Source organism: Perissodus microlepis, chromosome 11 (assembly GCF_051167445.1).
Source record: "Perissodus microlepis isolate ML-2025 ecotype Zambia chromosome 11, ASM5116744v1, whole genome shotgun sequence".
Classification (NCBI taxonomy): Eukaryota; Metazoa; Chordata; class Actinopteri; order Cichliformes; family Cichlidae; genus Perissodus; species Perissodus microlepis.
This window is the reverse complement of record NC_140471.1, coordinates 31,066,117-31,314,081: the sequence shown is the minus strand read 5'-3', so window position 1 is coordinate 31,314,081 and position 247,965 is coordinate 31,066,117. Positions and strand designations below refer to the sequence as shown.

At 40.6% G+C, this 247,965-nt stretch overlaps 8 protein-coding genes, 1 long non-coding RNA gene and 1 pseudogene across 22 annotated transcripts; 7 read left to right on the top strand and 3 right to left on the bottom strand.

Annotated features, from left to right (window-relative positions):
* The first annotated feature begins 26,836 nt into the window (after positions 1-26,836).
* LOC146378217 (uncharacterized) lies at positions 26,837-27,889 on the top strand. Its single transcript, XR_014801659.1, has 3 exons — positions 26,837-26,972; positions 27,196-27,351; positions 27,823-27,889. It is a non-coding gene; the product is annotated as an uncharacterized LOC146378217 (long non-coding RNA).
* Positions 27,890-34,386: 6,497 nt separating this feature from the next.
* LOC146378216 (uncharacterized) lies at positions 34,387-37,273 on the top strand. 2 transcript variants are annotated; one of them, XM_084944116.1, is made up of 5 exons: positions 34,387-34,450; positions 35,234-35,519; positions 36,373-36,527; positions 36,652-36,931; positions 37,122-37,273. In XM_084944116.1, exons 1-5 carry the CDS (start codon positions 34,387-34,389, stop codon positions 37,270-37,272), a joined length of 936 nt encoding a protein of 311 aa, XP_084800242.1. In that variant the 3' UTR covers position 37,273. The 2 variants fall into 2 exon arrangements, with proteins under 2 accessions (XP_084800242.1, XP_084800241.1); XM_084944115.1 differs by having other exon boundaries at positions 36,649-36,931.
* A 15,616-nt stretch (positions 37,274-52,889) lies between these two features.
* Positions 52,890-54,942, bottom strand: LOC146378215 (uncharacterized; annotated as a pseudogene).
* A 3,540-nt stretch (positions 54,943-58,482) lies between these two features.
* On the bottom strand, positions 58,483-64,382 carry LOC146378214 (uncharacterized). Of its 2 annotated transcripts, XM_084944109.1 has the most exons (6): positions 64,322-64,382; positions 63,952-64,032; positions 63,009-63,294; positions 62,273-62,427; positions 59,357-59,639; positions 58,483-58,936 (listed from the first exon to the last, which is right to left on the bottom strand). In XM_084944109.1, the coding sequence occupies exons 2-6, from the start codon at positions 64,013-64,015 to the stop codon at positions 58,753-58,755; spliced, it is 972 nt and encodes a 323-aa protein (XP_084800235.1). In that variant the 5' UTR covers positions 64,016-64,032; positions 64,322-64,382; the 3' UTR covers positions 58,483-58,752. The 2 variants fall into 2 exon arrangements, with proteins under 2 accessions (XP_084800235.1, XP_084800236.1); XM_084944110.1 differs by lacking the exon at positions 64,322-64,382 and having other exon boundaries at positions 63,952-64,163.
* A 1,787-nt stretch (positions 64,383-66,169) lies between these two features.
* smarcc1a (SWI/SNF related BAF chromatin remodeling complex subunit C1a) lies at positions 66,170-91,740 on the top strand. Of its 2 annotated transcripts, none has more exons than XM_084944107.1 (28): positions 66,170-66,412; positions 68,645-68,764; positions 68,862-68,947; positions 69,308-69,389; positions 69,849-69,941; positions 70,050-70,119; positions 70,413-70,482; positions 70,694-70,769; positions 71,150-71,275; positions 72,861-72,955; positions 73,492-73,622; positions 75,099-75,158; positions 75,296-75,333; positions 75,712-75,830; positions 76,179-76,250; positions 76,355-76,468; positions 76,836-76,989; positions 77,581-77,691; positions 77,812-77,871; positions 78,164-78,422; positions 79,305-79,466; positions 80,544-80,599; positions 81,518-81,671; positions 81,900-82,078; positions 82,306-82,440; positions 85,983-86,337; positions 87,070-87,195; positions 88,517-91,740. In XM_084944107.1, the coding sequence occupies exons 1-28, from the start codon at positions 66,227-66,229 to the stop codon at positions 88,606-88,608; spliced, it is 3,381 nt and encodes a 1,126-aa protein (XP_084800233.1). In that variant the 5' UTR covers positions 66,170-66,226; the 3' UTR covers positions 88,609-91,740. The 2 variants fall into 2 exon arrangements, with proteins under 2 accessions (XP_084800233.1, XP_084800232.1); XM_084944106.1 differs by having other exon boundaries at positions 72,837-72,955.
* A 6,207-nt stretch (positions 91,741-97,947) lies between these two features.
* LOC146378212 (uncharacterized) lies at positions 97,948-106,533 on the top strand. Its single transcript, XM_084944134.1, has 6 exons — positions 97,948-98,152; positions 99,461-99,557; positions 102,524-103,321; positions 103,878-104,075; positions 104,465-104,675; positions 105,020-106,533. The coding sequence occupies exons 3-6, from the start codon at positions 102,613-102,615 to the stop codon at positions 105,270-105,272; spliced, it is 1,371 nt and encodes a 456-aa protein (XP_084800260.1). The 5' UTR covers positions 97,948-98,152; positions 99,461-99,557; positions 102,524-102,612; the 3' UTR covers positions 105,273-106,533.
* Positions 106,534-118,355: 11,822 nt separating this feature from the next.
* Positions 118,356-179,018, top strand: cspg5a (chondroitin sulfate proteoglycan 5a). 8 transcript variants are annotated; one of them, XM_084944100.1, is made up of 7 exons: positions 118,356-118,919; positions 140,625-141,609; positions 156,565-156,753; positions 166,804-166,882; positions 170,359-170,415; positions 174,524-174,625; positions 177,979-178,057. In XM_084944100.1, exons 1-6 carry the CDS (start codon positions 118,823-118,825, stop codon positions 174,608-174,610), a joined length of 1,494 nt encoding a protein of 497 aa, XP_084800226.1. In that variant the 5' UTR covers positions 118,356-118,822; the 3' UTR covers positions 174,611-174,625; positions 177,979-178,057. The 8 variants fall into 8 exon arrangements, with proteins under 8 accessions (XP_084800226.1, XP_084800222.1, XP_084800228.1 ...); XM_084944096.1 differs by lacking the exon at positions 174,524-174,625 and having other exon boundaries at positions 118,358-118,919; positions 177,979-179,018; XM_084944102.1 differs by lacking the exon at positions 174,524-174,625 and having other exon boundaries at positions 118,358-118,919; positions 166,804-166,960; positions 177,979-179,018.
* A 13,442-nt stretch (positions 179,019-192,460) lies between these two features.
* On the top strand, positions 192,461-195,003 carry elp6 (elongator acetyltransferase complex subunit 6). The gene is made up of 7 exons (XM_084944088.1): positions 192,461-192,776; positions 192,903-192,981; positions 193,083-193,153; positions 193,392-193,516; positions 193,655-193,862; positions 193,956-194,117; positions 194,465-195,003. Exons 1-7 carry the CDS (start codon positions 192,723-192,725, stop codon positions 194,588-194,590), a joined length of 825 nt encoding a protein of 274 aa, XP_084800214.1. The 5' UTR covers positions 192,461-192,722; the 3' UTR covers positions 194,591-195,003.
* Positions 195,004-195,114: 111 nt separating this feature from the next.
* scap (SREBF chaperone) lies at positions 195,115-224,410 on the top strand. Of its 4 annotated transcripts, none has more exons than XM_084944087.1 (24): positions 195,115-196,354; positions 198,941-198,991; positions 201,299-201,499; positions 204,661-204,781; positions 205,149-205,306; positions 205,801-206,021; positions 207,793-207,898; positions 208,675-208,847; positions 210,697-210,823; positions 212,557-212,669; positions 212,758-212,852; positions 213,011-213,109; positions 213,635-213,847; positions 214,234-214,619; positions 215,107-215,256; positions 219,230-219,431; positions 220,004-220,119; positions 220,657-221,203; positions 221,299-221,384; positions 221,779-221,861; positions 222,085-222,251; positions 222,442-222,522; positions 222,692-222,898; positions 223,478-224,410. In XM_084944087.1, the coding sequence occupies exons 3-24, from the start codon at positions 201,378-201,380 to the stop codon at positions 223,721-223,723; spliced, it is 3,819 nt and encodes a 1,272-aa protein (XP_084800213.1). In that variant the 5' UTR covers positions 195,115-196,354; positions 198,941-198,991; positions 201,299-201,377; the 3' UTR covers positions 223,724-224,410. The 4 variants fall into 4 exon arrangements, with proteins under 4 accessions (XP_084800213.1, XP_084800212.1, XP_084800211.1 ...); XM_084944085.1 differs by lacking the exon at positions 195,115-196,354 and having other exon boundaries at positions 196,364-198,991; positions 220,657-220,801; positions 220,892-221,203; XM_084944086.1 differs by lacking the exon at positions 198,941-198,991.
* A 3,235-nt stretch (positions 224,411-227,645) lies between these two features.
* ptpn23a (protein tyrosine phosphatase, non-receptor type 23, a) lies at positions 227,646-247,538 on the bottom strand. The gene is made up of 24 exons (XM_084944083.1): positions 247,300-247,538; positions 245,252-245,326; positions 243,312-243,439; positions 242,837-242,913; positions 241,397-241,446; positions 241,176-241,307; positions 240,934-241,014; positions 240,716-240,847; positions 240,572-240,619; positions 239,204-239,260; positions 238,909-238,967; positions 238,742-238,821; positions 235,959-236,073; positions 235,777-235,842; positions 235,406-235,551; positions 234,553-234,870; positions 233,920-234,074; positions 233,505-233,836; positions 230,822-233,336; positions 230,439-230,623; positions 230,232-230,336; positions 229,842-229,980; positions 229,408-229,521; positions 227,646-228,958 (listed from the first exon to the last, which is right to left on the bottom strand). Exons 1-24 carry the CDS (start codon positions 247,381-247,383, stop codon positions 228,383-228,385), a joined length of 5,769 nt encoding a protein of 1,922 aa, XP_084800209.1. The 5' UTR covers positions 247,384-247,538; the 3' UTR covers positions 227,646-228,382.
* Positions 247,539-247,965: the final 427 nt, after the last annotated feature.

Genomic DNA, 247,965 nt, shown 5'->3' with positions numbered 1-247,965 from the left:
CCAAAAGCACAAGGTGTGCAATACTCAGAGACATGGCCAAGGTAAGAAAGGCTGAAAGACGACCACCACTGAACAAGACACACAAGCTGAAACGTCAAGACTGGGCCAAGAAATATCTCAAGACTGATTTTTCTAAGGTTTTATGGACTGATGAAATGAGAGTGAGTCTTGATGGGCCAGATGGATGGGCCCGTGGCTGGATTGGTAAAGGGCAGAGAGCTCCAGTCCGACTCAGACGCCAGCAAGGTGGAGGTGGAGTACTGGTTTGGGCTGGTATCATCAAAGATGAGCTTGTGGGGCCTTTTCGGGTTGAGGATGGAGTCAAGCTCAACTCCCAGTCCTACTGCCAGTTTCTGGAAGACACCTTATTCAAGCAGTGGTACAGGAAGAAGTCTGCATCCTTCAAGAAAAACATGATTTTCATGCAGGACAATGCTCCATCACACGCGTCCAAGTACTCCACAGCGTGGCTGGCAAGAAAGGGTATAAAAGAAGAAAAACTAATGACATGGCCACCTTGTTCACCTGATCTGAACCCCATTGAGAACCTGTGGTCCATCATCAAATGTGAGATTTACAAGGAGGGAAAACAGTACACCTCTCTGAACAGTGTCTGGGAGGCTGTGGTTGCTGCTGCACGCAATGTTGATGGTGAACAGATCAAAACACTGACAGAATCCATGGATGGCAGGCTTTTGAGTGTCCTTGCAAAGAAAGGTGGCTATATTGGTCGCTGATTTGTTTTTGTTTTGTTTTTGAATGTCAGAAATGTATATTTGTGAATGTGGAGATGTTATATTGGTTTCACTGGTGAAAATAAATAATTGAAATGGGTATATATTTGTTTTTTGTTAAGTTGCCTAATAATTATGCACAGTAATAGTCACCTGCACACACAGATATCCCCCTAAAATAGCTAAAGCTAAAAACAAACTACAAACTACTTCCAAAAACATTCAGCTTTGATATTAATGAGTTTTTTGGGTTCATTGAGAACATGGTTGTTGTTCAATAATAAAATTATTCCTCAAAAATACAACTTGCCTAATAATTCTGCACTCCCTGTATTCACTCAGTCTTTTTTTTTCCAGCGTGGGGTGAGTCTCTGCGTTCTTCCTCCTCTTCTTTCTTCAGTCTCAGGGGTAGACTACCCTGAGACCTTGCCACAGACCAGGGGATTTTTTTGCCCCCGTGGTTGAGGTCTGGGTGTTCTCTGAGTCGTCTGAGTCAGGGCTCGATTCCCCCTTTGGTGCTCAAGTTGCTCCTTGTTCCTTCACCGACCTTCCTGGCTCCTCAGCTACTCCACACTGGCTCCAGTGCTACCCGGCTTCGCCTTTGCCCTTCAGTCGAACAGCGTGCGATGTCCTGTCCACCTCAGCTCCGACCACTTTCTTTTGATCACTTTCAGACGTACCCACCAGGCTTCCGGCAGCGAGCTTCCTGCAGCAAGCTGTGCTGTCTCTCTAACCCATGTGCCTCTTCAATAGCTCTTGTTCTGATCTCTGGGGGTAAGACTGGTCGCCCTTGAAGCCTTCTCTCCAGGTCTCAGTCTGCATCTTATGAATGATCTCCTTCCGTCAGTTTGGTCACTGCACTTGTAATTAAAAATTAAAACTACCCCGGCAAACCCCTTTTGCCACATGGTCCTTGCCATGTGTCAATTCAAAACAATTAGAGATGCACAATAAAGTTGCCCATTCTCTCTTAAAAATTCCAGGGCTTCTCCCATGGAGTAGCTCTGCTCCAGGCCTGTAAACCTGTGTTTAAAAAATTGGCCAGTGGTGTTTCCTGTTGCAAATCATGTGATTAAATCATATGATTAACCCTCTGCTGTAGAAAAAGTAGATGTAGATGTTAGCCCAGTGCATCTTGTATGAACACTTTCTCACAGTGACCTTTGCATTGTAAACAATACAAGGTCATATTAACACACTGCTTGTAAATAGAAAAGAAAAAACTGGCAACCAAAAGATCTGCATGGCCTACAAGACATGCAAAACCAAGATGTTGCTTTCATCCTCCTGTTCCTGTAAAAAAAAAGAAATATCCACCCTTTTTGCTCTGTGGGTGGAGGTGCAATCTTGCATATTGGTGTCAAGTCAGTCAAGTTTTTGTCAGTCCAGTCAGTTCCCATGTTTATTGCTGATAGCCGAACCTCTCGTGTCACATTAAGTTTCTACTGCCAGCAATATGACGACATTTCAAAAAGAACAAAAAAAGAATTTTAGAATGGATTACCTCGCTGAATCCTTTTAGGCAGAGACTCACTATCTGGTTGCGTCCCAAATAAGTGACTTTCTCCAGAGCCCATTGTAATGTGGAGAAGCTCAGTTTGCGATCATTTTCCAGCAAAAATTTTGTATAGCGTTTTCAGATCCAATTGTGCAGGCCTGCTTGAAGGAGAGAAAATTGCCAAACAAAACTTTCAGTGCACTGTTCAAAAATAAAAAATACCAGAATAACCAAATATATAAAATTGTAGTCTTAGGACTTGTCACAGAATATTCCTTCTCTAAAAAATAAAACACACCAAATCTAATTGGCAGGTTCAACTTGGTAACAAAAGAAAAATGCATCAGCCAATTAAATCCCCCAAACTTTTCCTATTCATGCATTTTGTACTTATGTATGTCATTTTATTTACCTTCCCCCTTTTTTCTGAAACAAAACTTCTTTCGCTCCACCTTTTTGTTTCAGAAACACCTAAATAAAAATTAAAAAATCTCTATCATAGTCCGGCACAGCTAAATCTTAATGCTTGCGAGTTACCATAGGCAACCACACTGTGTTTTGTTAACCCCTTCCTGTATGATTTTGTGCTACCCCCAGTACATGTTGATGCATGTGTGGTGTTGCCTTTCCTTTTTGTCCAGCAGTCCACTTGCATACCTCAGTGCTTGTCTTCCTCCCCCTTTTGTGGTGGTCTGGACACTTTCTCAATTCTCCACTTCAACATAGTCGTTTGTCTCCCCAGATTCCTTAATCCAATTTGATTTCCCACACTAAAACAACAGCATTCCTCTGTGTCCTCACCTGCTCCTTCTTTCACTGTGGTCTCTTCTTCCCCAGCAGTCCAATGGCAGTTCTTCTTTTCAGCTTTGTCCTGTGTATGCTCCCACTGTCTCTTTCATTGCCATTTTGCTCCAAACATGGCAAATGTCAAACTCAGACAGTCTCCTCAAAAGTCCTTCACCCACAGTGAAGTTGGAGCTTGCTGGAACTGATCTCCATCCATCCAGTCGTGATGATGGATCTTCTCTTTCTCTCTCTGATGTCGTTTGCCCATAGCGCTGCTGGATCTCTCTGCTCAGGACTCTGCTGTTGTCTCTTGGACTGCTGTCCACTGTTAATGTTCATGTCTGTGCTTCTGGAACTGCACTCCATGTCTTCAAGAAGAGATTAGCTTCCTTGGAGCTTGATTTTTCAAGATGAGGAAGGGAAGCTGCAAAACAATTCAGCCAAAACGCGGGCTGGGTGTTTCTAATGATGTTAACCTACAATTTTCTTCCAACTATTGCTTGTGGAGAATTGATCCAGGTCCATCTCCCCACCTGCAAGTGACACACTGAGACAACTTGATCATTCACTGTCCTGGTCCGGAGTCTGTGGACTCCGTGTTTATGTTTACGTTTATTAACATTCTGTGGTTTTGTTTATTTTGGGTTGGTTGTGATTATCCCTAGTGTTTTGTGTCCTCTGTGCCCTCCTGTTCCACGTTTCAGGTTCCTATGTTCTGTCTCCCCAGTCTGTGTTAAATTTGCATCTGTGTTAGAGTTCAGTTGGTGTGTTTCCTGTTTTATTTTGAAGGTCCGTGTCTGTTTTCAGTGTTTCTAATTTCACTTCCCCTTGTGTCGTAGTAATGTCCAATTAATTCCAGCCGTGTCTCTCTCCTGTCTTAAAAACCCCGAAAGTAAGATTTTAGTTGTTCTTGACTGAGAAAAACAAAACCCTCTTCATATTATTATTACTTATTTTCATCAACCACACTCCTATTCTGTTTTTCTTTTGTGTCCACTACGGGCAGCTGGTGACCTGCAGTATCACCCGCTCCCCCCAGTTGGAGACAATTCCCCTCTCACAATTCCACACTCTGTTTTGTTTTCGTTATTTTTTTCTTCTTCATTTTTACACCCTTTTTTTTTTACCCCATTGTTTTACACCCGCACATCAACCTCTTAATTCACTTCTCCAACCTCTTTTCTTTTCTCTCCAACTGTTCTCATCTAGTTCTTGATCAGATTCTCTATCCATACTTGATCACCTTTAAATCTCAGTTTATTTTTGTTATTTATTTATCATTACCTTATCACTAATCCACTGTTTATTTTATTTATTTATTTATTTTAGTTCATCTTCTCTTATTTTATTACCATTATTGTTTCACCAATAATCCCCTGTAATCCGCTCTGTCTCCTTTTTTGCCTCTCAAAGGAACACACACACACGCACACCTCCATTTTGCTCCTCACCTCCATTTTCCCCCTCAGGGCACTTACACACACCTCCTCCATTTTGGTCCTCAGGTAGCTTACACACACACCTACACATCTCGCCTTTGTACTCAAAGGAGCATCCCCCCAAATACACACCTTTTGTTCTTCAAATTCAGCCACACGCTACTCTCTGCACAATCACACTTTGCAAACCTAAGTTTTCTTACAACACAAACTCACAACAAAGTAGAATTTAGGGAGGAATTTTTAACCAATCTGCTCCCTCGGCCTCAAACCGTTTTAGTAGTGAATTTATGGAGGAATATTTAGCCAATCTACTCCCTCAGCCTCAAACTGTTTTAGTAGAATTCGGGGGTCCTGAATTCCCAGGCCTCAAACCTAGCTCCAGAAACATCGTCTGGGCCTATGAATTCGTCAACTCATAGGAGGGGCAGCCACATCCAAGGACAATGGAATTTAGAAAGTCCTGCTTTCCGGGACTCCAACCCTCCGAGTAAACAAATGCCAATGTTGCACACACACACACACACACACACACACACAAACACACAAACACACACACACACACACACACGCAGCAAATCTGCATTTATTAGTCCCACAAGTGGAAAATCTGCATTGTCATTGCAGAAGAGTGGACAGTGCAAGACAAAAGCAGCAAAAATAAAAACTGTACAAAGAGTACAGTATAGAAAGTGCACTATACAAACAATCTGCAAACATAAATATGGACACGTGTATTGAAAAATATTGGTATGTGTATATATATCTATATCTATATATCTATATATATATATATATATATATATATATATATATATATATATATATATATATGCAGGGGAATTTACGCAAATTTGTGCAGGGTTAGTAAATGTAGTAGTAGGGACTTGCACCAGGAAAAAAAAGGCTCAGTAATTCTAGTGTTAAACTCCGAGGGGCTGTAACTTTGGTTTCTTTTGGTCAATTTGTATGATTGATACCTCTTTAATAGTTTTAGCCAATAGAATCACAGTAACGATGCCACGTTCACGTCACTTCAACTAATCAGACGTTGCAATGCCAAAATCCACGTGGGCCCAAATGTGGTGTCTGTCCAGTCACGTGTCTGTAGGTGGGTCCAAAATGGAGGTTGTTGATGGAAAACGGCTCTGATGCGGCTAGGTAGGCGTGGTAACTACTGATAATCACGTGGCTACCGGCTACCGGCGAAAATAACGGAGGAAATCAGGACGGTAAGCCAATTTCTGTCTTAGCGCATTTGCGCCGCTGTGTGTTTTTTGTGGTCTTATTTTGCGGCTCATTCAGTGAATTTTGGTCAGAGTGTGGTGAAACTTGTTGTGTGGAGTCAGTGATAGCTCTGGAAGACAACCAGCCTATCTTTAGCCAGTCACATGAAGTCTGGATAATTTCTGGTTCGGTTTTGTTTGTTTAGCGGTCTTCTGCGCATTTACTTAACTGCTCGTTTAATCAGGGCTTGTTGTCGATGTGTTTGGTGGTTGTAGAAATGGTTTATATGACATTTTAGCTGAGATTCAGAGGTTGCTGTGGATACCACACATGTCTGGACTTATATTTCTCACCCCGTGTTATAACCGATTAAACGTGAGCTCCTTTTTGCCCTCGGTACCGGGGGCGTGGGGCTTATGTTGTTCTGTTTAAAAACAAACAAACAAACAAAAACATTACAACCAATATTTTTTATTGATTCAGTTTATTTCAGAAAGAATGAGCCAATATTGATCTGCAATCATAGAAAAGTTCGCAATTAGAAATGTACATTTTCACTTAAGTCAAAAGAAACAACTCAGCAGCTGTAAAAAGCAAAGCAACAAATGACAAAAAACAACAACAAACAAGCAACAAAAAAGAAAAATACAGAGTGCAAAAAATAAAGTTAACGTTTATCATGTTTGATCATTATTTTGATTAGGTTTTTTTTTTTATTAAAAAAATTGCCTCATTACTCCATTATCAGCAGGCACAAACAAAATAACTCCATATAATTGTAACTGGTACAGCAGGTTGTGTAAGGCAACTTTTTACTACCACATTAGCTGTTATAACATTGATATTCAATGTAATCGTTAATGTCTTTCAACTTGTTTTGAAATCCTTCTGCCTCACATTGGTCAAATGGATGTTACTATTCTTTATAATAATGAAACTCTAATATGTGGAACCAAAATTTTTAATGCAACATGAATCTGTACAAATGCATCACCCTAAGCTAAACAGTTTCAGCATCCTGATAGCTAATCCAATTTGGAACCGTACACCTCCACCTCACATAGAATCAGATGCTCAATTCTTCCAGGGATGACAATGTTGACATAGCGACCTTCCATCCCGTCACACTGAAAGTTTTCGGTGAAACCTGCAGGGATGCTTGAGATCACAGTACACCTTTCAGAAGAGAAATGATTTTGTTATTGAATAATCAAGCAAACTAACACTTTAGGATACTACTTCCCCAAAATCGTCATTGATGAAAGTTAAGTTAATTTTTTAAACTGTAAACTACCTGGGATTATTGTTGCCGTTGTTGTCTAGAGAATTTCCGATTCGAATTTCAGCTCCATTGATTCGTTGGGGAACACCATCTCTTTGATTGGTTATATTAATAGAAAACACTTTATGGGCTTTGCCCAGGTCCAGTCGCCACCAGGGGGTGAAGTCGGCATTTGTATGACTACATGAAGCTTGGTTCCAGTTGTTGGCACGACTGCCATCTATGGCATTATAAGCAACGCCTATTGAATGTAGTGAAGACTGTGTGGCTTTTCCTTGGATTGCTAGGTTCTCTCCTGCACAATGACACAGTTGCAAAGATCAGTACTGACGCCTAATTAATGCTTTCTGCAGAATAAAGGACCTCTGCCCTGAGTATCTCTTGAACACGAAATTCACAACTATAAGCACATTGTTACTTTTTACAGTAATAATAAGAAGGTGTGCTAAAAGACTCAAATGTTCTATAAAGTTGTTTGAATGTCTGTTGTTTATGTGGATCATTACTACAAAGCTTAAAAAATGCTTTAGCAGTAGTAGTGTTATATTGTAATTCCTAACAAATATATAAATCATTGTTCTCTGTTTTCTTCATCATATTTCCTTTTCTAACATTTGGAACTTTAAGATGTTCATTATCAACTATAGTAACACTCACTGTACTGAAATGTTCTTTTTTCCAGGGTGGGATGATGGCACAGCATACATCTTTAATGACTTAAAAAAATTAAGAATTGGCTACACCTACCACGAACTAGAATCTGCTGAAACACCAGAATCATTGTCAACAGTGAAGTGAGTTTGATACCACATTGGACTGAGAGGGTGCTGACCAAGAAAGAAGCTCCTCCTCCAAAATCAACAACTCTAAAACCCAAACGCAAAACCAAAAGCCCTAAACTCAACAATATAAACATTTCTGACGGATACCAAAAGCATCTGGTTATGGTATAATTCACTATTGGATATTTGAGCCTGTATGTATACTTTTGTATTTTCTGTAATACCGTGTGGATTAGAGAAAATGCAAAATTAATTCAAACTTGTGTCAATTTTTGTTTGTTCTTCTTAAGTTAAGATGTATGCTGTACAATCATTCCACCAATACCCCCCCCCCCCCCAAAAACAAAAAAACAAAAAAAACAAAAACAAAAACAAAACAAAACAAAAAACTGAGAGAATGTGGCAGTATCATACTCACCAGTTGGGACACGATAACCATAGACTTCTACTTCACAGAGAGTAAGGTATTTATTGATACCAGGTAGGACCACAGTTACATAACGTCCCTCCACAAGTCTGGTAAAAGTAATTGTTAAAGACCTGCCTGCTGGGATGTGAGAAATTACTGCAACCCTAAAAGAGAGAAAAAGGAGTGAGCTCATATTTTTCTTTTGAATGGTAATACTTGTACAAACAAACTTACATCCATCCATTGATCCACTATCTAAACTACATATCCAGTTATATTCATGGATTTAGGTGAAGGCAGTCCAAGCTGGCTTTTGGAAGAGACAGCGTACATCTTGGGCAGATTACCAGTCTAACACTAAGGTAACAACCTACACAAACCACTCAGACCCACATTATTGCCCATCTCCCATTTAGAATCACATGTTAACGGGCACTCTTAAAAATCCCAAATCAATGAACAAGTTTAAATCCTTCCTGCTGTGAGGCAACAGCACTTACCGCTGCTTCAGCATGGTACCACAAACTAACATACAGTACATCATCCAATTTAAAGATTTCAATCAATTATAAAGCATGAAACTCTCTACATTCCACTCACGTTTATAAATGAAATATATATTTTTGTGAAGTTTGGTATTTCTGCTGTTTATTCCACCACATAAAGATGTTGTCAATGTAACTAAAATATAGCTAATAGCAAGAAATGATTTCACAGGTATGTCAAACTTTATATTTAGGACTTCTAATTTTAGATGGTGTATATATACAGGACTAAAGTTTCTACATTAAAGGACTGTAGCTTTGTTGCCAAAATTCAGAAATTAACAACATATTCTGAAAACATGGGAAAGCAATCTAAATAAGTATTTAAACATTTTTTTCTTTATCAGAACTTCCAGATGATCTTCGAACAGTGCAACAAACTCAACAGTATCAACCAAGGTGAAGGTATAAATGAGTTCAATGTTAAATTAAAATATGCTGATATATAAAAAGACAGACAGAAATCTCTTTTGTACCTATAAACGTATTATTATAGTCATGATATCTTCAAAGAAGTCACTAAAATATGTTTTTTTGTTTGTGTGTGTATGTGTATGTCTGGCATCATGTCAGTAGTTTTATGTTTGATTTTTTAAGTTTTGAATAATCCATTACATTTACTTACACCGGATTTCCAGCACCATTATCTTGTAAAGCAGCGGTCCCCAACCCCCGGGCCTCGGACCGGTACCGGTCCGTGAGTCGTTTGGTACCCGGGCATAAACCGGTCCGTGGCGCAAAAAAGGTTGGGGACCGCTGTTGTAAAGAGTTGCCGATGTGAATTTCTGCCCCATTGAGCCTTTCTGGACAGCAATCTCTTCTGTTAGTGATGGACACAGAGGTGACAATGTAGGAATCCAACAGGTCCACTCTCCACCAGGGGTTGGTCTGTTCTTCAGAGCAGGCACATGATCCAGCATTATAGTCAGATTCACAGTTTCCATCAATGGCATTGTTGGCATCTGCCAGCTGATGATTGAATTGTTTTGACTGGGTTGCTTTTCCCCGTAAGGCACATTTTCTGTAGATAAGACAGTTGAAATATAATTTAAGATGTTGAATATAAAATGTCTTTACATAATTAAACCTGCATTATAAACCCACTTTTTTTTACACTCACTACAGTACAACATCTCTTATAAAGATTTTCCAGAGAGACTCGAGTGACTGTTATAGATTCTGTTATAGTACATCTATATCTCTACCTGTAGCTGATGATAAACATGTTAAATCGAATAGTTATGTCTATAACTTCTGTTCCCTGAATGAGAGGAATGAGGTACAACACATAAGTATGGGATATCGCGCCCTCAGGTGTCCTGGCTGAAGAAACCTTTATTCACGCCTTTAAGGCAGATGACGTGTGATGACACGCGCACGGCCCCACCTGCACATATAGCCGCTGTCATCACAGTCATCCCTCAGTTCGATAGCCGCTCTTCACCGAGCCAAACTGCTCAGTGAGCAACCTTCTGTTGTACCTCGTTCCTCTCCTTCAGGGAACAGAAGTTATAGACATAAATATTCGTTCCCTTTCAGTCGATTCACTCGGTACAACACATAAGTATGGGACATATATACACACCCCGCAGAGCAGCCTCCGAACCGGAATCGGACCACCACATCCTTAGTGAGTGGTAGACCCAGCAGAAAGGACAGCATGAGCCACTGAAGGGGCTGTAACGTCCAACCGATAAAACCGCACAAAAGTGTGCGGTGATGCCCAACTAGCTGCTGCACAAATATCAGCTACAGGCACCCCTTTAAAAAGAGCCCATGAGGTTGCCATCCCCCTGGTGGAATGAGCTCTCACCCCGTGGGGCAAAGCAAGACCTCTGGTGCCGTAGGCCAGTGAGATAGCTTCTATAATCCAGTGGGACAGCCTCTGTTTGGACAGAGCTCTACCTCTATTTGGATTAGCGAAGCAGACAAACAGCTGGTCACATAAGCGCACATTCTGAGTGCACTCAATGTAGATGCGTAGCACACGCACTTAAGCACGGGCCTCAGCTGGCAAACTCCTTTCAGAAAATGTATGGCGAGGGGATGTGCACCTAGTGTCACCCCGTCAAAGCCAATATGACAAGCAGATATAGCTGCTAAATAAACCTTAATTGTCGAAAATGAAAGGCCCTTATCCAGCAGCTCCTGCAGGAATGTCAAAACATCCACAATAGAGCACTGAAATGGGAGAGTGTGGCGGTCCTGGCACCATTGCTCGAAGGCTCGCCATTTGTAAGCGTACAAGCCTCTAGTAGATGAGGCCCTAGCGCTCTGAATTGTCGCTATCACACTAGGTGGCAAACCCTTAGCAATCAAGTTTAACCTCTCAGCAGGTAAGCATGAAGGCGCCACAGATCTGGGCGCGGATGAAACACTTCTCCTCCCGCCTGAGAGAGGAGATCCCTGCGGAGAGGAAGCTGCCAAGGACTCACTGCTAGCAGGCTGATCTCTGCATACCGCGACCTTGTGGGCCACCAAGGGGCCACTAAAATCAGAGAGAGGGAATGCCGACGCACTCTCTCGAGAACTGGAGATATCATTTCCACTGGGGGAAATGCATACAAGAGCACATCTGGCCATTGGGTGCATCGTGGTCGATTATGGAGAAGAACAGGGGGCAGTGAGTATTTACCCGGGAAGCAAAAAGATCTATTTGCGCCTTGCCAAATAGATCCCAAATCTGAGCCACTATTAAAGGGTGTAACCTCCAAATTTCTCACCAGAGGACCCCCCCTGGAGAGAAGGTCCGGCCCAATGTTCAGGTGGCCCGGGACATGGGTGTCTCTTAGAGACAGAAAATGAACACTGCACCATAACAGCAGAGAGCGAGAAAGCTTCAACAGGGGAAGAGAGCGTGTTCCTCCCTGCCTGTTTATGTAAGAAACCACTGTTGAATTGTCTGTCCTGACTAAGACATGCTGGCCCCCCAGGACTGGACGGAAATGCTTTAGAGCTAAGAACACTGCTAACAGCTCTAAGTGGTTGATGTGCAGCTGGCGCTGGGCTGCGGACCAGGTCCCTCTCACTAATGCACCCTCGCACAGCGCTCCCCACCCTCTTAGGGAAGCATCTGTGGACACCACCTTGCGAAACAACACCCTCCCAATCCGAGAGCCCTGATGCAGCAGCCTGGGCTCCCTCCAAGGACGGAGAGCTAGCATGCAAGACGCGGTTACCGGCAGCCTCCTCCGGAGGTGACGCGATGCACACAAATGGTGAGAGAGACCAGCATTGAAACGCTCTCATTTTTAACAGTCCAAGTGGCACTACGGCGATCATAGATGCCATCATGCCCAACAAGCTTAATATCGTCTGGAAACGCAGTCTGCGTCCCAGCTGAAACTGAGCGAGGCAGCGATAAAACACGGCCACTCTGTGCTCCGACAAACGTGCGCGGCTGGAAAGCGAGCGTATTTCCAAACCGAGAAAAGTAATCTGCTGACTCGGGATTAGCGAGCTCTTTTGAAAGTTCACAGAGAACCCCAATGTCTGAATGTGTGACAGAACCAGCGACAGCTGTGTCTCCGCCTGCTCCCTGGAGCAAGCTACGAGAGCCCAGTCGTCTAGGTAGGCTAAGATGCGGATGCCCCTCTCTCTTTGAGGGGCGCTAGCGCTGCCTCGGCACATTTTGTAAAGGTGCGAGGAGCGAGCGACAGCCCGAACGGCAGCACTAGGTATTTGTAGGCTACGCCCTCGAATGCAAACCTCAGAAACTGCCTGTGATCTGTTAGATCGATTGTTGCAAACCAATCTCCCGGGCCGACTGCATTCAAGAGTTGTCTGAGTGTTAGCATCTTGAACCTGTACGTTCGTAGATACGTGTTCAAGACTCGCAGGTCGAGGATGGGACGAAGCCCTCCCCCTTTTTTCGGAACAACAAAATAATGGCTGTACCAACCTTTGTCTGTCTCCAAAGCGGGGACCATTCGTATTGCTCTTTTCTGCAATAGCGCCTTTATTTCCTCTCTGAGTATCATGGCCGCCTTGGTGTTGACAGTCGTGTTTACAACGCTTTGGAAACGAGGCGGCTTGACCCGGAACTGCAACCGGTAACCCATGGCAACGGTTCGCAGCACCCACGGAGAGGGGGCACAAGCGCGCCACTGAGGGAAGTGAGCAGCCAGCCGGCTGACCTGCAGCACCGTCGGCGGGGTGTTGACTGCATCACCTGCCTGACCTGGCTCATTCTGCCTGCAGGCAGAGCATTTGTTTTTGTTTTTTTTCCCTCTTTATTTATAAAGTTTTGCACATGTAATTTAACATATCAGGCCCAATACAGCAAGTACCAACCGATATAAAGACATATATCAAAACAAATTAGGCCATTAAAATTCGGATGATAACAATAAAACAGAAAAAAAAAAAAAAAAAGGAAGAAAAACAAGAAAACGACAACCCACGCACAGAAAACAACAACAAACAAACAAACAAACAAACAAAAAATAAATAAATAATTAAAAAAATCAACTCCCTCCCAAAACCATAACAAAAGGGAACCCTGTGGTACAAAAGTTTAGTCTATTGTAAGTGTTTTCAATGAGTTAAAGTAAATGATAAAAGGCTGCCACATCTGTGAGAACTTATTAACATTTCCTCTGAGTCTAAATTTTATTTTCTCCATTTTTAAAAAGAACATAACATCTTCCAGCCAACGTGATCGGGCTGGAGGGTGAGGAGCTTTCCAAGACAGCAAAATTCGACGCCGTGCCAGCAGTGATGTGAAAGCGATAATATCCAGTTGCTTACGACTAAGGTTCAGGGTGGCGTCCTCAGAAACACCAAAAATGGCAACTAGTGGACATGGTTTGAGAGTAACGCTCAAAACACGGGTAATTCCGGCACAGCAACAATCAAGATGGGCAACAAGATGGCTGCTAGGGTGCAGACACACAGCTTGGCAGGTCCTGTGCTTTTGCCAAAAAACCCACCTAAAAACCCCTGGATCTTGACATCAACTTGTCTTTTTGTTTTTATACATTTTTATATTCTGTGGAGTTCGACATGTCCAAGAAAGCTGGATAATTATACCACTTTCCCAGCCAAATGGAGTCAACATCTTTTGTTCACAAGATTCTTGGATTTTGGTCATGCTAGACCACCCCCAGGTGATATAGAACTAAATCCTGGACCTAATTTAAACATCAGTGATTTGGACTGGCTAGAACTAATTAGCCTAGTTAGCCTATGGGCACAGCTATCTCTGCATTGCTTTCCACCTCAACTAACTGTGCTACAACCACCGTCCCAGTTAGTAAGGCTACATCTTCAGCTAATAGTGTTTACGCCCCTGTTGTCCGGGCCTCCACTTCTGCTGTTTGGGTTACCACCTCAGTTGCCTGGGTTTCTGCCTCAGCTGCCTGGGCCTCCATTTCAGCTGCCTGGGCCTCCGCCTCAGTTGCCTGGGTTTCTGCCTCAGCTGCCTGGGCCTCCATTTCAGCTGCCTGGGCCTCCGCCTCAGTTGCCTGGGTTTCTGCCTCAGCTGCCTGGGCCTCCATTTCAGCTGCCTGGGCCTCCATTTCAGCTGCCTGGGCCTCCACCTCAGCTGCCTGGGCCTCCACCTCAGCTGCCTGGGCCTCCACCTCGGCTGCCTGGGTTTCAATCTTGGCTGCCTGGGCCTTCATTTCAGCTAGCTGGGCTTCCACCTCAACTGCTCAGTCCTCCACCTCGGCTGCCTGGGTTTCAATCTTGGCTACCTGGGCCTACACCTCAGCTGCCTGGGCTTCCACCCCAGCTGCTCGGACCTCCACCTCGGCTGCCTGGGCCTCCACCTTGGCGGCCTTGGCCACCAACGCGGCTGCCTGGGCCCCCATCTTGGCTGCCTGGGCCTCCACCTCGGCTGCCTGGGCCTCCACCTGCTGTACCCAAACTACAGTCTCCGGACAACAGATGGAAATTAGCCCTTGGCTATAATCTGGCCACCGTGGATCCAGCTGATCCGAGGTGATGGAGGTGATGAGATGGATCCAGGAGAGGGGATTTGTGCTGTCAGGGGGGGCCTGTCAGGGGGCCTGCATGGTGGCACTGTGGTCGCCAGTTACCCTTTTGATGACTCAGCCTCCCACGAGCAAGAAGGTCACGACAGCCCGTCGGCGGACGATGGTCTGCTTCGCCACCTGGCCCTGGTACATTCCCAGAACCACCCTGTAATGAAGACCGCTTTTTGTCTACATGAGGTGCAGGAACAGTCTGTGGAGCAAGAGACACCATACTTCTTACTCCTCTCAAAGGGAACAAGGTGGGATTTTACATCTTTTAGAAGTTTCTCAAATGTGATCATCAGCAGAGATCTCATTTCAACTGATTTAACTGATTTATTCATTCCATATTACTGGTTTATTTCCCAAAAAGGGATGCTGCCTGGGCTAAGGCCAGAAAAACTAAATCCGAAGCGGATTGGCTGATTTTTAGACAGCTCAGAAACCGTTCAACTTCCTTAATTAAAAAGGCCAAATCAGAATTCTATCTTTCAAATACTACTAAACATTTGAACGATCCTAAAAAATTCTGGAAAATAATAAAATCTTCTTATGGGGACATAACTACAAATGAGATGCCAACTTTTGTTGTAAAAGACTCCTGTACTTTAACAGAGAAATGTGACATTCTAAACTGCTTTAATAAGCATTTTGTTCCTTCAGGATCTCTATTTGAATCTTTATATCCGGATTTAAAACAGCTTAATCAACAAGAGGCTCTCTCTGCAACCGCTCAAACTGAATCTGTGGTCCAACCCTTCAGTTTTTCTCCGCTAAATGTTTTTGAGGTCCACAGGGCTTTAAATCTGTTGGATCTAAATAAATCTGCAGGACCAGATCAACTTGATCCCTATTTTCTTAAGTTGGCTGCAGATTTTATAGCAGAACCAATAACTTACATTTTTAATCTTAGCCTCTCGAACAGTGAGATCCCTGTAATATGGAAATCTGCCTATGTTCTCCCTTTGCTGAAAGGAGGTGATCCTTCAGATGTTAATAATTACAGGCCCATATCTGAATTGTGTGTTCTAGCAAAAGTTCTAGAAAAGTTCATTAGTGAACAACTGAAAGACTTTTTGGACAAAAATTCAGTTCTTTCCCAACATCAGTCAGGATTCAGAAAACAACACAGCACAATAACTGCTGCTATTAAAGTGGTTAATGACATTGTTGATTCGATGGACTGCAAAAAATACTGTGCTGCTCTTTTTCTTGACTTGTCAAAGGCTTTTGATACAGTTGACCATGCTATTTTATTAAATAGACTAAACAATATTGGTCTATCTGTAAATGTTGTAAGTTGGTTTTCAAATTACTTGTCAGCAAGAAAACAGTGTGTCCATGCTGCTGGGTCTTCTTCCTCTTTTCTCCCAGTATCCAAAGGAGTTCCGCAGGGCTCCATATTAGGGCCATTGCTATTTTCTCTTTACATAAACAACCTTTGTGATAATTTGTCAAATGCAGCATTTCATCTTTATGCAGATGATACAATTATTTATTGTTCATCCCCTTCAATAGCACAAACCCTGCAATTTCTGCAGTCTGCCTTTGATGTCGTTCAGTCCCATTTAACTCAACTTAAGTTGGTGTTAAATCCAGAGAAATCCAAGCTCATGTTATTCTCAAATGGCAAAGAGTTGTTAGCTACATCTCCTAAGATTAAAACAATTAAAGGATCTGAAATTGAAATGGACCTGCACCTGCCCACTGCCTAAAGAGGTTGGATACTGTGTACCATTGTGCTTTACGTTTTATTACTGGCTATGGAAATCATGTACATCATTGTTCTTTGTATGCTGCTGCTAAATGTCCATCTTTGCATATTCGCAGACTCTCCCATTGGTTGATCTTTATCTATAAATCTCTCCTTGGGCTGGTTCCATCTTATTTATGTGTTTATATGTGTAAAAACCACAACCAATACAACCTTCGTTCGAACAAAATCATACAATTGATTGTCCCAAAAATCAGAACAGAATTGGGGAAAAGGGCTTTTAAATACGCTGCCCCTGCTTCCTGGAATAATCTGCAGAAGGAACTGAAATTATCAGAATTGGTTACCTTGGGAGAGTTTAAGTCTGTCTTAAAGGAACGAGAGAACAGCTCTTTTACTCAGTGTGATTGTTTTTAATGTACTCTTAATTTGATCTGTTATTGTATATTTTACACGTTTGTATGGGATATTGTATTTGTTTTAAATGTTATATACCTATGTGGTATGTGACTTTTGTTGCCATGATGCCAGGTCTCTCTTGGAAATGAGATTTTTAATCTCAATGAGATTTTTTACCTGGATAAATAAAGGATTAATAATAAAACATGAGAGAGCACTTCAGAGTAAAAAGTCCAGTATAATTGAAGTACCGGGCAGGCAAAAAACATATGAGTTAAATCACAGGGGGAGGTGTTGCATCTGTTGCACAGGTCAGGAATGCTGGGGTATATTTTAGATAATCTAGATGTTGAGAAGTGTAATCTGTATACCGTCTTAAACTGAATAAGGGAGAGTCTTGCACATGAGGCTGAAGAATGAATTCTGTCAATTACTTTGTCCCAGTAACCTTCAACAAACTGAAGACCCAGTTCCTGTTCCCAACTCAAGGTAATTTTCTTGGTTGAGTAATTGCCCGATGCCATAATTAAAGTATAGATTTGTGATATTAGAGCCTTACTGTGAGGCTTCAACTGGAATAAGTCTTCCCACCAAGGCTTGAGAGGCTGACTTGGAAACTCTGGCAAGATAGAAGATGCACAGTGTCTTATTTGAAAGTAGCGGAACAAATGATACGAGGGCAAATCATACAAAGAACAAAGTTCACTAAAGCTGAGAAAAATGTTATCTTTGAAGAAGTCATAAAAACATTTGATACCTTTTCTTGCCCATATACTGAAAGAGGAGTCCACCAGGGATGGGGGGAAGAGGTGGTTGTTACAGATTGGGGTCAGAGCAGAAGCAGAGACAGAATCGAAGTGACGCCGGAATTGATACCATATTTTTAGAGAGCCAATTAGAACAGGGTTGTCTGTGAATCGTAACAGGGAAACAGGAAGGGATGAAAATAATAGTGCTGGGAGTGAGGAAGAGAAACATGATTGAGCCTCAAGGCAACACCAAGAAGTCTGAGGATCAGTCAGCCAATAGGTATACTTCTGAATGTTGGCTGCCCAATAATAAAACATCAAGTTGGGCAGAGCAAGACCCCCACTGAGCTTACCCTGTTGTAGTGAGGTCATACTAATCCTGGGGGTCTTATTTGCCCATATAAATGATGAAATCATTCGATTCACAGATTTGATAAAGGACTTAGGTAGAAACAATGGGATACACTGAAAAAGGTATAGGAATTTAGGTAGAATATTCATTTTTATAATATTAATCCTGCCAAGAAGTGATACAGGAAGATTTGCCCACCTTTGAAAAGCCAACCTTACATAGGTCAGCAAAGGGTTAAGATTTGCTGTTCGCAAAGCTTTAAATGAACTGGTAATATGTACACCTAGATATCTAAAACCTGAAGAAGCTAAATGGAAATTAAAATCTGTCTGTCTAAGCTCTTTTGCAGCTGGGTTTATAGGGAAACATTCACTTTTTTGTATATTAATCTTGTACCCAGAGAAAGAGCCAAAACTCAGAAGTATTTCCATTATAGAGGATAAATGAATTGTTGGATTTGTAACATATAGTAATAAGTCATCTGCATACAGAGCAACCCTATATTCCGTACCACCACGAATAACCCCTTGAAACAGAGGTGAGGTTCTGAGAGTCACAGAAAGAGGCTCTATTGCTAAAGTGAAAAGTAAAGGTGAGAGTGGGCAACCTTGACGTGTACCACGTGATAGAGTAAAATACTCAGAATTCACATTATTAGTACAAACAGAGGCCAGTGGCGTAGTATATAAAAGATGAATCCAAGATATAAAACTGTCACCAAAACCAAATTTCCTCAAGACTGCAAAAAGATACTCCCATTCCACTCGATCAAATGCTTTTTCAGCATCCAATGAGATCACCACCTCAGGGACGGTGCTATGATTTTTGGAGTATATTATATTAAGAAGGGACCGTATATTAAAAAAGGAATGTCTTCCTTTAATAAAGCCTGTCTGTTCGTCTGATATAATAGAAGGGAGAACTCTTTCTAAACGGGTTGCTAGCAGTTTGGATAAGATTTTAAAGTCTACATTAAGAAGACTTATTGGTCGATAGGAGCCACAACAGGTAGGATCCTTTCCTTCTTTATGCAGTAATGAGACAGAAGCCTGTCTTAGTGTCTGAGGGAGAGAGCCGCATTTCAGTGACTCCTCAAAAACCGACAGCAGCAAAGGGGCCAGTTTTAAGTGGAATTTTTTATAAAATTCGGCAGGGAACCCATCGGGACCAGGGGACTTTCCAGACTGTAAGGATGTGATTGATGATATAACCTCATCCAAAGTGAGCGGTGCATCAATTTCTGCTGCTGTTGAGGTTGTAATTGTAGGGGTATCCAATTTGTTAAGAAACTGGTTCATATCTATAGAATTAGAGGGGAACTCTGATGTATACAGAGAACTGTAAAATGACTTAAAAATTAAGTTGATTTCCGTTGGATCAGAAGTCAAAGTTCCCGATTCATTTCTAATTTGCAAAATTTGGCAAGATGCCGATTGGCGACGTAGCTGGTGGGCTAGCAGATGAGAGGCTTTATCACCATGTTCATAATAGTTGCCACGGGACCGTAATAACAATTGCTCTGCATCATGGGTCGACAGGAGACTGAACTCTGATTGCAGGTTAAGATGCTGCTTATATATTTCAGGTGAGGGAGTTTGAGCGTGTTGCCGGTCTAGAGCTTGAATTTTGGCAGAAAGTTCATTTTGCTTAGCTTTCTTTGATTTAGATAGGTGAGATAAATAGGAAATTATTTGGCCCCTGAGGTATGCTTTAAGAGTTTCCCATAGTAGAGAATTTGAGATGTCCTCAGACTTATTCGTAGTTAAGAAGTTATCAATTGCAGATAAGATATAGTCACAGAAAGCTGAATCAGACAAGAGAAGAGAGTTCAACCTCCATGGGTGCTGCGGTCTATAGCCAGGAGACAAAGCCATATCCAGGACTAATGGAGCATGATCAGATATAACAATCGGAAGATATTCAGAGTTGCAAACTTTAGAAGCCATGGAGCCATTTATAAAAAAGTAATCGATCCGAGAATATGTGTGATGAACATTTGAAAAAAAGGAATATTCTCTGGCTTGGGGATTAAAAAACCTCCAAGGATCAATGTATCCATTTTGGGTCATAAAGTGTGAGAAAGCCCTGGACATAGCAGATGATGCTTTAGAGCCAGTGGCAGATTTGTCTAAAGCTGGGTCAATAACGCAGTTTAAATCACCTCCGAATATTAGGAGGTGTGTATTTAAGTCAGGAATCATCCTCAAAAGATTATTAGCAAACAGAGTGTTGTCAAAGTTTGGGGCATAGACGTTCACTAAAACAACTGGGTTATTCATGAGGGTCCCTACAACAATTAGATATCGCCCATTTTTGTCAGCAATCAATTTAGTGAGAGAAAAATGTATTTTATTCCTAATTAAAATTGCCACTCCTCTGGCTCGAATATCAAAGTTTGAGTGAAACATATGACCTACCCATGGAGGTTTAAGTCTTTTATGATCTTTGACTCGCAAATGAGTCTCCTGGAGAAAAGCTACATCTGCACTGAGATGTTTTAGGTGGCTGAGAACCCGAGATCTCTTTACCGGACCGTTCAAGCCTTTCACATTCCAAGACAAGAATCTAATAGTACTATTGTTAGTGCTATAACTAGCCATATATATGTTTTACTGAAATCTGGTGACAATGACAAGATGACCGTACATGGGAGGGGACAAGAGAAAACAAAACAAAACAAAACAAAAAAAAAGAAAAAAAAAAAAAAGGGAAAACAAAAAAAAACAACCAAAGCAAACAAACACAGGAACAATAACTCGGGGCCATAGTTCCCCCCACCCCACCCCACCCACTAGGTCCCATTTCTGAACTAAGGTGACCGCAGTATATTCCCAACAACTTCAACCTCCTAGCCCAAACTCCTGCTACATAGAAACTCCATATAACCTTAACTTTGAAGTACTAAGTGTATATCCCAGTATAAGTCGAACCTTCTAGGAATCAGTGGACATTAATTCAAAATATTGCAAAAGAAACATAAGAACCAAGTGTCAAAACGGTGACAACTAGTATACCATAAAGTAACAGAAACATGTAGTCCTTGCCTGCCTTCTCTGCAATCGTCCGATTGCCTGTAAGTCAACAAGGATTCAAGTCACTTTACTCGCAGCTGTCAGTCACTGTGGCCTTTAAGCTTCAGCCTCGTTCCTCAGGCCCTGCACAAACTTATCGGCTTCTGAAGCAGACATAAACCACTTTTTCTCCCCTGCGGGCAGAACGATGCGCAGTTTAGCCGGGAAGAGGAGCGCAGGTTTAAATCCCCGCTTATAAAGTTCAGACATCGCGTCTTTATACTCAGCTCGGTTCTTCACCACCTCCGGGCTGTAATCTTCATATAGCCGGATCCTATGGCCGTTGTAGTTGAGCTCGCCTTTCTTACGAGCTTCACGGATTACAAGGTCTTTTATTTGGTACCGGTGAAATCGCAGAATAACCGGCCGTGGTTTCGTCGATTTCGGAACTGGACTCCGGTGCGCCCTGTCCAGCTCGGGCGGTGAGGGAAGCATCTGCGCTCCGAAAACATCGACGAGGAGCTGAGAAAAGAAAGCTGTCGGGCGTGGGCCTTCAATGTCCTCAGGTAGTCCTACAAGTCGTATATTCTGCCTCCTGCTGCGACCTTCCAAGTCTGCCACCTTGAATTTTAGCCAGTTGTTGTCTTTGCGAAGCATAGAGCATTCGGACTCTAATTGGTCCAGACGTTGGTCAAATTCAGTGTATGTCGATTCCAGAGAATCAATGCGTTGACCGTGGTCCTGCACTGCAGACTGCACAGTGTCTAACTTAGAGGACAAGTCCTGAAAGGATAACTTGAAGTCCGCTAGCAATGCAGCTCTATGCTCCTCGAGCATTAAGCTAATCTCGGCTGCAGTTACAGGCGCCGCAAGTGTCGAGGTTTCTTGGTCTTGTTTGCCCCTTGACTTAGACATTCTTTAAATCTTCGGTAGTCGACAAAGGCAAAAGACATCCAAAACTGGGAATCAAAATCTCAAAGAAGTAGGTTCGTTAGGTAAATGCTGAGCCGTGTAGCGGAGCGGACCTAAAACACGTCTACCCAGTAAACGCCATTACCGGAAGTGCAGGCAGAGCATTTGTGATTGTTTGAGATTAAACAACACTCTTTATTGATTGTAACATGGAAACATTTACATTCATACATTTTGTTGGAGGCACCTTTTCTGGGGCACAACAATGAAAAACAGTGGGAACACTCGATGTGGTCACCTGAACATTTAACACACATGAACAGGGAGTTACCTGAGGCATTTTGTGTGCAGGGAGACAGTGTTAGGAAAGTGCAGCGCCTTCTGGGGCTGACAGCGTCTCCCTGCTGCTGGACCCCTTCTCCACTCGAAACCACAGCTAGGAGGGCTGAGGCTTCTTCCTCCTGGGCGTCGGGTCCCGCCGGGGGCCCGAGGGTGGGCCTTTGCTCCAGGCCGACTGGCGTGGAGCTCGGGCCGGAGGATGTGCTCTCGCTGGCGGCACACCCACTTCAGCAGTGGGCGCCGGTCTCTTGCCAGTCGGCAGAGGAGCGGCGGGCCTGTGAGAGCTAGCTGCGGCCTTGGGCTGACGTCTGGGGATGATGTCGCGCAGAGCTTCCGTCTGCTTCTTCCTCAGATCGAATCTAGCCTGAATGGCTTCAAGTGAATGTCGGAATAACCCAGCCGCAGACACTGGTGCATCCAGATATACAGCTCTGTCCCTATCCGGGACGTCAGAGAGGGTCAGCCACAGGTGCCCCTGCGCCACTACTGTCGAAGCCATCCCTCTGCCCAGGGAGAGTGCTGCACAGCGAGACGCACGGAGGATGTGATCTGTGGCGACTGACCTCGTTAAGAAGAGGTGCCAGCGGGCTGTCATCAGGAACCAGCGATCCGAGCTCCGCCAGGAACATTGCCTGGTACGTCTGGAGCATGGTGACAGAGCTCATGGCGCGAGCAGTGCCGGCCTGAGCCCGATAAATCTTCTCCAGCTGCGAAGCAGAGAATCTGCAGTGCTTGGACGGCAGAGTTGCGGGGCTGCCGACACCATGGTTATGGGACGGGGCCAGATAAACAGCCAGAGATGGCTCCATAGGGGGTGGGTTAGCTAAGCCAGCCCCCTCGGCGCCGTCCAATTCCATGTACTGTCCATAGCCGGGCACAGTGACGCGGGTAGACAGAGGTTTGTCCCATGATGCTGTTAGCTTGCAGAGAAAGTCTGGGAACATGGGAAGGCAGTTTTTAGCCGTTGCGGGCTCCGGTGGGAGGAAAAAACCCGCGAACCGCGACGGCTTCTGAGCTGGCGGAGGAGAGGGCCAGTCCACCTGCAGCTTCTCAGCAGCACGGCGAAACAGGGAGAAAAGAGAGGTGTCATCGTGGCCGACTGGCGCAGCAGCGGCGGCACATTGGGCCGACAATGAGCTCTCCTGCTCATCCTCCGACAAACCATGGATGTCCAGGCCGATGTCCAGCACGTCATCGTCTTTCTGGGGAGCGCTGGCGGGCTTCAACCCAGGCTGAAGCCCATCAGCACTCCTGCGTGGTTCCAGCTCGTCATCGGCTAACCCGTCAATATATTCCATGTGGTCAGCCCAGCTAATTGCGGGGACATCGACTGGAAAATCCTTGTCTTCGGACTCGGACGAAGCCGGGGCTCCAGACTCGGAAAGGAGAGGGTCATGCCGTGCCCCAGCACTTTTTCCACAAACGTTACCTGTCTTTCCAGGGTCGAGCGCCGGAGCTGGCGGCAAAACACACAGGCTTCGGGCTCCGTCAACGCTCTCCTAGCGTGGACGATCCCCAGGCAGACAGGGCAGGTATCGTGCTGGTCGCTGTCGTGCAAAGAGAAACCGCATCCCTGAGGACAGGGGCGAACAGAAGATTTCTGCTTTGCTCGCTTCGGTTTGGAGTCCATTCCAAAACACAAAGCGAAACGCTGCACAGGAAAAACTTGAAATTAGCGCTCCGCGGGCAGCCTACACACCAACTGCGCGGTGGAGGCTAACACCAACAGGGGCAGTTAAGCTAAGTTCAAGTCGGTAGACAACGGAGCTAACTAGCAGAAGTTAGCTAGCCCAACTCAGCAGAGGTGTTCTCAGCGAGGTGAAGAGCGTAAGAACTGAGGGATGACTGTGATGACAGCGGCTATATGTGCAGGCGGGGCCGTGCGCGTGTCATCACACGTCATCTGCCTGGCTCCGTTCCTCTTCACCATCTACACTGCAGACTTCTCCCACAACTCCACCCAGTGCTTCCTGCAGAAGTTCTCTGATGACTCTGCAATAGTCGGCCTCATCACTGATGGGGACGACAAGGAGTACAGAGGACTGACTCAAGACTTTGTGGACTGGTGCCAGCTGAACTACCTCCAGATCAATGCCAGTAAAACCAAGGAGCTGGTTGTAGACTTCCGCAGGCACAAGCATCCTCCACTGCAACCACTGAACATCCAAGGTATGGACATCGAGGCTGTGGACAGCTACAGGTACCTTGGTGTTCATCTGAACAACAAACTGGACTGGACTCATAACTCAGACGCCCTCTACAGGAAAGGGCAGAGCAGGCTGTACCTGCTGCAGAGACTCAGGTCGTTTGGAGTGGAGGGCCCACTCCTGAAGACCTTCTATGACTCTGTGGTGGCCTCAGCCATCTTCTATGGTGTGGTCTGCTGGGGCGGCAGCATCTCTGCTGGGGACAGGAAGAGACTTAACAGGCTGATCCGAAGGGCCAGCTCTGTTCTGGGATGCCCTCTGGACCCAGTGGAGGTGGTGAGTGACAGGAGAATGGTGGCTAAGCTGTCATCCCTGTTGGACAACATCTCCCACCCCATGCATGAGACTCTGACAGCACTGAGCAGCTCCTTCAGTGGGAGACTGCGGCACCCACGGTGTGGGACTGAGAGATTTCGCAGGTCTTTCCTCCCCACTGCTGTCAGACTCCACAATAAAGACTTTTGCAGCTGATCAAACACACAAACACACACATGTGCAATAAGACTGCTATATGTGCAATTCTTGTGCAATTCTTCTTCTGACGAAGTTGTATTTTTGTATTTTCCTACTCAGTTGTATATAGTATTTGTATTTCTATTTTATTCTATTGTATATATTATTCTATTCTATTTTATTCTATTGTATATAGTATTTTATTTTATTCTATTGTATTTTATTGCATTCCAGTGTTTTCTAATTTCTGCTACATAACTTTGCACTTTTGCTGTAACAAAACAAATTTCCCACCTGTGGGACTAATAAATGTCATCTTATCTTATCTTATCTTATCTTATCTTATCTTATCTTATCTTATCTCAAAGGCGTGAATAAAGGTTTCTTCAGCCAGGACATGCGAGGGCGTGATATCCCATACTTATGTGTTGTACCGAGTGAATCGACTGAAAGGGAACCTATTTGATAAACCATGTTCTGTGTAACTATTTTTTTTAAGTTTTACAACAAAGTTTTATATACCCAGATCATACTTATGATAGGTGTGTGCTGAGCATGTCCCCAACAGAAGCAGCAAAAACAGACCTGAACTGTGTTTCATTGTTCACACTGAAAAGAGAATTAATAATGGAATACATTGGGGTAGTAATACATTCATCCCAAACTTAAAATACATTTTGTTCCATATGTCAGAAACCTAAAACAAATCTAAACAAAATAACAAAAACAAAGACTAGCACCCTTAACTCTGTATTATACAACATTCAATGAAAACCACATACCTTGCAAAGTTATCAGAATGAGATGAGGAGCCACTGTTAAGGAGTGTTACTTATATTCAAATCCTACCATGACACATGACTTTTATTACTCTACCTCTTACGCAGATAGAGTTAGGTACTGCACTCAAAAAAATGAATGAGGGGGATTGTTCAGTGTATATTAATTATTTATTTTCATTTTACTTAAAATATATGTTTTTGTTAAGTTAACATGTTTTTCTAATCAAGTCTACGTAATTGTGTCTATTATTCAACGTACATAATACTAATGTGTTACTTGATGGCATAACATTTAAGTTAAGTCAATTAGGATCGATATACTTTGTATATCCACAAGGTGGCAGTAATGCAAAAACAGTTGTAATAAAACCGTGAAGAACAACAAGGTTTCACGGCTTGTGCCTACTCATGCGCAAGACTTCAAATTTAACTTGAAAACGTTGTTTTGGCGCCAAGCTGCTGTTTCTTTGAGAGGTAAGACCACTTTTTTCTTTGACTATGTTGTGTAGTATCTACATGTCGAGCATGGTTATATTTTGCGTTTGTCTTACAAGACATGTTATATCGTTTGCTTGCGCTTGTTCTACATTAGTTTTACTGGGTCCTGGACATGCTTATTTTGTGGACTGTGTAAGAAACATTTTTTATTGTTTTTTGTTTTATTAAGGGATTAGCTACAGGGGTTCATGGGGTTATTTTTTCAAGGGGTTATTTTTTCATTTGCTTTCTTGGGATTCCTTTACTGTAATCCGAGAGTCATAAATATCGAATAGGATAGCAAGGATAGCATAAAGTGACATTTAAAATCCAAAAAGCCAAGGGCGAAAGCCACTGTGACACCATTGTTATGCTCTATCAGTAATCTGTATTATGTAAAAATGGTCTGTAAATACAGCATGTTTCCTAGCGGAGTTATACATATCAACATAGTTATAAATTACAGTTTGTTAAATCACACACTTAATTTTTTAAATAAAAGTATTCACGACATATGAGTGGACAGACAATGGAGGTTGACAGACCTGGTGATAATTGCTTCTATAGAAAGTTAGCACATGGCAGTGTCAATCTCTTGCTTTTCTTCTGAGTAGTATTTTATTTAGTTGTAATTCAACCAATAATTTGCTTCTTGAAATTAAGTAATGAATTTCTTGTTTTACTTTATAAATTTCAGATCCGGGCCTTTACCTGCTCTCTCCTATACTGATGTGGTGTATGTGGTACTGCTGAGCTTGTAGGTGGTATGTGAACTGTTATACTTTTAAAAACAAAACTGTTTTATAAGTTAAGTTTTCTTTAGTGACCCATCCCATGCCCCTGTTATTTCTTCTCCAGATCTGAACCATTGTAAAGGTTGCAGTTCAAGGGCCTGAGGTATGAAATTCTTTTCAGATCAGCTGTGATCAATATTTTTTGGAACTTGATAAATAACAATAAAAGCTGTAATGGCTCCATTAGCATTTTGTGTAAATGTTTGTGTTAAAATTATAGCTTTAATGAGGTCTTTCTACATTAGTTTTAGATAAAGTATGTATATGTGTACATATAGTATGTATATTTACAGTACAGTATGTTGTGTTTGTTGACATGTTTTCAGGTGGAAGCAGAATTTGTGAGGATTACTACTGCTCCACTTGTTCCAAGGCTTTTTACACAACTTGACCAATACACTGACCAGCTCATAAAAGTCTTCAAGAAAAAAGGAGGCGCTGCAGTGAAGAAAATTAGACAAATTTTGGCCCCAGCCACAAAGGTGCGTTATTCAGCAAATTCAGTTATACAGCAAAATATTATGGCTAATAAGATCACTTTCAAATTTAAACAGCTAGTGTATGGTAGCTGCACATTGTACTTACATTTATATTAAGCAAGACAGAGTTTGGTACTCAAAACTTTGGAAAATTAAAATTACCTAAACATATGTAAAATCTGATCCCTCAATTTCGGGTTAAACCATAAGTGAATGGTTTTTATGTTAAAGATCAGTTTTTGAATGCAAAAAAGACGATGTATTAGTTTGTCTTTACCTCCATTATGGACATATATAATGTGGTGGAAACCCTGCCCAACAGATTAACTATTCATGTCCATGTGATGATTAGTTGGTCTTGTGTACATGTCTATCTGTGCAGTGGATATGTCATTCATTTTGCGTATAATGTGAGTTTGTGTCATCCTAAAGTATTTCTGTTTTCTCTTCCTGTATCTCTGCCACTCTCTACAGAAGGAAACTATTGAAAAGGGGAGGGAGTGTGTCCTCAGGGCACTACCTTTTTACCTGAATGAAGACCCAACCATCCTCTTCAAAGAATAATTGGTTGGTAATTTTAGTTTCGTTTTTTATCTGTATTAAACCAAATTTTGAATAACTAATGTTGTTGTTGTTGTAATTTGCATGGAACCTGTTTAAATGTTTTGGGAAATCTTCTTGTATACCCAAACTATTTATATTTATTGTTGAATCTGTAGTCTAAAATAGTGGCTCACTGGGGTGCATGTTCCTAATATTGTGTTTACTTCATTACACTGGATGCCATTTTTCTATGTTTTTGTGTCTAAGCTACAGCTACAGCTGTTCAGAGGGAGCTGGAACAAATTACCCTTGCTATCTTCGCCATCGAAAGAGTTGATGCCAGCACTCCTCCAGCCGATGTGGGTATAACCATCTCGGGTGTTCTGCATGACCTGGAAGACCTGGCCTCTCTGCATGTGCACTCTTAATGGGTGGGATATATGCACTGAATCTCAGTTAACCTCAAGACTGAAAGCTTTCTTTGAAGTACTTCAGAAGCTCTTCCTTCATCTGTATGTCAGCAGACTCTTGACCAAGGTACAGATGCTCAAGAATAAACTGAATGAATAAGCCAACCATGTCCAACGATGGACAGAAGTTTTTCGGAGGCTGAATGGGAATAAAATGGTAATTTGTTGAAAATGACAGATAAAGGGAAATTACATTTAAGAGAAATTTTGAAAAGTTTGTAAACTACTACAATTTGAGAGATTTTACTCTTGGGGGGGGGGGGGGGGGGATTTAATTGAGATTCAAAGGATTTAATTGAGAGATGATACTGCACCAGAAATGTTGAAGGGTGGTGTGTATATTAGCGTTCAAGTCATATTGTTATGAGGTGGAAATATGTTCATATTCTGTTTGTGCTACATTGTGTGCATTGTAAAGGTAATTGCAATACATACTAAGAATAAGGGTAAGTTAGGAATACAGGATGAATGTATATTTTGCGGACTTTTAAAGACGAACAATTGTTTCCATGTTAAAATGTTTACAACTCAAGCTTTTTGCCCAAACACTGGTAAAATAAACGTTGACAGTAGCAAGTGTTAAATGGTTACTGCTGTGCTGTTGCAAAAAAACTGAACGCTGACAAGCTGTTTTATTGTTAGACCATAATGTTGGCATGTTTTATTAAAGTTTTATTTGGGATGGTGATATAATTTTCTTTGATTGCTAATATCAGTGGACTATTTATTATTATTATTATTACATTAATTTTTTTAATTGTGGCTGTTGAGACACTTCACTTTGCATTGTTAAAGGAAAGCATTTCATTGGCGTTGTGTTACTGGACTGACCCTAAGCAATTCAATTCAATTCAATTTTATTTATATAGCGCCAAATCACAACAAAAGTCGCCTCAAGGCGCTTCATAGATACAGAGAAAAACCCAACAATCATATGACCCCCTATGAGCAAGCACTTTGGCGACAGTGGGAAGGAAAAACTCCCTTTTAACAGGAAGAAACCTCCGGCAGAACCAGGCTCAGGGAGGGGCGGCCATCTGCTGCGACCGGTTGGGGTGAGAGAAGGAAGACAGGATAAAAGACATGCTGTGGAAGAGAGACAGAGGTTAATAACAGATATGATTCAATGCAGAGAGGTCTATTAATACATAGTGAGTGAGAAAGGTGACTGGAAAGGAAAAACTCAATGCATCATGGGAATCCCCCGGCAGCCTACGTCTATTGCAGCATAACTAAGGGAGGATTCAGGGTCACCTGGTCCAGCCCTAACTATATGCTTTAGCAAAAAGGAAAGTTTTAAGCCTAATCTTAAAAGTAGAGATAGTTTCTGTCTCCCGAATCCAAACTGGAAGCTGGTTCCACAGAAGAGGGGCCTGAAAACTGAAGGCTCTGCCTCCCATTCTACTTTTAAATACTCTAGGAACAACAAGTAGGCCTGCAGAGCGAGAGCGAAGTGCTCTAATAGGGTGATATGGTACTACAAGGTCATTAAGATAAGATGGGGCCTGATTATTTAAGACCTTGTATGTGAGGAGCAGGATTTTGAATTCAATTCTGGATTTAACAGGAAGCCAATGAAGGGAAGCCAAAACAGGAGAAATATGCTCTCTCTTTCTAGTCCCTGTCAGTACTCTTGCTGCAGCATTTTGGATTAGCTGAAGGCTTTTCAGTGAGTTTTTTGGACATCCTGATAATAATGAATTTCAGTAGTCCAGCCTGGAAGTAATAAATGCATGAACTAGTTTTTCAGCGTCACTCTGAGACAGGATATTTCTAATTTTAGAGATGTTGCGCAAATGGAAGAAAGCAATCATTGCAAATAGCAACTTTGCTATCCATTTTAGACACTAAAAGAAAAAACACTCCACAGACCTTACTAGCATCACATGTGCATAACTCAAGTGTCATCTTATCAACATGTTATGTGGTCTTCAATGTTTTTTTTCTTCTATTTCTGGCAGATACAGACATTTAATTTAAAGTCGTGATGTTGCATCTGTCTACATACTGTTAGTTACTAACCCTAATGAGCTGTCGTGTTTTGTTTCGGACCGGTTTTACACAAATGCTCACTGAATGTGTTGGCAATAAAAGAAATTTAAAAAAATAAGTTGGATGTACTTAATTCATTTGTGTGGAACTTATTGACAAAATAGATTTATGTAAAACTAATTAGTAAAGCACGAGGTGGCTGAAAATATAATATTTGAATTAATCTAACTTAAATTTAACATTTTACTGCCACAAATAAGAAATGTGTTGAAGTAACTAATCTAAACTATCTAACCTGTAAATATATAATCTATGTTCATACAACATAACTTGATTTAGGTAGTCTTAAATATCTCTTGTTAATCTTAAGTAGTTTTTTAAAATTAGATGAACTAAAGATTTTTGCTTTAAACTAACACAATGCAATTTCGTGAAACCTGTTGACAAAATAATTTTAATTAAAGTCAACGTTTCATTTTTTTGAGTGTAGTATAGCTTACTAAGGTATATTAGACTTAACTGTTACTATATACAGTAATGGACTTCTATATATTTTACATAAGATTAAAACTTTGGGTGTAAGATTCAGATAATTATTTATTAAAAGCTAGACATTTTAAATGAGAATAAGAAAGAAAAGTATGTATTTGTGCCCCCTTTTCCCTGTTAATGCCCTATCGGCCCCCCTGGCTAAACTTTGCTAGATCCGAAAAGGAAAAAAAAGAAAGGATCCTGGTCTAGAAAGTAATATTAAATAAATTCTAACAGCAGCTTATCAAGCTTAAACGTGCTGCTGTTGTTCAGCCGCTGGTTTCCTCTTTCTGGTGCAAAGTGGGCCAAAAACAAAGAAGAGAGACGGACTCGCAACAGAAAAGCCGATCAGCTGATAATTAAGCAGTTTCATGATTGAAATAGCAGCAGGAGAGGGAGGGGGAGAGAAGAGGCAGTCGCTCCATATATCGGTTGTTAAGCTTAACGTGGGAATGCTTTACAAACATTCAGAGATGAACTTACACACTTGCTTTACTTCTCTCTGGGATGAAATGCTGGTTTGGTAGGAGGCTACAAATACACACAGCCGCTCTATCACGTGATGCATACTGCTCCGACGTGCTACGGTTATGAGCCGAGTTACGCCGTGTCGCAAGTTTTGTGAGGTGGTTTTTTTTTTAAATTTAATGGATCGGATTACATTTTTTATTTCTCTCCGATATCCGATCCAGTAATTTACGTCAGTATCGGACCGATACCGATACGTAATATCGGATCGGTCCATCTCTAATATAGATATTGTGCATGTTGCTGAATTAGTTTGTTTTGATCCAATTTTTTGATCAATCAGTGAATGTCACAGTGAAATCCATTAGTGGCATGAGCTCTTTCAAATACTTTACTCAGTTCAGATATGTAGTCACTATCTATATACAATAGTTTATTCATTTTTACAACAATATACTGGACATAAGATTTTTATCCCCTCAGCAGCCTGTTAATTCAGACAGTGGTATTATTTCTCTAGTTTTTATTCAGGCTACATCAAACCACCTCTGTATTTAGACTACGCTCTGTACTCATGATGAGGACAAATACATTTAGTGTACTCCAATAATTTCCAAAACCTTTTGTCTACACAGCTCCAGGTCAATGGGGGCTGAAGAGAGGGTGTAGTTTTGGATTAACTAAGAGAGGTAGCAAGCAGATTTTTACATGGCCCAACACATCATATTAAAATAAAAAACAAGTGTATTTTGTTGTATTGCACTTTTTTTCTCAGTGCTGCATTATGTTTTTCTTTTCTTTTCTTTTGGTTGTACTCAGTTATCTTTATGGCTGCTTCTCTCACATTTTATAGCTGATGTGACCATAAAATATTGCAAGTACATTTCCCAGCAATCCTTGATCTCACCCATGCTTTATACATGAAATGAGTGTTATCTAAATACAAGGGAAAAGATAAAGACTTCTGAGGTATGTCAAAAAACAAACAGCACGTGTTGTGAAAGGATGCACACATAAACAGCGACTTCTCATCTCCTTCTTATTAGTTCACGAGATAGGAGTTTTTCATTGAATGGTGTGTAATAAGTTCCAAACACACAGTTTAGGGGTTATTTGTTATTTTTTGTATCCACAGTGGCAGCATGCATGCTATATAAAAATATATATTATATAAATGAGCAAAAAAAATTATTTTACAACTGAAGTCAACTATTTCAAAATAAAATATATACATACACATAGAATAGAGAAACATCTGTGCCGACTCCAAGTATGGCCTGGAAGTCCAGAGGTCAAAATGGGAGACGCCAGCAGCAGATATATACCGTATTTTTTGGACTATAAGGCGCAAAATGCTTTGATTTTCTCAAAAATCGACAGTGCGCTTTATGTATGAATTCTGGTTGTCCTTAGTGACCTCAAACTGATTTTATTTGGTACACAGCGCTCAAAAATCTGCCAAAAAATGTTTTAGTACGACTTTAGTAAGCTACAAAGCCGCGCTGCTTGATGGATTGTTGGAGCATTACGGCTACCGTAGTCAGGAGCCTTGCGGTAATCTGGGTCAAAACGCCGCTTCAAATCCCAAAGTCAAGCGAACACTGCGGCATCACTGAGAGTTAAAAACTTTCATAATTCTCTCATCTTTAATAAAATGATCAGTGTTGCTGCTTTATCAGGTGTAACAAAAATTTAACATCCAGGCATCCATGAAAACTAGTTTCCACCTAAACGCGATATAGCATGTTCTGACTGAGAGATTTCAGAAAAAATTAAAATGTACAGCTCTGTTGTCACTTCCAACATAAATGAAGACATAAAACTAAACAGTAGTGACTTTTGTAGGATTACTGAAGTTGGACTAGCTGGTATATAATGATTGTTTCGCTTAATGCGCCTTATAATCTGGTGCGCCTTATTGTCGCACAGGAGCTTAGCTCAGTCATTCTCCACCATAGGGGTGTCTCCCATTTTGAGCTCGGGACTTCCAGGTTTGGAGTCGGCACAGATATTTCTGTATACTATGCCGGCCACTTGGTTGTGGCATTCCATGTATGCCCTACCTGCTAGCATCTTGCACATAAAACCCTGGTTTTATGTGCTGGATTGTCTCAGGGGCATCTTTACATAGCCTGCACCTGGGGTCTTGCCTAGTTTGATAAACCCCAGCATCTATGGATCTTGTGTTCAGAGCTTGTGCTCCAACACATTGTTTTGTGTCATTTTAACACATCCTTTCCAAGAGTGTACTGGTAGCTTGTTAGGACTCCAAGATAAGATTTTACTCTGGCACATCCTGTCACCATTGTGGCACGTGTCCCAGTCAAAGGGTCTGACTGTGTAAATAACTTGTGAGCTGATAACAGCACTTTATGACAAGTGCTGGGAACACCAAATTGTAACACATAAAGTTTGATGATCTGGACAGAGTTCGTGTTTATTCAGTGGAATTCATCTAGAGTAAAAACCTTGCAAACTAGGGCATGTTATTACAGTTAATGAAAACCTTCATATTCCACAGAGAAATGGGGAGAATGGAGTTGAACAAGAAAAGTGAATAGGGAATGGAAAACTTAAGATAAACTCAATCTAAATATTTCAATGACGTGTTGTGTTTTTCCTTTTGCTTTTATGTTTGAACCCATAAATCTTAATGACGGCCATATTTAATAATTAAGTTTTACAAAAACCATCAGAGGCTGCCAGTGCCTCAACCTTATCTATCTGCGTAAGAGGCAGAGTAATAAAAGTCATGTGTCATGATAGGATTTGAATATAAGTAACGCTCCTTAACAGTGGCTCCTCATCTCGTTCTGATTACTTTGCAAGGTATGTGGTTTTCATTGAATGATGTATAATACAGAGTTAAAGATGTTAGGCTTTGTTTTTGTGTCAGCGCTTTATTAATGAGTTATTTTGCGTAGATTTGCTTTAGGTGTCTGGCTTATGGAACAAAATTTATTTTAAGTTTGGGATGGAAATTCAACATTTCCTCTATGTAATTATATTACTAATTCTCTCCTCAGTGTAAACAATGAAACACAGGTCAGGTCTGCTTTTGCTGCTTCTCCTTGGGACGTGCTCAGCACGCACCTATCGTAAGTATGATCTGGATACATAAAACTTTGATATTTTTGTTGTAAAACTTTTTAATAGAAAATGAGTTAAGCATAAAAGATGGCATATTGACGAGAGCCAACACATTTATCATCAGTTAAAGGTAAAGAAACTAAAGCAGTATAACAGTCACTGGAGTCTCTGCTGTTAATGATTTTGTACTGTACTGAGTGAAAACCTTTATTGACTACAACAAAAAAAAAAGTTAGCCTATTATACAACTTATTGGTTGAGATATTTAAGCTTAAATCACTTGGAAAAGCATTTGGAAAAAAGTCTCTTTCACTAATGCACTATTCAATACTTAAATTTACTTGCAGTATAATAATTTCTTTGTTTTCTGTAGAACTCTGATTTGTTATCCATTTATTCTAGGGCAGCTACCTTTAACTATTTTTAGGTAACTATAATTACATTGAAAATTCAAATTAAATGTATTGAAATTTCATTTAATTACAAATGGAATTACGCTCTCGTGGGCACTATTATAAAGTGTTACCAATATTTCAATAGCTAAAATAATTACATATTACAGTTATATTGCTCTGTAATTCCTGAATGAAAAGTATAAGCACCGCTTGATAACACTAATCTCAAAAGTGGCAAAATGTCATTGTATTCTAAAATTGTTCAAGCTGTTCAAGAAAAAAAATCTTTTATTTGGCATGTGAAATAAGAAATCTGGGTTTATAATGCAAATATAATTATATGAAAGCATTTTTCATTATGAATCTTAAATCATATTTCTACTGTCTTATCTGCAGCAAACGTGGCTTTACGTGGAAAAGCTACCCAGTCAAATGAACTGAATCTTGAGCTCGCAGATGCCAGCAATGCCATTGATGGAAACCGTGAGTCTGACTATTGGGCTGGATCATGCATCCACACTGATCAGCAGACCAACCCCTGGTGGAGAGTGGACCTGCTGGATTCCTACATTGTCACCTCTGTGATCATAACCAACAGAGGAGACCACCGTCCAGAAAGGCTCAATGGTGCAGAGATTCATATTGGCAACACTTTACAAGATAATGGTGCTGGAAATCCAATGTAAGTAAATGTATTGTAGTGGTCCCTCGCTATAACGCAGTTCACCTTTCACAGCCTCGCTGTTTCATGGATTTTTTTTGTGCAATTTTGCATGTTTTTTTTCTGATTGGCTGTAGACCATTGTTCATCAATCTCGTGCCGTGTCTCCTGTACAGTACAGAATGCGTCCAGCTTGTCAAATGTACATAAATCTTCGATCGCTAAGTTTTCTCCCCAACAAACACAACAATGTCGATGAAAGGTTTTGCACGTTCATTCAATAATTCTGGACTTGTTTTTCTACGAAGGTTTGAACTTTGAGCGTAAGTGTGTAGTGAGGGGTTTTACAGCCTTAAAACATCTAACATCTATGTAAAAAGTAAAAATAAAGCTGGGTACTTTGCGGATTTCACCTTTCATGAGTTATTTTCAGAACGTAACCTCACGAGGGACCAGTGTACTCAAAACCCTAAACTAAAATGTTGCCAGACACATAAACAATTCATTGACTTTATTTGAAGACATACACTAAACTAAAATTAGTGGTGAGCACTGTTGCTTCTAAGAAGAAGACTAAGAAGGCTTTCACTCTGTTAAACAGGGGCCTTTCACCATGCTTCTTAACTGGTGGTTCTAAATGTGACATAGACATGAATGGTTGTTGTGGTGCTGTTAGCTTGTTAATAAAGTGATAATCTGTCCAGGGTGCACACTGCTGCTTGCTCAAAGCCAGCTCAGAATGGCTTCACCTAATTGCATGACTATAACTAGATAAGTGCTTAGGAAAACTGATCAGTGAATGGATGTTAATTTGTTTCTAAGTACTAATATTTAAGATAAATGAATTCACTCCTTCCCCCCATCTTTGTTTTAGGGTTGCAGTAATTTCTCACATCCCAGCAGGCAGGTCTTTAACAATTACTTTTACCAGACTTGTGGAGGGACGTTATGTTACTGTGGTCTTACCTGGGGCAAACAGGGTCCTTCAACTCTGTGAAGTGGAAGTCTATGGTTATCGAGCCCCAACTGGTGAGTATCACTCGTGTGCAAAGAGTTAGGATTCAAAACATACTCAGACTGGAGTTCCTTTATTCTGCAAAAGCAATAATCACGCATCAGTACTGATCTTTGCAACTGTATCATTGTACAGGAGAGAACCTAGCAATCCAAGGAAAAGCCACACAGTCTTCACTATATTTACCAGGCATGGCCTATAATGCCATAGATGGCAATCGTGCCAACCTATGGAACCAAGCTTCGTGCACTTGTACAAATAAGGACTTAAATCCCTGGTGGCGACTGGACCTGGGCAAAACCCATAAAGTGTTTTCTGTTAACATAACCAATCGCGGAGATGGTTTCCCCGAACGACTCAATGGAGCTGAAATTCGAATCGGAGATTCTCTTGACAACAATGGCAACAACAATCCCAGGTAGTTCACAGTTAATAGATTAAATTCTTATGTTTCTGACTTAAGCATGTCTGCTTCAGTATTTGTTCGGTAAAGCACATTTATGCTAAGTTTTAAACTCTGCAAATATAAGTATTTGGTAATGTAGTATCTTCAATTATCAGTGTGGTTTTTTTTAATTATTCAATAACAAAACTTTTTTTGATCACAGGTGTGCTGTGATCTCAAGCATCCCTCTGGGCTTCACTGAAAACTTTCAGTGTAACGGGATGGACGGTCGCTATGTCAACATTATCATCCCAGGAAGAAGCGAGCATCTGTCCCTGTGTGAGGTGGAGGTGTATGGCTCCAGGCTGGATTAGATGTGAGGATGCTGAAACTGTTTAGCTGAGGATGACTTGTACAGATTCATGTTTAAAATTTTAAATTTATCAGAGATTCATAATTGTTAAGACTAGTAACATAGTTTGGGCAACTATAAGCAAATCAAAGTAATGACCAAATAAAACTGAAGCTCAGTTATTTTCTTGCTTTAAAACGATCAACAGAAGACAAACTGTATTAAAACTGCAATCAATTCTTAAACTTTTTATATACTTTGTATATTTTATTTAACCTATAATGGCTGTAATATTTTAAATACAAGGTTTTGTAAAACTTGTCTAAACTTTTTTTATTTTTAGTACTCTATTTTTTTCGTTGTTGTTGTTGCTTTTGATTGTTTGTTGCTTTGCTTTTTACAGCTGTTGCTGAGTTGTTGATTTTGACTAAACAGAAACTGTACATTACTAATCCTGAACTTTTTTTAACGTCTGTAGATCAATATTTGCTTTTGAAACTGAAACAAAAATAATCTCTTATACCATGGCTGTTTTTATTTTTATTGTATATTATTGAGTATTAAAGCTTTTAGAGATTGTGTTGTGGTACCACTCACTTCTTCAGCTTTCGGCTGCTCCCTCAGCCTCCTCTCTCTTTGTCTCTAAATGGCTCGACCTGGGCTGTCCCTCTGATATACATGTATTTAATTTTGAACATATAGGAACACATTTCTAATTTTGATAATAATGAATTACAGTAGTCCAGCCTAGAAGTAATAAATGCATGAACTAGTTTTTCAGTCTCACTCTGAGACAGGATATATAATTTTAGAGATATTGCTCAAATGGAAGAAAGCAGTCAAGGTAAGCTGTTTGGCAAGCAGTGGTTGGACCCTCTGTGAATTGGGCTCTGTGAATTTAACTTAAAGGCGGCAGCTTTTATTTGCTAGCAAAAATAAACTGAAAAATACAATACACGCTGCAATAGCACTAAAACGAAAACTAAAACTAGGTTGAATGACCTAAACTGGGAGTGCATGGCATGACCAAAACATGACAAGAGATAAACAAACAGCTAATGCAGAGGACATGGCAACAAACAGGGGAAGACACAGGGCTTAAATACACAAAGGGAAAACGAGGGAATGAGACACAGGAGGAGAGAACAGCTGTGAGTAATCAAACATGACAAGACCAAGGGGAAGCAAAGCTGAAAACATTAACACAGGACACAGACTGTCAAAGTAAAACAGGAAACATACACAGAAACGCCGACTCGAGAAGGGGAAACAGAACAAACCTGGAACGTAGAAAGAGAAACCAAGAGACTAACAACTATAAATAACACCAAAGGAAAGACTATTGATACTAAACAACACAAAACACTAGGTCACCGACTGTGGGAGAAGCTGTCCTACATATTTGTTTAATATGTGGAGTGTAGGGCATATCCTGGTCATATCTGCATAACAGTAAAAATGTATGCTATGCCTTTAAATGATACTGCCTAAAGAAAACATGTATAATGGAAACAGAATTGGTCCTAGCACCAAACCCTGTGGAACGCAATCATTTACATTGCAATTTGAAGAGGACTGTCCTCTTACATGACCAAATTGGAATCTATCAGAAAAGCCTCTTTTCCATTAGTACTTACACGGCTCGCCACGACTTGACTCAACTCACTAGTTGCTGGGTTACAAAAATGGTGGTTTTCTAAAGGAGACGCTGCCATAACTCATCGAGTGATGCCACTGGCAAGCCAATTGGTAGCATGTTGTCTCACAACTTCAAATTTTAGTACCTGCTTGGATCGTTTTGAACCCTAGCGGTGCAGGTACTATTTTATTACCTGGTGCCAGGTACTGTGCCCTAATGGAAAATCCTTGAAACCATGGTGAACCGGAGCAACCTTATTCTAAGCTATGCACTATTTGGTGAAAAGCATGTGATGGTTGCAGTGGTTATCTTCAGCTTTGCTTGTGATTGGCAGTTCTGTTTCATCTCAGCATGAACTACCTTAACACATAAAAAGCCAATCAGAGGTAACATAATATCTATTATTATAATATTTTATAGCAGAAAAAAATACAACCAGCCTATATGCATTAGAAAATGAAACCAAAAGATTTTATTGTAGGTTGACCTGTTTTTACCTCACGTGAGAGCACTCATCCTGTTGGCAGGGAAAGAGACCGGCACAGGGGTCTAGACTAACTTTTTGCCACGGTTTCACTGGTGCACCTAACTTTTTTTCTTAGGTGCACCAGCACAAAAGTTAGGTGCCCCCAAATTTTCAACTGCATCGCTTAACAACGCAGTTTTACATGTTCACGTTTTTTTTTTTTGTTTTTTTTTTTTATTGCTGTCCATACAGACAATATTGATTTGTAAATGATTAACTAACAATCTTGTCAACACAAAGTTCTTTATTTGGAGCACATTTCTACAAGAAAGATAAGTTACCATACTTTTTGGACCATATGCCGCTTCGGATTATAAGGTGCATTAAGCGAAACCAAACAGTCAGATAAGTCAAACTTTACTGAACTCATTCTTCTTGCTTCCTCCACTTCCGTACCATTGATTCATTAATGATGAATTCTTTCACAGCTGCTGTATTCTCATGTTTTACCGTGTGACTGATAGAGTTTGAAATCCACTTTGTAAGCATGTCTCTTAACAGCTGTCATTTTGGGTCCTTATACACACACAATACAGTAATATTATGCTGAAACACGGTACATATTACTCCACGAGGTTCCTGACTGTGGTAGCCGTAATGCTCCGACAATCCATCAAGCGGTGTGGCTTTGTAGCTTACCAAAGTCGTACTAAAACATTTTTTGACAGATGTTTGGATTGCCGTACCACATAAAATCAGTTCGTGGTCAGTAAGCACAACCAGAATACATACAGAAGGCACACTTTTGAGGAAATAAAAGTAAGTAAGTAAGTAAAATTTTATTTATATAGCACATTTCTAGATAAAAGATCACAAAGTGCTTCACAAAGTATAAAACAAAAACAGTCAAAAGTTAACAAAATGCAATTTTAAAAAGATGTGTTTTTAGCTGTTTTTTAAAAGTAATCACTGAGTCTGCAGATCTTAAGTTCTGAGGAAGAGAATTCCACAGTCTGGCGGCCACAGTAGCAAAAGCTCTATCACCCTTGGTTTTCAGTCTTGTATAGTGAATAACAAGTAGGCCCTGATCACAAGACCTCAGGGACCTACTAGGGGCATAGGGCTGTAAAAGTTCAATGATGTACGCTGGTGCTTGTTCTTGAAGAGCCTTAAATGTCAGAACCAGAATCTTAAAGTGGACTCTGAATTCAATGGGGAGCCAGTGCAGCTGTATAAGCAATGGTGTTACATGAGAGTATTTCGATGTTTTTGTCAGAAGCCTTGCTGCGGCATTTTGGACAATCTGCAGACGCTCCAAGGAGTTTTTGTTTAGACATGTAAACAGTGAATTACAGTAGTCCAATCGTGATGAAATGAATGCATGAATAACAATCTCCAGTTCAGTATGAGATACTATGGGGCTCAATTTAGAAATGTTTCTTAAATGATAGAAACAGGACCGAACCAGAGATTTGACGTGGACATCCAGGGTAAGAGCAGAATCAAAGGTTACCCCTAGGTTCCTGATAGACGATTTCACAAATGTTGAAAGAGGACCAAGAGCATTCATTATGTTAGGTACATGTCTGTCTGGAGCACATAGAAGGACTTCAGTCTTTTCTTCATTAAGTTGGAGGAAGTTGTCAGCCATCCAACCTTTGATGGTTTCTAAGCACACAATCAGAATCTGCAGCTTAGAAACATCTTCAGGTTTAAAAGATATATATAGCTGGATGTCGTCTGCGTAGCAGTGGGAGCAAATGTCCTCAAAGGGGCTCAAGATATGCTGGAGAGGAAGTAGATATATTAAAAACAATAAGGGCCCCAGCACAGAACCTTGTGGCACACCATAGGACAGGGACGAAAAGGATTTTAAGTGCGCCTTATAGTCCAAAAAATACCATACTGAAAAAGTTCTTGCATTTAAAGTATCTTAAAATATATCAAGATATATAAAATAAGAAGAAAGTCAAAATTAAAAGTACCTCAAAGGCTTCGAACTGAACATCTCAATATCTGAATATCTTACCTTGGACATGGGCATCTGAGAGGTTCCGCACTTGACAATCTCTGATTGGTTTAGACCACGACATGGGCATAATGTGTGTCTGTTGTTGACCACACTGAAACTTTCAGAGTTGTGGAGACTTTTTTTTTTTTTTTTTTTTTACACAAACGGCTGGTCACACTGGTGCAACCTAGGATTTCTTTTGCGGAACACTATTGGATTATTGTGGAAATTCCCTACGTCATTTCCCTTTTCTGCACATCTGTGCAGAGACACGTGGCTGACACACAAATCAATCGAACAGCAGAGGCACAGATATGGGCTCAAAATGTGGTCATAAATATTTTGTACTTGTAAAAAAGATTTGTATGTGTAAAAAGAATTTGTGTGTGCGTAAAAAAGATTTGTATGTGTAAAAAAGATTTGTGTGTGCGTAAAAAAGATTTGTATGTGTAAAAAAGATTTGTGTGTGCGTAAAAAAGATTTGTATGTGTAAAAAAGATTTGTGTGTGCGTAAAAAGATTTGTATGTGTAAAAAAGATTTGTGTGTGCGTAAAAAAGATTTGTATGTGTAAAAAAGATTTGTGTGTGCGTAAAAAGATTTGTATGTGTAAAAAAGATTTGTATGTGTAAAAAGAATTTGTGTGTGCGTAAAAAAGATTTGTATGTGTAAAAAAGATTTGTGTGTGCGTAAAAAAGATTTGTATGTGTAAAAAAGATTTGTGTGTGCGTAAAAAGATTTGTATGTGTAAAAAAGATTTGTATGTGTAAAAAAGATTTGTGTGTGCGTAAAAAAGATTTGTGTGTGGACTTAGCCCAAAAAACCCCCTGCAAGTTACAAGTACGAATTTTGACCCTATTTTTCTTGCATGTTTGCATGAACATGCTTTTCAGCATCTCTTTATTGACCACTTTTCACACACGGTTGCTGTACGCATACAGCTGGCTGTAGCTTTTCAGCTCACAGCCCGACACACACCAACAACAGCATAGATAGCACAGACGCTCAGGTGCGTCCGCCTCCCCTAAGCGGCACTGCAGACCACGCCCCGCCGCACACATTAAACAGGTAAAATACATATTTAGGCAGAATTTTGCAAATATCTATTTTTCATTTTTAGCAGCATAGTGCTTTTTTTCCAATTATTTTTTAAAAGTCAGGTCAAGGCTCCAAAAGCCCAAAGACGATATAAGGGTGGCGGCTCACAACAGTTTTTGTTTGCTACATGGATCATTTTAGTTCAGCTGGGTGTCTTTCCTTTTGTTATATTTCTTTAGGAGTTCAAAATGTGTTAATTACATAAATAACATGTAATTTTCTCTGTAGCACTTCATGGATTTCATAAGCAACACACCTTAGTTGTTCACACAAAGCATAAAAGTAAAAAACAATATATACAGTGCAAGGGTGTAGATTTGGTTTTGGCATTGGTGGGGACGGATGATTCAACCACCGAACCCTGCCCTGTTTCTTTTTTTCCCCTTTTTTGTCTTTGCTTCTTGATAAAAAAGGAGAAATATACTTGCCTACATATGCTATTCTACATGCTTTTAAACCATTTAAAATTACAATTCATAGTTTTACATGTGAATTATATAATGTTAAATTACTATTAAACAAATGACTAAGTATTTTAGAGTTTAGTTTACTTCAGCCATATTCCATATAAATCAGGTATCATACAAACATAAAAATAGCTTCAAATACAGTCATGACAATAAAAGAATAGGACTTTAAGGACTTAACATCATTACTTCAGTTATAGTACAACAACATCTCTTACACATTAGCACTAAGGGAACACTGAATGACCTGGTGGTTTTTGTCCATAAAACTACTCATCTAAGATTACCACAAAGTAAAAGATCTCTCAGCAAAATTATGCAACATTTTAGGCACACTATTGCCCCGATAAAGTCAGTGAGCTGGGATTTTTTATTCTAAACATGAACTACTGTTACAGCAACAGACATGGACTACTGGTGTCCCACACAACAACTCAATGTCCACTATGTGAAGCAGCCAAACACATGCCTTCTCCTCTCGTTAACTGAGATAAACTGCTGGCATATTGGTTTTACATCTATACTGTCCAGTCTCTCCTGGTGGACATGGCATACAGCAGCATTGTTTAATCTCATTTGAGTCATTGTTGACCTTACCCATCTTTTTAGTCTTCTGAGAGCACTGAAGCTTCTTTTAGCCTCAGTACATGCGTTTTATCCTCAGATTAAAATTATTATTATGTGCTTGATGTGCCTCACCTTTTGCCCTGGCTCTTCCCCTCTGACTGTACTAGGACATTGCCACCTGATAAAATAACACATTGATTCGTGCCATATAAAAAGTGAGACATGTCAATTCAGATTCTTTGTCAAATATACACTAATGAATCAATTTACATCAGCAGCCTAACAATTGTCATGATAATAAATACTAGTTAATCTATAGCACCAAATCATTAGTCAGTCACCTGTGATCTCGCCTCTTCACCTCTGTCCGAGCTACAACATGGCAGAGCTGCCTCTGTCACCTGATAAATAACAGTGAGACATTCCAAATACATGCAGTCACACATGTGCTTCAAATACAGTCATGAACCATCAAGTCATCATCCAGTTTCACCTGTGATCTTGTATCACCATTACTCTCTGAGCTTTGTGTTGGTTGGAATATTTGCAAAATCATGACTACCTCATGATATTTTGTCTCAAAAATTAACCCTATGAATATGTCAGTACCATTAGGATGAAATTATTGTGTCACCAACATTTAACGTTAGACATATAATTTTAACAGCCTCTGTAAACTAATCAGAATCAGAATCAGAATACTTTATTGATCCCTGGGGGAAATTTTTTTTTTTTGTTACAGTGCTCCATTATAAACCAACATAAACCAACATTAAGACAAGACAGACAATACGCTAACTAAGAATAGTACAATATATACATATACGTATATATATATATATATATATATATATATATATATATATATATATATATATATATATATATACATAAGTCACTCATTAATAAATAGCTGGAAAAGAAACGTGTAGTTGTAGCAGTAACCAGTGTATTAAGTGGATGCGTTGTACAGGGAGATGGCCACAGGCAGGAAAGATTTCCTGTGTCGTTCAGTGGTGCTTTTCGGTAATCTCAGTCTCTCACTGAACGAGCTCCTGTGACTGACCAGCATGTCATGGAGTGGGTGGGAGGTGTTATCCAACATTGTCTTTATCTTGGACAGCATCCGCCTCTCCGACACCACCTTGAGGGAGTCCAGCTCCATCCCCACAACATTACTGGCCTTACGGATTAGTTTATTAAGTCTGTTGGCATCTGCGACCCTCAGCCTGCTCCCCCAGCATGCAACAGCATAGAGGATCGCACTGGCCACAACAGAGTCATTGAAAATCCTGAGCATTTTCTGGCAGATGTTGAAGGACCTCAGTCGCCTCAAAAAATAGAGACGACTCTGGCCCTTCCTGTAAAGTGCTGTGGTGTTTTTAGCCCAGTCCAGTTTATTGTCAATGTGTACTCCAAGGTATTTATAGTCCTCCACAATGTCAACACTGACCCCCTGGATTGAAACAGGGGTCAAGTGTTTCCTGGTCTTCCTGAAGTCCACGATCAGTTCCTTGGTCTTTGCCACGTTGAGCTGCAGATGATTCTGCTCACACCACGTGACAAAGGAGTCGACCACAGCCCGGTACTCTGTCTCATCATCCCTGCTGATGCATCCAACCACCGCAGAGTCATCAGAAAACTTCTGAAGATGGCAGGTCTCTGTGCAGTGGCTGAAGTCTGTGGTGTAGAGGGTGAAGAGGAAGGGGGAGAGGACAGTCCCCTGTGGTGCCCCTGTGTTGCTGATTACCTTGTCAGACACACACTGTGGGAGACGTACATATCGTGGTCTTCCTGTCAGGTAATCAACAATCCAGGACACCAGAGAAGCATCCACCTGCATTGCTGCTAACTTATCACCCAGGAGGGTCGGCCTGATGGTATTGAAAGCACTAGAAAAGTCAAAAAACATGACCCTCACAGTGCTCGCCGGCTGGTCCAGATGGGTGTAGACACGATTGAGCAGGTAGATGATGGCGTCCTCAGTTCCGAGACGAGGCTGATAAGCGAACTGAAGGGGATCCAGATGTGGTCTTACTATGGGTCGCAGCTGGTCCAGGATGAGCCTTTCCAGGGTCTTCATGATGTGGGAGGTCAGTGCCACGGGCCTGTAATCCTGGGGGCCACTGGGACGTGGCGTCTTTGGTACAGGGACGAGGCATGATGTCTTCCACATCACTGGGACCCTCTGCAGACTCAGACTCAGCATAAACAGTTTATGAAAGACTCCACACAGCTGGGGGGCACAGGTCTTGAGGACGAGGGGACTCACTCCGTCTGGTCCAGCAGACTTGCCTGAGTGAAGTCTCCTCATTTGCATCTCAACCTGGTATTGAGTGAAGGTGATGGGTGGGGGAGGGGTGTCAGGAATCTCACAGGAGGCAACAGCGCCATGTGAAGAGAGAGGCTGGTACAGTGGTGTGGCTCTGGATACCAGGCTGACTACAGGTGAGGTTGTGGGGGTGGGAGCAGACACTGTGGTGTCGAATCTATTGAAAAACAGATTCAACTCGTTAGCTCTATTCTCACCTCCCTCAGCTCCCCTGCTGTTGGTTGGCCTGAATCCAGTGATGGTCTTCATGCCCCTCCACACCTCTCTCATGCTGTTCTGCTGGAGTTTCCACTCCAGCTTCCTCCTGTAATTGTCCTTAGCCTCTCTGATCTTGTCCTTTAGTAACACCTGGACCTTCCTCACCTCCTCTTTATTGCCCCCTCTGAAAGCCCTCTTCTTGTTGTTGAGGAGGGCTTTGATGTCCTTAGTCACCCACGGCTTGTTATTTGGGTAACAATGAACAGTCTGAGCTGGAACAATGGAGTCGGTGCAGAAAGTTATGTAGTCTGTGATACACTCAGTAAGCCCATTGATGTCCTCGGCGTGAGGCTCACAGAGTGTTTCCCAGTTGGTCACCTCGAAACAGCCCTGTAGTTCCGCTAAAGCCTCCTCTGACCACCTCCTAACCGTCCTCGTGGTCACAGGTTCCCTCCTCACAATTGGCACATAGCGGGGGGTGAGGTGAATCAGGTTATGATCTGACCTACCAAGTGGGGGGAGGGAGGAGGAGCTGTATGCATCCTTGACATTAGCATACAGTAGGTCTAGAATTTTTTCTCCCCTGGTGGGACAGTCCACATATTGTCTGAATGTTGTTAGTGTATTGTCCAGTGATACATGGTTGAAGTCACCCGAGATCACAATAAAGGCACTCGGGTGCTGAGTCTGTAACCGGGCTATGGCAATATCCTGGCTTGCTCGAGGCTGCCGTTTTCTCTGACAGTTTCAATCAAAATTAGAAATGCTACTCTGGGAGACTGAGATAACTAATAGTGCTGCCTGTTGTGCAGTTTCCAAAACATGTTATTCATGGTTACATACAATTTTAGACAGGTGTGGGCCAAAGCCTAGCATAGCCTGTAACGTTATTATGACGGACACATTTTATAAGTGAGCTTGACTTTAAGTGACTTACAGGTTTCTTTGAAAAATACTTTCTTATATCCGGTTCTTCCTTTTTCCTGCCGGTGTTCCAGATCTACTGGCGTTTAGATCAACTGGCGTTGGTCGAACAGATGTGTGGCAGACTTGCGTTTCAGGAGCTGCTACCGACAAACCAGCAAAAAAAACGCCAAATGTGTCATCTGTGACACTTGGGAGGTTATCTCAAACACACTCCGTCAGTCTTGATGCTGTTGAACAACAAAATCTTTAAAAATGTGGCGAGTTTACCTGGTGATATCCTATGGAAGCCCGTTTCCGCCACTAAATAAAAACAAAAAACTAGTATCCATAACTCGAAATTTCAAGTTATTTTCTCGAAATTTTGACTTATTAACTCGAAAGTTCGAGAAAAGTAACTCAAAATTTCGAGTTACTTTTCTCAAAAATTCGAGTTAGCTCTGCCAATCAAAAATCTACGCTTTCTTGTTACCTGGAAGCATATGGCGCAGAGGAACGCGCACTCAAAAATGGATCCCAACAAATTGGCGCTTTCGCGAGTACGTTTGCTGATAGTAACACCATGTGATTCAGCTAATAACACAGGGATTTCATCATTTGTGAAGCCACGCTGAGAACACTCAGCAATCTGTGCATTCATGACTGGATGTAATACCGGTAGCTTAGCTGTAGCATTTGTAGCTGAGGGCTTCAGCTTCCGGGTAACAAGGAAATGACATCATTCACGTAGATTACTGATTGGCAGCGCTAACTCGAAATTTCAAGTTATTTTCTCGAAATTTCGACTTATTAACTCAAAATTTTGAGAAAAGTAAGTCGAAATTTTGAGTTAATAAATCGAAATTTCGAGTTAGTATGTCAAAATTTCGAGAAAGTAACTCGAAATTTCGGGAAAATGACTCGGAATTTCAGGAAAATAACTCAGAATTTCGAGAAAATAACTCGAAATTTTGAGTTATGGATCCTTTTTTTTTTTTTTTGTGGCGGAAACGGGCTTCCATAATATCCTCATGCGCGACGCGATCGCGAAAACAGCAAACAATTAACACCACGCCAATGTTGATCACAGGACAGCAAGAGTAAACGATCGGGAGACTCTAGTCGTCTTTATCATTCCCCTCGCACGTTTTATTTCTCCGGTTTCAGCGTTTTTGCTTCTCAACTAAAGCGTGCAGTTTACTTTGTGTGCACTAACATGGACTCGAGTCAACCAGCGCCACCTCTGGCCAAGTGCCACAGCCTACAGCCAGATCAACTTGTGACACACATCTGCAGCACGTTTGAATTCGTTTCATGCACAATACATCTGTACCTTTCAATTGTGTCTGTTTGTGCGTCATGCAAATAAACCTTTGAAATGAATGAAATGACACTAATATTTCACTAGTGTTGTAACATCACATGTCGTTAGTGTAGTCTGCCTGTGTCTTTTCTCTGCGAACAAACATTTTAGAGTTGGTTGTTATATACAGTCTGTATAAGTATGGTTAATCTAATAAACATTTGTAAGGAGATGGCAGTTACTGTGAATGTACAGCAGGTGATTAGTAATAAACAGTCAGACAATGACCCTGACAATCTCATTCAATCTTGCAGATTGAATGCACCTTCTGCGGAAAGTGGTACCACACAGTGTGTGTGGACTTCCCCTGTGCAGAAGGCGACTACAAATGTTGTGGGTGCTAAATAAACAGGGTGGGTGCTTACTGATATTTTTTAGTGTTGACAATCCACATTGCTGCCATTGCATCTTTCAACATGTTTGTGGGTAGATTTGGATGTACCAGGGGTAAGTGCAGCCACTCAGCCTCTACTCAATGTGATCATAGCAGCAGGTGCAGATGTGTCACAAGTTAATCTAGTAGTAGGTAGGCTATGGTATTTGGCCACAGGTGGCAGCAGTGGACTGACCTCTATTGGAGACTGCTCCAGCTGCTATGTGATAGTGGATCTGCTACAAATTGAAGATCATATGCAAGTTTTGGAAATTAACCCTTGTATTATGTTGAAAAACAAAAAAATGACATTGATTTTGTTGCGGGTCATTTTGACCCGTACTGTGTAAATCCACTCAGAATTGTCAAGAAACTGCAATAAAACAATAGCAACTTTATTTCCCATGAGATAAACACGTAGAACACAGACATACAACAGTTAGACTTTCCATAACTATTTTAGGAACAATTTGGTAAAGGTTTTTCGTTCTTACAAACACATTTCTTTTGAACTTGCCCAACGTTCTCAGTTTTTCAATGTTCAACATTTTCAATTTTGTCCACATGATGGACAGAATGTAACTGTGTGCTTTCTGCAGATGTACTTCTTGCATTTCTCACAAAAAGTGCTTGTTTTAAAACAGGAGTCTTCCTAACTAAGATTTAAAACAAAAGATTTCTACGTCTCCTCCAGTCTCAAAAACAGATGACAAACCAATCGACACACCTGAGTCACTGACTTTCTTAAATTCACTCACTCTCACTGGCTCTGTTTATTACTAATCACTGTGTAACTGCTGTAAATTCACAGTAACTGCCATCTCCTTACAAATGTTCATTAGATTAACCACACTTGTACAGACTGTATATAACTACCAACTCTCCAGCCATGTTGATGGATTGCCTATATTGGCTGAAAATATTCATTTCCAGAGAAAAGCCACAGGCAGACTATGCTTACAGGATGTGATGTGACAACACTAATGAAATATTCATGTGTCATATTTGTCCAAGGCGTATTTCATTGTTATGGAAAAAGAAAATATTAAAATCATGATGACCAATTGGAGTGGTGATTTCTATGACTTTGTGTATATAATTTGGCATTTCTTACTGATGTAGGCCAAAAATAAATACGTGATATTTCATTCAGTTCAAAGGTTTATTTGCATGACGCACAAACAGACACAATTGAAAGTTACAAATGTATTGTGCATGTAACGAATTCAAACGTGGTGCAGATGTGTGTCAGAAGTTGATCTGGCTGTAGGCTATGGCACTTGGCCAGAGGTGGCGCTGGTTGATTCGAGTCAATTTTAGTGCACAAAAAGTAAACTGCACGCTTTAGTTGCGAAGCAAAAACGCTGAAATCGGAGAAATAAAACATACAAGGGGAACGATAACGACGACAAGATTCTCCCGATCGTTTACTCTTGCTGTCCTGTGAACAGCATCGGCACATCAAGACTGACGGAGTGTGTTTGAGAAAACCTCACAAGTGTCACAGATGACACATTTGGCGTTTTTTTCCTGGTTTGTCGGTAGCAGCTCCTGAAACGCAAGTCTGCCACACATCTGTTCGACCAAAGCCAGTTAATCTGCCATGCCAGTTAATCTGGAACACAGGTGTTCTGGGAATCCATCCTACCTGCCAAACCCTCCTACCCGTTGTTTCTGCGCATGCGCACAACACGAAATTAAGTGCCAAACCATCCTACCTTTGTTAATATGACCTACAAGCATACTTTAACAGCTAAAATTCAGTGGCAAATCATTCTAGCTTTGTTAATAAGAGCTAAAAACTAGGGGTGCAACAATACACAAAATTCACGGTTCGGTTCGATACTTTGGTGTCACGGTTCGATATGTTTTCGATACAAAAAAATGTTCATGCCTTTTTAATTTGTCATTTATTAAAATTATAAATTTATATTTTAATTCAAAAGTACAGTTTTTAAATTTAATGTTGCTGAAACAACAAAATAATTTTAAAAAGTTATTTCTCGATCTATCTGATCGAGAAATCACTCATCTTTGGAAAAGAGAGTTTATTACAGAGAAATGGCTCTTTCCAAAATAAAAGCTATACTATACGCTTCTTCTGGGCTATATTCTCAGCAGCATATTAAACATATCAGGTCCCCATAAGGAGAATCCTGTGCTAACGGCTGTCTAAATGACTCGGGTAAAGTTTGTAGCATGCGTGCTTGTTGTTTTTAATCTGCTTCCACTTGTCTTTGCACTACGATGATGTAGGCGTAAATGTGCAGTCATATTCGTTGTGTTCCCACTAGTGCTGTCAGCGTTAATCTCGTTAAAATGACATTAACACCATAACGCGGCAAATCTCCGTTAGCGGATTAGAGTTACCGCGGAGCGCCCTGTGCGTGGGGCTGGACAACGAGCTAACTGCGCTAACGCACTAGCGTTACCATCAGGGTCATACTTCACATGAAAACCAAGATAGTTCCAAACGCCAGATCTGAATGAGGGTGGGGGAGGTTCAATTTCGGGTAGCGTTGAGGCAGTTGCCATGTTGCAACGAGCTTAACTTCTGTCTGGCTAGCTTGCGCTGCGCTCAGTGGATCTGCACTCGACAGTGCAGTCTAGGCGGAGTAGTGGAACACAGATCCACTGAGCTCTCAACACACACAACATCGTCAGAAGAAAAGTTGATAAAATAAATTAAAAATTTTGTATTGTTCAATACATATGCGTACCGAACCGAAAGCACTGTATCGAACGGTTCAATACCGATACGAGTATTGTTGCACCCCTACTAGAAACTTAAGGTTATGTATATAACCCCGGTTCTCTGAGTAGCATGAGTGAGTGTCTCACTATGGGAACGCCTCCTGCGTGACCTCATCAGAAGCTCAAATACCATTACGCCAGCCCTTACAGGCTGGCTAGGTGACGCCCATGTCAGGAGGGGCCAGTGCCTCCCTATATAATAGGCTGACATAGCGTCAGACGTCATTCAAAACAAGCCCACCTCTTCCTCGCTTCCATAGCAAGGAGGGCGGTCTGGTGAGACACTCACTCATGCTACTCAGAGAACCGGGGTTATATACATAACCTTAAGTTCTCTTTCATAGCATTCGTTTCGTGTCTCACTATGGGAGAAATACTGACTCCCGGATTGCCAGACATGCCTGTTAAGAAGACAACTGTCCCCAACAGCACTTCACAGGGGAGAGGCCCCCACCCGGGAAGAACCTGCACTGAGGACTGAATGTGCTAGGTTAGGTGCTGTCACATCTAACCTGTAAAACCTAGCAAATGTATGAGGTGAGGTCCAGCATGCAGCTGCACACACCTCCTGAATAGAAACTCCCCTAAAGAGAGCCCATGAGGTTGCCAGACCTCTAGTGGAATGCGCACGTAAGCCAGCAGGGGGCTGAAGGCCCCTGCTAGTATAGGCCAGGGCAATTGCTCCCACTATCCAATGGGAGAGGCGCTGTTTAGACACAGGCTTTCCCATATGTGGCTTAGCCCAGGACACGAACAGCTGGTCACTTTGTCTGACACTCTGGGTTCGGTCCATGTAAATGCGTAGAGCACGGACTGGACACAAGGTATGCAGCCGCTGTTGCTCCTCTGAGGAGAAAGGCGGTGGGCAAAAGGCCGGCAGTTCTATAGGGGAACATGTGCCGACAACCTTCGGGACAAAGGCAGGGTTGAGCCGCATACTGACCCTCGTATTATCCGAGGAGAACCGAATGCATGACTGATGCACTGAGAGAGCGTGGATCTCTCCCACACGTTTAGCAGAAGCTAAAGCAATTAATAGAGCTGTCTTCAAGGACAGAAATTTTAACTCAACCTGTTCCAGGGGTTCAAACGGGCAACAGGAGAGGGCAGCCAATACTGTGGGAAGGTCCCACGACGGAGCCAACGGCCTAGACGTAGGCAATTTACGCCGTGCACCCTTCATGAAACGGCATATTAAGGGATGCTGGCCAACAGTCTTTCCCTCAAAACCAATATGGCAGGCTGAAATTGCTGCCAAATACACCTTGATGGTGGAGAAGGCTTTACCCTTATCAATCAGGGCCTGAAGAAATGACAGAATCACAGCCACAGAGCACTGAAAAGGGATGGCCTGTGATTCTGCGCACCAGCTTTCAAACACACGCCACTTGTGCTCATATAGCGTCCTAGTAGACGATGCTCTAGAACACTGAATAGTGTCGATAACACTATGAGGGAGCCCCACCGTGTTCAGGTTAAACCATTCACGGGCCAAGCCCATAGAGCTAGCCTCTCTGGGTGGGGGTGGAATATTTCCCCCTGTGCCTGAGACAGGAGGTCTCTGCGTAGTGGTAACGGCCAAGGTGGGCCGCACAGCTACTGAAAAATCTTCGCCAGCCAGTGCTTCCCTGGCCAGTGCGGGGCTATCAGGATCATATAGTGACTTCCCTCCCTCACTCTGGCCAGAGTTGGAGAAATGAGGGCCACTGGGGGAAAAGCATAGAGGAGGGTTCTCGGCCACTCATGAGCTAGAGCATCCACCCCGAGTGGAGCTCTCTGATCGCGCAGTGAGTAAAACAGGGGACACTGAGCATTCTCCCTGGATGCATAAACGTCCACGGTCGCCTGACCGAATCGCAGCCAGATCTGCTTCACCACCTCTGGGTGAAGCTTCCAGTCCCCATACAGCGGGTTGCCCCTGGAGAGAAGATCTGCTCCAAAGTTCAAGATCCCCGGCACGTGAGTCGCTCTCAGTGAGAGCAGGTGGACACTGCTCCAGATTATCAGTCTGTGTGCCAGTGTGTGTAACTTGGGGGACCCCAGACCCCCCTGTCTGTTGATGTAGGCCACAACGGTGGAATTGTCCGACCTCACTAAAACATGATGACCTCTCAGCCAAGGGAGAAAGTGTTTTAGCGACAGGTGAACCGCCAGCAGTTCCAGACAGTTTATGTGGGTGGAGCGCATGTGAGGGCCCCATTCACTGTTCTGCCCTCGTGGGTGGCCCCCCAGCCCGAAAGAGAGGCATCTGTGGAAATCACTTTCCTGGCTGAAACTGCCCCCAAGGCAACACCCTGAGACAAGAAACCTGGCCTCTTCCACTCGCGGAGAGCGAGTGAACAGTCTGCAGAGACTCTCACGCGACGGTGGCCGTCTCGGTGAGGGTCCAGTCCCCGCGAGCCCACCCAGCGCTGAAAGCCTCTCATGTGCAGGCGTCCCAGTGTTATCGCCACTAGAGAAGAGGCCATCAGACCGAGCAGCCTCTGGCACTGTTTGAGGGTCACTGTGTTGCCTCTGCGAAACAGTGCTAGGGATGACTGTATGGCCGCTGTTCTCTCCGGGGACAGAAAAGCCCTCACCCGGAAGGAGTCTAGGCTGAGCCCTATGAAAGTAATGCATTGAGTTGGCGTCAATGTGCTCTTTTCCACGTTTATCTGGAAACCCAAACTCTCCAGATGGTGTATGAGAGCATTTGTGTGACAAGTCGCTCCCTGGCGGGTTGGGGCTGCCACCAGCCAATCGTCGATGTATGTGGCCACCCGAATGCCCTTTTTCCTGAGCGGGGCCACTGCTGCCTCGGTGCATTTCACAAACACCCTTGGGCTCAGTGAGAGACCAAAAGGCAGGACTACAAACTCGTATGCTATCCCCTGGAAAGCAAATCTCAGATACTTTCGGTGTGGGGGATATATGGGGATGTGGAAATAAGCATCCCTCAGGTCGATTGATGTGAACCAGTCGCCCACTCGTACAAACCGTAGCAGCGAGGCGTGCGTCAACATCCTGAACTGTATGTCCTTAAATGCCGGTTCAGGGCACGGAGATCCAGAATGGCTCTCATACCCCTCCCCCCTTTCTTTGGCACAAGGAAATACCTTGAATAAAATCCGCTGTGCATTTCCTCGGGAGGGACAACTCTTATAGCTCCTTTGTCTCTCAAGGTGGAAATTTCCTCCAGGAGAAAACTGGCAGACTCGCCCAGAGCACGAGAGTAAACGATCTCTTTGAAATGTGGTGGAGCGACACTGAATTGCAGCCTGTAGCCCTTTTCCAATGTCCTCAGTACCCATGCTGACTGAGTGCAGGTGGCCCAGCTCTTCATGTGGAGAGACAGAGCGCTCACTGGCCACTCCACCGAATATGGCGTTTTGGCGCCCCCTTGTGGTCGCAGCGCGAAACATACGTGTCCCGTCACCTCTGTCACAGGTGAGCGAGGTGACGGGCTCATCTGCATCATCACAGCCGTGGAAACGCGAGTCTCCACGGGCTGCGTTATGGCAGACGGTGCTCTGTTTTTCAGCATGTTTGATTTTTTCGTGTGTTTTGCAACACTCGACAGCGCCCTCGGCAAACTGCCTGGATGCGCGTGTCGGGGCTTTTTTAATACAGAATGCATGAGAGAAGTGCTTGTGAAACAACACTGCGAACTTTGGCTCTCTTTCCCTCCGGTGGGTCCGGTGACAGGAACGCCGGCCCGAGTTATGCACTCTGTGTGGAACATGTCCCGTTGAACTTGCTCTGGAACGGAGCTGGGAGGCGGCAGGGTGGCCCATGAAGGGGGGAAACTGGGTTCGCTCCCGCCTAGAGGAGAGGCTGTCAGGCCGGCCGCTTCTTCCTCCTCACGATCGCGGCAGCGGGGGGAGGAGGAGGGGCCGCTTGAGGTCTGGCCTGGGGAGACTGCTTCCGAGTCCATGGATTCTTAGGGGCCCCGGCAGCCTGGGGGGCTGCCTGCGTCTTAGGCACTTTGGGAATCCTGAAAGCGGGGACCGGGCGAGACGCTGCCTGCGCGAATGACTGGCGCGGTGCTGCTGGGGTGGCGTGCTGGGCCCTCCTCGGCAGGCAGAGTTTCAGAGCCTCATCATCTCTCCTTTTCTCCTCACATCTCTTCTGCATGGATGTAACAGCCGCACCGAAGAGACCGTGAGGGACGACAGGGGTGTCGAGGAGTTCCTCTTTCTCCTTGGTCGTCAGGTTGGTGAGCCCGAGCCAGCGTGCTCGCTCCTGAAGAACCATGAGGCCCATGGCTCTCCCAGTAGCCTGTATGGCTACCTTGTGGAGGCGGAGGACGTGGTCAGTTATAACGCAGATTTCTTCCCACACTGTGGTATCTGGTTTAGCTGTCATGTCCTCTTCTAGCTCAGCTTGGTAAGCCATTAGCATAGAAGAGGCGTTGTGGGCTCTTACTGACAGAGCCGCTGCCTTGTAGCACTTATCTGTAAGGCTAGACTGGAAGCGGTCTGTTTTGGAGGGGAGAGATGGAGCCGATGAGGACAGAGACGTCTTCGGGTGAAGATGGCTCGCCACCAACGGCTCCACTCGTGGCATCTGGCGGAGGCCGATAGACTCCATCCCCTCACAATCCAGCAGGGAGCTCCCCACGATGGGGTGTTTCTCGCTGTAAGGTTTTGCTTTCCACGTCACCGCTATCTCATCGAGTAGCTCAGGGAAAACAGGCAACACATGCTTCCCCGTCTTTTTCGCCTTTGGCAATTTCTTACCGTCAAAACGAGACTTTACAACCTCTGTTTGTATGGCGGGCCACGGGATGTTGAGCCTAGCGGCTGCTCGCTTGCACATGTCCTGCATGTCGAGATCCAGGGGAGACGGCGGTGTCGGTTTTTCAACCTCGCCGGTAGCCGAGGGCTTTGCAGCCCAGCTGATGCTAGCCAAGGAGGTGGAATCTTCCTCCTCGCTGTCGTCAGACAGCAGGAGCTCCGAGTCAGCCGACTCATCTCCGTCCTCGTTGGCATCTCCTTCCCAGGTGACTCCAGCATCGGGGAAAAACACACGATCTCCGTGTGCCTCCAGCGACGGGAAAGCGGTCGCGATGGGCTGAGGGTCTGCCTCTGCCCAGCTCGGCCCTGGCGTTGCAGCCAAATCATCGGGCATCTCAGTTTCTCCTTGCGCTGCAGCAGCCTCACACAGCAAAGGGTCGCCACCCGACAGGTTAGCCTGGCGAGCTAGCCTGCGGCGGAGTAGTTTGCATGGGAAAGCCGCGCAGTGGATACAATCTTGTGCGGGTGTCAAGGCAGCCTGAGCGTGAGATAAACCCAGGCATGCCGCACACACGGGGTGTGTATCCCAGGCAGAAATCTTCTTGCCGCAAGGACAGAGTTTTGCAACTTCGTTGGCCGTCGTAGCCATGGTTAGCTAGAGGGTTGCGCACGTTAGCGAGACTGACACTGAGTGCGGAGAATATTGCTATTCCTCGCTAACGTGGGGTGAAAAGTGTTGCTACTTTTCTACAGGTATTGCTACCTAATGTGTAAAACCGCTAGCGTCGAAGGGTATTGCTACCTGATGGTGAAGCTAGGGGTAGCTTTATTAGCAAAGTGTTGCTACTTCCCTGGGTGAAAGTATCGCTACTTGGCACCCGCACTAGCTACAGAACAGTATTGCTACTGCTCGTATGCTAGTGGACAACTGAAAAGCTGGGAACAAAGCGCCCGGCGACCGAGTTGTTCACTCGAATCTGTGGACAGTTTAGCTTTAGCACCCAATAGAACAGTTGTCTACAGGCTTCCGTGAGAAGCGAGAAGAGGTTTTTGAATGACGTCTGACGCTATGTCAGCCTATTATATAGGGAGGCACTGGCCCCTCCTGACATGGGCGTCACCTAGCCAGCCTGTAAGGGCTGGCGTAATGGTATTTGAGCTTCTGATGAGGTCACGCAGGAGGCGTTCCCATAGTGAGACACGAAACGAATGCTATGAAAGAGAACATACTCTGACGGGTAAAATTAAGTGCCAAACCATGCTACCCTTGTGAATGTTACCTACAAGCATACTTTAACGGGTAAAATGAAGTGGCAAACCATCCTGGCTTTATGAATATGAGCTACAAGCATACTCTGATGGGCAAAGTTAAGTGGCAAACCGTCATACCTACTTAAATTTGTGCTGGAATTACTCTGTGACAGCAGAAATGTGCATAAACTACTTACGGTAGGACGTTTTACCAAAGTAGGACGGTTTGTCAGAACACCGGCAACACCATGGGGACAGCAAACGGTGGTGGGCCGACCTGTCCCACCTGAGGAGACGGCTCATGACTACTGATGTGGAGCAGTTGAATAAGAATTTAAAATCCATCCATTCACTGGGATTAACGCAACTGGGATCACTGATTAGAGCCTCTTTTGTTTCCAGTATAGGAGGTTCCCCAGGCCTCCGCTGGATTTCTTCCCTGTGAATTAAGCCCCTTTTCAATTAGTGCCTACTCGGATTGACTCGCCACGGATCGCCTCGACTCGACTTTGACTGTTTTTCCATTACAATCTGGTACTGCGTGGCTGTCATCATAGCAACGCGTCTGAGCGTCCCGCAGCGTAATTAATATGCGACATGAACGCTACAAAAAAGGTTGACGTTGAAGCAAAAATATACCTGCTGCTCGGTCTGTGGCTTTCGTTAGACTCAGGGAACACAGCCTTGTTTTTTGTAGTCATTTCCTTCATTGCCGAGTTTCAGAAATGGCGGTTTTAATTTTTCTGAATGAGATGCTCTCATGACTCCTTGAGTGACGCTACTGACCAGCCAATCGGTGACATGCAGTCTGATGACATCACATTTTAGTACCTAATGGATCGCTTGGAACCTTGGGCGAGCAGGTACTAAAACAGTACCTGGTACCAGGTACCATGACCTAATGGAAAACACTGAAAACTGTGGCGAACCATGCCAAGTCAATATGAGTAGGTACTAATGGAAAAGAGGCTTTAATGTCCCCCATTTATTTTGCAAAGTTTTCGTGCACTATGTAATGCTATTCAGACACACATGGAATGTTTTTTTTAAATAATTTTTATTATTTACAAATACATTTTTAAAGTAAAGGCTACACATTACAATTATCAGTTCAGAATTAATATACAGCCGAAAGATTTTTGACAATAAAATATGCATAAATATAAAATATTGTATTTGTACAAGTATTGATATTCACAAATCAGGTCTAAATAATATTGTTTTTCCTCCAGCATAATTTATTCTAATAAATTACAGTTTTGTTGTGATTTTGGTTTTTGTTAATTTGTTTTTGGAGGTCCCTATGAATTTGAGAAAACATTTTTGAGTTATTGTGTATCTAAAACTGTAAGAGAAACCTTGCACAGTTATTCTTCACAAGCTTTACAATCGAGGACAGAGCCATACACTTCCACCTCACACAGAGTCAGGTATTCATGTCTTCCAGGGATGACTATGTTAACATAGCGGCCATCCATCCCCATCCCGTCACTCGCGTTACAGTGGAACTCTTGAATGGAACCTCCTGGGATGCTGGAGATCACAGCACACCTGGCAGAAGAAGCAGAGATTATTGGGTTAACCCAAGACATTCAAGAGGGAGTTTCACATTGGATTCTTCACTTGGCAGTGTACAGCTGCAAAATGTGACAACCCCGAAGGTGATATTGGGCAAATTAAGTCAGATGAGGTTCTTGCTTTCTATGAGTGGAATCACAGAAATTTTTGTTCATACACATTTTCTGTTTGGATTTTGGTATTTTCCTTTAAGAGGACTAATATTCTTTACCTCATTTATTTAGATTTCCACATTAACCTGAATATGGTTCACATTTATGGTTTGTATTTTATCAACCCACTGCTGTACAATAAATTGTCTCTCATCAGTTCTGGAAGATGCAAATGTCCCTAGTTCCAGTTTGTAATTAATTTAATTTCTATTAAAGTTGCAGTTTTTAGTGTGCATTGTACCTGGGATTATAGTTGCCATTGTTTTCAAGAGAATCTCCAATGCGGATCTCGGCTCCATTTAGTAGTTCTGGGGGAGAATCTATTATATTCATTACCTTAACAGAAAAAACTTTATGGGTTTTGTGCAGATCGAGTCGCCACCAGGGACTGAAGTCATGTTTTGTATGAGTGCATGATGCCCCATTCCATATGCCATTATGATTTCCATCTATGGCATTATAGGCAATACCAATTGAAAAGAGTGAGGACTGTGAGGCTTTTCCTTGAAGTGCAAGATTTTCTCCTGCAAAAGAACAAATTCATGAAAAAAAAAAATTAAACATTGATGTCTTGTCAATAATCATGTTTCGGCATCAAGAAATGCATTACACTCAATTAAAATTTTCAATTCAGTTTTATTTATAGAGAAACCTTTACTTTAAAATGCTTTTTATTATAAGGTAAAAACTCCAAAATATTAAAGGGAAAACCCCAACAATCAGATGATCCAACATAAGAAAGCACTTGTCTACGGTGGGAAAGAAGAACTCTCTCTTTATACAAAGAGTCTCTGCACAGAACCAGGCTCAGGGAGGTTATTCCATCTGCCTTCACTCTTTACACCTACCAGCCACCAAGGAAGCATCCAAATCAGATGCAAACCACCTTAACTGACTCCTTTTGATGTGGAGGAGTTTCGACTTTACGTTTAGCCCCTCTCAAATGAGCTCCACACTGTATAACTAAGGCTGACCCCAGGTACCCCACAGAGGAAGCTCATTTCCACTCTTCGTATCTGCAGTGTGATTGTTTTGATCACTACCCAAAGCTCGTGGCCATGGGTGAGGGTTTGGGCATATATTTACCAGTAAATCTAGAGCCTTCCTTTCAAGCTCATCTATGTTTTCATTAGAATCAAAGATTACAGCGTTTACAACTTTACAACTTTATTTCTAGAGCCACGAAGAGTTTCTATTTCTGAAGAGGGAGTAATACACAGCTTCCCCCCTAACCTGCCTAAACTTTTCCCAGAATGATTTTATTCAAATCAGCTTTAATTAAATAGCCACAATTCATAATAAAAGTAATCACAATATCTCAGTGTGCTTTATATTGTAGAGTAAACCCCCTACCGCAGTGGTCCCCAACATTTTTTTGCACCATGGACCGGTTTAATGTCAAGCAATATTTTCACAGACCGGCCTTAAAGTATCACCGATAAATACAGCAAAATAAAATGATATGACTAAGACAAAAATGGTGGTATTTTCTAAATATAATAATAAACGGGAATTGACTGTGTAATTGTGTAACTTTATTAGCAGCGTCCTCCTGCAATGCGCCAACACATTAAGAGTAACATCCTCCTCTCTGCCCCTTAATGCTCTCTGGTTGCTATAGTAACGTGTAAATATTTCTTTCAAAATAAGACACACAACTACAACACAGGAAAAGATCCAGGGAAACCTAGTTAACGATAAAAACCCTGAAAACCATAAATTTCACACCTGAGTCTCAACTCTAGCAGTCCGGTATAAACGACTCACGGACCGGTACTGGTCCGTGGCCCGGGGGTTGGGGACCACTGCCCTACAGTATCAGAGAGCGAATCACAGCAGTCATATAATCCCCTTTGAGCAAGCCTTTGTGACAGTGGGAAGGAAAAAAAACACCCTTTTAACCGGAAGAAACCACTGGCAGAACAAGGCTCAGTGCTGCAAATGGTTGTAATGGATGACCTTTCATCCAGTCTTGAAAACATACCTGTAGTTAAAGAAACTGATTTGTATCATCTGGTTCCAAACATAAATATAACTGCACAGCAGTGAAAATATATATGCTCGACGTCTGATAATAATCCCTAATTGAACTTTTCTGTGAGTGAAAAACTGTTTACTTGTTTACGTGACCAGTTTAGGATTTATCAGATAACTATTGAACTGAATTGAATTGAATCTTTATTTTGAACATGTTAAAAAAAAGGTAACAACAGAGAAATAAAAAGAGACGAACAAACAAAGCATAACAAAGGGAAAACAAACCAACCACAACTACAAAAAACTTTCATGTTCAAAAAGAAGTAGGAAAGCCTAGACTTATTTAATCCCACCCCCTTCCCACTACCTAGTAATCAATAGACTTCACCTTTTCTTCCTGTTTAAAATTTCAACACATTGTATTCACATATTGTACATATATTGTATTCTAGGAAATGTGAAGTTACTTTTGTAAAATGTTTTATTCAGAGTTATCAAACGCTGCAGTGACGTCTAGCAATACACAAGTACAGAGATGAGTCCGCTCCCAGAGACAATAAAGAGATCATTAGTAACCTTCACTAGTCCTTTCTATGCTTTGCTGAATTATGAACCCTTTTTTTTTTCTTTTTAGGCTGGACAAGAAAGCTGGATCAAGTAAAGGCTTCTGAATTAACGATTTAATTACTTCCACCTTAAAAGCCTTTAGCCTCTTAATACAGATTAACTGATCATATTTAAAATCAAAGCACTGATTAATGATAAGAGTTCTTTGTAGGAATGTGGACTAGTAGATATATTGATAGTGTGGATAAAGGCGTTACTAAGGTTAGTTCAGAGAAATCAATAGGAAGTAAGCAGTCTAAATAAATATCAGCAGTTACTTAAATAAAAGAAAAAAGTATTTCTTTTGATTTGTTTTAATTTAAATAAAAGAAAATTCATGAAGCAAACTCTTTGTCGTCATGGTTACAGTGATGAACAATAATGATGTGCTGGCCTTGCAGCTTTTTTTTAGGAAATAAAGTACTGGGTGGTTTTTTTCATGTTTCTATTTGAAATTGTTTTAATTTTATTGCACTTCATATATCTATTGTTAAACTGCTTTAATATCAGCTTGAAATTTGGCGATAGAGCTGCATACTGTGCACATTTACTCATGTAGTAGTTCAAATCTCACCAGTTGGAGCGTGATATCCGTAGACTTCCACTTCACAGAGTGCGAGGACCCTTTCTGAACCAGGAAGAGTCAAGGTTACATAACGCCCCTCCACACGACCAGCGAAATTCACAGTGTAGGATTTGCCTGCACCAACTTCAGAAATTTTTCCAACCCTAACAAGAAATGTGTGAGAAAATACAATTTACCATAGCAGCAAATATCTGAACATGTGATAGTCAGCGTGATCATTTTTAATTAGTGGAATTTGCTGGTAGCTCCAGAGCCACAGACATGGCACAGAGAGGAGATTGGAGTGAGTGAATAGGCCTTTAAGACAGGTGCCTGCTGTACTCTCAGTTTTCATACTGGTATTTTTTTTTTTTTTTTTTTTTTTTACTGTAAGCACTCCATAACTATAGCACAATACTCACAGAGTCATTGGCACTTCTTTCACTTTATTCTTCTTGTGTTGTGCTGACAAAATTTACAAAAACTGTAACTTAATATTCTCTATTTCAATATATAATGGAATGATTTAATATAGGAATCTATTGTAGGGAGTGCCAATAAAAAGAATATGGGCATCTAACAATGTCAGTCCTACAGCAACCTCTCCTGTTGCCGTTCAGGAAAACAGCAATAAACAAACACTGCAAAGGTAAAAATGAGTAAAATGCCAAAACAGGATAACCAGAACAAGAGACAAAGAATCACAATGTTTTTGGTAATTCCTTATTGCTCTATATTTACTAACTTTGGGTTATTTAAGCCATCATTATTCAAAGAGTTGCCTATGTGGATCTCCAGCCCGTTGAGCTTTTCATGACAGCAGTCTCCTCTGTTGGTGATGGTGAGGGAAGTGACAATGTAGGACTCAAGCAAGTCCACTCTCCACCAGGGGTCAGTCTGTTGATCGGTGTGCGAGCATGATCCATGGCGAAGGTCAGAATCACGGTTTCCATCAATTGCAGCGTAGGCAGCCGACAATACCGTACTCATACAGGTTGACTGGGTTGCTTTGCCACGCAGGGCCACATTTTCTGGCAATAGCATAATGCAAATGAAAGATATCATGAAAGGACATGCATTCAAGCAAGCAGCTGAAAATGAGCACCCATCCAAATGTACCTCATTTAGTTACTTCCTCACGTAGTTAGCTTGATAACTCTGTTTACAGTAATACAGTGACTGTAGTATATGAACATATTTGGATAGGCATATTTGGTAGAGATGCACAATTATCAGCAAACACAACTGCTGGTTAGTTTGCTTAGTCAGCAAAGTCTACCCATGATTCAAAATGATTACATAGGATGCTGAACTTGGTGAGCCAAAAGAATGGTTCGAAAGAAAGTTCTTACTGTAGAAACTAAAAAACTGACTCCTTCATGTGTTTTTTGGAAGTATTATTGTCTTACATGTTATGTAAGACACTGATGTTGCTGGATGCATTACTTACATAATGCATCCAGCTCTAAACAAAAACTGCAGTAACTGCAAATAACTTAACACATTATACTCTGTTAAGTTTCTGTTATACTTCTTCACTCTCTATCTCTACCTGATGATAAACTCATTGCCTCTTATTAATAATAAGAGGCAATGACTTTATCATTGTCATTTTCACATCACTATCTTTTACATATAACTACTTTTCCTTACAAAAAAGAGTCCATATACATCCAGATCATACTTACGATAGGTGCATGCTGAGGACATTCCCAGGAGAAGGAGCAAAACCAGTGATGAAATGTGTTTCATTGTTGCTACTGTTCACACTGAGAAATACATTGGGGAAATGTGCTTGAATTCACCCCAACTTGCATATTTTTTAAACTCTAAACTAAATTTAAACAAAAATAAAACACATTTATGTGAAGTAAAAACAAAGAGTGACCCTCTTAACCCCCTTAGAGAATATTTTACGTCTTTAAATGAAAACTACATACCTTTTTAAAATTGCATTTTGTTAACTTTTGACTGTTTTTGTTTTATACTTTGTGAAGCACTTTGTGATCTTTTATCTAGAAATGTGCTATATAAATAAAATTTTACTTACTTACTTACTTATAATCAGATGAGGAGCTGCTGTTAAGGATTGTTACTTATATTCACATCCAACCAGGGCACATGAGCTTTGTTTATCAATAACCCACCGAGGACTTTGTCCTTTTACTTGTAGAGATAAGGCTCATTTCAGTTACCAAACAAAATAGGGTATTGGGAGCTTCTGATGTTTTTGTAAAAAAGCATTGGTAAATGCAGGCTAGCTCTAAGGTTTATGGTACCATGCATATTAAAACTTAAAAAGAAAAAGTGAAAAATAGAAAAACTGGCAAGAATAATAAAAAGAAGAGGAAAAACATTTCTCAAAAAAGTTAAATGGGTTTCATATACTCAAGTCAATCTCAAGTGGGTTAAATCCTAAAGTAAATCCGACCCCAAACTTAGTAATGAACTGACTCGCTTCTGGTTTATTCAGTTTTCAACAAATATAAGCAAAATCTGAAACGTTATGCTGAATATGCCACACTATTGTAATTTATTCTCATTTATAGGGCCGTGCTAATGTGCTTGGAGCAAAAAAAGAGCTCCTGTTCCACTCCCTGTACTTCGTGTACAGGTTTTTCTGTTGAATATAAAGGATTTTGCTCATTAATCTACCAGATATTTATCAGCTGGGGTTTGAAATTCCCAGTACCGGTATCATAAAGTGCCGTTATCAGCTCAGCTGGGATTTAAACAGTACACCCCTTTTACTGGGCACGTGACACATTTTTTATCTCTTGTGCTTGATTAAACTTGTGAAGGGTTTTAACAAGCTACTTTTTTTAACTAGTGGATTTAATTAGACTAACAGAAAGAGAGAAAAGTAGAATGTAGTGTAGAGTGTAGTGTTCAACCAAAAACAAATAAAGTAAATCAATAAAAAAAATAATAAAATAAAATAATAATTTCACCACTTTTTGGAAACACTTTCTTAACTTTTAGATTATATGTTAATGTACTTTATTTACAAGAAGTAAACCTATGTGAAGGCAGCTTTATTCTCTTATTCTTGAACAGACATAGATAGATACTGAAATCTACATGTTATTGAGGTTTTATTTACATCCCGGTGTAGTCATGTAAACTTGCTCCACCTCCTGGCTCTGTACAGACACAGGCACAAACTAAGCTGAAAAGAGTCTTATATTACCTGACAAAAAAATAATCTCTCTTGAGGTTAAATCTGGCCAAAGCTGGTAGGCAAAAAAAAAGTGTCACCACAAGATGGCGCCATCCTGACTGCTGCTCACAAATAGTCAACTTTGTCTATCAAATTACATGACAATAGTTAATTTATATTGCACCAATATGGACAATAGCTTTGACAAAGTGCTAGTGTTACTATAATGTGGCTACTTGGATCTTGTTGGCAAAAACACATTCACTGGATTATAAGAGTTAATACGAAGAACAGCGGACAAGAGTAATATATAATAATGATGATAATCAAATGAATGAATAAATTTTAGACTTTAATCTTAGATTTTTTAAAAAAGTTTTTTCCTTTTAGTTATGTGAATTTATTACCTTAAAGAGTGTAAGATTTTTCTTTAAAAATGTACTATTTGAATGTAAGTTTTTTGCAATGTTTGACTTGAATTTTGGAAATTGATATTTTTTGTACTCCGCCAAATTATTTATAATGGCTATTATTAAGTCAGTATATGAACCCGGTCCCCCCTTTTTTTATTTTTTTTAATCTTACATACAATGGCCCCAATACGCCGTCTTAGTTTTAACACAAACTAACTAAAAAAAGAAGGAACCGTCTCAGGTGCCTACATTTCCCATGGACTGTCTGATATTCAGGCTCGCGAGACTTCAAATTACTCAACACGTTTGCGGCTGCGCAATGTCATTCGAAAACTTGCACGCTGAGGGACGCCGTGGAGGAGAAAGACAACGCAGCGAACAAAACACACAATGGCGACGGCGGCGACAACGGCAGGCGGAACGGGCTCGGGTGGACCGACCACTGGCCCCGTCGGTGGTTTAACCGCAGTGGGACGAAAGAAAGATGGTGGTCCGTCTGCGAAATTTTGGGAAAGTTCAGACACGATATCCCAGCTGGAGACGGTGCGACTCTGGATCGGAAAGCACTACAAGAAGGTAAGCTAGCTGCCCGCTCCTCTATTGATTTCTATGAAGGCCCGCGTCCCGCTAGCACAAAGGGGCGCTCATGTTTTAGTTAGCTGCAGCCACCCAGAGCTAAGTAGAGTTAAGTTTTAAGAGTGCTTATATATAATTTTGTTTGGGAGTTCACCGTCAGTATACTGCCCATTGTCTTGAACAGTTAGAGTTATCAGTTCTTGTTTATCAAATAGCTATTGTTAGCTCGCTAACTGCCCATTCAATGTTGCTACTAATATGACGCTCAGAGGGGAAATGTTTACAAACGAGCGACACATAGCCGCGTATAATTTTTTTAACTAGTATGTAATAAGTTTCTCATTAAAAAGAAATAACGATAAACCAAACTTTCTTATTAGTTTTTCAAAAGGCCCGAGATGCTAACCTGTATGTAAGTCACGGGACATACCTTGCAGAAATTATAATATTAGCTTAATAAACCCCAGCTTTCCTTTTATGCCATCTTAAAAGGTACTTTACTTAGAAGGTAATTATCTACTGCACTGCGTGCTGTTTGCAGGCCCAGTCCTGTTCCATGCTGTCAGTGTGTTGAGTTTTGTCAACACAGCAGCATAGCACACCGTGCAGGTTGCACAATTAGCCAAACAAAGAGTGCTCCTCTTGTCACGTCAGGCTCTCATTCAAAACCACTGACACGTTGTGCCTGCTCAAGTTATAGCAGAAACATTATTCAAATGAAATGGCATAGATAAGGGCTTGTGAATACAGCGTTTACTCGCAGATTTATATTACAATATTTCATATATAAACTTGGCTTTTTTTAAGCATATCCACTGTTCAATAAAGTTGCCTTTAAGAATAATAAATACATCCGTTTTTTTTGTTGTTGTTGTTGTTGTTTTTTTTTTTGCAAAGATATTTATGTGAGTTATTTGAGGCCATATAGCAGTGGAAGGTCTTCCAGCTTTAAATGTATTTTGTTGCTGTTGACTGTGATCTTTCTGGCCAGTGTTTAGTTGTTGTGTTGCATGAACTTAGCATAGACTAAATCTAAAATAAGCAACTAAAACCTTATGTCATTATTTGGTGATGCAACAGTATATAAATGGGATTCACTAACATTGTCTCTTGGATTACATTGATTTTGCACTGGCTAAACCTTAAAGGATAAAGTCATGACTTGATTTTTAAATTTTTTTAGTCAAGATTGATTCTCTGGAGCAAAAAGATCAGGAAATAAATAGCATCCAACTATCCCTCTTGTCCTGCTGGTAACAGGACCTGGATTTCAGGGAGGGCAGTCTAAGCAGAAACCTGTCGCCATGCAAGGCAAAAGATATAACAAGTTTAAACAAAAATCATTACTCTGTTGACTCTCTAGAGCTGCAACTAACAATTATTTTGATATTCGACTAATCTGCCTAATTATTTCAGTAACTCTTATCTCTGCTTCCTGTAGCCAAACCTCCTGTTCTACCCTGTAGTACCTCATCTGCTGAAGTCTGCCCACCTGTGAATATCACCCTGTTGTTTTGTCCCCCACCAACTTAACATAATGATCCAAGAAACATTTGAATTTCAAAATAATCAAATGTATTTTTAACATTACTCAATCGTTTGTATATTATTTGGTTCATGAATTCACGATTGGATGTTCTGGAGCGAGGCTTGCTCTTATCTTTGTGATGATGTTCCCAGCTGCTGATAACCATGCTAATGATGCTCTCCATCATGACTTAAGCCATCTGAGAGGTGCATGAGCCTCTTTACAGGACTAACTTATCTATACCCCACTGCTTAATACTAGTATAGCAAAACAAAACAGAAATAGAGCTCTAGTAAACGACTCTTGTGGCTGCTCATATCATGGTAACAGACTTCTTTTTATTATTTCCTTTAATTACTTAAGTTGTGATACTGTGATGTGATGTGTTGTGTCGTGTTGTGTTGTATGCAATGTCGTTGTGGGACAGTTTTCCAATTTCATTGTACTATTGTACTATGAATGACTGTGCAATGACAATAAAGAGTTATCTTATTATCAAATGAAGAAGCCCATTCTCAGACTTTTGAGCATTTCTTTGGAATTAATTCATGTACAAAAAAAAAAAATCGAAACTCTTGTAGGTTGTATTTTTCTGTCTTTTGGCCACCCTGATTTGCTAAAAAAAAAAAAGACTGCTAGATGAGATGGGAATCTGTGCCATTGCTATCATGTTACTGATAACTTTTTTCTGTGCCTACTTCCAGTACGTCCAGAATGACTCCCCCTCCAGTAAATCCCTGGCAGGTCTCGTGGTCCAGCTGCTGCATTTCCAGGAAGACGCATTTGGGCGAAGAGTCAACAATCCTGCTCTTACAAAGCTACCTGTAAGCATACAAACATTGCATTCTACAAAAATCGCCATCACAGTTGAATCCCAAATGGTAAAGTGTTCTGTTCTTATGGTTCCTCTCATATCTTCAGGCCAAGTGTTTCCTGGATTTCAAGGCAGGAGGTGCTCTCTGTCACATTTTGGGATCTGTCTACAAGTTTAAGAGTGAGCAAGGCTGGTAAGTTAACTTGTGTAACTTAGTATGAGCAGATGGGTCTGACATTGATCATCAACTTAAACCCTCCTTTTGAAGTCATTGGTCTTAGAAATATAATTTAAACTATCTCAGTTGTGCATTTTGAAGATAAGCAAAAATCTTAATGGTCTTGTATTTTAGGATGTTGGTTTATGGAGTTAAAAAAAAATAACCATTTGTGTCAGTTCCCAGTGATTGTACTACCTTGAATGACTTTATTTGTCCCCCAAGTTGAATATCTCAGCAGTCCATGGATGGCGTAGGTCATAGAAGTTGCACATAAAGTCATAATAAATGCAGAGTTATTATTTGAATATTCATGTGGCTTTGTGTCATTCTCAGGCGAAGATTTGACCTACAGAATCCCTCCCGGATGGACAGGAACGTGGAAATGTTCTTAAATGTTGAAAAGAACCTGGTCCAGGTACAAGACAAAGTCCTAATGCTCGAGCTACTCCTTATGTTTATTCTAAGTACATTTGTTAATCAAAATGCAGTCTTTAATAAAATTCAATTAGGCTTTGTGTATTCTAGTTATGAAGTTCAGATATTGCAGTTGTGTTTAACTGGCATTCACACTTTCAAAATGCATACAGGGTTTTTATTGTTAAAATTATTGTAAGTTTCAGTAACTCCAAGTCTTTTAACATTTTAAATGAATAAGCTCAGATTCCATTTAGCCAGTGTGCAGGTATCAGATTTGTGACTGTATGCAGTTGCATGGAAATGAGGTAAGGGTGTGTTTTTATGTTGTCAAGTGTCCCTTAAAACTTCAACTGTAATCACCGCATTGAGAGAGTGAGCGTACTTTTGTTTTTGTACTTTTGCTTTGTTATTAAGCAACTTTTTGCATGACTCTAACTTAAACCTTCTTCATGTGTAGAATAACTGCTTGACTCGACCCACTGTTTACCTGTCGCCAGACATCGAGCAGAAACAGGCTAGTAAGCTCAAAGACATCATCAAAAGACACCAGGTGAGCACAGTAATGAAATGATTTCCAGAGTAGTAAAATATTCTCGTGGGAAGCTCTGGTGTAGCAGCCTTTTAAGTTGTTCATTTTGTTTTTCTCTGTTCTCTTCAGGGCTCCATTACTGATGACAAGTCGAAGGCCACCCATATCATTTACCCATCACTATCCCAGCAAGAAGAAGGTTTGTTAGTTATCTCTGTGATTTACGGACTTAATTCTTAGTCAAGTAATGTGAACCACATATCTACTTTCTTTCATTCTCACTTCATTATCCTTCTGACCTAAAACCAACTTATTACTACAGTTAAATAATGAAAGATTTTAAAAGTGACTTAAAATATAGTAAAGTGATCAAATACTGCTTGGTAATCTTACCACTTTGTTTTTTTTAGTTTTGTTTTTGCTTATAAAAGTGTAAATAATTGTGAATAATAATTGTGAAAACTCCTGAATATTGGTATTTATGTTTTGCAGAGGAGTGGCTGCGTCCTGTCATGAGAAAAGACAAGCAGGTGCTTGTCCATTGGGGTCTCTACCCAGACAGGTGAGCAGAGTGAGGCATTAAGCAGCTCACAAAAAGATCTGTGCTTCAGCTGGTGGATGTAAATTATTTCCTTCTAATATTTGGGCATTTTAGGAAAATGTTGGCATTTTATTAAAGAAAAGAAAAAGAAATAATCACTCAAATCATCCTGAGAGAGATATTTCTGTTCATGACTTCATGAAGTTACTGATAACTGTTTTTATTTTGTTAGCTACGACACCTGGGTGTCAGCCAATGAGTTAGACGGTGACCCAGAGGACCCACCCAGCACTGACAGACCTTGGAAGGTGAGATGTCTGTAACCAATAGGTTTTCTTTTGATACTGGAAGACTTTTTTTGTGTCCCTTAGAGTTTCCAGTTTTGGCTTTTGTTACCTATGTGGTTAGAAATTGTCCTGAGAATATAAATGGTCACTATTGTATGCATCTGACATGTGTTTCTACCTTCATACCAAGCAAAGTTTTATTGTATTTATTTATTTTAAAATGTAAAGTGAAGCGGCTTTACCACATCAGCTAACCAATTTCCTTGTTTTTGCATTTATGTATTTCTGTCTTTTCTACTTGTTCTTTATTTTCTTCCACTGAGAAATAATGGGAAATTAGGCCAGCAGAGTAAATTGATGAGTTGATTCTACTCTGTTATCTCCTTCCTTACTCTGATAAGGTCCATGCCAAGTGGGTTTTAGACACAGATGCCTTCAATGAGTGGATGAATGAGGAAGACTACGAAGTGGATGAGAACAAGAAGCCAGTCAGCTTCCGCCAGAGGATTTTCCCCAAAGAGGAAGAGGTATGTGTTTTTGCTGTGTGGGTGTGTGTCAGTGATCCAAACTTCAAATCCAAGGGAATCGTGTGTGAAAGCAGGTTTTCCAGCCACGTTTCATCAGTACAGTGTGACAGCACAGCTCCTACCATTGTTTTTAAAGGGCAGCAACCTGATTGTTGTTACAAGTGACTTGTGTTGAAATTGGCTCTTTTGTAGAGGTATTAATCTAAAATTGGTCTTCAAATCTGTACTGTATGTAAGCCTGGAAATGGAAATTATTTGACTGAGACTAGGTGTGAATGCTGGTGTGAATTTGAATGTTTTTACTGTTAGTCTGTCCCATTGCATGTTGCTTTGCTGTATGGATTGTGCACCTCACTCTTCTTCGTTCACAACTGGCTTCAGTCTGCATGCTGCCCATCCTTTCTAAGCCTTTCCTCACACTTTGTCTATTTCTAATGAGTTTCAGGGTTCCTGTTCGTGTTGGGTAAATGAACTCCAAAAGTTATGATGCCAGAGACATTAAGTTTTCTTTTACACTGTTTTGGCCTTTTCACTGATCACTCATGCGAGCATTAAGCAAACTGGCCACACAGATGTTTAAGTGCTCCAGTTTCCCATTAATTGTAGCTCTTTGGGTTACCCTTACGTTGTACTCTTGACCTCTGTCATACACGGACTCACACAAAACATTGAGTGAACTGCATCTATGAGGTTAGTAAGCACATGTTTCCCTAAGCCTTTTAAAAAAAATAGTTTTTATATGAATTAGCTTTTTATTAATCCTCAGCCCCAGAGTATGCCTGGAAGTAAACAGAAAAAAGACTGCCAGGAATGGCCATTGTAGTAAGTGCAGTCAGGACAGCTTGCCAGCTGACCTAATCATCAGGAACTGCTATGCTGGCTGGCATATTCATCCTTGTTTACATGTGTGAAGCTGTAGATGAAGCTTTCGCTTAAGTGTGAGTTTGGGTTGAATAGGCGGGCACTCATATCACATTCATTTATGAAAAGCTGACTGGTCAGGCTTAGGCTTTTCTACTAGTTCTTATAATTTGGTGGATGAAGCACCATCTGCAGGATAGAAATATTTATGAAAGCTCCAAATTTATTGACAATGGATGAATTGTTTTGTAGGACTTGGATAAATCTCCAGAATGCAGTCATAGAGTGCGAAGTTAACATCATCTATAGAGCCACAGCAAACACATTAAAAGCTTTTCATTTTATCTAATCTGGAGCCTTTTTTGTTACTTTTTATTCAATTTGAAAAGGGAAAAAAAAGAATCAAATAGTGACAACTGGACAAAAAGAACTTTGTCTGCTGCTGAAGAGAAATTCCTCTGATCCTGAAGTGAGGGTCAGTGTGAAAGAGTGTCTGTTTGAAGAGGACAGTATACAGGAACCCTGATTGTCTCCTCCACCTCCACGGCATCCCCACCCCACCCCACCCCACCCCTCCTACGGTCGTTCTCCCACTGCTTCCCCTCCTTGTGTGTGCAACCGTTCCATCCTCTCATTCTGCCGCTCTTTCTCTCATCCTCCATCCCTCGCTCCCTGCGCTGCTCGGGGTTTGTCTGATCAGTCTTCCCGTACACCCGATCGCAAGGAGCGCAAGGCCAACTCTGCGGGAAAGAAGAGGAGGCGCTCACCCTCTCCACCCAGCACTCCAGCCGAGTCCCGTAAGAAGGGAGGCAAGAAGGGGTAAGGATGCTTCTCTTCGTTTTTGTTTTTACTGGTAGTATAAAATGGAGCGAGTACTGAGTAAACGCAGATTTGTGCAAGTGGTCTCCTAAAACTTCAGATTTGTCTCTAAAGGATAAAACTTGGTGATCCAATACATTTTATTCAAAATACAACAGGCCTAAATGTGACTCAGGAACAGGAGATGTATCATTCATTTTGTTTAAGCAGATCTTAATAAAATATGCTGTAAAAATTTATTTTCCAAGGCTTGGGGACTAATTGTATTTGGATATTAATTCACAGTGATTGTGCTAGGGAGCATTTATGGTAGCAGGACTGTGTATGTGTGATTGAGTCAATGTAGACTATATTTAATGAATGAACATGTCACTTTGTACAGCAGTGAGACTGATGTGAGTAGAATTAGGACGACAATGAAGCCCTGTGGTGCAGTATAATAAGATATCAGTTATTTATCCTGGTGTTTGATTTTTTTTTTTATTGTCACGTTTTAACAGTTAGAGAAAAGCAAATAAATCATTTCTCTCTCTCAGGAACCCGGGACCTCACTGGAAACGACGGGGCCACAGAGGAGAAGAGGAGGACACTGAAGAGGACATGACAAAAGACATGGACGATTCCTCAGCTGGTGCTAGCATGGAGGAGGGCAGCATCTCCAAGAATGGTATGTGCTGAGTATAGGGGCTAAGCTTGGCTCTATTTGTGTTTGTGTTGCAAACTACCATCTGTACATAAGATACTTTTCCTGTGTATTAAAGCATTAATTTGGATTATCATTAGATTAATTAAATACACTTGTTCATTAAATGTTTTAGCCCTCTAAAATGAATGTAATTATTCTGTCTTAGCTGTCATAGAAAACGTCAGACAATTATTATGAAACGCCTAACTAATTGAATTTAAATTTAGGTGGTTACATGGACACAAAAACTGCTTGCATAGACCAAATAATTTTTACCATAATAGGCATCCTAACTTGGCCATCAATACTTTGATATTTGTTAAATGTAGTTAAACATCACAGAATAGTCATATTAAAGAAATTTTACATAAGCAGATAAAAAGGGTATTTAATATTCACTTACAAATGTAAAGTTTTGCTCTATAGCATGTATAGCAAAGTACGCATAACTAAAATGACTTTACTGTCTTTACATTTAATTGATCATCAATTGAGTCGTATTTAGATTTTATCTATAATTGTAACATATTTTCCATATTTCCATATTTTAAATAGTTTTAAATGGTATTTGTCTGCAGTTGCCAGTAAGATCAGAGACAGAAATTAAGATGGGGGTGTCAAACTCAAATACACAGTGGGCCAAAATTCAAAACTGGAACAAAGTCGCGGGCTAACATTAATATTTACTGAAAAAAAAAATCTTCCTCCAGATATAAGAATGAATCTTTTCTTATGGACTCAAACAAGTTTTGCTGAAAAACTGAATATGGAACAAGCAAAGCTTAATACTAAACAATATATATATATTAGCTGTATAATACCAATAGGCCAGCTCTAATAGTAATTTGGTATGGCTTCGCGGGCCAAATGTAATTAGGCTGCGGGCCAAATTTGGCCCACGGGCCAGAGTTTGACACCTATGAGCTAGAGCTTTATAAGCAGTAAGAAACCTGCACTGTGATCTTTGTCCTGTTTCTCTCTTTGTAAGGTTTGTCCTTTTCTAAACAGATAAATTTTATTTCATTCAATTTTAAATTCATTTTTTTGTGATTTTCTCTATGTGGCTGCTGTGCGCTGAATCATTATGTTATGATGACAAGAAAATCCCCTCAGCAGCAAGGGAAAAAAACATACCCAGAGACACTCACAGTTTTCAAGTCAGAAAGTAGAAAAACAGCCTTTGGGAGCTTCTTTTTCATGATCTGTCTAATACTCTTTTTAGACCAAGTCCCATTTGTTATGTCCCACTTTTGTCCCAAAGAAATCTCCTTGTCTTCCTCCAGCACACAGACACACACTCTATTTTAGTCTCCCCTTTTGCAAACCAGAAAGCTCGTTATTGTCTTCATGCCCATGGCTGAATTAGACAGTCTTTGGATAATTTTTCTTAAATATTTTAATTTTTCCCCTCTTCTGTACTTCAGTTTGTTCATTTTTTTTCTTTTATTCCATGCACAGCAAATTCAAAGAAAGACAGCGAGAATACACCGGTCAAAGGAGGGCATGTGGCCGACTTGGGTATGTATTTATAAGTGAACTTGTATCCTTGTGTAGGAGTTATATGAGTGAGATTAGCATCTTTTGTATGTGAGCATAAGCTGTCCCGCAGTTTAAAAGCAAACCTGAGTCAAGACATTTATTTTTATTTTTTCCAGATGACATGGAAGATGAATCTGTGATGTCTGGTGGAAAGGTAAGACCATTGATGTCTGTCTTTATCTCTCCAGTGTAATTAGGAATATCGCATATACATATCACTCCCAGTCACTCCTGGGAGTGATATGTAATATAAACAGTGTATTTTGATTCAGTTAAACTAAATCTAATTGAAATATGAGGAAATGGTACAATTAAAATATCCCTATAGTTATTATTCAAAGAACTAAAAACTAGTGTGCACCTGCTGTTTTTCTTCATTCTTTATACAGGCTTTGTTTTTTTTTTTAAATAAATGTTTGTGAGCAAAGCCACTTTAATTCCAAAGTAGGGCTGTCTCATGAATTGTAATTACACAGCACGATGACTTTTTTCAGACTGCTGTTACTTGACCTGTCTGCTTATCCTTCTGCAGGATGATGAGGAACAAGGCAAAAGTGAAATAAACCGACTGGATGCCAATGAGGACAATGTGACTGAACAGACGCATCACATTGTTATCCCCAGCTATGCTGCTTGGTTTGACTACAACAGGTAAGTGTTGTGAATCTGAAACTTAAGCTACATTACACAAATAACTTGGTTAATAAGTTATAACTAACTTTTCAAAAGCTTATGTGGGGTGGAGATGATAGGAGGCTTTTTATTTTGGAGAGATAGTGAGATGTTGCTGTTTGGAAGAAGATGGATTACAGATGCATTTTAAAAAACACAAAAAAAAACCACCAGCTGCAGTTTACATGCAGTTAGAGGTGCACTTGATGACATCTGCAGGCCATTCTTAATCTCATTGCCATTAAAAATACAATTTTATTTTAGGAATAACATTGTTTCTTCCTACTTTGATATCTATCAATATTTTTTCCTTTCCTTTCTTGTTAGCATCCATGAGATCGAGAGACGAGCCTTGCCAGAGTTCTTCAACGGAAAGAACAAGTCCAAAACTCCAGAAATGTGAGTTTACACACACACATCAGTCCCACATATATAAAAATGCAGCTTTCATGTAATAAGTCTCCTATCATTCTAACGGGACATACTGCGACATCTCAACACAGATACCTGGCCTATCGCAACTTCATGATCGACACGTATCGGCTGAATCCTCAGGAGTACCTCACCTCCACCTCCTGCCGCAGGAACCTGACTGGAGATGTTTGCGCCATCATGAGGTTCGACAGATCCACATGTTGTTAACTTTTCTGGGAGGTTTTTTTTGGGGTTTTTTACATATTAATTTGGTTGGATTAATGGGCAGTGGCTAACTCAATAAAAAAATATTTATGAATATTAAAAACTTACCCTAAATGAATTGAATTGTTCTAATGTTAAAGCTGACCAAGCCGCAACAAAGTTAGTCAATGTATTATGCAAGTTAACACCTACTGGGAGGCCTTCAGCCAAACACAGTCCTGAAGAAATGCCATGCATTTGACTGGTACCCTTGTAGGTACCACAAATGCTTTAAAGAGAAGATGATAAGTAGCGTTTCATTGTTTTAATTATTTTTTAATGTAATTATTCCCCCTCCCCCTCCAGGGTACATGCATTCTTGGAGCAGTGGGGTTTGGTGAACTACCAGGTCGATGCAGAGTCTCGTCCATTGCCGATGGGCCCCCCACCCACTCCTCATTTTACTGTGCTGGCTGACACACCCTCTGGCCTCATGCCTCTTAACCACAGACCCCAACCGGTAAGGACAACTTAAAGAGGGAAGGAAGAAGTAGGTTTGAATCCACTTGTGCGGCCAAGGACCATATTTTTTGAGGATAAATAGATTGGTTCCAAAAAAAGAAATTTTTGAGCAATGACTCACTCCAGAGCGGCTTTTAATAACATCCCTGAACGTTATCGCTAAACACCTAAAATAGTTTTGTGGGGTTTTTTGTTTAGTTTTTTGTTTTTACACCAAATATAGATCAAATTCCTGAAGAATTTTGTCCTTTTTGCTAGCAATTCACTTTAAAAGGGAAGCATGGAATCTGTGATTTGATTGTTTGTTTTGTTTTTCTGGCCAACACACCAACCCCAAAAGATGTTTAACTTTGATTAAGATGTCAAAAGAAAAACAAACTGAAATAGTTGCAAAACAATTATCACTGAAATTATAATAATAAAAATCACAGCTGTTGTTTTCTCTGGGTTCCCTCCATTATACCCTTGTACCATTTCATTGATGAGCTTCATTTGTAAAACTGCTGCACGTCTCAGATGGTCCCATTGCAAAAAAAATACATCTTCATAAAGATGGTTTGCTAATGTGTGGCCATTTTATTCCTTCCAGATTCCTCCTCCACAGCCAATGCCCAATTTTGCAGACAAAAGCAAAGACAAGCCCATCGACCTGCAGAACTTTAGCCTTCGTTCTGACCTCTACAACAGGAAAAGCATCAAGGTTGGAACTTGTTCAACTTCCTAATGTGTTTTTCATGTTTGAAGTTCTAACAGTCTCTCTGAGCTGGTGTGTTAGAATTTAAAAACAAAGAAATGTCTATTGTGGACTTTGATTCCTCAGGGTAAAGCAGGCAGCACTACCAGAGATTGGACTGAGCAGGAGACTCTGCTGCTGCTGGAGGTGAGTCTTAAAGTACAGAAGATAGGAGTGTCCTGTTTTAAATAAGAAAAACTTTCAATGTTTGGCTGCTGATCATAAGCTCGGCCTGTTCTTATGACCTGATGATAAAAAAAAAAACAAACACACTTTTTTTCTGTCATTTTCTTTCTATGTTTTTTTGTCTTTAACAAAAAAAGAAGATGGCGATAAACTCTTTATGCCTCATGGAATTATAAATATTGCTTTATTAAATGTTCTCTGGCTTTCTTTTTATAATAAGACATGTATCGTCACTCCTGTCACCTATGGCTAGGCCCTGGAGATGTATAAAGATGACTGGAACAAAGTTTCAGAGCATGTTGGTTCACGCACCCAAGATGAGTGCATCCTGCACTTCCTGCGATTGCCCATTGAAGATCCATACCTGGAGAGCACGGAGGCCACACTTGGGCCTCTTTCCTATCAGCCCATACCTTTCAGCCAGTCTGGGAACCCAGTCATGAGCACAGTAGCCTTCCTGGCATCTGTTGTGGATCCCAGAGTGGCATCTGCTGCAGCCAAGGCAGCACTAGGTGAGAACTGGTGGGAAAGAGCCATAAACTGCAGGGTTTAAATCTATACGACATTTTAATGAGCTTCTGTATTTTAATTGCTAAATAGCTAGAAACAGAAACATTTACAGCAAATATCAGTGCAGCAGTTTCTTGACTTCAGAGGAGATACTAGAGATTTATCTGTATATTCAGTTTCATGATCTTAAACAACATCATGCAGCCACAAATATACACGGGTTGGGTTTTGAATGGTTCTGATTTTTGAACGTTAAAGAGGAAATGGCTGCCTTTTGGTTACGCATGTTACTTTTGTGTAACTAAAAGTGACCTGTTACACAAGTTGGTAATATTTTTCCTGGTCTTGTGCCAGTTACACTAAAAACAAAAAGACCAGTAGAAGATAAATGTAACCACTGAATTGCTCAGATAACGTAACATGAGATTTAGTTGAGACAACAGACAAACACTGGCCACTGTAATTAATAAATATCAAATGATTTGATTGTTGTCAGCTAAGCTAGAATATGAGCCGATACTGATGTGTGGCTTTTATTTTTCTTTTTAAGTGGAAAGAATAACAGGGGGAAAGTAGCTATGTACAGGTAAAAAAAAAAATGGTTTAGCTCTGTGAGTAATTAACACTGTTACTACTGCTTTTTGAAACTAAATAAACAGAGAACACCAAGTGAACACACAATACTGAAAGCAGCTCCAAAAACGGTCTGTGCATATGTGACTACTTTGTCATTATAAAGTGAATAAACACAAGCTGCACAGTCCAGCTGGCATGCTTGGGAATATAATACTAGCTTCATGTCTGAGCACACCATGAACTAATGAATTGTCATATTACTATCAATGAGAGTCTGAAAGTAAAAAACATCCACTCTTTGTTTGCAGAGGAGTTCTCTCGTGTGCGTGAAGAGGTGCCAGCTGAGTTGGTGGAGGCTCACGTGAAGAAGGTGCAGGAGGCGGCCAGAACTACTGGGAAGGTGGATCCCGCCTTTGGTTTGGAGAGCAGCGGCATTGCTGGAACTGCCCCCGAGGAGCCAGAAAAGACTGGTGAGTGTTGTTTGTACAGATAGTAAAGAAAGACAGGCTGATGCCTCCAAGCCAACCTCGAAAGTCTTTAACGTATTTCTAAACATGTTAGAAGGTGTAATACCTCAAGCATTTCCTGTTGGGGGAAGGCAGGTATCATCTAAAATAATCGTCTGTCTTTGCTGAGGTTTGGTGATTTTGTGACCAGCTCCAACATCACGATGTTATTCAGCAATGAGGGATGTCCACTCTAATGTAAATTGCTGCTCTGTGCATATGTCCAGGCTAACCGATGTTTCTCATCATATTTAGGCTCGTATTTGACTTTTGCTACACATCAGTCCTTTTACCAGCAGGCTACTGAGGAGTAAAGACATATTGTGAAATGTTGTGGTGTTTCTGTGTACACTGCTGTGGTAACCAGTGGATTAAAGCTGCGGTTGCAGATGGGGCAGCGCAGTGGGAGGAGGTGAAGGAGAAAACTGGGTCACCATACTCATGGATGTTCTCATCGCTCATCTCTCTCTCTGTGTTGTCTTGAAAATTACCCACATCGCCCCTGCACACAAACAAACACACACACACACACACACACACACACACAATACTTATCACTTGTTAAAGATTAATGCTCTCTTGAGCTACAGTTGTAATCAATAAGTTTAAATGTGTTCCATGCCTCCTTTAGCCTAAAGCACTCAACTGGCACAAAATCAATATTCAAACTCTTAACATACGCTCAAGTGCACCCGTGACATGGTTTAACACTCAGCCACACGCATGTATTCACCCAGTCACGTGTGAGTGTACACACAACACTTATCATTTCCTGTGGGCCTATTCATTTAAAGTGCTTTCAACCTTAGTACCTGCATGTCAAACGATGCTTTTTGATGTTGTTTATCTCAGTAAATCAATAAGTTAATTTCACTCCAGACAGGATGATATATCTTAGTTTGACTATTCAGCTACAGTCATATCACAAATGTTGGTAATATCTATGTAAATTTAGAATGTATTTAAAATAATCTCTGACCCTCTTTGTTAGTTTTATCTGTCTGACAGATGCTGATTTTTCAGTCTTGCTGTCAATTACAGAAACCACAGAGCCGGAAAAGATGGAAACAGACTCCGACTCCCAGCAGGTTGACAAGGTGAGACCACCTTTCATGCATCTTCAGATGTTCACTGTCTCATAGGAAAACATCTATTTATAAATGGATATTATAATAAATCCCCTGCTAATTAAAAGGTCAGACTGATTAATAAATCAGATTAAAACATCCAACTTGGGCCATGCACATACCTGAATTCATTCATGGTTTAGGTTTTTCATTGAAAGTACACAATATAACCAGACTTGGGGTGACAAGCGTTGGTAATGGAGATGCAACATAATCCCATCCAATGGTGAGGTAGATTATTTTGATCAAAACTATGGTTTGAATTATACCTCAGGTTTTATTAAGAGTGTATGAATTGCAAAATATTGCGAAGTGTCTTACTACCAGCCAGATCAGTTCATCATGTTTTGCTCAAGAGTAAAAAAATGAAACAAAAACAAAGACTAACTACATTATTCTGATGTTATTACAAGATTACAGCTTCAGATAGTCTGGCATGCGGTAACAGGTTCATGAGTATTCCTGTACAGACAGATGACCTGTCACTTATTACATTGATAGCCACTTCACTTATTTTTTGCACGATTTAGAACTTTCCAATTCATTTACTTTTAGCCCTCGTCTGGTGCTTTAAAAAGCGAGTGAATGTAATGACACTAGTGGCTGTTGACTTAATTATTCTCTTACATTAGTGATTGGGGGAAGAAAGTTAACAGGGTCAAGATTTGATCAACTATTGAGTGTACTTGCAGCATTTTGTAGGTGAAAAACCTTGAATGAATGTCCTTTATTCAACACTTTTAAGCCGCTAGCTACTCTGAACCACACTTATTTCTCAAATCTCAGGGCAAATCTTAAATTCAGACTTGCAGTACAGTTGTTGTTGTTGGGTTTTTTTTTCCTTCTGTGGTGGCACGCCTACCATTTTTGATTTTCCTCGACCTTCAGGGTGAGTTGAAGGATGAGGCTGAGAAGCCGAGCGAGTCTGCCGAGAAGAGCGACAAGACAGAAGCAACAGAAAAGGTGAAAAAAGAGGGAGCGGAGGCATCGGAGCGTGAAGAAGAGAATGAAGAGGGAGGGGAGGCTAAGACCACTCAAGCAGGTAACAGTTTATGCCAAAGTGAAACTAAAGCTCCATTTCACAGGCATGCAACTTTGTTTTTAAATTGCAATTTAAAGGGTCTAATTCTGGTTGATTATCCTGATGATTTGCTAATTTATTTAATGTTTTATTGTTTAATTAGTCTGTAAAATCTGATAATGTTTTTCCACACACATTCAAGTCTACATAAAGTGCTTGATCTTTTCTATTTTTTCTTTTCCTTATCAGACAAAGACAAAGAGGAGTCTATGGAGACATCATCTTCAGACCAGGAGAAGGAGAAGGAGGAGAAAACCCCTACAGAGGAGGGAGAGGACAAGGGCAAGAAGCTGGAACATGATATCGGAGAAGGAAACATTGCCACTGCGGCTGCTGCTGCCTTGGCATCTGCTGCCACAAAAGCCAAGGTAAGACTGCAGGACTGCTGACTCTGCAACAGCAATTGCATGGAACAACTTCAGCTTTTCTCAAATGACGCTGTGTTGCTGCTATAATTTTGTGTACCTGTTGTTCTGATGGAATCCTGTACTTTTTTTTTTTTTTTTTTTTTGTAAGTGTTAAAATAGTAAAATGCTGGAAATGGTTATTTAGCATTGATTAGATATTGATCATCAGCCCATTGCCTTCCTTTTAGCATTTGGCAGCAGTGGAGGAGAGGAAGATCAAGTCCTTGGTGGCTCTGCTGGTCGAGACCCAGATGAAGAAACTGGAGATCAAGTTGAGGCACTTTGAGGAACTTGAGACCATCATGGACCGTGAGAAAGAGGCTGTAAGTCAGGAATACTTCAATACAATGTTGTATTCTGTTGGCCAGCTGGACTCTTCACTTTCAGTTAATGCAGGCACTCAAATCCTCTAATGCTCAGTAAAGGCTTATAACTGTGGTTATCAATAATGAAGGTGAGCTGTTAACAGAAGTTCACCCGGCACTTTAAAACTACGCCTACTCTCTAAAGTGGAAAATTAGCTGTTTGAAGCAAAGACAGATTTATAACGTACCCAACTCTCAGACAAAGTGTCTACAGATCTTTAAAAGGTCTATAAAATTATTATTGCAACTAATAAATTTTTTTTAAAAATACTTGAAGTCAAAGGAGAATGTTTTTAGTCACAGGTAGGGCTGCCACGATTAGTCGACTAGTCACGATTATGTCGACTATCAAAATCGTCGACGACTGATTTAATAGTCGACGCAAAAGACGCAGGAATAAGTAGTAGGATTTAAGAGTGTAATAACGGACTGAAACAGAAGATGGCAGCACTGTATGTACAAGGATGCCAGCTGCCGTTAAACCCCAAAGAAGAAGAAGCTGTATCCCAGAATTCATAGTGCAGCGCAGCGCAGTTTACAACAATGGCGGCAGCTACTTAGTTTTAATATTACTCTTATTATTCTTTCTGGGTCACAAAATAAACGGTTAAAATATTTTCAGGCGAGAATGTAACTGTATAAACCTCAAATATTTGCTCAGTTTATCAAGACACCACATATTTTCAGAAGCGCTCCGACGTTTTCGGAGACGTCTGTTACCCACTAGCTCGATAGCTAACTGGGGGCAAGGCTCACTAGAGCCCGTGAGAACACCGGACTCCCGCAAATCGTTTTCAAACCCACCGCCGTCTTTCGCTACTCAGGTTAAATATATATAAGTCAATTAGATAACTTCAAAATGTTATTGTTTGGCTTTTTTTAGTATTTTATTTGTTCCTGAGTAAATCGGTTTGGCTGAGATTAAAGTTATAGTTTTTACACAGCTGAATAAACGTCAAGCAGACAGCTGATTATCAGAAGTGTGAGATGCTCGAGAATATACTCCGGTGTCCCGTTATATTTTAGATAGCAAGGAGCAGACGGCTGAGTTTATTAAACTCCACCGAAACAATCTGCAAATTTCATTAAAATTTAATAAACTATCATCTTGTCTTTATTTTTAGTTAGCACATACCTTAAACACTTAAAGCTGAAGCTGTATGTTTTACGTCCAATGGATGATGATCTGATTAGTCGACTAATCGCAAAATTAATCGGTGACTAGTCGACTATCAAAATAATCGTTTGTGGCAGCCCTAGTCACAGGTTACTTTTAGCTGCTTCTGTTTTTCCCAAGAGGTCACCACAGCGGATGGCTCTGCATGCTTGGTTTGGCACAGATTTCATGCCAGATGCCCTTCCTGACACAGCCATCCCATTAATCTGGGACTGGCAAGTAGAAAAGGAGACTAGCCTGTGACCCTCGTGTGGTTATTATACTACATTGTGGAGAGATCCAGAACTGCTTGTTTTGGAATTTTTTGGAGACCTAACAGCAGAGTACTCATTTTGAAGTCTGCTACTCAAGGCTCATGCATTGTAATGTAAATTCTCTGCAGACAAGTCCGAGCAGTGGCAAAAAACAGGCAGCCACATGGACGTCACAGATACACACAACAATCAAGGCTTAAAGCCTTGTTTGTGTCTCCTCTCAGCCTTGAACCGGGGATCTTTTGTGTGCGCCAAATGTTTCAACCACTACACCACAGAGTCAAGAACGTTTTCATTCTCACCACCGTGAAAATCTCTGGCACATAATGCTACTCAATTAGCTCATACAGGATGACTGCATCGTTAAGGTTTCACCTAATAGGTTTTGCATGTGTGCAAATGGTTTACTGTAGCAGTCTGAAAAGATAAATATTTGGATGGTGTTTTAAAATTAACCAAATATTTGTACGTTTCCTTAAACACCATTTTAACTTGCCATCAACAGGTTTCCTTGGGAAGGGTATATTTCACTTTTATGCGACTTTCACAGCAGATTCTCTTAAGGTTGTGTTATAAAGGTCTTACATTTAACTTGTTCATACTTACAGATACCCCATCTTAGCCTGTGAAATATTTTTTTATAAAAAGAACAACACGTGTAACAAAATATTGAGATAAAGTTGAATGTTTGATTTAAACTCCTAAATTTAAGAACAGACATTTTAAGTTGGGACAAATGTCAATATTTTAGGAGGTTTTAAGGTGGAACCTGAGTGCAGCATTACACCACTACCATATAATTAATAGGTAAATACACAAATATCCTTACTTGTTAGAAGTCTTTATTAGACTGTTTAAAAAAATGTAAAATAATTGTAAAACACTTTAAAATGAAAAAGAAAGATAACTACTACATTTGTATTTGGATTAGCACATCCTTTGGAGTTGTCCAGAAAAGACTGCGTTACAAAGTTTCGCTTCTTCTGTTGCTATATTGGCACAAGTAACTAATAAAGATTTAATTCATCAACAGATATTGGCCAGTCAACAGGTTTGTCCCCACTTGGCCCAAGTCTTCCATAGAGATTGAAAAAGAGACGCAGCGTTAATTCTCTGTGAGGAGAACATTTTTTCCAAAGCAAAGCTGTTGTTCAGTGAGGCAATTGAAAGTGTTACCTGCCCCGACAGAGCAAATGAATGACTCTCAGCTCTTGTTTGTGTGTGTTCTGTCCCTGCACAATCCCTGGAGACGCTAGTGAGAGTGTAAAACTGTGTTTTCACGGTAGCGGCATTGGCAGTGTAGCCCAGTTTCACAGCTGTAAACAGTGCATGAAAAGGAGTCTGGTTAAAGAGGCTTTCTGAACGCTGGAATGAAACCAACCCACTCCTGCTGCTGTTCCTAACATAAACTGTAAAACACTGAGACTCTAAAACAAAGAAACACAAGGCTTTATTTAGAGCTGTATGTGCTATGCAGAAGGAACTGAACAGACCTCCCCCTTTCTTGTTCTGATTTTTGTCATGAAGCTAGTTTATTTCTTTTTAGCTTCATAAACGTTCGTTTTGACTTTGGCTGTAGTTCTTTATTTTTATATCCATGTTTTGAAATACCCACCTGATGATACTGTGGGTCCAGTCTCATCAGTATAAGGAATGTGTGGTGAGTGCAGTGGCCTATGTAGTTATTGTAGGACTTCGCTCATTCATCTCAGCATAGCTGCACACACACTAGCTGGACATCTGCTACAGTTTTTAAAGATTAAAAAAAAGAAAACGTAAAAGTAGTTGTAAAATATACCTTTGTGGCCTGTAACAAGAAAACCTGTATGTGTAAAAACTGTTTCGATTTCATGGCCATGGTATTCATAAGTTAGGCTTCTGCCCTGTAAAATATGCAGGCCTAAATTTTGTCAGTGTTGCACCTTTTTGGCGTAAAGCAGACTTTATCAGGATATAAAGCAATGAAAATGTAACTTTATGTACTGCAATACCTGCCAGTTGTTGGTGGTATTTGGTATTATAACTGTCTTAAAATAATCTGTCCTCATGGTTCCTGCATTTCTGTGCAGTTGGAGCTTCAGAGGCAGCAGCTGCTAACCGAGCGTCAGGCGTTCCACATGGAGCAACTCAAATACGCTGAAATGAAGGCGAGGCAGCAGATGGAGCAGCAAGCAGCAGCCGCGGCTGCTGCTGCAGCTGCCCAGGCCCAAGGACAGGGACAGGGGCCTGGGGCTGGACCACACTCTGGGCCCCCTCCACCAGGCATGCACCCAGGAGGACCCACACCACATCACGGAGGACCTCCTCCCCACCACGGAGCACCTCCACCACACCATGGAGGGCCCCCACCCGGCGCTGCAATGCACCCTGGCTACCCCCCAATGGGTCACCACCCAATGGCCCCTCACCACCCAGGACAGACAGGTGAGGGGAAAGGAAAACTACACTGGTGCTCAAAGTGATGCAGAGATTAAGGAGCTTTGAAACAGGGGGAGCAGATGTGTTCTTTTAGATATTGTTAAATATTAGCATTTTTATATGGAAAGAATGTCAGCAGCTTTACCAGGTTATGACTTTGTTTGTTTTACACATTTGCCATATCAGATATTGATAGCTCAGTAGCTACTCTCTGCTGCCTTTAGTGGGTTGTCTTCATATATACCCAAAGTTATACTAGCAGCTATGTTTTGTAGTCTTAGATCTTTGCCACTTGTTAGCCAGCTTGGTAGTAACTGCTAACTTGCTTAACAATTTTAATCTTTTTTCTTTTTCTATTTTTTTATTTCTTTTTTATAAATGATGCCTTAATCTTCCTAAAAGAACAGCTACATGAATTACTTTATTAAAGTCCCACTAATTTGGACTGGTATTTTGGTAATTTGGACTAACCCTTGGTGATTATTTGCTTTTGGGAACTGCAGGAAAATGTGGACATAATTGGCTCATTACATTAAACTTCAGCAAAATAACATATCAAGTGTTCTCAGAGAATAAGGACAGAATGGATTAAATGGCTTTTTTTTTTTCTACAAAATCATGTTAGTTGTTGGTTGAATGTTTGTTTCTGGTTTGAAGCACCTCATGTAGGTTTTCTTCCTTATGTCCATCTGATCTCCATGTGTCTGATTTCTCTTATTTGTACTTTCCATGCTGCAGGACCAGTGGGACCAGGTCAGCCAATGCCTGGACGTATGATGTCTGGCCCTCCTTCTGCTGGGCCTCCTCCCGGTGGCATGCCTCCCATGATGCCCCCACGCCACCCCGGAGCCCCCAACGGCATGTGTAAGTATAAATAGTCACCCTCTCATTATGCTTGTGTTGTTTTTGAATATGTATAAGCAAACTCAAGGTGGTTTATTTCTGTTGATTTGTGAAAATTAAATTCACCAAAACCAATACACGCTAAATTATGGCCTTGTTTCTAGGATCCTTTATTTACCCAACAAACAACCTAAGAAAAAAAATCTTTCTGGGAAATTCAAATAATGCTTTGACCCGGAGCTGACAGCTGGTATTTACTTTGAATGTCAGCTGCAGCTAAACATTTGGATCATTGCTGCTTATTAGCATCACAGCACGCACAGACCCTGTGGTTTGCATTGATTTCTCTAACCTTGTAAAGCAGCCAATCAGCATCTGAAATTAAGCACCAGTGTAATGATATGTATTTAAGTTTTTTGGCAGCTGCTGTTTGTGTTTCCACGTGTACTAAAGCTGAAATTTGAACTCTAAGAATGGAGTTACTTAATCGTTTTTTTTGTTTTGCATTATATTAAAGAGACTTCTCAGCATTTACATTCCTCAAGAGAAACAAAATTTGTTAGATTTATTGCAGGTGACATGTTATAGCGATACCATTAATTCTTAGACTGTTAACTTTTAAGCTATGTTTGCACTTTTTGATACCTAACCTGTAATTTTTTTTTTAAAGGAGGAGAAAAATACAATTTTCTTCATGCCTTAGGATGTCATTTATGTTGCCCATCAGCATAAGTTATGGTTACCAGAAATCAATGCAGGCTTTAATTTAAAGCCTCACACCACTGCTGTGTGTGTTAGTCTAATAATTGCCCTGTAGCTAGGTTAAGCGTTGTAGATTGTTGTGATGAGATGAAACCTTTTTGTCTTTAAAGATACGGACTGTTTTTGATGTATTTTGCCTCATCATCCAGTAGAGGGAGCTCTTAAAGTCAAATATCAGCTTTACAAATTGCATCCACAATTAACCTGTGATTAATAAATTGTACTGGAGGAGGATGGTAGCCACTTGAACCACTGAAAAAGCGGTCTTTGAGAATTTCTGGTTCTGTGAAAAGCTCTTCACGTCCAAGCTTATCACTTAGTGAAGCAGTTTTGTAATGTTGTCTTGAATATGACAGAAGAGACACAGTGCAGCTGCGACTGCACAGAGAAATGCAAATGATGAAAGCCAGACTAAACGGTTAAATACCATGTAATGAACCAGTCATGTGTAGAACTGGTTCATTACACATGACTGGTATTGAAAATACCAGGATTACAGTTACCTTCATATTCATTTATATATTAGTTCAAACTTTAGCTTGCTTCCTTTATGCTCTAAAACCAAGATTTTCCTTCTTAGATCCTGGTCCACCACCTGCACAGCCTGACGCAATCCCTCCTGCTCCTGTAGGTCCTCCAGCACCTCCGAGTGGGCGAGTGGCTGACAACTAAGAGCTACACACAAACACGCGCGGACACACACACACACACACACACACACACAAAAGCACACAAGCTTGAAGCTAACTCTCTGAACATCAACCCCTTTTTGATGGCCTTTGCTACTGGCTTGGTATTTTTCACTCAGCACTCACATCTACTATAAACTTCATCACAGGATACACACACACACAGACACACACAGGGTTCAAAAGCAGAGGTAACCCGACATTTCACACATGCACCCATACATGCAGACTTCCACTCAGGGCACAGCGGCAAGGGTCGTCTACTAATAAACACTGTTTTCTGCTCTGTTGGGCCAAACCGAGGATGTAGAGAATGACCCTGTGTACAGAAAACAAAACAAGGAGACAGAACAAATAATGATTTAAAAAAACTGTCTCATCTCTTTTTTTTTTTTTCCTCCTTTCTTTTTCCAGTGCTGTTTTAATTGCACTGAAACCCCCTTCCAGTCTCACAAAACACACGCCCTGCTTTTTGTCTGGTTCCTCTTTCTCCAAGACAAACACTAGGGGGAGCTAGCGAGACTAGAGAGCCGGTGTGACCTGTAGGGGTGGGTGGTGTGTGTGTGTGTGTGTATTGAAGCAAGCAGATTTTTCAGACATTAACATGAATAAAACACACACGGGGGACCCAGCCTGCCCTCACTCTTGTCTTGTCGAGTATCTACCTCTCGCTCCTCTTGAAATGATACACTGTAGTTCTGTGTGTGTGAGTGTGTGTCTGTGAATGTGTGTGTCAGACAGAGGGCTGGGTGATGGTTATTTGTGCCTTTTTTTTTTTTTTTTTTTTTTTTTAAATGTATGGAATCTGTTTTTCACTCACTTCTGCACTAGCTGATTTTGAGATATAAAGTCAAAACTGAACAAAGAGGCAGGTGGAGATTTAACTTTAGGTCTGCCTTTGTCTGATAAGGTGCACCCTCCTTGACCCCCCAAAAATGGCAGCTGTAAATACTGTTAAGAGTATCTGAGTATAGGCGTGAGAGACAGTACCTGCTGAAAAGGTTTAAATTGTTCTTAGTTGTGCTTGAAATGTAAGGGTTCAACTAAAATTACTTTTTTACTGGATTCGATTAGACTTTAAAATTGCATTTAAAAAATACCAGAAATAGCCAAGTGTCCCAAGTTCTCTTCTCAGTACTTTGTGACCTCCTAATCAGAGAAGTAAAACCTTTAAGTTGTATGATTTTAACATTTAAAAGTTTTGCCTACTAAAGACATTTGCAGTATTTAGCAAATATAAACTAAATTGGAAGCTAAATCTCATTTTGTGAGGCACAAGTTAGGACTTTCCGGCCATGAAAGGAAGTACATCCACCTCCTTCCTCTGTCTGTCACACCACCTGCAGCACTGTAACGCACACACACAGACATGTAAGCTAAGCTGTGGCGAACACTGGAGGCTGCATGCACACACCGACTTGGCCAGACCCTGCCACAAAGCACTGGACAAACACACATGTAATCTCCTGCTGACCTTCACACAGCCTTTACAGAGAGGGAGACGCTGTGATGCGGCTGAAACATCACAACACGACGATGCTCTTCCTCAGCACGGTGGGCTTCTAGATGTTTTTAGGTGCTGATACTGTAGCGATTAAACCCCGCCCCCCTCTCTTATGCTCAGTTTCTTCACGCCTAGTGCTGCCTACCTCGCTAACCCCTCTTCCCCCTCCTCCCCTCTTTAGTGCACGTTTTGCATTAATTTCCAGCTACTGTAAAACTCTGCAATATCCTCATTTTTGTGTATCAAACCATTACACGGAAAAATATTAAGTTACTAAGTAATCATAACTGTTTAGTCCTTAAACGCTCTGTCCTGTCATGTCACAGTAAATTAAATTAAACAAGGGGCGAAACCACTGAATACTTGCGTGCAGATTTGGTATTTAAATATCAGCTACTCAAGCTGGATGCTGGTTTCCTTTATCTTTTTCTGTAATGGGAAATTTAAAGTAACCTCAGCTGAGAGAAAAACAGTTATTGCGTGTTAATTTTCAGTATCGGCTGAACAAAGTGTCTGAAAAAAATGAAAATTAAATCCCGTAGCTATAAAAGGGGAAAAAAGGAACATTATGGGCTTTTTGTTTTTGTTTTTGTCTCTCCTCTGAATTAGGACTAGATAGGACTGAATATTTCCAAAAAGCCAATGGCCCAACAGTTTCACTGCGGTTTGTCGCAGTATTCCCCACATTTTCCATTGCTCAGGTTTCCCTTTTCTGAGTTTTTTAAAGTATTTTCATGTCAATAATCTTGGAAATTAAAATCGGAATTTTATTCCTCGAAACGAGTCGTTCTCAACATTTGGAAGCCCGTTTTCCTCATGATGTAGTTGTTTTTGTCAGGTCATCAGCAAGTGCTTTCAACCCATTAAAAACATTTTATGACACTTGCAAGTTAGCTTTAAATAAATTAAAATGTTTATTTTATTCCTGCTGCTCTAATCATCATTTCAACTAGTCTGCATTCACCATCCTGCATCGTTCTAAAGCTGACATACAAGTGAATAATAAATCCAATATGAGGATGTTTTAATGTGAAGTCTTAACCAGAACTACTACTCCTTTCCTGTTGCTAGCACTGTTAGTATCTCTGCTACCTCTTCCTCCTCCTCCATCTGCTAGCTACCTCTTCTAGAAATCTTCCTCTTGCTATCTACTACCTCTCTGCGCACCCCTTTGCTACCTCTTGTTCCCCACCTCCTTCCTTTTTGTTTCTTCTTGATTTCTTTTAAAATAATTTCTTTGTCCTGCCCACATGACTGCTGCATCACTGACTGTTGCCCTCTTCTCCCAGTCTGTTGGAAGAAGAAAGCACACAAACACACCGTACGATCCCTCACTCACACTCTCGTTCAACGTGCCCTCCCATTCAACATTTTACCAGGCTTGTTATGTAATATCACTTAAATATGATGGGATTTTCTTTACATATATTATCTTTAATGGATACTTTTTTGTGTTATTGGTAATGTATTTTCAAGGAGATGTTTTGTGTAGATGGAAGTTCTCTCTGTTCTTTGTAGCATTTGTTTCTCCCCCCCTTTTTTTTATTTTGTATGGGGTCTGTTGGTACTTGGACCTAGACACTGTCGAATAAACTGTGTTTTGTATGAAAATGTCTGTTTCTTTGTCTTTTCTCTTTAGACTAAAAGCACAATTGCTAAAATTGCAAAAGTTTTCATCTGAAACTGCACAAAAAGAAGAAGAATGTAGAAAATAAGTATGTTTTTATATTGCAGTTACAAGATTGTATTTTAAAAATTAATCACCTGAAAGCCCAAGTCTTAACAATTAAGTAATTCTTAAAGTTAATTCAGAGTTTTAAAAAAATGGCTATTAGTGAATACTGAATTAGTCATTTCCAAAAGAAAAAAAACAGATTACACGAGTAGTACATTGCTTCATATTTGTAAGGGTTAATACTTCATGTGATCGTGTTTTTTTTTTTTTTGTGAACTACAAGCTTCAAGAGGACAAACTGGATAATCTATCCCATGCTTTTGTGTTGGGATTAGGGACATTGTGAATGCATTATGTGCAGATGTTTTGGAGCAATGTGTAAATTACAGTTTTCAGTGACCTCACAGGCTTAGTCGGCTTTTGTGGAAGAAAATTGGTGAAGTCTAAACATCTCTTTGAGACTTGAAATGAACAGTAGATTTTTAGAGCACCATGCAATGAATCAACACTGGCCGAACACAACATGCATATGTGGTTGTCAATGAAAAAAGTTGAATTAAATCACAATAAACCATTCTTTCAAGCTTCTTACCAGTATGATTAATTTGTAATGCCATTACTTCTTCAACAATGGTTATGATAGACACAGTGCTGTCACATTATTATTATTATTATTATTATTATTATTATAATCAAATAATTTGAGCTTTTTCATTTCCTTTGGCACATTTTTAATTTCCGAAGATACATTTTTCATAACAAAGCTAAAACATTTGCATTTGTGTGGCGCACAAATAAAATCTCCTTAAGTATTTTACGTATTGTTTAAACAGCTTCAGAGAATAATTGTAGTATAGGAAAAGAAAAATGAATCAAGTTAACACAGAGGTACAGTACTGTCCACAAAGTCACAAGTTACTGCTATATGATTTGGGCTGCAAAAGTTATATTTTAGGCTATTATAGTTAAGTGAAATAACAAAGCAACAAACTCTTAGCATTTTTTCAGGTCTTGGAGGGATCCATGATAACTGGGTTGAAGATGTCATTGGTGTGCTTGTTTTGCTGCCTTAGCTGCTTAGCTCTCTGCTTGTAGCATCTGTGTATGAACAAACGAAGAGGAAAACTAATCCCGCCCGGCCGGCACTGTAATCTGGCGAGAGGGGGGATTTCTGCATACAGCAGATTGACCATGTGTATGTTATTGAGAGGTTTGAGGGGCCAGAGGGTGATTACTCCCTGAGTGGGACTGGGAAAGGGGGGATGGGAAGTTTGATGAGAGGGCAATGGAACATCTCTCATCAAGCACTGTGAACAACCTCTGGGGATGAAGTCAGTGTGTTGGTGTGAAAAACTGCAGTTCTAATGGCCATCTGATTGTTGTCTCTATAGCTAATTTTCATCTTCAAAACAATTGTTTTTAATAACTAGACTTTACTTTAAAAACAAAACAAAACAAAAAAAAACAACCTTACACTAGTATTACCCCTTTGAGTGGCAGGTGGGACTATGCTTGCTGAAGTGATTCTGGAGAATTTTTAATGGAATTATCAAATAAATAATATGGTTGATGTGAGGTACAGACCGTCCTGGAGGACTGTATTTTTAAACTCGCTGGCAGAAGCTTTGACCACGTATGGCTCGAACGCCCAAAACTGATTGACTCGAAGTTAAATAAATTTTTCAAAATGTGAAGTCCATAAATCTAAGGGTGCCATCACAGCAGTTATGTTGCAGAAGAGTTTTTTTACATGGGATTTTTAAAGTGTAGCAATATTGCCTCTGAGAAGTAACCCAGCCAGGGGGGCAAGGGGTGCAAGCCAGTTTACTCTTTGTGCTTGTCCTGAGCCCCGCATAATAGAAGAGGGTTGCATCATCAAGGGCATCCAGTGTCAAATCTTTGCCAAATCAATCAATAAGATTTCTACTCTGGATTGACCAAGGTTGACAAGGACCGCCTTCTGATGGTGTTTACCAACAGGGCCAATTTCTGGTGCTATTTCTTGTTTTGGGGGGCAGCCAGAGAGGAGGAAAGACAATAACGTAGGGGCTTTAAATAAAAGGACTATGAATGGTAAAAGGTGGAAGCTGGCTTTTAATTATGGACAGAAAAAAGGGAGAGGTATTGTGTTCCATGGATGTATTGATGGAAGACATCCAGATGGTTGCTATGAGAGAAAATCATAGTAGAGAGAGGGTGAAAATACAAGCAAACAGCTGAACTTTTTTTTTTTTTTGGTAAGGTTTGGCCTGAGGAGGATGACAATCTAACTGCCATATTGCTAACCTGCATCGCAATAACCCTGACTGGCTTCTGTCAAAGGGATGTGATTGTGAATAGTTCTTAATAGTATTTGTAGATACAACTTATAGCCAGTAGTCAGAATTCATTGTTTCCACTTTACATGAGCCAAACCTTCCTCTGAATTTCTTGCCACCATGAAACCACAAAACAGCCTTCTTTTATTGTTTTTAAGACAAATACAGGCATTATTTTATGATGTTGCTGCAGGCAGTGGTTAAAATCTGATGAAAAGTATGTCTGCATTCTAAGTAGACCCTCTGGTGGTCTGCGGAAATTTCACTTGAGGCCCCTTGATTAATTGCAGGTTGGACAGCAGTCATTACTCAAAGACTTCCCAGGAACACACCTGCTAAGTACTTAAACTGCAAGAGCATTAAAGTCTGGATGTTTTGCCTTCTGCATGGCATCTTGGAAGGACACCTAAGCAGGGTGGCTAACTTTGAGCTAGATTTAGCATACTAAATATTTAGCCTGGAGCATCAACATGCTTGGTTAGTTCAGCAAACTAATAAAAAGTGCACGTGAACATTTTTTATCAGCATATAGGTGATATATTATATAACAGCACAATGGAATATTAAACTGAAGCTCTATTTAGAGTTAATAGTCATGATTAATTTCCCTTTGTTTTAAAATGGGCAGCCATCCAGTACAAAGTCTTACTCTAAAACCTGCTGTCCTTGACTGGTTTCCACATCAGAAACCAGCCTAAAACGGGCCGGCTGCCTGCCAACGAGGATACAAAAACGGACCAATTTGCATATTGCTGATGCATACCAAAAATGCCTGACAACGAGATGGAAAGAAGTGGTTGAGGGTTTTACACAAGGGCCTTTTAACTTGACACATGAGCTCAAACATTGGCCTTTTAGTGACAAGACCTTTTAGTATGCAGTCTGAGAAAATAGTGCTGACTTTACAAATATATTTTTGCGTGCTCATCTTACTCTTAGCTTTCTCCTCCTTATTTATCAATATAAATGAGGTTAGCGCATAGAGTTGTATGATTGCCATGAGTTTGTTGAGTACTTATTCAGAATCTGGCTGACTTCCTGTTTGCTTGCCACACATGAGTACGATTAAATAAAAGTAATCTTTCAGGTTTTGTAGAATTTGAATATGTTGAAACGTATTTAACAAATTCAGATTTGTTGAGTAATGGAGTCATTAATGGTGTTTTTAACTTTATTCACCATTTTAAAGCCACTTTTTGGCCTTGTGAACATCATATGATGGACATACAAGTATTACACAGTTCAGGATTGTTTCTTAGAGATTTGGCTGCAACAAAAATGTGTTTTGTCAGCTATATTTTACAATATCCTCTTTCTTATAATCTGTTTATGCTCGTCGCTCCAACCAGTTCCATTTTTCTGAGTCATAAATAGAACTTTAAAAAGACAAAAGAGCAAACTTGTAAAATTCGCAGTTACAAAAACAGCAACAATTGCTACTAAATAGCTGACAGTGAAGGTTAATACTACTTCACAGTATTCCTAGTATTATAAGATAAAAAATGTTATTTTTGCAGTGACATGCTGAATTGAAGTATGCAGTTCAGTGGTGATAATGGAGATATTGGTGTTATATACCCTTAATGCACTTTTTCTCACAGGTCCACATGCTAAAAGCCACACTTACGTCTTCCCAGAGGTCATGTGGGCAGGAACATGTGTGTTAATGTGTTCTCTCTCTGCAGAGTAAATGCCAGTCGTGTGCCCTGAGTGTAAAAGCAGAGGGGAAGGTTCAGGATGAGGCTAAGAGAAGCCATCCCTGGCCCAGTTATGACCTTTGAAAATTAGCAGTGTCAATCTCTGCTTGACTGGTGTTCTGACTAAAGTGAAACTGGGTGGACTCAGAAGAGTTCTTCACTTCTTCAAAAACAGCCTTGCTGAAAACCCATTTTAACCCTTTTTAAATAAATACACCTTTAAAATGGAAAAGCTATTAGGAATTAGTAGCAGCAGTTGAAAAGGTGGCTTATGCCTCACTTATTTCTGCTTGGTTTGTTAAGTAAAGGACAAAAGAAATGGGAGTGTCACCAATATTTTCAGCTAAGGTGATAAAATTTGGTAGATCACACATTTCTCAAACAGAAACAAGGGAAGGGATTGTACTGGTTTTTCACTTTTTTTGCTTTGACTTGGGAAAAAGCATCACATTTGCAGTTCATTCACACTGCACAGTAACTTTAAGTGTTGTGTAAACATCCCATCAGTAAGGCTGTTTCTGGGGGTGACACTTTTGCTTCACCTTTGCTAATTTATTCAACTTAATGTTGTGTTACTTATAGTAATATTCTTGTTGAGATCCCATTGCAACTCTGCAGAGAAAAATTATTTTTGCACCGACTTTGTTGGCAAGCTCTTTCAAAAATGACCTCATGTGTGGCAGCAAATGCAGCGTTACAGCCAAAAATGTTTTGCACACTCACCCTCTCTGTGTGCACTGCCAATAAAATCCTCAACACAACACAGTTTGTTCATTCAGCACTTCAGATTCTCATTTCATTAGTTTTATTAAACCCGGCTGATGACTTGTCTCATTCACAGATGACTCTGTTACCACTCTGAATCGTGTCCTAAATGTGATCCTGCAGGTAGATACCCTCAGGTCAGGGCCAGAAAAATTGCTTCTGGCAAAAGTAAATTCACCCTCTGAGGACCGGTTATAGTGATGCATCGAGTCGTGGTCCAGATATTTCTTTGTGAAGCAAAAGATGAGGAGTAAAGGTGAGAGCTGCTGCGGAGAGGGAATATGGGGATTGACAGATAAAATCCAGAGAGAAACAGAGAGAATCTCTGAGCTGCGAAGTGTAAAGCTCATCTGTAGTGGCAGATTGAGTCCAGATGTGGGAGGCTGGGGGGAAGCACAAATGTTAATTATGAAACATTTGGGGGGAAATGTGTGTTTATTGTATTTAATGTGCGGCGTGCATGAAAACACATCAGTGACATTCAGTTAGGGCAGGCAAGGAAGCAGTGCTTACAAAAAAAACCTATTCAACTCTATCAAAGAGAAAGTGATCTCTCTTCTTACAGCTCAGACAGCATTAGGCGAGAGCTTTGGTCCCATAAAATATCTCCTGTTGGCATCCATCCTGTAAATTACTGCCATTTTGTAGCCTCATCTTCTGAGAGAAGCCGATAGAATCTACAGCTTCTGTCATGTTCACCAGCGTGTCCGCGTCCTGGTAACAAAATGCTGAGCTTTTCAAGCTGAGAGGCCAGCAGCATTTACTGGTTGTTTGTTTATCCACATTGTGGGTTTGTCTGTGGTCTTTAACGGGAGGCTGACGGGTGCCCCAATAACTGCACAACAAGCTGTTTTTGGTTCTGCTTTCTTTGCTCTGTGGTGTCCAACTCTAAACCTCAAGGGCCGGTGTCCTGCAGGTTTGAGATGTGTCATTGATCCAACACAGCTGATTTAAATGACTAAATTACCTCCTCAACATGTCTTGAAGTTCTCCAGAGGGCTGGTAACGAACTAATCATTTGATTCAGATGTGTTGACCCAGGGTGAGATCTAAAACCTGCAGGACACCGGCCCTCGAGGCCTGGAGTTCCCCACCCTTGAGCTAAAGTCTGCATATTGTGCTCAAAGAGAGCTAGCATTGTTGAGTAAAAAAGCTCTCTTTGATTCATCATAGTTTACTTTTCATCCTAACAATCACCTCACCAACATGTGTGATGTACAGGAGTTATATGCAGTTTTTAATGTCTCTCCTTTATCAACTGTGTGAGTGCATGGGTTGGTTTTGGTTCAGAAGTGGGACTTTCTTCTGGTTCCCGCCCTCTGGCTTACACACCTGGAGGAGTCACACACCTGTTCCCGATGTCCTTGTTTGTGCTACCACTTAAGGTAGTGGCAGCGCTGCAGTCTTTGTTGGATTGTTGAGTTTTAACCAGTTAGTGAAGTCTGGCTCCTTCACCACTGGGATTGTGCGGTTTGCCTGTAAGTGGGGACAAAAAAAAAAAAAAAATTAATAAAAAAAGCAGCTTACCTGCTGTTTCCTTGTCTACGAGGGACCTTTGCGGGAGAGCGGTGAGCTGTTTTGTGTTCTTGGGAGAGAATCTTTGGATCCATGTGGATTTGTGGAATAACCCTGTTGTGTGGAAGCCCAGGACTTTTGCTGGGGTTGATCTCCTGTTTAAACTGTTATTTACTGTAAATAAATAAACGCACTGAACTGTTTGAGTCCTGCCTGACTAGTGACCCTTAACAAACAGGCTACCCCAAAATGCAATGGTAGACATTTCTAAAGTGTATTTTTAGTGCTCCTTGCAAAACACTAGAGGACCTTTCAGCAGTGTAACAACTGATAAGACCCAAATGTGCAACTCCATTGATGAGATTAAGGTTCAAATTCTTTGTGATAAAAAAGGAGTTGGGACAAAGGTAATCAATGCAACCACACAAACAGAGAAATACGAAGCAAGCAGAGGCAAAAACACTAGAAGACTGTCATGAGAGGAGTACTAAAAGAACACAGCGAACACATCTGGAAGGAAACTAAGGTACGTAAAACAAACCTTAAATACAGATGCAGGTTAGACACATTAAGGTGGAGCAGATAACTGTATAGAAGGGAGAAACAAAAAGCCAAAAGGTAGGCAGAAAATTCAAATTAGCATGCTTTTAAAAATAAAACATGGGCAGAAAGGAGAGTGTTTGTGACAGAAATATATGAAATTGGTTGGCTGAAATACACGGATAAGAAATAACCAGCAGTAACACCTAAACACAAGGACATAGACTTACAGTCCAAAGCAACTGTGGATTAAAGTGACATTCAATGATTAGTCATGAGACGTTCCAATTAAAGATTTCAGGTTGCCTTTTTATGAAAGTCAGAGGCGCTGCAACAAAGTACTGACTGTGATCCAACGCTTTTCCTCTACTTGATCTGGGATTACATATACCAAATTAGTTGCCCTTTTTTGTTTTGTTTTTTCTTTCTGCTTGCAATGACTATGTTTGATATTGCTGTGTTTACGGCTCGCCCGTCGCCTGGCCATTAATATTCATTATTTACATATATCATTAGAATTGGCATAGCTTTGTTAAAAAAGAAAAGAAAGAAAAGTATTAAATTTAAAAACAATCAGCTTCCCTAACCCAGTGGCTGCAGATGCCCCCATTCCCTGAGCCTGGTTCTTCAGGAGATTTCTTCCTGTTTAAATGAATGTTTCCTTCTCACTGTCACCAAAGTGCTTGCTCATCTGATGGTTGGACTTTTCTCAGTATTATTGTAGGGTCTTTACCTTTTATCATAGCATAGAGGCAACTGATGTTGTGATTTGGCACTACATAAATACAATTGAACTAAATCTCTTTCCTTGTCCCTCCCAGGAGTTGACCAATCATTTCCCTCATAACTGCCAAGAAAGCACTTTGATCGGCTGATTAAGAAATAACGGTCAAGACCTCTCAAAGGAGCATCTACACTGTAAGTCTGATAACAGTTTAATATTATAAACTGATGATGAATAACTGATAGCATGTTTACTTGTAACAGTAGAAAGCCTGCAGCTTGCATGCATTTAACCCTGCTAATGTTTAAATTCAGGTAAGAATGAGCTAAATCGCAAACAAATTTCCAGTTATTTAATTATTTTACTTTATTTAGGCTGATCTGTTACAGTCTGTTTAATGTTTTAGGTGCGATTACACCGCAATTTGTGATGTTACAACTTCTAGGATAAAGAATTGTAAGATGTCTCTTATCTGTATCTGCAGTTTACCAGTGTACTTTATTTTTTAGAATATTTTCAGTTTTGATCAGCAATTAGCTAAAATGATGAGCCATAACAGCTCAGTGTAAAATGTTTGGGTTTTTTTTTTTTTTTTACATACAATAGTTTAGCAAGAATTATGGATGTGAATTCTTTCTGAATACAGTGTGCATGCTGTAGCAAACCCACAGAGATGAATAGCAAAATGAAATAGTGGGGGAAAAGTGTGAATGTGTTTACACTTCTACCAGAACTCTTGGAAATGATGGCTCAGTCATTTTATGTTCGAAGCTGTGCCTCATTCTCACCACTGGACATATTTGGATAGACTTTATTGTAGGGAGCCGGCCGATTAAACACAGTTTTCTGGTCTGACTTTGATTACCTTTTTTATTCTAACAAGCACATCTGTCTTTTAATGTCTAGAAAAGCTGGTGGTTTCTTTGCATGTGTGAAAACAACTGGCTGCTATAGATACCCAGCCATTAACCGCCTTGTGGGGACTCGAGCTATCGAGAGTTGTTGGGGTTTTATGAGAGTCGTTGACCCACCCGGCCATGAGATGAAAAGACTGTAAACTGTAGATAAATAAGTGATCATTTCTCTCTCACTACCTTTGTTTCAAAGTATCAGCAATCATTAGTTACATGCTTTGGATCGGTTTCAGTAGGAAAACATGGTTGTTTATTCTGTTAGACCTCTTTGTGTTATTATGGAAGGAAACACACTGAATGAGCGTTAAACTCATGATCTAATGAGAACTTTGGGTTCCTCTGAAGTCATGAAATATATTTATATGCAATATGCAGAGTAAGAAATGTTGTTTGAGCTGACATGCACTATAATTATCACCTTGCAGAAACCATCTACAGACTGAACAAAATGGATGGATATGATAGGACTAAATAGTCTCAGCTGTTTGGCTTCTGACTTTTGAGTGTTATAAAGTTCTGTTAGATGTTAAGATTTTGCCTCCTAATACTTAAGTAATAGAGTACAGGCTGAGTACATGAACTGTAAATAAAACTTTCTTTCTCTACTTCATAATCAGTGGAGTGCTCAGGATGTGCTGCATGGATGAGCAACATTTGTTTGCCAACACTTATACACATCACTGCAAATGTGATCACAGAGAGAACTGGACACATTTTGTATCTTGTTGTAGTCCAGTCATGTCTTTTTGTAGTTGTTTACATCCTTCAAGGTATTTTATTTTAACAGTTCTTTCACACAAGAACTGCCAATAATGTTTGAGTAATCAGGTCATGTCAGAGGTTGTCTCAGACCCATTCACACTGCTGGACATCCTTGGACAGACTTTTTTCAGGAGCTGGCAGATTAATCACTCTTTTCTGATCTGACTGTAATGAGCATTTGTGTTCTCACATGAACATCTGTCTTTCATTGCCTAGAAAAATTTCTGGCTGCTTTGTCTGTAAGAAAATGGCTGACGGGTTTAGGTATTCAGACATTAACTCTTTTGTGGGGCTTCAGCCATCAAGAGTTGTTGTTGTTGAGGTCATATGAGACCCCCAACCAAGAGGTGAATGCTTTGGAACGCATGAATAAGGGTGTAGGTAGGTGTGAACTGTTGAAGCTTACGGTGGGCTTTCAGACACAGCGACCCTGGACTTCTCCCAAAGCCTTACTTTTATGATGTTGCAGAGGAGGAAGGGAGAGGACAGCAATCAATCACTGAGGTGTGGTTTAAATCTGGGTGATCAAGGAGTCTGTCGCTACACAAAGGATTAGTGACAAAATCAAGACTGACGCACTCGGGGACAATACAAAAGGCTGATTACAAAGGTCACATGTAGATAGTAACCTGTAGATAAACGGGATGTGCAAGTATTATTGCATCATGGAGTCGTATGTTAATCAAGTACCAGCAAGCTTTTTAAGAGTCACAGACCAGAGATACTCATTTTCATTTGACTCTGAGCGTGCAGGCTGGAAAAGCTTCTGCCTCTGGGCTTTAGGATCATGGGGATGTGTTTTTTGAAGGCATAAGACCAAATTTATTTTTCCCAGGAGTTTCTACCAGGTAAGAAATCACAATTATTTTTGAACTATATACATCCACTAAAGAGATGTGTTAAATATACATTTATTTGTAAACTGGAGGGCCATTTGGCGAAAGCATTGTATTTGAATGGATGTTAATTTTATCACATAATTATTTTCAGCATGCTTTTACCACATCTGCCCTAAGGTAAAGGTGTTTGCAATCATTTTGACAAAAATGCTGGATAGCTTTCTTGGAGTAATATAATTTCATTCTTCACAGCACAACTTTCAACTTCCGTATAAATAGTTTAGACACCAATTACCAAACAATAGCTATATGACTATAACTTGGATTAATACAATACTGCTTTGTTTACAGTGATTTAACCCATGATGTTTGAATTTGCAGTCATATTTGTCTTTAAAATAAATTAAAGACTGTAGTCCTTTGACTACAGCCAGGTAAGGAAATACCAAAAAGTTGATTCTGTTCAGTGGGAGAAACATTTCTCCACTGAACAGACCTTATCTGGCTGAGCATGCATCAAGAGACTTTCTTGAGTAACTGGCCAAAAATAAACTTATTTGAGAGATGGCTTAAGCGAGTTCTGTGTATCTTCTTTGTATTATTTTAGTCTGGATGGTAAAAGTGTTATTGTTGTTAACTTTTCAGGTGCAGCCTGCCTTCGAAAACTTGAAGGCAGGGAGTTAGGCCAAAGGAACGTTAAACAGACCTGGAGCTGAGGCTTCCAACAAGTTAACATGAGGGTCAAGTGGCTATCACATCTGCCACCCGAAGTTTGGGTCATGGTGTTCAGCTACCTGAGCACACAGGAAAAGCACAGGGTACGCTGCTGCTGCAAAGTCCTCAAAAAGCTGATTGACCACCCATGCCTATGGCGGAACCACATGGTGGTCCTATCCAACTTTCCACGCTACACAGCTGGATTCTGGGACACACTCAAGTGTCGCAGGGTGACCCATGTTGCAGTGCAGCGTTTGAGGCCCAAAGACTGGAAACACCTTGTGAAGTCCGTCCCACGGCTCACCACAATTGTCTGCATGGAGGGACAGCAGCATTACAAGAAGAAAAATGTGGACAACCTGCCTGATTTCCCCAACCTGAAGACTCTCGGGATACGAAACGCCACATGGAGCGAGCCAATGCTACAGCAGTGTCAGACTGTGCAGCTAGCAGAGCGGCTGACTCACCTGAGTGTGTGTAACATCCAGCTGCCAAGCACTGCTGAGTTCGTAAACAGCGTGTCACGCTTGTTCAATCTGGAATATTTGCTGTTTCACCAGCAGGCTGAAGCAAAGCTGCAGGTGGTGGCACCAGTGCCATCTAAGGCCTTCCATAACTTGCTATTGAACCTAAGGAAGCTGAAACACTTATCCTGGGAGATTACAGAGAAGCCAGAAGTGCCACTGCCCGACGACTACTTTTATCCCCCAGACCCAGAAGACCCAGGTAAGTCTAGTGTCTTTACAGCATTTTATAACCCTGTATCAGAACCACTAGACATTTTGTTTTCACCTGAAATATTAAAATAACATTCATCAAGAGAAAATCACACTTTACATGTAGATTTACCTGCTAAATTGCTCCCCAAACAACATTTACAGCTGCTGTGTAACTGGATCAAATGTATTTTGTGACTCAGCAGGTCACAAAATCAGACAGCTTTCAGTAATTTCATACATTTATTAGCAATGTATCTAACTTGCAGCATCAAAGATATTACTGAGTACAGAGTGGATGATACTGTTTATCATAGTTTTTTCCTAAAGGAGTCAACTTGCTAAGAGTTGCTGGATCACATGTGACACGAGGAAGAATAGCTGCTATGATGCTGCAACTAATGAGGGTCTTAATAAACTTAACTAAAGATGTCCTTTACTGATCAGTCACCATTCAGAGTTTTACTTACTACCTAAGCCTGTAGTGGTGGGACAGTTAGATCAGCCACTGTGCCAAATTATTAGCAAACGTTTGACTAACTTGCTCCCATTATTTGGTCCTGTAGAAGCCTACGGTGGCCCAGCACTGACTTCTCTGGAGTTGGTGAATTACCCAGAAACCATGCTGTCTGAGAACGCGCTGAGGGGACTGACCTCACTGAAGTCACTGACTGTTCGCTATAGGTACCTAAAACTTGGCGTCAAATGTCGTCTACAGTCCTGGCTGAGTCATCTGCAACAGCTAGAATCACTGGAAATCATTGGTGAGTGTTGCCATTGTTCAATGTGTTTTTGTTTTTTTTAGTTTAGTTTTGCAAATTTGACCTGATATACAAAATAAAGCAGTAGCACAGACTAGCCACATAAGTCCTAGCAGCACTACAGTACTCATTTTATTTTTAAAAAGCAGGTATTAGTATTTGCTCATAGGTTGCCTGCCAGCATTTTAGTAAATACTCTGATGCTGCATACATCCTTAGTTAGCAGGACAAACTTTCTCCAACAAAATACATCATCAGAAAACGGGGGATGAAAACTTTGTTTGTCCCATGTGTTGCCTGTTCCTTCTTCCTGTTTGTAAAAGTAAGAAGCAAAAGATCAAGCTTTAGGCCAAAACTGCCTCCTGTAACTCTTCTGATTTCTGTCTGTTTAGGTGGGAATTCTCTTGCTGTCTATACAACCACTTTTCCACCCCATGTGACCAGGCTGGTGCTGAGAGTGATCATATCACTCAAGGATTTATGCTTCATCGCGAAGAAAGTCAAGAAACTTGAGCACCTTGACATGCATCAGAACCGCTTCTCCGGCAGTCTCTGCAAAAAGCTTCCCTCACTATTTCCTCAGCTCAAGACTCTCAGGATACGGTGAGATGGCAGATTTTTATTTTATATTTAGTATTTATTGTTATTGTAGATAGATACCATTGGTCAGTGAAATTATTACAGATTACATTTCATTGATTACCTTCATGCAGTACTGACTGACAATTTAAAAAAAAATGTTGGTGGCTTAAACTTGCTTCATTTATTTAACAAAAGCACTAGAACTTTAAACTATGTTGCAGCATTTTCTTAAATACAACCCAAACATTAATCTGCTGGAAAGAGTCACCTGATTTTTATTTTTTCTTTCTGGGTTTCCAGTTGCCCCAGCACCAGATCTTCCTATCAGGAGTCTAAAACATATATTTTTTGCCCTTTTTCTATAGATATTTAATTGAGGAACCAAAAAGAGACCTCCTGCTCCTCAGCAATCTCAAACACCTCGAGCAGCTGGAGCTGATCGTGGAGCGCTCGTACATTCTCAAAAGTGACCGCAACGACCACCCCTGGCCGAGTCCGTCTTTGCAGGAGCTGATCAGAGAGCTGCAGGAGCTGTCCGAGAACAGGATCAACATCATCACCACAATGCGACAAAGAAACCTTTTTCAAGAATGTGATTGTGTTTGGGAAGGGGAGTAAAGACACCGCGGTTAAGCCACAGGTTGCCAAATGAAGCTGAATGATAGACACTGACATTCACTGTCATCTGAAGTCAAACAGACTCGGAAACACTGCAGAGATTTTTTTCTTTTTCCCACAAAGTCTTATGTTTTCAAACTGTTGCAACATCACGCTCACTATAATCTGAATTCTGACACGATCGTACAATCATACACTGATGTCTATAACCCAGCGGCAGCCACAGCAGCACAACGCAGTGGTGTGATGTTACAAAAATCTAGATTTGCACAACCGGCCGAAGCAACACCAGTGCGTGATAGTGGATGTGACATGTGAGCTTTAAACCACCCTTAACAGGCGGGACCCTAAATGTGAGCAGTCTGAAAAGTCTTGAGATGTATATTTCAAAGCCAACAAAAAAGCCACATTACTGCAGAGAGTTATTGAACTGTTGGCCTAATCAGAAAGCTTTTTCCGGTGCATGAGGAGGTGAATTTACATGAACTGTGTTGTAGATCTTTGTAGAGGATTATAATCTTTCTAGATTTACATGAATTGTAGATCAGTTTCCTTAAATTTAATTTTGTTTTTGCGTTTAAGGTCATTTAAGGTAGTTTTCTTTTTTCTTAAATGGGGAGAAATGATAGATCTGTTTGCATATTGATTTTGCTCTGGCTGATTTTTATTTTCATTTTTAAATGAACTGGAAAAACTGAAGTCACTGTTATTATAATCTATTTGTTTCTGGCACAAAGAAGGAAAGCAAATAACAGTACAAAACAAACCCGAACCATTAGCATCAAAACTGAGTAGCAAGAAAACTGAATTGAAAAGGCAAGAAGCTGCTTCTTTGTAGCTCCACTGAAATGCTACAGATTGTTAATTAATGTTAATTCAGTGCTTATTTTTGAATGGTCGATCCAAGCATGTGTATTTGTTAAACAATTTTTACAAGTTGTGTGAACTTTTATATATTTTTTTTTTGTTTTTTTTCTAATACAAGCCCTTTTTTCTGAAGAATTGTATTGTTTGATTGAGTCCTCTTTTTCTTTTTTTTGCAAGTATAAAATCAAGCACCTAGCCATGAGAAACATAAAAGTTTTTGTTTGGGGGCAGCTTTTATATCTCCTCCCTGATAGTAAGAGTGAAAAAAACTCAGTGGGAACTACTGAAGGTGTCCTACATGATGCTGGAAACGCTGTGGATATAGTGCTGTTTGATCATCTCCAGGATGGATGAGACAGTGATAGCAATGATCTGTCCTGCTGTTCACACAAGCCTGCCCAGTTGTTGTATGAACAAAAAATACTTCAAAAACAATAAAAAATGTATTTTGTTCTTTAAATGTCAGACTTGAGTGAGTAGATGCTTGAAACAACACATGATTTGGTTCTCCTTTAATTGGCCTCAACAATGAGAAGCATCACCTTCCTTAACACATCCTTAGACACGTGTTTTAAAGATCCAATTACACACAAAGCTGTCTTATTTAGGTATTTGCCAGACATGAGTATAAATTACACACACAGATGCAGTTATCTGACAAAAGTCTTTCTCATAAGTCAAATGTAGAAGACTGCAGTGGTTTACTTAAATATGAAATGAGTAAGACAAAGTTAGAGACGAAGTCCAAAGTAACAAATACAAGTAAAAATACTTTGTAACTGGGCTTAAGTAGAATTTTCAGGTATTTTTACTTGAGGATTTACTTTTTACTTTTACTCCCTAAATTTTGACACAAGTATCTACACTTTCTATTCCTTTATTTTCAAAACAGACTCGTTATTCAGGAACAGGAACGCTTCAATGCACTGCAGTGTTTTTTTTCTGTTGCTTTGTCCATATTTCTTAACTACATTGTTACATAAATTCATGTGGACACTCAGATGATATGCTGGGGGGGGTGTCTACTTGTTAAGTGCAGTAAGCTGCAGTGCATGAGGTTTTTTTCTTATTCATATGCTGCAGTGTAATGCTACTAATAAGTTGTCGTTCTTGGCTGCTACAGTTTCTTATTGGTGCTATCCACGTTTAGCACATCTTTCAGCTGAGTTTACAAACTCATGACTCACCATGTCTTGGATACCAAGTATTTTAGGGCTTCAGACAATAATCACAGTTGGCCAAAAAAAGAGTTTGGTGTTGAAATTAAGGTCAGACTTAAGGTCACAACTTTCTCATAGCAAGTAATCCAAACCATGCAGTAACATAAAAAAAAGTAATAAAAAAATATTTGCTGTATTTCAACAGTTTTGTGTGTATTCATCACTGCTGAAAACTGAGTGCATCGAGCCATGTGTATCCGTTTGTACACTCTCTAAATCCTGCACCAGCTGAAAGCGCCACAGGTCTTTGCCCTTTTGTTGGAGGAGACTGTTGCCATAGCAAAGGCTCAGTTGTTACACTGCCTGTGGCAACAAGCAGTTTGCCTGGCAGGTCACCATGTGAGGCCACTGGCACCGCTCTGTGATGACTTTAAATGCCTTTCTCCAATAGCCCCCAACCAGCTGCACCAGTATATAGATAAATTAAAATCCTATGCTAGCTGCAAGTGTTTTGCAGTTAATTTTAGGCCACTACAAATCTGTGGTCACTACTAGCATTTTTCATATGGCAGCTAGTGAAACTGTTTAGATGTTGACTCAAAATTTAAGGGAACTCTTCAACAATAGTCAATAGTAGTCAACAATAGCCTAACCTGAAACACTCCTATTGCCAGCTATGCGGACCAAGGCCTTATTACGGTTGTATAAGGATCGGGCCAGACACCCCATACTCCCGAAGCACCTGCTGCAGGACACGCTGAGAGACACGGTCGAATGCCTTCTCCAAGTCCACAAAACACATGTAGACTGGTTTGGCAAATTCCCATGCACCCTCAGGTATAGAAGGATAAAGAGCTGGTCCAGTGTTCCACGACCAGGATGAAAACCACATTGTTCTTCCTGTATCCGAGGTTCGACTAATGGACAGACCCTCTTCTCCAGCACCCTGGCATAGACTTTCCCAGGGAGGCTGTGGAGTGTTATAGCTGGAACACACCCTCCGGTCCCCCTTCTTAAAAATGGGAACCACCACCCCAGTCTGCCAATCCAGAGGTACCGCCCCGATCTCCACGCAACATTGTAGAGACGTGTCGACCAAGACAACACAGGCTAACCAACCCCAATAAGACTCCTCCTTTAGCCTGGTGGCTCCCTTCATCACCTTGCGATCGCAGCTCAGTGAAGCAGCTTTGGCAATGGAGGTGCAGGTCTGGTGATACGATTACAAAGTTGATCATCAAATCACTGAATCGCTACCGTTTTGCAGTGGAGGGGTTTGTGTGTCCCAGGGATCCAACGGGCTATGTTGTCCGGGGGCTTTTGCCCTCTGGTAGGGTCTCACATGGCAAATTGGTCCTGGCTGAGGGACCAGACAAAAAGCAATTCAGAAGACCCCTGTGAGTAGAACATCAAGGGAACAGTTCACCCTGTTTGGGATAAGGTTACCGGGGCCCTGCCCTGGAACTAGGCCTGGGGAGGGTGCCTGAGGGCCGGGCCTTAGTCCATGAGGCACAGCCTGAAAAAGGGACATGGGCACATCTTCCTGCAGGCCCACCATCCGCAGGAGGAGCTGTAGGAGTTGAGTGCATTGTGTGCCAGGCGGCAGCCAGGAGCCCTGGCGGACCGATCCCCAGCTACCTATTTTAGAGTACACTGTCTAAATATATTGATAATGCAAACCACATAATTGTCTATTATTAATTTGGTCATGCTGTTTTCACAGCTGACATTTGACTGCTGTATCTGCATGTTTAAAAGGGCATAAATGTTGTGCCTGTGTGTGTGCCAATAAGTGTCTGTGAGTATCATAAAAAATGGAGAAGGGTAAAGTAGGCCAGCTGTTCACAGCACTGCAGGAGCTGGTGGAGTGAAGGAGTGATACAAAGACTGCACCCTTCCCTTCCTCTCTTTCTCATCTTTTGTCTCCTCCCCCAAAGCCATTGTTTCACTATAGTCCTTTATCTGACTTTTACACAGATGTAGTGATGAGGACTGAAAACTGCAATGTTGTTTGAAAGCATGACGTGATAGTGATGACTTGAGTCATGATTTAAACCACGATATACAGATGAGGATTTATTCTGGTTAAATGAATGATTCAGTTCACTCTGCATTAATTTTATTGCTACAGTCATTCTAATGATTGAGATAGACCTGCAGCAGGTTAGGGTTATTAAGGACAGAAATGTCAGTGTACTAACAAGTAAAGTGAGCGTGCTGACAAGATGGATGGAGTGCTTTGAGGCGCTGATGAATGAAGAAAATGAGGGAAAGTTAGTCAATTGGAAGGTGGCTGGCCTAGATAACTTGCCTGTGGAGGTATGAAGATGTGTAGGAGAGAGGACAGTGATGTGCAGGGGTGCAGTAACCACAGAGGGATACATCTGAGGAAACATACCTTGAAGATATGGGGAAGAGTTGCGGGAGCTAGGTTAAGAGGAGACATGATGGTCAGTAAGTAGCAGTATGGTTTCATGCAGAGACAGAGTCAATGTTTGCTTTGAGAGTGATACTGGGGAAGTATAGAGAAGGTCACAAGAAGCATCACTGTGTCTTCTAGAGAAAGACTATAATAAACTGTCAAGAGAGGAACTGCGGTACTGCAGGTGTGTGGTAGGGGTGACTGATGGGTTCAAGGTGGCCACGAGATCATCAGGTGTCAGCTCTTAGGCCCTTCTTATTTGGTGATGGACAGGTTAACAAATAAGGCCAGACAGGAGTCTCTGTGGACTATATTGTTTGCAACAACATAAGTGAGAGCAGGGAGCAGGTGGACAAGAGTCTGGAGAGGTAATATATGTAGCAGAGAAGATGCAAAGAATTGAGGTATTGAAGGTGGACGAGTTTCCATACCTTGGGTCAACCATCCAAAACAACAGACAGTGTTTAACAGAGGAAAGAAGAGAGTGAAGGCAGGGTGACGTGGGTGAAGATGAGTGTCGGGGTAATTTGTGACAGATGGACAGAAGAATGAAAGCTGATGTTTACAGACATGACAGTGGTGTACAGTGACGTTTACAGAAGGGCAAACAGAGATTCAGCAGTGTCATTGAGTTTCATGGGGCCCTGTTTTGAGACCAATAACCTTTGCTCCATACATGCGTCCCTTAAGTAACGTTATTAGAAAACACAAAACCTAAATTTTTATTGCTATTTAAAGAGGTATATTTATCTGTGAAGTCAGATGATAAAGAGAAGTTAAACTACAGTCATGTTTAAAAGACATATAGGCCTGGGTGACCTATAGTTTCCTACTTCTAAATTCAAACAAAACGGAAATTTTCATACTTGGCCCTTGAAGAAACATGGTGTCTAACCAGATACTTACTTGGATGGCATTACCCTGGTCCCTAGCAGCACTGTGAGGACTCTTGGAATCATTTATAATTCATTATTATTGGGTTGTTCTGTAAGTTCACTGAAAAGCTTTCAGTTTGTCCAAAACACTGCAGCGAGAGTACTGACAGGGAAGGGAGAAATAATATTTCTCCCATATTTTGACTTGTCTTTATTGGCTTCCTCTAAAATCTAAATTTCAACTTAAAATCCTTCTACTCACCACAAAACATTGTATAACCAGCACCTATCTTATCAATAGAAGCTCTCAGATTGCAATCTTATTTTTTCCCAGAGTTTCCAAAAGTAGAATGGGAGACAAAGCCTTCAGATGTCAGGCCCCTTTCCTGTGGAACGAGTTTAGCTAGGGCTAGATCAGGTGACCCTTAAGCCTCCCTTAGTTAAGCTTCTGTAACTTCTGGCCTGCTGTGGAACTTCCTGTGATCCACAGCATTTCTTCTTCCAACACTGACCTCATTGGATTTTACAAATCAATTCAATTCAAGTTTATTTATATAGCGCCAAATCACAACAACAGTTGCCTCAACAGTCGCTTTACATTGTAAGGTAGACCCTACAATAATACATACAGAGAAAACCCAACAATCACAGAAAGGGAGATTTTTTACTCTAAGCTCAATAAGAGTTTAAACTGCACATTAGATTTTGATTGGCTTTTGCCTAAGTTAACAGTTTAAATGAATTTATATTACATACAATTGGCATGCCACTGTCATGGAATGGGCCCCAGTCCTCTCGTGACTCAAACAAACAGCCGCATGGATTTTCTTATCATTTCTACCTAATTGTGTTATAGTGCTTAGTGGGTCTTATTAACTAATGAAAACAAATTATTTAAATTTAGCTTAGATTTGGTTGGTTCTTTTTCTTCTCTGCCACCTCTCTGTACTTTCTGGCAAGCGTGTCTCTCTCACTCTGGAACTACTCGATCTGTGGTGACTGGTCCCACCAACCTGACAAGTATTTGTTATGCTGTTTGCCATCTCTCTACATTCTTTTCTCTATCCTCGCTGCTTTCCTAACCTTTAGTCAGAGCACATGGCTGTTCTCACTGAGCCTGCTCTGCTGGAGGTTTCTTCCTGATAAATTGGTTGATATTTATGCCCAGGTGTCAAGTACTTCCTCACAGGAGATGGTTGGTTGGTTTCTCTATATATTTTATTAATTTGCAGTACATAATTCAAATTTAACTGAAATGAATAAGTGTATGTGGCTACAAATGAAACAACATCTGTTGAATGATCGTGACAAGGACAGAAGTGATGTACATTAAATTTTAATTTCCGCAGAGCTTCCAGGTTTCTGTGTTCACCACAAATGTAACATCTTTTCACTGAGATAGATTTAGTTTTGTCAGGTGTTGAGAGCATGTTGGACATGAGTCAGGTGGATTTCCTGTAGAAGAAACCTGTTGTATTCTCTCCCTGTGAAGCAAATCCACTCAATACTGCACCTGAAGCTTGTACTGTGAAGCTGGATTTGAGCTTATCTGGATAACTTCAGGGTTAACTCGGTATGATGAAGGGAGTTCACTGCTTATTGGGGTTCATCACCATGGTAACTTGTTCAGCTGACCTAACGTGCTCCGAAGCAGGCCATGTTTGAGATCAACAGATATGAAATTGCTGCTTACTGACAGTCAGTTCACAGGAAAACAGTGCCACCATTCCTGGAAGATGCCTCAGACCTCTGTGCAAAGATGACTTTTAAAGATGCTGCAAACACTACATGTTTTTTGTGAACATCCTCATAGCTAGACTGGTAAACCTTGGGTTGAGCTATCGAGTTGCTAATCAACTTTGTGTGACCCCTTACCCAAGTTAGGGCAATCTGAACCCCTAACCCACATCTGAAAAATGGTCATATGACTCATTTGACCATTTTAGCACTTTGACATGACCCTGACTCATTTGAAATGAGTCAGGGTCATGTCAAAGTGCTCAAATTGCTAACATAGGTTAGCTGTGTCCATAAACTATGCAGCTACATCACACAGACAGCCTCTAATGAGTGCTACGTGCTTATAAAACACATTTTCATTCACAAAAACTGCAGCACAAACTTCTTGGATGTTTTTTCCTCACAGCAAGCCTTAATATTTATCAGATAATCCTATGAAAATGCTCCAAAAGGCAACAAAACAATAAACATTCGTGAGAAGTAGCAATGCTAAATGTCAGGTTGGAATTAGAAGGAGTAAAATTTCTCCCACATGGGGAGAGATTATCCAAGTTTTTTTGACAGGAATGATTTCAAGATATTTATACGAAGAATAAGTGAATGAAAATGTGAAGATGGGTGAGAGCCGCCATCTGGAGATAGACATTGTTGCTGTAGTCTACAAACAGGAAACAAACGTGAAATGTTTGAAATGCTCTGTTTGTTTTTTGAACACAAGGCTATTCTGTCAGCCACGCTGTTCTGTTAAAAATAAAGTATCAAAAGATACAGCACACAACAAATTATTGTTAGGTTTCAAGTACTGTGTAATCATAACAATACTTAATACGTGGTAAATTTGGGACTTTATGACATAAGCCTTTTTAAAATGTATCTATCTGGCTGAGGGTCTTTTGCGGTGGTCTGTTGGTGCAGCACATTCTATCCTGGGATGCTCAATGGATATAACGGCGGTGTGGGGAGAGAGAAGAGCTTTCTCTCTGTCTTCACTGAGGAAGAATGCCTCCCTCCCCCTGCATGAAACTCTGGCAGCACTGGACAGCTCCTTCAGTGACCGGATGCTCCACATACAGAGTTCAAAGGAGCAACGCTGCACGTCTTTTCCTCCCGCTGCTGTCAGATTGTTCAAACACTACTGTTCCCTAAACCCTCCTGAAATATGTACACTATTTGTTTGTGTTTTAATATGTAATAAAAACAGTCACACTGTAGCATTTATGTTTTTAATGTGCAAAACTCATGCAAATGAAATCTGTAAGTATATCAAACACAGTAATTATTCCTCATCTTTTTGGACCACAAATGTTTTTTTTAGGATATAGGCAAGAAAATGAATGAGCATCAACTCTAAAAAGACTGACTTGTAAAATCTGTAACAAAAAGTCAGGAAACAGCATCTTATTTTCACATGTATGCCAAACAGCATTCTCCTGGTTTCAAAACCAGATTCTGCTCTCATCACCCTTTGTCAGAGTAACCTAATGAGACTGGATATAATTTACGCTGCATGTATGGAGATATAGGTCATACAATAACCCCAGGTCTGCAATTACTCACAAGACTGCTGTGGCGTTTGTTTCAGGAAGCTCCAGTTGTTTGGAACACCACCAGTGAGCAATTTGCTTTATGGGTCACAACTACATCTACCTTGTGCAGATGCTGACTTAAACTGGCAGGGTATGTGTCCCCCCACAAAGCCCCAGCACAGTTATTTTCATACGTGTCCTAAAATGATTTCTGTCTTTATTATTATGGGCCAGAATTATGGACCAGCCAGTCATCCAAAAGTGTATATTTTCCTCTTTTATTTCAAAATCTTGAGGATGTTGTTCTTGGCTGGAACTTCTAGATAAGGAAATGACACTGCAGCAGGGAAATGTGAAAATCGTTGTTTGTTCAACTTTATTAGAAATGATTTTCATTATTCTGCTTGCACTGTGACAACAGAGCAAGTGGAAGATGGAGGAAAACAAGAGTGGGTGATGAAGAATGTAATGCTCAGGATGCCATATCATTTATTATTCCGTCAGAGGTGCTGAGCCGGGGGGGTGGACGGGGGTGGGGTGGAGGCTTCTTTTGTTTCAGGGGTTGAACGAGAGATTAAATGGGCCTAATCTGTGTGTTGATGAGCACCGTTTCCTGTTTAATAACACAGAAGCGCCCGGACTGTCATAACAACAGCACGTGACCCTGATACGTACACGATAGTAGAAAGCATTGACCCTAAAACAGTGGGAAATGCCACACGTCCAGACAGAATTAGGCTGATGTTCATGTGTAGTTCCTAATCTGTGTGCTTGTTTACAGTGAACATGAAGGTTATCCCGTTGTAGCAGAAGACATCAGACCTTACTATCGATACACGTTTTGTTTGCAGCTGCCAAAGAAACTGTGTTGGAGTTTCTGTGATACCAGTTCTTGTACATTTGAAGACTTAATTATGTAAACAAGCCTGTTGACTAGAAATTCAACAACAATTTTAGCGATCAATTAAACTTTCATGAATAGCTGGGTTTCCGACTGATGCAAACAGGAAATTTGAGTCACCACAATGTATTATTTTTAATTTAAATATTACATTAAAAATATTAAATTATATTTTTAATCCTAATTTAATGAACATTCTCCTTTCACAGCAGATTTATGACTTTACGCTTTATGAAATTGCCATGTTTACTTGTGCAACTTTATGTCAGTGCTGTTTCTACACACCGATCTAGACTTAAATGATACATACAATACATTGAGGACATTTTGAGTGCCCAGAGTAAGAATCCTCTTGTCTTATTGACTTTTTGTTCCTCGAGTGCTATCATGAGGTCGATCATTTGCTGTTTTGATTCAATTATCAAAACAACTCTTGGAAAGATTTCCACAAGATCTGGTGCCCAACAGCTGCCTGAAAGTCACGGCAAACCATGAAATAGTCACCAAACTCTGGTTTCTTGCTGTGGAATTTGTTCTATTGTAACCCTTGTGTTGTCCTCGGGTCAAAAATGGTCCCTAGGTGAATGTCAAACAAGTATATGGGAATCCCGAGGACAACAGTGCTGTGCTCCAGTTTCCTCAATAAACAAAATTAAACAAATAAGGAAAATGAAGCAGTACTCATCAGAGCAGCATAACACCTAATCCTTTTTGTTTCTTACTATTACTTACCTTTCTATTAATTAATTACTTGACCTACATCTGCCGAAATGTGAATCTCTTCATTGTTGGTAACTTAAGGCTACCTCTTCACAATGTGGAGAAAACAAAAATCTGTGAAATGTAACTCTTTAGTTTTTCTCCTTTGAGATTTGGTCCTGATTAGGATTCATTCTAACTCTAATGCTACATATTCACCATAGGCCATATCTGATATGTTATCCTGCAAAACTATGGGCATGATACCCATGAAACACCAGCATGCTTAGACTGTTAGCGTGGAAATCTTGCTTTGCACACCTTAGTTCTCCTTTATTGCATCTTCCAAAATCATTAGTTTATAAAAATGATGAATTTTGGACCAATAATTCAGACTGCCAACTGACAACATTAATGCAAACAGCTGAATGAGATGAAGAAAACACTGGTGAAAAGGCAAATAAACCAGTTTATTAGACTTGGGAGATATCTCGTTTTGGTGAAAGATTGTTCTGAAATGTACCAGAAATGAATTTTCATACCAGATAGGGCAACTTTTGTTATTTCTTCTCTGTCCAGCATTGCTGTCAGTGGCATCACACAGTGGAATAGATAAAGCAGTCGCCCAGAAAATCAGATGAAAGCTGAAATGAACAGAAAGGTCAGCAGTGTGGATGCATTATTATTGTGGTCATGAGTACACTGAAGCTTCTGTGGGTCATTGCAGGAGGTGGAAGGAGAGAGGGAGAAGAAGAGTATTTTGGTTGAGGATAGGTCTTTGTTACATGCTGGATCTGTAATATTTTATATTATTTAAATCAAAGCTGCCAAGTTGTCCTCGTGACCCACTTTTCACAATTCACTGCACACATTTTCTATTCTGCTAAACATTTAGTAAAAAATCCAAAATCTGCCATTGCTGCTGCTTTCAAATGCACAGATGCACATAAGCAGCCAAGTAGTGTTACAAGAACACACACATATATGTATAAATATAAATACACATGCACACACAAGCACAAAACACCTCCTGTTGCCCAGCCTCGCTCTCTTCCTTTATGCTGTTTTTGTGTGGAAGAATGCCCACGACCCCCACCACGATCATTACCCCCAAGGCCCTTGGGCATTCATCACCATGTGCATCTCCCTCTTTTCACCGCAGACCCCCCCCCATCCCTTCTCTAGGCCTACTCCCCCTCTTTTGTTTGAGTCTCTGTGTCACACCATCAAACAAAGCTAGTTGTTTTGACTGCACTACACTTTTTTTTTTAACATGATCTCAAACTACCTCATTCTCTCTGAGACACGCATATGCAGTGAACAAAGGAAAGTAAAGCTCCTCCGATAGTGACTGATCTCCTTCATCAGAAAAAAAGTGGCCAGAGTGAAGAGTGCACTCCTATTGAGATCCAGCATGATCAGATGAATAGCAAATGACCGCAACCTGTGGGAAAGGGTTGGAAGGAGGGTGGAGGTGATGAAAAGTTTAGAAAAAGAAAAGTGGGAATGGAAGAGTGATGGATGAGGAAAACTTTGACTCTCGAATCGAAGAAAATGTTTATTGAAGGAAAAGGAGGCTTTCAATTATGCTGGATGATTAATCAGTGAAGAAGAGGAGGGAAACTTCCTTAAAGAATGAGAATAAAAGGTTTAGGAAGAATGGGAAAGGTTTTTGGAAAAATGAAGAATGAGAAATATTCTGCAATACATACATGAATTAATGTATGCATAATGAGTCAGAGGAAGAAGGACAAAAAACAAAGGCATTAAGAAGAGGGGGTGATGAAGAGAGGTGAATGAAACAGTATGGAAAGAATAAACCATCAACAATGGGAAGACAACATTCCATGTTGACCTTAAAAAAGAGTGAAATGAGGTGGAAAAGTTGGGAGAGGAAGAAAAGAGTCACCCAGAAAAGGATTCACTTGTTTTTAGAAAAAAGGGGAAAGGGCAAGTGTCTTAGGATGAGGAAGTAGAGAAAAAAAAGTTCAAAATGAATGGAGAAAGGAGGAGGGAATGTGTTTTGAGAGAGGATGGATTTATAAAGAATAGAGACAAAGACAAGAAGTTTGAAGAAGAGGAAGCTGCCAGGATTAAAACATATATATATAAAAAAAGCTTGAGGAAAGTGTAGTCCATCAGATTTATGTGATCTGTGGGAGATTCAGCAGTACTGGGAATGGTTGGCGTGTTAGTGGGAGATGCTTAGGCAACAAAAGACCAGCATCAGGTGTAGTAGGCCTCTTTGCTCAGTGAAGGAGACTGATTCAGCCCAGTCCTCCAAGCTAAATGTGTGCAGTAAATGTACCATCAGTTAGTGAGTTACTACAGCTGATTAGCTGATAACTTGGGGATGGATGCTTCCCCTAGAGACTAATGTCAAAGCACTTCTTTAGGAATCATAAACTAAACCTGTAGCTGCCTGGGCTGTGCAAACTTCAATTTATGTTAAGCACAGATTATTATCCATAGTGTTTTAACTGTTTTGAACTTTTACCATATATCTTGCTCTGTTCTGTTTGTGTTTTAAGATTTTTTTGACCTAGTGAGGAGGAAAATAATGCCAGAGAAAATTGTAAGGATGGCAGCAATAATGGACAAAAGTAATGGAATATGAGGGAAGGATGGAGACCTTTTTCTGCCAATTAAAAGAAGCTGAAGGAAGAATATTGTAGGAGATGTATACATGGGGGGAGACAAAATGTTTTATGGATAAGCAAGATGAATAAAAGGGCTTTGGTGATAGAAAAAGTCGGGGAAAGTTTTAGGAAACCGGAGGATGAGGGGAGTAGGAGTAGGGAGACGTCAAGGGAAAATGAACGAGGGAGGGAAGGGAGGAGGGATGAGGATGGGGGCGTAGGGAAGAAGAGGAGGGGGGCATCACCGGCCCTTTTTTCTCCTCCCCAGATGATGAGAAGGCTGCCGAGCGCACTGCACACCGCCGTACGTTTGTTCCCTTCTCAGTCACAAAGTGCCCAAAGCACCAATCCGTTCCGAGCTAAGCCGAGCCACGGCGTGTGTCTACTCCCCCAAAAGTAACCCCCACCTCCACCACCACCACCAACACCCCACCACCGCCGTCTCCGACCGCCGCTTTTTGGCGATGGAGCCGTAACCAGCCTCACTGCGTTGAACAAGCGAGTGAAAGAACGGAGCAGATACGCGGAGACAGCTGAGACCAAGCGGCTATGGAGGAGAAGCGCGGGGAGGCTTGAGTCTAGACCGCACGCAAATCAGCAGCTCCACTTGTCCGGATTACTTTTTGCAACCTCCACCGAACTCTCTTGTTATTAACATTATAGCAAAAAGGATTCTCTCTTCTTTCGTCTGACCATCAAAGCCTATCACTCTACAGCAAGGATGCAGGAGAAGCAAGCGATCTTTTGCACGGGATGCTGGAGACTAACGCTGCTGTCGTGCGTCCTGGCTCTGCACTTGATCCCGTTGTCTGTCCGCGGTAAGAAACTGCCCTTCACTCTCCAGTTTAATCACCTCAAAATGTTTTATTCCTTGATTTTTTTTTCTTTTTTCCTTTCTTTTTTTTCTTTTTATTTTTTTGTTAAATTTCTTGCTGCTGCAGCAAGTCCCCTCTGTGGATTCAGGGTACCTTAACACACTCCCACAGGGCAGCCAGAAAGGAGGTCAGTGAGGCTCTGATTGTAGGTTAGGCAACACTTCACACTCAATAGACTACAGTTGGGTGCCATATTAATAACGTTTTATTGGTCATTTTCTAATCAATGCAATCTGAAATAAATCTGATTTCGGAGGATGCGTCGTCGAAAATGGGCTATATGTTAAATAAATATATACATTTTATTGACAGTAAAACAGCTGTCACCTGGACATCACGCTGTAGGGCTTCCTGTGCAATTTCGTGTGAATCTTTACATTTTAGGAGAGAAAATGTCCTGATTAGGTCACTGAAAGCTCACCATTGAACACAGGTCCCAGTGGGGATGTCATAGAGATGCTACGAGAAACAAAAATGGCATAAAGCAAAATCAGGTCAGGATAAACGCACGAGTCGGCAATTTAAGTCCTCGTGAATATATTATGGAAACACCAGAGGAGGCAACAACTGGGTCAATATAAACCCATGTGATACGGACACGGCGCAAGAGGGGGTGTTAAGACATAAGTTAAAATATTACCGTGAGTCTGTGGAAGGGCTTATATGGGGATGTCATAGAAGTATACGACTATATGTTCTCAGTGTTCAGTGTTGCAAGCACTGTAAGTCATTATGCAGCAGGGGAGGGTTTAAAAACCGTTTAACTGGCTCCAGCATTAAAGACATGCCGATGCACCGACACGGCGGCATTTTGGACGTCAGTCACCGACAAATCAACTCAGCAAATCATCACTTTGAGCACTGCGGGCACACATTAAGCAGCAGCAGGAACATTTTTGGGAGAATTTAGAGATTTGTGGCAGTGACAGCGTCCAGTCGACGCAGTAAACCGGTTCCCTGGAGGCGCACTGGCACTACAGCGACACAAAGGCGAGGATTAGGGCCGGGGGGGGGGGACCTGATGAATAATTCATGAAGGGATCTGAACGGACATTCTGATACACAGAGAGGAAGGGGAAAAAACATTAAAAAAGACAAGAAAGCTCTCTGCCTCTGCCTCTGTGTGTGTGTGTCTTTGTCTGAGATTCATTGCGCACGGCCGAGCTACATTGCTGTCAGATTAATAATGCAGGAGCGTGCACGAGATGGAATCAGTCTGGCGTTATAATCTAATATAATCTGGCTGATTCCTTTCATAACGCTCGCTGAAATTCATGGAGTGTGATTGTGAGGTTAAAGCCACATATTTTATTGTCCGCCTGTTTAATACTGAGCAAAATCCATAAATGTGTGTGGAAGCTTTCTACACATTCAGCAGCAGCCGAACAAAAATAATGACTTAACCCTCCGACCAAATTATGTCATTTCATTCAGCAGCCTTTGTTCCAGTTTCCCGCACTAATGTCATGGATGCAAGCAGGCTGTTTCTCCTGCTTTGTCACACTAAAGTGTGATGAAGAAAACCAGTTTTTAAAAGATTTGAAAAGTTTTTAAAACCGTACCCATGCAATGTAATGCACATTGATGATAGAGCTTTAGATTCATTTAAATGAATATTTTTTTAAATGTATTTATCCCAAGCAAAGTTATATGTGAGGATTAATAATGCTGCAAGGCTTTCTAGGACGACTGGAACCTTTTCCCCCTAAAAGTTAAAAACATTCAACTACATGCATCTCTAAAATACTTCATTGTGGAAATTATTTGCTGGAACTATTTCTAATCTGGGCGCAGCAACTCAGTGGTGTCTTTGCTGTATGCACATTTTTCAGAATATTAAGCAGTTCCCTTAAAGGTGTGTATTAATATTGCACCACGACTCCAAGCTTAAATCTTTTTGGCAATATTAATCACCAGTTATTGCAGTGGAATCATTAAAAAATCTCCTCACAGCTACATTATCATCTGTTTTAGAGTGTATGGGCAGCACTGCTTTGAGCTAAACATGATGAACACATGTATTCTTTCCCAAATTCACCATATTATTTTAGCACCAGGTGCTAATGAGCTAATGATTCAACCTCTTAAGCCCTTGAATGTCAGTAAGAAAATATAATTCTTTCAGCAGCTGTTGTTCATCATCAGCTTTGTGGGTCAAGCTAAGAATTTTAGGGTAATAAAATACAGTTTGATCACCTTAAACTCAACTTGAGTACCAATAACTCATTTAGGGTCTTTTGTCCACACTATAGCAGGCATTTGGTGTCAGCTCAACCTTAAGTGGATGGATAACAAAAATAGGTCAGCTGATGTGGTGCAGACAACATAAAACAACCTTGGGCTAACAATCCTTCCCCCTCCTCCTTCTCCATCCACACATACACGCACATCATCATCATCATCACATCTTCTCGCTTCACCGGTGAATAAGCAGCTTGCCCCACATCTGTGACTGATGCTCAGACGACCAAGGCCAACTGTGCTGAGACGATGACAGCCGACCAGAAACTCGTCACTCATTTCCTGTCGTCTTTTTCTCCGGTGGCCATTTGCAATCCTCCTCCCTCTTGTGTGTTTAACACTTTTATGCCGCCGTCTCTCCCGTCGTCCCATCCCCTATGAGCATTTCAGGTGGTTGATATGTGATGGATGGCGTAACGGTGTCCAGCGCTTGTTTCTGTAATGAAACTCATGAATCTACGCAGCCTTTCCTCATCTTATGCTCTCCCTTCATCTCCCCCCTCTTCTCTCAGTGTCTCTTCTCTTCTTCTCTTCTGGCCTGCTGACACATATCTGCATGTTGACAGATTATCTTTGATGTGTACTGGGTTAATCTTCAAGCCAAATCCTCCCTCCATGACTCCACTAACCCAGTCCAGCCTCTTTATTGTAAAAAGCAAGCAACACAAAATTTACTCCGTCTATGCTCTGGTTATTGGTGAACAATGGCTTTGCACTCGCTCATCCTCCACCTTTTGGTCTCCATGGAAACCACACACATCCACTGAACAGTGTGTTCATATCACGGGCATAATGTGCGATCGCGCTTTGAATTCCATTAAGTTCAAAATGTTGGTTGGATTTTTGGCTAATGCTTACATTTCTTGCCAAGTCTGGCGGTTCTCCACCTACTGACCATGCATGCATGTGTGTGTCTGTGTCCATTGAGAGTGGACGTAGTCTTTTATTACCAGCTCTAATTTGTAGATGTTATCATTATTTGTACTGTCTATTCATTATTTCTGGATAATGATTTCATACTCGGCGCAGTGTTTGATTTCCAGTGGAGCCAATTTAGTATTGGCTCCAGAAACAATAGTGTCTAAACTCAGCACATAAAAGCAGTCTTCATCTCTTCATGCCACCTTGCAGCTCATATACAGTTAGCCTTGGTGCTTGTTACATGTTCAGAGTTTGCATATGCACTCCAGGTTTTATAAGAAAGCACAGAAAGTGATGTGATTTTATATACCGCATCATATCTTCTATCTGAGCTGGCATGAGTGTGTCGTGGACATGCAGAGCAGCCAGGACTGATGGCTGACGTTTCCAAAAAGCTGCAGTTGTGTATAAAGAGCAGAGTTCAGGAAGCAATTAGCAGCGACAAGCAGTCTTGTTAGTAAAGTGACAGAAAATGAAAAGACAGCAGTGATATCCATTTTGTCTTCCTTGAATCAGAACAAGGAATCTGTGATGCAACACTCTGAAGATGTTTTTTTTTTAATTACTCATTTTCAACTTCTTCTCTCAGCTGATCGCTTTGTGAGGTAACCCCAGCATATCGTTTTCCTCTATTCTATATTTTATGCCCAATGCAGCCCTCCTCATTTATCCAGGCTTGGCACTGACTGAAGGAGTACCAGGGCTTGTGACTTCACTGAGGCTGTGTTATTTCCTGTAATACACTTAGTAGCTTTATTTTGATGCTTTAGCAAAAGTGACACAAAAAGCTTTAACATATTAAAAACATGGATTGCATATTGCATTGGATGTGATGCATATCATTAACAATACTACTTGCCTTTTAATGCTCTGTATGAGACTCACATCAGTTCATATAAAGGTCACATCCCTCTGCACACACTCATAAACTGGGCTGCACCATAGACCTAGTTAACTGGTATTCCAGTTTTTAATCCAAACATAACTGATGCTTGTTTATCAAACCAGCTCTCTTTCATTTTTGATGTGCTGCTCCCTCTCTCCCCTACAAAAACCACATCTCCCTATAGTCACATTATATTAATTCCTCCATTGCTAACAGTTTTTGTGGGGCCTTCAAAGCCGCCTCAGATATTTGGACTGTACAGGCTCCCCTGCCCTATTCCAGCACTGAGGACCTTACTAATTTATTAAACACCACTTGCTCCTCAGTTATGGAGAATGATACTCCATATAAACCGAAGAATCCCAGGCCTAAACAGTCACCCTGGATCAGTGACGCCACTAGAGCTCTTAGGAGGGAAAGCAGAAGATCAGAAAGAAAATGGAAACAGGACAAGATTTAAATCTCATTTGAAATCTTAAAAAATAAACTTCATCAGCACTTCTAGGTCTACCATTTCTCTTCAAACAGGCAGTTGTTCAACCCCTGCTGAAGTGAAGAACAACCAGCTAGACCCCATCTTACCCAACAGCTACCAAGCTATGTCTTGACTTTTCTTCCTCTTCAAAGTCTTGGAAAAATAATTTTAAATCAGTTTCTTACATATTTGCAACATAACCAAATGTTTGAAAAGTTTCAGTTGGATTTCGGGGCCAACTATAACACAGAGTCAGCCCTGCTGAAAGTATTACATCGATCTGCTCCTGTCAGTTGATTTAAGGCTAGCTGATATCAAAGCAACATCCCCTGGTATTATGAAGCATACATATCCCAGTGACCAACAGTGATGATATTCCACAGATCTGAATTCCAGTGGCTGACATGAGGGCACAGATGGATATTTGATTAAAGTAGTATTCAGCACAAAGTGAATCTGCCCACAGTTTACGATATAAGTCAAGCAGGATGTTATGAAACTTTTATGTTAACTTTTGAAGTTGTGCATTTTTGCAGTATTTTAAAGGTACTGTTTGCTACTGTTAGCATTTTTACTTTCTTACTTACTGTTTGGTGGTGTGTGTAAATAATGCGAAGTTGCATCCCAAGTATAGGAAGCGTTATATGAATACAGTTATACATGTGATGACTTATGTATAAAGCATTATCATGTCATTGGCTATTATGTGCTTCATCCCAGATAAATCTGTTTGTTAGGAACCTATATGATCCTAATCTTACCTGAAATATCCTCACACCTGGATCTGCCCACAGATCACTGCTAACATACGCGGGTGGCCACGGGCTTGACCCGACCAGCTGCTGTCCGGGCTTTATTGGCATTGCTGTGTCTGTGCAGACAGACTGTCCTCTACACAAAAGTGTGTGTGTGCATGTGTGATTTGTCAAAAAGTAGCAATGCCCAGTGAAAAAGGACAAAAAGTCTAAAATGTGTGTTGTATGCTCCAGGCAAAGTGGTACCAGTTTGCTTATAGTTTCAGCGATACATCACGACACAAGCATAATTTGTTAAGTTAATAAAACTAAATGTCAGATTTTGCTTATTGAGGTCACAAGTGAATAATGTCCTTAAAAGAAGATACTGAGCCAAATGGAGCAGCAAGCTATGAAAATAGAACGCAAAGTATGTTGAGTTATTTTATGTGATACTTCCACTGAGTGTTTTCATTATGCATAGTAAAGAAATTATAAATTGATTCAGAAACTGTTGGGTATCTCTGGAAGGGCAGTCAGTCCCATATTCTTCTTCTTTCTTGTGTTTATTTGAGAAAAGTTGTGGCTCTTTAAAAATTGAACAACAGCAATACTGCAAGAAAAACTCTTTAACATGAAGATAAATGCAGAGTGCGATACCAGAACTCCTGCTGAATGTAATCACATTTATTCACTGATGGTAGTTTAAATGGTTTCGCTGGTTGGAGTGTGATTGAACGTGCAAATTTACTGCATCAGTTCCACACATTTGGTGCGATGACTTAATTTGTTCTTGTAGACAAAATCACCAAAGTGACAGCGGAGTTATTTTTGCCATACTTATTAAGACGCCCAGTCTCAGTGCTGTCGCATTTAAATAAACCACCCACCTCTGCACTTGGAACAGCTGCTCCTTAGTGTCGCTCATATTATTGTTTCAAACAAGAGCTCAGAAAGTGAGTCCACAAGTGCAGCAGAATTAACAGAGTCCACCTACACTCGCCGTTCCTTGTTCCACAACCTGTGAATTACAGCCCACATCTGACATTTCTTCTTCCAGGCTGGTGGTGTTCATTGACGTCTGTTTTTTGCAGTGCAATGTTTATTTGTATCAGGACAAGTACAGTGTGTAATATAAATGAATGCAATAGTCACCTGCATTCATAGCTAAAACACTGCACTGTTTGAAGTACCCAACATAGGTTGGGTTTACAAAGAGGAACATGGGAAAAATATTCTTACATAGCCTTGACGCTTTAAAAATTGCCACAGAATAATGAGAAGAATTAAACTGATATGCTGGAGTGAGAACGGTCTGCCTTTGATATGGTGAAACTGGTAATCTTGCAACAGATAAAAACTGCTAAAACTCACCTGTGTCCCTCTATTTTCATTTTCTTCCCTTTTATGTCATCATCCTTGTGCCCAGGTGTTTTTGCTGCAGCTCTGACTCACAGGTGTGATTGTTGTCAGTGACCGTCCTTGGCAGTGATCCTCCGCCGTTTTTTTCCTTTCCTTTTCTTTTTTGACTAAAGAGAGTCATGAAAATCCTTGACAAAGTTTCATGAGCAGTTTGACAGTCACTGGGTGCCTCTGTCCTTTCTCCCCCCTCAAAGACAAAATGAGACAGGATGTGCGCTTTTTTTTCCCTTTGCAGTGCTGAGTTGGCGCACTCAAACTCTGCATGCCCTTGAACATTAATTTACATGTTTCTGTCTTTATGCAGGTAGTGTGTGTGTGAGGCAAAAGGTGAAAAATGTATGAAAGATGAATCAGATCTTTTGTCGCTTGTGTGTAGGCTTGCACCTGTCTCTTTGTGTTACCAGTACTACAGAGTAGCAGCTTTCTACTGTCTATCTCTCTTAAATAGTGTTTGTTTTTAATGTGTTATGTAGGTGCTAGACTGCCTGTCTGAGAGCGTGTCCTTGGTGATGCGAGTCACTGAGTTCATGCTCGTGCACCAGCTCTCCTCTCCTTGGCTGGCTGTGCGCATTCCCGCCTCTACTGCAGGTTGTCATATTAACATTCAGTCTGCCCATCACACACCACTGTGAGCGTATACACAGACGCACACACACCTGTCGTGGCTAACAACCAGGAAGGAAAAGACATAATTATGCAGCTGGGTTTATTTAGTTTACATAGTGTGTTTTTTTTTCCCTATTGTGTGATGTTTGCTTCACAGTTTACGGTCAAATTTGCATGACAGTAAACTCTAGTATCACACAAGGCAGGCAGGCAATTAGTCTTTATCACCAATCAAGCACATTAAGTGATTGGACATTAAATAAATTGTTTAATCAGAGTTAGTCTTAATAAAACTGATTTCAGGCTTTGGGAAATTGTCATGGTAACATGACAAAAACATTTTAAATCCAGTATTTCTGACACTAATGAGCACAGGATCTGCAGCATCAGAGTCTTATATTACAATGTCCAGATAGATATTGGTCCTGCTAACAGTAAATGCTGATCTGTGTACATCTGACTGATTCATTCATGCATGCAGCAGCATTCTGGTTCATGCAAAATAAACAGGTTTGCCTTTTGTAATAACTATGAGGGGAGTAGGCTGGGGTGAATGGATGGGTCAAAACATCAGTTTTTTCATGTTTATTCATCGTCTTCTGCAAGCTGGTGAACCCAGACCCAGTTTAACTCCTAAAGTTATATATTTAAATCTTTCCCAAGCTTTCCAAAACAGACTATCTAGCATTTGCATGGAGTTCTTGCTGTGATTGGCTACGTGTTTGGACCATTGAAAGATGTTTATTGTTATCCCATTAATTAAAAAAAACAAAAGTCATACCATTTATGTCCACTGTGAACGACCATCTTTGAACAGAGGCGGCGGCTTACGACACCTACTGTCTGCCATCTATAATCCAGTTTTGAAATCCCTGCCCAGACACCTTAACGCCCACTCACATCCTGGGCCTGTTGACCTTCGGAAATCACATGATAGGGTGGGGCCAGGTTTCACAATGAGTTGACCCGAAACCTTGGCTGAATGCGAGCTACACCCGTTTTCACACCTTGGCTCGTGTGATTAGGTAGAGGATCAATATGGGGTCCTTGACCCTCTTGGGGGGACACTCCTACAGGGCTCAAGTCTGGGACTCTCCACTGTTTGACCTTAGAACTGAAGAAGCTTCTCAGATGAGATGTGAAACGTCTTCAAGCAACTTAAGGAAGTCCAGACGCTTTTCTTTCCAAGCTCCTTAGACTACGATGACCTGAGTGACTGAGAACCTTCACAGTCATACCTTTGATGACTTTCCATCAAGACACATTTTTTTTTACACATAAACAAACTTAACCAGATCATTGTCATTTAAACAAAACACTTAAAAAAAAAACACTTCAGTTTTTGAAATATATGTAAGGATTTTGAAAGGTAGAGACAAAGGACATAAGATAAGAAAATTCCTGTTTGTGTCATTCTAATGGCAGCTACAAGCTGGGTAAGTTGACTTTGAGTTAGTAAATGTCAGAACAGTTTGAATCTTTTTCTTTGTCTCTTTTGTCAGTACCAATGATTTTGTGTGATCTTTGCTTAATTCACACGATGCTATATGTTGAACACAATGCTATTTGACCTGAAATTTCTACAAGCGTTGAAAAGAATTGTCCTTTTAGAGGAGCATTCTGGTCATTCTCTCTCTCCCTTTTAAACTATGAGATACAAAACTTAATACTTGACCCTAATTTATAAGAAACTTGTTGGGTGTGGGTGAGTGAGACAGTCGGAGTGAGCTGGTTGTAGTGGGAGCTAAAGTTGATCTGGCTGCAGTCTTTATAATGACATTTTTTGTAGTCTCCATGGGAAGCAGAGGGCAAGTTGCTTCGAGTGTTTGACCATTTTTCAATACTAGTGACAGAAACAAGGTCCACATACAACATCCAGCTACTCCTTGTACAATGGTAACAAATTACTAGCAGACTGAAATCATCCACTCATTGCTCAAGGCACCTAAATGCAACTGCCTAAAATGATGCAGCAGATATCCTTGTTGCTCACCATTCATAAATTAATACCAAAAAATTTGGCATTCAAATTTCAGATGAGGGTGTTGAGTGTGCTGTTGCACTCTCATAAACCCATATTTGTTGCAGCAGAGGAGGAAAACAAACTGTGTAACTTTAGATGCACATATGCACATGTGCAGTGTGCATGGACTTGTACCAAATCGCAACTGTCACTGAAATGAAAAGGGGTGGAGGAAAAGCGAGCAAATGTGCACAAACCTCTGAGATCAACCTTCACAGACAAATGTTGTATTATTTGGTGTGCATGTGTGTGTGTTTGTCCATGAGTGTGTTAGTGTATGTTTTATGTGTATGTATGCCGTTCTTGTTGGGTTTGGAGCACTACATCAACCCTAGAGAGGCTGAGAGTGTATCCATGGCAACACATCCTTCCTCCATCCCACCACCTGTAGAATCAGAAATGAAAGGATTTATACGACGGAAGGGGGAAAAGGCAGCGTCAGACTGGAAAAGAGAAATCAGAGTGTGAAAAGAGAGAGAAAATTAAGAGATGGTGATAGAGAGGAAGAATTGCACAAATGAAAGGGAAAGTGAAGGAGGAAGGGATGACATGATGAGTAATATTTATGATGTAAGATGTGGGGAGGTTAGGAGCATGTAAGGAGATGGCAGGTCAGAGAGAATAGGAAAGGAAATGGATGAGTGAAAAATAAGAGAGAGTGAGGAAAAACAGTTGCAGAGTGCAGAACGCTGCTTTATGTCGATATTAATGAGCAGCACGAGTAAAGATAAAGAGGCCTTGTGTCCCATTCGTTAGAACGAGTGTGGGAATGGGATAAGAGATGAGGAATGTGTCTGTGGCTCTCATGTGGTTCAGGTATTTGAAGCTGGGATCAATGAGAATGAGTCAAAGAGGCTCTCAGTCACTCTGTTTCATCACCATTCACTGGGCTTCACTGGTCTCTTCTGTGGTCACTTCTGTGCCAGCGCCTTCACAGAATCATCTCATTCCTGTGAATAACATCCAGTCACTACTAGAAAAACACCAAAGTCCTGTTTTTTGCCTTTAACAACTTGGGAAAACCATTTTGGGGATAGACTCGGGTTTTATCATGACTACATGATCAAATTGGTGTTAAATTGCTGTGTTTTTAATGAATCTTTATTTAAGGCAAAGATACTATTTGTAGTGGGGTTTTTTAAATCCATAATGACTAATCCAATAAACTATGAAAAATGAATGGCAAATATTGCACCTAGATAAAGGTGTTTTCAAAGTGAAAGCATTTTTTGTCAAGAAAGCAAAAAATGTGAACTGTCCTAGTAAAACTAGAAACTCATGTCAGTTGTTGTGTTATTTTTCAGTCTATTGGTTTTCAAATGCTTTTGGTATGTCAAACCCATCACAAAATATTATATCTAGAGGGGAAGAAATTCCCTTTTAACAGCAACATGACAGCCTGTTATGTCATGCTACTTTGCAATCTTTGTTTCTGTAGATGTTTGTGTTGTTCACCTTTGGATTAGATTTTGGCTAAAATATTTACAGATAAATGTGAGAAGTTTCAATCAAAATAACAAAATTGTGTAATTTAGTAGGTTACAGGATTTTTTTTTTTAATGCAATGAGTTCTATTTGCAAAAGTCAAGTAAAGGGCCATAAACAGACAAAAGATGATCCAAAGGACTGCTTGAAGATCCAGTAAAAATTAAATAGATATTCACTTTTTAGTTACTCAACTATTAGTCACTCATAGCTACGTAACAGAGTCCAAGACTGAGAATATGGCGTACTAATACCCTCATTTGAGAAACAGTGCTCTTCCCACTAGCACCATGTAACTATTCACCTTTAGTGCATTTTAAAGAGATGCTGATCTTTTCAGGATTTCCCTCTTTCAATACAATTTGCATTATTTAGTTCACACAAATACTACTTTGTGCGCTTTTTGCAAGGATCCTCCCCTTGTAGATATTTTTTATCTGCCCACCACATCCAACCCAACTCCACAGCACTTTATGATTGATGAATAAATTAACACTGCCTCCAATTTTCCTTTTCTTTTTTCTTGGCAGAGCAAGTGATTACAGATAATCTGTTACATGCTTTCAAATTTTAAGCTAATACTGTAATGTAGACACACGAAAACAGCATCATGGGCAGTTTAGCACCACAGTGTTTAAACGGACGCTTACAAGCCTTTCTATGTCATCTGTCCACTGTCCAACCTTTCACCTTGAAAGTCCAGTCTGGGTCACCAAAGTGACTGGCGGGCCCTAACTGTCACTATCAATCAACTTCTTCTTTACAGTCTGTCAAGGCCAGTCGGAGTCCCCTAGGTCTGTGGGTGGTTTAGTGGCTTCCTCTCTCCAAACTGATCTGGGTTAAACAAAGGGCGAAGCCTGAGGGTCGGCAGCTCGCCAGCACAGGCTAACAGCACTTGGCCTTGAGGCGCCATCACCCCCTAACAATCAGTCTGATGCGCACACACACACTAAAGCCGAACTCTCTCTTCTCATTATGACCATCCACACCCTTCACTGGAGGAGCTGGAAGCCACCCCAATTACCAGTGGGCTGTGCTGGCAGAGAGACAGCACAGACACATACACACTCAAGTTCTCAACCATAAACAGATTCACAGACATGCGGCGTGAGGCGTCGTCTTGCGTAATGCTGTTTAATTGTCTCATTTGAAGTGGGAGGGAAACAAACAATGGCTCTTTTATTTTGGTGGTTTCTCATTTGGGCCTCAACTGGTGTGTCTCAGACCCTGACAGAGTCCAAAATCCTATACTGACGCTCTCTGACTGAACCTTGCAGCTTAGGTTAACCAGTTTTGTGGCATTACTCGGGTATAAGGCCGTTCGGTTAAGTTCTTCTTTTTAATGCAAACCCTACTGTATTATAGAGTAAACTATTTTGAGCAGGGGCAAAAGGTTGGACTCTGCTAAAATGCAAAAAAAAATAAAAAATATCCCCATGTTATCAACTCATGAACTCACGAATCTCACTTTTGATTTAAAAATAAGATGAGACAATTTTCAGCTTAATACCAAAGTTCAAATGTCAACCAAACTTTAGAGGTGTGATTCACTGATAAAATGATACTGTAAAACAGACCTTTTGTCCATTTTAGTATCTGCTCTAAACCTCTGACGATCTCTATGATGTACCCTGCTCAGCTGATTTGTGGGTGAATTTATTTCTTCTGTGTACTTTGAGAACTTTCCATTTATTCTTGGTGTGAAAGCTGAGGCTGAACATTTCTTAATCCTAGAAAGTGCAGGGTGCAAAGCCACACCATCAAAAGGTCCAAGCAACAAATGGTGAGTTTTGAATGTGCAATAAAAGAACTGAAGATGTCACTAGTGATATGATTAAAAGCAATAGAACATCTACTAAACTGACTGTGTGATGAGACTGCTTTGATGTGTTATGGAAATTCTGTTTTTAGTTTTTAGTTTTGTTGGAGGTTGAGCTTCTATCATCGGCGAATCATAATGAGATCTGACTCAACATCATTTGTTTTTAATGACACATACACAGACTGGGTTATCGGAGCCCACAGGTAAACAGCATTTACATAAACTTTGATCGTCTGTGAAGGTTCTCAGTCATCCAGGTCATCGTAGTCAAAGGAGCTTGCAAAGAAAAGCGTAAACTTTGATCCTTTTGTTCTTAAGTTTCCTCTTATGTTCTGAAGGCATGAACATAAACAATGAAACGCTTATGTATGAGTCTTAGACAAGGCAATAAGTCATAGCCTGATTATACCATTTATTAATTTAGTTGTGGATATCGTGCACATTAAAAATGCTAAAGTACTTCAGGTGACTTATACCACCACTGAATAGCAAATATTTATTCTGTATAAATTGTGAATTTTCTACATTACCTGTAGCCTATTAGAACAACTGTGGGATAAACATGCCGTGTACCGATGGGATGCAGAACTTACTTTCTCGGGCTGTCACAGACGCAGCTCCTTAACCAGCTGTCTGTCAAACGGTTCCTCCTCGTTAATCCAATTAAGCTAATGAGCCATTGAAAGGAAGACAATTGCACTTAACTGGAGCCCAGTCCACAGATGCACAGTGAGGATTCTGGCACATTGACACCACCGTGATCTCAAACAGCAGACCGCATGAGTTCTGTCTGCAGAAGTTATTGTGCATAAACAAGTTTGAGTGTGCTAACTTGTAGATGAGCCTTCTGTACTCAGCGTCTAGCAGTTGGAATGTGGGCTCAAAGTTATCTTTCATGTGTAGAGGAACAGGTCTTCAAGTAGTTTTAAAGCAACTACAGTTTTAAAGCAGCAGCTCTACTCTTCTTTGGAGTGTTTTTTCATTGGTGATACAGTATAAGAAACTTTGTGGCTGTGCCTTACTCATTTTTTAATTACTGTAGGCGGGTTGCACAACATTGCATATCTAAAGATGTAAGAAAAAAATGCTTATACTGAATAATGCAGAGTCAGTAAAGTGCATCAGCTGTCAGTGCACATCCACATTGATTTCAAGCTTTAGAGATGCAAACTGCTGGTGAAAAGTTCACTGTGCAGAGTAGAGAAAAGGCTTTAAGTTAGAGGTTTGGCTCTTGTAGAGTCGCTTAGTAGATATCGGCATACTGGCTACATGAGATCTGTGTAAAGTTACCCCAAAAGATTGTGAGGAGAGCTGATTACAAATCTACTTTGTGCAAAGAACTGAGAATATAAGAAAAACTGTCATATAACAAAATGTTAACTAACCGAACTCATTTCTTTTTTTGAATCCTACAAATCAGACTTATACTGTGTTTCATTGTGCTTATAACAGTGACGGAAAAAGATCTATTCTATTCTATTCCACTAAAAGCCGTCAAATGACAAGCTCCAAAAATTTTGAAACTGGCACGACGCCAGCCTCAGCTTCGGTAATTTTTGTGCTCCACCCATCCTCCATTTTTATCCAGAATAACGCTTTTCTGGCTCATAAACAGCTGCCAAGAATGAAGCAATGTTAAGATCCAGTTTCCGTAATGTCCTGTCATTACTTTTATCTCACAACAGAATTATGTCAGTGCTGTTTTACGTCCCGTATGGTAACAAAGTGACAAGTCATTAGAGATGTTTGTCCTAAAGGCTCGGTCATGCCTGTCACGGCTCCTTGCAATTACTGTCGGTGAAAGCCTACGACAAATCACCCTGCTAATTCAACATGTTTGTGGAGACCTGAATACTTTGGTTGTGTACCTATGATACTGCAAAGCACTGATAGTACAGTTGAATACAGCTGAATATTAAATGTGGAACTAGAAACTAAAGTGTACATATTCTCCCAAAACATGTCACAGACTCTGGATCTGATCTGATCTGATCATAGTAGTTCAACCTCTTGGAGACTTAATGCAATTTTGTGTAAGTTGAATGGTACCAATTGCAAATGCTGTCAAGCATGCACACACCAATGGTCTTTAAGCACTGCCTGTTGAACCAGAAGCATACTGTAATATTATCCAGCAGAAACAGTGTTAGATTTAAGGTGACTGACAGCTGACAGTACAGAGTGGATAGGAGATCTTTGCAGTGTACTCTTTTCACCTTGGCTACTGACAGACACAGTGAGAGTAAAACTCCAAGAGTATTTCATAGACCATGAACGTATCCTCCTCTCTCTCTCTCTTTGTCACTCTTACTTTGGCTTTTTCACCATCTCACTCCATCCCTCACACTGTCACCCCCTCCCTTAGTTTTTCTTTGAGCCCCCCCCCCCCTCTGTCACTGTGTTACTTCTCTTCTTCCCTTGTCATCATCTCTCACCATCACCCTGCTGTCATTATCTACGGTTGTGCTGTAGCCATTACTGTCTGCTTCTCAGCCTGTACGGTTTGTATTCATCAGGTTTGTTGCAGCAGCTAAAGGAGGAGTATGTTATGTCGAATACTGTCTGTCTGTCTCAGATATTGTGCTCATGTGGACAAGCTGTCATGCGGTGAGTCTATTCCCATCAGGTGTGTGTAGACAAAGAGCACGAGATATGGGAAGCAAACGAAAGGCAGTGTGTTTATGCACGCATCTTAAATCCTAATTTTCTAGTGAGCATCAAATATTAGGCATGTAAAATGTTTTTGTGTAGTTACTGTGAAGCCCATTTCTTTAATGTGTGTGAGGGAGCAATAGAGAGATTGTGGTTTTGGCATATTATCCTCTGGCTGCTCAGTTGATGTGTTAAACAGCAGTACATTGAGGGACTGCTGGAGGGATTAGCCCCAGAATGACCGCAGCTTCAAAGATGCAGCTCAATGCTGCAGCGCCAGAAAAGAATCCTTGAATAAACTGAAGGCTTCCACCTGTCAAATACCTTGCAGCTGATGTGACAGCCTACTGCCTAATGATGACAGGACCGCTTGGAAGGAGCCTTACGCACGTGCGCTTATTTGGATTAGTTTGTTTTAGTGCAGTGTACTGCGTCTTTGAACATACTGTGTGATCTTGTTTACTATACAGTGAATATAATTGTGAGTCTGAGGGAGTATCTGCAGGTTTTCACGATCCCAGAAGCATGATAAGACCGCACACTGAACTTACATACAACAGGCCCCAATCTCATGATATTGCAGCTTTAAACTTGAAGTAACATAGTCGGGTAAATTATGGTCCTATACTTATGTGTGCTGATGTGATATTTTTAATTATAAATCATAAATTTGCCAGTCTATCTCTACAGTTTTCATATTTTATTTATTTTTTAATTTATTTATCATATTCAAGGCTCATTATTTGTAATTTTGTGGTAATTTTCCAAGTTACAATTTTCAGATATTTTAATCTTTTTCTCTACCAAAATATTCAGAAGCCAGATGTTTCTTTTTTTTCTGCACTTGTAAAGTGACACCATTATTAGATTGCAGCTTCTGACTATCTAAGGGCGTGTGTTTGCTTTGGTCAGACATCTCGTCATAGTCATAAAATTTTGGTGGCAATGAGATTTAACGAACTTCTCGCTGTGTAAGTGGAGATAACACAGAGTGTTCAGGAAAACGTTTAGAGATTAAAATGCCCACGGCCTCACCATCTGAGATTAACAGCAGTCAGCAAAGATCCTCGCAGATATCCTCACATATGCTTTTTGGAGGAGGCTGTTAGCCAAAGCTTCTTACAGGACCAAGAGTGCATTTATTCACTGTGTGGGGATCATTGGTGACTCAACTTTGGTGACTTGAATTAGTGCATGCCCAAAACAGGTTACATAAATGTGATGTCAGTCCTTTTTATGAGTGCAGATAATAAATGGTGAATATTGCAGTCAGACTCAATATTAATATTAAACTCCAGGCTGATACGATCTTTTCTTATAAAGCCGATATGATCTCTCTTCAGATAAATATGTCATGCAGAAGACCTTTTTAATATCTTGTGCTTATTAAAAACTCATTGTGCATAATGTTTTCTTTTCTATTGGAGCTGACTAGGCCTTGGTCTCTGATACAGTAGTCAGTTAATTAGGAAATCTTTTTGACTGGAACCATTACTATTGCATTTGAGCAGAAAGTTGGATCTAGGAAAATGTAATAAACTAGAGTACTAAATAAAACCATCGCCGTAACAAATTTAGTCTGAGTCACAGCCTGATATGACTTGTGTCTCTGCCAAAAGAGACTGAAGAGCCATTTTATTTATTTATCATTATTCATTTATCTTTTTTCCTCTGAATAAAACTACCTGCCTAAAAGAAACAGTTTTCAATGTAAATTTCTATTAAAACACTTTCATTATCAATTAGTGGCTTATAGCAAAACTAGCAGGAGATATAATAGCAGAGACGTTAGTGGAAAAAATTCCACTATTTATCAACTGACGGCTGAACGTGTCAGTCGGTAAGAGTCATGTCGAGAACATTACTTCTATGTTTGAGGTCAGTTGGGAGGTTCTCTGTGATTGGTTTACTAGAAAGAACTGGCACATACTCATTCTGAAAATGAAGTGCAATGTTTCATTATGATTTACGGTATAAATGGCATGTTACACCGAAATTGAGTGCAACACTCATTTGGTGGTGTGTCAAAAATGTATATATGACGTGTATATAAACCCAGGTATAAAAAAAAGAGAAAGCTGTCATTGGTGCGAGGAAACATAACAAGCAAAGCGTGTTTTGCTGCGTTTCGTCAGGGCTGAATGATCTCATGGATGTCCAGTAGGTAATTAGTTGCTGTTGCATGACATGGATAGTGTCTGTTTGCATAGAGGGTAAAAGCATTTTTTTTTCAGTCAGTGGAACAGTAATTGTATAGCATCCAATAATGGCTGCAAAGGTTTTTATATGCTGGAATAGATCTGGAGGTTTCCCGGTAAGCCCATCTGTGTTGGAGGGAAATGTCCATCTTTATCTAGAAGATTGTATCTGACTGACTGTCTGGAGGTTGTCGCTGACTGTACAAATTCTGACTTTCCTACAGCAGGTTAACAAGCTGCGAGTGTCATTGTAGGCACAGATGTTCTGCTGAATTATAACAAATAGTATCGCAGCGATCGCTCTCGATGATCAGTCACTGTCATTGTTACAAATTTAGGTTACAGTTTTCTTACAGCTGTCGAGACATTGTCTTGTCTGAGTCTCCCCAAGATCATCACCTCCCCCCTGCAGGGCACCCCCAAATCCCTTCCATTCTCTAGTCCTGTAATCCCTAATCCCAGCTCCTCACCATTCAGAGACATTAGTGAATTATTCTTTTAATCCAAAGAGGGAGCGGCAGCAAAGCAGCTTTCTGCATGACTCAACAAGCCACCCTCGGATGAAGTAATCGACCAAAGGATAAGGATACAGCCAATCATGCCTCGTTTTGATTTGTTTTACTAGCCAGCCTCCTTGAGCCCACTCTGTTCGTTCTGTAATGACAAATAAGCTCCGCGTGTGAAGTCACTGTGTGGATCACTGGTTTGTGAAACTTAAATTCTCTGGAAAGCGCAAACAGGACCAGCTGAATCATTATTGAATATGTATGTAGTTAATTAACAACAGATGTTGCATTTCCTTCAGTTTTTCTTGTTACATTGCCAATATTTGTGTTTTTAGTTGATCAGGTTTTCACTTTTTTTTTTTAACTTTATAGTTCCCATGATCTGATTTTAAGCCTCTTCCTGGTGATAGGCAGAGTACATTGGTGTTAGATACCCATAAATAAGCATTCACTTTGGGCTGCTTTGCTTACAGGGCCAGGTCACATACAAAAAGATGGTGATGTTTTCGCTGATCTGTTCCCAACCCCTGTTTCAGTCCCTTGATGGTTTAATATTTCATAGTAATAGTTCTGATGTCATGGCTTATTTGGGATCAGCATTTTTCTTCTATTTCTGGATGCACACAATTTTTTTTATAGCTAAGGCTGTTTCACAAGCCAGGTCATAAAGGGGAGCTTTATTTAAGGCAAAGTTACTGCATGAGGTGAAAAAGATAGTTTCCACCTTTTGGATGTTGATTTGGCTTCTTTATTAGCACAGTTAATCTCATCAAGGTTATTTAACTACCTTAAAAGCTTTCTGATTGTCAGATGTAAAAATCTCTAAGCTAGAGATGGCACGATACCACTTTTTTTTATGTCCGATACCGATACCGATATCATAAATTTGGATATCTGCCGATACCGATATGAATCCGATATAGTGTGTTTTTTAATCAATAAAACTGTTTTTTTAATATCTTGCTGCATTTTGTATAAGTTCATACTCAAGTTTAAATAAACAACAACACTAAAGCTATTCTGCTATACCTGAACCACCCCCCACCCTAAACCTCATGATGCTTAATCGACGTAATCAACTTTAATTTGATGCAGTGTGAAAAAAAAATACACAGAAATAAATTATTTTTCAAGAATAATTAAATAGATTCAACATCTTTCTCCAACAGAATTGCAGACTGCACAGATGGTATCTTCCCAAAGGAAAAAGTAGTATAGCTTACTAGGGTATATTAGACTTAACAGTTACTATATACAGTAATGGACTTCTATACATTTTACATCAGATTAAAACTTTGGGTGTAAGATTCAGATAATTATTTATTAAAAGCTAGACATTTTAAATGAGAATAAGAAAGAAAAGTATGTCTTTGTGCCCCCTTTTCCCTGTTAATGCCCTATCGGCCCCCCTGGCTAAACTTTGCTAAATCCGCCCCTGCACAGTTACCAGCTGTCAGCTACGTAGAAAAGGATCCTGGTGTAGAAAGTAATATTAAATAAATAAATAAATTCTAACAACAGATTATCAAGGTTAAACGTGCTGCTGTTGTTCAGCCGCTGGTTTCCTCTTTCTGGTGCAAAGTGGGCCAAAAACAAAGAAGAGAGACAGACTCGCGACAGAAAAGCCGATCAGCTGATCATTGATCAGTTTCATGATTGAAGTAGCAACAAGAGAGGGAGGGGGAGAGAGAGAGGCAGTCGCTCCATATATCGGTTGTTAAGCTTAACGTGGGAATGCTTTACAAACATTAAGAGATGAACTTACACACTTGCTTTACTTCTCTCTGGGATAACTTCCTCGGAGATGAAATGCCGGATTGGTAGCCAGGCTACAAATACACACAGCTGCTCTATCACGTGAGCACACTGCTCCGACGTGCTATGGTTATGAGCTGAGTTACGCCATGTTGCAAGTTTTGTGAGGTGCTTTTTTGATATTTAATGGATCGATTACATTTTTTATTGCTCTCCGATATCCGATCCAGTAATTTACGTCAGCGATAGGTAATATCGGATCGGTCCATCTCTACTCTAAGCAGGTGTGCTGCATATAACATATAACATGGTGGTCATTAAACCCATTGTTGCATTGGAATTTAGAGGAACTACACTGGTAATAGGATTTTGTTTTAACCTGTCTTAGAGCACAGCTTTCTCTGATGTTGGTACACAGTGAGAGACTCGTTGTTCCAGATGATAACAAAAGAAATTTGAAAACTGCAGTTTTAGCTTTAAATTAATAATCTGTGGTAACTGCTGCCGGATTAACCTGTTGGAGGTCCATGAGCACAAATTTCCTGTTGGGCCTCCTTTGTTATAATTTAATTAAGGACCACTTAGTGTAGGAATACATGTAGAGCACAGAGCCTTATAATGAGCTAATAAAAATGGGGTTATTTGCTGAAGTTGTGACAAAGTGGTTCAAATATTTGTGAACTAAATCATCCAAAAATCAAAACATGCTCAGAGGGTTTGGGGCTTTCGGGATCCTCGGGGAATTGAGGTTATCATCACCTTTTAGTCAGCAGTACAAACATATCCAAAAAAGGAATATTAACATAGTTTTATCATTGTTTTTTTTTTCAGTGTATTTTATGGAATTTCTCAGTCACTGTTAATAATGCAGTCACTCAGCGTCAGAATCATACAGTTTAGGTCCTACAAGTCAAAGCAGCTATGTTTCATAGAAATAGGTTAATTGGAGGGTTAAAAGGTTTTTAATGATGCAAATTTGTCTCTTTTCGGGAGCTAAATTGTTTTCACCTCATTAAACTCTATGTTTTCATTCAAGCGGTACTGAAGCATGATTCTGCTCACAGTTTCAAAAAGAAATTCATGCATAATGGTAAACCCCAGTGTTTACAATTATACCACCTTCATGGCTTGAATATTCATAATGCAGAGTGATATTTATGTAAGGCGGTGTTTCCCATGGGCCACTTTTCAAATGCTAACAGAGTCGATTGACAGCTTTGGCTGCAGTTCACATAGGCCGCTGTAGATGTAGTAATGAGTGAATAAGAGTTAAAGGGGGCTAAATGGCTAAATTGCTTACACCTGCTTTTGACAGAAGAACTGTATTTTATTTTTGTTTTTGCAGTGTTGATCATATGATTAAACTGAAATGAAATAATACAGATGTTCATTTGTTTTTTCTTGCAGTGAAGCGGATTTTGCTGAGAGAAAAGGTTGCACTCTGCTAATGTGGAATTGTGACTTATTAACTTGAAGGCACCTTTTTTTTCAAATGATGACTACAAGAGATGCTATTGGTAGTTAAATCACACCAGAAACTTGGGCTGTGCAAGAGAAGCAGCTAAGGTGGTCAAAAATGACGTCTGTCAGATGACTTCTGATCAAGTATTGTGTGAAATTAAAATGCAAAATATCAAGAAGTAGCTTGTAGTGCTGTCACCAAATGCTACTTAGTAAAAACTTTTTACTACATTTTAAACCCACATAAAAATTAACAAACTCAACCACATTCCTTGTCTCTGAACTGAAAACTAAAAATATTAGAATTTTCTTTTTTTAGATCATCGATTTTACACTTTTGGGCCTCTTCACTCTGGATGATTTTGCAAGTGGCGTCTTCCAGAGAGTTCAGAAAGTGGCAATTCTTTGCTATTCCAAAATTCCCTTCTGTTTACTTTACACCTCTTTCTGTGTCTTTGCAGGAAACGCTGTTGGGATCAATGTCACTGAGCCGGATAGTGCATCCAATGTCACCTCCCTGCTTAACGAAGAGGAAGGGCCAATCAAAGTCAACAAAATGTTTGCTGTGGTAACTGGAATAAATAGCCCAGCCACCCCGGAGCCAGTCAGCACCGTGACCCCAAGGGCCGGCCGTATCCCCCGTGGCGGCGAGGAGGAGGAGCAGAGTAGTGGCATGTTTGGTGAAACGGTGGTTTCCACAGTAGAGGATGTCAGTGTGGCTACTCCACCACAGCTCAGCCCCGACTCAGCTGAGACGGAGCATCTGTTGCCTAGCAACCCACGCAAACAGGGAGTTGACGAGGGCAAGGAGGAGGAGGATGATGAAGAGGAGCGTCAGCCACACACTGACCCACCTTGGATCCATGCCAAGGACACAGCTGTGTTCGACCTGGACCACCTTTTCACCACAACCGCTGCCCCATCCCCAGCCGCCACTAACCCCTCTAACCCTGATGTCCTCCACGTGGACTTCTTTGACCCCTCTTCTCGTGGGCGCAACCTAGACCTCGCCCCCGCCTCACCTTCATCACTGGCCCATGAGCTGCAAGGTGGCGACACAACCTCCTGGGCAATGCCAGATACTTACGACTATCTTACACCCTATGACGACGGTGTGTCCCCCACTGCTGATGAGTACACCTACAGCACCACAACTGATGCTTATGACACCGATGAAGATCTCCGACTTGCTGCTGGGTCTCCTGCTCGTTCCAAGCCACAGCTTCCCGGGTCTGGCTCATTCTTCCCTGGGGGGTCATTTCCTGGTGCGAGAGCTCCAGTACCAAAAGACCCTGTGGTAGCCCCTCCAGCGGCCTTACCAAATGGATGCCGCGTGGGCTACCAGATGATAAACGGAAGTTGCCGCTCGCAGTGTGACATGCTGCCCAACTATTGCTTCAATGGAGGACAGTGTTACCAGCTGGATGGCGTGGAGGTTTTCTGCAGGTATGACACATGATGATCACTCAGTCACACCAGCCTATACAAACACTATATGAAACAAGACCAAACCACTCAGCAGGTTCTGTTAGTGTGCTTTAACCTGCCTCAAAAATATCACCCACTTAATACAAATGTAGCTGTGTGAGGCTTAAACGGGTTAACTTATTTGCGGCCGTGTTAAAAATAAACAAATAAATGTGTTATCTGATAGGCTGAATGGAGCTTCAGCAAACTTCTGATTTAGTTTTCTGCTTTTTGGTTAGAAACATGTGGAAAAGCTCAGAAACAAAATAAAAAACAGTGCATTTTAAGAGCGTTTTATGAGGGAATGGCCCCCCATTTGCCAGACTTCATGCCTGAGATTTGGTTTCTCTTTGTGAGAGCTGGACTTTGCACAGACTCTAATAAACAGGATTTTATGAACACATATGCATAAAGTTGAAGGCAAAGTTTTGTAAACACATACAAAGACTCTCTCAGATGTATATAACAAACTGTAAATTAGATGCTATCTTGCATGTAGGATCTCAAATTTAGGACCAGTTCTGTGACATTACATTACGACTAGCTTCTCGGGCATCAGCTACACGCTGCATTAATAACTTTCCTCGGGACTCAGTCCAATGGGGTTGCTGTGGAGGCGAATCTAGGTGGAGGTCAAAAGTCAAACGGATTAAGTGCATCATTTATGAAAATTTAATATAAGCCACTGAGCATTTTCAGGTCAATGTGAGCACTGAACGTCAACTATCAGAGAGCATCTGTGGATCAAAACATTGCCTTGTAGTCCTGTCCACATTCAGATGAGGGCAAAATCATTTCACAATTAAAATGACTGAGTTCTGAATAGTAAGATTCATTCCAGCCCCGGCTTTGTGCACCAAACTAAGGGTTTGCTTTTCAGAAAACAAAACTGACTTTTGAAAAACACAGACAGCTGTTCACAGCCCTCACTCCAGCTCTGAAAAGCTTTCTAGGATCCTCAAAGAATCTTAATTAACATGTTGATTAGAACAAAAACATAAGGTAAGGCTTTGGTGTTTGTGCTGTTACACACAGCTCTGGAGACTGGAGAAATTGGAGTGACGATGATATAGATCACACAGCTGTCAACTAGGAGACCACATCATGTCCCTTGTGGGAGTTTTGGTTTGGTTTAGTTTTGTTTTCACTTTAGCTTTCATAGTTTGGTCAGAATCAGGCGCTAAAACTATTTGGTTATGATTAAGAAAATAAATTGTGGTTTGTTTTAGAGAAGGCAAGCTCACAAAATGTGTTAAAATGAGATCAGCTGATATGCAACACTGCAGCTGTGGCATGCTTGGGTTTATACAACTCAACAAAGGCATTACCACAACCCAATCACATCCCAATTTCCCTCGGGATGAATAAAGTATGATCAATCAATCAATCAATCAATCAATCAATCAATCAATCAATCAATCAATCAATCAATCAATCATTATTATTATTTATAGTGCAGCTCAAACTTAATATACTTTAATCATACAATTAATCATACAGAATTATTTTCACTGTATTTATACCCGCATTGTGCACCTACTTTAAAGAGAGAATTATTTTGACCTCTTTTTCATCTTTATATTATTAAGTATTTTTCAGTATGCAATAAATGAAGTCTTTGAGGCTGTTGATCACCTAATATTTTATTTATTTTAATTTTTATTACATTATATGTTATTATTTATCCATTTATTTGAAAACCAAATACTTAACTATTCGCGCATCTTAACACGGGTACATTTAGTAATGCTGCTGTACTTGGTGGGCCAGGTGGACCCTCATCAGCGCATGTTGGCTGGTACTGAGATCGGCCGATATGCAGCACTGCAGCTGTGGTAAGCTTGCATTTATGTAACTTGAAACAGGCACTATTACCGCAGCGCAGTCGATGCAGCTCAAGATTAATATACTTAATTAATAACTATTAATTATTAATATGCTATATTAATCATGCATTATCAAATTCTCTGTGCTTACACCTACTCTGCACTGAGTATTTTCTTTCATCATGCAATAATTGTAATCATTTCTTGTGCAGTTTTTGTTGCTCTTGCTTGCTTTAATCTGACTGTACATTTAATATTTGATGAGCTAACTGCTGACACAACAGCACACTCGAACACCTCATTTTCTTAATGTGTGTATTTTATTCTGGCATTTTAAACTTACTAGCAGGGGCACTAAAGTTTCTTCACTATATTTAAAAGATATACTATTTGTTACAGTCTTCATAACCATGACTGTTTCTTGATGCAGCACAGCCACTAATCTGCATCAGACTTCTCAGTTTTGAACTCTTTGATGCCTCGTTCACTCAAAGGTCAGCGTTGTCAAGGCAGCTTGCAAAAGGTTAATTGTATGAACTTTCAAAATTTGTGTGTCCATAGCTGAAGTTTAATGATTTCATCACAAAATCTTGCATTTCTCTCTTCTGTGATATATTTAAAAAAAAAAAATAAACAAACAAACAGAGATTCTGCGATTTGTAAGCAGCTACTAACTAAAACAATAATCTACCACACAAAAATCAACCACAGCACACCAATGATCTCTGATGGTGGCTCGTCTGTGATTTTACACACATTTTCCCTTAATTATGAAAGGAATCAACCAATCGGTGAGAAGCTACTTCCAGTTGCTGAACAGCTGCATTGATTGACATGCAAATTTATGCACAATGGTGATCAGCTCCACCACTGGAACTCAAAATATTGCTCTCATTCACACACACCAAATACACTCACAAAACTCTGTCTGCACTCCAACAAAAATGTAATATTGTGAATAAAAAGCCCAGATTTACCTGCATTAAAGTAACAAGGTCAGCGATTTATCCCCTCAGCTTACTTTATCTTAATGGACCACATCACATCTCATCAATGTGGGACTGACTGACATTTGGTCATGACTTCTTTCTTAGCTGTTGTTTACCTCACTTTCCTGAAATACTTAAGAATTTTATTCTTTAATTTCACTGATTGTTCAATTGGGAAAATGTATTGCAGGTAGTGGTGTTGTAAAGAAGAGACGATTGATTTAATGTCTGGTTTGAATGACGTTGCATCAAAGTTTACTTAACAGAACAAAACCCATCCCAAGTATTTAAATTTCAAGTATTTTTATATATTTTTTATTACTGGGGATGATTCAGGAATCAATCAAGTAGTCAGTATGTGGTTGATGTAAATTCAGATTTAGATGTGGTATTATGAGCTTGACGAGTTAGTCACTGCTAAATGTCACTTAGCTGTCTCTCTGGTATGGTTGCTAAGTAGACAATTAACTTTATAAACTGATCTATTTCTGGAGACTGACTGGCCATGATTATTGAACAGTATGTCTCATGATGCACATCAGTTCACATTATGCAAAAGTGGATGGTGCACCACAGCTGTAAATCCTGGGTTGCATTGTCTCTAGACGGTCTCACCGTACTCAGTCCTTAAAGGTCATCGTTGCTTTTATGTAATGACGCTAATTCACATTTATAGTTCACCAAATTTGATCTCGATATGAAAAAATGGGGTGAATACATATTTCTATACTACAATCACAGGTGTTTCTAGAAGAATACGTTCAACACATGTGCACTAGACAACACAATGGCAACCTCCTGACAGCAACAGGAAGCGATGCTCTGTTTTGTGATTGTCAATGTACAGTATAAACAACAGGACATAAGTATTGTACACACAACAAGCATCCAGTTTACTTTTCAGGCACATACGCATCCCATGTAGCCTCAGATTTTGGGCTGCACTTAGACGTCCATACAGTGGTCCATACGAACCTTCACAGGCATGAGCAGGTGTTCAAATATATGTCACACAGATGCTCAAGGACACTCAGGCATAGAAACCATGAGTTTGAGCACATGCTTTACTTCAACTTGATCAGTTCTTCTTAAAACCTGCAGTACATTATTTGCAAAATTTTGCAGTTTTCAGTGCTAATGTGCTTAACCTACTATTATATATATTCGCAGACGTCATGCAAACATCATGCAAACAAGTGTCAATTTGGCTCTCAGAGAATTACAACATAGACTTAATCTCAAGTATTTTACCTGCTTTTAGTATAGTAATTTCCAAATCAATAAAACCTAAAACCCTAAAAGAAAAAAGCCATTACGGACCGAGCACGACTGAAATAATCATCTCTGTTGCATGAAATCAACAGATTACAAATATCATTGACTGAATGGGAAATGGAGCAAAGCTCACTCAGCGATGCTGAAAAACTCTTGCTAAGCGGACAGTGTGATCCAGATATTTAGGGCAGATTTTGGGCTTCAGTCAGCAGATAGTAGCACTGATGAACCTCCTGAGAGTGAGTCAGATGAGGGCTGAGAGATACTGAGAGGCGTTTGACTGCTGGGCAAAAGCTCAATGTGGGTCAATAGAGCGCTGGCACAGATGAGGACCAATATGTTCGTCTGTGTGTGCGTCTGATTACACATGTGACTAAGTTTGCGTGTATGTGTCTAATTGTATGTGTGTGTGGTGTACATTTCTGTGCATGTGTGTTGGAGTTGGAGCTGGACATGGAGCCAATTCAATTACAGGGGGATGAATGTTTGGACCTGTGACCCTCTGCAGTAAAACTCATGACCCTTTGGAGTGTGTTTTACTGACCTCAGACATGCCCATCATATCTTTTTTACAGATAGAATTACATACCTGCAGAGGTGCAAAGCTTTCCATTTTCAGCATCAGTGCTTGTAGGTATGAGCTGCACTGCAGTGGTTAGCATTGTTTACCTCAAGAAAATCATCTGTTCAAATGCACCAATCCACCATCCTTTCTGTGTGGTGTTTGCACGTTCTCCCCGTGTCTGCGTAGGTTGTGTCTTTCTCTATTCTACACTGGCTGTAGGTTAGGACGTGACTATGAATGGTTGCTTGGTAACCTCTACCCAACTAGTGACCCTGACCTGTATAAACAGTTTAGAATATGGATGATTGCTATTGAACAGTTTCTAAATTTATACTTTTTATTAATATTTAGCAAATAATAATAAGGCAAAGTATACATTTCACTGAATGAAACACAGACAGAACAGCTACTGCTGGTAGAATGACTTTAAATGGGCACTCTACTGATTTTACTCGTTAAAAGGGATGTCACAGCTTTTGAAAACTGTTGGCTGCAGCTTGATATGCTGATGCACTGTTTCACAGTGATCTTGTTCCTTATCTTAGGTTAGTTTTCTGCTTTTACAGCAAAGTGCTGTGGGCCTAAATTGCTGCATTTCAAATAATGCAATAATGTGTGGCACACACTAATAAATGACTGAATCATTTTTACTTTTGTGTGGTCATGGAGGTAATTTCACACACAGCGCAAAATTTGAACAGCATCTAACAGCAGATGTCCCAGGTGGTATTCAACAATGGAAATTAAATAAACATTAACATTAACGACTTGTGTGTAATGAAAGCAGAGTTTCTAATAAAATATGTGCAATTCAGAATAGCTGGGCCTTCAGTGAAGTTGGATGACTGGGACTTATAGGAAGCAGTAGTTTGATCAATACCATAGACTAAAAGTTGATATATTTTAGCCTTTTCTGCTTAGAATATCCCTTTTTTATGCTGTATATTTGTACTTCAGAGTCAAGGTCAATGTAAGGATGTAAATATATATTTTACGTGTTAAATACTGAAGATTGGAGATGTTTCATTAACAACAAAAACGGCACCAGATGGAAGTTCCTGAGAAGTTTCAGCTCCACTGCAGACTGAGCTGTCTTGGACACACACTCGCACTCGCCTGTCTGTAGCAAGCTGAGCCACCACATGTCAGAGCTGTCATTTTTCTTTTCAACTAAAATCACATTTTTATTGGTCAAGTTTACTCTGTTTAAGCAAATTAGATCTTTACATGGCCTTCAGTTTGCACATGCATTTGTGAATGCTTTCATTTTGTGAGATGTTAACTCTAAACCTCAGTCGTTATAAACATACTGCAATGTGATATCTTGTTTTTTAAGCTATCTGAGGCATCTCCGGTGCTGGCTTCCCTTGTCCTCCTGACTGATGGGATCTGACAGCATTAGTGCCATAAATTGCCTTCTCCTCTGGAGCTGCAGGACTGAAAGGACCATATTCGGAGAAACAGATGAGAAATCTGAGGGAGTGAAGAGCGAGGGTATGCATCAGGGAAAGAGAAAGAGAGGAGAGGAGAGAGTGTTTATGTTCTGCTTGTGGTAGGGAAAGCAGATTAATGGAAGGAGAAAAAAAGTGACATACAAAGGAAATCAAAAGAGTGATCAGGGAAAAACAGAGTGAGAAACTATCGGCATGAAATAAAAAGGAGACAGATATAAAGGGAGAAGTGGACAGAGAAAACGAGAGGAGGTGGAGGGGAAACTGACTGAGAGAATGAGTCAGAACCTTATAATGTTTGCCAGTATGGAAACGACTTGGGCGAGCCAGGTCGAGTTTACTAGTGTATGTGTGTCTGTGTGTGCGTCTTGCAGCTTGATATAATTAAGTGAGGTTTTGAGAACCAACAGCAGTTTGCATTCATTTAAGATTTCATGATCAGATCATGGAAACACACAAAATACCCACTTAGATGCACACAAACACTCAAATGCTCTCACACTGGATTATGGGTGCATGAGGGATCACCTCAGAGTCACAGAGCGTGGGGGTCATGGAAGCAGCTCAGAGTTCAAACACACAGGAGATTTACAGCTGAGGAGAACGCCAGGGAAAAAAGACACGCACGCATAAACAGACACAGTTTGTTTTTGCCAAAAATCTTGTCTGACATAATGAATCGCTGGCTGCACACACGCATACATATTCACAAATTTGTTTTTGGCCAGGTTTGTCTAGCTGCAGGTTAGCTATGTTTCGATTATTAGCTTGTGTGTACACAGAAATGCAAACAGACAGATACACACACACACACACACACACACACACACACACACACACACACACACACACACACACACACACACACACACACAAAAAAAACAAAAAAACAAATCCAATGCAGGTTTTATTAATCTATTAATCACTGTTCAGAGTCCATCATATCTCTCTGTCTCTGTTTTGGTTTCTGCATGCTCTTATTTTGAAAGAATTGTAAAAAAAAATAAAAAATTAAATAGTCTCTCGTGCATTTTTTTGTGCTCTATCATAGTTTTCCCCCTTTCCACAAAATTCAACCAGATGCTCAAAAAGATGATTGAATTGCAAAAGAAGTTGTGATTTAAGAATATAATCACGACACTTTACTACAATTGAAAAAATGAAGTAAAAATGCCAAAGAGGTAAAAATGTGATTGCACACCTGCTGTTTTTTTTGTTTTTTGTTTTTTTGCAAAAATCCAATAAAATCAAAACCATCTGCAGTCATATAAACCTAAAAAAAAAACACTGTGAGAAAATCCAGTTAGAGAGTTTAGTAGCCTGAATCAGCTGTGAGATGAATCAAATTTAATGCAGGTTTCATATGTTTATATCCCCACAAAATAGGTTTTGCTTAAAATCTTGGAGCCACAGTGCTCAGTGTAGCTCAGCTAGTATGGTTAGTGCTTCATCTTAGACTCTTTAAGACATAAACATAAGGTGGGTTGGATTTGGCTGCCAAAGGTTCAAGCTATCTATTTTTATTCTCAGCTATACTAACAACACTAGCTGCACTGAAATGGTCAAGTTCAGCAGAAATAAATGCTGGGTCCGATCTCCTCTCTACATTAGTGGTTGTAAGTGGATTTTGTTATCTGTTCACCAACATTTCATTTTTTTCATTTCATTATTTAATTGCATTAAGATGAATCCATTTGTCACCCTGTTTGGGAAACCCAGAGCATTGTTTGATCTAATTTACTGTATTCCTCTCAGGGTCACATACACAGGAGCTTTCAATGCACACATCCCCCATATAATTCCTATAGTTAGTGTGACACGGGACACATCTGCAAATCTGTAATTGGTTTGCAGTTTATAATGTTGCGTGGGTGCTCTCCAGGGATACAGGGGTTTTATGTAAATAGGTTTTGGTTACAATCATATCTGCAGCTCTGTGCTGAGTGACTCATTTGCAACATTAAGCAGCCTCAGTTTATTTATAATAGCAGGAAGCTGAGTACTTACAGTCAAGCAACTCTGCAGAAAATGATATGTAAATGTGACAAGCCAACTGAATGTGCTTAATTGGGTGTTTATATTTAGATGTTCCAAGCAGGCAAGCATATGCACCAATATATGTGCGTCCTTGCATAGCTTTACCCTAAAATTGGAGCAACTTTGTCCAGCACAATGCCTCTAAGCAACACTGTTTCTGAAATTTTTTAAGCCGAATGTAATACATTGATCATGTTGTGACATTTCAAATCCCGTTCTGTTTTCAGTTCAAGGCTTTACCTTCGCTGGATGATTGAATGGTCCAGTTTTTAACCCTCTGTGGCTGCTAATGAGGCTATAATGGTTTCATCTGCATAATGGAAGCCGATGTGGTGATATTTTATTTAAGCTGGTTTGTTTTGAATGTACTGCAGATGATGTGATGCCTCAGGGAACTCTAAGTGGATGGCTGATAAAGACAAAAAGCATCTGACCTGAAATAATACAACAATGCACATTAATAAATCAAAGGGGCCGGGATTACAAAAACAGTGTCTCTTTGTTCATTTATCTCTTTTATTTTTTGAGTTGTTGCAGAGAGCTCCCTTCTTAATAATCAGTTTTATTTTTCATTGTGTCCTATCTGATTATCTTGTGTCTCATGTGATTAAAACAACAGCAGAAAAGCCAGTAAGTGGTGAAAGGTGTAAACGCTTTCAGCTGCATGGTGTTGCACACAAATATCACAACAGTTTATTGAAACAGTGTAAAGTTGGGCTAAATAACCTACTCTGTTTTTTAATCGGAAGCCGGTGCTCAGGTGGAGAGAAAGCAGAAGATCTAAAAGCATTTATGAGTCAAATAAGTCTTTGCTCCTGTTACAAGAACAAAACATAGAAAATATCCAAACTCAAGACCAACTCTTAGAGTTTACTGATTCTGTCATTGTATATGTGTATGAAAAGCTCGATATAGCTAATTCCATTGAGCCAACATTTATATATGTAGATAGATTTAATCTGAAATGGGACTTTATGTGTCATTCAGTACCCGCAGGGACGTGTTTGATTGATTTTAGATTAATTCTACAGCCTGACAAAATTCAAACAACTTTCTTCAGACAGATGAATGAGAATAGAATAGAATAGAATAGAATAGAATAGAATAGAATAGCCTTTGTGTCAAGTATTTAAAAAAACTGTGCAAGTTAACTAAGAAGTGGTTGTATTTGGAAATCAAAGAAACTCCACACCAATTCTTGATTGGACTGAGGTGTTTCTGACTACACAGAAAGCAGAGTCCCGTACATACAGAGGGTAAAGTCTTTGAGTGCGCTGGTGAAGTCAAGGGTATTTTTCATGTACCCTACTTGATTCTAGCCCATTCAAACATATTTTCCTTGGTAAAACAAAACCAAGAAGCCGTGAACTTTTACTCTCTGTCTTCATTAAATTTCTAGTCTGATGAGATTCTCTTTGCATCCACGGTGTTTCCTCGCTCTTTCCGTCAACGTTTTAAAACCAGCTCCAGTTTTATAGTCCTGTCCTCTGTCTGAACCTTCCTAGAGCCCTTAGGAAAATGAGAATGTTTGTTTTCATTCAATAACAGAAACTCAAAGTTTTGTTTCAGAGCCAGTATCAAAGCTTATGTTTTATAGTTTTCAGACGCAGTGTGCCGTGCCCTCTCCTGTCCTCCGCTGGCCTTTAATCCTGACGTTCACCTCTTTCTGAATGACTCAGTTTTTCCCTTCATACTCATTCTGGAGTTATTGCATCAGAAAATGTGTTTTTCTTCAAGGAAAACAATGTTTGAAAAAAGCACAGCTTTTAATGCAAATCTGGGACTTATGCTAAAATATTCAGGAAACACCCAGCTTTGCTCTCTCTTGTCACCCCAGATCCAGCTCTTTTAGATAAGACATGTTTGGTTGTTTCTCCCTCTAACCTTCCAAAGACCCTGATAAAATATGCATCTCCCCTTTGCTTGTTCTCTCCTTACTCTGCAAAATAATCACTTTCCCTTAAGCAGGGTATTAAACAACAAAAACAGAAGAAAGCACGGGATACCAACTGCTAAAAATTGAATATGCTTATCATATTCAATGGGTCCAACTGGTTTTAAGGTGAGCAAGTTAGGCTATATTGCATGGGAGCTGTATGACAATTTGTCCAAAATCTGAGTAGCAGTATCTGCTTTTGGTTCCAATCCATCGATCGTAACCCTTGTGGTGTCCTCGGATCAAAAATGGTCCCTAGGTGAATGGCAAACAAGCATATGGGAATCCCGAGGACACCATTGCTCTTGCACAGTTCCCTGTCCTACCCTAACTTTTTTCTCATTACCCCCCTCATATCCTCCATTCTCACCCTCCATTACTCCTTATGAAAGCTAGCAGGGGGTCCTATTAGCCATTCTGCACTGTTGTCATCCTCTGCAAGTTAAATAAAAACTCTGTCTGCCTCACTCAGCACAGCAGGCCAGCATAATCAGGTAAATATTGAGAGGATTTGTTAGCTCTTTGTAATGTGGCTCAGGATGCCCCAAGTCTAACTCTGATATATTACTGCCAGGCTACAACGTAGCTTTAAATGTGGCTGTGGTGAGCCGCGGCAAGGGAGATAATGATGGGTTAGGGAGGGAAAAAAACCGTGCTGTGGGACACAAAGGGAAGGGCTGTGGGATATGTGGGAAGTTTTATAGAAGGAAGGACTGGGAATGAGGGAGGCTGTCTGTCATATCTCAGCCAAAGTGGAGTTGGGTGCTTTTGAAGGAGATTTAACAGTAAAAGTTTTTTCCTCCCTGATCAAGGGTCTTTTCCAGTTTGATTTCTCCTCTTTGCAGCTGGAGGGGACGCGAGACTTTTGGAGGAGGAAATTCAATCCTAAAGATTCTCTTCGAAATTCAGCCAAGCCAAGCCAGCCAAGCTATTTCCTCCTGTGTCAGCCTGTTAAGCTGTGTTCCAACAATCTTAATGGAGGAAGCCGGAGTCATTCTTGCTGTCAACACATCCCACAAAAACAATGGAATTAGCTGTCAGTTCAGCTTTCAGTCATTTCTTTTTACTTTTTCTACCTTCTTTCTCAATTACAAACTAATTGATTCCAAGTGCAATCAAACTTTAAAACAGGCTTTTATTCAGTACTTAATAATTACTTGTGATGTTTTGAAGTCTTGATGGCATGAATTTTCCCACAAACATCTCAGTTGGTCCTTTTCATGGTTCCTAACCCAACAGTAACAAAAATGACATCAGCTGACTGCGGGATTTCATGGGTTTCTGTATTGGCTTGATTGGCAAAGACCTTCCTCTGTCAGAGTAAGTCATTCAGATACTTTACACACTGGATATAAGAGAAATGTTGCTATTTGCTTAGTTCTTCTGTTTCACGATCAGAATTTAAACTAAAATCTCCTTAAAGTTCCTGGAGGATATCTAGTGTCACAGAGTCATTATTTACATCACAGAGTGAGCCCCGTTCTCAATCCCAGGTCATCAAATACCGACGTCTCTGAGACAGACACAGGCACTGGTGCCTAAATCAATGGCTCTCTTCGACAGCATGTCTCTGTGTCCTTCCCCTCAACCCCAACTAGCCCGCCCCTCCCTGAGCCTCCCTGGTACTGCTGGAGGTTTCTTCCTGTTAAAAAGGAGTTTTTCTTTCCCACTTTTACCAAAATCTTGGTTCTACATATTTACAATTGAACTGAATTGAATTGAAAGATGAGTTATAGCAACAATGAAATAAGTGTCCTAGTCCTAGCCCTGGTCATTATTAAAGGATATCATTAATAATAATATTGCTCTCCTTGTTCCTTTATCATTATTGTTAATGTGTCATATTAAGTGTCGTGTCCTTAAAGCCTTAAATGTGTGGGTAGCAAAAAGTGAACTTAAACTTCAAAGGAGGGACAGCAACTGCAGCCCCTCTGTTGATGAACTGTCCCGTTTTCAAACATAATTATTAATTATTGGTATTCAATATCAGCACAGCCAGTGCATCAAAGCACCGATGCCAAAGGACACCTTGCTTGTATCCTTGTCCTAGCAGCTTCTGACACAACATGTAAAGTATTTGATGGGCTACAATGGGAATGTGTTGGCAGGAGAGTGAGTGCATAATAACAAGTGCTAGCATGGTAACACACTAAATTAAAATGATTGATTATTGATGAATTTGTCTCAGTTGGAGTTTTAGAGACAAGCTGAGCTGTAAATTTAAATTCTGTTCTCTCATTTTGATGTTGATGAACTTTTGTGTATTACACGAATAAGATAGATCAGACTTTGGCTACACACTCATTACAGATAGGGTCATTGCTGGCTTTCGTTTTGCTCATTCCTTTACAACTATAACAGGATTACGATATTCGACTCGGACTGCTGTGTTCAATCCTAACGTCAAAAAAAGAGTAAAAAAAAAATACAGTTGCACAAACTGAAAGGAGAGACATAATTCAGCCGGAGGCGCTTGACAAAGTGCAGGAGGAGGAGGAGGAGGAAGGAGAGACAAGAGAGATGAGGGTGGAGATGAAGGGAGAGAAAGAGAGCCACTGAACAAGAAAAGAAATCTTTAAGAAGACAAGCAGCAGGAGTGAAGAAGCAGGAGGGGGAGTGAGGGAGGGAATGGGAGAAAATAAATGGGGAACTGGCCACTAACACAGAATGGTGTCCCTCCGGACCACTCAGAGCAGATGTATGTGTCTGATGGCATGTCAGCCTCACGTCTGCTCTGTTTGCCGCTCAGCTGGGTTGCCATGGTGACTAGCACATCCTTGCTCGCCTTCTTCCTTTATGCATCCGTCCCTTTCTCCCCCACCTACACCCTCCCTCTATCCATCTTACATAAACCTCTTACTTGTATGAATGCAGAAACACTCTGAGAGTGAATGCAGTGAAGTCTACATTTTTAAAAAACTGATATTGGGCTTCATCGCTTCTCTTTCTTGCATACATGCCCGAACTCAAAACGTCTCCTGGCATGTTGCCAGTGTTTCCTTCAGCTGGCAAAATAAAAGCATCAAGGATTCAGGGAGGATACAGGAAGTGAGCCAGTGAAAGAAGCCTGTTTAACATGTATGGAGCTCAGTCAGAGGGTATGAGCACCACCAGCACCTTTAATCACTTTTATGGTTCTCCGTTTGTGTAGATCTGTAGATCTATGGATACAATACGTGACACAGAGAGTAGGGGAGATGCAGCCAAAGCCAAAGCTGTCAACTGGCTACCACACGAGTATTAATTAAGGTTAAAACATGGCCTTTTCTGAATCTAGAGTCCCTGGAAGGTTTAAAATGGTTAATGCAATCATATATACCCAAATCAGAGCTGCAATTAGCTCAGCTTAGCATAACAACTGGAAACATTCAATCTAATCTACTGTCCAAATATCAGAAATACACCTAATCAACATATGTAGAGTCGTTCATTTTTAAGTTTAGATCACAGGTTGTCAAAGTTTGGATGGATCAGTACCATTTTAGGACTGCTTGATAATAATTCACACATCAGACAAATTAAATTATGAATGGCTGCTTTTGGTTGATGATGACCATTCTTTATTCTGGGATGTAGTTTTATAAACATGAGAATGGTAGAATTTCTTTGTACAAGCTGTGAGTTTAGACAAAGCCAGGGTAGCTCAGCTAAGCTTAATACCTCACAATTCTAGCTCTGTGACACACACACACACACACACACACACACACACACACACACACACACACACACACACACACACACACACACACACACACATTAGTTCTATTGATCTCCACATTTAACTGTTGGCAGGAAAACAAATGGGTGAAATTAATCTAGACGTCACTGAGCATAGTTGGGATAATAAGCAAAAGTCCTTTAAGGCAAAAATGAACCTCAACTTTTTTCATCTGTATTTTTGCACTTGTGGCAGTGAGGTAGTCCCTCTCTGCAGCATCACAGTCTCATTAAGTGGTGAAATAGTCACTGCCATTTCACACGCCAAACAGTCTGTAGACAAAGCCATCTGCCCCTGTTGTTTATGTCCCCGGGCGGACACCGTACTCCGCCAAATGGCTATGAAGGGAGTCTGGGACTTGCATGGCAGCTGTGTGTGTTTTTGTGTGTCGACGTGTGTGTGTGCACACAATATACATCCACACATGGTTGCCCATATGTTTTGTGTTACATGTTCTAAACGCTAATATCTTTTCTGACTGTGTATGCGTGTGTTTTTGTTTGACGGCGAGTGTGTTTATAAAAAAAAATCACCTCAGGCTGTTTTTCCTTTTTCACTTTCTATTTTCAGACACACATAGTGATGACTTTGTATATTTTTCAATAAACCGTTCACGAACCTGCCGGCGACAAACGCTCTTCTAGTAGATGGCTTTACGCTGAAGGTTTATGTAACACGCATCATGTTGTGGAACATTTGGAGGACTTTTGGCAGCATGTAAAGAGCCTCCTGAATTCCCACATCTCTCTGTTTCTGATTAAAGATAATCAGAAGCAGAGAGGAAATCCTGAACTTTAATGAAGAGACTTTGAGTACGGAGGCATTCACAGCATGTGTGTTCATTAAATAATTCTTAAAAGCCAAACTTGTAACTGGCTAAAACGTGAAACTGACAGGCACACAAAACTCGCAGAAATTGATAAGACATGATTTTAACTCACTGATCTCTTTTTTCCTTCCCTTTCTGCTCACAACTTATTTCATTTCACATTCTTCACTGTTCATCATCCCGGTCATATCTTTTTGTTCTGCTCTGTTTCCTCCCCTTGTCCCCGATTTTTCTCTCTATATGTAATTCCACCTGACTCAATTTCTCTCTCAACCTGTCCTCTGAAACCTCTTTGTCTGCCTCAGATGCAACGTCCAGGATTACATCTGGCACAAGGGTGCCCGTTGCGAGTCGGTGGTTACTGAGTTCCAGGTGATGTGTCTGGCCGTGGGCGCCTCGGCTCTGGTGGTCCTGCTGCTCTTCATGATCATCGTGTGCTTCGCCAAGAAGCTCCACGTGCTCAAGACAGAGAATAAGAAGTTGCGTAAGCGCAGGTGAGGAGACGACAAAAGTCTGAAAAAAAGTTGGGTTTTTTACCCTTATTTGGTGTGTGTCTCTAAATAACAGCATCTAAAGATTAGTACCGCTGATGTGTGTATGGTAAATGAGACAGTGAGAGCATTTTGGGGCCAAAATGGGTAGGGCGCACTGGTCTCTTACAAACCAGTAAATAATTCTGATCATAAACAGTGACAAAAACAAATGCATTTTGTTTCAACTAGGGCAGGACATCTTGAATAAACATTCAAACCATGATCATCCTACATAAAAATATTCACTGAGTAGCAGTAATTTATTAGTTTAGATCAGGGGTGGGCAATTCCAGGCCCCGAGGGCCGGTGTCCTGCAGGTTTTAGATCTCACCTTGGGTCAACACACCTGAATCACATGATTAGTTCATTACCAGGCCTCTGGAGAACTTCAGGACATGTTGAGGAGCTAATTTAGCCATTTAAATCAGCTATGTTGGTTCAAGGACACATCTAAAACCTGCAGGGACACCGGCCCTCGGGGCCTGGAATTGCCCACCCCTGGTTTAGATTCTCATAAATACTTTTTTAAAAGTGTTTCATTATATATTTGGGAATGGGTGACTTCGCTCTTGCCAAAGTAATATTTGGAGTCACTTTTCACTTTAGAAGTGCTGCTAGGCAGACACAACCAAGTCCTTTGATATGCAAAGCTCACCTTGCTGTTGTTCACTTTAAAAATACATATTTTTGCCCTTCTAACTCTTCAGTACTGATAACGAATAATCCAAAATCTCAAAACCTTCCTTTTATTTTAAAAAAAACTGGAAGTTGTTTATCTTCCCATTTTTATTAAATACTGGATCTTCATCCAGCTCAAAAAGAAAGGATCTAGTTGTTTAGTCTATCTTCACTCTGTCTGGCAATACCACCAGCCTCTGCGTGTTAGATATATTTTTGGTAATGCAAACAAGACCTTCCAGAGAACAAAACAAAAGATGGTTTAAGTCCACTGAGTAGGGAAATTCTGAAGAAGAAATAAACAGATAAAACCTCATGTATCATGTATCCTGCAAACTCCACACTCAACTTTCAGTTACTTCATTTTTTTTTTTTACTTTAAAAAGATCAGTCAAACAAAACTAAAAACTGGGGCCTTTGGGCAATATGATGCAGCAGATTTATTATCAGCTACTCGGCAGTCGCTGTGTCTCAGCTGCAGTACATTACTCCCTCCATCGATGACTCAACCAGAAAACAGTTTATTGGCTGGCACTGCCGTTGGGCCAAAGTGCCACCCTGGCTTGTGTTTGTGTGAAACGACAGAGAGCGGCTGATGCAGAGAGAGAGCACAGGGGAAAATAAGTTTGGTAGAAGGAATCTAAAAAAGATCTGTTTGAAATATCTGAGCTCGCAAGGTCCTTGGACCAGCACGTCTGAGCAAGTGATGAAATCAGTGGTGTACAATAAGAAGTACTTTGGAGTTTGAAACCGCAGCAGGATTGTTTTCAGAAGTTTGGCTGTGAAACATGTTGATCAACAGGAGGCAAAGACTGAAAATAATAATAAGAACCAAGAAGAGCAGAATTTCAATGAGTATGATAAGCACCTCCCGTTGAGGGATCCTGCCTCTTTTTAGAGAGCACTGACCTACAACAACAATCTCTGATTAATTTAAGGGACCCAAACCCAAACTTGATATTATTTGAGAAACAATTTCTATTTTTTGTAAAAGTTACATTTTAATTAAGAATGTTGCACCATTTTAATATTTTAATTTAGATGTTTAGAGGTGATTAAAGGGAGCTGAAATCACAGAGAGTGAAGATTTCGTAAAATGTCAGAGGCTCGTAGCAGAATTACAGAAAATATTAGAAACGTAAAAAAAAGAAAGGCAGGTGAGGTAAACAATAACATGAGTCTTCCTCTCTCAGAGACAGGGCTGCAGAAAATGCTTGTGTATTTTTTTTTTTTTACAGCAATTACTTCTCACATCTCACAGCAAAATTTTCAGGAAAGAATGACTCAGAACATTTGAAGTAAAAGAGATTCAGTGCTGAGCTCAAGGACGAAAGAGTGAAACTGCAGCTTTTCTGCAGCAGTACAGTGACTGCATAACCACAATCACGACATGCAGATGTTTCGCTGGGTGGTTATTTGGGCTTGTTCTGCAGCCAGTCACTGAATTGATCACGACCTCTGTATAAAGCTTGTCAGAAACTGGGCAATGATCCTAAGCACAACTGAAAACCTACAACAGAATGGTGGAAAGGGGAATTTTAAAAAATCTAAATGAGCTAAAGCAACAACTTAAAGAAGAGTGGACTAAAATACCTGAACTTTGTTTGTATGTAAAAAACAGACAGCAGAGTCTGCCTTTCCTTATTTTCTGTCATACTATTACAGAGGTGAAATGGCCACATTAAACATGGCAAGTAATGAGTTCAGCATATGCACCTTTGAACTAATCCTTGTGAGCCAAAAGCTCGGGCACCAGAATTTTTTAAACACCCAGTTTCACACAGATTTCTTTCAACTGTCTGATGTCAAAGACAGAGCGTGAGCTTCATATGGGGGGATGAACTAAAACCACCTGTTTCATATAGATGGGCTAGACAAAGGCCCAGTGTAAGATATATAAGGATTATTTTGAACTGAGAGTCATGCAAAGCAAGGAGAATACAAACATATAGGCAAAAATTAGCTTAAATATTACAGCAACTGATTTTTTATTTGTGTTTAATTCATGTATTTTTAACACGTGTCAAAATTTTTGACAACAGTGAAAATAAATGAATAATGTCCTTTTTACTATAGACTTAAACCTTTGAGGTTAATAGGATGCTTGGTTATAGAGTCAAAAATCGAGGTTAGTCTGAATCCAGTTTCTAGGACAGAGAATAGTTTAACGCTATTTAAAGTGAAGATAAGAAAGAAAAATACAGGTATAAAAGTAGGAGGAGAAGGGAAAAGCCAACAAAGAAAAGGCAAAGAGACGAGGACAGTCTGAAGGAATGCAGGAGGAAGCCAGGGGTGGGAGGGGCGGCATGGAGAGCTGATGGCGAGCAGCCGGCTGAAAAACTGATGACAAGATAGATGCGGCAGGCAGTGCAAAGAAGAAAAGCAGGAAAGGTTTTGTTCTGGTTTTGGAGCATCGCAAGTGTTTTTGATGCATGAAGCATATTTGATGTGAAGGATTCTCCACCACCACTGTGGTTGAATGGTTTCATGTGGTTCAGATTTTTAAAAATGTTTTCAGCCTAATGTTTTATGATTAATTGACCTGCCTCATTTTTGAACTGCTTTTAAAAAATTTTGGAAAAAATAACTGTTTTAGTTTCTTACAGCACACGGGGATGTGCCGAGCTTTTTGCAATCATGAAATCTTGAGATACTGGAGGACGATTAGCATTTCTTTTTCAGTCAGTCACTGAAGTAATTACTCTGCACTGCAGCTTTAATTACATTGATGTAACTAGAGTGTATAGAGACCTCTTTAAGAGTTCAGATGTAAAGTTTTGCAGATTGAACCAAAAGTAATGAATATCAAAATGTTTAGTTTTTAGTTTAATCACAAGAAATAAGAAAATTAAACATTAAAGAATAAGACATTTGTGCATACTTCAAAATGCAATATGGGGTCAGAACATTAGAAACAGTTCTGCATTTTTTTAAGTAATTGGGGGCTTTTATTTTGAAAAAGTGACATATTAAAGGATGCTGATACCTTTCTACAACAAACTAATGGATTTTATTTTGATAAAAGAGATTTTCCTGAACATCCTGGTCATTTTTCACAGCTTTAATGCATTGCATCTTAAATGATTTGAATTAACACCTATGTGTGTCATACCAGTAAACTTTGGGGCAGAAGAGCTGTGCTGGATTCAGTTAGATTGCACAGATCACTCCCATGTATCTAATGACCTGACCACTGAAGATAATACTTGGGATATTTGAAGACCTGTATATGTATATATACATGTGTTGCAAAGAATTAACTAAAAATGCTCTAATATAGGAACTGCTTTGGCCTCTAAAACACACATTGTTAGTCGTGTTAGGACAATTTATGGAGTCAATGAGGGACCTTATTCTGTAACCATGGGACACACTTGTGCACAAGTGCACAATGCACAATGCAAAAAAAGGCTGATTCTTTGATATACAGGACAGTGAAGGAGAAAAAGAGAGTGACAGACAGATTGCAGGGCTGGACTGAATACAAGAAGAGTGGGTGGGGGTTGTTTCGGCATTGCTTTGCCAGTCCTGGCGTTTTAGTGATGATCTCCCTAGCAACAAAGTCGTCGTGGATGAGAAGCATCACGGATGCAAATGTGAACCCAAGGACCGACTCCTCATCACCAGATCCCACGCTACAGTGTTTATTTTTAGCTCCACTGAGAAGGTTATCTTCCTGCTAGTCATGGTAGAGCAGATTATGGACGATGAGGATGATGGTGAGAAGGAAAAGTAGTGCAGTCAGTAGCAGCTGTAATGCTAGTGAGCAGAAATTAAAAAAGGGGGGGATAGGGTGATGTCAGTGGTACTCTGGATCCAGCTGAAAGTAGGGCAGTCTGAACAGGCAGAGGGGAGGGAGGCTGGGAGAAACAGGCGGAGGCGGGGTTGACCTACATACAGCTGTGCGACCTGAGGGGTGTGAGCGGTAGGGTGCAGCATGAAAGAGACAACAGAGCCTCATCAAGTGGTCGGCAAAAGAAATCGAAGAGGAGCAATAAAGGAGAAAGAAGCAAGAGAGCATAAAGGAGAAAAGGAGGCGAAGGGCGACATTTTAGAGGAGTAGAAAGGAGGGCAGGATGAAACAGGCAGAGGGACTGTTGCAGGAAAGAGAAAGTGAAAGAGGAATAAAAGAGGGCGGATACAGAGAAAAAATGTCAACGTGACACAGAGGAGAGTGTGTGCTTCTCACAAGCCTCATGAATACATGAGACTCCCACACTCCCCCATCTGCTTTGGGTAATTGCAGTGTTTCTCTGCCGCAGTCGAGATCAGACCCAACATCCTGGTCGAAGATGGAGCAGGGGAAAAAAAAGAGAGAACGGGAGGGAGGAGGAAGAGATTGATGAAGTGTTATGAAGCATTTTCAAATTCCTCAGGGAATTTCATCTGTCTGAACAGTAATGAGCTTTTTTCTATCTCGAGTATTTAAATGATCAAATTATAGGCGTTACCTATCTGGAATCAAGCTGAATACCAGTTTGTTCATGTAATGCTGTTTATACTAACTGAAGCTGCTCATTGTCATTAATGACAAATGCTGGAATGAGATTAAATATAGGATCCTGAATCAATTATTACATAGTTATTATTCACCCCCACCCCCACCCCAAAAAAACAAACTTGGTTTCACTTTTAGGAAATATTATGTTTAAGTTTATAAACGCTAATTTGTTAGAATTAAACATCAGTAGATGCTATAACAGTAACAATAAGACAAATTCAATCAAAATGACAGCACCAGTATGAAGTTAGATTGACCCATCCATCCGCCCAGACCTTCTTCAAGACAAATAATCTGGATATTATTTCAAAATCGAGAACGACTGTTTCAACCTTGGTCTGTCTGACTTATCATAAGCACTATACTCATTACCCTTACCTGTCTGATAGATTCAAGTTATGTATTTAACTGCTCAGACTACATATGCATGTTTTTATTATGTTATACTGCAGTTTATTGTTTATTACATTTAATTCTTTGATATTAATTTCCAGCTTTACCAGTGTGTTCATTTAGTGACCAATTTATCACCCCCTGTACTTGTCACTGGCAATTTTCAATAATCAGAAATTACCAAATCTGTAGGATGTATTAGGGCTCATTATTGTGAAGGAAATAATATTAAGGAAAGCATGTTTAGGCAGGTAGAAAACGTCATGATACCTGTAGCTGCTATATGGCTAATTGTGAAGTTTTTCATTTGTGAATCTGCACAAAACTCTGCACCAAGTATGTAAATATATATTTGTTATCTTAGGTGCAGCATTTTAACAGCTATTGGCAGAAAGAGAGCAGAGTGAACGGTCCAAAGCTGGTGATGCACTTCAGTGTCTCCCCCTCTCGTGTCATTATCTTGTTTTTCCTGTTCTGTGGTTCATCAAATATAAATCTCAGGAATGCGGATCAGAGAAGCAGTAGTGTTTTTTGTGTGTGTCTGTGTAGTAAGTAGATCACAGCCTTTTGTTTAACTATAGATAAGAAAGGGATTTAAAATGTTAAGAGGCTCAGGGTAAAGGTTAATATGTGCTTGGGACAAATGACAGCTGAGAAGACACAAATCTATGAAACTCCGCTACTGTCTGCTTTGACCTCTGAGACACACATCTCTTTGAGTTAAGAAGTTGAAGTGGAAGAAAATAGAAAGGGAATTCCTCTTTGCTGCTTCTCTCCTGAGATGAAAGAAAAGCCAGAGTGTATCTGTGTCTGTTTCACAGCAGTACACCTCGTTTTCAGGAGGCAGATTAGACCATACTGCATATGTCGTCAGTGCTCCATTGTGTGTGCTTAGCAGTGTTGGGTAAGTTACTTTAAAATAGTAACTTCGTTACATTACTAGTTACCTCTCTCAAAAGTAACTCAGTTACTTCAAGTTACTCGTTACTTTCAAAGTAACTAGTTACTAGGGAAAGTAACTTTTACTAGTTTTACTCAGAATTCTCTTGTTAATGTGTTGCTTCCATAACTTTGCCAGTCTTCTAGCTTGCTTACTTGCCACAAGTGCACTGTGCCACCTACCAATAGAGAGGAAAAGATAATCTGCATATTTCCACGAGAGAAATCCCACGCCTGGACCGTCATTGACTGCTGCCATGATTCTAGCCTACGTCACAGCGTCATGTGCGCCTTTTACATCCAACACAAAAACTGCAGTCGTGGTGCTTTCGATTGTACTCAGAACTCGGAAATTCTGCCTTCTGAATAGGAAGATGTAGGTAACACCAGACTGCAGATGAGCTGCATACATGGCTGGACTGGGACAGAAAATTGGCCCGGGCATTTTGACCAGAGACTGGCCCACCATTATTGGAAAAATCACAAAGCCTTTGAATGAAAATAAACACTGTTGTGACAGTGATGTTCACTGTTTTGATGGTATATATGTATCAATCTATCAATCGTTTGTTGTAAGATTCAGATAATTATTTTTTAAAAGCTAGTCATTTTAAATGAGAATAAGAAAGAAAAGTATTTCTTTGTGCCCCCCTCTCCCTGTTAATGCCCTACCTGGCCCCCCTGGCAAAACTTTGCTAGATCCGCACCTGCACAGTTACCAGCTGTCAGCTACATAGAAAAGGATCCTGGTGTTATTTGTCTCTCAGAAACAGTTCATAACTTCCCTTCAACTCATTTATGTCACCTAAAAGGTAAACCTGTTTCTCCATCACCTGTTCAGCTCTGATGATTCAGTAAGGACATCTCCTGGTTTCATCTTCATGTTTCCCACTCACCAGATAACCAAACCGATATCATGACCAGCAGCTTTTTTGCAGCTGTGGCTCCAGCAAACATCAGCTGATACTAGAAATTAATATTAAATAAATTCTAACAACAGCTGATCAAGCTTAAACGTGCTGCTGTTGTTTAGCGCGACATCCGCTGGTTTCCTCTTTCGGCGCAAAGTGGGCGATAAACAAACAAGAGAGCCGATCAGCTGATCATTGATCAGTTTTCATGATTGAAGTAGAAACGGGAGAGGGAGGGTGAGAGGATGAGAGGAGAAGAGGCAGCTGTGCAGCAAAGACACAGAATAACTCCAGCTTTGTGTCTTTTTCATTGTAGCTGAATTACGGGACAAACTGTTCCTTTTCACCTCAATAAGAAACGCGTAATATTTTCTCTGAATACCAGTCGGGACGGTTGGCAACTCTAATAACTTATGAACAAAATAAAGTTCAACATCATTAACTTCATAGCACCCACCCAGCTGTATAGAAACTCCGTTATGCTAGCTAGTACGCAGTACGGAAAAAGTCAGAATAACGAAAATAAACTCCCCCTAAACTTGGTTTATATCTGACCCAGATAGACTGCAGGTCATAACTTCTTACCTGAAGTTCAGTTCACACTTGGACCAGCGGCCGCCTCGGGTCTCTCTTTTCCTCCTGCGTCCCCTTTCTCTCATCCACCTGCTGGCCTCCACCACTTGCTAATGTTACTGAATCTGTGGAAGCTCCGCGATAGCCACCACACGAAGTAACGAGTAACGACCCTATCTAAATCCCAGTAACGAGTAACGCGTTCCTGATTTTGGCATAATAACTAGTTACCGTGCTCGTTACCACGTAGTTACTGTAACGCGTTACTTAATAACGCGTTAGTCCCAACACTGGTGCTTAGTAACCTAACATACAGTAAAAAGATGTTCCTTTATGGCGTAAGATGGAAAAAAGAAACACTTTGCAGGAATTTTCAATACATGTTTCTTATCATCCGAGGAGAAAAGGAAATCTGAGCTATACACAGATGAAGTTGGGTTGGATGGATGGGTCAACAAATATTAGATTTTAGCCACAATTTATTTACGCTTTCATTTTTTTAAAAGGCAGTTTTTTTTGTTTTGTTTAGTTTTTTTGTTTTTTAATTTTTGTAATATTTTTTAATTCCGTATGAATCCCTGGTTCCATCCCAGGAGGAGATACAAATCCCTTTGGGATTGAGTCAGGAAGGACATTGGGTGTAAATAATCTGCCAAATCAAACATGCGGAGCTACCTGCTGTGGCTGCCCCTTGTGAATAGGGGAGCAGCCAGAAGTAGTTAACTGCTTTTTATTGTAACAGTGACAAAAATAGTCTTAAAATGCTAATAAATAAAAATAATAATCAATCAAGCCAATAAAACTGTAGTAAAACAGTTAAAAATCTAACATCAGAGCATTAAAATTTTAGGACCTGGTGCAGATTTTGCATGCCTTTTGCTGAAAATAGCTGATATACAGCTGCTTCTTTAGGAGAATAATGATTTTTTTCTCCTACATCCATGTTCTGATCAGGGAAGTGATGTGTGAAAGCAGGTAATTTCACCCCATTAGTGTCTGATTAAATAAAAGATTGTTACATCAGTGCTCGCATTTCTAATTCCTTTCTGAAAACTGCTGATTGAAAACAGCAGGTTTCATTTTGCAGGCTTTTGAACGATGTTGTAGGTGGACAATCCAGACTTTTCGCCACCTGTAACCACCAGATATTTTTACAGTCCAAGACTCGGTACTGCTTCCTATTGTGGCGGGGCATGTGTATAATGTATTTGTATGGTAGAGATTTTTATTTTCCTAGATTTTATTAACACAGATCAGTTGCATCAGTCATGTCAGCTGAGTTGAGAAAAAGCGAATCTACACAAAAGTATGTTTTTAACTTGTTTGGATTTTTCCCTGTTTTAAACAATCATTGGTCAAATGTGAGTCAAGGTGAAGCCTCTTGACTGATCCAGGTATCCTTTTATTCTTAGTTCGTTGCATCACAGATAAAATGTTTGTGTCTGATTTTTTCTGACAAGCAGAAGTCCTAATCTTTTGCGGTCTGACTAATTCTGCTTTCTTGCTTTTTCTCTCCCCTTCTATCTTTTTCGTCAACAATGTAATCTTTCCCTAAATTTGTCATTTTCTTCACTTTTTTCTCCACTGATACTTCGGTATTTTCTCCTTTGATCCCATTTTGTTTTACCATCTTTCCATTTGTCTTCTTCTTCTTCTTTTGCTCAAATGTCGCCTAATGCCCTTTTCTTTTTCACATCATTGCTGCATCTCTCTTTTTTACTTGCTGGATCCTCAAATTGGCAACTTACATTTCCAAACCTGGCCCTGCAATAACTACCATTACTCTCTTTACTGTCATTCTTTCTTTCCTCATCTTCGCTCTTTTCCAACCTTCTTTTTTTTGTCCTCCCAAATTCACATCTTTTCACTTTCATCTTTGACCTTGCTGCTGTGCTCTGTATTTTATTCTTTCCTTCTCTGAATTTCTCAACATCTTTATTTTTTTCCATCTTTCTTCTCCTAATTGTTTCCTTCTTTTTTCTCATCATCCTCTCCATCCCATCCTCTGATGCCCAGCAGTAAGTACCGGCCTTCATCGGAGCAGCACAATGATAATTTCTCGCTGTCCACCATCGCTGAGGGCTCCCACCCAAATGTAAGGAAACTGTGCGACACCCCTCCTAACGTCCCTCATGCCCGTGCATTGGCTTACTATGATAACATTATCTGTCAGGTAACGTGGTTCTCGCCTCTATCTCTCACCCCTTTTTCTGCATCTCCCCCAAATCCTGCCCGGGCCCTCGACTCTCCTCCAAATGCATGGGCATGAGTATTCTCCAATACTCCGAGGTGTGAAATGCTAAAGGAGGGGGATGGGAGTGGTCATAGTGCAATAAAGAATGGTGGGAGTTTTCTAAAATACTGCAGGAAATCTAAATGCAATAATAGCGAGCGGGCATCCATGCACTCTCATAATTTCTACCCTCACATTCATAGGATTTTATCTAAGAACAAATTTAATCCATTAATCAGAATATCACATGAATTAATTTTGAAGTTAAATTTGAGCCTGTTTATCACAAACAAATCACACTCTTTTTTTCTACAGGTTTTCCTGTTTAGTTTTTTTGTCTTTGTAATACCTCAAATCCTTATTTTAATGAACCAAGATGAAAACTCACATAACATTAGAAGCTATTTTGCATCATCTGCAAGTTGAATTTCATCCCATATATACATTTCAATTCCTGTAAGAACAAGAAAAATGCATTAAATCTCTCAATTCTTCCATTTTAAAATTTAAATTTAACACGACTTCAAGTTAAAGAGCATAAACATGTGAAAATATGCTGTTCTGTACTATATACGGTACCCATGACAATGAAGTCATGTCCTGACTTATATTTGTAATATCTGCACAGATAGTCAAGGACCTTTAGCAACTGTAGATCTACACACTGCATTTTCAATTATCATTTTAACACAATGAGAAAAGCTAATTTGATTGAAACTTGAAGAATACGCCATTTTGAAACACCTCCTGTCGTGGATCGTCATGTCTACAATGTCTTTACAATGTGAAACAAGTTTCTCATTAACCAACACAAAGGTCCCGCATGTCATACAAATGCTGTTCTCAAAATCACTGACAAGCTACAAATATGTGGAATTAGATGTCTGCTGTTAGGTTATGAAGCGCCTTGAGGCGACTTTTGTTGTGATTTGGCGCTATATAAATAAAATTGAATTGAATTGAATTGAATTATGGACGGTAATGAATCATAGAAATAAATACCCGAGGAGTAACTGAGCCCTTGCAGCCCGTTACCATTGCAACACAACTCTTGTAAAGGCTTATAGTTTGATTCTGTTTATTGATTTAGTTTCTTGGTGTAGTGCTTATTTATCCTATTTTACAACATAGCATAGTTCAAGTACAATGAAAACTTGAAATAGTGAGAATGGCTGGAAATAACCTATAATTTCTTATCTTAGGCAAAGTCTAAAACAGTTCCCTAATTTATTTTGTCTAAATAGTGTCCAAAAAACACTGATTTCCTGAAACCATGTAGTCTGAATGTTTATGGACTGTTTTCATAATGCAGCTGCAAACTGAGCAACCGCCCTGATTACTATAAGAAAAAAACAAAAAACTCCCCTCTGTGACCCCTCCCTATCCCATCTCTTTCTGATCACCTCTTGCATCAGGATGTCATGGCATGCCTGCTCTGTCGCTAATATGCGCCACCCAGTGGCCATATCAGCCACTGCAGCTTTGCTTTGCTGCTAAGAAATCTGTACTTTTAACAAATTGTCTGCTTGACTTGTTTATCCTGAAAGTGGGCGGGGAAATGGGAGGGTTTTTTGGATTTCTGGGGGAGGAGAAAATGGGGGAAGGATTCCCAGAACCAGGTAAGCTTTTAGGGGATATTTGCTGGACATGGTTGGGGTTATCAGGATAAACATCTGAGATGCAACGTCTCGCTGCTGCCTGAAGAAGGCAGCAGAGATTCGACAGGTGCCTCACTAACTGAAGCATGGGTAGCTTGTAGAGCTAACGCTAACGTTGTAGCAGCATGGGTAGTTGTAGTGCTACAACTGGTAAAGAGTTTGTTTTGTTTTCAGATTTGAAGCCTTTTGAAAATGTGGTACCACCCTCTAACAACTTCGTAGGTTTTTTCGGGGTTTTTTGTTTTGTTTTGTTTTTTTTTTTGTTTTTACTTTATGATTCTCTTTAATATTATGCGACAGCATAGGCTAGCAGTTTTTAGATGGAAAACTGTCACAACCATTCATTGTAACCACACCTAAATACCATTTACCATTTATAACCCTGAAATATCTAAAAACTCAAACCAGTAAAAAAAAACCTATCATCGTATTCTAACATCATCTCTTAGCTCTCCTTCCTAACTCAGGACAACTCATCAAACCTTGAAAATTACCTCTCATCCATTGGGTTGAATAGTATTTGTAAACTGTTTGCACAATTTAAGCTAAATTGTGAGATCTACACATAATTCTGATGATTATGTATAGTACACATTTCTGATGCAGTGTCATACATATCACTGACTTATAGTTAGCTGGTGAAAATGAACCAAGAAATGCAGGAATTTGCCAGAGAAGACAGTGAAATAAGAAACCACAGGCTAGCAAACATGGAAATGTAAAAATGCCTTTAGGACTGTTGTGCAAATATTTTCCATCACAGTATTTGGTGAGGAGGATAATATTTATTTACAAAAATATACCTTTAAGCACAAGGCCGGGTTACGATCACTGTAGCAATGTCAGGCTTCACATATTTATCCTGCAGGTCTATTAATTTATATTTGTATTCTGAATTAAGATTTCCAGTGTTTCGAATGAACGTTTAATAAAAAAATGCTAGTGCTATTGAGAGTGAGGGTGTCCAAGGGTAAAAGAAATAAATCAGAATATATAAAATATTGCAAGTGATTATTAAATCGTTTACTTATGTAACTGATTTCCTTCTCTAGTATCTTACAGTATCTTAAAGTTTCCAACTACTATTCAACCCAGATTAATTTTGCAACAGGTTTGCCAACCACATACAAAACTGACCTTTCCATATGAACTTACCCAAACCAAAAACCACACGAACTCACCAGTTTTCCCCAAATAAACCCCAAATAATCCTCTAATAAAGCAAATACCCTGAATTCCCTTCCAAACTAACAGCGCAGTGTCTGTGCTATGAAGGCTGTGACCTGAACAGAAATATCCAAAACTGTACGTACTGTGGTGATACAGAGTTACAACCGGGCAGCACCAGAGTCCGCATCTGTAGCCAGCTGGGAATATCAGCTGACATCCGAGAGGAAGTCTAGTTACTCCTACTATTGGTCTCTGTCTCCAGTGCTCCATCTCTCTCTCTCTGTTTTATCTGTCTCTATCTCTTCCTGTCTGCCTCCCTCTTCTCCCTCTGCCTCTCTTGCCACTTAATCTCTCTGTATCACCTCTGATCTGCCGTGCCTCTCGCTACTTCTCTTTCTTTCTTTCCGCTTCACCCTCCTTCTTTCTCTGTCCGTCCTTATCTGTCTTTCTGAGGATGCCGTGTATGGTTTTTGAGGAGTATAACCCTTTGCCCCATCCCCCTCCCCTCAGAAAACCATGAGCAGATACACCTGGGAGTGTAAGACCAAAGAGGAGTCCGACTGTGAGGTAAGATCGAATCCCAAATGTTAGATAGTCCCGATCCTCTCTTCCGCCTTCCCAAACAGCTCTTTCATTGTTACTGTGGCCCTGTCAGTCACCCTTTTCAACTATCAGTGAATCAATCTGAGCCTTTCCCACCCACAAAATCAATAAAAGCCAAAATAAAAAGGGATAGTAAAGTCAGAAAAACATGCTATGTTAGAGCAGAACACACAACTAAAATTAACAAAGACAGCCAATATTTAGTGTTGACCTGACAAATTTACATTTGGTAAACTTTGGGCTCCATTTAATATTCATAAGGATTAAAAGTATGGCTTTATATAATACCCTTATTTTTCCAGCTTTTATGGTCTTCAGGTGTTTATTTTGGTTTTGTTTTTGTTTTTTTAAGTAGTGTTAGTATGTGTTAGCCAAATGGATGCAAATATAACTTATTTGGTAGCATTAAACTGACAGGTTTTTTTAAAGGGCAAAAAAAAAAGCATTTAATTTTGACTTGTGTAGGTAATTACTCTTGGCTGCTCCCTTATTTCCTGAGAGGTCACCACAGTGGACAGATCAGATTGGTTAGATTTTACACCAGATGCCCTTCCTGATGCAAACCTCCCATTTATCCAGGCTTGAGACTGGCACTAGGACTCGTGGGTCACACTAACTCATGAAGGCCCTGCGAGTGTAAGGCACATTTAAATATATATATATATATATATATATGTATATATATTTAAATTTCAAATTTGAGGGGCTCTACACTAATATTCTACTTCCAGATTTTGAAAAAAATTGCTAGCTAGCTCATGAAAATGGAGTAATGTCTTCTTTGAATGCAAAGCTTCATTTATTTTCAGTTTTTAAGACAGAAAAAAGAGAATATTTTAGACATGCCGGCTTTAATCTGACTATTCTTTTGTTAATCTGTCACATGAAATTTTATGAAAGTGAGATACTAAAGTAGCGTTTTAACCCTTTTTAAGCATTTTTTTGTAACACATAGCATTTAAATTGGTTACTTTTTTTTCTGTTTTTTATATTTAAAAATGAAAAAAAAAAAAATGATTGCAGATGCTTTAAGCAATCTGATATAATTTAATTATTTACCATTAGGTGATTCCTGGAGCTCATGGTTTACCCAGAGTTTTCTAGAATAGCTAAATCCCTCTAGGTCTGTTTATCACCTTGCGATAAAAGAGTGAGTACTGTGAAATTAGAATTGAATGGAAAATCTATGGAAACCAGTAAAGAACGTTGCTCTGGAAGAAGAAAAAAATCACAATGTAAATAAAACAAGATCAGTTAACACAATGCAACCAACAGCCAAAAGAATAGTTCCTCCAGCAATAAAGATCCAACGCCTAGAAGTTAAAAAATCCAGTCTAACAAAGGCATAAAAACAGCATTGCTGCTGCTACAAGGAGCTGCTGACCTTGTGAGGTCCTTGTCACATGTCCAGACAACCACTGTACCACCTCCATAACACACACAGGCACACATGCTGAGGCTTTAATGGAAGAAGAAATACCGTTCAGAAAAAGACGAATTTACAGAGAAATTGAACCCCCTCACACAATGCCATTTCTGCACAATAACACAAAGAACACTCAAAGTTTCCCGGCAGTAATAGAACGCTTTGTGTTTCATTCACCGTGGTAGATTGAACCCACTTGTCCCTAATCTTCCTTTCACAGCAATTCAGCAGAGTCCAGCCACACAGTTTTCTCTGCAGCAAACCCTGAAATGAAATTGTTTTCTGTCAATACTAAATAAATTCCACACAGAAAATGAGGCAGAGCTGGCTGTAATTTCTAAGAGGATTTCATTTCCACTGACTGAATTGGCTCTCAGACTGACTTATCATAACAGAATTAACCTGAAGTGCAAAGGCTGCAGGTTTGATGTGTAAATCAGTAAAAAAAATACTAGATCCTCTCTTTAAAAATGATTTCATTCTTATGATCCTTTGTGCAGAGTGTGATCCATATGGTCTTAAAAAACAACAAATTCTGCGATTAATCTTTGATCTCAATAATAAAGTAGATAGTTGAAAACTTCTGACTTTAAATTTGACTTCTCTGTAGGTCATTGTGACAGCTGTGAACTGTTGTTGCTATGGTTCATGTGACTGTCCAAATTTTTCGAGAAAGGACGCAGCTTTAGAATCACTTAAATAAATAAATAATAAAAAGGTAAGTGTGAGTGCATACAGGTACTTAACCATTTGCAGTAATAAAATCCAAAGAAATTGTTCTTTTATGATTAATTCTACTAATAATTATTTGTTGGTAAGACCCAACTTCCTATTCAGTGACTTGTTTCGTTAGGGGAATTCACACCACTTCAGCACAGGCCTTTAAAAGACATAAGACTATATGATGTTTGCCCCTCCCAGAGCCTGCTCCTGCAGGTTTCTTCCTGTTAAAAGGGAGTTTTTTTCCTTCCCACTATCACCAAGTGCTTGCTCATAGGGAGTCATCTCATTGTTGGGGGTTCTCTGTATTATTTCAGGATCTTTATCTTACAATATGAAGCACCTTTAGGCGACTGTTGTTGTGATTTGGCACTATGTAAATGAAATTGAATTGAATTGATAAAATGCATACAATGTAGCATATGATTAAAACTCAAAATACTCCATATTCAGATCCAAGTCAGGATGTTGGAGTGATGCTTGCCATGCTATTCCTTTTTGGATTAGTCACAAAGTCACAGCCACATTGTGCAGTGTCCCGACTGCCTGCTTCACCCTGTGCTTCCCCCTAACTCTGCACAGTCCTTATATAGACACATATCCACTCAGGGGCAAACATCAGTCAGTAAACTCAAACAGCTATGTATACACATGCGTGGTGGCATTCCTTTTAATACAAGCAGGCAAATATTAGCAGACACATATGCATTCCAGTACAAATATTTTAATATGATGTGTGTTCATGCATAATGCTAATGCTAAAACACACAAAGGTGTATTGACTCTTAAACACTGTTAATCAGCTGCAGAGAAAAAACTGAAGAAAATATTGATACATAAATACAACACCATCAAAATGTTTTGTAGCTAAAACACTAAATCCTTAAATTCAGGTCTCTGACAAGATCCAAAACATATTTACTCTTTTACTTAACAAAAACCCTCTATGTTTATTATTTAAATATTTCTGACTTTGGCAACCATAAATAGTATGGGAGTAGGGCAAGTGTGGAGAGGCTTAGGATTTATCATTTAATAATGACCAAAGAGTATTTATGTCAGGTTAGGTAGGGGTGGAGAGAGGACGCAAATGCAGGACTCTTAATGGTGATGTAAACCCAGAAACACAAAGTTCAAATGTGAAACCAAAATAGGTCCAAAAACCGAAACACAAGGACTAGTGAAACACATGGAGGAGACATAGGGAGGCTTTATAGACATATACATGAGGGGCATTGAAGATCTGGCATAGGCTGAAACTTATAACAATCTGTAAGGAGGGAAAGGAACAAAAGCATAACAAGATTTGAGAGAAAACTAAGTAAAACAGGAAATAACTGAAAGACAGAAAGACTAACACCGAGACACGAAGACTGACACTTATGACAGAGACAGAGGAACACAAACGCAGAGAAATAAGAGGTACCAAAGCAAAAAAGAAACCCAACAAACCCAACATATACAACAGGAACCAACTCAAATACATTACAAAACCATAAACGTTCATTTTGTTTAGAATTAAGTGAAATTCATCCTAACTAGTACGGGGATGTCACCACCTAATTTAGCAACAACGGCAAAAAAGATCACAGACTTCTCTAAGTTTTATTATATTAAAATTACAGTGATTGCAAATGAATCTTAAGTGCAATATTCATTTATTTCCCAAAGCTTTCATGCAATTTGCAGGACCATTAAACTAAATTGGAATCCAGTACACGAGAGAAGGACGTCAGGAATTGTCCATGTGCCTCTATCATCATCATCATCATCATCAAAGCCCTGTTTTTCTCTGTTCCCACTCTCCCAAAATGAAACCCACTCAAAAGTCCTGATGACTCTGTGACTGCTGCCCACTCAATGCCCACACCCCTCTCCACCCATGCACTAAAACATTGAAATCCAACAAACACAAACATTTTACAGTTTCACGCTGACGGGAGGAAAGAGGGCCCCTATCCCGTAACCATGGAAGTGACGTATCCACACGTCTTGCCTGAAGTTACTATCTAGGCCAGCAGCCATCGGGTAAATGCTCTCACTGCTCTTCCTTTCTAAAAAAGTGCCATTGAATTTAAACACAAACGTTCAATTAGGGGGTGTTTGTGAATGGCACAGGCCCCAGGGTCTGGAATTTGATGTGTGCGTGCGCACGTGTTTGAATGAATGTGTCTATCTCGACATACTCTGTTTGTGCTTGCCTGTATGGGTGCGCCCTTGCGGTTGTGAGTGTGACAGAGAGGCTCAGGCTGACGCCCCAGGATGCCTCAGCTCAGTAGGGTCGATGATGCCATGCAAAATTAATGGAAGCTAAGAGGTTGGAAAACTGAGCTAAAATAGACTCTGCAATCAATTTTTCCCCTCTGACCTTAATTAAATTCAGATGAATTAAACTGAAACCTCTAAAACACAACAGTTTTCTCCCCCGGTGGGTATGTATGACGGTGGTACCCACAGATAATCAAACAGGGTTAGTTTACTTTTGTTCCTTTTCTTGTGTTTTGGGACACTAAATGGTCACAGTGGAGGTGAAGCAGGAAGACGCTGGGTGCACTGCATGAGCGGTCATCACTGTCCATGGGGTGTATTGTAAGGGTTTTGCATGTGGATGTGCATGTGCTTCCTGGGTTGCCTGAAGGTGTAAGGAGGGCGGGTGGATGGTGTCGCTCATGCAGCTCACCTCAGCGTCGCCTCAACCAAACACAACATACCAGCCAAGCATGATAAACAGCAGAGCTTTTAAACCACTTAAATGGCTGCTACTAAAATTATTTTTGCTTTCAATACCTTTATACGTTTTTCCTGATGGTATTTTTCACCATTCTGACAGCTTTTAAAGGCTTATACGTGTGTTTTTTGCAGAATTTAAAGCTTTTACTACAAATCCAAAGTCAAACCAAGTCACCAGCATTTTTCTGTAATCACTTTTTGTTTATAACACACTCTAATGAAGATAGGTGTAAACTGATTATCATAGATTATTGTATTTGTTTCTAATATAAAACTTTTAGTTGTAAATATTTTCACAAATGCTAGAAATTACAACCTTTTTATTACATGCTTACATTATGATAGCATTCGAGCGTTTTTTAAACTAGTGACAAAATATTATATAGGCTGTATACTAAATGTTATGAATGTTCTATTTTGCTTATGAATTTCAGATTGAAGAGGTTAAAGTGAAGAATTATCATGCATTATGGATGCTCACCATATTATTGCAATTTTCAAATCTAGCTGACCTTTTAAGTCCTTAGCCACACAGGCCTATAGAAGAGCCAGTGGGACTGAAGTGTGGCAACCCCTGGTATTCAGCGGCTGCAAGGGAAAATGTGTGTTTCCCAGTTGGCAACTGGTTGCTGGAGGTTGCTGGCTGTCATTAGGTGAAATTGGTCACAAATAGCGTGCTGGATCAAAAACCTCCTTACAGTTGCTTTGATTGTACCAACATGTTTCAAAAGGGTGCTGCAACTTTAAAAAACAACTTTTACTTTGAAGCTAAACATTTTCTTTTTCTCTGTTTTCTGTGTTGCACTTTCTCAGCTCTGCAAGTAAGTTGAGTATTTGCAGACATCTTTAAGACATCTTACCTGCAAACTAGGGCTAACTATGGCAATCTACTAGCAACCAAAGAAATCACAAGGAGGCTGTTGGTGCAGTACTGTATATCTCTTTATGACCAATTTCACTGTCAGCAACTACTCGTCAATTAACAAAGAATGTGTATTTTTCTCTAGCAACCTGTAGTTGCCAGGGAGTCCCTGACTTGTCTTTAGACCTGCATAACTGAGGCTGTTGCAACCGATTTCCCAGCAACTGCCAGCAACCATTCAGCAGTCGGGAAATACACAGTTTTCCCTAGTAACTGGTGATTGCCAGAGTGTCAAGGACCGGTTTCTCTGTGACTGGTCCCAAAACCTGCTTGAATATATACTCATCACAGCAAAACTTATGCTGGTTTCATGGCAGATAGGTTTTCCTGTCACAAGGGGGAAAATGGTTCTTGCTACTTAAACCTTAACAATTGTCGCTTTATGTTTCCAGTAACCTGTGGCATGTAAATCGAATTCAGTCATCATTATTTCACAATTCTGATCAAGATGACACAAGATTTAGCTGAGATTCTGTTTCAGTGCACGAAATTAAAGAAAAATCAATGAATGCCCATATTGAGCAGTTCACTTGCATTTTATTTTTAAACATGGATAAAATACATATTAAATCTTAAACACTTATACATGGTCACACAGAGCTCCCACACATACATAAATTCAAGTGAACTTTTTGTTCCATTCAGGGTGCCGATCTGGCACAATAGAGCCCCCCACACACATTCACACGTACACTGATATATGCACAAAGCATCTGTCAGCTTCCCATGCTCTACATACAAGAAAGGGCATTTGGCCTTCTACGCTTGTGAAAACCTAAAATTACATAATGCATTTTCATTTATATTTTGCTGTTTTGAGTATATCCTTATTTCACCTCTCACACCTGTGCTCTTCTGTCCAAGCACTGATAAATGTCAGTTCACAGTTAACCATTAAGTGCAGACAAAAAATCAATCAATCAATCAATACCTATCTTTACCTTTATGTATTATTTGATGTAGTACTGATTGTATTATTTTTGGAAGTCATTAGATCCAACTTTAAAAGCAAAAGAAAAAGGTAAACACAGCAGCAGTGTGGTCCTTTAAAGCACCACAGTAGAACATGACAATTTGTTTCCATGCATGAAATTAAAGACAAATTAAAACTTATCAAAAATGTGTTGAGCCAAAGCTCATTTTTGTTTTCTTTAAGTTTGTAGCTAGAATAGGAATGTTAGTATTGGATGATTCAGTAAAATAAATATTTAGGTTCAGTGTCAGTGCTGACGTCTCAGAATCTGTGTGCTTGGGGTGAATCATGAATTAATTTTTCTGAAAAATACACTATGGTGAGTGTGTCTCACTGAAAAACTCTTGAAAAATGCTTGGTCAACATTATGGAAAATGTGGGTTTTAATAATGTAAACTACTGAATAGTGGCTGGATGTAGCCATATATCGATTTGCCACTCCAACCTCCACATTCTTTCCTTGCCTTGGTACATAAAGCACAAAATATTTCCTAAACTGGCACTGAATGCTGGCATTGGGCATAAATTGTTAATACAGAATTACTTAATATGGAACGATTGGTAATCTGTTTGCTGAAGAATCCTCGTGATAAAGAAAGTCCACTCTTTTCTTTTGCAGAAAGTTTAAATGAACTCAGAAGCAGTTCTCGACCAATAAGCAGGGTTGTAACTAAAAATCAGACTGATGGTTGATTGATTTCTTTGGTTCTAACTGTAATTTATTCCCCCACTCCTCCTCCACCCCTTCTTGGGTAGGATGATCCTAATTCCCAGAACAAGCTGGAGGACCCGGTGAAGGCCCCGCCCAAGGAGGATGACTCCCTCAACATCCACAACTCTCTGACCCCCAAACACGAGAACCACAAGGTCCTGGGCGAGGAGAACTCCTCGGAGGTAAACTCACTGCAGAACAACATGATGTGAAACAAAACAACCCCAGCAACCCATCAATCCAACATCGAAAAACGACAAGGTGCGCCGGCAATGGGTGCCCGCAAACCCCTCCCTGCTTGCTGTCCATCCGCTGCCGTGTGCACCTAAGTGGTCCAACCAACCAATCAGCCAGCCTGCCAGCCAGCCAATATACCAGCCAACCAACACAGTCTGTACCCGTTTCCAACACGGCAACACTGCCACAAAGCGGCCCCAAGTCGCCGCAAAAATCATACACGACCATCGCCGCCGTCACTGCCCCAGGTGAAAGTAACCCCACCCCCACCAATTGCACCCTGCCGCTGCCCTGCAACACCCCCTTACATCCAGCCACACCCCTGTTTCGCAGCCCCTTGTTGCCCCCTTGTTGCTGTCACTCTACTGTCCCTTATCTTTCTTACCTGCACACACACACACACACAAACACACACACATACACACATAAGAAGCATACACCCACTGTGAAAAGATGACGACATAGCCACACTTATATGTATACACACACACACACATAGACACACCCTCCCCCTGCCTGCATTGGTGTATTTTGTAAAAAGAAAGAAATCATACAGAAGTTTAAAACGTACGTAAAACGTCAATGTAAAAAAAAAAAGTTAAGATAAAGCTACTGAGAGGTTTTGATGTTTGTCTGACTAATCCAGTGAGTATGTATAAATATTGGAGAAAAAATGCTTGGATTGATTTAAAAGAAGCAACACAATGTGTCTTGGTTTTCATTGATGTGATTTCTAATCCTTTGATGTACTTGTTTTTTTGTTTTTTTTTGTACTTTTTTGGGATTTCGAACAGAGAATAAACAAACAAGATTCAGACAGTTGTTGAAATAAACCTTTTTAACATGACCTCTTTGGGTCCTGTGTTTTACCTCAGTGTCGCCTCCCCCTTTTCTTACCCCTGAATTCCAATGCTCTGTGCATGGCTTTGAACGCAGCTTCTTCAGTCCTTGTCATAAATGTACTTCCTTGGTTACGCAGTCAGGTTGGGGAGTCTGATCCGCTTCACTACAATTAATAGTTATTTTCAAAAAGCACAGATTATGTCTAATATTGATATTTAGTATCACATATAAGTAGGGTTGGGTACCGGTATCCGGTGCCATGATGGCACCGGTTCTGACATAAACGGTAGTAACCGACCGAAAAGCAGCGCACATTTCGGTGCTTTATTTCGGTGCTTTTTTTTCCTGAGCTGTGATACACTTTAGATTCTAGCCAATCATTTTACGTTTCCGAGGATAGTAGGCGGGTCCAGGTACGTACGTTCTTTTAGAGCAGAGCTACAGATTAAAAATGCCCAAGACGAAGCGGTCAAAGTCTGGCTGTACTTCACAGCAAAAGATGCAAACTCAGCAGCCTGCAACAAGTGCTTTAAGGTGATACTGTGCAAAGGAGGTAACACCTCGAATCCGATGAAACACCTGGCGACGCATTGCGTTTTTTTTAAAAGCCGAGAAATGCGCCGTATTTGATAGCTTGCTGTGAGACTTCACACCGAGCACATCTACTGCGGGTGGGTTGCCTGTTATAGGACCCGGAGTTTGCAACATCCCCCAAAAACCCGAAGAGTAGAGTCCTGGCCCCTAGTCCTGCCAGTGTAGCAGAAATGATGACGGATGATGATGGCAGCAGCAGCCGTTCTTCTCTGCGTGAGTAGCTTAATGTTGTTCGTGTGTAATTTACGTTGAGTAGGCTAACCACGTTATTACATCAATGCATGTAAGGTGAACTAGCAAACATCATCATAGCTACATGCGGCTGTCTTCTTGTTTGATGGCAGATGCTCCCTTCACCCTGGCCAAAAAGACTAAAATGACCAAAGAAAAAGAGGGAAACAGCTAAACATGAGAGGTTTTTGGACAAAGTTTGTGTTTTTTCCATTGTTTAAGCACTGCTTCCAGCCAAGAGTGATACCATATATGCCCCATAGCTGCAGAAAAGGCTAACATTGTTATCTTTTTACAAAAAAACAGCTGAACATGAGAGGTTTTTGGACCAATTTTGTGTTCTCCATTCTTTAAGCACCGGTTTGAGCACCGTTTAAGCACCGGCACCGTTTCAAAAGTACCGGTTTGGCACCGGTATGGGATAAAACCTAAACGATACCCATCCCTACATATAAGCCTAAGTGGCTGTTAGATGCTGACATATATTTCACAAGAAATCACAGCTCCACCTATTAGCTTTCACACACATCCCGTGGCCTTAATCTGTAGACTGAGGTGTCTCAGTCATCCTGGTTTAAGTGGTATGCCTTGAATATAACTGCAAACTTAGGTAAAAGTTAAACCTCTATGTAGCGACTGAAATAGTTTGATTTGCTGTAGGCGAAGAGGACGACCTTTGTTCCTGTACGGGTCATTATGATTTTCTAACTTTAGTGTAAAATTTCAAAAACAAACAAACAAAGAATTTTTAAAAAAAAATTGTGATTTCTGTAATTTAACAAAATTTTGCAGAAAGCTCTTTAAGGTAGGATGGACGTTAGAGTGGGAACAAAACACCAGGATTTGAATGATAAATTCTAGGACTATACACACCAGTCAATCCTGAGGTATGTGTGTAATCTAGTTTATTCCAGACAAATATAAATAAAAGTAGAGTTGTAGATGAAATGGAAATTGGAGGAAAAGGTGGGTTAATTGTTCCATACTGGTTAACAAAATTAAAATAAATTGTGTTTTTTGATGATGTAGGAACTTTCAACATGTAAGATTTTGACCTTAACAAAAACATTGGATGCAAAAATTGCTTATTTTTTTATTACAAAGATAGATGGATGAAAATAAAATATCAGAGATTTGACGATGTTACTGGCATTTTGGTCTACTGTTACAAAAATTGCCCTCACAGCACATAAATCATGACAACAAACACCAGGAACCAGTCTGCTGCTTTTGCATGTTTCCTGCCTCCAGAGACGCTTCCCTGTTTCCAGCTGGACACACACACCATGCAGACATGCTCACGCTTGTGAATAAATAACACTTCGGGATGAAAACCCCCCACATCTGCTGCATTCACATTTACCGTAAAATCTGCTATAGACAAAAAACAGTGCAATACAAAGGAAATTATAACAATAGCTTTTGGTTGACAAAATATTTTTATTTTTTATTTTTCAGACAGTTCTTAAAAATAATCCCTCAATGTTTACACACAATTCCAATGTTTCAGCTCTACTTTAGTAAATCTTGGATTTTTTTTCAGATGACCCCACATATTCACAGGTACGCTTGCATATGTACAGAGCATCGGTCTAGTCACTAACATATGAGCAAACACCGTCCACACCTTGATGATCACATCTGGTTTCAAAACATGAAAATGGCACTGGCTTCACAATGTGGTTCCAAGAACCACTGGGTTACCCAAGGCTGCGTTCATATTTTATATAAAGCCTCCTACAGGCTGGTACACCTCCAGTCCACCCATAAAAAGACAACATGCATCATTAAAAATTGGCCACGGCCCTTCCAGGTTTCTCTTTATGTGAGCATGTGCCACTTTCAGCACTCCTGCTATGTGACGACAGCTTCCTCTAAGTCTTATTCTCACCAATTATACATGTGCAGAGAGTAAACATTCTGTGTCAGACTGACATGATCTTCATGATCCTGCAGTCTCCACACCTAAAGGTGATGCATCAGGTACAAGCCATTGTTATTCTCACCAGTTGTTGCACACCTTGAATTCATCCCTCAGAGTCAGCACAAACAACCTGAACTAGGCTTACTTTTTTTGGCCGAACCAAAACAATTGTGACTGGTCACATAAACTATTAGGAAACTTTTGTTCCCTGTGACTTCATCTGATTCTTCTAAATTAAATTCAAAGGCTGCTGCAATGTCAAATCAGCATTAGTGCTAAAAGTTGTTCAGAGGTGCACAAGAAGAGGACCTTGAAGGGTCTTTTTATGGATGGAGCCACAGAACCTTTTGATTGGAAATGATTGAACAAAATCAGGTATTGTGTGTTTCAAGGCATGTTCTTGTCAGGTCTTAAGCTTAGGTTCAACAAAATCAGTAAAGCCAGTCAAGGTAAGTATGAAATCATTCTAGGTGGCAGCTTCCTTTGTTTTTCTTGTTCTGAGGGTTTAAACTTTTAAAATGTTGATATTTTACATTTGAGAAAATTCATAAATCATTAGTTTTTTTTCTATGGGTTGCATCTTGACAGTTTTTTGTGACTTTTGTGAAGTAATTTCCACAAGAATAAAAGTACAGTAACAACAAAACACACATTTACCAAGAGCTGTAAAAGACCCTGAATGGGTCTCAGATGAGGCTGGAGTGCCTGCAGCCTTTTGTCAGGTTTCTTCTTTGGATCATGAAGAAAAAGACTGGTTAAACAGCAGTATTTTGGTGGATCCTTCCCAGGCTGGATGGGTGCTGCTGTGTGGAGAGTGGGGGAAGGTTTGGATGCCCTTCTCTTTCTTCAAATAAATAGATCAGGGGGTAAGAGAGCATTTCAGCCCCTGAAAAGTACATGAAAAGACTTTTTAAAAGCACAGAATAGGAAACAGCAGTCGGTGAGCTACAAAAACAGCAGCAACAGTGATTATCGCTCTCTTTATTCCTGCCAGCCTATCATACACACTTGTGGAAGCTGGCACATGCAGTAGCACATGACTGCACATGCTCAAACACACACACACAAACTAAAGGAGGGTCCTCTGAATTGAAGCAAGTGAAGGCAAAAGTACCATTGGACTCCATGGCAACAAGTGGGCATTACATTACCGAGCGAGGGAGGGTGGGGGAGGTGCCGTCATCCCTCTGAGAGTAACACTGTGACAGACTGAACCTTATTTATGAGGCATGTTTCTTCAGTTAATGGCAACTAAAATGCAGATAAAAGGGATAATAGACTTCCACGATCAATCCAAAAGAATAGCAGCTAAATATTTCTTTCTTTCTCATGATTTGGTTTATTTTTGTCTTCATCTTTGTGATGCCTACTCATTGCTGTGGCATCTTTTCCTTTCAGGCAGTATTCAGTAACGGATATTTGTCTACTTTACCTTTAAATCGGTGTTTTTTTGTGGTAAGATTAAAGCAGATACATTTGAAAATGCATTACTGCATGTATTAGGAGGATAATCCACATGTAGCTGTAGCAGTTTGCAAAATGCTGTCTCTATGGGGACTATTTAAGCATACTGTCATTGCACTTGGGTGTGTTCTAGTGAGGCAGTTCTAGTTCCATGATTTCATTAGGTTTTAAATTTGTAGACCTGAGCCAGTAAATGCTGAGAACCTCACCAACTGGGGACCATTTCTTGACCTGAATTTGGACAAGATGCAGAACTAGTTGATGTTGGTTTTCCAGGGCAGCATTCTAGTCTGGTGTTATTTCTTTTGGCCTACTGGATTTGCGCTATGGGGCTAAACCATTTCAATACCAGAGAAGACATAAAAACAACTTTAATGTGAGCGTGGTTTTCTTAAGGCAAATAAGTCAAGGATATAATTTAACTCATTAAGTTCTTCTTATCCTGTCAGTGCTATCCTCTTCCTCACAGTTAACAGCTGTAAATGGCCTGTATTTGTATAGCGCTTTACTAGTCCCTAAGGACCCCAAAGCGCTTTACACATCCAGTCATCCACCCATTCACACACACATTCACACACTGGTGATGGCAAGCTACATTGTAGCCACAGCCACCCTGGGGCACACTGACAGAGGCGAGGCTGCCGGACACTGGCGCCACCGGGCCCTTTGACCACCACCAGTAGGCAACGGGTGAAGTGTCTTGCCCAAGGACACAACGGACACTGCTCCAGTGCTCTCAATTGAGAGCTGTAGTACACAATTATGAGGGATTAGCAAATTATTTCAGTGAGTAACCCTTTGAAGATGATCCGATGATCCAAAAAAGTATTAGGAATGTCAGACATATCACTAAACATGGGAAACAGTAAAGCTGTGTACCACAAAAACTAAAACAAAATAAAGTCCTATTAAATAAAACACCTACAGTTCAGATAACCCTGAATATTGCTGAATAGAAGCACACATGATTTATTGCAAAATCAGGAAGCAGTATTATAAAATAATGAATGTTTTCCCAGCTGCACCCTTATGTAATACATAAAGGTTGTGTTTGTAGCGGGTGTTTGTGTTGTTCAAGGGAATTAGATAACGAGGGCAAGGGTCAGAGCCGCAAAGTATTCCACAAAGCTTCACTGCTCGTGGGATGATAATGGGAGCTTGGAAGATTTTTGTGAGACTGATTTTAAGCAGAGAGATCCTAACAGTCTGTCCCTTGATCCCTCTGAGAAAAGACTGAAACCTGTTGAGTTAAAGCAGATATTAGCCCTGCATGAGGATGTGTGTTTTCCATGTGCACTAACCCTTTCCCCGTTATACGCGCACCCTTCTCTTTCCTCTCCTTCTGTTCTTCACTCTCACTTATCTGCTGCTGGCAGTGATTTTGTGCATCTTCAGACAGAGGGCGTCGTTGCCATGGAAACCCACATTGAGGCTACAGTTTGAGCAGACGAGATCCAAATGCAGTGACCTCCAGCCTTCTCTGCCTTCACACGCACGCACACACACAAACACACACACATGGATGGATGAGGCAGATTAAGCGACTCTTATGCAGCTTTACGGTCATCTAGAAATAGACTGTAGAATATCAGAGCATTAAAAGTGCTCTTAACTCTACTTTAGGTTCAATGTTGCACCCTGCAATCTCTTCAGACAAACCTAATCCTCTCCAACACAGCTGTCCAGTTACCACTTACAGCTGAAATACCCACTGTACTTTGTAATGTCCTCATCATGACTCTCGTCAAATTTTAGTGTTAGTTTATAGTGTCTTTCAAGAGAAACACAAAACAAAAATTTAAAAACAATTCAAAGACTTGCATGTCACAAGTCTGTTGGGTCGTGGCAGATGGCCGCCCCTCCCTGAGCCTGGTTCTGCCGGAGGTTTCTTCCTGTTAAAAGGGAGTTTTTCCTTCCCACTGTCGCCAAAGTGCTTGCTCATAGGGAGTCATATAATTGTTGGGTTTTTCTCTGTATGTATTATTGTAGGGTCTACCTTACAATTTAAAGCACCTTGAGGCAACTGTTGTTGTGATTTGGCGCTGTATAAATAAAATTGAATTGAATTGAACTGAATGTCAACTCTGAACTTGTGTGTAGGTGTAAATCCGAGAATGTGGTTGTCTGCCTTTCTGTCCCGTGATGGACTAGAAACCTGTCTAGGGAGTACCCTATTGCTGGATCTGAGCGAGAAACTGAAGACACTTCAAAGACTTTGGGATGTTTCAATAATAACCCCCAAAATCGTACCATGTATCACAAGTATCATAGATACTTGTCCATGTTACTCGTGTATAATCCACAAAATTAACATTAAGACTCAAAACTAAGGATTGAGACAATAAACTCATCAGGAAAGTGTTTACTGAGACCATAGTGGGCATTTGGATCTTTCTCCAGCTAATTTCTACAAAACCAGAGGAGTCGCCTCCTGGTGGCCATTAGAAAAAATGCATGCTTAATTGTACTAGGTTTTCTTCTCTTTTTTTTAAACTCAAATCTGTTTGTGACTCCTCATTTCATTTGTTGAGCACAAATTACCACAGAAGGGTAAACTATCCACGATTAGACAACAAAATAGCCCTACACATTATTTAAAATCACTCCACCAACTAACTAACTGACACAGAATTAAGGAAGAGCAATCAGCCAGTCTTTTCCATTTCTGGGTTTGGTAAAGGTTTCTGTGTTTAGTCCCTGTTTTTCACCTGGAAATATTGGCGCAGTGGTTAGCACTGTTCCTGGGTTCAAATACACCTTTGGTTTTTCTGCATTAAGTTTTCACATTTTACCTTTGCTCTCCAGCTTCACAGTCCAAAGACAAGCATTGAGTTAGCTTAATTGGTGATCTTAAAATGTCCATGAGAGTGAATGGTTACTTATCTTTCTATGTTAGGCCTGCAACACACTGTTGACCTATCCACGGAGCACTGTTTGATAGCTGGGATAGGCTCAGCTTCCCCACAGTGAATTAGATAAGAGGATGGATGGATTATTTAAAATCTTATGACCCATTTTTTTTAATGAGGAAGGGTCTCAAGTCCCATCGCATAATCTATAACATTATCAGCATGTTTTTTTTCTTTCTTTTTTTTTTAAATTGAAAAACATTTTCATTCTCTCTGAAATGCTACAAAGAAGTTCCGCTAATAAGAAGAGTGCTTTTTTAAAGTGACAAGAACATCAAAAATACACAGCATTTGAATTAATGCAGCGAGTCACTTTCATTTTATCTAGAATGGAAAACAAATGCTCTTTTTAACTTGATATTATGGGGAAAATCCTCTATTAGAGGTGTAAAGTATGTATGGAGGGTACAAGCAGTAAAATGGGGGCAGCAGAAAAGGAACTAGAAAAAACAGTGAACATGTTGAAGGCATGTGAAGATTTTTTTTCTCTTCTGTTCAGAGTCAAACCTGCTGGGACTTGGGATTCATCAGCAGGCTGCGATTGGCTGACAGCACGGTGGAATGATTGTGCTAGGATCATGAAGTGGCCGTTGTGATTGGCTGATGCAGGCACACAAATAGTAGGGTGCATGAAGGAGGCATGCACACTCAAACACACACACAGTCATGCACGTATGTGTACACAGAAATGCTAAAATTAACACGACGTGCACACATTTTCACACCGAAACACAGATATAGTGACTCCCATGTAGAAGCAACCAGATAACTGCCCCAGTGCTCTCAATTGAAATCTACATGCGTGCATACACAAGTGTACTGCGTGCCTTACAAAGCCGCATTAAAAGCAGGACAGAAATCAAAAGAAACAAGACAGAAAGCAAGAGGGGGAGTAAGAGAGCATGTCTTACCCACCAACCCCCGATTTCTAAATGAATCATTCTGGCACCGTCTAGTTTACTAATGAGGCTCTGAGGAATGCTGTTGATCAGAACAGGACCCTCTGGCCTTTTATGATGGAAATGTGGTGATACATTACCAGTCCCAACCAGAGAAACCCACCCCCTGTCCTCCGTTCCTCCAAGTGAGTGAGTGAGTGAAACAGTTGACAGCTGCGTAGTGCCGTGCAACACTGACTTTTACAAAGCTAAGAGTGATGTGACCCAAATGTTTCCTTAAACAGAGACTGCGTAGTCTGATGATGATGAAGACGAGGCCCCCTGACTAAATAAAGTCTTAGCCTATTCATGTGTTGTTGTGGTCGGGCTTTGTGTGTTTTGTTTGGGATCTGTCTTTCCCTTGTGTGTGTGTGTGTGTGTGTGTGTGTGTGTGTGTGTGTGTGTGTGTGTGTGTTGCCAAAATCTACTCCTTGAGACGTCTGCTTCAGCATAACTGACCAAAAAGGTGATTTTGAGTTTGGCTTTGGAAAGCAAGCCACCACTTATGTCTCTATTTTAGGCCCTTTCATCTGTAATTTGTAAATAGCCGCAATCTCCACAGAGATAAAATATTCAAAGTAGAGTGTTGTCCGAGCACTCATCATTGTGGCCAGTGTGATCCCACTGAAAGTTGTTCTCTTGTTTAACCTATAAGTGACCATCAATCACTTACCATAAATTATTGGAGTTGTTTTGGAGTAGATTTGGCCACTCCTGCCAACATTCACCGCTGTTCCAAGTTTTCTCCAATTGTGGATAATGGGCATTCCCTGGTTCTTTGGACTTTCAAAGCCTTAGAAATGGCTTGTAACTCGTTCCAGACTGATAGTTGTCAACAAGTTTCTTTCTCATCTGTTCACAAGTTTCTTTAGATTGTGACATTACGTGTTGCTTTCTGAGGTCTTTTAGCCCGCAGACAGATTCTGTTTAAGTATTTCTTGATTCAACAGGTCTGACAGTAATCAGGTCTTGGAGTGTGTGTGTGTGTGTGTGTGTGTGTGTGTGTGTGTGTGTGTGTGTGTGTGTGTGTGTGTGTGAGAGAGAGAGAGACAGAGAGAGAGAGTGTGTTTAAATCTGCACTGTGTATTTATTCAACTTATGTTCTATTATCAGAATTTGTTTGTTGATCTCATCAATCACTGCCTCAAGGTAAGTTCACACTTACCTGGTGAAATGTCATCTGTTGGGTTGGCACAGAATTTGTTGTGGACATTCATATTTCCCAGATGATGTATTTTTGTCACTCTTAGATTAGCTTTACAGCCAAACAAACAAGCAAGGTTTTGTGAGGTTTCCATTGTGGCTGGTCTAATTCCCTTTAAGTGTAAGCAGCTGATGTCACTACCTGCAGGTTAGCATTATTTACTCACTCAAAACTGCTGCAGGATTTTTGATGGCATTGTCCCATTACACCTGTAAACTACATAGGCAGACAAATTAATGGAACAAAGCAAACATTGTCCGAAAGGCGTGAATCCTAAAAGGCTCAAAGTTACTTTTTGTGTTGCAATTTGTATTTTATTTCATGACTTTATAGATTTAGAGAAACTGGAAACATGGGCGGAAAAGTGGAGTCTATGACATTCAAATAATGTTCCCCATCTGAGAACTGAACCGTTGAAGTTGTATCCAACTGCAAATGTATTTTCTTAATTTTCTGCTGTGCATCATTGAAACTAAAATTATTTCAGGTCCTCAGTTATTAACTTACCATGAGATCCTGTCTTCTAACTGTGTACTCTAAACAAATCTTTAATTATTTAAACTCAAACAAATACTTGAGACTAAACAATTTAATTGCATACTTTTGATTTCATGTCAAATTATCATGTAATTGACAAAACTATTTACTATGCATCTCTAATAAAATACTATAAATCCGATGTATCCAGTCTGCTTTAAAGAGAACAAACACAATTTGCGAACATGTTCAACAGGAGAATAATTAGTTGTTAATATTTTTGTGCATTACCTCTCTTACTTTACTCCTACATTTGCGTATTAATAACCAGTCTATTTCTGCACTGTAAGGTGACCATCGATTTGGAGCTCCACCTCAACAAGAACGTCAAGCTGAAACCTTCCAAAGGACCTGTTGCACACTATGACGTTTACCTCTACAGGATGCCCAACACCAAACCACACGTCACCAACGGGCCAAGTCCCAGGACTGTTAATGGCCTCAGCAAAGCTAAAGGTCGAGTTTTAAAGTGGGAGGATGCCCTGTACCCAGCTTCTTCTCCTTGTTCTATCTGTAACCCCATCAGTACTCCCTCTCTGCCAGCCTCCATCACCAATGAGCAACAAGGGTACAGAACATGGATACTTAACCCGTACAACCCCTGATGAACTGTTCCTTGTACATTTCACTGTCATAATGAAAAAGGTTCTGTGAATGTGCATTTTACATGCTTTTGGAGTTAATGAAAATCTTTCATTCAGGGAAATTGAAATTCACAAAATAGTGTTTGCTGATCTGCTTCCAAGGTTGGATCAGATTGGATTATTATAACGCTGGAGAGGGCGACAAACTCTGGAGTTCCAAGAATTATAAACTGTCCTCAGCTGAGAAAAGCTAAATGTGCGATGTCTTCTGAAAGGGGGGAAAAGCTTTTGGATATGTATTAGATTATATGCAGTGACATGAATGCAAACATCAAGCAGTGAATAAAATATAGTAATAATATTTGGGGATTTATTTCAGATATGTTTACATTGTTTTAAATATTTATATATTTAAATATTTATATTAAAGTAATTACAGAAGCACAAAAAAAATTAATAAAACTTTTTTTTAAAGTCTCTTTATACTTTAAAGTTTACAGCTACACTGCATTGTGCTATTTACTGTTTTTCTTGGGAACACTTCAGGGACGATGGGAATCAGACTAGTGACCTTCTGATGGTCTCAATCCACAAAGGCTGCCGACAACCTTCACAGAGGCAGAAACTTGTATTTATTTATTTATTTATTTGTATTTGTGTCAGTCCTCAAACAGTTACGCCAGACCAAATGGTCATTTCACCAAACAAGTCAATAAAAACTTATTGGATTTTTTTTGTATTACTCTTCTCACTTGATGACTAATTACTGGACTAAATATATATTTTTTTTATATCTTGCTGATTATTTAAGTGGTTAAGATTTTTGAGCTGGTGTGTCCAGAGAACAGGTGAAAATGAATATAAAACACTGAAAAGAGCTTTGTTTAAAGTGTTAAAGTACACTATCTTTCTCACTTAATTCAAAACTACACGAATGAATACTTGACTTAAAAATAAATAATATCCACATGTATTGTTAAAGCCATCACTTATTATCCATGTAAGTTTTTGAAGCCTTCTTAGCATCTTAAGCTCGATGTTTTGTTTCTCTGCCCGCAGCTTTACTGTTTCGGTTGTCTCGCTGCTCTCATTACATCATGTTTGGCCACAGCAGGCAGCTGTTCCCAAAGAGAAAAACTCAGCTGAACCAATTTCAAAAGTAGCAGACAGGCAAACCCATTTAACCCCTAGCTGGTGAATAACTCAGGGCATCTGCAGCTGAAATAGAGACAAATGAAAAGAAAAACCGAACCCTTGAACCACTTCAATGAAGTCATCCGGGAGGTATATTTTTCTGCGGTATTTTGTTGCCAAGGCTCACATCGCTGCAAACCAATACAAAATTTGTTCTCAGTGATCACCTTCATCCTATCATTAAATCAATGCTTCTATCCTGAAGGAAGCAGTCTGCCACCATCCTCAGGGCACAAGGGGTCACTGAATGGTGAAAATGATGTGGCTCATATGGTGTGGACTTTACAGTCACCAGATCTCAACTAAGCTGAACATCTATGGGATGTTTGGAAATTCCATGTCAGATACTGCTGTTCACCACCACTATCAAAACACCAAATGAGGGAAAAAATTGTGTTCATCCCTCCAGTGGAGATCTTTGACTTAAAAGCTCAGTGTTCATGTGGACTGAAGCAATTTTTCTTTAATGTTTTTGCCTTTTCTTTATTTCAAGTTAGTGAAAACCAAAGAAACTTTAGATATTCATCATCTGGACACAACATGCGCCTGTATTTCTATTGGATATGTAAGTTTGATCTAAAATACCTTCAGGCAGTCAGGAAAGAAATTAGTGGAAATAAAAAGAAAAGAAGTAATTGAATAAATTCAGCAAATCAGAATCAGGCAGCTAATGAGCTGTCTGCTTTTGCTGGTAATTTTACAGGCACTGCGATAATGTCATCATGTGCAGTTTCATTGCATTTACTGTAATGATCTCTTTGGTGGTGAGTTGTGTGAGAGTTACACAGTGCCACCTGCTGATTGGAAAAATGTCCGGTGGCTTTAGCTCTGTTTCCCAGTTTAACTAGACCGAGCTGGTTGCTTGAATCGTGAATGTAAGATGGATGACTTGATATACACACACACATTATGTAATCAGGCTTTCTGCATTTCAACACAAACCGTTCCTTAAATTTGGACGGCAACAACATCAAATATAGCAACAAAACTGTATGTTTCACAAAGACTTATCAGCTGACTGATGTCAAAATTTTGGAAACCTCCAGTGTGATGAGAATTGTTGAGACAGAACAACCCAAAGGTTAATGAGTATTCCCTCAGAAGTGCTTCACCATGAATAGAATCTGTCATTAAGCTTAAACAGAGCAAGACATAAAATAAAAATGATGAAGAAGGATGTGCTGAGTGATGAATGTGCAGAGATTAAATCTTCAGATCTTTAATTGATTAATAATAAGCCAATACTGATTGACATTCAAGCGGCAAAAGAGATGCAAAATGACAGTTTTAAAAATGCATAGCATGAAATATTTAATTGCAGTTTTTCATTTCACTTTTGTGGGCTGCTAGATATAGATTTCATATCACTGTTGGAACTTATTTAAATGCTAGATGTAAAGAAAAATGTCAGAGGAAAAAATGTGTCCCTGGAGATGAAGACTGGAGTGTGCAGGTGCATCTCTGAGGTGAAATTGGTCACTATTACCATGGAATAATAATAATAATAATAATAATAATAATAATAATAATAATACTTTAACATATATTCCTGTATATAACTGTTTTTGTGAAATACTCGGGATGCGTCTACCACCACGTCTATTACCACAGTACCACCAGCATGTGGGGCTGCTTGCACACGACATTAAGACGGCAACGCCGAAGAAGTTGCCATGTGCTTACGAAGATTGTCTATGAAGACGATGCGCACTAGCTACCACGCTTTCCTGTTTGCTAGCCCGTATTGGAATTTATTTTAGTATGATCGTAAGTCAAATATTAAGATTTGCCTTAATATTTGTCTTTATTATAGCTTGAGTGTAATGTGCCAAAATAAAAAAAAAATATGAAAATGATCGAAAAGATTTTCACGGATAAAGGGTCGGAGTGAGACCTCTTCTTTGGTTTAAATTTCCAGGCGTTAACAACAAGCAGAAAGCAGCAAGACTGTGGAGAAAAGCTTTCTAATCTGTGATTTGTTAAAAATAGAATCGTAAGCCTTTAATTTTATCCCATATATGTACAAAACAGACATGTCGGTTAATTTCTGTTAAAATCTCCTGGTGTGTGTCACTTTGAAACCGTTTAGCTTGTATCATTTACAGTTAGCTTAGCTTCCAAGGTTAGCTATGTTTACAGAGCTCAACAGCATCCTGAACGCCACTCCTGACAGCTTTACTCAGGTAAGGAATGCAGTATTTTCAGTCTCACTTTGAACACTACTTTACTTGTAGTCGTGTATTTGTAACGAGCTTAAGTGCACTGCAAGTTATCCAGCGTCATTAAGTGCCATAATGCCCATCCTACAGGGGGAATTTATTTTAGTGTCTGACAGACAGAGTGATGCCTCTTTCCTCATTCACCACTTCCTGTCTTTCTACCTGCGAGGTGAGGTGTAACTTGCCACAGTATTGTCATTTTCTATCTGTCTGTTTAACAGCTAATGTGTTTAATCTGTTTTTTTTTTTTTGTTTTTTTTTTTGTTTTAGCGCGATGCAAAGTGTGCTTTCTGGGCCTGGTGCAGTCCTTCAGTCACTACAGTGCAATCAGTCAAAGACTGGTGAGTGTTAACTATTATTTTCTGCAAGAAAACATCAAAACCACTGGCATGAAGGGCAATTTCCATCCTTCCCCAGTGAGCCACTGTCATTAAAGACATGATATCTTAGTCAAGATCTAAATCTATTTAAACAAGGATCAGCAGCAGAATTAAAACGCTTTATTAGTGACACAACAGGAGTCAAATTTTTTTTTTTTTAAAAAAACCCCTCTTTTTTGCGTGAAATGTGTGTTCTCAGGGTGTAAGTTTAACACAGGCAAGGGAAAAGGGTCAGCTGATTTTCCTAGAGGGCCTTAAGGAGTCGCTATCTATTTTGATTCCTCAAGAAACCACAACAGGAAGTCAAGCCATGGACTTCCTCAGGTATAACCACTGTTCTTACTCATTTTAACTTTCATTGCATAATTGTCACGTATTAAAAAAAAACAAAACATGTTAACAAAAAAAAAAACTCAACTGACTTTAGGACTAGTCAGACAGCATCACCTCCTTTGTCCCCAGAGATCCTACCGTTGGCCTGCAGAGGCTGTATGAGTTTGTGCGGTCCAGTGTGAGTAGTGATGGTGGTGGGGAGGAAGGGGTGGAAGAGTGGGGCCCTCCCGTTTTGCTGGTGGATGACGTCAGTGTGCTTTTGAGTCTGGGGGTCAGCGCTGGAGCCGCGCTGGACTTCAGCCACTACTGCAGAGCCACAGTCTGCTCTCAGCTACAGGTTAGACCTAAATGCCCTTTCATTAAAAGTCCTCTCCTCAAATTAAACTCAATGGATTCTACAAATACTCTTATAAACATGTCTGCACTGCAGGGGAACATAGTGATGCTGGTACGCTGTCATGGAGAAGAAGCGGAGGATGATGGAAGTGATGAGGGATCAGAGTGGCTCCTCAAGGGCCTGACCCACCAGTGCAGCCTCACTCTTCATGTACAGGGTCTCCCAACTGGCTACTGCAGGGACATACACGGTCAGGTATGTGTGTATGTGGATGCAAATTTTCTAATTCAGACTGAACACATCAGAAACACAGATCTGCTCATTATCCAGGTGTTTAGATTCAGTTAACAAGTCAAAATCGATTTATTGAGCTTTCTATGTTATAGATTTACAAATATTTGAACAGAAAGAGGCTAAAATGATTGTTTTTGGTAACTGTGATTAACATTTTTGTAATTAAGAACATTATTACTGACTAATTTTCTGTTGATTGATTACTTTATTAATCTCATTTCAGCTGTACTTGACAAAATGCATCTAGTGTCTATTTCTTGTCCTTAAACAGTATCAAATTTAGCACAAGGTGCACTGTTGTTTTTCAGGTGGAGGTTTGTTGGAGGAGGAGACGAGGCGATGGGCAGCACACACAGAAGAAGCTTTTTCAGTACAAGGTCCACGATAAAGGAGCCTCCTTCTTTGCTCCTGGGACATCCAGCGCCGTTCTCTAGTTATACCCTTAGACACATTTAGTCTCTTTTTACGTGACAACAGACCAACCACTGTTATGTTTTCATGTTGCGCAAAATAGCAAATGCTGCCAAAGTGGTTGGTGAATTGGCCATGGCTGGTCACTGCTGTCAGCAAACAGTGTCTGGATCCCAAACCTTGTGATGGAAGGACATTGTGATCCAATTCCAGACCTCTGAATCTCCAGAGGATAGAGTTATTATCATGCTGACTCGTGATGTTGTCATTATTTGGTCGATTTCAGTGGACGACTCAACAAAATACTCAGAATGCAGGATTGCTGGTGGTTTGAAAGAATATTGTTAATGCATAAAAGTATTATTCACAGAACAGTTTTGTGGAGCCGTGTTGCCAATGAATGTTAATATAATAAAATCTAATTCATTTTTTCTTATTTAAATGCACACATTTTACAACAACAGTTGTCTCAGGGTACATTACATTGTAAGAAAAACACACAAGTAAAATGTGTTTGGAGAGAAACCAAGCCTACCTCATGAGTAAGCACTTAAAAACAGAAAACTCAAATTTTACTGGAAAAATCCTCTGGCAGAAACATACCTAGGGAGGTAATCCACCTCTGAAGGCAGACACCTGGAGATAGGTACAGGGGGGAATAGTTAACAATAATTAAAGCCCAAATGAGCCCAAAGAGTAAGAAGAAACAATCGTAATTCAGTCTAATAGTGGTACTTGAATGCCTGGAGTATCCTCAGTGGTCACCCAAGTAGAGAGGGTGTCACTTGAACCCAAAATGGAAAGCTCTCCGTCACATCCTAATTTTTAAAACTTGTAGTTGTGAGGAAAAGTGGTCTGTTGGGATAGTATGGAGCTACGTGATCTTCAAAATATGATGGACCTCAAGAATTAAGCGCTGTATAAGTGACAATGAGGATTTAACAGGGAGTCAATGAACAGAATATTAGAGAGTTATGAGGCTCCTTTGTTCATATTAGTACTCTTGATTCCTTCAGCATTTTGGATGAATTGAAAGGTCTTCAAAGATATCAGGGCATCCTGATAAGAATTCTTCTGACTACTTCCTTTAGTGTTCAGCACAGCAGATCATCTGCCAAGATCTCACCCTATACCTAGAGTCCTCTCCTGCCACACCAACCCTCTGCTTGTCCTCCTTCACTACATCCATGAATCTTCTCTGTGGTCTTCCTGTTTTGCTCCCTCATCCTTGGAAGCTCCATAGTCAGTATCCCTTGTCCAATATAGCCACTATCCCTCCTCTGTATATGTCCAACACTTCTCAATCTTGTCCTTCTAACTCTGACTACAACCCGATCTGTCTCTCTTATGTACTTATTCCCGGCACCTTCAGCCCTGCTTTCTGTCTTTTTTAGTGCCACCGTCTCTGACCCATACATAATAGCAAGTTTCACTATAATAATAAATTACAATAATCTAGCCTAGAAGCCACAGACACGTAGACTCAAACAGGAAATTGGTTCCTAAATTTGCACAGGATGCCTAAAAAGTCGCCATCATATCCACTAGATGTCCCCACTGTAACAGCGTGCAGGTTGAGAGGTCGAAGGGGAGAGGTTTCATTGGGATATGACAGCCAGTAACTGCTGAGACGGTGCGTCTATATGTTGGCGTGTAATGGGATGCATATGCGTTAGCATTTAGTAAAATTTGGAACCGAAGGAATAGAGCGATTGCTTACCAGTTCAACCACGAAGACAACATCAACTACAACAGCATCATTAGGAGGGACTCTGAAATTTGCCCAGGCAAGTTGAGCTGCGCACTGCTAGCATTAGCTGTGAAACTTAGCTTCGTGTAAGTGTAAAGTACCGGAACTGTTGAATTATTTATTATGTTGGTTACTTAATGTTGCTATGAATGTAGCATTAAAGCTGCCGTCTTCGGGCTCGAATAAGCTCATAACTTAAGTGTGGTACCTTTACATATGAACCCGGAGCATCTCAGAGCGCACTCTAACGACATGCTAACACCAAGCATGCTACCTGTAGTTTTACTCTATTATGCACCGTTGTTGGAATCAATCTGTGGTACTTTATAAGCGACAGCTGTGTTAATTGTTAACTGTTAACTGTCACAATTTTTCTTTCTTTTTTTAAGCTTAAAGCGTGGGTCCATATTGGGACCCGGGTTTATTTACAGCTAGCAAAGCTAATTGTTTGCTAGCAGGGTTAGCCTGAGCTTCATGACATCGTAAGTTTTTACATAATAATTAAAATACATTGATCTATCATCATTATAGCTGTTTGTTCAGCACTTGTTTTCTACTCTTATGTTTAAGGCCTTTTAAGTGTTATTTAATGAACCATGATGAGGTAGCGGTGGATATTATCAGCTAGCCTTTTTTGCACATGTCATTTTAATAATAAAGCTAGATGCTCTCATATGGAATATAAACCCGTCAGGGCAAACGGTGAGATTTAACTGTTCCCTTTGAGGTTTTTAATTGCATGTAAACATAATTTATCATCTGCTTCAGCTCGGTGAGTGGTGTCTTCTCGCTCAATTTGACATTTGTTGGTAGGCACTTTCTAATGTTAGTTTTTATAAATGAAATTTAGACGTGTACATATTTAAACTGCACTTTCTGATTTTATTCATTAATCCCTGCCGGTTTCTGATTCTTGGTTTGATAATTACTGTGATTACCAGCAGGTGATTTTGTAACAGGGTTGCATCATCCTTCTTGCAGTTGTTCATTGTCTTGTGATGGCTATTTCACAATCCTGGTTGCTTTAATATACCTTAGAGCGTAAAGAAGACTTTAGCAAGTAATTCAGTACATGTCCATCAATTAACCAAGATATATTTCATTTTTAAAAACTGTATTTTGAGAGAGGTGTTTGTAAGGAAGTAGACCGCCTATTGCACACCATCTGTTATTCAAATGTGGTTACTCATTGACAGGACATTACCCTCTTTTCTCATCAGCGCTGGTTGTAAAAGGTGGCTCATCCATATTGAGCTGCTCTCTGCAATTATAGCAGGACTAATGGTCCTCAGTTATCAGAGGTGCATGCCTCAGAATTACACAACTATGTCACTGAATTTTGATGCAATTACGCCACAAAGAACGGACACAGCTTAATGCTTGCTGGAATGTTTGTGGGTATTGGTATGGTGCTTGGATTTGCAGCAGTTTATGAGGAAATATTGTTTAAGGAATATACATTCATGGCATGTGTTGAAAAGAGGTAAGCTTTGCTTTTCTAAATTTTATTGGTAATTTGCATCTATAAACTCCATGCACCATTTTTCTCATAGCAGCAGTCTTTTAGCTTTGTGCTTTTTGACAGTGTCTTACCTTAGTCTTAATCTGAAAGGTACACTAAAGAGGTCCACAATGATCTCCTTAACTGAATTTGCACTTGCAATGTGAAATGCTGTGTTTTGTGAGTAAATGTGCTGGGTTTTCATGTAAGATGCATACAAGCTGTTCTTTGTTAGATTATTTGTTTAGCACATACTCACAAATGCACATGGTTATTCATTCAGCTGAGACTTTTTCCCTGACTTAGTCAGGAAATATTATTTGTGTTATATAATATATATTGTTTTTAATGTACTACAGCCATAGACGATGGTGTTCCCTAACAAACACTATCTTGTGATACAGAATAGGATTTCTGAATAATTGCTGGTCACTTGCCAAAAATGGCTGAAGATAAGTGAAAGGCTACTCCTTACCAGCACTTGACCTGTGACTGGTGTTAATATATCTGCCCTAGTTGTTAAGTTTTACTTGTCAAGCCTCTCTCAAATACACCATGCTTTTGAGATAGTGAATGTCTTGGCTTGTTGTAACTGGCATAATAGTACGCTGGCCGGCTTTGGCCAGAGGAGGAGGGAGATGATGGGGGATGGCTACAGGTCCTGAGCCCTGCTCGCTGAGTTTCCGATCAGCTCAATCCGGGATTAGTTCACTGACGGAGATGGTGCTGACCCTTTGCCAAATCGGGCCTTACAGCTACACCCACTTACCCTGCTGGACAAACAACTGAGAGATGGAGGCATTCATTGAAAATTTTCCCTGGCAAGACGGCCCCTGGAACCAGGACCAGGTTGAGAGCAGAAAGTCATTACTTCAAAATCTGCCTTTAACGTTTGCTGCACCTATTGTGCAAGGTTACTAGGACATTGCTGTGTTTACTGTATGGAGTATTTATAACAGCAGATCAAGAGACTCCTGAGGCAAATTCCTCCCGGGGAATGTTTCCGCTGTTCTCGGGGGGACAAGCGGAGCAATTACACAGTCTGTCTGAGTCGAGGAGGGAGCACTGTGTTAACCACAAAGCGCGCGTAAAGCTAAAAAAACCCACCGTTTCTGCTTTCAGGGGACTTCAGCGGGTGCAAGCCAGAGAGATAAACTGGTCTCCCATTGGCAGGTATGCTCTTAGAACAGCCTAACTTATCTAACAACACTGTTTGGTTAACAGTTTCATGCTGCTTATTGACAGGATTTTAGAAGCTGAGGTGAGAGCGGGTGGATTAAGATACTGAACAAATCCAGCTGCTGTATGTGTGCCAGGAAACCCAGTTAAATATTTTAATAGAGCAGTGTTTACACTGATAGGCAGCTCTGAACGTGCCTACTGAGTAAACATGGAAACGAGAACTGAGATTGGAGGCCAATTTGGTGATTGCGTTTGTTGTTAAGTGAACCACCTTTACGTCAAAGAGATCAGTTTTTCCACCTGAGTTGACATCAGTGTTCAAGCACAGAGTCATGTTAGGGGGGTCAGGCTGGAGAAATCAAATGTTGAATTCAGATAAGTCACATCAAACTCAAGTAGTTAGTTTGGCAGTTTGCTTCATTCCAAGGCGAAGTTTATCATCCTAACATTAACATTTCTTTATTTGAACGATGGTCAATTTCCGGACGTTGTCATGATTGTGATTATTATTGTATAGAATGGAAACCAGAGATTATGATGCCAATCAGAGTTAAGAGTATGTTAACCTGTTGGTTGGTTGATTGACAAATTATCAGTGCATGGTGTCAGTTAGAATTTTTTTTGTGTACTTGTACATATCTCTGTCGATACTCATATAATGTGTATAAAATGTGCACCTATGCCAGAGAACAATTCTTCAGTTCCTATAATATGGATGAAAGAATCTGGTCTACACAACCATCTAACTTTTAAATTTCAATCGATGGAAATAGCTAAACAAGTTTGCTGGTTTCCTTTAGCTGTTTCCTTTATACCATATGGCACATAGTATGTGTGCTGTACCATGGCTGGATAAATTGGGATCATCAAACTTACCTAAAAGTTCAGCTACTAGAATTCATTAGCATCAATAATGAGTATACAGGACTGTTGTATTCAGAGTTTCGGGGCATCCTGTTGTATGAAAAGCATTTTGTTCTGTTTATAGCTATGGAAATATTAGGACTGGCTCAAAGGATGATTCATATTGGAAGACTGCTAAGAAGTTCAGCAGTCAGATATGTGTTTCAATTGCTTTCTCTGTCCAAAGGTCGAAAGATATTTAGGTGGTGACTAATGATTAATGACTTAATGAATTCGTCTTCTACAAATAGCTTTTCAGTACCTGTGTTGTTTTTGTTATTATTATTATTATTTTTTTTTTCTTTAAATAGTTCAACATTACCCTCTTCCATTTTCACCATCATATCCTCCTGTGCATTATTATCTAAATGTAACTTTACAGGAAATTTCTGAGAAACAGTTGTTTCAGGGAACGTGGAGGTTGTAATTTTCCCCAGGTGTGACCAGTAAAGCATGTATGTTTCACTGCTGTACCACAGTTGGATATTTTCCACCGTGGGGAATGTGTCCACACCTTTTGGGCTACTGAATGAGTTGTGTGTTTAAGTGCTATGCAGCATGTGACCACAGTATGAGCTGGTTTGAACGAAAAAAAAAAAACACTGTTCCTTTAGTTAGCAGTAAGAATGGCACCACAAGATGTGTGTAACAAATTAGTTTTCCAGGACAGAGTTTCTCAGTAATAGAGCTGACCTCTGTTTCTGTGTGTTAGTCTGTGGAGATGCACTACACGATTTGGCCTGATAAGATAGGGATGACAATATTTATAAAACTTGCCTCTGTGCTGCTATTTTGTTCCACATGTGCTTACGTCTAAACAGAGATAACTGTGCCAGTTATTTAAAAATATGAAAACTGTTGCTTTTGTAATACATCTTTATAAGATTGCATTATTTAGACTGATTGGATGCAGTGTCAGCAATTTCAGTATTTAAAAAGTACAATCTATTTTCTCTGGAAGGAATTTATGCTTTTCTTAGATTAAAATATTGAAGTAAAAAAAAAAAGTATTGTAATTTGGGATATCACATGTTATATGTCTGAAAGGGAAATATGTCTTATGTATGCAAATAATTATTTATCAGTTATAAAACAGGATTTCACTCAGTTTCACTATGTCTGATGAATCTCCATAACAAGTTTAGTCTTAAATATAAAGTCTTCCCCTCGTCCCTTCCCCTTTCTCTGAACTCTCAGATCTCATAGGAGTATATAAGACATTTTTTCCCCCTAGAAAATCATTAAATGACTTAATTATTATACCAGATTCCCCTCTGGATTAAAAGTTTTAAAATGAATAATTTTATAGTCAAAATTATCCCATGAGTTTTGGCTTTAAAATGTGTGAAATTAAATATTCATTCGGTGAATCTATTGACTCGCTTGCACTCGTAGGTCCCTGGATGCCCCGCGGCGAACTGTCCTCGGCCGCCCAGTTCTTCCCAATGGCCGGGAGTTGACCAAGCCCACCAAGATGACGCTGCGTGAGCAGCTGAGAGAGAAGATTTCAGCGGCCTTCTACCGCCACGGGCTGCTGTGTGCCTCCTATCCAGTACCCATCATCCTCTTCACCTCGGCCAGCATCCTCACCTGCTGGTAGGTATTGAGTGTAATATAAGTAATTTGAGCATACAGGGAACAGTTTCAGTAATATGGATTTCTTTTTAACTTTGAAAAACTGACAAGCTGGCATTTACACCTATGTGTTATACTGATGAGTTCATTGTGGCGCATCTACTCCTGTTCTTGTTCTTGTATACAACCAAGTACGTTAATGGTGAAACTGTCTGATTATGCTCCCTCTTATTCCTTATTAAGATACACCTTCCCCCTCCTCAGATTCACTTTTTACCTTCCCAGAGAGTGTGGTTGTGTTGAACAGTTGTACTGTGACCAGCTAGTTGACCACCTATGCAGGGTTCAGAAAACTGCTTTTGAAACATTGTCCAGGGCTGCCACGATTAGTTGACTAGTCACGATTACGTCGACGACTAATTTAATAGTTGACGCATCGTTTGAAGCTTTGTAAGATCCCGAAAGATGCAGGAATAAGTAGTAGGATTTAAGAGTGTAATAACGGACTGAACGGGGCAAGGCTCACTAGAGCTGGTGAGAACACCGGACTCCCGGCAAATCGTTTTCAAACCCACCGCCGTCTTTCGCTACTCAGGTTAAACATGATATAAAAGTCACTTAGATAACTTAAAATATGATTCTTTGGCTTTTTTTTTGGTATTTTATTTGTTCCTGAGTAAATCAGTTTGGCTGAGATTAAAGTTAGTTTTTACACAGCTGAATAAACATCAAGCAGACAACTGATTATCAGAAGTGTGAGATGCTCGAGAATATACTCCGGTGTCCTGTTATATTTTAGATAGCAAGGAGCAGACGGCTGAGTTTATTAAACTCCACTGAAACAATCTGCAATCTGCATCTTTATTTTTAGTTAGCACATACCTTAAACACTTAAAGCTGTAAGCTAATGATAGTTATATAAGAGCAGATGCATGCTGGTGCAATAAGCTGTACGTTTTACGTCCAATGGATGCGCGATCTGATTAGTTGACTAATCGCAAAAATAATCGGTGACTAGTCGACTATCAAAATAATCGTTTGTGGCAGCCCTAGTCCAGTCAAAATCTACTAAACAGTACAGCAGACTGTTTTGCAAGAACCTGTGGACATGATGACCTCCTTTTAGTACCAATTCTGTTAAAAGATGAGAGGAAATCTTGTCATCCACTTTACAGAAACAGACAGATGGAGAAAGTGACTTCAGAGGGGAAAACTCAGTTGGCCAGTTCAGCTCAGTTTAACTGGCCATCTGTACACACACAACAGCCTCCTGCTGACACGATGACACAAACATTCACTGAACTCACGCACATATCTCCTCTTGCTAAATCACTGGTCAAAAGAGAGGACATGGGTCAGAGTTTGACAGGCTTTGTAAGTAAAGGCATTGTAAAACAATCAGAAACGCACACATGCACCTGCAGCGTGCTGTCCTTGCTGCAACTTACAGCAGGGGTGCTGACCAAATGGGCAACTAACTACCACCCGGGGTAAAATGAAAGAAAAGAGCTGGACGACGGGGATGTTAAGGCAGGGCTAGAGCAGAGGGCTGTGAGAAAGTGGCCCTGTGAGAATGGGATGCCTGTCCCTCCATCTGCTTGTCAGGAGGGGGGCTGGCTCGGCACAAAAGAGGCCTTTGTGGAGGTACAGTGACCTAGGAGAGTGGAGGAGGCATGAGGGAGGTGAGGCACAGCGAAAAGCAGGCAGAGGTTTCCATCGAAAAGACAAGAATTGATATTTGTATTAGAGTACAATATGTTCATATGAGCTGTCTGGATACAAAGGTACCAGTGACCCAATTGATCCTTCACCAGCTGCTGAGATTTCTGAACCTCTGTCAGACCACTTTTCCTTTTCCAGCTAAAGATGTACATCATCAAAAATTAAAACATAACTTTATTTATACTGCCAAACTGGGGTACAGCTCAACTGCTGAAGGCTGTATTGTGTCATTTGTATAGAAAAAAAGAAAAAAAAGTGTGTGATGGTGATGTTTGGGGAGCACTTAATTTTCTCCAGGCTTGACCTCATTAGGAGAGAGCCCATTTTTATTAGATGAATTCTTACTTTGTTTTATCCTCAGCGGCCTTGACAACAGCCATGTGGGCAGCACAGCTACAGCTTAGTTTAATTAAAAGTGAACAATTTGTCAGCAGCTGCTTTTGATAATTAAATCATGATTTATTTTTAATATAAATATTTAATTTCTTTTACATTCTCTCATGTGAGAATATGATGCATTTCTTTGCACTTGACATTAAAACTATTTTGGCTTTTGGACTATTTATCAGCTGCAACATGACCTTAGATTAAGGTTATGCAAACAAATAGAGGTGTATCAGTGTTTTTCTTGTTTTTGACAAAATCAGCGAATTCAGAAAGTCAGCATTGCGTTAATTGAGAATAAAATTAGTTGTTAGTTGTAGCCTGAGTGGGAAGTTTGAGGTGCTGTCTCAGCTAAAATCCCTATTATAAAGCTGATGAAGGCACATTTGATTACTTTTATTAAAAATGTAGTCTGTTTTTTTTTTAGAAGGAATTGACTTCCTTTGATAATTTTGTGATGACTTTTTTCCATTTTAAGTAAGTACCAAGAAAGTGGGCATACATCCAAAACACTTCAGAGAGTCTTTTAAAAGCTTTATTCCATCCACCTCTGTTGTCACCACCAACTCAGTCTTTCAGGTATTTTTCAGGGTTGCTCAACACTATCATTTCAAACTGAACGTACTTCCTCTACATATAGACACATGCAGAGAAGGAAGGAAAGAAGGGAGTGGTTTGGTTCTCAGATGAAGTTTGTTTTCTTGAAGACCTGCCCATTTCCAGGAGAACTAGGGAGCGGGTCTCTCTGGGTTGTGCATGAAACTTAATCTGGCAGGAAAAGCCAGAGGTGCTGGTTTCATCTACTCAGAAGTGTTGCAACATGCATCACAGGGAAGCGCTCACCGTTATCGTGGCGGCTTCATTGGTCCGTAGTGTATAGCTGTCTGCTGATTTCTTTGAAAGCATGCATGTGGGTTTGCGTTACAGTGAGAATGTCTTTTCCATTTATTAATGAATGAACAAAAGGATGTAGATGCATAAATATAAGTTGAACTAAATTCCTTTGCTCCTATTGTTTGTCATGTGAACCCCCCCCCCCCCCCCCCCCCCCCCCCCCCCCATTCTCTTCCTGCTAGCTATCCGTTATTGAGGCTCCCCCTGCCTGGGACGGGTCCTGTGGAGTTCACCACAGGGCTGCGAGACTACAGCGTTCCTTTCCATGAGCCTCAGGGTGACTTTGGAGAGCGCCCTGACTGGGTAGGAGAAAAAACGTGAAATCCATAAGATTCTGTATTTCTGTACTGTTTCTGACTATCGCCTTTGTTATATTTCCTTAGGGTGTGTTTAAGCTATGACATTCAAACCTGAAATACATTTTAATCTTAAGCTTGAATATTCAAAAATGATGGCTAGGCAAAGCTGGAGGCTCATAAATAGTAAAACAGTGGCTCACACGATTTGTCAACACTAGTTTTAATTTGCTGTAACAAGGGGAATAAGAAACAAAGAATACGTTTTTAGTTAATATTAAATACTAATATTAAAATCAGTCAGCAGTAGTAGCTGGTTCATTGTACTTAATCACAATCTGTTTCTTAATAAGTTGCCTACATGTTTGCCCTAGTACCGGGGTCCTCCGGTCGCCTACATCCAGCAGGTGTTGGTGAAGGCAGCAGTGTCTCCATGGGACAACAGCCTGGTGCCGGTGGATGTCTTTCGGTCGCCTCTTGGTCGAGTCTTCAATCTGCTGGAAGAGATCCGCAACCATGTTCACTCCGACAGGTAAGCTTGGGTACACTGATATGTGACGGTGGTAAAAGACATATTTGCAGTAACACAATGAAAAAATACTACATTATGAAGTGTAGTCTAAGTATAAGGAAGGACTAGAGCAGAGGGCTGTGGAAGGAAAGCTGTGAACCAAAAGCTTCTTTGAATTTAGTCCGAGGGGGGGAAGATAAACATCAATGACCTTGAGTTATTGATCTGTTGTAAACTACAAAGTTTATGGTTTGTTCTGTTTGACTAATCTACTGTATCAATGATAGTTCCCAGAACGGTTTGCTTTGCTTTTGTGCTTCTGGTTTCAATTAAATACTTCTTTAACTATTTTTACATTAACGATTTATTGCTATTCAGTAGTTTATTAGTTTATTTAAATCTCATTTATTCCAGGAGCATTCGGTATCCGTGAGCTGTACTGCATTGATTTCCTCGTCTTCTGTCACACCTCCTCTTCTCTTGTCTTTACCGCTGTCTCGTTCTTGTCTTGTCAGCTCCGGCATTCGCAGTCTGGAGTCTTTGTGTCTCCAGGTGACAGACCTGTTTCCAGGGTTACGGCGGATGCAGTCGGTGCTGCCAGAGCATGGCTGCCTTCTTGTTTCTCCTGGCAACTACTGGCAGAACCAACGGGAGCTGTTTGACTCGGACCCCGACCCCCTCAAGACCATCCAGAAACATGAACCGAAAGGCTTGCACACCTCAGCGACATTGCGAGGTAGTAATTGGGAAAGCTCTGATTTAATAGTGGCCTCCCCTCGTGTGTGGGTGTGTGTGCAGTAGTTTCTGTGTACAGTATTGCTAACAAACCATTCCCTTGACAGACCTTTGATCAACAGGCGAGTACATAAATATAACTCAGTTTGGTCTGCTACCATATTCTACTCAGAAAAAGCCCTTGGACATTTCTCTTTTTGAGGTTCTACTCACATTCTAATAATTGTTACTGTAACCAACTGTGTGACTTGTGTGATCACTGCATACCCTGCCAAGGAGTGGTTAAGTGAACAACGTGTTCAGACCAAGTCTCTGTCACCGTCCACAGAGCATGTGGTGTCATCCTGAAGCGTGCCCAAGATTAGAGCTTCAGTGCTTCCTTAACTGGTCCTTGTAAAAATCGATGTATTAAGTAATTAACAAATCGTAATACAATAGGACATTGTGTCATTGCGTCCGAAATGTTCTCACGCCTGTCAGTAGGTGTGGGAGCATTTTTTATTTTGACAAAATCTGAAAGCTCCAGTCCGGCCTGTGTTCTTATTGCTTTTTGCCATGCAATGATCCATGAGATGACTAATTCATTCTGAACTACAGGCATTTTTTTTTAAATCGAGTCTGTCAGAAACTGCCATTGTTGATCACCATATTGAATACCTCGTGTCTATTGTATAGTCAGTTAAAGTGCAGGGGAAAAGAATGTGTTATACTCTGACTGCCTTGTTGAAAGTAGTCTGCCATCATTCAGCATGAGTAATTGTCGGTAGTAGTGAGCAGGGGATTAGTTGTATCAGCCAACTAAGAGGCTTTCGTATTGACAGAGAACAAGCAGTTTCATTCCTTGGGAACTTATTGAATTCTTTTAAAATGCTACCCACTGACATAGTGAACCAAGTTTCCCCTTCAGCATTTTTGCCACATCTGCCAGTTCAAGAGATATTAAAGATATAGTCAGGGACAGCTTGGCTGTCAGATAAAGTTAGACTGATGTGCTTGTTCACACTGAGCTGACTCGAGGCTTGCCAGCCTGGTTACGTTGGGGATTATATTTCAGCTGCTCTTGCAGGGCAGGGGAGCCCCAAACTCCACCAGGTACCCAGTGTAAAATATATAACTATGAGAGATGGCAGTCAGTGAGGATGAATGTATTTTGAGGTCATTTTGTGAACGTATGGATGGATCTGAGTTTAGTGATTGTGATCCAGGCTTGCATTCTAATGGCTTAGTTTTTAGTTTTATAGCAGTTGCCATTTTGGTTCCTGAACTTATTTACTCCTTTATAACTTCACCCTCATGTCTGAGACCAGAGCTGATGGATTGATTTGCTTTTTGAGTGAGCTTCAAGTTGCCATTATTTCAACTTCATTATTCAAACCAGGATGTTGTCACTTAGGATTTTGGGTTTGTTTTTGTTTTTTTTGTTTTGTTTTTTTTAAACAGTGAGGTATTTTTTTTCTGCTTTTACGTGTGCTCCTGATCACTAAGATGTTTCCTTGTGTTGTGACTAAGATCAAAAGAACTTGGTGACAACAGCAGATTCCCACAAAGCTTTCTAAGCCCAAAACTGCTCTAAAACATCTCTTTTCTTTTTATTCTTATAAAGAAGTGGTAACTGTATCAGTTCTGACACAGACCTAAGGGCTTTGAGAATGTTTGGCTGGTGACTAATGAATAACCAGTGGTCAACCTAAAGTGATCTGTAAAAATGTGGTCTGTTACTAGAATATGAAGAGTCTATTTACATGAAGATGTTTACTGTGTGTGTGTTTTAGACTTGCTGTTCGGGGTTCCTGTGAAGTACTCGGGGGTCAGTCACTACAACAGGAAAAGGGTGGTGACCTACACAATCACTGTAGTTCTATCCAGTTATGATGCAAGGTGAGTTACAAAGGCAATAGAACAGAAAACTAAAAGGCAGTCCTATTTAAATTTAGTTTTAAGGGATGTCACTGGAAAATTGAGGGTTTTTTTTTTTTCTCGTTTCATATTTTTGTCAACTCTAACTCGGTGACTCTTGGACAGTAATGCTGCTTTAGAAAAAGCTCAAGACACAAAATACACACTTCCTTCAACTTTAAACTAATAGAGTTAAAATCGGTAAACAGAAATAAAAAAATAATTACAAACTACACTTAAGAAATATATATTTTACTAATGGAACTAAATTGAAAAAAGATTGTCCTTAAAGAAATTTCAATCTTTTGTAGTTTACTAAAATTTTCAGAGAAGAAGCTTGAGGAGGGTGAGACTGGGATGTTTCCATGACTTTGAGTCAAGTGTCTTTTGGAAAGTGTTTTCTGTTGTATTGTCTGTCTGTTCTGGGCTTGCCCACGGTCAAACTATGTTTCTATACATTAAAAACTAAACTAAAAGAACAAACCATCTCTGGAAACTAACTGAAACTGAGATCTACAAACTAACTCTGGAGCCTGAACAGAGTAGGAGTCTGTGACTTAGGTTTTGCATTTTATTGTATTTCACTTTTTCAATAGAACGGCATAAATAGTCAGAACTGTCTTCTCCTTGGATTAATGGCATCTGTCCCTCGAGGCCAAGTGTCTTTTTCTCAAAATTAAAAATGGAGTGCTGAAGTTTGTTACTCCATGTGACGATGATTAATTGTTATTTGTGTGTGTGTGTGTGTGTGTGTCCAGGTTCCTAGGCAGCCTACGGGCCCGCCTGAAGCAGCTTCACCCATCCGCCAACTGCACCCTCAGAGATGACCACATGGTTCACGTCCACTTCAAGGAGGAGATCGGCATTGCTGAACTCATCCCCCTCGTCACCACATACATCATTCTTTTTGCCTACATCTACTTCTCTACACGTTAGTCCAACTCCCTTTAAATCTGCTTTGTACTCGGTGCAGTGTTCAAGCATCTCGACTCCCCCCACCACTACCACTTGTTTGCACACCTCACCACAGTTAAAACAGAAAAGTGCCAGAGAATGAGGGCAAAACGTGCTGTGCCCTTTTGTGCGCACAAGTGTTTGGGTGCCAAGGTTGTCCCTGTCTGCTGCAGGGATAATCCTCACATGGGAACATTGCACACCGCTGTAAGAATGCACCCACCAAACCATCGGCAGCTTGCCAGCACAAACATTAGCTCAGGGAACAAACACACACACACACACACACACACACACACACACACACACACACACACACACACACACACACACACACGCCGTCCAAGTACTCAAATGAATTTTCACCTGCAAGGTGGTTAAATTACTCACAATGGGCTCCTGATATGCACTTGTAATTGCAGTATAATAATTTAGATAATTATTCAATGAGACTAATGTTTCTTAATGAACCCAAAAGAGAGCCATAATATTCTATAATACCGGAACACCTTGTGATCGAAGAAGACATGAGGTAAACACAAGTGTAAGGTTTTATTTTGATGTCAGTATCTCCAAAGCTTCAGAGAAATACCTTGATGTTTGTTGTTAGCACATCTTTCCTGCTCTTTGCACGTTCATGCTGTTTTAAATTCTCAGTAACACAATATTTGTTGTTAAACAGTGAAACAAGCAAGAAATCACACACACACACAACCCATTACAATCAATGCAAACACAATTTTTCTCTTTGCTACTAAAATGCTGATATCCTCTGAAAATGTAACCATTCAGAGATGTTGAAGAAATGGCTGTGCTGTAATTTTGACCACCAGAGAAAAATTTAGCATGTCGCTTTTTTATGATTCAGATTTTTAGCATCAACAGCTCTTTGACTTTCAGTGTTACATGTGTAACCAACATTGCCTGACTTTTATGCCAACTGAAAAGTGAAGAAACTTTGATTACACGTCAGAGCAGACTGGGCTGCTAGTGTCTCAGACAGTGAAAAGTGGTGCTGCGCAAAGTATAGTTTAAGGAAAAATTGTATATCTTTTTAAACATTAAAATATGTAAATAAAGGAAAAAAGCATTCAGCAGAACTTTGCAGCCACTGCAGAGTTCTGCTTTAATTCACATTAAACAGTAAAAAGAAGGGAATTTTTTTTAGGAAGTGTGATCTGAAACAGGGTCTGTGCAGCATTAGACAGTGGAAAGAATGTGTGAGAAAGATGAAGCACACAGTCTTTATTTCTGTTCTCCTGAGGTTCGAGGAAAGCTGAGAGGTCAGAAGGGTCCACGATGTTTCTTTGCTCCAATAATAAAACTGAGCTTTCTTTCTTATGTTGAGTCTGTTTAAGTTTCATTCTTATTTTTGATACATCGGGGTCAGAAAGTTCAGTTATTTGTCTCACCATTGTTTTGCTATCTGTTCCCTTCTGAGAAAGGCCTCTCCTTCCAGTCTGGAAAATCAGAGTGTACACTTGAGGCTGCCTTGGAAAACTGTAATTGAACAAACATCTGTTACAACAATATGCAGCTGCTTATTTTACAGTGTAGTCATTTTCAGAATCGTCATTTCAAAGAAAACCTGCAAGTTTGAGAAATGCCTGTACAGTTTCATTTCATGACTCCTGCATATTTTATCAGCAAGCCTAGTGTTCAGTGTCATCACCTGCCATCTAAAAATGTAATTTTGGAAATGCTTAAACGCCTTCTCCACATGATCACCATCATTTGATTTAAGAAAAGGTCTGGCTGAGGATTTGAATAGTTGTACAGCTGGTTAGTGTGAAGTCCTCAACATATCATCTTTTTCTTCCTTGCAGGTAAGATCGACATGGTGAAATCTAAGTGGGGCCTTGCTCTGGCTGCTGTGGTCACAGTGCTCAGCTCTCTGCTCATGTCTGTGGGTCTGTGTACACTGTTTGGACTGACACCCACACTTAATGGAGGGTAAAAACCTTTTTCTACATACTTGAGTGTCTGAAGATTACTAAAGGGGTCTGGTCTCTGCTCTTGTTCATCTGCCAGGAACAGTAACACACATGCCATTTTGGCAGCAGACGCTTATTAGATTTCAGCCTAAAATTTAAGCCAAGGAATGCAGAGACTGTTTCAAAAATCAGGCAGCCAAGAAAACTGTTTAATCAAGACGCAGCAAAAATGTATTTGTTTGCATCACTGAGAGCAACTTGGTACTTGTACTTTCATGACTTATACTCATTGTTTCCCTTGATTACACCATAAACGTCAAAGCAAGGAATCAGTTTTATTCCAGTCAGTGCCATTTTTTTTAAAAAGTAAAAAATATTTTTTTGTTTTCTTCTCGTATTTGCACGTAGAAACTAATGCATATGGCATCGCTGTATGTTAGTTAACTGAAGTAACTTCCAGTGCTATTGCACTTACCTTCCACAGTAGCTTTAACTTCAGACTGTAGTGATTAGCACTTGAATGCTTCTTACACTTTTAAGTGCATGAACTGTTTTTACAGTGCATTTTCTTTATTATGAATGCTGTTTAAACCAGCCTAAAAGCTGTCTTCATGCATGCTCAATCATCCAGGTAAGGAAGTCCTAAAAAATTCATTCTGTTCGTCTGGATGTAGCGTTTTCAGGAAACTCTCTGAAAACACTATGTCAAAATGAACAGAGTCAACTCTTTGCGGCAGCCTGAAAACACTTACTAGCTAATATTTTTAAGAGGTTGAAGGATGAGTTTAACTTGTGAATCACCACTGAAATTATGTCTGCAGTAATTTCATTGTTCTCCTGCTCTTATTGACATTCAAATATATCCTGTTAATGTTAACACCTCTAGCTGGCTGTCAGTTGTATCCTTATTTTTACCAACTCACGTGCACATACCTGACTTTTGACTTTCCTCTTCTGTATTGATCGTACATGGAGTTCTGTTAATGATCACTTCATGTGGGCAAACAGCGTGTTAGTGTGTATGAAAAAGGAAGAACACTGTGTGGAAGTGGGATGGACTAAAATATGGGGCAGATGTATTCAGATACTGACGTTTAATGGCTGTCCAATCGTGAGCTGTTTATTAGGAAGCAGACCTCATGGCGTGACAGTGGTACTGTTAACCAGCCACTACGATCCATGCAAGTCCTCCATGGGCTGTGCATGCCCAGGCCATGTGCTTGCATAAACACACATCAAGGCCAACGTACCAAAACTATGACTGCAACATGCAAATCTGCAGAGTCATGATCGACTCCACACACAAAGCTGGTGAGATAGTGATACAGATAGTGTTGGGTGTGTGTGTGTGTGTGTGTGTTTTATTATGTACAGTGTTACTGAGTGTGTGTGACCCAGTTATACACTTACCTCATCTAAAGCTTATCTATCCTGTCAAACTAATCTGTCACACATACTAATCTCAGGGAAATTCCCAGCTATGTGGGCCAAGAATTAAAAAAAAAAGAAATTGAACCCTAAATGACTGATTTTTATAACTAAAAAAACAAACAAAACATAGGAGTGAACCACATATATTTTCTCAGTGCCTTGGTTGCTGCATTATTAAAGTCAGTTTAAAGTACTTTTGTGTTTGTAATTTAAACAGAATTCCACACAGTGGTAATGTGGTGAAAGTGTGTATTACCAAAGATAACTGTACTCAAAGTTGAGGGTATTTCATTTTCTTTTCTTTTCTTTTTCTCCCTGCAGTGAGATCTTCCCTTATCTGGTGGTGGTAATCGGGTTGGAGAACGTCTTGGTGCTCACCAAGTCTGTGGTTTCCACCCCTGTCGACCTTGAGGTCAAACTGCGCATAGCTCAAGGTCAGTTTGGAGAATGTAGTTTAGTCACGGCTTATTAAATATTGTGCATTTCTTTATTTTTCCCTGATTGTTGTTCTGTTTTTTTCAGGCCTTAGTAATGAGAGCTGGTCTATCATGAAGAATATGGCCACTGAGCTGTGTATTATCCTCATTGGATATTTCACTCTTGTGCCAGCTATCCAGGTAAGAGGACAAATGCTGGAACTGTTGAAGGAAGTGCACCAGGAGAAAACTGTAGTTAAAGTTATTGTTATTAAATAAGCAAAGCATAATGCTAAATCAAGCCAGGTGGGAAATGCTTCTATGTGGTTAATGTCTCTTCTGGTTTTTGTTTATTTTAGGAATTCTGTTTATTTGCTGTTGTGGGGCTGGTGTCTGACTTCTTCCTGCAGATGTTTTTCTTCACCACTGTACTATCTATAGACATTCGCCGCATGGAGGTGAGAAACGCATATGCATACTTTCAAATCTTTTTTTTTTTTTTTTTTTTTTTTTTTTCCCCCCCCACAGTTAATATGCTGGACTCAACATTAGATTTAAGTAACAAGAGTTTTATGTGATGTAAGCCTTTGTGCACCAAGCAAGAAGTGAATTTAAGAGTAAAAAAAACAAACCCATAACCAGTACTGAGACTAGCACACATAATCACTCTTGATATTTTCAGCATGTATCGTGAAGTTTTGTTTTTTTTTAAATATATTTTTTGGCTTTTTAACTGGCTTTATTGGATAGATACAGTGAAAATCGACAGGAAAGCAGAGGGAAAGAGAGAGGGGAAGACATGCGGCAAAGGGCCACGGGTCGGACTCGAACCTGAGCTGGCCACTTTCAGCCATGCGGCATATGGTTGCCTGCTTATCTGACTGAACTAAACTAGCACCATGTATCGTGAAGTTGACTTAAAATACGAAAACCGATGTCCAAAAAAAATAAAAAAATGTGTGAACCTCATTATTTCCCTTTAGCTGGCTGACCTGAACCGCCGCCTGCCAGCTGAAGCAGGTATGCCTCCACCCAAGCCAGGCCCCCTGCGTACACGTGAGGTACCCCCTCCACCGCGACCCTCTCCGCATACAATCACTCTGCAGACCCCAGCCTTTAGAAACTTGAGGCTCCCCAAGAGGCTGCGTGTGGTGTACTTCCTGGCTCGCACACGCCTGGCTCAGCGCATCATCATGGTGAGAAGACAAATTCAGAACTGACTGTAAATGTTTTTGCGCACTTTGCTGCCATTTGTCTTCAACTGTCAGCTTCTAATTCTTTCATACAATGGCAAAGACTGACAAGATCTTTATTTTTTTTTGGGGGGGGGGTGAATGTCTGTTTCAGCTTTAAAACTAACAGAATAGCTTTTACAGTCTGCAAGCTTATTGCTGTGCCTGCATAAAGCCAACAATTTATGTAAAGATGCCTATACTGTAAGGTGGATTCGTTTAATGCAAGCATATACATGCATTAGGTTAAAGTGGTCTAAATTAAGGAAATATCAGCTCAATGTAAAATGAAGCTGGCCACATATTCCAGCTAACTGATCAACATGACCTTTTTATTTTTTCATTTTTAGGCTGGCACAGTGATCTGGATTGGTATCCTTGTGTATACCGACCCAGCTGGAATCCGCACCTACCTGGCTGCACAGGTGTCTGAACAAAGCCCCTTAGGCGACCCCGGGGGAGGCGGTCTGCCCCCACACCTGGGAGTGGCCCCGGTTTTTCGAGGTGGGGATCCTACCAGCACCTTGAGCATCCATCGTGCACCAGATCCAACTCCTTTACCTGAGAACCAATCGCAGGGACATCATGGCCCTCCAAGAGCAGGGCCCATTCCACAGTCCCCACCCGCTGTACCTCAGATCACCTGGGGGGAGGAGGATGAGGAGGGATGGAGGAGACTGTCCTTCAGGCACTGGCCATCACTCTTCAGTTACTACAACATCACTTTAGCAAAAAGGCGAGTGCTGCTGGAGAGTTTTTTGTTGTTGTTGTTGTTCATCAGTCTGTTATTTTCTTAATTGGAAAACGGTATATTACACTGTAGTGGAGATCCCAAATTTTCCATGAAAGCAAGTGAAGCAGTTTAGATTTTCTTGCCTCGTTATGATACTGGTGCAGCATAGTGTGTTGATTCATTCCTGGCATGTATGTGATGTTTCTGCAAAATGAAATGCTGCATTACGAAGTTTATATCAACTCCAAATAAAAGATGGACAAAAAGAACAACTAATTTCTGTCAGCCATTCTCCACATGGAAAATGCAGCTACAAACAAGTAACCTACTTCAGTTATGTGCTTATGCGTTGTCCAACAAACACTTTCCCACTTTAAAGGTGTAAAAGCCAGGAACAATTCTTTTGTTTCTTTTTTTTCTTAATTCTTTAATTCTGCTTCGATTTTTCTTTCAGCTTCATTATGTCCACTATGTTATTGTCCTTTTACAGGTACATTAGCATCTTACCTGTCATCCCAATCACTGTTCATCTGACACCCCAGGAGGCCATTGACGCACGTCACCCTCAGGACACGAGACACCCTCAACCACCCATTCTCAAGGTTTCTGCTGACTTACAGACAGACCTCACCCTCTACAAGTTAGTACTCAGAAAGACACAGACATCTACCCGCTTTAAGTTTGAAATGCCTCACAAACTCTTTGATAAACCTGCATGCCTTAAGGTGTTAAAAGGGTAACTTTTGATTATTTAAATCCAGCAGATTTTCCATCAGTGTGGCTACTTGAGTTGTTTGCCCCTACTATTCTAGAGACTCGCACTGAAAAGGACGTTTCTCAAAGCAACATAAGCCTCCTACAGCTCTCCAAACAAGAAATGAAAGGATTTCTGTGAAAATGTTGATCTGACCAAATATATATGCATGTAGGATCTACAGGCAGGGCAGCTTACCACCTGTTGAGTCATGTTAATCCCCGCTTGTTTGGGTTCTTGTTGTTTTGGGTACTTTCCTGCTGTTATTATAAGTTCATGAGGAAATTATTTATGTGTAATATGTAGACACATGCTTAACGAAATAAGGGGAAAATGCTGAAATCTCAGAATCCTCTGAACGCTAAATTACCTGCCTTAATTAGTATCTTATGAAAGAAGGTACAGATGACCCAGCTCTGATTGTTTTTATGAGTTCATATAATTTTTGTTTTAGACAAATTACAAAGAAACATAATCTTCTTAGCCTAATTGAATGAGTGATATCTTTTTCAGGCCCCGGCTTTTCTTAGTTTCAGTTCAGTTTAGCAATCACTGTTTTTGCACATGGTTAGAAAAAAACAAAAACCTTGACGTCACACAGCTGAGTGTAAATAGGGGCCACAGCAGATAAAGGACCTTGACCTTCACACTTCGTACCAGTGTGTCATTGAACTGATTGCACCTTGGACACTGAAACCTTTAAGTTCCTTCTGCAGTTTTGCTGAAGTTGGAGCAGTGAAGTACAATAGCATTTAGGGCATTTGAGCCATTCAGGTTTAGTTTTCCAGACATGAAATAACATAATTTTGGACTAAAAGCTTTTTTTTTTTTTTCCATTTTCTTTTCTTTTCAGCTGCAGTCTTAGTCTATGTCTGCGAAACTGCTCTTGGAGGTCTTGCAAAGAGAAATCATGACACTTGGATTTTTCTTTTCTCAAAATCAAAAACATTTTTTTAAGTTACTTTTAAACTGGTCAGTGCTGTAGATGTATTTTCTATTACAGTATTTAAGTTGACATAACACAGAAGGGAGTAAAAGAGCACCTACGTTTCATGTTTGACTTAGTGTTCACTGTGTTGCTGGGCTGATGGTAATCTTCTTTTATGTGAGGTGAAAATGCAGTTTCTTTGTGTGTATTCTAATAATGCCAGGGGTTATCTCTGTCTTTAGCAAGTATTCATATTCTCTAACTGGCCAAGCCTGGCTGACTTGTTTACTTTACAGGCTTTGTCAGTGTTTTTTGTGGGGCTTTTTTTCCTTACCCTAGCAGGTGACGCATTCAGGGACAATGGGCTAATCCCTTGTGGGAAGTATTTACTGTACAAGAATATCTTAGGAATTTCTTCAGTGTTAGCATAGACTTCAGTGATGACTTTGGTCAGAGGTCAAAGTCACAGTGAAAAATACAATTTTAGACATAATTGCAGAAACTCTCACTACAACTAGACTAGCTGTCAGTGGCATGGCACATTAGCGAGCACATTTAAGCTCACCCCCAGTCTACCATAGTACTTAAGGTACAACACCATTAGAAATGTTGTTAGATTGTTATTTTATGGAAATTAAAGTTTAACTTTGGTTAAAATTTGTGAATTCTGTAGTATAGCAAATCACTCTTAAGACTCGAAGTGTTCTTTTACACAACAATGATGAGCGATCGATACATACATACGCGTGTGTGTGTGTGTATACACATACAATATCGGTCCAATAAAGCTGCTAAAATGGGAAGATAATGTTCTTTATCTTAGAGGGAGGTTCAGAGACACCGATTCACTGTCCTTTCCAGCTTTATCAGCTTATAACAGCCTCATCTATCTGCCGCAACAACACTGTACCATGTTGTGTAAACCAGTCTGTCACCTTGACATAAGTGTGATGTTTTTGGTCATCTTTGGATTGCAGATATGAATGCTATCAGCAGTTTGGTCAGGGTCATGACCTTCACAGTTGGGAAGTGGCAACTGACATCAACCCTGGTTTCGATAGATGGAAGGCCAGACTGATAAAGGTGTTACAAGGGAATTATCTGTACTTTTAATCTGGAGCAAAGATCTTTACATGTAACAAACGAGTCAGCGTAGCCTTGTCTTGTTTAAGAGAAGTTTTGAACTGGATAAAGTCTCTCCTACTTTTGTGTGATCATACACGAGCGATTTCACAGACTAACACAAGAAGAGCTATCCAGTGTTCCTCTTAACACAAGTTTTTCTTCTCTTTTTGAAAGACATGGGGAAATTATATTTCCTTTTAAAACCATCTTGATCAAAAGCAACTTTAAACAGGAAAAAAGACAGCTAAAATAAAAAATTGTGCAATCAGTGGTTAAAGTTAATGACACAGTTTGAACCAGTTAATACTGACTCCATCTCATCTGTTTCTGATTTTACCTTCGAAAACCGCTGGATGTTTGTGTGAAGTAACCGTAGTGTGTAATAGGTCTGAACACAGGTTTAGAGTTCATCATCATTTGTGCTGTTTCTTTTTTTTTTTTTTTTTTTTTTTTTTTTGAGTAACATCTAAAATGAGTTTATAAATAAAACTACATGGCAAGGACTGAAATGCAAACTCAGGTTTCCTCCTGTTCATTCTCACTGCTGTTCATCTGTTTGTATTGAACAAGTTCAAAAATCCAACTACATCATCACCAGAAACCAATGAGCTACACATCTCCCTCACAAGTGGCTACAGTCCAAAATGGAGCTAAAAGAAAGTAAATATTTTGCCGTTTATATTGTGAACATGAGTAAAACTGCAAATAAATGGCGACGTTGCCCCAGAGGTGCTGGATGTGTAAATAAGCAACTGTGTGTCAATGTTGGTTCCCCAACTCGTTTCTGCTGCCAGTAATTCTCCTGTTATTGCAGTTAAAGTGTTTTTAAAAGCTAACAGAAGTACACAGACTGCCTTGTTTTTATTTGTTTGTGCATGAGTTTAAATGATGTCAGGGACTTTAGATGGATTTTACTCATTGGAAAACAAATGGCCAAAAAAGTAGCCATTAGCAAAATACAGATAAACACAGAAAGTAGTAGTACACCTTTACCCCTTGAAAGCCTACTAGGAGTAACCCTTAAAGCTCTTTTTCTGAACTGAGGAGTTTGTCCCATATTGGCCTGTTTGTAGAACAAGATTACTGACTGTGCATCAGATGTTTGTGCGATGTTTGTCTCCCTATACAGCTGCATTTCAAAAATCCTGGCCGTCAAAATGTTCCCTTCATGGGGGAAAGGGTTAAAGCTCTACTTTCACATTACAGATGTGAGTTTTTTTTAAGCAGAGAAAGTCAACACTCCTCTGCCAGGTTATCATCACATTAGCTCCACATTCCACAGTAGAGCTGGCACATGCGCTCTTTCATGGTTTTTCTTTCCCAAGCGGTCAGTTCCACATATTGTGAGTTAGATTTGTACAGTTGTACTTGTTCAACACACAAACTATATAAACACGTGAGTGTGCAGCTGCAGAACAATGTTTTAGGTAAACATCGAGATCTGTTATCCTGTTGTCACTTATGAACAGTTTCTCACTTTGCTGCTTGATTTTTGGTCAATCTTTATACACGAGTTGGGCTATTTACTCATCTGACTGTGAAAGTGTCCAGATAATATTTTAGGAAACTCAGCATCTCCACAGTATTTTGTGAGAGATAAAGTCTGTTAGAGATCTAGAGCTTCAATTAAAAGGGTGAATTCATGGAACAGATGACACACGACAAATGTGCAGTACATTGAAAAATTCTGTGAAGGAGTGGACGAGCATATACAGAAGTTCAGCTTCTGTGTGATTGTTTCTGGTAAATGTGTTGTAGTGTGGTGGCACTGCACTCCTGACTCTTTTGTGTTGTCTTTGGATCCAGGGTGGCAGCTCTGGGCCTGGCTGCGGGTGTCCTGCTGGTTCTGCTGCTCTTCTGTCTGTATCGCGTTCTCTGCCCACGAAACTACGGTCAGAATGGTGTCCCTCACGGGCGGCGGCGGCGAGGGGACCTGCCCTGTGACGATTACGGCTATTCACCACCTGTCAGCGAGATCTCACCACTGCTGCTGAGGGGCCACAGTATGGTGAGACTAAGATGGAGACGCCGCAGTCTTTGTTTGTCCACCAAACAAACTCATAAGAAAGGCAACACTGTGTATATATAAAGAAAAAATAGCATGTGTTGTTTATTTAGTCAAATTTATTTGCACACTCCCTCTTTCCCTTGTCTTTTTTTTTTTTTTTTAATTTTTTAACAATGTTAGTTAATTTGTATTCCAGATGTATTTTAAGACCAGATCTCATCTATGTGGTGCGGATAAATCCAGTGTTAATGAGTTCAGTTGCAATGATTCAGATACTGTAATTATATAAAATCTGCTTAGCAAATATAGATTAAATGTCAATTTGAAAAAAGGGTAAAACAAACAGCTGATTCCTATGCTTTTTAGCGATTTTAAAAGATACAGAAATGTGTTTGTGCTGTGTTGAGGTTTAAGCCAAGAGTACACTCACACTTGCTCATAGTACTATACTACAGTACAGGGTGGGCCATTTAAAACAAAAATGCTGAATTTAATAAATGTGTATTTCTTTTTTGGCTGATCGCTTTAGTTTTATTTAAACCGGCTCCCTGCTCCATGTTTCCGTCCTGTAGGATATCGAGTGTTTGGCTAGCGATGGGATGCTGTTAGCTAGCTGCTGCCTGGCTGGACAGATCCGGGTTTGGGACGCACAGACTGGGGACTGCTTGACTGTCATTCCAAATCATGGGTGAGACACTCTTAATATCTTGTTTTAAAAACATTTCAATGCCATATTGATCTCTGAGATGTTTCCAGATTTGCTTTTACATTGTTAGGAATTATTTGTTTTTTTATTTTTCCATTAAGTAAAATTTTGTTTAAAAACAATCTGTCAGTTTAGGAAATTTGAGGCTGAAAATTGATTGTATAAAAGTGAATATGTTGGAGATGTCAGGCAGAAGAGGAAGTCTACAGAGGTTCATGGATGTAGTGAGAAAGGACACTCAGAGGGTTGCTATGACAGAGGATGCTGGGATAGGGTGAAATGGAGGCTGGTGATCATCTGTGCTGACCACTAAAGGAAACAACTGAAAGTAGTAGTCATGATCTGGAATATGCAGTGAGCAGGGACAATCTGGTATTCATGGGTGGTTTTTAGATTATCAATTTATTTTTGCCTATCAGACCTTTTGTGTGTTAATGTTTGCCAGTAAATCTGCAAACATAAAGTCAGTTTATCTCTTCAAGTCATGCTAATGTTTTTTTTTTTTTGTCTCCTTCTCAGGCTGAGGCGGAGCAGCAGCAGTGGCTGCTGGGACCACCGGAATGGCTGGGACAGCATGACCGGGGCTCAAGAATCAGAGTGTTTGAGTCCTGAACGAGACATCTCGTTTAATGGAGACGGGCTGACAGAGGACGAGCTCTACCCAGTAAGACGCCGCACCACGCCCAGTCGTCCCACTCTTTTCATTGACCAGCCCGATCTCACCCCGCTCATTGACACCAACTTCACCTCCCAGCCCCCTTCCCACCTGTCCACCCAGCCACCCAGAGCAGGCTTTGATTTTGGAGGACTGGTGGAGCGTGCCTACATGGAGCACGAGCCCCCATCACCATCTACCTACGCCTCTCCGTCCTCAGCCTCCTCCTCGCCCCCATCATGCGCTCAACTCCAGAGGAGTCCGAGCTTAGGGGAAGCAGCTACACCTTTAATCCAAGAAAGATCCCCAATGGGTGGGGCACAAGCGGCAGGAGACTGGGAAAGCTCTGTGTGGGCCATGGAGCTCAGAGGGAATCTGATAGCTGCCGGGAGGAGCAGCGGCAAACTGGAGGTTTGCAAAAATTTCACACGTCACGGACTCTGAAAAAAGTCATACTCTTGATCCGCTGGTGTTTAGAATCACTGTACAATTGCATCTGGTTACAGCTGTGGGATGCAGTGGAAGGGTGGCTACGCTGCAGCAATGAAGACGGTGTTTCTGGGATCACAGCTCTGGCCTTTCTCAACAACAGGTTAAACACACACATGCTCTAAATCGGCAAAAAATATTTTTCGGTCATTTTAATGGCACACTAATTATTTATTTTATTTTATGTAATTTTCCAACCTCTTAAAAGATGTTACTTGCTTCTATAACATTAGATTGTAACACATCAGATGTATGCTGTAAATTGTAAATGGCCTGTATTTGTATAGCGCTTTACTTAGTCCCTATGGACCCCAAAGCGCTTTACACTACATTCAGTCATCCACCCATTCACACACACATTGACACACTGGTGATGGCAAGCTACATTGTAGCCACAGCTGCCCTTGGGCGCACTGACAGAGATTCAAAAGTGTGTCGTCCTACTTGTGGCTACTATGCGCGGCTGTTCTTTATTCTGAGTGTCTCGTCCTTCCCAGAATTGTGGCAGCTAGGCTGAACGGGTCCTTAGATTTCTTCACTGTTGAGATGAACAAACCTCTGGGTCTGCTGCAGTACAGAGGTGAGGCTTGAAATGTTTCTGCATCAGTGTTGTATGAGTCAGTTCGATTTTTAATTGGGGAAAATGTACAGTATGAGATTTTTTTTTTTTTTTTTTTTTTTTTTTTTTTTTATTTTAAAAAGAAAATGAGATGAGGTAAATCTAAGTGGAGGGTTTTTCTTGGTTTTTTTTTTTTTTTTTTTTTTTTGCCCCTCTCCCTCACGTAAATAATTTTTCCCTCCAGGTCCCCCTGGGCGAAGCAGCATGCCTCAGTCTCCCTGTTACAGCAGTGAGGATGTGATCAGCTGCCAGCTCACACGCTCCGTACAGTGTGCTCACCAAAAGCCGATCACGGTGCTTCGTGCAGCTGCCGGCAGAGTCGTGACTGGCAGCCAAGACCACACAGTCCGGGTAACAGACCTGCACTCTGTCCTTTTTATTTCAAGTACAACAAATATTGTTTTGATTTCTCATTTAAACTCTATAGAATGGATCTTATTGGCAGTAAAAAAAAATAAAATAAAACACATGAGCAAACTCCAAAAGCAGTCTTTGTGATAGTGCTTTTAATAGATCATCCTTATCTGTGTGTGCTGTTTAGGTTTATCGACTGGAGGACTCTTGCTGCCTCTTTACCCTGCAAGGTCACTCTGGAGGGATTACAGCCATCTACATAGACCAGGTCAGCAATATCCCCGTGTCTCGTAACATTTCATATTGTGATAACGGAGGCATTGGTGAATATATTCTCTAAAAACCGTGGGTCAAAATAGAGGAATTACCAAAGTAAAACCACAAAGTTGTTTCATGAAACAGTAAATTAGACTCAATTACAAACTTTTTCCTCTCAGACGATGGTTCTAGCAAGTGGTGGGCAGGACGGCGCCATCTGCTTGTGGGATGTCCTGACAGGGAGCCGAGTCAGCCATGTTTACGGTCACTGTGGTGATGTCACCTCGCTGGTGTGTACAACCTCTTGTGTCATCAGCTCAGGACTGGATGACCTCATCTGTATCTGGGACCGCAGCACTGGAATCAAGCTGTACTCAATACAGCAGGTACTGTGCTTGCATTTTAATCTCAGTCTCCTTCACGTCTTTATTTCTTTAACCCTCTAAAGCCTAACCTGGCGTCAGACAGGTGTTTTGCAATTATTATTTTTTTCAACCGTGTAATTCCCTGATGATACGGTAATCCCAGGTATAGTGTTGCAGCAGCCATGCAAAGATGAAGAGTGTGTGTGATGGAGCGCTACAGAAATTTACAGACTTTTTACTGTGTGTGTATATATGTATATATGTATGTGTGTATATGTATGTATGTATGTATGTATGTATATAGAGATATATATATCACGCTGTAAATATGATGGAAGGGTTTAGCTCCCTTTAAGCCAACTGTCTCCTGTTTGCATACCCAACTGGCCATATTCAGTGTGATAGTACACGGCTGTGTCTCTATATCTGACAGAGACTAAAGAAACTCTCCTTAGTCATCACAAAAAGCTTTCCAAAAATGTCCTGATTTCTAATCCTTTACATTATAAGTTTAATTTCTCAAGAATACAAACAGTAGTTGGATCCCTTAAAATGCATTACACAGCAGTCTGTTATCAGCTTCTCTTTTCTTCCCACCAGGAGGTGGGTTGCGGGGCCAGTCTGGGTGTGATCTCAGAGTCTCTGCTGGTGACGGGGGGGCAGGGCTGCGTCTCCTTCTGGGACCTGAATTTCGGCGACCTGCTGCAGACGGTGTACCTGGGTCAGAGTAGCGACGGTCAGGGTGTCCGGCAGCTGCTGGTGCTGGACAACGCCGCCATCGTTTGCGACTTTGGCAGCGAGCTCAGCTTGGTCTACGTTCCCTCCGTGTTGGAGAAACTGGACTGAGAAGGGCTGGCAGCTATCAGTGGGAACAGTCAAAGCATCCAGTTTTTGCTTTGTTTCGTTGCTTCTGGTGTTTGGATGATGTGCGATCATTAGATACAAGACTATCTGTTTTAACAGGGAGGTGTTTTAAAGTCTGAATATCATGAGGAAAAACTGGCCGTTGAACCTACTGCGTTTTATCAGAGCCATCTTGCTGACGTTACGGAAGGTCACGAGTTTGGTTAAGGTTGGATTTTTCTCACTTGAAGGGAGCCCGCCAGTTCTGAGTTTGTGCTTTTTGTGCACGCACATTTGTTTTTGCAGATCTGCCCTCTATGCTGCTCACACAGGGCGGGGGGAGGCTTGTGACCCCACCCACCCAGAGAGGAGGACCATAGAGCTCCTCTTTTTTGTTTTGTTTTGTTTTCTTTCTTTTTAATATTCCTGCTGTGCCGTGCGCTCAACAGCGAAGTGCAGCCACAGAGAGCTCGACAGGTCCATCGCCTGCGGGGATGAATTGAGCGTGTGTGTGAGAGAGAGATTGATTGAATGAGTTTAGACCCTTTTTATAGTAAAACTGCTGAGAACAAAAGTTGATTGGTTATGTGTGAAGTGTGCGTTTGTGTGAGGGAGAACCAATGATTACTGTATAAAGTAAACCTCCAGAGGGGGCTGTTTTTGTCTACATTTATTATTTATTAGCGATACTTTTTTGAGTAACAGTTTGTATATGAATGACTAATCACAGCTCTTAAATAAGACCATAATAATGTGGAAAAGGTGACTTAAATGTAAGAAGGTGTTTATTTGTTTGGCAGCACTGGGCTTTTGGTTGTTTGTTACACTGAGGTGGAAACACGTGTGTTTGTAGATTTGGAGGCCGCAGGGAGGCAGAAAGGGTTCCTCCTTTACCCCAACCTCGGCCTCTGACTCTGGGGTTACTGATGCTGTACGAGGGGCTGCTTTTCCCCAGTGTGTTACACCTTCATCAGGCTACCTCCATTTTTCAAATAGCTTGAATTTTGGATGACTGATGTTGCATTTTTTTTAAATGCATTCTGTGCTTTAGAGATTTTTTTTTTTTTTTTTTTTTTTTAATCACCGTTTAGCCATAACTTGGTCACCTAATATCATTTTTAATCCACGATCTTTAATTCAAGCCACAAAGGGTGACAAAACCTTGTCTACTACTTAGATCACGTTAGATATACTGTGTGTATATTTTTAGTTTTTGGTATGTTGTTGATGCACGCTTAAGCAGAGTTTGTCCTGAAACCTGTTCTTTTTTTCAGCGACCAGGTGGTAAAAATGTGAAGGAAGGTAACAGCGAATGCATCCTGTCCCTAATTTTGCATAATAATAGTACATTTTAAAACAGTTTGCAGTATTGATGTTGGATTTTTCACATCAGGAATGGGTTTGATATATAACCTTTTGAAAATTTGGACCTGACACATGTGACACACTGTTCAGATAATCTTTTCCTGAAACACACACAGTATTATATCACACATTTTAATGTCTTTTTAATTGGACTAAACAGGAAATTTCAATAGTATTTTCAGTCAGTTTTTCCACTATTAGTCATACGGTTGCTCTCTGTCAGGTATGAATGTTTTCACAAACACTTGCTAGACGCCTTAAGAAACCAGACAAAAGCATGTCAATCATTGTTTTGTAGCGTGTATAATATGAAGCTTCTGTCTGAACATCGAGTAAAGAGCCTGTTGTCTCAATTTGTAGCTTCAAAGAAGTCTGAGTGGGCAGCAGAACTATTTTACCTATCCTGTTAAGATATAACTCTGGCTCATTAACTAGTTTCAGTTATGTTTAATCATAATAATCAACTACTACTACTTTAAAAAGTCCCTCCATTTTTCACTTTTATTCAGCTTAACAGGAATAGCGGTTTGACAACCAGTGTGATTTAAAATGCAGTTGAATTCAGTTTCCACTTGCAGAAGTAGCAGCTTTCCACATTCGTTTGATTCCCTGTAGAGTGTTTAAACAATGACACATGATAGATAGTTGATGGTTATGGAGAAACCTGAAGGTAAAAAATAATAAAGTTTTTTTAGGTCCCGAAAGTCTAAACTTTTGTACTTATGCTGCACACAGGGTGAAAATCCTGTCAATACTGAAACTGTTAAATTCTTAAACTCAACAAGCCAAGTATTTATGAAAGCAATGCATTTTTCAACATTTAACCCCCTCGTTTTTGAGTCGGTGCCTGAACTTCACCTTTTTACTCTGGGTAGAAAGAATGCAATCCTGCAGGTTAAAGATTTTTCTCTGACGCCAACAACATCCACAATGTCCAGAATGTATTTTCTCCCAGTCGTCATCTGTTGTTTCTATCTGTATCTCCTGAATGTCGTCTCAGAAAATCCGTTAAAAGACCTGCACCTGATCCCTGTGGTCACAACACTAACTCCTTTCATCTCTAACCCTCTCTGATGTACAAGCTCACACACATTTTTAGGCACTTTGTTTTTGCAATTTCAGCTTGTATGCAGGAGAGTCGGATGTAACTGGACTTAAAGTTCACACCTGCAGCGCTGTTAAACACGCACGTGACAGACTGCAGCGCTTGTTCCTCTCGGATGCAGCGACCAGAGTTTCTTTTCCAGAAACAAGCAGATGATTATCGTATATTTTTTTTTCTTTTTCCAACTGTAGCATCAGTATTCACATTTCAACTTCTGAGACGAATAGCACCTCCATCACAGAGGCCAGTAATGTGATCTTGCTGCTGTGGCTGTTGATTTATTAGCTTTGTGGTTTTTGTTTAGTTGAAAGCTTTAGAAACGGGGAATGTTTTGTTTTTTTTTAGATTTCAGTTTCACATGTGTTTTCTAGAAATGTGAATTAAAGCTCAAGTTTGATATTTTGGGAACTTTGTATTTGCTTTCTTGCAGAGTTAAATACTGCCGAATGTACACAGTGACTGTGTTAGCAACTCCAGTTAACTCTGCTTGCTGAGAAGTTGGTCTGAAAACTGCAGCACTGAGATGTCAAGGAATTGCACTCTATATTCAAAGAAATTGTCAGAGCTAAAACAGCCGTTTTATCATTGTGCTATTCGGTGATCACAGGGGCTCTATGCTGAGGACATTTTATAGTGTTGTAAAACAGAAATCTTACATTTCTAAAACGGGTGAGAAATCGCCAAGTGTAGTGTTGCCGGCACAGTTCCTCAGAAATGTGACCCTGATTCTCTCATGCTTTAGTTTATCTGCACATAAAAATGGACATGGACAGTTTCCTTTAACAGTGTTTACTAACTATCAAAGTCAAAAGGTCGAGAAATTATATATAAGAAAGATGAGAACTTGTGCCGTGTTACTCAAACGAAAACTTTGTGGCAGCATCAGTTTCCTCTGCCAGTAAGCGCGTACACACATTTTCCAAAATGTCAAACTATTCCTTTAAAGTTGAAGGATGGGAAGGTGGGTTGGTGTGGCGATTGAGTTGAGTCACTGCTTTTTCTGAATGTTTCTGTTTATAAAGATGAACTATGCCTTTACTTTTAGATCGCTTCATACCTTTCCGTCTCGTTTCAGCCGTCACGGCACCATATCAAGAGTTTGTGGATGCAGCAGTGACCTTTTTAATCATTTAGGTTAAAATAATAAATCTTTAGCTGCATCCTCACAATGAATGGCAGAGATGTTGTGGGTCTTGTTTGATCCTCCTCCAGCTGCAAATACAAATCAGTGTAACATTTCTTACTTAATATTTTTGTTTAGATTGCTGTAAAAAGCATCGCAGCACATAAACAAATGTAATCCCCAGGTGTTTTCCTTCCCCCCCACCCACTCCAGCCTTCTCCCCTCATTGGCTGGCTACAATCTACGCAGGCTGTAGTAACTTGTTTACTATTTTGTAACAGCGCAAAACTTTGTACTAATTTTCAAATAAAGAGGCTTTGATACCACAAAGGTTGACTGTCTACTGGATTTATTTCAGATTTTACAATAGTGAATGATTAGTGATCTTTTTTTTTAATTCCAGAAGGACAATTTTTGTAATATTCTAGGTTTAAGATATTTACAGTGTTACAAAGAAAAATAATCAACTTGTTAAGACGTGCTGATTTGTTAACATAAAAACTGAACTGTACGCACTGATTGAATTGGGAGTGCCTCCACATGCCTGCAACTTCATCCTTTATTCCAGCCATTAAATAATCACAGAGCGGCCAAGCGATGTCACACCCTTGGCGATGCTTTGATGACCAACAGTGAGGCTCCTGTGAAAGTGGAGTGCATGCTGGGATTTTTTTTTTTTTTTAAGATGAGCGCAGGTTTGGTGCTGGAAGAGCAGACATGCTTCCATCCACCACACACGTAAAAAGAAAAGCGGCAAAGAATGAAGGAATACCGACAAGTGCATAGTGTTCTGGTCCCAGAAGCCATCAGTGATTGAAAGAGAAGCAAGTGTTTTTAGTTTCAAGCCTCACACCCCTAAAGCAGTGCAAGTACACCTTTCAATCTTCAAAACTGAACCCTTACAATCTGCCACTAGGCACATCTTGGTAATCAACCACTAAAAGTATCTCCAAGCCAATTTGTTTTGTTTTTTTTCTTCTTCTTTTTAAAGCAGGATTAGAAAGCGCTACAGGCCATCACTGACACCTGGTGGTAAAGTGGGTGAAAGGCAGAAATCTATAGTTTCATCTCAACGCTTGCTGAGGCTCCAGAGGGGATCCAGGCTACTGAGCGGGTCGTCTCCTTCATCCCCTCGAGTTCCGTGGAGACCCTGGCCTTCTGCCGGCTGCAGAAAGCTTTGTTTTGTCACCCGCTGTTTCCCTCGACCCACCCCGTCCATGGAGAAGGCTTCAGGTGTCAGCGAGGCCAGGAGCTCCAGAGATGAAGGAGCTGGTGCAGAGGAAGCAGGAGGAACACTGGGCGGAGCCTCTGGGACTGGCTGATGGTTGGGTGCTGGCAGAGAAGAAGGGGAAACGGCATCAAGCCCGTTGGGTGGTGGAGGAGAGGCAGTGGGGGAAGTGAGAGGCGGGCTTAAGGAGGATGGGGGCTGTGGATCTGTGGCAGGACAGAGATCCTGGAGCTGCTGGATGTCCCCCAGTGAGTCAAGAGCAGGTAAGAGAGGGCCGACCTGCTCCTCAGCCTCCATGCCTGCGTCCGTGGTACTTGGAGGCCGGATGCTTAGTTTAGCGATGGTGGCTTGAATGGAGCTGATGGGCATGTCACCGCCGAGGACAATATCCTGCTGAGATTCCTGTCTCGGGTAAGGCTTCAGAAAAAGAGAGAGAGGTGTTTAAGAAATACAAATGAAAGAAGTGATGCAGAGGAAAAAAAACAAATACCTTCAGTACCTCAACTAACCAGAACTCACAATTCCTTGGGAACAATCAGGAGTGCAAAAATGTAAACAATTAGAGGGTTACAGTCAGATTAAAGTTGTGCAATTAGATGTGAGATGCTAGGGATTTGTTTTAAGAACCATTTCAGAAGTCCATGTCTAGAAATCTACAATAGAGGTGAGTAAAGTTTTGACTGCATAGCTCACAACACTGAACAAAATTGGCTCCAGTAAATATATGTATGTGACATTCTGTCACCTACAAGCTGCGTGGCTTGGTTTTTCAAAGGATTATTAATCAGCAGCAACATATCTTTCCCTTTGTGAGCCACTAACCAGTTGAACTTATTTGAAAGGACAGTATAAAAAGAGTGACAAACCTTTGTGGCTGCAGAGTTGGTGTTCTTGCTGCAGGTGGCGGTCGTGATGCCGTGACGCTGAAGAACCTGCTCGGCGTGCTTCAAAACAGCCTCGTAGCAAAACTTCAGGTGGAGCTGGAGGCAGACCGAAAGATGATATAAAGTGTGTACTATATGAAGAGCTATTCATCAGCAGTGCCTGATTCATGATGTACTTTGTCAGCATAGTCACAAATTTCTACATTTAGGATTTTTAAGCAGCACTTTGCAAAGTGTTCTGTGCGACTGTTCATTTATCTCATAATGCTTAATTAAATTTTAGGTTTTAAACTCCTTGAAATGTACAATCAGCTTTTTCTGTTGTCTATATGTACATTTTTGCGTATTGCAGCTTTAAACCTACGACAACAAAGATCAATCCTAAACACAACATCAGAGTCCCATCTCTTTCTTACCTTCTCCTGTAGCATGTTCTTCCTCTGTTGTCTCATCTTCTTCACCAGCAGTGGAAGGTCTGGGATCCCATTTCCTGCCTCCAGCTCCTGAACAGCTGAATACAGCAGACAGAAGGCGCCAGTGCGTCCAACACCCGAGCTGAGACAAAAAGTGTACAGACTGATTAACAACAACTGAGATGCTAAAATGAATAACAAGGATCAAAACTTAGTTGGTTTTTTATCAGCAGGAAGCAAAAACAGTACACGTGTGTTATGTGTTGTCTACACTTGAAGGCTATGACCCGGAGGGCCAGGAGCATTTACTAGGAAAATAAAGGTTCACATTTACATGCATTGAAGAAATTCCCTGTATATAAATGGAATGGACAGCCACAGAAATACACTCACCTGCAGTGCACAACAACAGGTGTATGTAAGGGTCTCTGGTGAAGGTAGTGTCCATGAACCTCTTGGATGAACCGCAGCAGATTGCTCTTGCTATCAGGAAGGCCCCTAATGGGATATGAAGAAATAATATTTGATGTACTTACGTTGCACTGCCAGGCTGACTAAGAAAAGTCTATCTACAGTTTTTAATATAAAGAGATGACTTACAGCTCTGGCCAGGAAGTAAACTGGAGATGGACAACAGTCCGCTTTAGGCTTTGGTCACGGTACTGCAGACTGATCATGCGCTCCACGTGTGTTGGTGTCATCTTCTGTGTTGTTAGGCTGAGTGTTATTGGTCCCTGAGAGAGTTGCTGGCCACGCTCCGTTGGGAAGTAACGCCAAACCTTTCCCTGTGAGGATATGGAAAGATGTTAAACACACAAACAACAAAGTAAATGAACATAATGATGTGTAGCTTAATTTATTTGAAAAAAAAAAACCCCACAAAAAACTAAGTTCTCTTGTAAAAAACATTTTTACACACTACTGAAAAATAGTAATGTACAGATTATATACTTCCACTGTGCAAACTAAACTAAACTCTGTACCTTTTCCAGCTCCTGCTCCGAAACCAGCATAACAATCAGTGACACTTTCTGCTCATACACCATCAGCCAGAAATCTGCTGCTGTGCCGGTGAGCGGAGCCTGCGTGGCAATAAGGCGTGGGCAGTATGGTGACAGGTCTTCCACATAGCTAGCGTTAATGTAGTCATCTTTCCCTGACTGTAGCACCACACGGTTTATGTCATAGGGCATTACGTCCTGATGACGGTTCTTCATGGTGTAGCAGCGGGCAATAGCAATGGAAAGCTGGCGAGCATCTTTCTCCTGCTGGTCCTGTAGCTCTTTCCAGCGGGCATCCAGCACAGAAAGCCCTCCCTCATTCTCTGAGGGGTTCTCCAGGGAATCTACTTGGGCTCTGTAACGTTCTAGTTCACTGTGAAGGCGGGCGACACGCTCTGGGGCTTGGTATGGGTCACCCTGGATCAAGAGAACTCCCTGGGAGCTTTTCTTTCTACGCTCCCCATCCTGAGGGTCAGCTTTGGTGGGTTGGAGAACATTAGTGGGGGCCTTGGTGCCTCCCGGTTGGCTCTCTGGACTTGAGGACAGGAGGTCATCTGTGCTTGAGTTCTGTCGTTCAAACAGTGAAGTGGAGGGAGAAACAGCAGAGGGAGAGGGAAGAGTCGATTGGGCTGTGCCTCCAGGAGTCGGGGTTGGAGCGGGCCTCTGCTGAGGGTTCAGACCTAGAGAAGACGGACCTGGAGAGGGTGCTGGGGAGGGAGAAGGTGAAGGGGAAGGTGGGATACTGTTGGGTGGCTGTGATACTGTAGGGCCTCCAGGAGTGGGCTGAATCATGTGCTGAGTAGGTGGGGCATGTATACCATGTGGGCCTATGGCAGTGGGTGGCTGTGGGGCACTTGAAGGTACATTAGGTCCTGGAGCTGGAGAATACATAGCTGAAGGCTGTGGATGTGTCATAGGAAGAGGAGCCTGAGGTTGTTGCGGAGCAGCAGGCTGTGGTGCCAGAGGCTGCTGAGGCATCATTGGCGCTGCTCCAGGGTAGCATACGCCCCCAGGATGAGGCAGCTGAGATTGGGGTTGGTTGGGCATCCGCATGGGCTGCTGCGGCATATTTGGCATGGGAGGCTGTCCAGGGTGATGGTGGTGCTGTGGGGGTAGTGTATTGGAGGGCATTTGAGGCATAGGCCCCCTTGGTAAGTGGCCCTGAGGACCAGGAACCATATGGGGTTGTGAAACAGGAGGCATCTGTGGGTGCATTGTAGAGTGAATGGGTTGGCTCGTTGAGGGCATGTAGTTTTGTGAAACTGGAGGCATTGGCTGACTTGTGGGGGGCACTGGTGCTCTGGGACCACCTGGTATTTGTATCTGTGGGTGAGGCGGTATCTGCTGGGCACCGGGGGGCATGGAGACCTGCTGGTGCTGTGGTAGCATGTGTTGATGAGGGAGTGCTTGGGGCATCTGTTGGTTGGAATGGGGTGGGTAGGGTTGAGATACAGGGGGTGCTGCTTGAGAAGATGGAGGTCCTGGTGGGTGTGTAATCTGAGGTGGCCTTGGCATGGAGCCTGGCATCATTTGAGGGTGTTGAATATAGCCCTGTGGAGTCTGGTAGCCTTGAGCTCTTTGAGGCTTCGCCTGAAAGCCATTTTGTTGTGACTGTAGCTGACCTGGAAATGCCTGCTGGTACTGGGGAGGAACACCAGGCTGTTGGGGCATATATGGATGTGGGTAGGTTTGTTGGTTTTGAAGAGGATGAGAGCCAGGAACAGCCCTTGGTCCAGGCTGGTACCCCTGAGGGAGTGGTTGTCCAATTGGCTGGGGGTACTGCTGTGGATGCTTCTGCTGTTGGGACTGGGGAGTCTGGCCTACACCCGGAATGGGACCTGTCGGTTGGGGAACAAACTGGGGGTATGCCCCTATCTGTGGAGGCACAGTGTAACCAGCTGAGGCTGCAGGTGGGACAGGGTGGTGTTGTGTGGGGGTGTAGCTGGGTATAGGTGCCTGGATGCTGTCCACTGTGGTGGTTGATGGTCGAACAGGGGCAACATGGCCAGGTTGGGGAGCTTGAGGAGGGGGAGGCCGATAGCTAGGGAGCCCTGCCTGGGGTGGCATTTGTGGAGGCCTCTGTGGAGTCATCTGTGGTAGGGGCCCACGTGGCAGGGGTCCCTGTGCTGCATGAGTCCCTGCAGTAGGAAACTGAGCAATCCGTGCCAGGAGTTCTGGAGGTGGCAGGTTAGCAGGGAAGCATGGAAGACCAGCAGCTGAAGCAGCCGGCCAAGGCAGAGAGGTGCCACCCAAGTTAGCACCAGGTTGCATGTAGGCATCAGGACCAGGCAGATGTGCTGCAGTGCGAGGGAGGGAAGGAATATCAGGAGGCAGGCTGCGGAGATCCTCAGGCAGGTCACCTCCCAAGGCCAAGATGGCCGCATTGATCTGGGCCAGTTCTGGATCCTCTAGGCCAGAAGAGGTGGAGTCAACATCCTTTGGCTTAAGGGACGGCTTAGCTGCCGTCGGCCTCGCTGGTGGCTTTTTCTGGGTCTCTCTGAGGAACGGCCAACACAAAGAGGACAGCATGAAAAATCAGAAATGTGGATAGCATTTGTCTTTTACAAGTAGTTATAAGTTACTACTACATGAAGTACTAGTGATTTGTTGACTATAATTAAAGTACTCAAAAAGCTTTAAAATATTATTCTAATGTCTTCCTTACTTTTCGAGTATGGGCTTCCTTTCCTCTGCCCTGGTCTGACACAGGGCCTTTGCCCTCTCCAGTAGACGTGATGCTTTAGCTTCCAGGTCATCGTAGAACTCTTTTCCCTCCTGTGATTTCTTCATCAGGTCCTCGTAGGCTTCATATGAGCCCACCAGTCCCTGGATAGTTGTGTTCCACTGCTGCTCAGTCTGGGTCAGGCTTTTCCGAACAGAAGCGTATTGAACATTGGCTTCGGTTAAAGCCTTCAAGATGTTTTCCTGCGCTGCGAGGTTCTGGTCGATGTATACCTTTACTTGTTCGTACTTCTTCAGCTGCTCCTCAAATATGTGCTGGAGAGACACAAGTCAGCATTTATTTAGCAACTTAAACAAATAACAGTGTAACGTGGTTGCAAATGTGTTTTGCCAAACACCTTCATGTCTGCTCGCTCTGTAGTGACGAGGGTGGATGTGATGTCATCCTGCTGGATGAGGTCACGGAGCTGTTTTTCCAAAGAGCTTCTCTGTTCCCTCATCTCCTGCACCTTTCCCAGGATCCGCTTCATGCACTGCAGACCTGCTACTTCCTCTGCTCAGACACAGGTGTATGTATGTGTTTATATTCACAACTCAAATAAAGTCATATTCACAGTTTGACCAGTTAAAAAATAAACAATTAAGCTGTAGGGTATCAAATAAGACATTGCTCACTATTTTCCAGCATTTTTTTAAGAGAAAATAATTCCTTGGTCACTGGACAGTCAGCTGGCTTACTGATTTAAACTAATAAAAAAAAATTAGCTACTAAAACATATTAAAACATATACTGGATTTTGTCATTTGACCTAAATCTTAAGACTTTCCATTATTCATTAATGCGCAGCCCTGACTGCAATGCTACAATAAAAGTAATATACAACTAGGTTTCATATTTATATTAATTATCTAAGCTTTTTAACTTTGAAGAGCAGAAAATCTTGGGTGACTTTAAATGACCCTAATGACTTCATCTGCTCTACTAAACCTTGCAAAATTACAGTAACCTCTCATTATCAAAAAGCCCTCACCTTCACTTAGCTGTGGCCGTGGCAGGGCTTCTCTCAGACTATCCAGTGGCCCCCCCAACAGACGCAGATTGCTGATGTGCAGGTTCATGGCCCGGTGGAGCTCCGTGTTGGTAAAACTGGCCTTCTCATGAGCCTCCATATACTTCTCAAGGTCTCTGCGGATTTCAGCCAGAGCCTGGCCCTGGGCAGCTGGGTGCAACTCACCCACAGCAGGGCCACCAACTTCCTGGAGGGCTCGCTCACCTGCTTCATCCACCTCTAGCACATCTCTGATCTCTTTCAGTGAAGACTCCACATCAGTAAAGACACCAGAGAGCACTGTGCAGGAGAGGACATGAATAGTCATGAAAATATTGCAAAAATTTTGGGGGGGGAAATGTGGCTTTTAGTTATCAAGAGATCACGCATGCTTAATTTTGTACATGCATATTTGTGCAAACTATTATGGACACACACCACTTGCTAGGACAGTTAAAGGTCAGCAATATTTTAATGTTGTGACATGAAATAATCTTCAATTCAGCTTTGGATTTAATGAAGAGCTTTCACTTAAATAATTTGCTGTAGGGACAGCAAATTATCAATAATGACCCACAATTTCGCTGTTTGTCATCAGATGACCTACTCACTCAATTGCTTCAATTAGGAGACAACTGTTTCATAGGAATGTAGCTTTTCTAAATCAAAGTGTTTGATTAAATTATTGAGCACCAGCTGCTGTAGCTGGGAAAAACAATTCCAGCTGTTGAAATTTGAGGGTTTCGTTTCTTCACTGTGTAACCTCTGTGCACTCTCATAATAAAAGATAGCAACTGCAATTGTTAGGTCTGCTGTGCTTGCCTGTGGCACTCACCTTGCATGGACTGAATGAGGCTCTTGACAGTGTCAGGACGGACGCTGAGGGCAGCGCACTTCTCCATCAGGACTGGAGGAAGGTGGTTGTACATATCGAGGTTGTCTACAGACTCTGGCTCCAAGCCTAGAGAGTCCATGAACTGCCTGTAGAAGGAGGAGGCAATAACAGTTACCTAATACTGCAACAGAATCTTTAAAACAAAACCCCAGTATTTTAAGTACTTTAGTATTTAATGTGGGTATCGATTAAAAGTTTTGCTGTACCAAGATTGGTTCTTATTTAAAATTCAACTGGGGGAAAGAGAGATATTGAGTAAGCCTTAGTTCACTTACCACTTGAATGCAAAATTAATGACACATCATACTCACTCTAGTGTTTCATTCTTGCTTTCAATCTTAGCCATCACATCCCTCAACAGCTTGGCCTTTTCTTCACTGAAAAAAAAAAAAATACATAAGATATAAAAATGAAGATGAATAACGTACTAAAATATGATTGCGGATATTTCCCCATTTCTAGGATGAACTTGACATCCACAGAGGGAGCCTACCTGTACAAAGAAGAGGCTTCGTGGGCAGCCATGGGCACCAGTTTGGCAAAAAGGTCTGGTCCAGTGACAGTCGGGTCGGTGGGATTGACCGGCAGAGCTTTCACCAGAGGAGCACCTAGAAAGACAAAAAACATTTATGTAATAGCGCAGATGAGCATAAAAGGAGAGCATGTAACCAAATGCATTCAAAAGAAGAGACTACTGTCATTTTACTTTTTAGCATCGCTTGTACCTAATTTTACTCTTACATCCCAAACATGGGGCAACTTGATTCAACATACATAAGTTTGTCTTAATGAAATAAAAATATTCACACAAAAAAAAAATCTTTGGTAACATCTCAAATCTGAATATTTAAGAATGTCTGCAGTATTATGATAGAGTAAATCACTTACTTTGGTTATGGGAAAATTAACCAACCAAGAAAAAGCAGTTTAATCAGTCAATAAAGTAGACGGATACCCTAACGTAATTTGAAAAAACTGCTTGGCCACTGGTCTGTTTCAAAAGAGAGAATCATGTTCTGCCCTCAAAACATCACTTTATTGCATTTAGTCATTAGTAGTTATTAAACTCTCTGAGAAACTTTCGTTCTGTCTCTCTCTTCTTTCTGCTCTTTCCTATCACCTCAAACTGGTCGCAGCAGATGATTGGTTCTGCTGGAGGTTACTTCCTATTAACGGCGAGTTTTCCCCCCATAGGGGGTTTTCTAATTGTTGAAGTTTCTTTCTAAAATTGTGGGATCTTCTCCCTACAATAAGAGCACCCTGAGATGACCGTTTGTGAATTTGTGCTATATAACTAAAATTGAACTGAACTGAACATAATTCAATTAATTGATGGCTTATTTCTCAAAAAGGGCCTAATCTAGAATAAATGGTTGTCAACTTTTGCATTTAAATATAAAAACTGGCTAATATTAGCTTTGACTGTGCATTACTGTTGGCCAAGCATAACATGACATGCAAAACTATAACAGCACTACTTTAGAAACTACATATACATTAAAATCCATGAATTTAGTGAACTTAGTGAAACCTGATGATTAAAATAATTATATCCAAGGAAAACAGAAAAAGGCACGACACCAGGATAAAAATGAAGGAAGATATACAAAAACATATTCATACACAGTGTATACATACAGGGAGTGCAGAATTATTAGGCAAGTTGTATTTTTGAGGAATAATTTTATTATTGAACAACAACCATGTTCTCAATGAACCCAAAAAACTCATTAATATCAAAGCTGAATGTTTTTGGAAGTAGTTTTTAGTTTGTTTTTAGTTTTAGCTATTTTAGGGGGATATCTGTGTGTGCAGGTGACTATTACTGTGCATAATTATTAGGCAACTTAACAAAAAACAAATATATACCCATTTCAATGATTTATTTTTACCTATGAAACAAATATAACATCTCCACATTCACAAATATACATTTCTGACATTCAAAAACGAAACAAAAACAAATCAGCGACCAATATAGCCACCTTTCTTTGCAAGGACACTCAAAAGCCTGCCATCCATGGATTCTGTCAGTGTTTTGATCTGTTCACCATCAACATTGCGTGCAGCAGCAACCACAGCCTCCCAGACACTGTTCAGAGAGGTGTACTGTTTTCCCTCCTTGTAAATCTCACATTTGATGATGGACCACAGGTTCTCAATGGGGTTCAGATCAGGTGAACAAGGTGGCCATGTCATTAGTTTTTCCTTCTTTTATACCCTTTCTTGCCAGCCACGCTGTGGAGTACTTGGACGCGTGTGATGGAGCATTGTCCTGCATGAAAATCATGTTTTTCTTGAAGGATGCAGACTTCTTCCTGTACCACTGCTTGAAGAAGGTGTCTTCCAGAAACTGGCAGTAGGACTGGGAGTTGAGCTTGACTCCATCCTCAACCCGAAAAGGCCCCACAAGCTCATCTTTGATGATACCAGCCCAAACCAGTACTCCACCTCCACCTTGCTGGCGTCTGAGTCGGACTGGAGCTCTCTGCCCTTTACCAATCCAGCCACGGGCCCATCCATCTGGCCCATCAAGACTCACTCTCATTTCATCAGTCCATAAAACCTTAGAAAAACCAGTCTTGAGATATTTCTTGGCCCAGTCTTGACGTTTCAGCTTGTGTGTCTTGTTCAGTGGTGGTCGTCTTTCAGCCTTTCTTACCTTGGCCATGTCTCTGAGTATTGCACACCTTGTGCTTTTGGGCACTCCAGTGATGTTGCAGCTCTGAAATATGGCCAAACTGGTGGCAAGTGGCATCTTGGCAGCTGCACGCTTGACTTTTCTCAGTTCATGGGCAGTTATTTTGCGCCTTGGTTTTTCCACACGCTTCTTGCGACCCTGTTGACTATTTTGAATGAAACGCTTGATTGTTCGATGATCACGCTTCAGAAGCTTTGCAATTTTGAGACTGCTGCATCCCTCTGCAAGATATCTCACTATTTTTGACTTTTCTGAGCCTGTCAAGTCCTTCTTTTGACCCATTTTGCCAAAGGAAAGGAAGTTGCCTAATAATTATGCACACCTGATATAGGGTGTTGATGTCATTAGACCACACCCCTTCTCATTACAGCGATGCACATCACCTAATATGCTTAATTGGTAGTAGGCTTTCGAGCCTATACAGCTTGGAGTAAGACAACATGCATGAAGAGAATGATGTGGACAAAATACTCATTTGCCTAATAATTCTGCACTCCCTGTATTTGCAACACCCTATATGCAAAACCAGCTTTGCATGTACTGACTGAGCGAAACATACTGATGCTTCCTGTTACCTTTTACAGAGGCTAGAGTCTCCAGAGACGGAACAGTCTCATGATAAATGAAATCATTGTCCTTTTTGGCAGAGTTAAACCTGCAAGGTCAAAGAAAAAAAAAAAAGCTCAAAAACCGCTGATGATCATGAAGTGGCTGTAACTGTTAACTAAGAGTTTTTGCTCACTTTCCACCGATAACATCCATGGTGAACCTCAGGGCCTCTTGCACGCTGTCAGGTTGTCCCTGGTTGTAGTAGGATAAAAGGAGTGATTGAACATCTTTTTTCTAAATCACAGAGTGTGTTTCCAGTAATAGGAGGTCTATGCATCTGTATGACGCATGTCTGCAAAGACAACTTCAGAAAAATTGATTCTCCCAAAAACATTTGAAGTTCAAGTGTGAAAACAGTTCAAGGAAAGTTCAAGTTACACTAAAACGACCTAAGCATGGATTGCCGGGAAGGTAGAGAGAAGTAGTACCTTGGCTAGTTTGACAGCTTCATTGAGTTTGTCCAAGGAGCTCTGCAGGTAAGCCAACTGTGGGGAAAAATGAGCATTTAAGCCATTTAACCGACAGAAAAATAAACATGACTCAACAAAACTAACTAAGAAATTGGTCAAACTAACTGAAACAGTTTTACCTCTAAAATTTAAAATAAAATTAACCATTGTGACACTCAAATGTCATGTTTAATTCAGATTAAAAGAAACTATTCCCTTATTAGTACCAAGAAGGAAAGGTTTCTTTCCAGTTTCCCTGGATGTCAGGAAAGGCACAGAGGGTACATGTCACTAATGTCACTAGTTCCTGGTGGCAGGATGCCAGTAAGACAGGAAGAGTCTTCATTCTTACATATTTGTTTTTAAACATAAATAAATCTATAAGGTAACATAACCACTGTGCTCTAATGTGCCGCCACCAACCTCCACAAACCAAATGTTAGTCATAGGTATTGGTTTGTTAATAGTGTGATATTTTCTCATTCTTACTAAGATTAAGATAAAGAATATCCTATTACCTCCTGACAACAGTGGAAAAAAATGTCACTGTCTTTACAGTTAGGCTAATTCAACTGCATACTAGCTTAACCCAGCTTTATACGCAGCACACAGACATGTTAAAAAAAAGGTCAAAGAGTGTATTTCAAGAAATGCAAAACAATAGTTTTTTAAGCGATGACGAGCTGGCATTTTTAGAGTGCTTGCCACTCAAAGCACTATGCGCTGTGTGCACTTTAACCACTTTAAAATCACCAACAACCAAATAAGAGTTCGTCGAATGTGGGAGGAAGCCACAGTGTTCAGAAGAAATTCATACAGGCATATGGTGAACATGAAAACACCACACAGAAAAGCCCCGTTTGATTTGAACCCAGGACCTTCCTGCGTTCAGGCAACATTGCTAACCACTGAACCAGCTTGCCACTCAAAGATTTGCAGCACCAGGTGGGCTTCCATACATGTGCTAACCAGGAAAAACCAACTTAGGCCAAAGATCAGACCACAGTGGACTCGCTATGTTGATGTGGCTGTAAGGAAAATGATCAGCTGGAAACCCTCAATTTGAGCAATACATGTACATTAGTAGAGATTATAAGACAAAAATACCCTTTCTAATCTAGTTAAAGAAAAAATACTTGTTTGTCTTTATTTCAGTTGAACTGTTATAGAATTAAATGTATTAATAACATTAGAAAATGGGAAAATTTAAAAATTATATCAGCACTAAATCCTCTGGTGGGATTTTTAATCATATCAGTAGCAATGCAGCAAAATATGACTGCACAAATATAAACCACAGCACCCTGACAGTGGAAAATAAATAATGCATCTGTGTGTTGGTCCTACCCGTTCTCCATACTTCTGCTGCTCCTCTGCCTGTTTTCCCATATGAAGCTGTTAAGAGAAGCGAAAGCAATTACTGAGACCAAACTCAGCACACACAAACAAGTGCATACATGTAGGGAACTAATTTCCCCCATAAACACTCACATGCGCGATAGAAGCAAAGTAATAAATCTTCATCTGAACCAGTTTCTTCCAGTCTTTCTGGATCTTTCCCAGCATGGAAGCTGTCTCCGAGTTCTCCAGAGCCCTGCACGCTTCTTTGTAGTAATCCACCACCTGTAGCAACAGGGCCGCAGTTATTAGCATTTAATATTAAAATTAATGATGACTATATGATTCATATTTAATGGTAAGAAGTCAACCTGAGCACTGATGCGAGCAACCAGGAAACTCTTCCTGTTGTCCAACATGGACTTCTCCAGAAGACATTCCTGAGCCTGGCCCTGCGAGAGAGACCAAGGTTAAGGACACTCATTTGTTTGTGTGTGTGTGTGTGTGTGTGTGTGTGTGTGTGTGTGTGTGTGTGTGTGTGTGTGTGTGTGTGTGTGTGTGTGTGCGCGCGTGTATTTTAATCCATGCATGCGCATGTAGGTGTGTAATCTACCAGCATAAGGTTGATGTTGAGGTTCAGAATCTGGTGGCTCATATCCACACTGAAGTTGTGGCTGAAATGGTCTCTCAGGTAGGAGAAGGCTCCTGCTGAGCACTGGAAATGAGTGCAGGACACCTTCATCCCCTAAAAATGAAACAGAAAGAGTCAGTGGGACTGTGTGAGCAAACAAAATGGCCAGAATTACTCTGCGCCCATGTATGTGTCTCTCTTACCTCCTCAGATACCCTGTTGTCCATGGCTCCCAACATGGAGTGCAAGGCCCCTGCAGACAATCCACAGATAAGTTTGGTGGAATTTGTAGGTTTTGTTGTTCACATTCAGTAAATAATTGGCATATAAGCTGAAAATTATCTGAATTTCTCCACATTGTTCTTTAAAGGAAGTGATTTGTGTGACACGTTCAACAGTGGCATGCCCCTACAGCATATACAATATGGTACTGAGGGGTTTCATGTACAAATTTAACATTAACTTCTGAAAATCTCCAACACCATGAAGAAAAAGCGATTGTCTGTGTCAACCATAGAATTCTGAAATAACACAAGTCAAAGCTAACACAAGTAAACACAAAATGCAGTTTCTAAATGAAGGTGTTTATTATTAAGTTATTATGTTATGACATAAATTAAAATGGTAAATGGCCTGTATTTGTATAGCGCTTTACTAGTCCCTAAGGACCCCAAAGCGCTTTACACATCCTGTCATCCACCCATTCACACACACATTCACACACTGGTGAAGGCAAGCTACATTGTAGCCACAGCCACCCTGGGGCGCACTGACAGAGGCGAGGCTGCCGAACACTGGCGCCACCAGGCCCTCTGACCACCACCAGAAGGCAACGGGTGAAGTGTCTTGCCCAAGGACACAACGACCAAGACTGTCCAAGCCGGGGCTCCCAGGCGAACTCCCAACTCTTTGGAAAGCTGAGTTTCTCCCACCCAGGCGTGATTACTGCCACACCTGTTCTCAGTCAAGAAATCGCTTAAGTAGGCCCTGCCTGACAAAGTGGAGCAGACAAAAAATATAATGAATTCTGCTGTCTACCAAAAAATCCTGAAGGAGAATGTCAAGCCATCTGTTTGTGACCTCAAGCTGAAGCGCACTTGGCTTTTGCAGCAGGACAATGATCCAAAACATATCAGCAAGTTGGTCTCTGAATGACTTGAAAGAAAAACCAAAATGAAGACTTTGGAGTGGCCTAGTCAAAGTCCTGACCTGAATCTGACTGTGATGTTGTGGCACGACATTGAAAAGGCGCTTCATGCTTGAAAACCCTCCAATGTGTCTGAATTACAACAATTCTCCAAAGATGCCTCTACAGTGTTGTAAAAGACTCATTGTGACTTATTGCAAACGCTAGATTGCAGTTGTTGGTGCTAAGTTATTATGTATTGGGGGTAATCACTTTTTCCCACAGGGCCATGTAGCTTTGGATTTCTTTTCCCCTAATAACAAACACCCTCATGGATGAAGCTCCATCTGATTAAAATATAATTTAACAAATACTACAGTACTGAGCAAGACAGCATCGGGAGTTCCAATCAATTGCTTTCATGTTTTTCATTTTTTGTTTTGTTTTTTTAAACTGACATGTTCAGATGCGTTTAACTGTTACAGTTTATTACTATTATTGACTCTAAGTGACTCACCCAGATTGTACAGGATGCAGGCTTGCTCATAGCTGATGTCATCATGGGTGACTGTTTTTCCAGAGAAAATTTCAGTCCTGTTTTCCAAAGAAAATAGAAAAGTATTTTTAAAGAGAATAAAATGCCTGAACAATATCATATATTATTGATTTCTAAACCATAGTATTAGAATGACACTGTATTCATAGACACTACAGAAAAAACACTGAAGAACTGCATTAATTAAATGTAGTTGAATTAAGTCTAAATTAGAATTTAGCAGTACAGGTTTGCACTCCTAATGTCAGTTCATTCATTCTATCCACATCCCAACATTCAGCAACTAAGCCAGTGTGCTGACACTGCTCTCTACGAGCAAGCTGCAGTGAGTGTGTCTCTAAAATAAGCTTCTCTGGTGTTCAGCAGTACAGACTGCAGTTGGATGGGTATGTGTAAACACTCCATACAGTTTCTGTGGATTCCTGTGTGTTATTACCATGAGATGGGTACTGCAGCCTCCTGGCCGGTTCCCATGGGCACCCGGCTCTGCAGATAATGCAGCTGGCCAAAGTACTTCCTCAGTGTGCTGCATCCCTCAAAATCCCTCGTCACATTCACTGCGCTCTGCGAAGCAGACACAAACATTGTGTTTCTGTTGTGTTTAATCAGCTACAAAAATCATTACTCTTGCAAAGACGCTGTGACCCAGCCCAGCGATGAATTATGTAACAATGGGTTTCAGTGCTTAATGCTCAGAATTTATCATTTTCCTTGGCAACACTTCAAAAGGCCTCATTATGATATGATTGATAACTTGTATCAGAATGTTTTGTATTGAAAATCCCTGTCCACATGGAAATACTACTATTAATGTAAAACTGCACACTAGGGATGGGTATCGTTTAGGTTTTATCCGATACCGGTGCCAAACCGGTACTTTTGAAACGGTGCCGGTGCTTAAACGGTGCTCAAACCGGTGCTTAAAGAATGGAGAACACAAAATTGGTCCAAAAACCTCTCATGTTCAGCTGTTTTTTTGTAAAAAGATAACAATGTTAGCCTTTTCTGCAGCTATAGGGCATATATGGTATCACTCTTGGCTGGAAGCAGTGCTTAAACAATGGAAAAAACACAAACTTTGTCCATAAACCTCTCATGTTTAACTGTTTTCCACTTTTTCTTTGGTCATTTTAGCCTTTTTGGCCAGGGTGAAGGGAGTATCTGCCATCAAACAAGAAGACAGCTGCATGTAACTATGATGGTGTTTGCTAGTTCACCTTACATGCATTAATGTAATAACATGGTTAGCCTACTCAACGTAAATTACACACGAACAACATTAAGCTACTCACGCAGAGAAGAACGGCTGCTGCTGCCATCATCATCCGTCATCATTTCTGCTACACTGGCAGGGCTAGGGGCCAGGACTCTACTCTTCGGGTTTTTGGGAAATGTTGCTAACTCCGGGTCCGATAACAGGCAATCCACCCGCAGTAGATGTGCACGGTGTGAGGTCTCGCAGCAAGCTATCAAATACGGCGCATTTCTCGGCTTTTAAAAAAACCGCTATGCGTCGCCAGGTGTTACCTCCTTTGACTGTATAACAGTATCACCTTAAAGCACTTGTTGCAGGCTGCTGAGTTTGCATATTTTGCTGTGAAGTACAGCCAGACTTTTGACCGCTTCGCCTTGGGCATTTTTAATCTGTAGCTCTGCTCTAAAAGAACGTACGTACCTGGACCCGCCTACTATCCTCGGAAACGTAAAATGATTGGCTAGAATCTAAAGTGTATCACAGCTCAGGAAAAAAAAGCACTGAAATAAAGCACCGAAATGTGCGCTGCTTTTCGGTCTGGTTACTACCGTTTATGTCAGAACCGGTGCTATCATTGCACCGGATACCGGTACCCATCCCTACTGCACACATATGACTATACATGATGATCTTAACCTCATCACAAAACAGACAGTTTGTAGTTGTGATGCACTGGATGGAGGTTTCTTTTACTATCTGGTTGGGATTGCGAGTGTTAAGGTTAAATATTAATGACTTTACGTGATAACCAAGTTTATTCATCACAATTTTATTTACACAGTCCTTTCAAGGTGCTTTATAGTGAAAAGTATACACCTTGCAGTGTTAGAGAGACAATCCCAATAATCAAAAGATCCCCTGTGAAGAAGCACTTAGCAATGGTGGGAAAGAAGAACTGTCAACAGAACACGGCGTCCTGCAACAAACACTATAACCCCGGCAATATCCCAGTAAGGACTCATAGCCGTATGTGAACTATGCCTGGAAGTTGGGAACACTTAATTTCAGGTACGAGGAGATGCCTAAAAGTGAATTCCACTATATTCAATAGCAACCCACATAACGATGGACAAGTCCGAGTCACAGAAATCTGACTGAGAATACTTTGACACAGTGCTCACCTGCCGCAGCGTCTCCAGTTTCTTCAGCTGTTCATTGTAGTTGTCCGGATTCTCTCCATAGTTCTTTAAGATGAACTAGTGAAAAAGAAGCAGAAGCAAGAAGTAGGTGAATGTGCTGCTGAAACTCAGGTAAAAACAAAATTAAATGAAGGGTTAGATCCTAATAAAGAAATAAAAATATCATCTCTAATACTGAGGGTTAAATTGTTTAGAAAAAAAAATTCAAATGTCTTTGAACTGGGGCTCATAACTCATTATGTTAATCTTTAGTCTTGAGCATAAGCCAAGCACTTAGACTCTTGGAGCTTCAAGACTTCCCATCATGCTTTGCCAGGACTCACACTGTCCCCCATAAGCCACTACAATAAGCTTTAAGCTACTAATTGTCAGGTCAGGAGGTAAACAGCCCTGAAGATACACTCATTCTTCTACTAGTGCTTTTGTTTCAATTTTAATTCAATCATGGAAAGGTCACAATGACAAAGCAAGAAGAAAGACAGTCATGTTGTTACTCCTTCAGGCCAAATATGTGCTGTTGTGCATTAGTTTGGGGTAAACAGAGAAAATGTTGGTATTTTAGATACATTTTTAAATAATGTTGTTCTGATCGACTACCCCTTATTTAAAGGCTACACTTTTAAGGCCAATAAAAATAATAAAATAATCATTCTTAGTATTTTTTAAGAAAACACTCTGTTGTTAAATTAAATCAAAATAAGTCTTCCTATTACCAAAAAGAATTACTAATAAGAAAGTCTGAAACTGCATCTCCACCTCCACAGTGGCTAAAAATATACTGCACACCATGTATGAACTGAATCCTTGGACCTAAAAGGATGTTGGATCCAGATCAGTTTGTGACATTTTTGTGGAAACATCAAGATAACGTCTCTCGAATTTGCTTAGATAAATCTGAAATACATTTGTGAAACTATGATCCCACAAGTGCAATTTTGTTCTCTGTGCCATAACGATTTGCTAACAAACAAACCAAACCAACCACATAACCCCTCTGATTATTGTATTTAGTCATGAGGACAAAGTCCTTTTACGTGCATGAGGAAGAAGTTTGGAAAGACAAATGAGTCACCAGATAAAGATGATACCAGCTTTAATAAGCAGTCAAATGATCTGGAGTTTAAATATCCGAGATGAGTTTTGGAAGCAGCAGGCCTTCTTTTTTTCAAGCTAAGAGCGAAATCCCTTTTTGACACAGGAATAGGTTCTTCTAACACATTAAGGTTGTAATGTCGCCCAATGGGAAAAACAAAGCTTGGACTTGGATGCTCACATAAACAAGGTTTTCTCCCAGAATGGATTTGAAAGCACCAAAAAAAAAGGGCTCGAAACTTTTTCTTTCTTCCTGTTGTTTAAAGAGTCATTATCTTCCATATTTGTCCTCTACAATTTTGTTTGTTTCTGTTTTTAAATGCCTTTATTTGTTTTTAACATGCGCTACATAACAGGATAGCCCACCTTTCTTACGGTTAAGGTAAGAAGTAGCGTCACAGGTGTAGTGACAACTTTCCCTGTGTATTTCGTTATAGAAGCTTATGTAAACCTGTGTTTATTATTAAGCAGGCTGATAGTTTGAATAGTACAAACTGCTCCGCTCGCTCAGGTGCATGTGACAATGAGATCATTGTTTATTATTCTCATGTCGGAAGGCTGACTCGAGGCGTAGGAGTCCTAGAAATACTCACATATACCTTTCGCGTTGGCAGTATTTTGATCGATTCCTACAAAGCTAGCCACTTAGCTGAAAGCTAAATATCAACTTGAGTTTTTAGCTTATTACCAGCTAGCAAGCAGCTTGCTAACGTTAGCAAACAAAGGCAGTGAGCAGGAGGGGTTTGCCTGACACAGACCTTTGCTAGCACGTCAGCTACCCGTTCTGGAAAAATCTTTTACCCACGACAGGTAGCGACAACTGTTGCTTTGAGTTATGGCTAGCGGTATCCACTTTTCAAGGTTATGCCTTCGTTCATAATCCTTGTTTAATTGACTTTCGACCTCAGCCCTGTTGCTCCACTCCCCACCCAGCTCACCTGCCTCACGGACGGGCTGAACTGGAACTCCCCAGCCTCTTTCAGATCCAGCCAGATCATCGGCATCCGGGGGACCGCCTCCATCGCGGCCGAATCTACACGGAGCTCTCAGTCGGTGCGATGTCAAAATCCCGCTGACGAATTTGTGGACGTTAACGGTTTTCCTGAAGATAGCTTTTCCCCCCCAAACAACTGTGTCATGTATCCATTTACACTTCAACCGGAAACTGGAAACACACGTGACGTAGGCCTTCGATATGCTAGCGAGCGTTTCTGGGAAATGTAGTTCTTGAAGAAACTAGACTTACGATATAAATCACACTGGAAAGTAGCTAAAGTATAATTTTATTATACAGCCACAAATTTAAAACATTTACAACTAAATATTTTATAGGAAAAAAGTGAACCCAATATAATTGATTTTCTTGTGTCAGAAGAAATGAGAAAGATACAAATTGCCATAGCAAGAGTGAAACGTTTTTGTTATACTTTTAAAACTTTAACCTAAATCAAATCTTTTTTTAATAATATATTTATATTATGTAAAGCTAATTGGTTAATGTGGTCGTAGTTTTTAACTTTTTAGTTTTTAACATATTACAGTAAATAAAAAACTACAACTGCACACTCATGTCTTTAAACTAATTGTTTAATTAAACCATAAGG

Coding starts and splice junctions, on each gene's coding strand:
- LOC146378212 (XM_084944134.1), top strand. CDS start 102,613: ATGAGGGTCAAGTGGCTATCACATCTGCCACCCGAAGTTTGGGTCATG. Junction 103,322..103,877: donor CCCAGACCCAGAAGACCCAG/GTAAGTCTAGTG, acceptor TTGGTCCTGTAG/AAGCCTACGGTGGCCCAGCA. Junction 104,076..104,464: donor AGAATCACTGGAAATCATTG/GTGAGTGTTGCC, acceptor CTGTCTGTTTAG/GTGGGAATTCTCTTGCTGTC.
- LOC146378216 (XM_084944115.1), top strand. CDS start 34,387: ATGAAACACAGGTCAGGTCTGCTTTTGCTGCTTCTCCTTGGGACGTGC. Junction 35,520..36,372: donor AATGGTGCTGGAAATCCAAT/GTAAGTAAATGT, acceptor TCTTTGTTTTAG/GGTTGCAGTAATTTCTCACA. Junction 36,528..36,648: donor TGGTTATCGAGCCCCAACTG/GTGAGTATCACT, acceptor ATCATTGTACAG/GAGAGAACCTAGCAATCCAA.
- ptpn23a (XM_084944083.1), bottom strand. CDS start 247,383: ATGGAGGCGGTCCCCCGGATGCCGATGATCTGGCTGGATCTGAAAGAG. Junction 243,440..245,251: donor AACTGGAGACGCTGCGGCAG/GTGAGCACTGTG, acceptor TCTGCTTCGCAG/AGCGCAGTGAATGTGACGAG. Junction 241,015..241,175: donor TCAACATCAACCTTATGCTG/GTAGATTACACA, acceptor TCTCTCTCGCAG/GGCCAGGCTCAGGAATGTCT.
- scap (XM_084944084.1), top strand. CDS start 198,816: ATGTTTCCGCTGTTCTCGGGGGGACAAGCGGAGCAATTACACAGTCTG. Junction 208,848..210,696: donor CTACATCTACTTCTCTACAC/GTTAGTCCAACT, acceptor TCTTCCTTGCAG/GTAAGATCGACATGGTGAAA. Junction 221,385..221,778: donor CTGGCCTTTCTCAACAACAG/GTTAAACACACA, acceptor CGTCCTTCCCAG/AATTGTGGCAGCTAGGCTGA.
- LOC146378214 (XM_084944109.1), bottom strand. CDS start 64,015: ATGAAACACATTTCATCACTGGTTTTGCTCCTTCTCCTGGGAATGTCC. Junction 62,428..63,008: donor GATGGCTTAAATAACCCAAA/GTTAGTAAATAT, acceptor ATTTCTTGTTAG/GGTTGGAAAAATTTCTGAAG. Junction 58,937..59,356: donor AATGGCAACTATAATCCCAG/GTACAATGCACA, acceptor TTCTTCTGCCAG/GTGTGCTGTGATCTCCAGCA.
- cspg5a (XM_084944102.1), top strand. CDS start 118,823: ATGCAGGAGAAGCAAGCGATCTTTTGCACGGGATGCTGGAGACTAACG. Junction 118,920..140,624: donor GATCCCGTTGTCTGTCCGCG/GTAAGAAACTGC, acceptor GTGTCTTTGCAG/GAAACGCTGTTGGGATCAAT. Junction 156,754..166,803: donor AAGAAGTTGCGTAAGCGCAG/GTGAGGAGACGA, acceptor TCTGATGCCCAG/CAGTAAGTACCGGCCTTCAT.
- elp6 (XM_084944088.1), top strand. CDS start 192,723: ATGTTTACAGAGCTCAACAGCATCCTGAACGCCACTCCTGACAGCTTT. Junction 193,863..193,955: donor CAGTCTGCTCTCAGCTACAG/GTTAGACCTAAA, acceptor TCTGCACTGCAG/GGGAACATAGTGATGCTGGT. Junction 194,118..194,464: donor GCAGGGACATACACGGTCAG/GTATGTGTGTAT, acceptor GTTGTTTTTCAG/GTGGAGGTTTGTTGGAGGAG.
- smarcc1a (XM_084944106.1), top strand. CDS start 66,227: ATGGCGACGGCGGCGACAACGGCAGGCGGAACGGGCTCGGGTGGACCG. Junction 70,483..70,693: donor TGGGGTCTCTACCCAGACAG/GTGAGCAGAGTG, acceptor TTATTTTGTTAG/CTACGACACCTGGGTGTCAG. Junction 71,276..72,836: donor TTTTCCCCAAAGAGGAAGAG/GTATGTGTTTTT, acceptor TTGTCTGATCAG/TCTTCCCGTACACCCGATCG.